Source organism: Podarcis raffonei, chromosome Z (assembly GCF_027172205.1).
Source record: "Podarcis raffonei isolate rPodRaf1 chromosome Z, rPodRaf1.pri, whole genome shotgun sequence".
Lineage (NCBI taxonomy): Eukaryota > Metazoa > Chordata > Lepidosauria > Squamata > Lacertidae > Podarcis > Podarcis raffonei.
In genome coordinates, this window is record NC_070621.1 from 42,416,125 (window position 1) to 42,704,482 (window position 288,358).

General features: G+C 43.9%; 5 protein-coding genes across 23 annotated transcripts in view; 1 reads left to right on the forward strand and 4 right to left on the reverse strand.

Annotated features, from left to right (window-relative positions):
* Positions 1-16,838: 16,838 nt before the first annotated feature.
* Positions 16,839-87,565, forward strand: CD99L2 (CD99 molecule like 2). Of its 2 annotated transcripts, XM_053374335.1 has the most exons (12): positions 16,839-17,160; positions 58,888-58,953; positions 59,196-59,234; positions 60,592-60,684; positions 62,368-62,445; positions 63,899-63,991; positions 65,789-65,824; positions 69,816-69,881; positions 76,063-76,098; positions 78,302-78,424; positions 82,754-82,819; positions 82,909-87,565. In XM_053374335.1, the coding sequence occupies exons 1-12, from the start codon at positions 17,088-17,090 to the stop codon at positions 82,974-82,976; spliced, it is 837 nt and encodes a 278-aa protein (XP_053230310.1). In that variant the 5' UTR covers positions 16,839-17,087; the 3' UTR covers positions 82,977-87,565. The 2 variants fall into 2 exon arrangements, with proteins under 2 accessions (XP_053230310.1, XP_053230311.1); XM_053374336.1 differs by lacking the exon at positions 65,789-65,824 and having other exon boundaries at positions 16,842-17,160.
* On the reverse strand, positions 30,327-30,784 carry LOC128406726 (PAT complex subunit Asterix-like). Its single transcript, XM_053374337.1, has one exon. The coding sequence runs from the start codon at positions 30,760-30,762 to the stop codon at positions 30,442-30,444; it is 321 nt and encodes a 106-aa protein (XP_053230312.1). The 5' UTR covers positions 30,763-30,784; the 3' UTR covers positions 30,327-30,441.
* A 1,814-nt stretch (positions 87,566-89,379) lies between the features above and the next one.
* MTMR1 (myotubularin related protein 1) lies at positions 89,380-144,117 on the reverse strand. Of its 6 annotated transcripts, none has more exons than XM_053374330.1 (17): positions 143,686-144,117; positions 138,577-138,682; positions 135,745-135,768; positions 129,973-130,023; positions 125,065-125,140; positions 121,633-121,727; positions 121,302-121,409; positions 120,893-120,991; positions 120,027-120,110; positions 118,982-119,131; positions 117,343-117,531; positions 116,310-116,495; positions 105,325-105,531; positions 104,922-105,014; positions 101,651-101,764; positions 99,444-99,620; positions 89,380-90,094 (listed from the first exon to the last, which is right to left on the reverse strand). In XM_053374330.1, the coding sequence occupies exons 1-17, from the start codon at positions 143,871-143,873 to the stop codon at positions 89,936-89,938; spliced, it is 2,106 nt and encodes a 701-aa protein (XP_053230305.1). In that variant the 5' UTR covers positions 143,874-144,117; the 3' UTR covers positions 89,380-89,935. The 6 variants fall into 6 exon arrangements, with proteins under 6 accessions (XP_053230305.1, XP_053230304.1, XP_053230307.1 ...); XM_053374329.1 differs by having other exon boundaries at positions 129,970-130,023; XM_053374332.1 differs by lacking the exon at positions 135,745-135,768.
* A 2,691-nt stretch (positions 144,118-146,808) lies between these two features.
* MTM1 (myotubularin 1) lies at positions 146,809-175,521 on the reverse strand. 4 transcript variants are annotated; one of them, XM_053373587.1, is made up of 14 exons: positions 175,444-175,521; positions 175,044-175,116; positions 172,343-172,437; positions 169,930-170,040; positions 168,072-168,173; positions 164,252-164,335; positions 161,897-162,046; positions 160,968-161,156; positions 159,062-159,247; positions 158,181-158,387; positions 155,946-156,038; positions 154,668-154,781; positions 153,972-154,148; positions 146,809-148,858 (listed from the first exon to the last, which is right to left on the reverse strand). In XM_053373587.1, the coding sequence occupies exons 1-14, from the start codon at positions 175,504-175,506 to the stop codon at positions 148,703-148,705; spliced, it is 1,800 nt and encodes a 599-aa protein (XP_053229562.1). In that variant the 5' UTR covers positions 175,507-175,521; the 3' UTR covers positions 146,809-148,702. The 4 variants fall into 4 exon arrangements, with proteins under 4 accessions (XP_053229562.1, XP_053229561.1, XP_053229560.1 ...); XM_053373586.1 differs by having other exon boundaries at positions 146,809-148,861; positions 175,438-175,521; XM_053373585.1 differs by lacking the exon at positions 175,444-175,521 and having other exon boundaries at positions 175,044-175,137.
* A 21,890-nt stretch (positions 175,522-197,411) lies between these two features.
* Positions 197,412-288,358, reverse strand: part of MAMLD1 (mastermind like domain containing 1) — a 131,416-nt gene continuing 40,469 nt past the window's right edge. For 3 of the 10 annotated variants that reach the window (XM_053374396.1, XM_053374397.1, XM_053374398.1), the window contains 5 exons: positions 250,451-252,070; positions 204,958-205,101; positions 201,971-202,039; positions 200,887-200,968; positions 197,412-199,938 (listed from right to left, as the gene is read on the reverse strand). In XM_053374396.1, the coding sequence (XP_053230371.1) occupies positions 198,911-199,938; positions 200,887-200,968; positions 201,971-202,039; positions 204,958-205,101; positions 250,451-252,070 (2,943 nt within the window). In that variant the 3' untranslated portion in view covers positions 197,412-198,910. Of the gene's footprint in view, positions 199,939-200,886; positions 200,969-201,970; positions 202,040-204,957; positions 205,102-250,450; positions 252,071-269,821; positions 269,841-284,312; positions 284,388-288,358 lie in introns of those variants that run through there. The other 7 variants (XM_053374394.1, XM_053374392.1, XM_053374393.1 and 4 more) reach the window with 5 other exon arrangements.

Genomic DNA, 288,358 nt, shown 5'->3' on the forward strand with positions numbered 1-288,358 from the left:
GTGTGGGGTAACCAGCCTCATATAACCAACATGCTTAAGTCTTATGAATGCGTGAAGGAATTAAGACCATAGAGTAAGCTGTCCTGCCCGGGATAGCTCACCTTGGAATCGATTAAGTTATCAAGCCTTTGTTCTCCTACCAGGGAAGTTCAATGTGTGAGGTCTTAGCTAAATGGAAAAGCACATGAATCTGACCTATGGAGAGTTTGTAAGTAAACCATTTTTAACTTACTAAACGTGCTATTTTTCTATGCCAGGGGAGAAGGGAAACTTTGGCTTAGAAGGGGGTATTTGAAAGGTCTAACAGCTTATATTTCCACCCTTTGCTTTGCTGTATATTTTGTAATTTTAAATCTCTACTGGGGCTCTCTCACCAAAGAGTACCATCCCCAAACTTGGGTCCTGCCATCCAGGAATTCTCCTTCTATACCTAGTTTTCCCTTGCTACTGACAGGAAGACTGTTAGGACCCAAGCCAGATATTTATTCCTTGAAGGCACTCCACTTCTGAAGAAGAGGGTGGGAGCCTGGGAGGTTGATAAGTCCCAAGAAGAGTACAGAAGGATTCAAACTTGTCTTGAGTCCTACTGTAGGTAGGACTATGATCTGGTAGAAAACGCCACCCTCAGGTGAAGGGCTGTAAAAGAGGATTGGACAAATTTGTGGGATATAAGGCTAACTACGGATACTAGCAATGGTGGTTACGGACATCTGGATTGATGTTTTATCCGATTTTGCATTAAAGAGTGGGTTTTCCTTCGAAAGGAGCAGGCCAAGGGGGAAACCACTCAGACCCATGTTTTCTAGGCATGTGATAAGTGGAAGTGTGGATGAGCATAGGAAACCTGTTCTCAACACTCATCTGCTAACAAGTCTTTTCTAAGTATGGTTTTGGCTTGAGTTGTTGTACATTCCCTTAAGTATTCTCCTGGAAGCACGGCTTTGAGGGAAACCTTGATCAACTGCAATGCCAGATGGTCTTTGCTTACTTACAGGAGAGCAATTCTGTTTTGCCAAGTAGAGCACCAGTCATTGGGAGTAATCAGCTTGGCTTTCACAACTTCTTAAAGTGCCAAAAGCTTGCACAAAGCTTTGGAAGGTTGATGTCTCCACTGGCATCGTAGTATTGGGATGTTGTGGGTGGCAGGGGTGGGTGGTTGGAGAGAGAGAGATAGAAAGAGATGCTCATTCTGTTCTCTGCGCCTTTTGCCTCTCCTTCGGCTTCATTCAGAAGATGCTTCTCTGCCACAGCAAATGCTGATGCAGCTTCTGAGTCAATGCTGAGAGCACCAGACATAACTCTCATTCATTGTCAACCATGGGAGGGGGGGGGAGAAGGGAAAAATTTATGGCTTCCCAGCTGTTTTCCTTTCATATGATCAGGTTCCTTTTGGAAGGAACAGCAGCAAATCTTTTACAAGCTCGGTTTAGGAAGAGGGTGGAAATAGCAATGTATAGGGGAACAAAAACACCCCAACAGATACCAGAAGGGGTGAAAGGCCAGTGGGGGGGTGTGTCTGTTTTGCAAAGACATTTGTAGCAGCAAAATGTACCACTATGGAACCAGTTAGATCGACAGCCAATGGTCAGGAGGTTCAACATCAGTGTTGGGCGGGGGCGGGGGGGCTGCTGCTAAGCAGTTACAAGACTCGGACCACAGTCCCATGATGTAAATTTGCATATGTACAGATGACTGGGCAATTAAGAATGAGGGTGGTGTGTGTGTGTGTGCCTTGAAAAGCACATGGAGATAAAAGAGTAAGTGAGGGAAGAGTGTCACCTTTGCAACTTCCTCATACTCTCCAAGCATCCCGATTTTCCAGGAAGAGACACAAAATCACAAAAGCCATCCTGGCTTCTGATTTGATCCCAGAACATCCCTATTTTCCCCGCCAGCACCGAATTAAGAGAGGAGGATGAGCTGGCATTCGTCCTGAGTGGTGGTGGCAGCAGTGGCAGCGGTGAGGGAGCACCCCACTGCCTCTCCATGGCCTCTCCATGGCTGCTGCTGCTGCCGGCCTCCTCCCCTGGGCAGCTCATAGGGGCTGCTGGAGAGCAAGAGAGGCTAAGCCCTGCACGATGAGCCAGCTCTGAGGTGCAGGCAGAGGGCAGGACAACCCTGGGCAGGAAGAAAGGGGGAACAGAGCGGAGTCCAAGGAGTCTTGCTTTAAAGAAAAATAATGCCGAAAACATTTTTGTTTAGGCAAGCCTATCTTGACCCCTAGGGGACACGGGTGGCGCTGTGGGTAAAAGCCTCAGCGCCTAGGGCTTGCCGATCGAAAGGTCGGCGGTTCAAATCCCCGCGGCGGGGTGCGCTCCCGTTGCTCGGTCCCAGCGCCTGCCAACCTAGCAGTTCGAAAGCACCCCCAGGTGCAAGTAGATAAATAGGGACCGCTTACTGGCGGGAAGGTAAACGGCGTTTCTGTGTGCTGCGCTGGCTCGCCAGATGCAGCTTTGTCACGCTGGCCACGTGACCCGGAAGTGTCTCCGGATAGCGCTGGCCCCCGGCCTCTTGAGTGAGATGGGCGCACAACCCCAGAGTCTGTCAAGACTGGCCCGTACGGGCAGGGGTACCTTTACCTTTACCTTTACCTTGACCCATGGAAGATGGACATGTGTTTTTAATCTGGTTATTAGTTTATCATTCATCTTTATAACAAAGTTTTTTAATTGTTGTTTTTTACTGTTTCTAAACAGATAATTTCATTGCTTTGTTCTTTTTGTAGATTGCTTTGAGGGTTTGTTTGTTTTTAACAGTCAAGCAGTAAATAAATCTATTGTAGGCTGCTATTTGAAGTTCCCCTGAAGTTTTTGAAAGCTGGTGAGGATCTGGAAGGGCTGTGTGCAGCCCAGGTCACCTCCCCCAAACCACGTGCATGTTGAACTCACCGCAAAGCCCGCTGGAACATGGCCAGGATCTGTTCATGCTTCCAGGCCCATTTCATCACCTTTCACACTGAAGCACCTGAATTAAATTACATAACGTGCAGTCTTTTGCACTGAACAGGAAATCAGATGGATTTAGAGAAACATTTTGAGATACACCCACACATATATATACATATATCTCTGCATGAGAAAGACAGAGGGAGATAACACTGAACTAGAATATAAATGAATGAAATCCTAAGGGCGGCAGGAGGTCTCCATTAGCAACCTGTGGTTGGGTTTAAAAGACAGTGGTGAACACAGACAAGCACCTGAGATCCCTGTAAAGTTCAATCACTTTGATGACAAGTTCCCCCAGGATCTAAAGTTGTATGCTTTGGTCAACTGCATTATCATCAAGGTGACCTTATTCTATTCATTAATAGAGGGAAAACCTTGGAAGTTGAACCTCCAGCTATCTTCCAGCTCCATTACACGTTTCTACCAGCAGGGGTCAGATTACCTACTTCACATGACAATGTATGCTTTTTATATATATAAAACGGTGTTCTGATCAATTTCTTTACATTACCCAGAGGCTTCTCTCCCTGTTATCATTATCAATGCAACAATCCCAAACACAGAGAGTAGGGAGTAAAAATCCCCATTGCTTAAAAGATTGCATCACACAACATTGTGATTGTGTCATTGCATACTCTGTTGTGGTCTGAACACACACTCCCCCTTTTCTGTCTTCAGTGCCATCTTTTAAAACATATTTTTCAAAGGAAATTAGAGCACAAACATAGTTTAGAAAAGCATAGCATGGGGATCCAAGTTAAGCTGCATGCCTTTCTATCCATTTGCCAAATGGAAATGAGAGCTATGGGTTTAAACACACAGAGACGTTGGCTAGCATTGCACTGCTGGATTGGAACAAAGTCCACTGGTGCAGAATCCTGCCTCCATTTAAGCCAAGCAGATACACCTGGGGAGCAAGGCAAGAGGGGGACAACCCTCATCCACCGTTTGTCTTGGAACAGCCTTGATTTGACAACACCTAATGTGTATGTTCACAGACATCAAAATAAACAATATTCTGGCATACTAAGTAAAAAAAAATACTGAAAATTAAGGATTTGTTTGCAAGATTTCTGTTCCACTTAAATCTTCCTCTGATTATCTATTAAATCTATGGCATAAAGACGCTTTAACTTCCATTGGTCCGAGGCGCATGTCTGAACTCACGTGCTTGTCCATGTGCATTCAGCACAGAACTCTGACAGCACTGGAATATTTTGCTGGAGTTAGTACATGCATCCATTATGAAAGACATGTTTATCCATAACCTTATGCCCCATGAAGAAATCACACACCGGGACATAGAGAAAGGTTGTTTTATTCAATGAAATGAAAGAGGCAGAGGAGCATAGGGGTGCCAAGCTATCTATCTATCTATCATCTATCTATCTATCATCTATCTATCTATCCATCTATCATCTATCATCTATCATCTATCTATCATCTATCTATCATCATCTATATCTATCTATCTATCTATTATCTATCTATCTATCTATCTATCTATCTATCTATCTATCTATCTATCATCTATCTATCTATCTATCTATCATCATCTATCTATCTATCTATCTATCTATCTATCTATCTATCTATCATCTATCTATATCATCTATATCTATCTATCTATCTATCTATCTATCTATCTATCTATCATCTATCTATATCATCTATCTATATCTATCTATCTATCTATCATCTATCTATCATCTATAACATCTATCATCTATCATCTATCATCTATCTATATCTATATCTATCTATCTATCTATCTATCTATCATCTATCTATCTATCTAATCTATCTATCTATCATCTATCTATCTATCTATCTATCATCTATCTATCTATCTATCTATCTATCATCTATCTATCTATCTATCTATCTATCTATCTATCTATCTATCATCTATCTATCTATATCTATCATCTATCTATCCTTTCTATATCATCTATCTGTATCATCTACCGGTATCTATCATCTATCTATATCTCAGGGGTCGGCAAATTTTTTTAGCCGCGGGCCGGTCCACTGTCCCTCAGACCTTGTGGCGGGCCGGAGAAGCAGCACGGGGGGGGGGGGGGAGCTGGAAGAAGAGGCGAGGGGGGCCAGCCGCTGTGCTTACCTTCCCAGGGGCACAATCCATAGCGCATTTCAGCTCAGTGGGCTTGAGCAGTTCTTCAGGCGCTGAACAAACGGCCTTGAAACAATTGTGGCTTACTTGCGAATAAGCACGTCTTTAGGGCTCTTAGTGTCCGTGCATCCAATGGCAGGGCAGGGTGCGGCTACATGCCGTGACGCGGCGTCTCCTGGTGGTCTCCTGGCGGTTCAGATGGAAGCTGGTGGGGAAGGGGAAGTGGAGGTGGCGAGGCGGGAGGAGCCAGAACCAGTGGTGGGCACTGCCTTGCCTCCTTGCAACAGGAGGAAGTGGCCGAGTGGCGTCGGCTCTGCCAATCAGACGCCGCACCTGGTTTACCTCAGCGCAGTGTGGGGATGTCTCCGCCAATCAAATGCCGCTGAGGTAAACCAGACACAGCATTTGATTGGCAGAGACGTGCCCGCTCCACACTGAGGTAAACCAGGCGCAGCAATTGAGTGGCAGAGCCGCCATTGCCAGGAGTCTCCGCTTCGTGGCGGGTTCTGGCTTCACAGCGCGGGGCGGATTTATGACCCAGGTGGGCCTGATCCGGCCCGCGGACCTTAGTTTGCCGACCCCTGATCTATCTATCTATCTATCTATCTATCTATGCAGGCAGCAAATCATGTAGCACAAATACACTTTGACCTTAAAGAGTCCCTAATTATCTGAATCTGAAGAGTGAGCGTGACAATTTTCCACAGTACCCACACTAACAGAAGAGAGGATAAAGGGAGGTATACCTGAACTTGGAGCCTAATGGAACACAAAGTCTGGGATCAGAGATCCGAGCTGCAAGAAAAGCTGAGCTCTTCCTTTAAAATCCTGGGAACAGAAACCTCTCACCTATTCCTTGGTCTGTGGTTTAGTGAAGCATACGGCTGTTCCTTGGGAAGCAAAGAGGGGGTTCCATTGGAGATATGAACTACCCAACCATTGCAAAGCTGGAGTTTAAGTACGATTTGGAGCCAACTGTTCTGTAGGAGAGGGGCCAGGTCTGCCTTGATGAGTGAATGTTAATAACACCTTTATTCCTTTATACCACTGTTTTATTTCCTACAAGATTCTGTCTATTTGCTATTCCATTTAGTTTGATGTTGCAAGGACATGACCCTAGTGAGAAATGACAACACGTGGTTCCCCATCCAGTTTGAAACCAGACCAGACCCCTGCTTAGCTTTGCAAATGTGCTAGCAGCTTTATTGCTGCATGAGTTTGCCTTTGGCAGAATATTCCATTGGCTAAGAGTAACCCAATTCTTTCCTACGGGGGTGGGGGGCGTGAAAATCAAACTTTGCTGGTAGCAAAGATTAGTATGCTAATCTACATTCAGTATTAGGAGGGCAGGCTATTTACTTATAGCCTTCCAGGTCACATTTAAGATAAGGACTAGAACCAGGGTCATTGAGGGGTACTTTCTATATCAAGTTATTTTATATATAACATTATGCTAGGTGCATTAATAGCACAACCCATAGAAATAAACAATGCAAATAGTCAAGAATGGCACTTTGTCATTCAGCACAAGGTAAAAGGAAATTAATCTTTTTCTGTAATGGTTTTGACTGTCCCTGCAGTGTTTAGCTGAATGCTGGGCTGAAGAGGAACTCTGAACTTTGCCCAAAGCAATTTGCCAGCTTACTGCTAACATTTTCTTTGGACTTAGTGCACACGCTGCTAGCCAGGACTCCCTGCCTTAAGGGGAAACTGGAGAGATAAAGAACAGATTGGCTGGGTTTGTTTTTTTTAAGAAATCAAGAGAGGATACACCAGGCCCTTTTGTATGTTTGACATGAGTTCCAAGCAGCAGGTATGCATGTGTATGTGTGTGATTTCAGTAGGTTTGGCTAAAATATAATGATTTCCCCAAAACAAAATAAAAAGATTCCTTCCAACTAAGTTTGTTATCGGTATGAACTTTCGTGTGCTTAGTTGGCCTCTAAGGTGCTACTGGAGGGAATTTTTTATTTTGTTTCGACTACGGCAGACCAACACGGCTACCTACTGTTCCCAAGGACAGGTAACCTGTGGCCCTCCAACTCCCATTATCTCTGAATTATTCTTCAAATCAAGAGAAGGAGCCTTATACCATTTCTATTTAAAAAAACACAGGTATCTGTATCATGAACAAGAGTAGGCAGTTTGCAGTTCAGATCCCCCTAATCTGATGCCTTTTAGGTGGTTTAGACCAGGGGTGGCAAATACGGTGCCCTCCAAATGTTTTTGGACTACAGTTCCCATCTCTGCTACCGTGGCCAGTGGTCAAGGACGATGGGAGCTGCAGCTCAAGAACATCTGGAAGGCCACAAGTCCCCACCACCATTGATAAGAACTTAAGAACCCAAACCAAAAGTCCATCTGGGCAGCATCTTGCTTCTTACAGCAGCCAACAAAATGCCTCCAGGAAGCCCACGAACAAGGAAAGAACTCTCTCTGGTTTGTGCTCAGCAGCAACTAGTATCCAGTCAGGGTGGACCTGGAAGTTGTATATAGCTAGTTATGACTAGTATACAGTGGTACCTCGGGTTCTTAACCTGAAACTGTTCTTAACCTGAAGCACCACTTTAGCTAATGGGGCCTCCTGCTGCTGCTGCGCCGCTGGAGCACAATTTCTGTTCTCATCCTGAAGCAAAGTTCTTAACCTGAAGCACTATTTCTGGGTTAGCGGAGTCTGTAACCTGAAGCGTATGTAACCCGAGGTACCACTGTATATGTCCAGACCCCTTTAAAACTATCTCCATATCTCCATATCTCATGTCAGCAAATTCCTTAAGTTAACAGTGATGCACTCCTTTAATTAATACTTCCTTTTTTTGTCTGTTCTGATGTCCAGGGCCGAAAGATGCTGCCTGTGAGCTTTACCACAGGGATATAGTCAGCCACTGTGAAAATAGGATACTGGACTAGATGGGGCAGGCTCTTAACGTTTTTCTTCTGCTCTTCTGCCTCACTCTCTGTCCTTATCTGTGCAATTCCCCCTACTGACCTTGAGCCGGCTACTGCCTCTTGACTTAACCTACCTCACAGGGTTGTCAAGGAGCTTAAATAAGGGGGGGGGGTGTCCTGTAGGTCACCTTGAGCTGCTTGCAGGAAAAGGGCAGGATATAAAATAAACCAACAGAAGCAGAAATGGATAATTAATGAATTGCCTTTCACATAAGTCTCAAGGCGATTTACAATTATGTATTAAATTATATATTAAGAAAATCTTAAAAATAGGTCTTGAAACAATACTAAAACAGCAACAACAACAACAAAATCAGAGCCCAAGAAAGCTTGGCCCAGGAACACACACACACACACAGAGAGGGGGGGGGGAGAGAGAGAAGTGTGCATACCTTAGTAGCTCACTTGGTAGAGCATGAGACTCTTAATGTCAGGGTTGTGGGTTTGAGCCACACCTTGGGCAAAAGATTCCTGCATTGCTAGATGACTCTCCTGGTCCCATTTCTATGATTTTATGATTCTATGAATTACTGTCTCCAACCTCAGGAACAAGGATAAGCATTCTACAGAGTGGGTGTTACCACCAAAAAGGGCTGCTTCCTTGTCACCAGGTGACTGTCTTCTGATTTTGGACCAGCTAGCAAGGTTTCCTTGGAAGATCTTAAAGATCAACTATATATTAGGGATGTATGTGTGTCAGCTTGTTAGGCATCTTGGATCGGTGGGGGTGGGGGTGGGGGGGAGTTTAGGACTTCATAGGTGTGCTATGAAGATCACTGGGTGACCCTTTGCATTGCCACTGTCTCTCGGCCTAACCTACCTTACAAAGCTGTTGTGAGAATAAATGGTTCTAATCCCCAATGAGGAATGAAGCTCCCCAAGTGAAACTAGCCTAACCTAATGCAACCTACCTCAAAGGGTTGTTGTAATCATACTGTATATGTGTGTGAAAGGGCTCCTAAACCAGGTACTCAACTCTGTACGCCTGGGAGGCATGAGAAAGGTAGTTGTTGTTTTTTAAAAGGTAATCAATTAGTCGATTGCCATTTTTTGGTGCCCAAGTCAGTGGACTCAAAACAGTGTTTAAAGCGGTCCTATTTTTCTAGAAAAAGAGGTGCTGGAACTCACCATGAACACCTCTTTTGTTCTCTTATAAACAGCAGTGGTGCCCATCTGAGAGTGAGTTCTGGCTGAAAAAAAGCTGTGGTTTAAAGCTCTAGATTTCTTAGGTCCCAAATATCTGAAAGACCACCTTCTTATCTTCTCTGGTGTTAAACTCAACAGAACTACCTTCTGCCCTCAAAAGCTCAAGAGGATGGCAGATAAAGTTGTGAAATTCCATTCCCATGGAGGTCCATCTGGCACCTTCTAGATCCTGTCCTACGTTGAAGAGAGCACCTAGGCTTTGTTCCTGTAACCATGGCTTGCTTAAAACTGTTTCTCACACTGAATTTTAAATTAAGGGCAGCTAGAAGAAAGTTACTCTTCGTGCAGATCATTTGGAACTTGCTCCCCATGGCTACAAACTTGGATGGCTTTAAAAGAAGATTGGACAAATTCCAAGAGGACCATACCATCCAACGTTCTTCGGATGAAATCAGGAACGCCCTATTTCACACCATCCAACATTTCTCTGATGAAAATAGGGACGTCCCAAGGAAAAGCAAGATCAAATCAGAAAGCGGAACAGCTTCTGTAAATCCAGGACTGTCCCTAGAAAATAGGAGGGTCTGGACGATCATGGAGATAAGACTGAATATGGCTTCTAGCCATGTTAGCTATACAGAAGCCAATAAAGCTTCTGAACATCAGTTGCTGGAAACCACAATAGGAGGAGTGCCTGGGTCTTGTTTGTGGGCTTCCCAAAATGGGCATCTAGCTGGCTACTGTGAGAACAGGATTTTGGACTAGATGGGCCATTATGCTGTTCTTATTATGTTCTTCAATGGTTGCAACGCATCCTGGGATGCTATAATGAAGGACAGGGCCACAAACTGAAATAAATAAATAGTATTTCCTCATTTCTACAGATTTGACCCAGTCTCCAGGGTCACTGGATGTGCTGTTGCTACTGTGCTTTTGCTCAACTTATTCATGGTTCGGGACAGGGGTGGGGAGGTTGCTGTGACCAAATTCTCTAATTGCAAACAATGGTTGTGAAACACAAGGACAGTGTCAGAGGGGAAAGCAAACAATCTGCTTTGGCGAATTGTTGTCAGCTGCTGCTGCTGGATGCTCTTATTTGCTCGGCTCTCACAAGCTGGCCTGACTGTAGCATAATGGCCTGTTAGGGGCTGCTCAGTGATTCCTGAAAGCTCCAGGAAGGGGGGGGGAGAAGAAAAAGAAGGAAAAAATGGGGGGGAGAAGCAAAGTCTATTGAGATGCAAATTGGATACACAGAGGTTAGGGAGGGGAATTAGACGGGAGCAACACAAATGTCGCCCAGCTAGTTTCCTTAGGCTGAACTGAAGTGGGAGTCTTGATTCTCCACCCCCCATTATTTTTTCATAAAAAGAGATGAAAGGGGGAGAGGCACTAGACAAACCCGCGTGACCACCTGCCAAGCAACTCCTTCACACTGGCTGCTCTGTATTCTGGGGAGAGTCTCCCCGGCCTTGCTGCATTCCCACTGCTAACATCAGCATCTTTGAAGCAAGGAGGCAGCTGAGCGGCTGCAGAAATGAACGCAACGTGTGTTTGTTGCAGGGCCAACACCCCAGCTTCCTCCAGCATGCATTTCCTTCCTCTCTCCACATGGTGCTTTTATATCACAGCCCCTGCCGTTGTGCGATAATTTCTGTGCCCAGGTAAGAGGTGAGGCGCTGGGCCCTTAAGAAGCTGCCACGATTCACTGACAGGTGAAACCAAAGTATGATTAGCAGGAGACCCAGACCACACCCCACCCCACTCCACCCCGACTCTCACCCCCTCGAGAAAAGGAAGCCGGGGCGAAGGATGGCTGTCCACATTGGCTTTCACCAAAAGGTTCGCAGAGATAGCAGCTTAGTGGAAATGGATCAATGTGCACTGCCTGGGCAGCAGGGCTGGACCGCCCATGTGCCACGACCCTCCCCACCCCCACAAGGCTTCAGCAGGGGTCAGCAGCTTCCCATTTTGCCCCAGGCAAACCTAGGGGTGGTGTGGGGAAATGATTAGGCATGGTTACTTGGAATGCCCGTGATTTTTCCCGCACAAACACATCATCTTTTTTTCAGGACTGACTCCAACCAACAATAGCAAAGGGCGAGCAACAATCTTTCTTAACCCACAGCTGTAGAACTGTGGAGCTGAAATAGACCATGAGAGTCATCTATTCCAACCACCTGCCATACAAGAACCTTTTTGACCCACAACAGATTAAGAAGCTCATGCTGTACTGACTGACCTGTCCCTTTGTGCAGCCTAAGAGCAGGGATGGGGAACCTCGGGTCCCAGGGCTGAATGCGGCCCTCCATGCCTCTCTGGCCTGGCCCTTGGAACTCTCCCCAAGCCATATCCACTCTGGCCCTGCTTTGCACCCTCCTTGAGTGTTTCTGCCTGGCTGGAATGTGCCCTTAAAGTCTGATTGTGCCTCTTTCACGCCTGGGTGGAAGGCAGAGAGAAAGGTGCACATTTGTAAAAAGCTAGCCTACCGCACAAAAATTCACATCTGTTGCTCTACCCACGCTGGAATGTGGCCCTCTGGTTTTCCAGAAGGGAATTGCAGCCCTGAGGCTGAAATACATTTTCCACTCTGCCTCAGAGTGTTAGACTAGGACTGGGGGGAGCCAGGTTCAAATCCCTATCCAGCCATTAATCTTACTGGGCAACTCGCTACCTCTCAGCCTAATCTACTTTACAGGGTTACTGTAAAGGTAAAATGGGTTGAGGAAGACTTAACAGGCACCAACCACCCTGATCTCCCTGGAGGAAGGATGGGTGTATTAGGTAAATGAATCAGGAACTCACAAATATTGGGGTGTTTTTTCAAAAATGGCTGGGGAGTTGTGTCACCCATGAGGAGGTCACTGATACAGATCAGTAGGAACCTGTGATTCTCATTCCTCAGCAGCAGATTCCCTGGGGAAGGTTCACATCTCCCAAGTGGGGGGTGGGGAAATATGCACGAAAAATGTAATTTCATGGCATCTGAAGGGCTGCCTTGTGGCATGATACCCAAATCCTGTATGGCAAATTAAGAACAGTGCACATTCACTGTGCAAAGAAGCAAACACACTAACAAAGCATCAGCAACAAAATTTGGAAATATCACCAGGCCATAGCTATTTGGGAAGGGGGATAAGCCTATGCTTTTTAAGGATATTTATTCCAGGGTTCTTCACACACACCTGAGCAACCCCTCCTCCCTTTGTACCGGACTAATCTCCCTCCCTTTACAACTCACCCATTTCCTCACTATTCCACCCCCCTTTGCCCCAAGTCCTTCTACAGGAGAGGAGAGGTGCTTCAGTGAGGGTGGAGGTGGTGCTACATGCTTAACCCTTTCCCCACCCCTGCTATTCTATTCCAAATTTTCCTCCAGCCTGTTTATTCCCCTCCTTTGTGACTGGGGTTTGGAGAACAGAAGTGCTAAGATATGGAAGGGGTTCAGCAACCCCTCCTCTTGGCTGCTTCTTTTTTTGAAATCATCCGCTCCTGTGGTGGGTTTCTGATGAAGGAATGAAGGAAGAAATGAATAGCACAATGGCCAGTTTTTATTCAGTCTGGTCATCAAAAACCCTGCAGTTTTAAAGCAAAATGCCTCTGGTATCCAACGCTGCACTGTTATCCCTGAATAAGTTTAGCATGGGATGCAAAATATATTTGGTATGAATCTTATTGCACTTTTAAGCCCAAATTTGGTTTGAAGTGGCATGACGATCCATCTTAGCATATAATTTTAATCTTTTCAGCTGGATAACTTTAATTGATTTCAGTTTTGAAAACACACGAGTTAATTGAAAAACTGACTGGGCTCATGAGAAAGTTCTTGATACCCTTAAAACATATGAGATGGCATTTAAGTCACAGGATTTTACTATGTATTGATCTACATTCAGTTAATAAAGAAATACCACAATTAGTTTTCTCTCTCTCTGTAATAAATCACTTTCTGTGCCTGTTGGAAATTGGATTATACTGTCATTTTCTCGTACAAGTTTTGTTTATAGTTGCAGGCAACGTGCACTAGCTGCAGAAAGCTTGCTGAAACATGGTTCCATGTGATGCAGAAGGCAAGCAAGTTCAAAACGGCTGGGGAGAGAAATGCAGACTCCCAGATCCAGCATGCTGGAGGGGCTTGGATGGAGCAGAGCTGAAGTGCCCCTCTGCTCAGCCCCCCCTCAAAAAAAACCTTTACCAGTTGTGAAGTTCCACCATTGGTGGGGAAACATCAACAACAAGAGCCACTCCAATGCGCTTGCCCAAATTATAGCAGAAGCTACCACAGGTGTCATCCCTGCTATTGGTAGCCAACAGAACTCCAAAAACACCCCACTCCATGGGGTGGGAGGGGGGGGCTTGGCTTGAGCAGCACAGGGTTTGCTTGATCCTCCTGCTGTCACATGCTGGCAATGGTGCTACTCCAGGTCTCTTTGCTGCAACACCCTGGCAGTTGTTGCATTTTCTCCTCCTCTGCCCCAAGTCCATCAAGCCCATTCCATTCTTGAAAAAGAGAGAGGTTAAAGTCAGCAGTTTTAAGAATGTGCATAATAAAATGCAATTGCATATTAAAATCCTTGTCTGGGTAGAAGCCGCTCCGGTGCCTGGGACGACGCGCCCAGGGGCAGGGCGCACCATGGGGCCTCCGGAGTCTGCCTGCCTCCTCCTACTCAGCTGCCCTACAGCTGGGGGGAGACAGCGGGTGGAACGTTTGCGCAGCGCGGATCCTGCGTGCACCAAAGCCACCGCATCTCTCCCAGGAGAGACACGTGGCTCTGGTGCGCTGCAGGCCCCGCAGTTAGTGCCCTCTCAGTGGTGACACCCAGGGCATCCCGCCCCTACCACACCCCCTTGCTTCGCCCCTGGCTACATTAGCTTTAGTTTCAGTTGGTAAGGCTCAAGGATGTGGACAAGGTGCTTGGATCAGCCAATGTGACCACTTGCGCTCTAGACCCCTGCCCCTCTTGGCTGATAAAAACCAGTAGGGAGGGAACAGCTGGCTGGGCCAGGGAGGTGATCAATGCCTCTTTACAAGAGGGGGTGGTCCCTGCATGTTTGAGGGAGGCAGTGGTAAAACCACTCCTTAAGAACCCTTCCCTGGATTCAGAAAGCCTAACTAACTACAGGCCAGTTGCTAATCTCCCTTTTCTGAGCAAGGTTCTGGAGTGAATGGTTGTGGACCAGATCCAGGCACTTTTGGAAGAAACTGATTTTCTGGATCCATTTCAATAGGGGTTTGGGCCTGGTTTTGGCACAGAAACTGCTTTAGTTGCCCTGTATGATGACCTCTGTCTAGAGAGAGACAAGGGAAACAATTCTTCTTGACCTCTCAGCAGTTTCAATACCATCGACCAGGTATCCTTCTGAAGAGACTCTCTGAACTAGGGGTGGGTGGCACCGCTTTGCAGTGATTCCAGTCCTAATTAGATGGTCGTTCCTAGAGGGTGTTACTTGGGGAATGCAGAGTTAGGATGCAGGTGGCACTGTGGTCTGAACCACTGAGCCTCTTGGGCTTGCTGATCAGAAGGTCGGCAGTTTGAATCCCCACGATGGAGTGAACTCCTGTTGCTCTGTCCCAGCTCCTGCCAATTTAGCAGTTCGAAAGCACGCCAGTGCAAGTAGATAAATAGGTATCACTGTGGCGGGAAGGTAAACAGCATTTCTGTGCGCTGCTCTGGTTTCTATCACAGTGTTCCGTTGTGCTAGAAGGGATTTAGTCCTGCTGGCCACATGACCCGGAAAGCTGTCTGTGAACAAACTCTGGCTCCCTTAGCCTGAAAGTGAGATGAGTGCCACAACCCCATAGTAGCCTTTGACTGGACTTAACTGCCCAGGGGTCCTTTACCTTTACCTCACAGAGTTATTACAGGGGTAAAACAGGGAGGCATTGGGAGGGGGGAACCATGCATGCCATCTTGAGTTTCTTGGTGGAATGGTGTGGTATAAATGTGGTAATAAATAAAAGATAGACACCTCATTCAGGTGTACCAACTCTACGGGGCTGAGGCCTCTACAGCCCCTCCCCATGTCCACTGGGACAGGGCTCAGCCCCCAATTGTGAGGGGGCAGAGGAGGCCTGGTGGTATGTTGCCCTGGGCTGTGCAGCATTGGGAAACGCCCTGCAGACCAGCGCAGCTTGGCACACAAGTGTTGCGCAGCCATCACACACGCAATGTGCATCGCATGTGTGATATCAGGCCCCCCCCCAATGTTGGGCGCAACTCAGCACCTGTGGCCTCACTGGTCTCAAAAAAGGCTCCACCCATCACTCCCTCTGAGAAATAAGAAGGCAAACCCCCAAGATTTGCAGAATTTTGTTATTTATTTTTTAAAAAGAAAAGCTGAATGTAGGTTGGGAAGGTGCATGGAAAACTAGAGGAGAGAGGGAAGGAGTATCCTGGAAGAGGGTGACTGAAATAGTGAACAGCAGCACTCCACTCTGCAATATTTTGTTGCAGAGCCCCTTTGTTGTCCACTTGCTGGATGTGTGGATTTGACCATTTTGATTTTCCTGTCTACCCCCCCTTCAGTTCCTTTACACCTTCTCACCAGTTTGTGATTTTTTTAAAAAAAGAGTCCTAATGAAAAATTCATCTGCCTATTAGTGTGAATTCATCCTAATACCACGTTTCTGTATGCGATTTTGCCTAATTTTTGCCTAGTGTACCCTCACACAATGCATTTTTGAATGCTATTTTCAGGTTTATATACATTTTTACATTACTTGACTGGAGAACTGCACTGCCCTATTTGCAGGAGGAATCTTGAAAGGGTGGCTGTGTTTCGGCTGGTGCATTGTCTTGGAAAGGGAAGATTAAGTAGGTTCGGCTTAAAATGCGGACTGAGTCAAATTTCTCCCTAGCCCTCTTCTTATGACCCTTTTCTAAGGGTGGTCCTTTTGTTTTATTTTTGGTTTTATCCACTGTTATCGTTGCCATTATCAGACAGCGACAGGCAGCCCTGAGGTCTTTATTCCTCTGGCCTCTCTCTTGTGACATTTCTCCAGTACTGTATTTACATGTTTTTGAAGAAGAGGAGGAAGAAGAAGACAAGGTTCATTGATGCAACTCAACAAGGACGCGCATCTGTTTCACTGCAGTAACAGGCTACTTGTCAGAAATCTCAGATCTTTGTCACATAGAAAACAGTTGTCCGGCTTCAGGGACTCGGGAGAGATGGATCTGGCTCTCTTGGGCGAAATACAACGTGAGAAATTATCAGTGAGATAGTGGGGGTTTGCTGAGGAAGAACCCTGGCCAGCAATCCACCCACCCACCCGCACCCTGGAAACAGTGGCTCTCCGGCTTTGACCCCCCCCCCGCCCCGTATCAGGTTTGCCGGGTGGGAGCGAAGGCGGGTGACCGGAGACGCCCTTTTTCGCGGCTGTCGGGTCCCTCAGGGTCAAGCCGCCGGCAACCAAACACCGCCGGCTCTTTTCGCAGTTTAGAGGTGGAAGTAAAATATGTAAAGAATTAGCGCTCTCTCTTTTTCTCTTTCTCTCTCTCTCAGCCCGCCGCCCGGTCCAAGGGAGGCTCCTGCGACTGTCTCTCTTTCTCCCCCAACCCTTTTAACTCCGGCCTCCTCCTCCCTCCCCCCGCCCTACTCTCTCCCTCTTCCCCTCCCCTCTCCACGAAGGGCCTGCCTTTTTGCGACTCGTGGGCCCCTGCCCTCGCCGCGTCCCGCCCCCTCTCTTCTCCACGCGTCCCCGGCGCGCTCCTCCCCTCCGCGCCGCCGCCTCCTCTGCTCCTGCCGGCGCCTCTCGTCCCTATCTTTCGCCGAGGCTGCAACGAGCGCCCGACCGCCTGCCTAAGGAAGCCGCCGCCACCGCCTGAAAGCGGGCATCTGCGCCACGTCGACCCGGGAGCTCCCTCTTCGCACCGTGCGCCCTAGCCGTGCGCTCCTGCCTCCTCGCCGAAATGACCGCGAAGCTTTGGCGCCCCCGCCTCCTCCTCCTCGCCGCTGTCGCCTTGGCTGCCCTGAGCGGGAGAGGTAAGCAGGATCGGGCTCCCGGTAGGGTAATCAACCAGCCCATCCCGCCCGCGTTGCGCTTTCCCTCAAGTATACTGGGGAGAGGATCCCCCCTGGCCATCGAAGCTCCTCTCCCCTTCTTTCCTCTCCGGCTTGCCTGAACTAGTAGACCGGTTGCCTCCGCGCTCCTTTTGTGTCCATCGCTCCTGCCTGCTGCTCCTGCTTATTCTTCTCCTCACGTCCCGGCGGCTTGGGAGACATACGGCAGGATATGGGGGGCTCCGTGCCATGCTTGTCTGGGTTGGGCTGTCTGCATCGTTGCGCATGATTTCTCTGCCCCCCTCCCGGTGGCTGGGTGCAGCCAGGCCTCACGGATGCAGATGAGTCCCTCCCGCACCCCCGCTCTGTACACACACACGAATAATAATATGCAATTGAATTATATAAATAAAAGATCAGGTGAGACAAAACGCATTTGGCTGGCGAAGCGGCTGCGGGCCTGCCTAACCATCGGCGCAGACCCGCCCCCCTCCCCTAACCTCTATTGTGGCTCGCGGCGTGCTCTGCCTGGGCTGCATAAAGAGCTGGGGGGGGGACTGCAGATCACACCAGTTTTCCAAGCAAGGGCGAGATTTGGCTCTTCTGAGCCTCCGGGGAAAGGGCCCCGCTAATCCTCCGGGGGATGGGTGGGCGTGACAAATCAGTTCAAACTGCGTTGGACTGAAACGTACCCAAACGGAGAGCAGGGGCTGCAGCCGCCCTTAGCCTTTTGTAGCCTCGTTTATCTTTGCAGCCCTGTCGCTCCTGTGGGACTCATTCACCTTCCACTATTATCATTGCTCTTTTTTCTTTTTAAACAGCAGGGGATAATTTCTGATAAATGATCACAGTGCACCCAACCTGTCTTTCCGGCATCCTCAGAGGAGGGGTGGTCGGGAAGCCCCCAAAATAGCGCCTAATAGGAAATCTTTCCCTTACTGGAGAACAATAGATCCACCATGAGCTTGACTGAAGCCCAGCAGCCCCCGCCCCACTAGACTGGGTTCCTCCTGTGTGGGAATGTGCCTGCTTTCATACCTCCCCGCCCCCCGCCCTGTGCTCCAAAAATATGCTTGAGAATAAAATATATTTTCAAATCTTGATTTAATCTCCACTTTGTGAGCCACTTAGAGGAGGCTTCCTCCATACTGACCTGCTTTTCTCCTCTTAAGTATTCCTCCTCTTAAGACACTGTATGTACAGCATCTCATGTTTCTGTAAGCATTAGAGAGGTAGAAACACATGTATATTATTCCCCTCCCCGCCGACTTAAATAGTAGGTAGTTTTGTCAACTACCTCTATATCAATTGACTTGGCATAGAGAAATGCCAGTACGGTGCATGCCCTCCAGTATCAAAGGACTGTAGGGCATTTGAGGGTCTGCAGTTTAGCTAATCCACCCCCCCCCAATGTTCTCCTCTGTGTCACTTACCACTGGTTCATCTTATATCCCCAGTGTGCCATACAGGTTCACTTCAGCTCATCCAGATCAAGGATCTTCTGCACATTTACCTAGGAATAAACATCATGGTCTGGCTTGCTTCTGAGTAAAAAGCATGTGTCAGATTTAGCTGTAAATTTGAGAGCCGAAGTTGTCCCAAGTTTTTGTGTGGTGTTCCCAAATTGCACCAGTGGGACAAGGAATAAGAGTTATTAGTAGAAACTGTTTGGAAGAACTCTTTGCAGGTAATAATTGTTTGGTCTGTCAGCTAGCATGAAATGTCACAATTCGCTTACATTTTTTGTTTTGTTTTTTAAAAAACTGCTTCAGGATGAGCTTATGAATAGAAGGCGTGTTATGTTTCACATATTTTGGTGTATATGTAAGATGGTTCATCAGTGTACAGTTAAGTGCTTCACAACTGGAACCACTCTTAGGCCTTGAAATAGCCCTGTGGGTCCATTTGGTACAGAACTGGCAGCTACATCATCATCATCATCATCATTAATTTATGACCCGTCCATTATCTAAGGTCCCTGGATGGGCTGCCACAATCAAAACACAGTGTGAAAAAACAGTTTGAAACAACTTACAATCACAGAAATAAGGTGGGTCCCAAAAATATACATCTCAAGTGTCAAAAAGCCAAGAGTCTAGAGGTGTGTCTTCAGCATATGATGAAAACTGTACAGTGAAGGTGCCAAGTGGACCTCTGGGGAGAGAGGTCTACAACTATGGGGCTACTATAGAGAATGCCCTCTCTTAGGTGAACAGCCCCCTAAGTTTCAGAAGTTGGTAGAACAACTAAAAGGGTCATCCTCTGCTGATCTTAACACCTGAGAGGATCTGTAAGGAAGGGGAATATTTCAGGTGTTTGAGGCCTGAGATGTTTAGGGCTTAAAACAAGTTGCTTGTGTTTCTGAATCTCTACCATAATGATTGACGTGGAAACTTGCAGAACATGCCCAGCGTTTGAGATACACAACAGTTGGATTAGACCAAGGGTGGCTGTTGTTGGTGGACTACAGCTCAGTCGTAGAACACCTGCTTTGCATGCAAAGTGTTCCAAAGTTCAACCCCCAACATCTCAAGTTAGGGTTGGGGGAGGCTCCCTGTCTGAAATGGGTAGACACCACTGAGCAAGATGGGCAATGAATGGTCTTACTTAGGCAACTTGCTATGTTCTAGCAGTGCCCATTATTCCTAACCGTTGGGCATGTTAGCAGGGGCTAATGGAAGCTGGGAGTTCAACCACATTTGGAAGGCAGCAAGGTCCACCTAGTTGGGTATTTTCCCCTCGGTAGTGGCCAGCCAGGTATCTCTCAGAGCTTTTTTTTATAAAAAGGACTTTGAAGGTGATGGCCTGAACAGTGGGGGGAACAGGCCTGGGAAAGTGGATGTTCTATTTAGCCTCTTGCCCACCAATTTGTCTAAGACTGGGAACCTGCGACCCATAGCCAGCATGGCCAGTATGTAGGGATGATGGGAACTGCAGTCCAGCAACATCTGGAGGGCACCAAACTCCCCATTCTAGGTCTACACTATCTAAGCTAGTGTCGCTCAATTTCTCGTGTGCAGTAGTAATGTGGAATCTGTGGTCCTCCTGTTGTCCTCGGGCCACAACTCCCATCATCTCTGACCTTTGGCCATGTTGCTGTGCGGCTGAGCCCAGTCACATCTGAAGGGCTTCACACCTGTGACATACAAGTCAACTTTGTGTTGTAAAAAAGAACCATTTTCTTCCTTCCCAGTCTGTTTTGCTGGGTGGACCCAAGTTTTGTTATCATGATAGAGAAGTTGAACACTTTCTCCTTCCACCATTCATAATTTCATAAACCTCTGTTGTGTTCTTGTCTGCCCCCAGCCCTGATGCTCTAGCCTTTCTTCATAAGAAACAGATTCTTGACTAAGAGCTTAAAAGTGGGGACTTGGAAACCCATGATGGGGACTTGGAAACCTCTTGAACAGCCCTGCTGGGTGTGCAAGTCTGAGAGATAGGGAAGCGAAGATGGTCTACAGAGCTAGTTCACTGCACGGCTTTCTAAAGTTTGTTCAGCATTCAAACCATAGGAAAAGCTCTGAAGGTTACTCCAGCCAGGTTATTCTTGCTTTGTAAGAGGTTAAGAGCCTCTCTCCTTACAGCAGGTAGAATATTTGGATGAAGAGGCATGGATATTAAACATTGCAGAAGAACTGTTTTTTAATTGTACCTCTTAGTGGGCAACAGATTAGTAGAACTGGCATTTGACATCCAAATAATTAGTTGCATTTACTTTTCTTAATTAATACTTTCCTAAATTATTTCTAGTGCACAGCACAGGGAGCATCTGAAAATCGGAATCAAACTTTGTGTGGGTCATTTTTTTGTTTTTTAAAAATCCCCTTATTCATCTCTGTCCTCCTGCCAGCTCCAAAGCTGCATTGCCTACCTAAGCTAGTTCTTTTTCAAACTGGCATTTGTTTTAAAAGTACACAAAAAGCAAGGGGAAAGCTGACTGTGTAGACAAAGTGGTAGTAAACAAAGGAGAACCAGTTAAGCTAACAACAATAGGGAGAATCAGTGAACTCCCCAAAATGGGTTTTCATGGCAGATTAGGAGAGAGTTCACTAAACAGAATGAAATGGGCAGGCAGGGAATTCCTTGCACAGATAGATGTTCAATTTGGCTGAGGAGCCCAGTGGGACAAGGCATGATAAGTTACTCTGGGTATGTTAAATATATAGGTACACCTGTGTTTCCCCTCCAGCCTAATTCTGTCTCACTAAGCTTGCAAACAATTCCACAAACAGTTGTTCTTCCACTGCAACACAGAAGCAAAAACCAACTTCAAGATATGCTGCCAACCCACACATAATCAACAAAAGGTGTGGTGGCACATCAGAAGCCTGAAATAAACAGAGGTGCGAGTCTCTCCAAATTTATGAAAACATTGGTCTGGATGCCTGGAAACATCTTGTATATTGCAAGTAGGAGACCAGGCATACAGTGGTACCTCGGGTTACAGACGCTTCAGGTTACAGATGCTTCAGGTTACAGACTCTGCTAACCCGGAAATGCATGGGGCCCACTGATAAGAGCCCTCCTGGATTTCTCATTACTTCAAGAATTCATATACGACTTAATTACAGTAATGCTTGATCAGTGTGTGGAACTGAATACGGTGAAAATAAAAATGAGTTAAAACTATAAAATCAGAAATCTGTTAACATTCCTGCTGGAATAAAAAAATGCATTCCGTAGGCACCTGAAGTTCAACAGGGAAAGGTCCCATCTGACCTCAAGTGGAAGGTCGTGCTATCAAATTGGGGTCACAGCATTGAGCAGTTCATGGGTTCATATGAGCAGTTGACTGGCTGTTGGCATCTGTACACCCAAACCATAGGGGACCCCTAGCAGCGACTCCTCCAAAGACCTCAGTGATCAGGCAGCCCCTGTGTTATCCTGAACCCAAGTTGTTAAATGACATAAATTAATACAAGAGCCTTGAACCTCACCCAGTAGTATATGGGGAGCCATTGCACGTGTTTGAGAACTGGAGTTAACGAGCTGGCAATAGTCTGCCCCATCGACAGGCTAACTGGAGTGTTTTGCACCAGCTGGAGCTTCCAAACAGAAAGACCGAAGGTGGTCCCACATAGAATGCAAAGCAATGTTACTTACTCTTCACTGGTTGTCTTCAACTTCGGGTTCTTATATGATGTTGGGCTATAACTCCCATCATCCTTGACCATTGGTTAAACCGGCTGTGGATGGTGGGAGTTGTAGTCCATCGTCGGGGGACCAAAGTATGTCTCCACCATTGCAACCTGCTTGGTCACCTGCTTCTTGCTCTATCGTAGAGAACAGTGGTGGTGAGAAGGAGGAGCAGGAGGTGCCTCTGCCTGCTTGCTCATTGGATTTCTGTCCCACAAACAAACAGGTAGAAGCAGTGAAGATGAAGAGGAACCGGAGCCAATGACAATGGCTGGAGCCTGGAGCCAGCAAGGGGTTATTTACAAACTAGGTTTAAAGGGCATTGACAAGAAACACACAGTGATATACAAAAGGAGGAATGTTAGTCAGAGGGATACCTTTTGGTGCTGCTAGAACACCGAGATTAGAAAATAATCTGCTGGGCCAGAGAGTGCTTACATTTCCCTTCCTATTCAGCTATTCTCACCCTGGTACATGCCAGCTGGCCTGAAAGCGGAAGTCGGCTGAGCCTGCTTCTGTCTGTACACCACAGACCCAGTTTTTACCCGACTGCTACAGGATATCATAAGAGCCTTTTTGAGTCTTTGGGTGCTTCCTGTTTCCTTTCATAGCTCAATTCATAGTACTGGTCTCAACGATTTAAAGGCATGTCTGGGCTCAGGTTATCTAAAGGGCCGTTGCCTCTCATGTGGGACCTACCTGCTCACTCTGGCCCTCAGTGTTGGACGAGCTTTGAGGAGCAGTGACTTGGTGCCCAAGTCAGAGACTTCTCAGTGGTGGCTTCCAGGCTGTGGACTTCTCTGGTCTGGAAGGTTCTCTTAGACCAGTGATAGTGAACCTTTTTTTATTTATTTACCTATTGTTTGTATGTTCCTTTGCAACACCTTGAAGTGATTTATCAATAAAAATACCAACAATTAAAACAGTTTCATAGATTAAAACAAAATAATTTCATATACAGTCATGCCTTGGTTTTCGAACAGAATGTGTTCCTTAAGGCTGTTCAACTTCCGAAACGTTCGGAAACCAAGGCGTGGCTTCCAATTGGCTACCAATTGTGCAGGTGCACCAGAAACAATAGCTGAAGCCGCATTGGACTTTGGCTTCCAAAAGAATGTTTGAAAACCAGAACACTCACTTCTGGGTTTTGATTGTTCGGGAGCCGAAATGTACGAGTACCAAGGCGTTCAACATCCAAGGTATGACTGTATTAAAAAAAATATTGAAACAATTTCACATATAAAAGGAGATTAGTTGGAGGGCCGTATTTCCTTTGGGGGCCACCACATGTCTCCACTAGGTGAGTGGGGTTCACGTATGTGGACAGAATGGAAGGATAACAACATTTTAATTATTTAATTTTTTTAAAAAGACTTCAAACCATCCTGAAAAGTGTTGGAGAGTTGGAAAGGGATTTCAGGGGTCATCTAGTCCAACCTCCTGCAATGCAGGAATATAAAGTTAAAGGAAAAGCACAAATATATTGAGGACCGCACAAGGCACGCTAAAAGCCAAGGTCCTATAGGCTACGGCAGAACAATCATTTCAAAAGGCTTTTATGTCTTTCTTGAAGGCAACAGTTGAGTCAGACAACAGTGAGTGGGGCATTCTACCCCAGAGAAGGCTCTGCTTTCGAGTGATAACAATCTGGCATCCAAAATGCTTGTTGATAAAGCAGTATTAATTGTAGCTCCTTAAGCCTTCTCTCGAAAAGCTTACTTGGCGTTTAAAACTAGATGGGGATGCTCAGTTTGTCATGGTCTTTATTTGCTTCAGTGTTCAGGAACTTCAAAATGAATAATAACATTCCATTCTTACAGAAGCCTTTAGGGGGTGGGGCAAGGGTCAGAGTAGAAATAGCTAAACCAGGAGATACCCAGCTGCATAGCCACCACTAACCAGAAATGTTGGCTTCCATGCCTGTTCTAGCCAGGTGGACTGTTCTTTGGCAAACAGGAATAATTTGTGGGCATGGATGACCATCTACAGCCACTGTTGGCAGGGAGCTAGGAGGACCTGCCCAACTCAGCCTCCAACCATCCAAACCCTGGCAAATAACTCAGCAATGCGCACTCGCTGGGAATGCACATTGTGTGGGAAAGGAGGAGTCTCAACTCTGGGTTTCCCCTCGCGATGTGGGAATGGGTAGCATTTAGGAATAATTAGATTGGAGGAAGACAAGTGTTGTCATCCCACCCTCCAAAATCAGAAGAAGCTTTTTGCTGTCGTCTGTCTCGGGAGAAAATGGTGGAATGGGCCTTTGCGGGGAGGGGGGGTGAAGTCAAACTGTTGGGAGGTTACAGAGAAAAGCCCCTTCTAGACACAAGGAGACTTCTGGAGAAAATTTGTGGAGGTAGGAAGGGTTAAGGTCTCCCTCTCCTTACCCTAACCTGCAAATGACAGGCACACATGCACTCACCAACACACAAAGGGAAGAGTAATTGATTGCTTAAACCACTCTGGGACTGATAGCTCTGTGAGTGAAGGGAATAGGGGTCTCCTAGCAACTCTCAAGGGATGTGGGTGGCGCTGTGGTCTAAACCACAGAGCCTAGGGCTTGCTGACCAGAACGTTGGTGGTTCGAATCCCTGCGATGGGGTGAACTCCTGTTGCTTGGTCCCTGTGCCTGCCAACCTAGCAGTTTGAAAGCACGTCAAAGTGCAAGTAGATAAATAGGTACCGCTCCAGCGGGAAGGTAATCAGCATTTCCGTGCGCTGCTCTGGTTTGCCAGAAGCGGCTTAGTCATGCTGGCCACATGACCCGGAAGCTGTACGCTGGCTCCCTCAGCCAATAAAGCGAGATGAGCGCCGCAACCCCAGAGTCGGTCACGACTGGACCTAATGGTCAGGGGTCCCTTTACCTTTAGCAACTCTCAACGCCTTTAACAGCCCCCCAGATTCTTTGAGGAGGGGGTGTGTCATGACTGTTGAAAGTGGTATGATGCCTTCAGTGTGAAGTTCCAGTTTGGGTTGCAACACATTTTTTTAAAAAACCGTTTGAAATATCGCTGCACTTTCAAAACACACAAAAGCCATTCCAGAATGGAACAGAGTCAAGTAAAATGGACACACTGAGTTAGATCGCTCTCTAAGGCAGAGGTAGCCAGCATGGTTGCCATCAAGATGTTGTTGGATTTGAATTCCCACCATACCTGACCATTGACCAAGCTGGTGGGGGCTGGTAGATGTTGCAGTCCATCAGCAACTAGAGGAATTTTGCCTTTGTATCCAAGGCAAGCAAATTCCAGCGTAACATCCCAGATTACTGATCACGTAATTAATTTGAATTAATTAATGTCACCTGGCTCTTGAGCTAGCCCCAAGGAGTGTCTTTTACCTAGAGCTGCCACTCAATTAAATATACCTTGGTTGATGAGTTATGTGAGTTTCAGTTTTCTAATCTATCCATTCTGCATGAATTTCCATGCAATAGGAAAAAAGTCTCGTTCTGCCGGGGGGTGGGGAGGCAGACCACATACTTTATTTTTAGATTACAAATGTAGAAGTGCATCATCTTAAAAAGAGTCATTCCCTGTCAGTCTTCCAGAGGGTAAGGAATGCCTTTTCTCTATGACGTTTGCCACCGCCTGCACTATTTGTAAGTTCAGCACTGACACAAAAGTTGGCTTTCTTTCGTCACAATGAGATTATTGTTTGTTTATTCATGATTTTTGTATTTTGTGCTGAGCACACAGCCATTGGAAATGTGTGATAAAACTTATTTTTATTTCTGCATTGTGTATTTGGTACTGTGGTCTAAACCACTGAGCTGCCAACCTAGCAGTTCGAAAGCACGTCAAAGTGCAAGTAGATGAATAGGTACCACTCCGGCGGGAAGGTAAACAGCGTTTCCATGTGCTGCTCTGGTTCACCAGAAGTGGCTTAGTCATCCTGGCCACATGACCTGGAAAAACTGTCTGCAGACAAATGTTGGCTCCCTCGGCCAATAAAGCGAGATGAGCGCCACAACCCCAGAGTCGTTCGCAACTGGACTTAACTGTCAGGGGTTCTTTACCTTTACTACCAGTAGTACTACAACTACTACCAGTAGTACTACAACTACTACTTCTAGTAATGGAAGGGGTTGGATTAAACAGTGGCCTTCCACTGGTCCAGCTCCGAGACTCGTCTCTTGACTCCCGACATGTACCATGGGACCTACTTTCACAGATTCACTTTTGATTTTATACTTAATATGCCAATGAGGTACATTATTAATCCTTAAATGAAAATTCACAAAGCGATAAACATAGTGTTACCTTAGTATTACTGCTTTTTCTCATCCAAAAGGCTGAGAAGATGCTGAAAACCCGTGATATTTCTCTCACAGTTGAGTTTCATTGAGACGTCTCAGAGGCATGTTTGTTCTTTCAGATTTTATTCCATTGAGGGGTAATATTAGAAAGGCTAACTCACAACTCATTTTGTACGACTAAACTGGTTTTTTGCTTTTGCTTTTCTTCTGAGTGTCACAAGCCTTGCTCACAAAAATAGATGGTACCAAATGGCAGCTGGTGGATGATTGCTTCATTTGCCGATTCTGGGTATTATTTACTGACTGAAATCCAAAACCCTGGTAATGTTAGTTGCTGAAATTGCACTTTTAAAGGTTGTGCCACAAGAGAGCTCAGTGAATTGTTTCTCATATCCTAATTCCACTGACTCTTGTGTTCTCAGTGAATAATGATTGCATTTGCCCTGTATGCTCATACAGATTTGTTTTTTAGTTTGTGTTCTGTTGAGTTACAAGGGAAGAATTTTGCCGTGAGCTGCATGTGTGTTGGTGTGTTATGTAGTAGATTTTAGTGTGTGGAGGAGGGAATTTTCTGCATTCTCCCCATCACAGCAGACAAACTCCTACAAAGCCACTCTATTCACTCCTAGAAGGTGAATAGAGTGTCCCTACCTGCTAGAGAGCTCCATCACTAAAAGTATACCTATAGGAAGTGAGAGCTGGACCATAAAGAAGGCTGATCGCCGAAGAATTGATGCTTTTGAATTATGGTGCTGGAGGAGACTCTTGAGAGTCCCATGGACTGCAAGAAGATCAAACCTATCCATTCTGAAGGAAATCAGCCCTGAGTGCTCACTGGAAGGACAGATCCTGAAGCTGAGGCTCCAATACTTTGGCCACCTCATGAGAAGAGAAGACTCCCTGGAAAAGACCCTGATGTTGGGAACGATGGAGGGCACAAGGAGAAGGGAACGACAGAGGACGAGATGGTTGGACAGTGTTCTTGAAGCTACAAACATGAGTCTGACCAAACTGCGGGAGGCAGTGGAAGACAGGAGTGCCTGGCGTGCTCTGGTCCATGGGGTCACGAAGAGTCAGACACGACTAAACGACTAAACAACAACAACAACAAATAGGAAGGTGGAGCTTACAGTTTGCCAGAAATACCTTTCTTACTGAAAAACGCTCCTTCCTTTCTCCTGCTGCTTTGCAGTACTCATGGAAATTGATAAAATGAGAATGATTTCTAGCTTTGACGCCACATGTAGTGGCCAGAAGCATCAGGATTTTGACTTGGCAGTAGCAGTTTTACCGTGACCCACCAGCACAGCCTTCCAACCCACGTGTGGGTCCTGTGGTTAGTAACTCTGGTGAGGAACATGTAATGTTCTTTCTGAGGTAGTTTATCTGCCTTTGGTCCTCTCCCCCCTCCCCCCCGCACTCAGCTCTCCCTTGTGGCTCCCAGAAGCTGTCAGCATGTGACAGCAGCCACATCCAGGGAATGGTTTCAACTGGCTGGCTAAGCCAGGTAGCCAATGGGTCTCAAACCCTCAGTGAGCTAGGGACTTTCCCTGCATGCGAAGGCAGGCTGTGTGGCAGATTGAGTGGATGAGAACCTGCAGTGAGTCCAACGGTCAAGAAGGTGGTTTCTGCATGAGCTATAGAGGGACGTGAGGGGCAGATGGGGCTTGTCAGCTTGGGAAGGTAGCCCATCTAGAAGGAAAAACTGATCCCAAACTGCTGCCTTTTGGCTATACTCATTCGTGAGAATGGAAGTGAGCCCCAAGGAAAAATCTGTACCTGCTGCCTTGCGGGACATCTTTGGGAAAAGAAAAGACCAATGAGTAAACACTACTCAGACCTGGAGTGGTTGGCACCTTGTACGCCTCCTTCCGGCAACTCCTGCAGTCAAGATGGAGCCAAACATCTTACTTTCCTTTGTTGTCTGGGCAGTCCAGGACCTCCATGCACACCGCCCAGGCTTGTGCCTCAGAGGGTCAGTGTGGTGCTGCTCACACAGGACTCAACAATATGGGACGCCGCAGTTATGAGCTACCAGTCTCTGCAGCCACATTGAATGCTGTGATTCTCCAGTGGTTTGGCTTCACCGTAGAAGGTGAACTTCATTTTCTCTTGAGACGAGAAATGCCAACAACTTGCATAAGAATAAGTTGCTTCTTCTTCTTTTTAACTGCAATGGTGTCTCCCTTTCTAACAAAACAATTTTAATTGAGGCGATTCAACGAACAGCAAAGTCCACTTCATGTCTACTCAGAAGTCAACTCCGGTTTCATTCGGTTTGGAGCTGCCCCCAGGTGTCTATACAGATTTGTCACCTAAATGTTGCATTGCAGGTTCTGCTACAGAGTGTTCCTGATGATGCTTACTCCAGAAATGACTAACCCCAGGGCACGTGGGTTTAGGGTTGCATCCTTAAAAATCTGGGTGGACGCGGGTGGCACTGTGGGTAAAACCTCAGGGCCTAGGACTTGCCGATCGCATGGTCGGCGGTTCGAATCCCCGCGGCGGGGTGCGCTCCTGTTGCTCGGTCCCAGCGCCTGCCAACCTAGCAGTTCGAAAGCACCCCCGGGTGCAAGTAGATAAATAGGGACCGCTTACCAGCGGGAAGGTAAACGGTGTTCGGTGTGCTGCGCTGGCTCACCAGATGCAGCTTGTCACGCTGGCCACGTGACCCGGAAGTGTCTGCGGACAGCGCTGGCTCCCGGCCTATAGAGTGAGATGAGCGCACAACCCTAGAGTCTGGCAAGACTGGCCCGTACGGGCAGGGGTACCTTTACCTTTACCTTAAAAATCTAGCCTCCGCTTCCGTTCTGTAAGGGCAGTGGCAGCGTGCCCCACTTACTTTAACCCCTTAATGGTTATTCAGTTGGAGGGTAAAGGGCCGTGGGGTTGTTTCCATTGATTTTCTTTTCTCTCTCTCTTCCCCCCCTCTTTTTTGAACAAAAATGGGACTTTATTCAGCCGATAAACACGAGGCATGGCTTTTAAACTAACATAGTGGCTAAGACCTGGTGAAAAAACCCATACAAGTCAAATATTTCTATACACCAAAAGAGAAAGGTAAAAGGGGAGGGGGCCATGGTTAAGAGGGATTCAGTAGGAGCTTGCAGTGTTTCTATTGATTTTCTTAAGGCAGCCATGGCCTTGCGGCCCATAGCATTGGCCGATCTGTGGTAACCACACAGTGGAAGCAGGATTGGAGCTGTGCTTTTCATCTGGGCACCACTCTGTCATATTTATAGTGGTAAATGACTGTGGTGTCTCAAGACCCTTGAGTGTGTTCCAAGATGACAGCGAGACGTGTTGTATTTATAGAACGCTTCACTTCTGACCCGGAGTGTGAATGTGTCTTGCTAGTGGGGACCATGTTATGGATCAGCCTTCTGAAAGTCAGAATTAGGGTGGCTTGCAAATCCATAGAAGGCACTATACATCTTTTAACAATCCCTTCTCGTACATCCTCCTATTTCTCGTCTGTGATTGAGAATTTTTAAAAATGGCCAACATTTTAAACATTTTGTATGCTTCCTTTCCTAATTGCCTGGAGTTGTTTTTAAGTGCACTGCAGGTGAACACAGCTTTAAAATAACATAAATCAACATAGTGCAGAGGACAGAGTGCTAGAGTTGAACCTGGGAGACCTAGATTAAATTTCTGTTTGCTTTATTTTGGGCTGGTATCTGTTGCACAGCCTAGCCCACCCCTCACAACCTTGTCCCCCCCTCCAATAACCATCACTTTATTAATGCAACAAAATGAGTCCTCCCAAGACATGTGCAAATGGATCTGCATTGCCTGAGAAAATAGCCCTCTCTGTTGAGGGAGTTCACCTCTGCTTTGCAAGAGGAGCTCTGAAGAGAGGCAATATCCTTTCACCAAGGAGGAGACATGGGTTGTGAGATTTGCAGGTAGGACGTCACTACAGCCAAGATAGACAACATGAAGCTGCTCATCATCTGTTTGGTATCTTCTGAACGACGAGAGTTGGCAAAACTGATGAATGAACAGTAGACAGCTATCCAGGCACACCACTCTGGCTTCAGCAACAAGCCACACATACTGAAAATCATTCCCCGTAGATTCATGTAGTCTGGTGTGGGGTCTTCCAGGGTAGGGTTGTTCTCTGTGGAGGGAGGTTTGTATCTGAGAACGCGATTTGGCCGCCACGGGTCCATTATGTTGTTACCGGCCATCGTGCACCGCCTCTGGCTAACTCCGAGCCCTCTCACCACCTTGTTGTGAAGCGATGTGGAATTGGGGGGAGGGGCAGATTGGTCATGTATACAGTGGATGCTCGGGTTGTGAATGTGATCCGTGTGGGATGCACGTTCGCAACCCGCAACATTCACAACCCGCGTCTGGCAACACACGGGTTGCAATTTCGCGCTTCTGTGCATGCGCTAAGCACAATTTAGTGCTTCTGCGCATGCGCGACTGCCAAAACCCCAAAGTAACCTATTCCAGTACTTCCGGGTTTTGCCAGTCCGTAACCTGAAAAAAACACAACCTGAAGCGTCTGTAACCTGAGGTACGACTGTACTTGCTTTGGGTTGCTTGGAGGAAGAGTGGGATGAAAAAAAAATTAAACAAACAAAGGAATTCTCTGGCAAAGCTTCCTCAAAGGGTTGTCATTATAATGGTGCCCCCAGTTCAGATGAAGCACAGGAGCCCAATACTTGATTGCTCTAGGTGTGGGGGACTCAGATAAAATCTGAAGAATATATTTCAGGCTTGTTTGTGCATTTTTTGATCACAGTGCTTTAAAATGGTATTTGGCTGGAGGTGGGGAATGGTATTGCTTTATTGCCTGAGTGTGTTTTCTTTTTTTTTAATGCAATATTAATATCATTCTCCCCACTTTCCCCCCTATGGTAATATGTATTGTATCTCTCTCTTTTGCCATAAATGGGTGACAGGTGACTAATAAGTCTAATAAATGAGTAAAATGGATGAAAGGAATAATTCAGCATCCCAAGATAGCATTAAAAAAATGGTTTCTAGTCCTTATGGCTGAAAAAACGGACTATAAAACGTGTGGGCAAAATGTGGCAAAGTCTTAGCTGTGGGTTCTGAGGTTTTCCAGAGCTCTTTGCCTTTCCTGAAGCAGATAACACGACTTGAAATAATGCCAATATGCAGGTGAGGCACGTTTGCAAAATTCATAGAGGCCCCGTGATTTTCAAAAGGACCTACAGCCCAGTGGTAGAGCACAACCTTGTCATGCACAAGGTCCTGAGTTTAATCCATGGCGTCCAATAAAAGGATTGCAGAGCTGAGAAGGACCTCTGCTAGTTGCCCTGGCTAGACTTGATAACGGCTTCCAGCCATTGCAGGCAGTGTTGGCCCAGAATCTCATTCTTGCTTCCTATAATTTGGTGGGTTGTCTTGATGAATAATTCAAGGAAAATTTGAAGAAGACCACAGCTGGAGAGTCCCTGCCAGCCAGAGTCAATAAAACAGAGCTGCCAGAGTATTTTGCTATTAATTTCTTTTTTTAAAAAAAACCCACAACAAAAACAATTTGATGCATAATTAGGAGTTAAAAGCGGCAAATCTGTAAACCAGCTTAAAAACAGACACGGAGTGGACCTTTTGAGAATCAGGGATGCTTGACTGATTTTAGCACCATTGATTGCAAGGGGTCTGCTCTAACAGCAGAATCCTAACCGTGGCTACACGGAAATAATTTTTCTTATTCTTATGCAAAAGGTTTATATCCTGCCCTTTCCCATTTGGGTTGCTCAGAGCTGTTTGCAATAATTAAAATAGCAGGTTATATATTTCTAGTAATACCTATTTAACGCACCGAGGCTCTTCAGGAGTTACAGAAAAAGTGAAATCAATGTGTGAAGAAGGGCAGTGGAATCGAGCACTTTTGTCTGACCGCCATTTCGTCCACCTTCCAGCTTGTGGAAGAAATAAGTCCTGTATTTGTGGACAGGTGCCTCCCCAATCTTATAAACTTGGAACGCAAAGAGAGCCGTCATGAATACAGGAGCCTCTGCCACATCTGTTTGGGGGAAGGTCTGTAGCTCAATGGTAGAGGACTGGCTTTTCATGCAGAAGGCCCCTGGTTCAGTCCCTGGCATCTCCAGGTATTGCTGAGGGATATTCACTGTCCAGAACCTTGAAGAGCTAATTCCAGTTAATGTGTACCTGAAGAAAGTACCCAATGTTGCTTGGGAATTCGAAGGAACCCAAACAATCAGTGCAGTTTTGGAAATCCCTGGTTAAAACCAATGGATCTCTGAAAGATTTCATCCGCCATCTAGATTCAAGATGGTGTCCAGAAAACCACAAGACAGAAAACCTCGGTCTCAGGAACCATGATGCTGAGTTTGATTACAAAATTTTAAGAGGTGTCCCAGATAGTAGACAAAGAGACAGCCCTCTTTTCAAAATTTACAGTAGGTGCTGACCCAGATAGACTCAGTATAAGCAGCTTCTGACTCTGTAATGCAGAGTCCAAATGCTTTGGACTGCAACTCCCAACAGCCCCAGCAAGCCTCCGGGGCTGATGGGAGTTGTAGTCCAAAACTTCTGGAAGCCACTTGGTTAAAAGGCTGCAGTATACCCTGGAAGATTTGAGCATATTCTTGTGACTTAGGGGTAGAGTTAGCGTGCTTGTTGCTCTCCTCCCCCCTCCACATGTTGACATCACCCTAACTGTAATGTCCAAAGAAGGCTTAAGTCTGGATCCAACCCGTTCCATGAAATGAAATAAAACAGACCCAGAAATGTTAGACAGCCTGGAAAAATAAAAAGAGTCTTTGCCTGACTGGGCACCAGGCGAGCATCTCCCTGGAAAGAGTGTTTCGAAGCTGGGAGGCCACCACTGAAAAGGCCCTCTCTCATGTAACCTCCTGCTGTATCTCATGGGAATCTGGAGAAGAGCCTCTGATGATGAAATCAAAGTAGAGGCTGGCACAAGTGCAGGCAGGCAATCTTTCAGGTGCCAAGTTGTGAAGAGCTCTGACGATTAAGACTAGCACTTAGAACTGGGCTCAGCAGTGAACTGTTAGCCAGTGCCTTTGGTAAACTGCAGGTGTAGAATGATCAGAAGGTTCAGTTCCTGTTAGTAGTCTAGCCAGGTGTATTCTGGATTAACTGCAGTTTCTGAACCATCTTTAGGGTCAGCCCCAATCATAATGCACCATGGTTGCCTAACCTGTGCATATAGTCCAGGAAAACTAGTTGGGACAGTATTAGGCAGATTGCTATGCAAATACAGAAAATGCAAAATAGAATGTCCCCAAATTATACAGAAACCACAGACCAAGTCAGTGGGACCAGTAAACATTATAAGAGGTGATTGTTGTAATTGGTAGAAAAAAACAATGCAATATATTGCAACAATAGTACACAAAAGCATGTAAGATTCTTATTATATGCAGAATAGGCTCACAGAGTACCCAGAAAATGAGACTGAAAATGCAAATGTCTTTGTGAAGCAGAAGAAGAATGTACTACAAACGAGATCTCTTTGTTTCATTGTTTCCTCAAAACCCAATTTAGAAAGGAGGAATTTCTCATGGTTGGCAGCTGAAAACAACCCACTTAGGTTTCTTCCAAAAACCACACCCCCCCCAAACATATTATTTGATGTGAATTGTCCAAAGTAACTTAACCAGCCGAATGTCCCCTAATGGGGCTGATTGTTCCCTGGAAATTTCAGAATGCGGGATTCAATTATTAGAATTAGAAAGTGTTGCAGGGCGGTTACTCTGCGTGCTCAAATAGTGCTATTTATTGCAAAGTTTGAATTTCAGTTGTGGAATGCTTGCAAACCCCTCCTCCCCCCCAGTTTGCGCGGGAGGCAAAGAAATACTGAGAGTTGCTTTCCTAGATCAGTTCCAAGAGATTTCCTCTCTAAAGCACATTGTTAAAAAAGAACAACTGCCACTATTGATCTCCAAAGCAGAGCAGAAAGAAGAAGCTACAACCTTGCAATTTTTGTTTTTTAAAAAAAGAAATGCGTTTCCCCTCTGAGAAGATGTTAGACAGGGGGCGGTAAAGTTTACCTTGCCTGAGCTGGTTCACTCCAACGGAGATCCCTCTCTGGGCTGGATTGTGAGCGTGCGCGTGCACCCGCGATTTCTGGCACTGCAGAAGCGAGTCCCTGCACCGCACCGGTTTAGCGCAGCGCATGGGAACTCGCTGAGCGGGCAGCTTGGTTCAGGGGTGGCTCGTGGGCCAGTTAAATGACCCCCGTGGGCCGTTTGTGGCCCATGGGCCTTAGGTTGCCTACCCCCTGATGTGAGACATTCACCTGGCAGGTGACCTATGGAAAGGGTTTGGTTTTCTTCTATCTGAAGCCTCCTCGGAGCAAGTCTGGTGCTTGATAAACTGGCCTAATATTTGCAGCAAGGAAAATGGAAGGGTTTGGGGGGCAGGAGGAGTATTGCCTGCAAAATGCTTACAAGAAATGCCACTTTTATAGAACGAAAAGCAGCCTTAGGAGGTTGCAGTTTTAGACAGCAGGTGGGAACACCCTTCTAGGACCCTTCAGGTGAAGCACTCCACTCCTGTCCTCCATGCAACTTTGCAGGCCACCCAAGAAAGCACCACCATAGCAAATCGGTGGACCCTTGTTAAATCCATTGGTGGGCAGCATGTAGTTTGCTCCTTTGAACTTACCTTTGTTCTGTCTCTTAGACCAGGGAAGCCCAAGGGCAAGTACAGCCCTCTAAATAATAATAATAATAATATAATAATAATTTATTATTTATACCCCACCCATCTGGCTGAGTTTCCCCAGCCACTCTGGGCGGCTCCCAATAGTGTGTTAAAAACAATGCAGCATTAAATATTAAAAACTTCCCTAGACAGGGCTGCCTTCAGATGTCTTTTAAAGATAGGATAGCTGCTTATTTCCGTGACATCTGCTGGGAGGGCGTTCCACAGGGCGGGCGCCACTACCGAGAAGGCCCTCTGTCTGGTTCCCTAAAGAGTTCCCAGCAAGCCATGCCATCTTTCCCCTGATCTTGTGACCTCCAGTGCTTTTGCCTGGCTGGAATATAGCCTCTTTGCTGCCCCTGGTGGAGAAATGTGTGGCTTCAGCATGGCAGGAATGTTATCTACAGCTGCTTTGCCCACATTTTGCCTCTGCCTGCATGTGCCCCCCCCCCCAAGAAGGGTGTCAATGAAGGAATATGGCCCTTGGGCTGAAAAAGGTTTCCCATTCTTGTCTTAGATTGGTTAGCCAGCAATAACTTGCAACCAGCAAGGAAGCACAGCAGAATGGTTGGGTAGAATCATAGAATCATAAGTTGGAAGAGACCACAAGGGCCATCGAGTCCAACCCCCTGCCAAGCAGGAAACACCATCAGAGCACTCCTGACATATGGTTGTCAAGCCTCTGCTTAAAGACCTCCAAAGAAGGAGACTCCACCACACTCCTTGGCAGCAAATTCCACTGTTGAACAGCTCTTACTGTCAGGAAGTTCTTCCTCATGTTTAGGTGGAATCTTCTTTCTTGTAGTTTGGATCCATTGCTCCGTGTCCACTTCTCTGGAGCAGCAGAAAACAACCTTTCTCCCTCCTCTATGTGACATCCTTTTATATATTTGAACATGGCTATCATATCACCCCTTAACCTCCTCTTCTCCAGGCTAAACATGCCCAGCTCCCTTAGCCGTTCCTCATAAGGCATCGTTTCCAGGCCTTTGACCATTTGGTTGCCCTCCTCTGGACACGTTCCAGTTTGTCAGTGTCCTTCTTGAACTGTGGTGCCCAGAACTGGACACAGTACTCCAGGTGAGGTCTGACCAGAGCAGAATACAGTGGCACTATTACTTCCCTTGATCTAGATGCTATATTCCTATTGATGCAGCCCAGAATTGCTTACTCCACCACTGTGGTTGGCTGGGGCCGGTTTTGATAGCTTTTGTTAAGTAAATCTAGCTCAGGGGTGCCATAGAACCCACTACCGCCCACCTAGAATCCTGAAACGCCCAGTAGTGGACGGTAGGGACCAGGTTGGCAACCCATGGTCTAGCATATCAGGGAGGAAAGTTCTGTTGCAGCCCCACTACCTGCTGTACAGTCATACCTCAGGTTGAAGTTGCTTCAGGTTGAGCTTTTTCAGATTGTGCTCCGTGGCGACCCGGATGTAATGGAACGTGTTACTTCCAGGTTTCACCGCTTGCGCATGCACAGACACGCAAAATGACACCACGCACATGCACGGAAACGTCGAATCGCAGACGCGGGTTGCGTTCTGCTCTGGATACAAATGGGGCTCCAGGACGGATCCCATTCGTATCCAGAGGTACCACTGTATTAGTTTTCTGACTGCAGAGTGCATGCGCCAGCACACACACACACACACGATGAGAGTTGTTACCTCTTGAAACTGCTGAGAAGCATTCTAAAATGTGATCCTCCACCAACATTCTGAAAGTATAAAATTAGTTCTACCACTGCAGGATAGCTCACTTGGTAAAGCATGAGACTCAACCTCAGGATCGTGGGTTCGAGCACCACGTTGGGCAACAGTGGCTTGCAGTAGATTACCCTTGGGGTCTCTGCCAGCTCTACAGTTCTGTGAGTCCATTACATTCTACTGTAGGTGTCGAGCAAGCCATTAGAGATGACAGGTGCTAGATCCTAAATTCACAATAGGCTTTTATAATAGAAAATTCCAAACCTGGATACCAGGAGTTTGATCTTTTTGCCATGAGCTGGGTGCATGGACAGGGTGAGTTATTTTGGGCCAGTCACTGCTCCTAAGCCTAACCTACCACACAGGGTTGTAAAGGAAGGACAGAACCATAAAGGCTACCTTGGGATTGGAGAGAAAGGTGGGATATAAATGCAACAAATAATGATAATAAAGATTGTGCTCAGGAGACCATCATGTGGAGGGTTGTCAGGAATCATTCTTCTTTCTGGGGATGGGCACATCACTTACACACCTGGAACTTGCAGATCCCTGGAAGAAAGATTCCGTAGAGGCAGCAAGAGTAGCAACTGCTACCTGGGGGTGCTGCAAAGACACCAGCTCCACTTAGGATTGTTAACTGACCAGGTTAAAAAATGGTCTGGCTGGCGTGGTTAAACTGTGGAACTCACTCCCACAAGACATAGTTGCATGAACTTCCAGTGTGCTGGTACAGGACCGGAGGCATTGCTGCCCTGCCTTCACATTGCTGAATGCACCTGCTGATGGCCACAGTGGAAAAGAGCATGGGATTGGCTCTGTACCATGCTGAGCTCCCTGCTCCTCACCTGTCTTGGGAACCAGTGGTGATGCTTGGCATGGAGAGGCAGATGAGCAACACCCCTCCACCTGGGCTGCCCCACTGACTGCTACTGTGCAGTAGCCACCAGCTAAGATGATTTTAAAAGAAGATTAGACAAAATGAATGGAGGGTAAAGCTATCGCTGGCTATTAGCCAGAATGGCTATGTTCTCTCTCCACTGCTGGATGCAGCATGCTTCTGAATGCCAGGTACTAGGGATCCCAGGTAGAGACAGTGCTGTTGCTGTCATGTCCTGCTTGCGGGTTTCCCCGTAAACATTTGTTTGGGCTCCGCGAGAACAAAATGCTTGATTAGATGTGCCCTTATTCTGATCCATCAGGGCTCTTCCATTCTCCTGTATCTTTGAGCGCCAGTGTGCGGATATCAGTAGGTGACTGATAATCTACAGGCTGTTAAAAGATTTCGCCTGCTAATTTCTGACCCGTAAAGGGGGTCTCTCATCTGCTCTGGTGCTTTTTACAGCAGCTTGATTTGAAGAATCTGCTGGGTTGTTCCTCCCAACAGTTTGGAGAGGAAACATCACCACCTGCTAATGTCAGGACATTGAACAGCAGCCCAAAGCCCTGCTGTTAGTGGACTGAAAAGTTGTCAGTCTCAGTCCCACCAAGTTGTGCAGTGTGCAAATTTAGACAGAGATCGCTGCTCACTTTGGACTGAAATACTTGCAAACAGAATTGTGCGGTGTAAGAGAGTCCCCTTGCACATCGGTTGATTTTTACCTCCTGAGATTTCCACGGTATCTTTCTCTCTGCTCCACCCCACGTTTCCAAATAGCAGGTTCCACTGACATTTGCTCAAAGGAAGCCACATGGGAGAAAAGATCCTCTCCAGCAAAAAGTTCATCTGTTGCTCAGGCTCCTGATCCATAATCTGCTCTATCTTCTGGGTGCAGATCAGGAATATTGTCAAGTCTAGGACTAATCTCAGTAGCCCCTTAAAACATCTGTGGCACCTAGCAAGTGCTTGACCTTGCCTGTTGCAGGTGCCAATGCTGCTAACTACCGAAGAGTACCAATATGGTTTCTCAAGCTCTGCCAGCGCTAATGTTTGTAGTGTTCAGATTTGGCACATGAGCCTCACTGCTTGGCTGTAATTACTTGTCTCGTAAGCACATGCCCTTCATGTTTGTTAATATCTCCAGAGGGTTCCAAATGGAGTGACACATATATTTTATTTTTCCCACACTAGAAATGAAACATTTATCTTCTGCGCGTTCCTAGTGAATGTGCTTATTTGCCAGCTCTTCACATTTATCACAAAGTAGTAGTTCTTATGTTTTGAATGAGGCCTTCAAAGCTGAAACACTCTTCTGTTCCTTTGCAGATAGGAGGTGCAGGATTTGGAAGGGGAAAATCTGGAACTTGCACTTTTGCTTATAGGGGGAAACTTGCAACTGTGTTGAAATGAATAATTATCCTCAACCACTGATAGACTCCATTCGTATGGCTGCATTAGACAAGAAATTATTGTGGCTGCCAATCAGTTAAAGGATTTTTAGTTGATTAATCACCTGCATTTTGAAGGGAAAGGTTTCTAGCGGGGGCCCGCTAGAAATCCCAGGCGGAGAAGCCTGGGAACGTGGGGTTCGGCAGAGCACCAAGAGCGCCTCCCCTACTCACGAGGAACCCCCTTTTTGGGGCTCCGGAGTGAAGGGGGGTGAGCAGCGCGGTGCTGCGACCCGATCGCTATTTCCATGGAGGGAAGCCGCACAGCCGTCGCCGGAGAGCGCTGACTTTTTCCTGATGACATTTGGACTCTAAATCAAGTACCCGTGAGTAAAAACGGAGAATTGGATTAAGAAATTTGCAAAATTTATGAATTAGGCACGAAGTGGGAAGGTTTAAACAGGAAGTCCGCCTTCCGCTTTTTGTATATAGACTGAAGCAAAGACCTTGCAACCTAATAGCCTGGAAAACTGCTTTAAAGTTGGAAATTTCCTGCATCCACAACCAACAAAACGCCCTTGGAAGCAGGAGAAAAGGGGGGGGGGATTTGACTGTTTAGTCCTGCAGGAGGAGAGTAAAGGAATTTAAGTTTCCATCGTAAACCTGGGGACGGGGTGTCGGGACAGAAATTGTTTGAGACGTCCATTGATTGAAAGTGGAGTACTTTGACAGATAGTTAAAAAAAAGAGAAACAAATTAACTTCAACGCTACTTTCTCAATGTGGGGCTGCCAGACCCACAACCCTGAGATTCAGATGGAGGAAGAGCAATATAACGTGACAATTTAGTAAGCAAAGTTCATGGTTTGAAGGAAGGGTCTTTTTTCTTTTTGAATCCAAAATTACCTCAAATAGGAAATTAGTATCGCTCAACTCTCAGATCCATTGATAAAAAACTGTCCTTGGTGGATTTCATCAAATGATGCTGTAACAGTTTATTAGTCTAGTTTATTGCAAGGGTGAAGAATTTATGGATGTTGTTGGACTCCCATCTAGGGGTGGGTGTTGTACATTCTCTTTTAAGTGTTTTCAGTGCTGTTTTTAATAGCATTACTTGTTTAACTGGTGTTTGTGTGTTGTTTTTTTTAAAAAGAATAAATTGTGTGTTTTTAGCTGTATTTGTTTTAACTCATGCTGTGAGCTGTCTTAGGTCCTGCACTGGGAGAAAGGCAGGATATTAAATAAATAAAGAAAAATAAAATCAGCCCCAGCCAGCATGACCAATATTCCAAGATTATGAGAGTTGGTGCCTAATAATATCTTCAAGGCCTTGTTTGGATATAACACTAATCTACGTTACAAGAATGAGCCTTGGGCTAGCGGATTTCCATTTCCATTTTTTATTAACCCTAAAGTGTGGTTAGTCTTAACACCGTGGTTTGAAGTTGGCTTGTTTTAGTCAACTATAATTGTGACTAATCAGTTCGTTTGGGCTCAGACACAGTGCTAAGCTAATTATATTTAAAGCTTTAATTAGTTTGGAACCGAATTATTTTAGTAGGTATGTATGAAACTGCTTGGGCATTAAGATCTACCTCGAGAGTCCATGCTGGTAAGTAGGGTTGATCCAGTCAGCAGGCACAATGACCCGGGGCCTTTTCTGTGGTGACCCCTTAGATTATTGAACTCCTTACCCCATGAAGGCACAGAAAGCCCCCATGCAATAAGTGGGTTAGAAGGCTCATTTATTTTCCAAAGGCATTTAATAATAGAAAACATCAACAATAACAACTTATATAAATACCATTTCAGATCAAATAATGTAAAATATTCTTAATTGAGATGGTTATTTTAGCAATCTGTTCTCAGATGTATGCCAATTTTTTGCAGTATTTTTTTTAATTTTTAACTGACCTGCTAGCTTTTAAAAACATGTTGCAGTCTTTTCCCATTATTCACGTGTATGTGTTTATTATGAGATGTAAGCTGCTTTTGGTGCTTAAAGAGCCAGCCTACATAAAACTGAATAAATGTGCACACACGGCCGTGAAAATGATCTGCCTGAGTTTTGATGCTCTGTTAAGCAACCACCATGCTGTCATGTGACATCCAAAAATGACCATGGCTGCCTGCATTTTGCTTGCACCCTTCCCTTGAGGATGTGAAACCCGGGTTTGGCTGCTGTCTCTGCACTCTGCCTAATTTCGATCCCTGCAGCTTTGCGAGAGACAGAGAAGCCACTTCTGTTCACGTGAACTGCTGAGCAGCTGTGTCTTCTGTCTTGGCAGACAGCAAACCTTCAAGACAGCGTCTGCAACGCTGAAAGTAGGGCAAGACACCGGGAAAAAAGGCCTTTTCTTTCTTTTTTCTCTTTATTGCAAATGAGGGAGACTGGGTCTGCCACAGTTTCCTTTGTGACAGATTGCTCTGTCTGGCTGGAGGAGCCTGTCTGCTTAAGCACAGAGAGGCTGCTTTTCACAAACATGGAAGCTTGCCTTTGAAGTTTTCTGAATTTCTCCTACTCCGTCTCTTTTCCACTGTCATGGCCACCTGTTTTCTCTGTGGTGGAAGGAGATGGGTGGGTGAAAATCCCACCCCCTACAATTGGGTCACACCTTCCTTTCTAGGAAAACTGTTTTGACAGAGGTCTGCTCGTTATTAGCTAATCTCGCACCTTTTGCACAGATGTGCACGCAAATTGTGGCTTTCTTGAGCAGCCCTTAACAGGAGATCTCCCGTGCGGTGAATCCAGGCTGTAGTTTTACCAGAGAACACAGAGAGAATGGGATGTGGCGTTAGGTGTGGAATTCAGAGATCCCTGTGTTCATTTTGCCCTGAACACATGTAACCAGTCCTTAATATTGTGAAGATGTTCTTGCCAGCTGCAGCCTTGGAAGCTAGGGAGTTGGCAGAAGAAATTTTTCAGGGGTTGGGCTTCAGAGTCCTGCCCTTTTCCCATAGTTAGCAATAACAGAATGAACGTTGCAAACAAAAGGGTAGCATATAGTTCCTTACATTGGCCATAATTTAATAACAACAACAGCAACAATAATAGTAATAATAATAATGGCAACAACAACAATAGACAAGAAGAAAATAGTAAGAAATATCAGGGCATATTATGACAGCAAACAATGGCATATAGAAACTAGAGGCATGGAAGCCAGGGGAGGGTTGAAAAATTAGGGATAAAAAAAACCCACCTTCTGTCTGTGGGTGCTTACATTTTTCATTAAAAGATAAAAGATATAGGCCAGAGCAATCCAAATCCCAAGATACAGACATTCTTCCAGAGAGAAGAGGAATGTCCACCATGGAGCCTCTCCTGTGCCCATGGAAAATTGGGCTGGCATAGGTCCACAGCCAGCTGTGTTTTGAGTGATGGCAGCTGTCATTAGGCTCCCAAAGGGGTGGAGCTGTAGTTCAGTGGTGGAGCACCTGCTTTGCATGCAGAAGTTCCCAGGTTTGTTCCCCAGAAGCATCTCCAGGTAGTCTGGGGTTTCCCGAAACCCTGGAGAGCTGCTGCCAGTCAGAGTAGACAGTACTGAGCTAGATGGACCATTGGACCGGCTCAGTATAAGGCAGCATTCTAGGTTCCTATGTGGGCATGGTGCCGATTCTTCCTACTGTCTCTTCTTTCCTGCGCTTATTTAACTGCCTTTCCAATCAGTCTAAAGCCTTTTGTTCCTTTTGACTCCCCCATTCTAATGGGGATGCCTCTCTTTTCACCCAGTGTCTGGTCCTTCTATTCCAGGCAAGAAAATATTATGTCATCTTGCCCAGAACACAGCTTAGCATCTGCCCCACACCACCACACCCACTTTCCTTTTCAAGCAGGTGTCAAGAGTCTTCCAGTTGGGGGGAAGTGCAATGGCTCAGTCACACAGAAGTTGCTTTTGCATTCAAAGCATGCAAAGGTTCATTTCTCAGTGGCATCTCCAGGGTAGCGCTGGGAATGCCCCCCTGCTTGAAATCCTGGGGGGCTGTTGCCTTCCAGTCAGTGTACTAGTCATGGGACTAGATGGGCAGACAGTTTGCTTAGGTATAAGCCTTCCTGTGCTCCTATACAAGTGGAGCATTGTGTGTGTGTGTGTGTGTGTGTGTGTGTGTGAGGTGCGGCAAAGGCAGGCTTGAATGTGCTGGATCCAAAGCTCATCTATTCCCTCAAGGGCCTCCAGGATTGGACCCATTACCAATGCCAGCCTAGAAACTTGGTTGGGTGATTTCTTCTCCCCTACTGGGGGAGTTTATTGCATGTTATTGTTCTGTATAATGCCTTTAAAGACAAATAAACAGTTAAAAGAGAAGTTTAGACCAGCTAATCTTACGCTGGTGGAAAGTTTCCATTCTGCTAACCAAACTTGGTCCACTAGACTGTTTCCTCCCAAGCCACAGCCACCTGCCCTGCACCTGATGTAATATGTGGGGCAGGTAGACATGCATTGCAGGAGGTTGGACTAGATGACCCTTAGGGTCTCTTCCAGCTCCACAATTCTATCATTCTATGTGGCTGCAATTGGGAACTATAAAGTGAGCTCTTCCCAAGCCCTACACGATGCTTTGAAGTCCCAGCTTCGGGGCTTCAAAGCACCCAGTCACCTGATATCAGAGGCCACTAAACAAAATGCAGCAGCTGCTTACTGCAGTCCAGGAAACTCAGGCATTTGAGAGTCAGCATATCTCAGGCAAAACTTAAATAAAATAAAATACTAAACAAAAACTAAGCTGCAGAGTTTTCTCTGGTGAGGTGGTGGCCTTGAACTGGAATCTGGAAGTCCAAATCCAGAGTCTCACCTGATATTTCAAGGCCCCACCAACCCACCAAATTTAGCCTGCAAGAATCTGGCCCACAGCGCCAAAAGATTTTCCTACCCCTGATCTAACAAAGTAAATGCAATTGAATTAATCACCAAGGTGGTTTACAGAAATGCAAATCCAGTTGCAAGGCATTCCTGACAGTGCTGACCTATGCATACGTGTTCAGTAGCAAGTCCTGTTGAAATCAGTGGGCCTTGCTGTGCTTGATAGGGATTGCATCCTAAGGACAACACAGATTGAGTCATTGCTGTGCTGCTGTTATCTCCTCAGGTGGTGCAAGGAGTAAGACACAGGGAAAAGCTTGGAGAGGCAGGGAGGGTCTTAATCAGGAAGTGGGCACTGCACTCTCAAGTGCCTCACCTTTTCCAGCCAAGTCCCATTGGGAGACCTATGGCAGAGCACTGGGAAGCATAGTGCAGGTAGTGGGGTCAAGAGCTCACATGAGTAAGCGGAGCAGCTGGAACTCCAGCAGGATAGGGGCTGGGGCAGCCAAGGATGGGTGCTGGAAAGAGCAGGGCAAGAGCAGGATTAGCCACTCACAGTGACAAAGGTATTGTTTGGGAGGGAATGGTGCATGGAGAATGCCAAAGCTGCAGCTACGATTTGGGGTGTGTGTGTGGAGATTGGGCGTAAGGCTGAAGGGAGTGTTTGCACTTTTGAGTTTAGCCTCTCTCCCCTCCCCAACTGGCAGCAGTTCCCCAGATGTTTTGTACTAAAGGTGGGAAGGACCAAGGTGGATAAAACACATATGGATCTGGACAGTGGTACTCGGGTTACATACAGTGGTACTTGGGTTACATACGCTTCCGGTTACAGACGCTTCAGGTTACAGACTCCGCTAACCCAGAAATAGTGCTTCAGGTTAAGAACTTTGCTTCAGGGTGAGAACAGAAATCATGCGGCAGCGGCACAGCAGAAGCAGGAGGCCCCATTAGCTAAAGTGGTGCTTCAGGTTAGGAACAGTTTCAGGTTAAGTACGGACCTCCTGAACGAATTAAGTATGTAACCAGAGGTACCACTGTATAAGCTAAACAAGCTAAAGCTTAGGTCCCCACTCTCTTGGGGCCCCCAAAAATATTTAAAGAAAAAAAACAATGGATGTACATTTCCAAAATATAAGATAAAAAACAATTACTTTGATAAAATACATATTTTGTTATGTGCAAACGGCTTTAGATGCTTATTAGGTACATAAATTACTATATAACATATATTCAACACAAATTTTGTTGTTGTTGGCAATGGACAGCTGGACATATAAAGGGCCCCATCAAACCTAAATCCAGCCCTGGATATTGGGATGATTGCCTTGCAGTAGCTAGGCAAGGATTTCTGAAGTGCAATTGTTTAGGAAGGACAGGAGCGAAATGACCCACCCCACCCCAAATCATACTGCTGAAATTCAGAAAGCTTTTGGGTTAATCAGGAGTGGATTTCAGTGTGGAAGGACTGCGCTTTGTTAAGTCCTGGTACTCAAAGAACAACAACACCAAATTTCTGGGCTCAGAATTCTCTAATTTGTATTGTGTGACCTTTGGCTCCAGTTGATGGATTTCAGGGTTGTAGTTAAAAAAAGGACAAAATAGATTGAAGTCTGTATGCCCACCCAGAAACACAACCCAGAAAATGGTACTGTTCACCATCCTTACATTGAAAATGTTCAAATTCATCCCAGACTGTAGGGCATATTTATGCTGTGCTCTTACTCCATTTGGAATGTCAATTAAGGAATTCTCAGAATTGTAGTTTTGTAGAGGTGCTGAGAATTCTTTTCCTTATCCCTCCGCACAGAACTACAATTCCCAGAATTCACTGGGAAGACAACATGACTGACTGTTGAGCCAAGTTATGTTTGTAGTGTGGGCTGTTTAATATGATCCTTTTTTTTTTTTTTTTGCACTGGGGAGCCTGCCCTTTCTTTGCTGCTTTGGACTAACCTCTTTCCCAGTCCCAGATATCAGTAGCATTACGTAGTATTATGCCTGCTATTAAATTGTCAGAGGGTGACTTTTCTGGACCTTCAGTCCAGTAAAAGATGGAATGAGCAGCTTTCATTACACAGATTTAAGCAAGACCGTGGTATCATTCAGGCATAATGCCAAGCTATGGTTCAATATTACCTGAACAATATCACATGGTGCTGTATGTTTCTTTCTCCTTCTTTCATGTTCTAAAACATTTTCTTCCAGATTCTCAGCAAACCGTAGTTTGCTGTTTTGTACAAGCTGAGCAAGCAACAGCTTGGACAAACCATGGTTTGCCAGGTTCAGATTAAATGGCAAACTGGTTTGCAGATAACCCAGGAGGGATATGGGAAGTGTGCAACAACAGGTGTCATGTTGAATCTGAATAAGACCAGTAGATTGATTATTACATTGTGCTAAACTGTGGTTTGTACCTATACTTGTTTAGCTCCCAAACTATGGTTGTGTGCCTGTTTCTCCTAGGCCCCCACCCTCTCAGCACTCACCTTTAGAAGACTGCTCTCTTCTCCATTGTGAAGCAGCTTCTGGGATTGGAACATTGTTTTTGATTCTGGTTCCCTGGCTGATCGCACACCATGGTTTTACCACTTCAGGCATAATGTCCAACAACAGTTAGGCTTGTTCAACCATGGTTTGGTTGTGATGTCTGAATTAAACCTTTATGCCTCAGCCCTATTTTCTTATCTGTATTGCAGTTTCTCCAAGGTATGTCTAATCGAGTTACAGAATTTTAGGGAAATTCCTGGAGGGTGAATCTTATCAATAGTAATTAGCAATGACAATTTTGTGTGTGGAGGGGAAACACAATAGGAGAAGCCTCTGTCTCTCTCTTGGATTTGTTTGTGAGCTTTCCAAGGGCATCCTGCTAACTTCATCTGGAGATAACTAAATGAGACTTTTGGTCTGATCTAGCAAGGCAGTTTTATGCTCTTGCTTCCTGTGTGCAATCCTCCTCTGAGTAAAATACACTTTTAGTTTAGCAGCTGCTCTGCTTTGCTTACTCTCATTTGTCTGTGCCATTCCAGACAAAAAGACCTTCTTAGATTGCTGCGGATAGCAATCCAAGGCATCAGACCCACCAAATTGTTCCGAGAATAAATAAGAGAAAGAGATGGCAGTAAGCCCCAGGTGTTGGGCAGTATGCTGCATACGTAAATGAACAATGGCTTTTGGTCCTCAGACTCTTAGCAGTGAGTTCCTGAGCACATTGACACAGAAGCAAGTCACTCATAAGTTCAGTGGGACTTACTCTTTAGTAAGTATGTTTTGGATTGCTGGCTGAGCCTGCCACCCTAAGCCCAGTTACTTAAAAGTAAGTTCCATCAATATCAGTGATGTATACATTTGAGAAGAGGGTCATGGTTTTGGAGGTGTTGTGGTGCTGCAGTTTGAAAAACACAGAACAAAGCCACCCCCCCACCTGCTACCCCTTGGCATGACTGGAACTGGGAAAGGGCTGTTGCACAGAGACAGAGACCCCATTTTGCATGCAGAAGATCCCAGGCTCAGTCTCCAACATCTCTAGGAAGGGCTGGAGGAGACGTTGTTGTTGACATCTGTCTGTCTCAGGAGACAGTGGAGGAGTACGCCTTTGGAGGGGAAGTCAATCTGATGAAGAGTTACAGCACCCGCTGTGGCTGTAGAGGAGAGACCTGTTTTGTTGCAGATGAAGGCTTCTGGTTGTGCCGATGCAGATGCACCATGGCGTTCCTTCTCTCTGAGCTCCTCCCAGCAGACATTCCTTCTCTGGTCACTGCTGTGGATGCAAGATCTGACTGTCTGTCTCCAGGCACTGCAGTCTCTGCAAGGGATTCCCACATGGCGGGGTTGATGTTGCCAGCTTTCATGTCATGTTTGCAGACATCTTTGTAACGAGAGTCGGTCTGCCAACGGGCCTGGTGCTGGAAGCCAGCTCCCCGTAGAGACACCTGTCTGAAATTCTAGAGAGCTGCTGTAGAGAGTACTGAGCTAAATGGCTAGATCCAGTACATATAAGGCAGCTTCCTACATTCCTATAAACCTCTTTCGGAATCCAAATTCCCCAATAAAGCTTTTGAATTATGGCTGGGGTTTACAGTTGCTTGAGTGGATTTTGCATGGAAAAATGTTTTTCCTCAGATGTGAATCCACGTGCCTCTCAGAAACATCTTGCCTATTGACTTCACACTGATTCAATCTTGCCATTGTCAATCGTGCCCAAAGATGTTGGCAGGCGTCCCTCAAAGGGATCATCTGACAGGGTCATAGCTCAGTGGCACAATTCCTGGCTCTACCACCCAATGGTTTGTTAACTCATCCTGATCTCTCTGTCGCAAAACCATTCTCTGCTGCTAGGGCTGCCACCGGTGCCAACGACAGATGCTTTGGTGAGAGATGGGTTTCCCTTGAGATCCAAGACACAGGAATTCCATGGAAAGTCCCCTTGTATTGAATGAGACCATATGTCAGTATTTTTGGGGGAAATGGTGTTCCCCCCACCCATTTGCTTTTGAAGCCTACGTCCATACCCAGCATAAAAGCATAAAAAGAGTATTCTGGATCAGGCCAGTGGCCCATCTAGTGCAGTATCCTGTTCTCACAGTTACCAACCCAATGCCTGTGGGAAATCTGCAAGCAGGAAGTTGAGCACAAGATCATCCTCCCCTCCTGCAGTTTCCAGCAACTGGCATTCAGAAGAGGGAGGGTGTGTCCAAAGGAAAATGAATTAATATATATATTTGTATTAATGTAACATTTCTATATGCAAGTGTATTTTTGTAATAATTTCAGTTGTGCGTTGCAGCTTCAGTTTTCTGTACACTGCTGAGAGATATTTTAATATATTAAGCGGTATAGAAATTAAATAACCAACCACACAATCAATCAATCAATCAATCAATCAATCAATCAATCAATTACAGCCTCCAGCCTAGAGGCAGAATGTAGCAACCAGTACAGCCTTATCCTCAGTGAATTTGCCTAATGCTCTTTCATCCCAGAGCTGGCATTGTGAGGGCAATTGCTAAGGCAAACAAACAGTAATAACAGACTGCCTATAATCTTTGAGAATTCTTGGAGAATAGGTGAGGTCCCTGCAAATGTTGCCCCTGCCTTCAAAAAGGGGGGAAACAAGACCCAGGTTGTATTACATGACGACATCACCATCACAAGTGACGGGGGAAGCTCCTGCTCATGTTCCCATCATGTTTTCCCATCATGTTCTGTGGAAATCCAACAGCCCAAGCAGATCCAGAACAAGTGAGCATTTTAAAGCACAGGCTCCAGCTGCAAAGGGTTAGCGTTTCTCACTGTGTGGTGAATGGCTCCACTCTATAGAACTTTTATCAACAAGGAATCATGGATTCCATAGATTCCCAAGGGTCCTCTAGTCCAACCCCTGCAATGCAGGAATCTCAAATAAGCATCCATGACAGATGGCCATCCAACCTCTGCTGACAAACCTCCAAGGAAGGAGAGCCCACCACCTCTCGTGGGAGTCTGTTCCACTGCTGAACAGCTCTGACAGAGAGTTTTTCCGAATGTTTAGTCGGAATCTCCTTTCTTGCAAGTTGAAGCCACTGGTTCGAGTCCTACCCTCCAGAGCAGGAGAAAACAAGCGTTCTCCCTCTTCCATGTGACAGCCCTTAAGATATTTGAAGATGGCAATCATATCTCCTCTTTTCCAGGCTAAACATACCCAGCTCTTTCAAGCGCTCCTCATAAGTCTTAGTTTCCGGACCCTTGATCATCTTGGTTGCCTTCCTCTGCACACATTCCAGCTTGTCAACATCCTTCTTAAATTGTTGTGCCCAGAACTGGACACAGTATTCTAAGTGTGGTTTGACTAAGGCAGAATAAAGGTAAAGGTAAAGGGACCCCTGACCATTAGGTCCAGTCGCGGACGACTCTGGGCCTGCAGCGCTCATCTTGCTTTATTGGCCAAGGGAGCCGGCGTACAGCTTCCGGATCATGTGGCTAGCATGACTAAGCCACTTCTAGCAAACCAGAACATTGCATGGAAACACTGTTTACCTTCCCGCCGGAGCGGTACCTATTTATCTACTTGCACTTTGTGGCGTGCTTTCGAACTGCTAGGTTGGCAGGAGCAGGGACCGAGCAATGGGAGCTCACCTCATCGCGGGGATTCGAACCGCCGACCTTCTGATTGGCAAGTCCTAGGCTCTGTGGTTTAAGCCACAGCACCACCCGCAGAATAGAGTGGTACTATTACTTCCTTTTATACTATACTTACACTATACTTCTGTTGATGCAGCCTAGAATAGCATTAGCAGTCTAGAATAGCATTACTTGTTGGTTCTTCCACCTTCTGGGAAATGAAATTGCCAGCGATGCAATGGAGGAATTTACACTCTTACACTCTTGGCAGAGTTTGAATTTCAACAGATAACAGGGAAGTTGAAGTCCCCCATGATTACTATTTCTCCCCTTTTTGAATGTTTGGTAATCTGCTCTAGTAAGGCATCATCCAAGTCTTCAGTTTGCCATGGCGGTCTATAGCAGACACCCACAGTAAGGTCACTGTTGTTTCTCTCTCCTACAATTTTTACCCATTTACATTCATCTGCTTTTCATGCTCCAGGTCATGGATTTATTCACAAGTGTACACATCCTTTATATATACTGTAATGCTACTTCTCCTCACTTCCTGTTTGGCCTATTCCTTTTGAACTGGTTATACCCCTCAATTCCTACATTCCAGTCCTGAGTCTCATCCCACCAGGTTTCAGTAATACTTACCAGGTCGTATTTGCCATCCTTTATTAAAAGCTCCAGTTCATCTTGCTTGTTTCCCATACTCTGTGCATTGTGTAGAGACAACTGAAACCATGAGTTGTTCCCTCCAGCTGCTTCCTTCCTGTAGTTTTTTGCCCTTTAGCAGGACCGCCACCTCAGTTTCCTGTGCATCAATGAAGCTGTTATCCCCAGTGCCAGGTGCTCTTTTGTTGTTCTTTTTTTTTTCTCCCTCCCCCTCAAGATCTAGTTGAAAGCTCTCCTGATCAGATTCTCAAGGCTCTTGGCAAACACATTCTTGCCAACAAGGGCACTGCACTTGAAAGGAGCCTGCTTCTGTTTTGCAGGGTGTAGACGGCTGACGGAACAGGTTGTTGCTGCCTCCGCAAATGATGGTTTGTCTGTCATGTCAGCCAAACCTGGGGGGGGGGGAAGAGAACAACCCACTGCCAAGGCAGAGAGAAGAAGGAGGGATACCGAAGTTATGGGTCATTAGCTATACAAGGAAGAGAAGTTCCTCCGCAGAACTGTATGTGTCCAGCTGCTGAGGCTTCCAGTGGCTGAGGGCATTTTCTTGGCACAGGATGCGAAAGGAGACCTTTTTTCAAAAAAGCTTGCTAGTCATATGTGTGTGTGTGTTTGGGTATGCATGAATGTTGCTGATATAGGATGGAAAATAGAAATCTATTTTAAGTCTTAATCTATTTTCTACCTATATGGAATTTGGACTTTGCAGCAAGGATTGGAATAATGCGAAGAAGAAGAAGAAGAAGAAGAAGAAGAAGAAGAAAAAGGAGGAGCATAATAAGGCTTTTTAATGTTGTCCGAGAACACAGTAGTCAGGCCAGGGTCAAGGCTGGGGGCATGATGCAGCTCTCCAAGCCTCTCCTGACTGATCCTCAGGACTCTTCCCAGCCATGTCCCCTCTTCCAGGCCATGTCTCTCACCTGCCCTGCTTTGTATACCTTCCCAGAGTATTTTTGCCTGACTGGGCTGTCTTTGGAATTCTGAGCATTCCTCTTGCTTGCCTGGAGGGCAAATATAATAAATACCAACCTGATTTTCCATTACTCACTCCCATAATTCAGTCTTCCATGGCTGTTGAGTATGCTCAATCCTCATTAAGGTTTTTTTTTGGTGAGGGTGTTGTCTCTTAAGACCTACAAGCCTTTGGATTAACCATACCTGCTGATACCCCATTCTTGTTCACTGGTCCATTTTGTCATTCTGGGTACCTAAGCATCCTGAATACCTCAACCAAAAGTTTAAAAAAGGTAAAGGACGCCTGGGCAGTTAAGTCCAGTCGCAGATGACTCTGGGGTTGTGGCACTCATCTCGCTTTACAGGCCAAGGGAGCCGGCGTTTGTCCGCAGACAGTTTTTTCCGGGTCATGTGGCCAGCATGACTAAGCCACTTCTGGCGAAACCAGAGCACGGAAACGCCTTTTACCTTCCCACCGGAGTGGTACCTATTTATCTACTTTCACTTTTGGGCATGCTTTCAAACTGCTAGGTTGGCAGGAGCTGGGACTGAGCAACATCCCCGTCACAGGGATTCAAACTGCCGACCTTCTGATCGGCAAGCCCAAGAGGCTTAGTGGTTTAGACCACAGCGCCACCCGCGTCCCTCAACCAAAAGTTACTAGCCTATTAATGCTTAACACATAAAAAGCCTGTTATAATAATTTATCATCTGAGAAGAGCTACATTTTGGCATCTCTTTCCTGCTTGATTGCCTAGGGTAGTTCTCACTCACCACAGGCGACTAGTCAAGTGGATTTTTCCAGGTTTGCCTCAACCATGAGTAGAACAGCAGTCGCCAAATCCTTACTGGTCAGTGGAAGAAAAGTCTTTCACTTCAGTACTACTCTGTCTATGCACCATAAAGAAAATGAAGGTATCTTATGGACCCTGGACAAGCAGGAATAAAGTTTCTATCATGTGTTTTCTGACGGCCAAATATTCAGCTGCAAAAAGGCCAATTTCCACACAAACCCCCCTTCAAAAATAAATAAAAATCCTGACAGTGGCTAAACCCAAGAGCTGTGCTGTTTTTGCTTTGTACAACAATGCACTAGTAGCAGTGACTGCCATATTGACAGCCTAGTATTGATCCATAAAGGCTTCGTGTGTCTCCGTTAACCTCCATGGGCAAGGCAGAGATGTTGGCTTCAATTAGCGGGCAATGCATTATTAATCACAGCCAACTTCCAGGAAATCTCTGCTTAACGCTCTTCCACTGTCCCTCCCCACCCCCCCTAAAAAACGGCTTCCCTTCTGCCTGGTGCGTAGTGGTGGCAACACAAGGAGGGGGGTGTGGCAGACTGTGCCTGGAAAGCATAGCTCAGTCTTTCAGTGCTGGAGCACATCATTTGCATGCAGAAGGTCTCATGTTTATTTTATTTTTTTTATAAAATATTTATTGAAGTTTTCAAAAAATTTAAAGAAAAACAAAACACACACAAAAAAAGAAAAAAACCAAAAAACAAACATATACCTTTCAATAACATTTTTCCTTGACTTCCCCACATCTCCCCTTCTTGTATTCCAATTCAATTTTTAATTCAACAAGTTCCTATCCCCAAATTTTACCTTATTATATTTAAGTCCTTTTTGTTTAACCAATTTTAACATAAATTTCAATCTTGATACATCAAATCTTATTCTTAATACCTTTTTCTAAAGTCGACCCCAATTCCATTTCACGATTTCCCCATTTTAATCTAGAATAGCAAAACAGATTATTTACAAGAAAGAAAATATATATATATATATATATATATATATATATATATATATATATATATATATATATTTGTACCGCCTTTGGGTACCCAAAACCCCACTCCCCACTTTTCCCGGTTTCAATCTCCAACCAATGTCCATCAATCCATCTGGTATCAGCCTGGTGATCTCACATCCGAGGCCCTTAAGTCTCTCTCCTTTCCTCTCTGCCGGTTTTTGTGATAGTCCTTTATGTTAAACGCCAAATCTCGGAGAAGCTCTGTCCCCATAAGGTCCATACTTCTTCCTGCCAGGCCTCCATATTTAAAATTGTAATCCAAATCTTGTTTTTTACTTCTTTTAAGTCCAAATGTCCCAGAAACTCCTGCTTCCACTTTGATTAGATTTGTCTTTTCCTTTAAATCCATCTTTACAGGCCTTTGGCCTGCCAGGTCTCCATAGTTATGATTGTAATCCAAATCTTGTTTTTTACTTCTTTCTTTAATCCTCTGCTCTGGTTTCTCTTCAGATCGTATAAATCTTTCGCCTTTTACAGAAGGTCTCATGTTTAGTTCCCTGCATCTCCAGTTAATAATAATAATAATAATAATAATAATAATAATAATAAATTTTATTTATATCCCGCCCTCCCCAGCCGAAGCCAGGCTCAGGGCGGCTAACAACAATAAAACAATACAAAAGTACAACACAAACAACACTCTAAAATCATCCATTATAAAATTAATTAAAAGGTTAGTTAAAAGGATCCATAGCAGGAGATCTCTGCCCCTGGAGGGCCTGCCTCCAGTCAGAGTACACAACACAGGGTTGGGTTGGACACAGAGCCTGACCTAGAATAATGTTCCCGCCACAATGTCTTTCCTCCCGCAATGGTGAGTCCTTCCATCGATACCCCCTTCTGACATTATACAACGTTCTAAGCTTATACAATCTTACACGGCAGCAATAATTAGGGACACATTTCAATCATAAGTGCATAAGCTATCCATGTGTTGCTTTTCATTTAGATCTACTATTTTCTGTGCACAGTGAACATAAGCAAACGATTTGGGGTGCTTTGGAATTTACACACCCGAGTGGTTTTGCCTGGCTGGAGTGTGTCTTTTAATTCTAGTAAGGCCTTTGGTTTAGAATCAGAATCGTAGAATTGGAAGGGACCATGAGGGTCAACTAGTACAACCCCCTGCAATACAGGAATATATATATGTGTGTGTGTATATATGCATGCCAAACATGAGGTTCGAACCCATGACCCTGGGGTTCAGAGTCCCATGCTGTACCGACTGAGCTACCCCAGGTATGTGTGGATGGAGGATGGAGAGGGCTGAGTGTGCAGAAGCTGCTGTAGAAAGATAATAATTACATTTGATGTTCCAGCAACTTTTATCTCTGGCCCCATTGACATGTGGCCCTTGGGAAGTTGCTCAGGTGGGAATGTGGCCCTCGGGCTCTATTGTATCTTAAGTTTTTATTGATTTCTTTTCAGGTAAAAAGGGTGGAGGGCAGAATACGAATCCCTCAAATAAACAGAAAGATGTCCCTTTAGTAAATGCTTCCAAACTGTGAAATGGATTTACTGTTGGTTTCTGTATGCAGCCCTTGGACAACAGCCCTCCAGCCGAAACAGCTCCTTGCAACAGTTGCATTCTTCTGTGTTAAAAACAAACCTGTTAATTGCATCACCTTGGAGTATAATGAATTGGTGTTCTTAGCATTTATTTAATCAGGGAGAGACAGGAAAGGGAAAAGAAAAAGGGGCGGGTGAGGAGAAAAAACCTTTTCTTGCATACAAATGTAAACTTTGGGTTGCCCCTCGGCCTTTCCCTTCAGCAAGGTTTAAATTGTTTCTATTAATTCTAGGATTAGAAGAAGCATTGCGGTGGTGTGTTTTTGTGTACAGACGTTCATTTTGCATCTTCACCAGGCCAAAGTTGCTCTGTTTTTGTAGCTGGCTCCTAAACCATAGCAGCTGCTTTGGTATGGCAAAGCGTTAGATCTGTCCTCTTGACATTGATGCAACTTACTCAGACAAGGGTGGGACGGGACCATGGGGGGCACATTGGTGGATTCAGGTAAGCTGCAGCGATGCTGCTATTGGGAGATCAGTTCTACCCCGCCCCACTGACTGCTTCTGCTGCACATTAGCATTCTTTTATAACTCTTGTGTCCCGTTTTCTCAGAAAGCCAGCGTGGCTTGTCCTCTCTGCAGAGTTCCCCAGTGTCACTGCTGAGATTGAGGAGGAGGGAGCTAACAGGCACTGCCACCCACTGGACTTGGTTGCAAGTCCAAAGGCAGGCAGGAACACAGGAATCTCCCTTATAACAAGTGAGACCATCTAGCTCAGTACAGCCTACACTGCCTGGCAGGGTTGAGCCACAGCCTTTCCCCCAGACGTATTCCCTTAGTAGCATAGGGCTCTTTTTTGCAATGTGGGAGGGGATCTCCCCACATAAGGAAAGATAAAGCCAGCCTGGTGTCATGGGTGGAGTAGAAAACTGGGACTTGAGATACCTAGGTTTCATTTTTGGCTTTGTTTTTATTATGCTGTGAACTGCCCTGAAATCAATAGAGTCGGGAGGGGCCCCGAGGGTCATCCAGTCTAACCCCCTTCAATGTAAGGGCAGTATACAAATTTAATTAATAGATAAGTAGGGTCAGATTCCCCACTCAGCCATGAATAGCTGGTGTTGTTGGCCAGTAACTACATCGTAGCCCAGTCTACCAGACAGAGTGACCACGAGGATAGAATTGGTGGTTGTGGTGGTTGGGATTGCGCCTTATGGCTGCAGTCCTGTTCTCCAGGGGTGGGGAAGCTTTTTCAGCCCAGGAGCTACATTCCTTGGGGGAGGGGTACCATTCCAGGAGACCAAATGCCACATCAGTGGGTGGGACCAAAGCAAAGGTGGGCAGAGCAAGGAATGTGAGCCTTACTGTTGCGACTGGACCTTGTAGGCTATGTCCCAAAAACATAGGAGTCAGACATTTTTGCACCCCTCCCCTTTGCCCCTGCTCTCTCCCCTCCCCCTGGTTGAAATGCCGACATTTGCTTCCTGCCAGCCCCAGTGCCTTCCCCCATTGTTGCTGGCCTTGTCACTCGAGCCTTAAATTTATTCATGGAAGATGTCAGAGCTCAGGTGGCAGCAGCTAAATCCATTTAGCAGCTGGAATCCAAGGGAAGCCATTTGAACATTCTCGTTTTTGCGTTAACTTCGCATGTGACGAGAGACGTAAAATCTTGGATGTGTGAAGGCAAAAACGCATCAAGAGCGGATAAGCTAACAGTTGGTAATGGGGGAGTAAAAGTAACAATAATAAAAGGCTCCCAAGATGAAGGATTAAAGGCTGCAACCATCAGTAGAGGGAGAACTCAGACCTGGGGCTCAAATGCGGCCCCTTGGGACTCTCCTCAGGCCACGCCTCCTCCGCAGACCCCAGCCCTCATTTGCTCTGGTCCACAGCCTCACCAAGTCCTTTTGCCTGACTGAATTGTGTCCTTGAACTCTGATATTGTTTCTTCACTGCCCAGATGGAGGCTGCAGACATGCCTTTGACTTGGGAGAGATGTAGCTTGCCTTACAAAAGAGGCACTTCTTGCCTCTGGCCACACCCACTGTTGGTCCCAGGAAGCTTGTTCACAAGGGAATATGGTCCTCGGGCTGGGAGAAATAGTATTTGCCCTGCGTCTGTTGTGCTCCAGGCCCCCCAGACAGCAATAATACTGGTATATTGGGGAAGTATCACAGAACAACGAATGAAGCAGAGTAAATTCACCTCCAGCGTACAATTGTGGTATCAAGAATACATTGCAGAATACACCTGTAATAAAGCACCCGTCTTGAGGGGTCCTTGGTCTCTCCCCACAACCACTTTCTTCATTTCAGCAGTCTAGTTTGGGGAAATAGGGGTGTGTGTGTGTCTATTGTTAAACAGTCCAGAGTCAGAAATCCTTATTTACCGTAAATCACTCAGAGATCTGCCATAATATCCTTATCTCAATTTTGCCCTCCCTCCCACCCCTCTCAGTGCAAATATAGAATTATTATCTTTCATCTTGGAATGCGTTTTGCTAAAAGATGCAGTATCGGCTAGGTGTTGTTTCTCATTCTCTCCCCCCCCTCTGTTTTGTCAGATGATGTGCCAATATTTTTACAGTGTTTTCCCTCCAAACATATAATAACCAGGAGAACATCCACAGATGAGTGGCATATTGAGAGATGGAAGAATCAGTAGGCTCTGCCTTGACAAACATGAGTGAAGCCCATGCATTTATAGACAAAGAGAGACAAACAGAGAACCTAAACTCTGACTTGCCCTGCAATTTCACAGCGATGAGATTCTGGGAAAGTGGCTGAACCCAATGGGAAGGGACAGATTTGAAAACGTGTCACAAGCTGAAGCAATCTGGCTAAATGCTGCCTTGCCACCTGTTTTCAATTGATGACCTCCCTGTATTGGGGATTAGAGACTGGTCATCTGGTGGTTAGAGCAGCAGTTCTCCAAGGGTGTGGCAAGCCTGGTGGGAAGATTCAAGGGCAATCAAATAAACATTTAAACATTTCTGTGTTGAATGTCTATACAATCAGAAATGGTATTCACACCTCTCTTCAAGAGCATTGGCTATTCTTCTACAGTTCTGCATATTGCGGTGAACAGTGATATTCAACTCTTGACAAATATGAAAGACCAGAAAAGAGTAAGGCTTCTTTGTGCTGATGAGAAGATGAAAGCTTGTTCTGTCTCAAAATAGACCTTATATAAAAGAGATTACCCAGCAAAAGAAAGCTCACACCTCTCATTGAGTCTGTATACCTACTTAAGGTACATATGTAAGAGGCTCGTTTAGAATTATATTTTGGGAATGATTCACGTTCTTATATAACTGCATTGTTTTATACATTCTGGATGCCCCACGATCACATTCTAAAGTAGTTTCGTTGTATGTTATAAATCAAGCACTGCTAGGAGTGGTTTCTTTTTGTTTTCCAATGGATTTATTCCCAATAAAAAAAAATCGAGCAAATTTTTATTCTGAAAGTGTGGTCCAGATAAAATTTTCTGAGGACCACTAGGTTAGAGTGTCAGAGTAGGACCTACTCAGCCACGAAGCTTACTGGTTATGTGTGCATGTATGTATGTGTTTATATGCCGCTATCTGACTGGGTTCCTCCAGCTGCTCTGGGCAGCTTCCAACAAATTAAAACACAACACGACATCAAACATTAAAACTTCCCTGAACAGTTGCTGTATCTCTGCCTGCCTGTCTACTTCACAGGGCTGTTGTGAGGATGCAGTTCGGATGGGGAGAACTAGTATAGCTCCTTGAGCTCCTTAGAGGAAAGGTGGGATATAAATGCAGCAAATAACTTACCTGTGCTATTTCTTTGTCTCTAGGATATGCCGATGATTTCGACTTCAATTTAGAGGATGCGCTGGATGATGGCATTCCAACGAAACGGCGTAAGTCACCCTTGTGCTGGAGAGAATTGGGTGGGGAGAGCAACCTGCATTACATATTGATGTTTTCACAGATGCAGGCACCTCCTACAGTTATTTACAGCTTAATAATAAACTCAGTGGGTATTGAACTCAATGGGACTTGCTTTTGAGTACACATGTGCTTTTGCTGTGAGATTCAGTGGACGTTTAATTCTTCATCCAGTTGAAATGTCCTTGCTTCCCTCTTTTTGTCTTAACTACAGCTACTCCCAAGCCACCCAAAAAGCCTTCCAGCGGAACAGGTGAGATGTTTTGCCATCTCTTATTTATAGCAAAAGAGTGGAGAGAATCAGGGGCAAGTTGCTGTTTGCAGGTGGGATTTAATCACATAGCGGCAAATTCAAGTTCTGCAATCAAAGATGATTTGAAGCTGTTGGCACAACTAACCTGTTTCTGGGTAGGAATGGCAACTATTGATTGCAGGTTGTGGGGTCTGACAGACCCTGCAAATGCTTTCTGTTTCTTCTTGTGGCTGATGCTGGCTAATGGAGTGGTAGGGGCCTCTGGTTGGGTTGTAGGGGCAGGATGAAGAAGCAATGCAGAGAACCAACTGGGCAAAGAAGTCCCAAGGCTCCTGCTACCACCAAAATTGCCACATGGCTTGGTCCTTGCCCATTCCGCCTCTCTCACCTGTGGGGGGATGTGGCAATGGAGGAAGCACATGCATGCAGCTCTGCCTCCCCCAATCTCATGTGTGTGAAATGTTGCAGTGAATCTGAGTTAATGGATCTGAGCTCAACAAACTTGACTCCTTAGGTGGGCCACTGCCAGGGACTAGCTGGGCAACAAGGAGTTGTGGAAGGCAACAGCTGGGGAACCCCCAAGGGAAATCCCAGAGGAAGAAGGCTCAAAGCCTGCAGATTGGTGGTGGGACAATCAGAGGGAGAAGATTGGGAGGAGGGCCTGGATGCCGAAGGGGCAACAGGGTTTAGTGAGCAGGAAGAACCGTTGGCAGAGAACAGTTCAGACTCGGAGGCTGAAACAGAGGAGAGGGGTCAAGGGGCACCTGAAGAATCCAGGGAGTCTCCCTCTCCTGCTGCAACAAGTTTCCTCCCCTTTAGTCTCCAAGAATGCACAGAATAATTAGGGCAGGACAGAGGTCAGAGATGTGCAAGCACAGTTTGAGACTGCTTGGGAAATACCTGGGAGAAAGGTGGGAAGGCAGGGACCTTCAGTCCTGGCAACTGCTCCATAGTGGCAATACCTACTGGGAAGAGTTGCTGAGCAGTATGCCATTTCCTTGAATAAAGAGTTAACTTCGCTGACAAGGGAGCCCTGCGTCTTTCTTCCTGACCTGCAGCTGACTCCAACCTTTACAACCACACCAGTAACGAAAACACTGTACCAGGCACACCAGTCGCAGGAGTGTCTGTATTTTAGTGGAATGCTGTCACTGCCGGAATCTCTCTGTGCTGCCTTAGGGAGTCCCTCTTTCATTATGCCATCCTGGCCTGCTTTGCAGGGAAGTTGTGCAGGTAAAATGGGATAAGCCAGGAACTCCTTGGAGAAGAAGAGAAGATACACACGGTGCAGAAAAACCCAACCACCTGTGGTTTATTTGTCTCTCTGTGTGTGCTTCTGCATTTATCTGCTAAATAGGTGACTTGGACTTGGCTGACTACTTCGACACCCCACCAGAGATGACAACTAAATCAACCAAGGTGACCACTGGTCCTTATCCAAGGAAACCAGGTGAGTCCTTCCTTTCCCCGCTAGGCTTTATTATAGCAGAAGGGCGGGAACCTCCAGATAATTGTTGGGCTCCAACTTCCACCAGCTTTAGCCAGCATGGCGAATGGCAAAGGATGATGGGAGCTGTAGTCCAGCAGCACATGGGGCAGGGGAGGCCCACAGGTTCCCCATCCCTGTTTTAAAGCTAAGTTTCCTAAACACCTGAGCCACCCACTGTCAACCTTCACAGGATCGAGAGCCCCAAGTTCTTCCTGTTGCTCCATTTTGGTTTCCATCTCTGCTTTTGCTTCTCCCTTCTCCCGTCTCTCCTTTTCTTTTACTTCTTGGTGGGGGGGTTGTTTGTACCAGGGGTGGGGAACCTCTCTGCCCTTCTAGGGGGTCCCCATTCCTCACATAAGGCTGTTTTCCCCCCCCCCCACTACACCCACATGTTCCACACCTGATGTCGTATGTGTCACGACTTCAAAGGTTGAAGTGATTGTTCCTTTGCTGGCCCCACACTTTGTTCCAGGAGTGCAAAGCGGTTTCCACTGAAATAGCTGCTAAAAAAGAGGCCCCTCCTTCCCCTGGAGCAACAGCAGCACAGAGCTGTTTCAATGCCCATTTTGCAAACAGCCCCATGCTGGTCTTTTGAGTCTCTTGTTCTCTGCACAAGGCTGTTTTGCAGAAGAGCTTTCAAGCCGACCCATGCTACTCTTTGAAGTTCCAACAACTCAGGAGTGCAGCGTCACCTGACATTACAGTGACGTCAGGTGACTGCTAGGTAGTAAGTGGCCTTGCCCACCTGCCAGATTTCTTCTGCTAGGGATCCAGGAGATAAGGATCTGGCCCTGCAGCCAGAAAATGTTCCTCACCACTGATCTGTACTATGACCCAGCACATATGGACACAACAGGCTCCTAGTGCTGTTGTTTTTTGCTCATGGAAAGAGTTGAATGTGGGTGTTTTGTCCAAAATCACTTGTGGGGATGGGGCAGGGAGTTGGGTTGTATCTCCTAACTCCACCCTAGTTGTTGTGTCCCCTATTGGCTCTGCCTCCCCTGGCTGTACTTTATTAATAACAATAATATTTTATTAAGAGAATTTCATTTATGAAAAAGTAGAGTGAGGAAAGAAAGGGGGGGAGTGAGTGAGAATGAAAAAAAAAATACTGCTAAATAGCCATACATTAATATACAGATGTGTATATTCTTAATATCTTGATACACATATAATTGTTAGTAACCTAATATATTCTGTGTAAACTCATTCCAAATATCATGGTATTTATCCAAAGAGAGTTTGCAGCTATAAGCTGCCCATTCATGGGTTGCCACTGTCATGTTGTCGGGTCATTGATTAAGGGGAATCGTATCTCTATTCTTCCAGTTCATCAGTTATCAGTCTCTTGGCCACCATGAGGGTGTGTAGAATCCATTTCTGCTGTCCTGTTGTCAATTTCCATACAATGGGTATATATAGTTCAAGAGAAAATTCACCTCTTAAAATCTTAACCCCGCCCCCAATAGTGTTTTGTTTATACAGTCCCCTGGCCGTACTTAGGGTAGGTGGGGAGTGAGAAGAGAGCAGGCCCCCTGGAAGTGGCTCCTCCTGTGGCTTAAATTGCTCCTGCCAATCTTTTCATTCTTTACCCAACCGCCACTACTTTCTGAGTCCCCTTCCCTTGTGTTCCTCTGTCTTCAGATGATATCCACTGGAACGTGATGCATACCACTACCAAGCAGCCCAAAACTACCAAGGCTCCGCCCAAGAAGGTCCCAGGTAAGGGACAACCTCTACAGAGTGCACAAGACACCCATGGCTCATGCCAGGAATGTGTCAAGTGACTTCTTTCACTTTTTCTTCCTGGATAGTGTTATTTTCCCTAGGAAGTGAATCAAGTGTGTGATGCTCCAGGGCCTATTCTGGCATACCATTCCACAAACAGAGCAACCGTGGGCGTCGCTATGCCCACTAGCTTTGCATAAGCCTAGGCCAACATGATAGAGTACATCAAGGGACAAGGTTGTCCCAATGTTTCTCCTGCTGCCATCCTTACCGCTTTGGCCTCAAGTGGGAGGATGATGGTGCAGACAACGCTGTTAAGTGCAGGGCGTGTCTTGCAATATATCCTGTTTTCCCGAAAATAAGGCAGTGTCTTATATTAATTTTTGCTCCCAAAGATGCGCTAGGTCTTATTTTCAGGGGGTGTCTTATTTTTCCATGAAGAATACGGTACACATTTATTGCCTAATTGTGAGTGAGCCAGACTCCATCAGGGCAGAGCAAGCGGCAGGTGGCAGCTTGGCCTGGCAGCGGCGCAGGCTCTCTGATTCACACTGCCTGAACGGCTCCGGTTGCGCTGCAGCCAATCAGTGAGCTGCGCGGTGGCACCTGCCGCTATGGTCCAGAGGAGTCAGACGCCCTATGGTAGCTTCGGGGGCCTTAAATTCCAGGGGGGCCTTATTATCGGGGAGGCCTTATTATCGGGGAGGTCTTATTTTGGGGGGATGCCTTATATTACAGTGAGAGGCAAAACTGGAAGTAGGTTTTATTTTTGGGGGATGTCTTAAAAGCTCTAAAGCATATAATAATCTAATACAAATTCAAACTGGGAAGGTTCTGTTACTTTGTTTTGTTTTCGAAAGCCAACCTAGAGGGAGGAAAAGTATAAATAGACCTATTCATTCATTCACTCATTCATTCATTCAAAGACCTCTTCATATTTTCCTGCAATTTCAACTACTCAGTAATTCAGTTATGTCCTGTTATGCACTTTGCACAGAGGTTGCCCTGCACAGTGGATTAAGCTGCAGGAAAAAGCACATACTGTCTTTACCAGTTTGAATTTGTATTAGATTATTATATGCTTTAGAGCAGTGGTTCCCAATTAGGTAATTACTGAGGACCCCCTATTTTTCAAAAGCCAAGCCACGGGCTCCCCTACTTTTGAAAATTTTGGTAACTCTTATTTACCTCTGCAAAGCAATTTTTTGAACAAAATGTGGGGTAGCCCCTAATAAGCAGATAATTTTGGTATACTAAAAAAACAGGCCATAAAATCTGTGATACTACCATGCAAAAATGACAAAAATTTAGTTGTGGGGGAGGCCAGAGATGGGGCCACAGACCCCCTGGGTGCGTTCTGTGGACCCCCAGAGGTTCCCTAATTGGTAACCACTGCTTTATAGAGCAACAGATGCATTCAATAGGTAATCCATGTGCTATTTCACAGCCAAAGATCCAATGGATTTCGACTTATCTGACGCTTTGGATGACCACAACCCTGGACAAGGTGGAGGAACACCTAATGTAAATCCTGGTGGAGGTACGTTGATAGATCAGTATTAACTTTGTGCTTTACTTCTAAATTTTAGATGATTTGGCCAGCATTTTTCTCACAATGGTTGAGCACCCCAACCTCAGTGGTGCTTAATATGCATCAAACTTTGACCCCAGATACCATGGAACTGGGTGGCCTGGAAGAGACCCCATGGCTCACGAGTGGCATTATAATAGGAATTGGGAACCCTTTACAGCCTCGGGGGCCACATGCCAGTGGAGTCTAGTGGAGGAAGGTCTTGAGTTGGCCCCTAAATTCCCATAGGTTCCCATAGTGCGAACCCCGTCAGCCACAAAAAATGTCTACCAGACCAAGCTGCTTGCTGAACGTATCAATGTTAGCAACATATATCTTCTCCCTTCACTTTCCCAATGTTAAAAAACAAAGAAACATTTTGTACAGTTTCCCTCCCTGGTCACCAGGAGATGATTCTCCAGGAGGCCAAGTGAGGTGCTGTTCACAAGTCAAGCCTAGCCAACCTATGTAGGATGAGCGAGTTGACTTGGGTGAGCATCTGTGTGTCACCTTTCCCTCTGATGCAGCCAAGTGCAGTGGTTCTGGATGGGCCCAGCTTAAAGCGGGAGAGGTGACCCATGGCATTTGGGCCCAGAGAAGCTGATGGAGGAGGCCCCACTTATTTCAAGCCCAGAAATTTTAGCACATAGATTGGGTGAGTTGATACAGAGGTCCTGCTGAGTGAAGGAGATTCCCCTTGTCAGCCAAAACTGGGTTGGAAGAATCCACTTCCTTTAAGGCTGCTGTGCTCACATTTTGAGCCATCTGTGGGGTGTATAGGAAGGACTCTTTTCTCATGTTGATGTTACAGCGAACCAAACCTCTGATGTAGCCAAAGTCTTGGGGTGGCAAACAAAACAGGATACCTTCTCATGGCCAAGGCTTGACAGCTCAAAAGGCATACAGGAAGTCTGGATGACATGTTCAAGTCACGCTTGAGTCTGCCGTAGGAAGGGGTTGTTGTACTTCCCCACTGCACAAAGAAAGCCCTTAAAATAGCAATGGGAAAGGGACACAAACACACATTTTTGCCAAAAGGTAGGTCACTGTGACTTCACCTCTGGCTTTAGGGCTGTGCTTATTGGTTCATGGGATTCGCTGCATGAATCAACAGCACAGGCATAGTAGAGCGGATGAACAATAGTAATTTAAACAGAGGACCTGTAATAAAATGTTGCAGCATGGGATGTTGCTGTTCAGGGTTGCATTCCATTCCTCATTCCCTTCCCCATCCCAGCAGTCAACATTCTGTGGCCTTAAGCATGCTTATTCCTAATGTGGGGCTAATTTGGGGTTCCCTCCCCTCCATAGGGTTTTTTTCTAAAGGTTTTCTGGACTTTTGCAGGTGGTAGGGCTCCCCCAAATCTGCTGAGGACTCTCACTTGTGCACGGCTGCTTCTGCAACATAAGTGGTGGCATTCGCACCCTGAACATTGCATATAGAAGAAGTGGTCACGTTGATGCTTTGCTGTGAGAAACACATGGCCCTCAGCTTTTAACCTCCTCTCCCCTTCATATGACCTGTTTGGCCAGATAAATTTCCTTATGGATCATTCATGTCTCCCTTGTTTGTCTCCCTCCACCCTATCCATATAGGTAACACTAGAGAAATAAACAGATGTGTTGGCAGAATGTTCATGTTATTGATACCAACTTGCACTCTTTCTTTCCTAAAACATGCGTAATTTGCTTTCATCGTGTTGCAAAACCTAAATCAACAGCTGCTATTTTCTGTGATCAGTTAATGAATAAAGAATCCTGTTCCAGGCTCGAAAGGTACAGGTGGAAGAGGTGGAAAACCTGGTAAGGAGTCTTGGATGGGCTCCCAGTTGCTACCTTTCCCCTTCCTGTCACAATCCTTTGTTTTCTGCCGTCCACTCCTTCTAAGCACGGAAAATCCATCCTGTTACTTATCTGTGCAATGCACTGGGGGCGAGGGGGGATTTTAAATGCTGAACGCCTCTACTAATTTTCCCTTTCAATTAGCATTCTCTAATTTTCACATTTATTATTGACTTGGTCAACTTCAGATCTTGTGAGATGGCCGTTTGCTGTTCCCTGTGTTACTTTTCCCCAAAAATGAAACACTCTAAGAAAGGCTGCCATTACGAAATCGAAAACCGGATAGTGATCCACTTTGTACATCACAGCAAGCTGTAGCTAATAGTTTACCATCATGGTTCCTGGAGGGCACTTTCACTCCACCCCACAAGCAAGCAGAGGAAATAAGCCATGATCCCTAGCTTAGGTGTGCATCTGAGCCAGGCACAATGGTCTGTTTTGCTCCAGCAACCCATCTTCAGTTACTACAGATTGTGGCTTCCAGCGAGCAAAACCAACTGTTGTCCCTGGTTTGGATTTAACCTTAAGGCAAGAATTGTGATTTGTATCTTCTGCCCACTAGTGGGAAGGAATGAAACAGATGGAGAAAGGCATAACCACAGTTTAAGGGAAGGTGTGGCCAAATATCACACTGCTGGAAATCTTCAAGGAGGGATGGGGAACCTGTGACCCTCCAGTTGTTTCTGGACTACCTTGGCCATTGGCCGTGCCGGCTGGGTGTGACGCAGGGCAGAAGATCCCTCACCCCTGGTTCAGAGGCAGTTCCTTCCTGTATTTATGTGGATAGAGCACACGGGGAGCAGTGTCCAGGGAACACTTTTATTTGTTTTCCTGTTACCTAAAGCAGCACTTCCTCTTTTTCTTTTTTTTTAAGCTGAGAGAGGTGCTTCCCGTCAGGGTTGTTGTGGGCCAGTTGCACTATTGACCTGGCTGTCAGCATCATTATAAGACAGGGACAGGGAACCTCTTGCTTGTGGGCCAAATGTGACCTATGATATCTCTCCATTTGGCCTGCCAGGCCATTTTTAGAAAGCCATGCCCTACACCTGACATTATGATGGGTAAAGGTGAGGTGTGAAAGGAACAAACAGGAATTCAGGTTGACTTTGAATTGTTCCTCTGCTTGAGCAAGGCAGACTCCCAACCACCCATCAACTGATGTGCGGTGAGAGCACAGCTTAATCAAGGAGGGCGGAGCAGTTCCCACTGAACGAAAATACCTCTCAGCAGGATAGGACTGATAGGAAAAGGGCTTTCAAACACCCCTGTGCTGTTCTTCAAATCTCCGAATTTCAGCGGTTTAAGGAGCAGCCTGGAGATGATTACAAAGGGCTTACAAACACCCCTGAGCTGTGTTTTGAAGTCCTAATGATTGGAGCTTCAAAGCGCAGCATGATGTCAGGTGATTGACATATGGGTGACCCCATGCACCTGCAAAATTTGGCCTGCCAGAGTCTGGGGAAATTTAGATCTAGCTTGCTGGCCAGAAAAGGTTATCCACCCCTGTGATAAGGGCCTGTCTTTATATTCTCCAACCAGTGGGGCCTGGGAGAAGGATTTGCCATCTAGCTTTTCCAGTTCTCCTTTTTCTTTCCCAGCTTTCTCCTCTGCCTGCTCCCTTCTCCTCTCCACTGCTATCCAGCGTTGTGGGTTCCTTGCTTGCTTGCTAATACCCACAGTATCACGTGGGAGAGTTTGGAAATTTGTACCTGATGTGCTTGGTCTTGAATTCTAAGCAAGCAATAACAAATTGATCTGTGTCTTAAGTTTTTGTGAGTTTTTTCTATACCACTTCATTTCTGAGGTTTCTAAGCAGCGTACATAAAACTTATAAAAGCATACAGCGGATAAAATCAATTAAAATGAATCATCTTGCATGTGGCTGATCAGAGCTGTTGTTATCCCAGCTGGCCATTGCCAAAGCATGGTGTGTATTTGTTTCCTTCTTAGCTACTGGAAAATTTCCTGCGCAACATTAACGCCGAAATGTTTGACTTTGGGTTTAGCTGGTTGCATAGGAGGAGAAAGACCTGGACTATACACACAGCTGTAGAAATCATTTTGATTCCCACCCCCAGCTGACTTTTAATGATATATTGACCTACATTGATATCTGCCATCACTTTGTCTTGTTATAAATAGTTGTTCAGATTTTTAAAATTTATTTTTATTATTGTTTTGTATTGTAAGCCACCTTGTTTGAGTACATGCCCTGAAAGGTACACATAGGTCACATACAATTGTAGAGTGGGAAGGTGGCCTCAAAATACTTTAATATTAATAGAGAATAGGGTTCTGAAGTGATAAAATGCTCCAGGTGTTGGGAGGTGAATCAGAAGTTTTGAATCTCCATTTTGTGAAAACACACATACAGGACACAACAACCCTCTGAGAATAGAAAACTAGCACAGATGAAACAAAGAAGGTTAGAAATCTACCCTATTGTCCTAGTGTTCTGTTTTCATTTGCAGCGAGTTTATATGGTGTGTGCACGCGTTCAGAATGCGTATCCCACCTCACCTGTAGCCTGAAATGGTACATTTGGGTTGCCAAGTGAAAAAAGAGAGAGCAGGACTTTTATCGTTGCGTTAAGCGGGGATTTCAGCAGCTGAAGCTCATCACGACAGGCGAAGAAGAGGACAGGGCTACTGCCCTTTAATGGAGGTGTATTTCTACACATCTATTCAGAAGCTACACCTTCTGAAATTCCCCATCTACACAGCGCACCTATTAGGCACAGTGTTTCTCAGACTTGGGTCTCCAGCTGTTGTCAGACTACGAATTCCATCACCCCTGACCACTGGTCCTGCTAGCTAGGGATGGTGGGAGTTGTGGTCCAACAACAGCTGGAGACCCAAGTTTGAGAAGCACTGCATTAGAGGTGGAGGGGCCCTCTCTTCTTCACCTGTCCACCCTAACCAGTCCTCCTAAAGTTCCCAGAATCATCATGTCTTGCAAGAGGACATCCATTAGTTCATCCTACACACTTAATTCAGTTTTATGAATTTAGAAAACCTCAGCAGATTGCTAAAACATACACAGAGTTTTCCATTTCTGGAAGTGTTTGGTATGAATAGTCACGCTGTTCCCCATAACACAATTGTAGAAGGATTCTTCCTGCCTTTAATTCCAATAGGGCAGGAGGGGGAAAGTTGTGGACCTACAGATGTTGGTTGGACTGCAACTCCTATCATCCCTGATTTGTCATACTGGCTGGGGGGTGATCGGAGTTTGAGTCCAGCAGCACTTGGAGGTCTGCAGGTTCACCCCCCACTCTACTGTAGGGATACTGTAACACCTATAGATGTTATTTTTTAAGAAACAATTGTTTTTAGTTTTGCCACATCTTTTGACTGCACTGGTCCCAAGAGCAGCGCACAGAAATGCATACTAAAATACTAAAGCAGCAGTCTGTATAAAAACCCGAACAGTTCCGTCACAGGAAAACACACACCAAAAGCAACAACCAAATAAATAATCCAGCAAAACCACAAACAGACAGAATAACGGGAGTTGCACCAATATCAAGTCTCATGTGCATATCTGTCTCGTGTGCACTAAAATGATGGCAGAAAATCTATTGCCACAGAGTATGGGATTCCAGAGTGCTCTTTGCTACCCTTCTTCAAGGGCAGCCTCACATAGGGCAAGTTAGAGTAGTCTAGAAATCATTTGAGTATTTGAGTATGCTCAGCCAATGGCAAGCGAGGGATGGGGCATTGACTTGGAGTTGCCCTTGTTGTTGTTGTTTTGCTTCTTCTCACATCTTAAGTCCTTGTTTCCCAATTGGTACCTAACCAGCACCAGTCCAACTAAGAAATGCTTCTCTTCCTCCTGAATGCGGCACTTAAAGCCATCTTCCTTTTAACAAATAGGAAACAAATGTCTTTTTGAACCTAAAAACTATTTCATGGGCTAATACAAGCAATTCCATCCCCTTCCAACCTTTCAGGGTTTTCGGATGATGACTTGGCTGGAATTGTGGACGAGGGCGGCTACCAGCCAGATAAAAAGAAAGGTAAGTTCTCTTTTTGTTGCTTAGCTAAGAAAGGGGACACCAACAAAAAGGGACACAAAGTACATTTTTATATTGGCAGTCCAACTGCAAAGTTAATGCCTGTAGAGCAGGGATGGGGAAATCTGTGGCACTCCAGACCAAAACTCCCATGATCCCCGACAACTGCCCTTGTGTCAAAAGCGAGCCAGAAGTAAATCACACCCTGCTAGTTGGAGTTAACTCATGACACGGGTGGCGCTGTGGTCTAAACCACTGAGCCTCTTGGGCTTGCCGATCGGAAGGTCGGTGGTTTGAATCCCTGTGATGGGGTGAGCTCCCATTGTTCTGTCCCAGCTCCTGCCAACCTTGCAGTTCGAAAGCATGTCAAAATGCAAGTAGATAAATAGGTACCGCTGTGGTGGGAAGGTAAACGGTGTTTCCATGCACTGCTCTGGTTTGCCAGAAGCGGTTTAGTCATGCTGGCCACATGACCCAGAAGCTGTACACCGGCTCCCTCGGCCAGTAAAGTGAGATGAGCACCGCAACCCCAGAGTCGTCTGCGACTGGACTTAACTGTCAGGGGTCCTTTACCTCTGCCTTTTTATGCACCAACTTGGCAGAGTGTAAGGACGAATGAGCGCAGAGCTTGCCCCCAAGAAGCAGTTGCTAACACTGAAGTTCTCCCCGTCCCCACAGCTGCTAAGTCCCCTCCTCCCCTGGGTTTTTTCCAAGCAATCTGAGACTGCCCTTGCATGTCTGCTTTTACTCCTCCTGTTTCATGCTCCTTCTGGTTCTGGGAGACCAGGTGGGAGGAGAGCATGTTGCAGCAGGAGGGGGAGACACCCACGACACTTCACCAGGCACACTCATCTCTCCCTCTTGGCCTCCTCCCCTGCTTCAGCTTCTGCCTCTGATTCTCTGCCACCGACTGTCCCATCTCATTGAGCCCTGTTACCTTTTCAGCATCTGATCCCACCTCTTCCCAGTTGTCTCTCTTCTTCTTGTGACTGCTCATCATTGTCCCACCACCAATCCCTGGGCTCTGAGCCTTCTTCCCTTGGGGGTCCCCTAGCTGGTTCCTCCCACCATTCCTCTGTGTCCAACCAGTCCATGATACATTGCTGGCTGGTGCTGGTAGGAATCATAGTCCAGCAACATATCCAGGACCACAGGTCCCCCATCTGGGATAGGAAGCTGCCTTATACTAAGACCACTGGGTCCATCTTGCTCAGTGCTGTTTACACTGTCTGGCAGTGGCTTCGCAGACTATGGACAGGAGCCTTTCATCTTGCTGTGAGGATGGCAAGCATTGAATGAGGGGGCTTTGTATATGCATAGCTACACCCCTTCCCCTGCTTAGAGATTAGGTATCCGACTGAAACAGTGGGCAGGAAATGACTTCTATGGCTTCCTTGATAGGTGGCCAATCATTTGAATTTTCAGAAAAAATAGTGATGGATTTCTTTGATTGCTCTTGCCCATTTCCTACTCTCCTAATTCAGATATATTTAGCATTTTAAAAGAAAAAGAAGTGAGGCAGCCACAGGCTGCAGTATTTGAAACCTCCACAGCAATTGACTGTATGAACTCTGGCTTCAGTTGATTGAAGCCATTTCTCTCCAGCTGTAGACTCTGCTGCCAAAGGGGTTATGGAGAGTTTACAAGCATTCCAACTTTTCAGAGGCACAGGCCATTCCAAAGCATGAGAGCAGATGCGGACATCTGGAACTAGTAGGAAGGGGATTCAGCAGAGAAGTGTGGTTGCGGCGTAATTGAAACGTTGGTCAGCAGTTGCATGTCTGAAAGTTACATAGTATGTCCTAGTGGCGTGAATGGGGATAGCATTTGGACAAAGGGGTAATGGGCTTGTGTGGATAGTCACTTGTGTTGTGTCTTTAACACAGTGGTGGCTGGTGCCCATTAGAGCTGGTAGGTTGGAAGGCAGGAAGCCCAAACAATAAAGGGAATGGAAGCCAACGAATTTGGCTAGTTTTGCCACCATCTACTTTGCAGAGTTCTGCAAGAGGAGGGGGAAGCTGACAGGCAGTGGTTTCAAGTAATAAGGCAGGCAGAAACACAGGAAGCTCCCTTATACTGAGTTCACACCAATATTCCATCTAGCTCAGTACTATCTGCTCTGACAGTGGCTCTTAGGGGTTTCAGACAGGAGGCATTCCCAGACCTACTTAGACTTCCCTGGGATTGAAATTGGGTCCTTTTACATGCAAGTACCCGGCCATTGAATTGCAGCTGCTCCAGTTGGTGTGGGCTGGCCAAGGGCAGACTGGAGTTGGTGGGGCAGCATCCTGCTTGCTGTAACAGACCAAACTCCACTGATTAAACATATTTCCCCCCACAACCTTCCTTCTAATACTGATTTATCGCGTCATCGCTTTCTATCCTGCAGACATTTGCATCGATGCAGATGACATTATTACTATGAGCTTACCCACTTCAAAAGGGGGGAAAGAACTCTTCATGGTTTTACTACTGGACCCCTTGGGGTTCCTTCAGTGCCCTAAATTGAAACCAGGGCTATGTGAGGAGCAATAGTAAACCCCTAGTTATGATTCTGTAGGAACACAATCTGTTCCTGCATCCATCAAATTGGTGAGTCAGTTTCCCCAAAGATTTGTTGCGGTCAGAGATATTGTGTGCACTGTGTGTTAGTTTCTCCAACTTGATTACAAATGGGAAAAATATATAGCACAGATTCAAGTTACCAGTAAGAGATTCTGCCTAAACATAAGGAAGAGCTTTCTTGTGTTTAAGAGCTGTTTGGTGGTGGAACGGACTCGCATGAGAGGGGCTGGACTCTCCTTCCTTGGAGGGTTTTAAGAAGAGGTTGGATGGCCATAGTTGAGATTCCTGCATTGGAAGGGATTGGACCAGATGACCCCCAGGTTCCCTTCCTACTTTACAATTCTATGATTCTATGATTCCATTCCCTGCCTATCATTCTGCACCTTGCTCTGGCAACTGGATCTTTTTGTTCTAGTGAGGAAGGAAGGAGATAACCCAAGCCTGATGTTTTTCCTTCCCTGGTTTAGAATACAAGCAGTGACTGTTTTGCATGGGGGTTCCATTCCCGGCCCCTGTGCACATCAGCGGAGGGTGCATAAGCCCACCCTGTTATGCCCTCTTCCAGGTCCAAAAGGAGCAGAGTACTGGTGATTGCATGTCAGTTGGATGCGCCTAAAATCCTTTCCGCCTGTATATAAGAACTGAGAATTGCCCAGCCCTGTTTCTGCAGGAGCTAGTGCTCTGGGCATGCCTCCTGCTAGGAATGAGCCTGGTCTAGAGCAATGACCCATAAAAGATGACAGCCTCTTCTCAGGGCTCTCAGCTTATTTTCTCTAGGAACGATGGATTCAGAGCCAAAGCAGAGATGCAGCGGAATCACCTGACCCTAGCAGAGCCTAATGGGGGGCTACTCAGGAGGTGGCTACCTTGGCATCACAGGAACCTTTAAACATTCGCTTTAACTCCTTGCCTAATACTACTACTACTACTACTACTACTACTAATAATAATAATTTATTTATACCCTGCCCATCTGGCTGAGTTTCCCCAGCCACTCTGGGCGGCTCCCAATCAAGTGTTAAAAACAATACAGCATTGAACGTTAAAAACTTCCCTAAACAGGGCTGCCTTCAGATGTCTTTTAAAAGTAGGATAGTGGCTTATTTCCTTGACATCTGCTGGGAGGGCATTCCACAGGGCAGGCGCCACTACCAAGAAGGCCCTCTGCCTGGTTCCCTGTAACTTCGCTTCTCACAGTGAGGGAACCGCCAGAAGGCCCTCGCAGCTGGATCTCTGTGTCCAGGCTGAACAATGAGGATGAAGACACTCCTTCAAGGTATACTGAGCTGAGGACATTTAGGGCTCCTTCAGGTATACTGGGCTGAGACCATTTGGAGGTCAGCACCAACACTTTGAATTGTGCCTGGAAACGTACTGGGAGCCAATACAGATCTCTCAGGACCAGTGTTATGTGGTCATGGCGGCCACTCCCAGTCACAAGTCTAGCTGCCGCATTCTGGATTAAATGAGACTTACCAACCCAAGGGAAGCACCTTTTGCAGTATTAAACTGCTGCTATCTGTTAAGGTCCATGTGGATTCCAGCAGTTTTTGGACACATCAGATGATCTTCCACCCCCAAGTCTCAGTATCCTACAAAGGAGTCATTTTTTTCAGACCACCCCATCATTTTTTCCAAAGTAGGGTGGAGCAGGGAGGGGTGGGGAGAGAGAAAGAGAGGGAAGAAAAATGCTGCCTATGCTGCAGAGTGCAGAAATTTGCAGACAAAGCCTCCAGTCTCTGCAATCCCCACCCACCTCTTGACTGCGCACAGCGCTAAATTTATAATCAATCTCATTTATTGCTCAATGCAGTGCTACCGAAGCAGCAGCTGGTTAATTAATATGAGGGCTACCAGTGTGTGTCTCTGTGTATGCGCAAGGCTGCAGTTGCAGAGCAGTCGAGCCCTATTCACACAAGTTCCTTCGTCAACATTTTAGAAGATAATTAACGCTGCCCCAGGATTTCTACATTCTCTACCCCCCCCCCCACTTCTCAGAATTGGCTTTGGGAGGAGGGGTGTGAGAGGGAGGACATGATCCCCCCACCCCCAATTTGTCCTTGCTTTCAACTCCAAGATGTAGATCAGCCATCTCTTGACAGAATGATTTTCATGGAGGCAAACTCGGGGCAGGCATGACGTCAGGGCTGTAAAACGATGTGTGCATTAGAGGATGGCGGGGGGGGGGATCTCTGCACAACACCTGGTGGGGGTCTTAGCATTCTGTTTGTAGACCTTTCCTACTGTGCAGCTTTTCACATGTGTTTTTTCCCCTGTGAATATTGTTGCAAAAAGCAGTCCTGGAAAGCAGAAACAATTTGTTGGAAATAGCCCCGACAGAGCTATGTTGGCAATTAACCTGCACACTGATTGCAGCCAATGCACCCTGTCCGTAGTGCTGCTTTGGAGGTAGGCATGCCACCTGGAACGTTTTGTCCCATTTATTTGGCAGGGGGGCTGTCCCTCTGAACCAGAAGGTCAGATTTGAAGAGACTCTGTCCAGGGCAGGGGGAGTGTATAATACTTGGACCAACTGAAATGGCCCAACCCAATAGAAATAGGCTAACATTTTATCTGCACAGTTGAAACAGGCCAAGAAAAGCTGAATTCTATGCTGCCTTTTGTTGCATAATAATTGTTTTGAATAATTTATTGGACAGTTTGGCATCATCAGCCTGGTTCTGCGAGTCACAGGAGGTGTCCTCCACCCATAGCCACTAGAATCCTTACTCATCCAATGGGCTGCCATTGGCAATACGCTTTCGAGAATATCATTTCATCAATGACCACTAGAAACATGTTGGCTTCTTTCTTAACAAAGGCTGGATTCTGCATCTCAGCTATTCCCCAACCTGGTGTTCTGCCCAATGTTTTGGACTCCAGTCCCCATCATCTTTGCCCATTTGTTTCAGTGCCTGGTGCTGATGTAGTCCAAAGCACAGGGTTGGGGAAAGTTTTGCCACACTGTGTTACACTGGACAATCGGGTTGTGAACGTGATCCGTGCGGGATGCACGTTTGCAGCCCGCAGTGTTCGCAAACTGCAGTGGCGCGTTTCTGCACGCGCGGGTTGCAATTCGGCACTTCTGCACACGCGCGATTTAGCGCTTCTTTCAGCAGTCTGTAACCTGAACAAACACAACCTGAAACATCTGTAACCCGAGGTATGACTGTACTCTCCTTCAGCACACCTGAAGAACCACAGCAGAAGTATAACCTTGAGTATAAAAGGCAACTTCACATGTTTAAAATTGACCTTATTCTAGGTTATGAATGAAGGCACATACTTTTGCCCCAAGCAGCCACTGTCTCTAGCTGGAAGGGAAAACTTTTCCCCATCTCTGCACACTAACTGGACTGAATGGCACTGTACTACATCTCTTCCCATTCGCCCCACCTCTGACTCAAATAGGAAATGTACCTGCTCTGAAAAATTGCTCAATGCATTGTACAAAGTATGGTAATCATGTCTCTGCCTCTCTTAGCCTCAGCTTTCTGGCTCCTATCTGTAAAATGGGGATAATGATCCTGACATTTCTTCCAGAGTGGTTGTTAATGAGACAATACATGAAGTGCTTCAAACATTTACAATTGCGTTAAGTACCTATTGTTATTTCCAGGTGGAAGTTCAGGAAGTGGCGGCAGTGACAATGACGGTAAGGACAATTCTGGAAATTGCAACTCCATCTCTGCTTCACACAGATCCCTTTCTGTGTCCTGTATCTAAGCTGAACTGCAGGTGCCTCAGTTGACTACTTGCACCTCCCCGCTCCCCAAATAGCTTGACTCTAACATCCATGGTACACATGGAGGCACACATGGAGAGGCCCCTGAACCATGCAATATAGTATTGCAAGTTTTGTGATTACCCCTTTGAGATTACAAAAAGAACATGGGGAGTAAAATGAGCCACATAATATATAAATGTGTTGGAAATAATTGGGCAAGAGTTTTCAAAGTGTGATGTCGAGTAATATCAATTATTGCCCTTTTCACATTTCTTTTCAAGAGGGTCCCTACCATTGGGCTATACCCACTGTTTGAATTGACCCCTTGAAATCAGTGGGCATTGTCCATGGATTTCAGTGGGTCTACTCTTGAGTATAGCTGACATTAGATATCACACATAGTTTTTAAGTAAAGTCAAATTTCAGCCTTGCCAAAGGCCCTTTGCAAACAGGCACTGTTACCGGAAACTCAGGGAAGGGGAACCTTTTTGTCCCCTTAGACAAGATCCTTATCAGGATCTGATAAGGGTGGGGGAGGCTTTACGATCAGAGCAAGATTGAGGACTTAAAAGGGGAGCGGCAATCCTCTCCCCCCCCTTAAAGATTGGCACTTGTGTGTTTTTGCACAAGCTGCTTCAAACAGTGCACAAGAAGTGTGTGAGCTGCTTCAAATAGCACTTTTGAGAAGCACTTGAAAGTAGCTGCCAAGGTCCCATTTTCAGCTGAAATGGGACGTTAAAGCACTTCTCAAAAGCACTTTTGAATCATCTCCTCCTTCATTTAAAGGACAAGGGGGCAGATGCTTCAAACAGCACTTCTGAGAAGCTATTTAAAACAGCCCATGTGATCTTGCTTCAGCTGAAACCGGACTGCAGGCTGTTTTAAAGTGCTTCTTAAAAGCATACTTTTGGTGCTGCTACTCTTGCTCAGATGATCTGCAGAGATTAAATACTGCTGCTTTGGCTGTGCGATCCTGTTCTCTGATAGGAATAGAGGACCCAGCCGATCCAGGATTTAACACCAGTGACACAGCTGGTGGTTGGGTGTGGTTTGGAGAAAATGATTTTGTGGTCCAAATTGGACCACCTGATGGGCCAAAATAAGCCTGCAAGCTAGAAGTTGCCCATCCCTGCTCAAGGCGGAAGCTCAATTCACCTAAAGGTAGGAGCTCCTCAATGCTGAATCAAGCACAGAAATTCCCATCTCTTTTTGGTAGATATTTGTTCTTGCTAAATTCATTGTACTTCTTCTTTACCCTAGTTTACTGTTGCATCTGAACTGACAAACTATGATTTACACTCCATACCTGAACTGCAGATGAGTTTGAGGTTCATTTGTAAATCCCAGTTTGGAGGACAAGCTGCTGTGTCTGATTAGGCAAGTTGCCACTTTTGATTGCTCCTCCAACCAGGATTACAAACCAGCTTCAAAATTTTAGTGCAAGATCATTCTATGGTATTCAAGCACAAACAATAACTTCCTAATTCAGACATCAACTGTGGTTTTCTGTCAAGACGAAGTAACTCGTTGAATCAGAGGGGAAAACATAAATAAAAAAGGTTCATTCACACAATGCCAAACTTTAATACAGAATTGGATGTGAAGCAGACCTTTGTGATACCTAGCAAACAAATCAACATAGCAATAGGTTGACAATTACAAGTACATTAACAAGCATAAATGCATGAAGGACCTGTATTAAATGTATATTAAACAGGCTCGGTCCAGTATACCTGAAGGAGTGTCTCCACCCCCATCGTTCAACCCGGACACTGAGGTCCAGCGCTGAGGGTCTTCTGGCGGCTCCCTTACTGTGAGAAGTGAAGCTATAGGGAACCAGGGAGAGGGCCTTCCTGGTGGTGGCGCCCGCCCTCTGGAACGCCCTCCTATCAAATGACAAGGAAATAAAAAACTATCTGTCTTTTAGAAGACCTCTGAAGGCAGCCCTGTTTAGGGGAGTTTTTAATGACTGATGTTTTAATGTTCTTTTAAGATTTTGTTGGAAGCTGCCCAGAGTGGCTGGGGAAACCCAGTCAGATGGGCGGGGTACAAATAATGAACTTGTTGTTGTTGTATGTTTTATTCCTTGACACATTTCTGCACTGGTTTGTTTTCTGCTGGCCTTTTGCAGGTGCCTTAGTAGTAGAGACGGGAACAATTGCTGGCATTGTCAGTGGCCTTGCCATGGCCCTGATTGGTGCTGTGAGCAGCTACATCTCCTACCAGCAAAAGAAGTTCTGCTTCAGCATACAACGTAAGTGACTCTTCCTGCCCCTGCAAGGCCTGTCTGCAAGTTGGAGCAAAGCCCCAAATGTGTGTTAAGGATTTGTGAAGGGGTCGAGAACCAGCCTTCCCATCCACTGTAGGGTCTTGAACCTTGTTCACAAAAAGTGCCCAGCAAAGGAACATCATTGCATTGCCAATATAGGAAGTGGGCTGTGTTCAAAAATTGGCTCTCTCTTGAACTTCTGTCCTGGCAGTGAGGAAGGCTTGCACAACTTCCAACCTGCCAGGTCCGATTCAGCCTATTGGCGTGCTTAAGGACATTAAGAACAGGAAAGGCTAACCAGGCATAATACATATCTTGCAAATTATTATTATTATTATTATTATTAAATTAATTTTTCATTTCATTTCTATACCACTTTATATTTTTAAGAAAAATCTCAAGGCGGTTTACAGCATATTAAAACATCAATAAAACAATCCAGAATCAAACATTTTGGAAGAATGTCAAATGTTATACATTCAAAGCAACATAATTAACAGAAAACTAAAATAGTATCTTAAGATTTCAAAATAAAACATTGCAAAGGAGGTCAGCCACAGAATACATATTTGATGTAAACAAAGTTAACAACAACAAAAATCTTAAACATTTCAGAAAAACGAAAACCATTGCTAAATGAAATCAAATATAAAATGCACGTTTAAAACAGCATAATTAACAAGAGAATGAAATATTATCGTAAGTATGACACGACTGTTTGGCAGACACGAAAAGATGGGGCAAAAGAATCCAATAGTTAGGGTTTGCTGTCAGGCATAGGGATGTCCCTCGGGTTTCACCAGGTGCCTCTTTAGTAGAGCTGGTGAGTCTGGGCCCCGCCCCCTAGGCCAGGTGGAAAGGGCCTTGCAGGGAGCGGCCTTCAGCACTCACAGCCATGGTGGGGCCCATGGAAGGCTGTCTTAGGCCTGGCCATAATTTCATGCATATCCCAAAGAGCTGCTGCCAAAAAACATATGAAGAGCCCCACTGGATCAGGGCAGTGTCCCAGCAAAGTCCAGCGTCCTGTACTCACAGTGGCCAACCAGATGCTCCAATGGAAAGCCCCCAAAGCATGACGTAAGAGTGTGTGTGTGTGTGTTTGTGCGCGCTTGCGCTCCCCAGTAACTGGCATGCAGAGGCTACTGCCTCTGACAGTGTGCATTGTGTAGACTGTGGGGTAATACTAATCTAGGGTTTCCAAGGGCTTTTATTAATAATAGTGAGAATCTCTCATTTTAAAATCAAATTCCTAGTGCATCTCCCTCTGCTAGCTGCAGGGATAGGAACCACGCTCAGCCTCCTGCAATGAAATTGCTATTTTCACATGAGTCTCTAAAACAAACAGGTGTGTGCCTGAGTAAATTAAGCCAGCAGGAAAGTCAAGAGGAATGTGATAAAATGAACCCCTCCTTTACTTGTGTTGTTTCTTTGCCCCATCAGTGATATTTTTGAAGAAGAAAAAACTCTTTGCTTGCGCTCTCTCTCTCTCACACACATGCTCTCTCTTTCTCTCTCTGGAAAAAAGCTTCAATAAAGGCAGCACTGAGAGAAGGCAAAACCCTAGAAAGACGGCAGGAAATTAAAGTTAATTATAAAGGAGGCTTAATTTAAGCCATCAGACATGGCGTGCTGGGATAATGTCATGCCTTAGATGCATTGCAATGCACAGCGGAGGCTGGCGCGTCAGCCACTGAAGTGACTTTTTATTGACGAACATAAAACTGCATTTGGTGCTATCCTAGACACATGGCAAGAGGAAGAGGTCTGTACAGGACCTATAGGGCTGCAGCACATGGAGACACCCCCAGGCAGATTCATATGTGATGCTGAGCTGCCCTTTTGCACTGAGCTATGAGTGCAGTAGCTCAGAGGCAAAACTAGGCATCTCCCTAAAGAAGCACACTTAATGGGGCACTCATCACACCAACAACCTCCCATGAGCATATACTTACATTGAGTCACTGGTCTATCTAGCTCAGCATTGTTCACACTGACAGGCAGCAAGACTTCAACCAGGGGCCATTCTCAGCCCTGGAGGTCCCTGGAGATGCCAGGGCTTGGACCTGAGACCTTCTCGTGCAAAGCAGATGCTCTACCACTCAGCTAAAGCCATTCCTCTTTAGCTGAGTGGTAGGGTTGTGGTGTTCATGGTCAGTTTGTCCAATGACACCCTTTGTGCTACCCAATTAAAGTCACTTGAATGCCGCTTTCTGCTTGCCCTTGGTTGTAGAAGGCCTCGTCTTCCCTTTGTCTTTGTACAGAAACAAATGAACTTTGTACAGAGTGGGGAGAGCTCATTCATTTCAGACCAAACTGTTGTACATGCGTTGAAATTGCATCCTCTTTTTTGGCCCAATGAATAAAGATTGAGCTGGGGGTGTGGGCAGCCAGAACTCTTCTGCCCATGTTCAATGTACACATGGATATGAAAAGCAGGAATGGCACTGGAGCAAAATATATTCAGGCTCATTTGCAGCTTGCTTAGGTTGGCCCACCAATAACAGGATGGGGTCCCTGCACCTTTTAAATAGGTGTGTCAAAGGGGGAATTTTTGGCAGGTGTAGCTTGCATGAACTTCAGAAGAATTTGTTAATACAGATGAATTGTCCAAAAATGGAATGGCCGTAGCTTAGTAGCAAAACTCTTCTTTACATGCAGAAGGTGCCAGGTTCAATCTCCATGGAGGGCTGTGAATGTCCCCTGTCTGAAACCCTGGAGAGCCACTGCCAGTCGGTGCAGGCAACACTGAGCTAGGTGGACTTTGAATTGGGCAGCTTCCTATGCTTCAATAAATGCCTTCAGTGTGGCAGCTGTAAATACCAACAAAAAACCAAAAACAAATAAAGGAACACCATCATAGTTCTCTGAACAATTTGAACAATGCTTGTGCTGAACACCATCAGTATACCAAGTGGATAAAGCGGGAAACAGATAATACGCGTTACATAACTTATATTGAGAGTAACCATCAAGGCGACATCTGGAATCCCTTTTAAAAAAGGAAATATTAAGAACAGATTGATAAAATGAATAATTGCCACACTTTGGCCCAAAATCTATATCTATGAGATGCTTAAAAGCTTGATAGTTCTTGATTGAAGTAGCCAGGTGTGCTCAAATTTGTAAAGCTGATCCCCTACACTTGAAATACAACCCAAGAGCCACAAGCTGGCTATACAGGCAAGTTTATCATGCAAGGCTAGTGCAACAGCTCAGGCAGACTGAAAAATTCCTAGACCGCTATGTAAGAGAAACATTAAAACTGGCTAAGTTCAAACTTCCCAAAGCAGCTTTAAAAACCCTGTGATGTCATTTTAAAACAGGCATAGGCAAACTTGGTCCTCCAGATGTTTTGGGACTACAATTCCCATCATCCCTGACCACTGGTCCTGTTAGCTAGGGGTGATGGGAGTTGTAGTCCCAAAACAGCTGGAGGACCAAGTTTGCCTATGCCTGCTTTAAAACATTGTTTTTTAAGAAAACAAATATTAGTGTAAACTGCTAAGCTTAGCAATAAAAGTACAAAACCTTTCCCTTACTGTAGTTGCCAGCTGAAAATCCTACATATCAAAAGGTGCCTTTAAGAGTTTTAGTTTGCACTTGGGACTCAGGACTACTAAAGTGAGTGGGGCTTCTTTTTCTGTGCTGCCTGCAGAACCTGCTAAGGACAATCGCCTGGTAAAAATAATTGCTGTTTTTTATGTCTCCAAAGGGAGAGCAGGCATATGCAAGCAGTGTAGAAAGAAAGAACTAAATAAAGAACAGTTGGCCATGCTGGCTGTAACTGATGGAAGTACAAGCAAAATCTAGGTGGTCACAGGTTATTTACCCCTGCTCAAGGAGCAAACATTTGTGTTTTTCACAGCTTGTAATACACAGTTTAGTCACTTTATTGGGCAGGCTTGATTATTTTGAGTACACCTGGAGATTTTAGTCAATAACTTGAAATATATGTGGATTAATCTCAGCCAAAGTGCACTAAATACACAAGCAACCATTGCATGTGTCTGCTGGGTCTGCTTTTCAATATATGTGGCATTCTGCAGGTGCCAGTTTATACCATTGCTGCTGCTGCAAGCCCCCAGCTGGGTCAGGTGCCCACAGCCCTGTGTTGGTGCACATACACACAAACACACACACATGTATGTAAGAGTCATCCTCTCATTGCCATAATTGCTGTGCCTGAATGGAGTGTCCATTGTAACCCATTGCTATAACACTCCTTCTTCTCAAGGCATGAACCCTTTATTCCTAAACACCATTGCAAATGATGGTCTTTCAGTGCCAATGTTTTTCATCTGTTGTTGCTTTCAGAGGGTCTTAATGCAGAGTACGTGAAAGGAGAAAACATGGAAGCGGTGGTGACTGAAGAACCACAAGGTAAGATACTGTTTTCAGGCTCAAAGGAGGCAAACAATTTTGTTGAAGACTAATTCACACTGACTTAACTTTTGCTCTTTCCTTCCCAGTTAAATATTCTGTCCTTGAGCCACAGACTGCAGAGCCACCTCCGCCACAAGAAAACGCAAAAGTCTGAATCCCAGACTTGGTCTGGAGAAGAATCAATGGCAACACACACACACGCTTCTCACATGCTTGTAATTTAGCTTTTTACAAACATTTGATTTGGATCCAAAGCTATTTAAATGTGCGTTCTTCTGATTAAGACAGGCTTCTTATTGTGGTAGCTGGTATTCTGGTTTTTTTCTTTTCTTCGTGAAGAGTTGTAGGTTTACATTCACATGGTCATGTAGGAGTTTTGTCAGGTTGAATTCAAGAACAAAAGGGTGCTTCAAATTGGTGTTTCACATTAGAGTTAGGGATTTTCATGAAGGTTGGGGGGGGGGGAGAAGCAGCTGAGTTAGTGACTACAGGTGTGAGAACAAATGAAGTGCCTGTAAATTAACAGTCCAAAGCAAACCATTTAAAAAACCTTTATGAAATGACTTTCAGCCAAATTCCGGCTGTCAGCCATAAGCATGTAGCTTCCACTGATAACAGTGGAAGTTACATGAATGTTGGAGGGTGGAGTTTAGTCCTTTAAGTAGCTACACCTCAAGATATACAAGTGCCTGTGGGGTAGGTCTTCATTTGACAGAGGACAGCAGGTGAATATTACCCCATACAACTGGGCTTCTCTACAAGCATCCTGAATTTTTTTGCTACCAAAACCCTATGCAGCTAGTTGTTGTGAATGCAATGTTTCCTATTTAAAAATCCAGGGACATTTCAGGAGGTCAGAATTTGAACCTATACCCAAGCCCTTCCGCTGACAAAGAAAAGCAAGATTTCCCTTCTCTGTTCAGTCCCATAGACTTGGGCCGACAACGTGGGTTTTTTGCTCTATTTTACTCCAGATTTAGAACATGATTGCATTTCCAGGACTGCAAGTCTGCTTGCTGCACTGGGCAATCACGAAGGTTGCAGTCGCACAATCTCTTGTGCAATGACAGAGGATATTGCAGTTCAACTCTTAGCTTGCTCCTCTTCGTTTTGTCAGACTCTAATTCCTGGGTTGGCTAAAATCCAGGAACAGAACTTACGGGCTTTCAGCTAGGAAATTAAACCACAAAATGTGATGCAACCATGGATCAAGAGCTCAGTTAGTTTCCCAGTGACCTTGTAGGCCACTGGGTTGTAACCAAGGCTATTCCTATGCAAAGCAGACCCACTGAAGTTAATGGAGATTATTAAGTTAGGTCCATTAACTTAAATGGGTCTACTTGGAGTAGAACCAAGGCTGGATGCAACCTACTGACTCCATCCTCTGCCTTGATGCAGGAAGTCTAGAGTGAGAGCACCCACAACAGTTGGCTGTTCATCCTCTGCTTGAAAACCTCCAACTTAGTTGCACTTTGGGTTTTGACCACCTAATTGAGATCTCTAATGAGATACCAAGGATGACCTGAGAGCCCTTTGGTGCAAAGCATGCACTCTTAACTACTGAGCTCTGAAGTAATCTAGATCAAAAATCTGGCCCATGTTGGTGATTTTTAACAGTCCCACTTTTCAACATTGTACTGTGTCAAGGTGAATACTTCCGTATGATTATGAATTATCAGTGATGTTAGCGAGTCATTAAAAAGGGAGTACTGTTTCTTTTTTTAAAAATGGACACATCTGTATCATAAGGTGGTGAAAAAGAACTCTTGTGGATAAAAGATCCATTTAGCTTTTGACTGTTTACAAGCTTAATTTTTACTGATATATTTTTAAAAAGAATCTGGAAACATTAGCACCCTGCTCTAGCAAGGGAGATCTGCAGGTGGAAGTAGCGGGGGATGCTGCTATGCATCTGGACTCTACTGACATGGCTGGATAAATCTCTTAATGGAAATGGAACCACCAGTTGTTATGACCCATGATTAAAGCTGGCTTGGGTCTTAGGGGTATAGCTAGGATGAAATTTTGCCCTGAGATCCTCACCTCACCTCACACATGTCCTCTTTGAGGCAGGTGCCACTGATTTCAGTGGAACATGCCTCCATGAAATGGTGCTTAAAACTGTAGCTTAGACGTTTGATGACAAATGTGCAAATTCCTTCTGCTCTGTTTTTGTTTCACCACTTGCATTTCAAGAGCCCTACAGTAGCTTTAAAGAAATTCACACCTTTTGAATGTATTTAACTTCTATGACAATGCTACGATAAGCTCTTTTACTCCTAAATTCTCATCTTAACTGTTGGCTTCAATGGGACTAAAGCAGGGCAATACATCTAAGAAGGAATGCAGCTTACTTGCTTATTGAAGGGTGCTTCATACACTGGTCACCAGAACGGAAGCCACAGAAAGTTGCTTCTGCCTGGAAGCCTGCTGTGCCATGGACGGTCTTCACTCAAGTAGATGAAACCACGTGAAAAGGAGTGTTCAGTCCGGTGGAGTACTGTCATGGAAACAGTTTGGGGGGCTTCTACGTTTTGAGGTTACCCTTAAGTACTGTAGAGTAGGTTTTTTAGGAAGGCTGTGGTTTGCAATTTTTGCAGAGCACAAATTAGTCAGATACTAACAATACCACACAGCTGAATTGACATAATGGTAATTTCCAACTACTATAGCATATCTCTTTTTTAATTTTTTTAGTCAAGTACATAAAAGATTAGAGTAGGATGAAGTAGTGCATCTTTAGATAAATAGCGGGGAAATAATAAGTGTAACTATGATGCTAGTACTTGCACTAGGAGTCATTTTCTCAGATAAATGAATATAATTCCTTATTTCTTATTGCCAATGATGGGAAATGTTTCTGTAGATGTAAATTGTCGATTTTGTTGTATTTCTATTACTGCACTGTCCAGCCACTGATCTGAATTTTGAAAAACAGTGCATCTGAGTGTTGAAAATAACCCACTAACCACTTAGTCATTTGAAATGTGTATGTATTGCAGATTTCTTTTGTGTGTGTGTAAAAAACAAAAACTCACAATACTTCCAATAAGTAAGATATCGGGCTTTCAGGATAAGACAGTAGGTTAACCTTTAAGCTACTTCCTTCCCCAAAGCCTTTTTATATGAATTTGGTAAATGGTTATGCCTTAATGTAAATTTTAGGTAGAATATAAAAATCAAAACTATAGAAATGCACAGCAAACAGGAGACACCTGTTTAAAATGTTATAGCACTATAATTCAGCATTAGGCATACAGGGCAATTATCACTATTACTATTGCCTGTAGAACCACTTTAAAATGTAGTTGAACGTATCCCCAAAGAAATCTGCTTTGTCGGATAATGGGGACTGACTGCATTCTCCACTCAAAAGTACACAAGCAGCTCTGTTCTCTGGTTCTTTGTGCTAGATCAGCAACTGAAGTCCCCTTTGCTAAGCCTGGCCCCAAGAGCTACCTGCCCACTCCCCACCCTCAGTCACTCAGCCAGGGATGAAAGTGGCAGCTACAGTAATGAGACCTGTCAGGTGGCCACTAATCTCCTCCTACAGCAGCGTTTCAGAAAAGCTAACTGCTGATCCGAGTTCTGCTTACACTATTACTATTAATAGAACGTAAAACAACCATTGATCTAGTTAGCTCAGCCCAGTCTGTTCTGACTGGCAGTGGGTCTCCAAAACGTTAGGCTGAGACAAACAGAGAGGGAAGGAGTGCTTTTCCAGGCCTAATATCTGAAATCCTTTTAAACAGATGCCAGGGATTGAACCCAAGACCTTCTGCATGCAGAGCATGTGCTCTACCATTGAACTATGACCTCTCCCCATGGGGACCTTCTTTCCATTGTCTGTACACAACCAACAATATGTTTGGCTTTTCCTGGCTGATTTCTCTGTAGCAGTGCCAACTTTGTAGCACTACACCTCCAGAAGGGATCCATTTCTGTTTTTCTACTCTTGTGTTTTTATGTTCATAATTAAAACTATCTGTGCACTGAAAAGCCACATAAATAAGCTCAGCCAGATGTTCCAGAATAGGTCAAGTGACATGCATTAAAGTCTTCCATCAGGCCAAAGATATATATATATAAAAGACCCCTTCCTGTGCCCTGAATTTATACACAACACACATTCTTGCAAGTAAAGAGAAGATGCCTAATTAGAGAATGGGAAAGTGGTTTCCTGTATTTTTCAAAATTATGAGAATATTGGCAGGGATCTAGCCACATTAACTCACTTAAGTGTTGGCTTGGCTCTTTTCTTTCTTAACTTGTGTCTTTCTTGGCAAAGTGTTTTAAGGCCACAGCATCAGCTGTCACTGTCTCATGCAACTAACAGCAAATGGCCCTGTTTACTATACATTATCATTGTCAATAGATTGTTTGCTGTTGTGTGAATTGAGGTTCATCCGAGAGAAAAGTGCATAACTTTACAAACATAGAAGGAAACAAAAGCAAATAGATGAACTTGGCGAAAGGGAGGGGAGGGGGAAGAGAACCCAGACAGCAGATTAAGAGAGTAGATTGTGTCCAAAAGATGCCAAGCGTTTATTTAAGCAATACATACAATTCTTTAGCTAATACAGAAATGATCTGTCCCAGATGAAAATTGTGCATTATGCTGTCAAAAGGCGGACTCATTTTGCTAAAGTGCATATAAGAATTACAGGGGAGGGAAATCTGAACTTGATTGCTGAACTACAAACTGGAAAACAATAAAAAAATTAAAGACTTGTACAACAACAATGTGCCTGTGTGTGTGCTCTGTGGGCGTGCATTTGCAGCGCAAGGCCAGCAAGCTCTTTTCCAAAATGAAAAAGGAGAGGGAAATTGCAGGCAACTTGAATCTTTTTAAACAATAGCTGGGGAATTGTAAAGCATATACCTGTCTCTGCAACCATCAAGTCAGATTTCCAATGCAGCAATGCCTACTTTCAAATGAGACACGCAAATTATTTTTTTCTACCTTTTAAATTGAGTGAAAAGGATTGTTTCCTTTTTGGTTGGTTTTTAAAATTAAAGCTCTGGTTGCTACCCTGCCTACTCTGGAGGAGACCAAAGACAGGCTTAACATGAAACAATCTGGCAGTCAGTATCTAAAAGCAACATTGCAAAGCCATGACATGCACTATGTGGGACTTCATGACATTTTTCTTTGAGCAGCAGATGTCCTTGACACATCACAAGTTTCTATTGAAACTTCCCACATGGCAAAGTGGGGCTGCTCTTCGAGGAAACAAAAAGTCTAGAAGGGACTAGTTGCGGTTTTCTACACTTAATCCCAAATATTTAAAGCCTGCTTTATTTTCTAAACTAGAAAAATATAACCAACAATGTATGCCCCCACACTCAGTGTATCTAGCAATTAATGCTATGCTTTAGAATTTTAAGTGAAAATCTTCAACTGTTAAAAAAGAGTTTCCCCCTTTTTGAAATCCATTTGAACTGCAAATTTTCAAGAAATGTATTTCTGTTCTAGGACACTAAAAACAAAATGGGATTCATAAGGAAAAAGTTAGCATGGGGAAAGCTAGTATTCTTTTGAGCATGTAATAAAAGCCAGTTGGGAATTTTGTAGGAAGCTTAACGTAAAAGGGAGTTTCAGCATCAAGCCTGTGAAAATAGGACAGATATGGTGGTGTAAGGTGGCATGTGAAGTGGCAGAGCTGCAAGATACCCAAGAGGTCATCCAATCCAACCCCCTGCTCAGTACAAGCTCTACAACTAGAGTATTCCTGACAGATGTTTCTCCAGCCTCCACTTTAATACCTTCAGCAAAAGGCAGCTTGCCACCTCCCCAAGCAAAACTGCCCCATTGCAGAACAGCTTTAACTCTTAGGAAGTTTCTTTTCATGATCCCAAAGCAAAGATGTCTTTACAGGGGCTAGAAAAGTGGGTGATTGGCAGTGGCTGTGAGCCTTTTTTGGCAAATATGCGACAAGTGAAGTCCGAACAGAATACTGTTGCACCAATGCAAATGCCACCTTCACTGCCCCCAGTGGTTCTGCCTAGCCTTTTACAAGCCAGAGAGTAGGCTGAAGTGTAGTCCTACTTCTCCACAGTTTGTGAGCCACCTTACGCCAATCCCTGTCACTTGAATAGACATGATGCTGGTTGGTCACTCGCATTGTATGGGCAATGCAAATCCAGAAGAAAATGAACCAAAAAGGACTAAAACAAGTCTTTATTGTTTCAAGGAACCAATTAATGACAGTTTTTCCTTAAAAACTTACTATCATTACAATTTACTACCCTCCACCCCAAAACATTTGAAAAGAATAGTTCCTGTAACTCTGCTTAAGAAGAGTGTTTGGCCTTGCATAGACTTGTATGCAATAAGAACAACCGAAGGCTCTTGGTGTGTACAGATTTTTAACAAGATATGATAAACAAAATAACTGCAATTTACACATTTCAAAATCTAGCTAGGTGAAAAGGCCATTTGAAACTAAAGTAATCTACCTCACTCAGGTAGATAAATGGACAATAGCTACAGAAAAATTGCAAAACTTCATTTAGCAATCTTGGCTGTGAAGATTATACTATAACTACCAAGTGTCTCACAGTTGGCAAATCCTGCTCATCCTTTAATGGCATATTTATTCAAAATATACAACTGGCTATAATTAAAAAATTAAATCCATTTCAAAGTGCATCAGATCATCTACAACTGTCCCAAGAAATATAGTATTTGTTGTGGTCCCCCCCTAAAAAACGTAATAAGTACCAAGGAAACCAGAGGGGTTCCCCTTTTAGGAAGCATGGTCTCTGGGTATGTTTTGGCTCACTGTGGGCTTGGCAGTTCCATGGAAATTCTCACTGCAGCATTTACCTGATAGATGAATTCCCAGTTACTGAGCAGTCTGTTGCAGGTTGCTTAAGATAAAAATTAACTTTCTAATTGCCAATTCAATTAGAGACATCAAAAAGACACATTACAAAAAAACACACCCTGGCAACCACCATCTACAGCGTTACACGCAAGGAAGCACTTTTTTTTACCTCAGCATAACAGCAGGAAGAGTTGATGTTGACATATTACTCTCAGGGGTGGTGGAGTATTCCACTGCCCAGAACATGCCCATAGTAGAAGTGTACCTCCGTTTTAGCCTTGCATCAGACAGAGGTATGCACTGGTGTGGCTGCAGGAGAAGATCCCCGGTCTGATGAAGAAGAAATGGAACGTGTTGCTGCTTCCCTTTGCAGCTCTTCAACCCTCTTCTGGAGCTCGGCTCTGATGACAAGGAGTTCTTTCAGATTCTGATGAATTGGCATCTGTTGAAAATGAACACAGATTTTAATAACCCCAGATTTTGGGGGTTGGGGGGTGGAGTGTATTCCAAGTCAAAGAAATGCAAATCTACAATTAAATGTTTTTTATTCAGCCATTCATTAGAATCAGGTTTATCCCGGCTCGCTGTTAAAAGAAATGCTTAGGGCAGTCAAAACCAACAATACAAAACCATCAAAATAAACAGCAGTTTAAAAAAAGATAGCAGATAACACAATTACACTTATATTAACAACTTGGGGAAATTTGGAAAGGCAAAGGCACGCAGGAAAAGGCATCTATGCACAATGGCAGGAAGCCATCTCAGAAGGGACAAGATGGGCCTCCCTTAGCAGGCACAGCCACAGAGAAGGTCAACTCTCTGGCTTAAGTTATTTGTCTGTAATTGCCTTTTGGATATTAAAACTGGAATAAATTCTTCCCTCCAATAAAGTACACCTTTTACCAAACAGATAGCAGAGGCTTGGAAAACTTAGGAAGACAGGCAGGAAGATGTCAAAGGCATACTGCTTCAGTGTTCTCTTACCTGGTTTACCATTGTTAACTGTCAGAGAAAATGGAAATTGCTTCTTCAGAAACTGAGAAACTGAGGAAAACCTCATCACAGCTAGCCTCCTCCTATATTAAGACGGTAGTAACACTGTGGCCTCAACCCCAGATTGGTCTAATCCTGCTCTTTTCCCACATTTTGTGATATTTCTTATTTATTTTACTTGTTCAGTTTTAACTGGGCACCCTTCATTAATTAAGGCCCCAGTAAGGTTCCTGCCAACCTAGCAGTTCGAAAGCACGTCAAAGTACAAGTAGATAAATAGGTACCACTCCAGCGGGAAGGTAAATGGTGTTTCCGTGTGCTGCTCTGGTTTGCCAGAAGCGGCTTAGTCATGCTGGCCACATGACCCGGAAGCTGTACGCCGGCTCCCTCGCCAATAAAGCGAGATGAGCACCGCAACCCCAGAGTTGGTCACGACTGGGCCTAATGGTCAGGGGTCCCTTTACCTTTACCTTTACAGTTAAAGTGTCATTAAATTGGTTCCAGGAAAATCAAGGGGGGGGGAGGCAGGGAGTGGAGGGCAAAACCAGAGCTGAAAAGGAGAAATGTGGGAGTTGGACATTCCCAACAAAATTGCTAATTGGGCAACTGGACTTCAGACTGCTGATGTTGCTGTGAATTTGGCACAACCTGTGTACATGATTCCATATTCTTTAATACCCGACAACCCTTGACTTTTTTGCAAAATTGTTACAAAGGTACGAGAATATATTCTCCATTGCTTTGTTCTCCAAAGGAATTTTACACTGGTGTAAAATTCTTGGTGGCTGTCTGGGGAAAGGGGAAGTGAGAAGCATGAAGCAACATGGGATGGAACTGTAAACCAACTCTTGAGCATGGGGCAAAAAGGGATCAGCTCAAAGGCCCATCTTTGAGCTCAGCTGCCCAATAAAGGCAACAAGGGTACACCTTGGAGCATGACACCAGTTCCTTCACTAGTGAGCAACCAGTCCCTTTTCACACCTGAAAGGAGACCAAAGAAACATGCATATCAGAGGGTGTTATTTGTAGGTAGGATTTTAAAGCCTGATATGAAGAACAAATGTGAACCAATTCCTGGTCTGTGTTCAAGTAGCTTTTGCAACCCTGCTTTCCTGAAATAGGTGTAGGTCTCTTCCCTTTAGCGAATTATTTCCCTTTAGTGAATTATGAGTGTCACTGTGGACAGCTTGTAGTCTGCTGCTAGGCAACGCTTTGAAAGCAATACACATTTTCTACTCTGCAGCTGAATATACCCAATATGGGAAAGTGAGACAGCCACACACCTATTTCAGTTTTCTGCACAGAGAGGTGGACAAGAACACCAGTCTGCTTCCATCTAGTAATTTCAGGGCTGGAAAGAACCATCAGTTTCCTAATCTTGATGTGAAATTGACTGGGCGATCACTCAATAACACTTCCAGTTTTCCTATAGATAATTAGGCTACAAATATATGAAAAGTCATTAACACTGATAAACAAAAAGATGAATCCCTCCACTTTGATTCCAGAAATTAAATTACTTACAGAGGTATCAGTTGTTCTACTAATGTGTTAAAACAAACACAGATGAAAGAGAGGGAAAAAGTCACAATGGGAAAACATCTGCTAACCAACACAATTTAATCTTCAAGGAGCCTTCAACAAAAAACTGAAGCCCTGTTGGTTATGTTTCAAGGAAGCGCATAGTTTGCTAAACCACTGGCAGTTGATCTACCAGGTCAGTTCATACGGCATTTGATTATGTGAGCAGTTGCTTGTTTTCTATGTCATCATTTCCCATGCCCAGAGTGATGTCTGATGAAAATGAATACAGCATACACTAACTAATCTGCAAAAGTAGCTGGGGGCTTATTTCCACTGGTTACACAGTGTACTATATTCCTTGCAACTGTTTTAAGTTGTTCTTTCAGTCAACACACCTGAGTAGTGAAGTACTCGTTTTAAGTTAGGCGAGCGATTCTAGGATTTCATTTCATTATTTATTGTGTATTTACTAAATATTGAATATTGCTGCCTGCCACTGTGTAGCTAATTATAATAAACCTGTGGATTTAGAAGTGTGAGGTTGCTATTAAATAATAATAATAATAATAATAATAATAATAATAATAATTTTTTATTTATACCCCGCCCTCCCCAGCCAAGGCTGGGCTCAGAGCGGCTTACAAGCAATAATAAAAACAAGATGAATGATTACAACTTAAAAACAAAAATAAAAAACAACATTAAAATATTAAAATGTAGCCTCATCACAGGAGGAGAAGGAAAAGAAAAAAGAAAGGGAGGGAGGGAGGGAATCAAATTGGCTCCAAGCCAAAGGCCAGGCGGAACAACTCTGTCTTACAGGCCCTGCGGAAAGAAATCAGATCCTGCAGGGCCCTGGTCTCATGAGGGAGAGCGTTCCACCAGGCCAGAGTCAGAGTTGAAAAGGCCCTGGCTCTGGTTGAGGCCAATCTAACTTCCTTAGGGCCCAGGACCACTAGGGTGTTGCTATTTATGGACCTTGAGGCTCTCCGTGGGGCATACCGGCAGAGGCGGTCCCGTAGGTACGAGGGTCCGAGGCCATGAAAGGCTTTAAAGGTCAAAAGCAGCACCTTAAATCTGACCCTGTACTCCACCGGGAGCCAGTGCAGCTTGAAAAGCACTGGGTGAATATGCTCCCATGGCAGAGACCCCGTGAGGAGCCTCGCTGCAGCATTCTGTACCCGCTGGAGTTTCTGGGACAGCTTCAAGGGCAGCCCCACGTAGAGCGAATTACAGTAGTCAAGCCTGGAGATGACCGTCGCATGGATCACTGTGGCCAGGTCGGGGCGGGAAAGGTAAGGGACCAACTGCTTGATGCGGCGAAGGTGGAAAAATGTCGCCTTGGCTGTTGCTGTAACTTGCGCCTCCATGGAAAGGGAGGCGTCAAGGATTACACCCAAACTCTTAACGGAAGGCAATGGCACTAATTGGGCCCCTGCAAGAGAAGGGAGTTGGTCCCTCATCCCCATGCCATCCCGACCCAGCCATAGGACCTCATAGAAGGATTTAGTTTCAATCGGCTCCCACGAAACCATGCAGCCACAGCTTCCAAGCATCTGGTCAGTGTGTTCGGGGCCGAGTCGGTGTGGCCATCCATCAGCAGATAGAGCTGAGTGTCATCAGCATATTGGTGACAGCCCAGCCCAAAGCTGCGGATAATCTGGGCAAGGGGGCGCATAAAGATGTTAAAAAGCATCGGGGAGAGAATTGCGCCCTGCAGCACTCCACACACCAAGGAGTGGCGCAACGACATTTCCCTCCCTAGTGCCACCCTCTGTCCCCGACCAGAGATAAAAGAGCACAACCAGTTACGGGCTATGCCCTGTATCCCCACGTCGGCAAGGCGGTGGTCCAGAAGATCATGATCGACCATGTCAAAGGCTGCTGACAAATCTAAAAGGATCAGCAGTCCTGACCCGCCTCAATCCAGTTGTCTACGGAGATCATCTGTTAGGGCAACCAGAGCCGTCCCCATCCCAAAACCAGGACGGAAACTGGACTGAAATGGATCTAATGCCGATGTTTCCTCCAGAAACCTACCAAGCTGTTCAGCAACCGCTCTCTCAATTACCTTACCCAGGTATGGAAGATTTGAAACTGGGCGGTAATTGGATAGGTCTAAGGGATCTAATGAAGTTTTCTTTAAGAGTGGACACACCACTGCTTCCTTCAGTTCCCCTGGGAATGTCCCCAGTTTGATGGGCAAGGCTGAAAAATAAAAACCAAGGGAAGAGGCTACATGAAGCCAAAGCAGCTTCTGACTCCCAACAAACTCAACCACAAACCCACACAGATCCTTTATGCCTGCTGGAGTACCTTCTTTTTCAAATTATAAATGTCAATGACAATGGAGACTGCACCAATTTCCCCCCTGTTCTCTCAGCACTGTGAAGTACGTCAGGATCACAAAATCCTCCATACCAACAAGGATAAGCATAAAAGGCAGTATAATAGCTACTCACTTACAGAACTACCAGTTCTTAATTGTATGGATAGCAAGTGTGCATTCTTGCACTTCCTTTTTACTTGCTCAAGAATAGCCATTCAAAAGAAAATTGTTCAGCAATGAATGTATATCTTCTATTATAGGCCTTCTCTTTTAAAAAAGAAACATCACAATTTTAGCACTGGGAAGAAAAGCAGCAGTAGAATAAAAAGACTATTTTAAATCAATTGCTTGATGTAGAGCAGGCATAGGCAAACTCTGCCCTCCATATATTTTGGGACTACAACTCCCATCATCCCTGACCACTGGTCCTGTCAGCTAGGGATGATGGGGGTTGTAGCCCCAAAACATCTGGAGGGCCGAGTTTGCCTATGCCTGATGTAGAGCCTGATCCTATCCCCGCTTTTGTAGCTACTGTGGTGCAACAGGGAAGTTCTAATCTGCTTCCCTCAGGGCCTGGAGAGTTTAAAATGGTACCACTAACAGTGCTATTTTTCTAGAAAAAGAGGTGCCGGAACTCATCTTTGTTCTGGTATAAGGCACTGGCATCCAACTGAGAGGTGCCAGAACTGAGTTCCAGAGAGATCTGGCTGAAAAAAAGCCCTGACCACCACTACTATCCTTATGGTCAAAAGGCTCTTGCAGATTTCTCAAGCAGTGCAAAACCAATTTGATTAGAGACTGTAGTGAGACAATTAAAATAATAATAATAATAATAATAATAATAATAATAATAATAATAATGGCATGTGCACCAAATTTGCACAATTTGTAATCCACCACGGTGACAGCAACTAACAAGGCATGCAGGGAAGCCCCACCACCACATTTTTATTTTGTTGGCTGAAAGGGATGGCAAAAACAAGGGTTATCAATCACATAGCAGGCTTGATACATGGGACTGGTGAGCTGTGTTTAATTTGGTGGGTCACGAAATTGTTGTGTAGGCCTACTGCACACCACAAACAATGTTGGCTCCATGATCGCACTTTCAGCTCTGAAGAATGGGAAGAAAGGAGAACCTCCTCTTCTCCACATAAAAAGGCTACATCAGCATTAGGAACCTTGGACTCATTCTGTCACCCTTCAAAACCTCTGGCATGGCACTATTATGTTCCTTAAGAGCTTCCAACAGTGGCAAAAGTTGCTGTTCTGAATCCAGCACAAAAAAATGAAAGGCTCTGGACCCAGTCCAATGAACTCTGTAGTAGAGAAGAGCATAAAACTATTATTTTATAGAGTCTGGACACATTCCTTTGATGGCTCAAAAGGACAATGTTCTACAGTTGTTGCTTTTGATAGTCTTTCAAACAGCAAATATTCCCACTAGAACTAATTTCAAGTCCTAAACAACACTGCACAATGAGTCCCATGAACGAAAGCATCATAGTCACATTGGATCAAGAATTTAAATCTACCATAAAAAGGAGTGCTTCTGAAACGTAGCAGAAATACAAACTGAACGTGCACAAAAAGCAAATATCAATATCAGATCAATCTGTCAAGCGATTTACAAGCTTAAGAGGCCCTAAAAGGAACAGGGAATCTGAGAATTAAAGAAGCAACAAAATAGCAAATGTGATTTGAGGAATGGAAGCACAGCATCGTCACTTTGGCAAAGAAAAAGTAGTTCAAGATCAGGGAAGACAAGGAGGGGGGAACAACACAAAACTTTGGGAGGCTGAGAACATAAAATTGGCTGCAAATCGGCAACTAGTATGAAAAGCAGGATAATGATAGGCTAGACATTCAGGCATGAAATGGCAACATGTTAAAAATTAGTAAATGGTGCACTATACATTTTTTGAGGCTCACCCATTTTGTTTTTCGCTATAAAAATGCTGACAAAATATTCAGTCCTCCATTGAGTCACAGAATTCCAGCTTTAGATCTAGATGACATCACTAATGGTCCCACTCTGTTGCTGCTCCCTTTTCTCATAGGGGAACTTGAGCACTCCTTCCCGCTGTCCCCCCAGCTTGTGGGGCTGGCAGTGGGGAGAAGCGTGCTCTCCAGGCTTCAGCGAAAGCCTGCATTCGCCCCATAGGATGCACACACATTTCCCCTTCATTTTTGGAGGGGAAAAAGTGCGTCCTATAGGGCGAAAAATACGGTAACTATGCTAAGGAAAGTTAACAAAAAAAGGTGGAGCATGTCAGTTAGGGCTAGGTGTTTTGGCTATAGGTCTCCACCCAACGACCTTCACATTGCCAGTTTCATCAGTTCAAGATCTCTTGAAGTTCAGTGTCAAGCTGTTTCCAGCAATAAACTCATGTCACAAAACAAGAGAGAGGGTTAGGGACAGGATATTCCCAGCATGCCACACAGTCCAGACTAAACCTCTTAGTCCTATATTAGCCAAAGTATAGCCGTGACAGGACTCCTTTGCTATTAATCCCAGCAAGTGGCATTCAAAAGCATGCTGCCTCCAACAGTGGAGGTAGAATACAGCCATTGTGCTAGTTGGCCTTGATAGCCCTATTATGCTCCTTGAATGTATTTAGATATCTGCTAAGAAGACATTTCTTTTACCTGTCAGGAATCTTCCAACATTCAGTTTCATTGGATGATTTATATAATGAAACATTTGTCTCTGACTGGAACCTTTAAGGACCATTTGCTGTTTCCCATTGCTTGCTGATTCATAAGTTCTTATTATTGTATGACTTAACTATCTGTCTATAGCTGTGGTATGTAAATACTAGAGTTTTTTGTTTTTGTTTTACACTCTATTTCTATTGAAACATCCATAACACATATACTTAACTATGGGTAGATGGGGATGCAATTCTTATGTTATGACCTGACCTCAGGCTGCCTGATCTTTCCTGCACAGAAGACTTTTCTGCACATTGCCACACTCCAAGTAGCCTTGATCCAACATCTCCCTATCAAGCACTTAGTGCATTCCTCAACAAAAAAGGAATGTCAGAACATTTTGTACGTCAGAACGTACAAAAGTGTTTTGGCACTTTTAGTAAGAACCAAAACAGAGGGCTTATCAGATGCTAGTCCTACTCAGAGTAAACCTACTGAAATTAATGGACCCAAGTTACTAATGTCTATTAACTTCAGTAAGTCTATTCTGAGTAGGACCAGCAATGATTACACCCCAGAATTCTACACCACATGGGCACAATCCTCATTACGGTTAGAATTGGTGGCATTCAGAGTTACTGACCAGATCTGTTTAGAAAATTCTCATCTCATCAGTAACATAAAATTCTTGCAAATTTGCATTTTTAACTGATTTCTGAAAGAATCCACCCTGAGGAAAGAAAAGCTGAAAAATACTCTCTCACAGAAGGTGCTAAGGTATTCCAGAGAGAGGGGTTAGGTACCTTTACTAGCAGTCGTAAAAGGTAAATCTGCTTTTAGAAAAGGGAGAGAAAAGAAGAGTCAGCACAAACAGATAATCCAATCTGGCAACAAAATGAGACTTTTTTTAATAGGTCCTATGAGACAATTAGTGATTATGCAGCTTTCGTGTCCAAAATTTCCTCCTTCTACAGCAACACAAAACCTAAAGGTAAAAAGATTTAGTGCTAACTGGTAACAGTTGAAGCCTTAAAATGTGGCTTCTAAAAGAGCTGAGTAGAAGGAAAATGACCAGCTCAGATGTTCAGCCCTAGTAAGGTTGGGAAATTCAATTGGATCCTATCCCAGTAACTTTTAATTGTGTACTGTGCAGATACATACTTCAAAGAAGAACAATGCATAATCCTAGAAGGGCATCAAACTGAAACTGGGGAGAGGGGGGTGCTAATTTACGGCCAGGTAAATTGGAGCACTGTGCTACCCACAGTTGCCTATCCTAGGTTTTGAATACTGACTTGTTTGAGTGAACTGCACCCTAGGCAAGAGTAGCTTTAATCCTATATTATCTCTGGGTCCTGGCCTCCAGTGTCTGCAGGACTGCCACAGACTTCTTTGGTCCCTGAAAAAATGAGTGGGGACACAGATGGGGACTTGCCCATTGCTAAAGGTGGCAGATGAGAAGACTAATAATCATAGATCAGCACAAATTATAAACCAAAACGATGCACTTGAGTCACAAATCCAAGAAGGAAAGCACACACAACGACTGCCATCAAGGAAACATTCCCTCACAGCAGATCAGAGGTTGATTCATGGTTGCTTGGTCAGCATCTGACAGCTTGCACATGTGAAAATCTGCCACAGAGAGAACTTTCAGATCACCACAAAATACAGCAAAGCTGAGCAAAAAAATAAAAAATAAATGAAATGAATGAAATGGTGATGTGTGTGCAATGTGTTAAAGAGCTGCATCTATTACTTTGTGCTGGGTCCCTCCTCCCTCCCTAGTTCTCCACACATTGTCTAGAACTTGAAGGATTTTGGAGGGGGCTGGGAAAGGAAGTCTATCACTTTATGTTGGATGGAAAGAGATTTTGCTCTTCCACAGAACTGAATAGCATGTGCAGGGAACCATTGGGAGTGCCTTGGAGGCACTTGGAAGTAGCAATACTCACACAGCTCCCAAGCATCTCTGTAGCACAGAGTGGCAGGCTAAAGCTCTGCATGTCCCAGATTTGTGGGGGTGGGCAGGATTGCAGGCTATCACAAATAATTATTAGCTATCAAGGCCAGTCAAAATTTTGAAGCCCTCCAACTGGCCATTTTGAGCAGCAGCCAGTTGTTTAAAAATATGTTGCTCCAGTCAGAGATGAAAGGGACAGAATCACATTCCTTTGATTATTTTACCAAACAATCAAAGCCCTGACGGTTTCTAGACCTCTTTAGTATTTCCTTTTTTTTTTAAATGGCAAAAGAAATTCAATTGAAAAGCAAACAAATGCATACATACCTGGGGTCTCATTCGTGGATTCCATCGTACATAGTAGTTCACCCATAATTCTAAATGGCTTAGACTAGCAACTGGATATAGGACATGGTTTTCGTAGTTTACGTAGAAAGGGTTGCTGAATTCATCAAGCTGACTATTAATGTAGGACCATAAAGAGATTGTCTTTGTGCTGATCTCCTGAAGGAAAAATAATAATACTTGTAAACAATTATAATGAAAATATTTTCAAACCTCTAACTATTAAGGAAGCATTTTTACATCAATCTGTTGGCTGAGGAACATCTGCTGTGGAACTCGTGTGCATTGGGGCATCATCTTAGGTAGGTTCTCTGTTTGGGGTACACTTGTTTGTCTTTAGAATGCAACCTAGAATACCCTGCCCTGCAAACAGACACAGAACAAAACCTCACAATTTCCCACAGTGGCCACAGTGCTGGGGAAGACTGGCAAAAATGGACAAACCATCTTCCAGGGAAACATTTATTTTCACCAAGGAATCCTCAATAAACCTACATGGAATGGCAGAGCTACAAGGACCACAATAGGAAACACATCCACTCCGGTATTAAACTTGTAGATCTCTTGTGAAGGTTTTGAATTTACTAAGAGCTCATCTACACTTCTGCTTGTCCTGCCATTTCCCCCCAGGAAAATCCACTGCTTACCACTGAATCAGAGCAAACATCAATCGGGTTGTCTCCAGATTGACATTTGCTCCAATTTGGCACTGAAGAGCAGTTTTCCGGGGGAAAGTGGCAGTGCAAAGGCAAAATGTCTCATGCAAAACATGAGACAAGTGGAGAACAGCTCAGACTCCTGCTTTCTAGTCACAGAAGAAGTGGAAGTGTAGACAAGCCCTACATTTTGCACTGAGTTTCTGTTTTAAGAGATATCATGGCCCCAAATTCGTTTCCTTTTAAGAAAAAGACTGGCAATATTTTGATGCAACAATAATTTCTTATGATTTTTCAAATTTAACATTATCAAATAAACTTCCATTGGAAAATACTGAATTTCTACCTCCACCTATAAGGAAAAATGAGCTTAAAATGGTAAAGGTAAACACTGAATGCTATCAGAAGGGGGATGGAACCCACTGAAAAGTAAGAAAATTACTGAAATGTCAGGAAAGAAAAAACACTTACGCGCAGAAACGACGAGGCAGTATTTTAGAAAAGGGTTATAACCTATTTTTACCAGTCTCCCTATACCTATCTAAATACTATGTTTCTAATTAAATGTCCATGTTTAGGTTTATTCTTAGCAGTTTTTAAATTCTATGACCAAATACAAACATCATTATGAAACCATTATTAAATCAAGGTTTCAGAATCTGAATTCTTATCAGCATCATCTTGCAATTTTATACTCCTCCAGTGCTACAAAGCATCTGTTTCCACTACAGCTGTCTCTTAAATTGCATTTTTTTTAAAGGGAGCTGCATTAGATTATCCATTCATGAGAGGGAGCTGCCTGGTAGGCACATACTTGGTGAGAATATGTAATTCAGCTCCATCTTGTGGTGCAATTGTGCAATTTGCTGTGCTGAATCAGTCACTTAAAGTCAGATATATACCAAAACACAAAAGGTTATGTTTGTACTAACATTTTTCTTCCTGGGAAAAGGGGGGTGACATAGTTTAGCATGTGCTTTCCCTCTGCTCTCTCTCGCGGTATAAATTAGCACGATTTGGCACATTAGCTGGGTGTTGTACCCAGGATCCTTCAAAATCCACTATTCATATTTTTCATGCAACTGACTAGAGAAAAATCCTGACTAGAGAAAAATTATATGTGCTGAACATATGGAACCACCTTATTTTGAGAACATTAGTCGATTGAGCCCAGTACTGACTACTCTGACTGGAAGCAACTCGCCAAGGCCTGCCAAGCCCAGAAGGCTTTTTTCGCCTTTCTATTTGTTGTCCTTTTAGATGGAGAAGGAGGCTGGGACTCTCAACTTGCTCTATCACTGTCCCATGGGCTCCCCTCAGGTTTCATAGAGGCTCATGTTACCTAATGGATTCAAAGAGAGGGGAGAAGTTGCCTGTATTCGTGGCATCTGGTGCCTATTTGGTATGTCAAGAGGAATATGAAAATTCATTTCTAGGTGACATTTAAAAACTTTCAGCTCTATAGAACAGGCAAAACAGCCTCAAATTTTCTTTTGGCTCCTGTAAAACCATTACATGGGTGATTTACTTTACCTCTTTCATTCGCTGATGCTCAGAGTTGTATAAAAAGGTGCCAAAAAGACAGCTATAAAGATGATCCAAAATGGTGATCAGAAACAGCTCATTGAATTCAAATGCTGCTGGAAACTAAAACAACAAAATATTTTGTTATACTTTTTGTTAAGGGGAAACAGTACAGTAAGCTTGTGCACATTCAGCCTTATGTGTGTGGCAAAAAATTGTTTAAAAATTTAAGAGGGTGTAGGAAAGGGGTGAGGTTCTGGGGGAAATGACTTTAGCAATCCCATCCCAGAGAGAGAGAGAGAGAGAGAGAGAGAGAGAGAGAGAGAGGGATAGAGAGAGAGATCTCTAATGTAAAATGCAGTATTAAGGTTTACAAAATGTCAAAGAGACATTTAAATTGTAAAACTAGAGTGCTGTACTAGCATTTGGCAATTCTGGACAAATGCACTGTTTTGGGAGAGTGTTGTTTAGGAAGGTTCCCATAGGCTCTTAGTTTCTTTTCTGTGAATTCAAGAGACTCAGGTCTTTTCCCTTATGAAAGGAAGCAAAGGAGGACTAATGCGGCAGGACTCACAGAGGATTGAAGCCACATCCAAATAACTACATTTTATTGCAGTGCTTTTCTGTAACAAAATACTTTTCACACATGACAGTGTCAACTGGAGTTCATACACTATCTCAATTGCATTTCATCAAGATTAGGAAGGTATTGTGTAATTGTGTGCGCGTGTGTGTGCTGAGCTCTTGCAAATGAAAAAGGATTCTTCTATCACTAGGAAATTAGAATTTTCTTTTTCAGGGACTCCACCATTCAAAACGTAGTTCTTGGAAAGAGTTGTCAGCTCAATGCTTCATCCAAAGTAGACCTCAGCGGCTGTGCTGTCACTTGAAACATTTTTACATCTGTTGGAGTGTGGATTCAATTCTGAGTTTAACAAGGCAGCTATTAAAACATTTGCCTACGGTATGAAGCAGTGATAAGTGGCATACGATGTAGGTTTAAGTATTTTTGCTGCGTCCACAATAGAAAAATACGTGGCAATCTCTTTTAAGCGCTGCTGGATGGAGGCTGTGCCCAGAACACATAAGCTGAACCCGTCTATCCTTACACCCCTTTTGTGCCCTCCTTCCCACCTCACCTCAAGCTTTTGACAATCTCATCCAATAAAAAGGCAGGAATATAGCTAGGTAAGCATTGCCATAACTTGTGATCTAGGCGATCATTTTGAATTAACCTATAAAGCAGTGGTCATCAACATGGCAGCTGTGGGTACGCATGTGCTCCTGGCGAGCTAAACCACCTCTCACCCCTGCCTCTGCTAAAATGAGGTTTGAAATAGGTCCTCTATTGTAGCCAAGAGAACAAGTTGCACTCTATGTGTGTGTGCTGTGCTCACGGCAGTTTCTATAAGGATATTCAAGCATTAAAACCCCAATAAGATATCAACTTATTTTAAAGCCAGAAGGCTGCTGGTGTGGACCGGTGTCAAGGATAACCTTTTATGTAAGCATGTAGCTCATTTCCATTTGGCAGCAGCTAGTTTAATAGGTGGTTATATAAAGGCAAAGGTGCCATAAACCCTGTGAACTGGTACTGAGTCTGTTTGAACTGCTGCAAGTACAGGGTAATAAACTACATGAGGGGAAGAGCTCTTTTCTCTTACCATCTTTCAGGATCAAGACATTGATAAATGGTTTGGATGAGATTAAGAAATTGTGTTCTCTGAAAAAATATGAGGTGTCTGCCCTATGAACAATGTCCCAGTTTTCCCTTTTGGTTCTATTGCATTCTACTTTCCTCTCCTCTCAGGGCTATAATTGTTCAATGTTTATTTTAAATCTCTTGCTGGATTCAGATTTTGCACACATGTGGAACTGGCAAAGTCATTTCACAGTCCTTTACTAGAGGGCAACTAAACAGTTTATAGCAAGTAATAGGGAGCAACAAGGGAGATCACAAAAAACCCCAACCACAAGGGGTTGTTGCCCCTAAAGGGTTTTTGCTGCTTCCAGGTGTTCAAAGCATTTTGGAAAATTTTCTCCTGCAAAAAATAGTTGAATGACTTTCCAAAAAGGAAGCAACATCCTTTAACTGAGAATGCTGAAACAAACAAGGTAACATTAAACACCTCATTCATGCAAAGTTCAAATCACAGAAAAATAAGTGAGTGACTTTTTGCAGAGTAGCAAAGTATAACAAGGTCCCAATTTTCAAGCTGCAATGCAAAATATAAAGGAAGGGCAGCTTGAGATGAATTTTGTTGTTTGTAAAGGAGTTTGAAAGAAGTATTATTTAAATCCACAACAGAATTACATAATAGAAGTTCAGAATTAATTTAGATCTAGCAAGAGGGCACCAGCAACTGCCTTTGGAAGAATAAGCTCTCTGTGACAATCATGCTGAAGCAGTGTTGAGATGTGGTTCACAGTTCCTCAAATCAATTTATTGGGAATATGAACTTAAGTATAAAATGACAGTTATACAGATTTGTGGTATTGTGCATTGTTAAAAGAAATGCAAGTATCATCCATTTTATAAAATCTGCTCTAAACCTCAATGATAAATAGAATGCATCACTATTAATGTGGTCCTAAATAGGCAAAACACAAGAGTTTGTATACATTAGTTAATGCCTTTGGTATGTAAACTGGCTAACATATCACAGAGAGGCCACAAACAGCAGTTTCCCAAACTGTATTCATATTAAAAGCAAGGTTATCCATTCCAGGTGAACTCAAGTTAATCAAAAAGCTTTGAATTTTCACTCTCAAATTTCTGTTTCTCTCCAGAAAATATTTTTGTTTTGTTATATTATCATGTCATGCCAGAGAAAACTTTATTAAAAGTTCAGGTATCAAACACCAATAAATAAGTTGTATCCTTCCATGAACAGTTGAGCCTTTGATCTGATGTAGGCTTCTACTGATGAAGAGGGAAGTGACACGAACATCTATGCTGTTGTCCAGGGTCCTACAACCCTCTGGACCAGACTTTTGGGGCAGGGGGGAACTGATGAAAACTGCCATTTTGGTTAATGGAGGCTAGGAGCAGCCTTTCCATGGGGAGAACTTTGCCCATAGGATGACAGGCCCCTTTGTGGTAATTTCTTAATGTTGATCTTGCAAAACCCGCCAATTTAGATGTTTTCACCTCTGCATACATTTATTTCACTCTGCTGTGTGCACTGAACTAGTTCCAAAATTTCACTGCCCTGAAAGAAAACATTACTTCCTATGTGGATTAGAAACAGAGAAGATATAATTAGAAAAATATCCTTACCTGCTTTGTCATTTGCCAAACGCAATCTATGAACTGAAGGAAAATGGGTGATCTGTCAGCATCAGCATGATCATCATCTCCATGACCTACACGCTAGTGAGGAAGAAAGAGTGTCAGGAGCCATGCTTCCTTTTTTCTTTTTCTTTTTTTGTCAAATGTATTTAAAATAGCTTTTTAAAAAAACTGCCCCAGAACAATTAAAAAGAGTTATCAGAAAAGCTAGGTTTCTTCAAACAATTAGATACTAAAAAAGCTACACTGAAATAACAACCAAAACTGATTCATGTTATCAGTCATGCTTAGTATCCTGGTGGGTAAAGAGCAGATCTTACATAGACAGGTGGCACAAGTTTTGCAGAATTTTATAGCTAGGAGGAGAAATTCAAAAACCTTTTGAAATTACCATTGCAAACCGATGTCCAAAACTCATCCACTCCTTTTCTATGAGGACTTCAAAGCCTTTGATAGTTCTGTAATGGCTGTCTAGCATCAGCATGGCTAAAGAGGTCAGCTGAGCTGTACGGTCCCAGCCGTCACTGCAGTGCACCACCACTGATGTTTTACCAGATTCGATTTTGTCAGCAATTCTCACGGCTCCTGAAAGAAGCATCTTTAAAAAGACGGTTCCAAGTTGAAATATCGCACCAAAGCAAAATCGGCTATAATACATTTTGTGATAAGAGCAAAACAGCATCTCTGCATAATTGGACTGAAGACCTTTCTAGTCTAGCATTCTGTTTCCAGAAGTGCCCAGCTGCAAGCCTGAGGGACCTTACAAGAAGGGATGGCTTTTTCTTGTTTCTCCCCAGAGCCTAGCATTTAGAGGCATCCTGTTGCCAAACATGCAAGTATTGATTTAGTCACCGTAGCCAGGCTTGTGCAGGGGGGCAGCCAAGTACATTTGCTTTGGGCCTAGGAGGGCTAAGCCAGCCAGGGGCACCCCCACCAGCGGCCTGCCAGACTTATACTGATATGCCAAGAGCAAGCCTTCCTCCCTGGGTCTAAGACAAGCTCTGCACAGGCCTGATCATTACTAACAGCTGTTGATAGACCTCCACAAATGACATATAGGCTGCATTCATATGCAATGCTAAATCATGGTTTACTATTATGTGGACAAACCTCCACAATCCCAAACAAAGCATCAAGCTCATGCAGACTCCCCACCCCACCTCCTTCTGTGCATCTAGTAGGAGGGCTTCTGCAAAGCTTAGTCCAGCATATAAAATAATCTTAGTGTTACATTTCTTGTAAACCACTTAGAGGTTTTACTGCAATCAAGGGGTATACAGTGGTACCTCGGGTTAAAAACTTAATTCATTCTGGAGGTCTGTTCTTAACATGAAACTGTTCTTAACCTGAGGCACCACTTTAGCTAATGGGGGCTCCCGCTGCCACCACGCCCCCACTGTGCAATTTCTGTTCTCATCCTGAAGCAAAGTTCTTAACCCGAGGTACTATTTCAGGGTTAATGGAGTCTGTAACCTGAAGTGTCTGTAACCTGAAGCGTCTGTAACCTGAGGTACCACTGTATAATAATATATCATACTCTAGCCTATTTTAATAACAGAGTTTCACAATCCATTGCTTGAAGTCGGCTTATTTTTATAAAGTCAGTGTGTGGAAATATGTCCTTGTACTGCTAAGCCAAGGTTTAGCATTACATGCACACACAATGCTGAACAGATCAATGCACTAAACTGTTGCAGTGGTGTAACTCATTACCATCAACATTTCTCAGGTAGATGGGGTGAATGATTCTTGGCAGAATATATCTAAAAACTATGCCAAGCATGAATACTAAATCCCAATTACAACTGCCTGGAAAGCACATCAAGATTAGATCATTTGCTTAACCTGTGGGAAAGTTTGGTTGCTTGCTTCCTAAAATTTGTACAGTGGTGCCTCAGGTTAAGAACTTAATTCGTCCGGGAGGTCCGTTCTTAACCTGAAACTGTCTTTAACCTGAGGTACAGCTTTAGCTAATGGGGCCTCCTGCTGCCGCTGCGCCACAGCCATGCGATTTCTGTTCTCATCCTGAAGCAAAGTTCTTAACCCAAGGTACTATTTCTGGGTTGACTTCTGGGAGATGATGGCACCTGGTCAAGTCTCCACTGAGTCTCTGCCGTGTGAGTAGGAGCTCTAATTATCAAATTACTCTGATAAAAAGGCTCAACCTATGAAAGTAACTGCCAACTTTTATCAGTAAAAGACTGCGGGAGCTGTCAGGTAGACTTTCAAATCTCCCCTCCCTTTTGAAGCTACTTAAATCAACTTTGAACTCCCCCCTTGCAAAGCCCTTAAAACTGTGGGCTGGATAATGTAGCCCTATTGATTTCCAATTCCAAGCATGGTACTTACAAGACAATGTTGCAAGGAATTGGGGATTTCACCCACACAACCTGTAACAACTCCCCCAAAGAAAAAGCAGGCCAAGATTTCAACCTACTTTCAACCCAAGGCTGATGAAGCAAATAATCCAGGAAACCTTCCTTCCCATGAGTGGTCTGTTGACCACACCTGGATTGGAAGGGAGGAAAAAACTAACGACGAACGTGAGGGAGTGGACCTGGCAACCGAACTAAAACAAGCTGAGCTAGCCAAAGAGGGACCTGAAGCAAGTCTAGAACAGGAGCTATTCCTGGAAAACCTAGAAGCCAGGTTAAACGAGCCTCCCTTACGCTCCCTATCAGGAGAAAAATTAAGGCACCCTCCCCCGACTGAGACAGACAAATGGCCAAACAGCCCAAGGTTACAGCACCCGGACAACTTTATCTTCTACCTGTCAGGGATGTATGAAGAGTTACTCAAAATCCATTCTACACAGATAAGCAAAGAACTTGAGCCAATTAAAAATTTCCTTTTGGAAAGCTTGAACCTGCTTACCACCCTAACTGAATTAATTAAGAGCCGTGAGGTCGCTTTCCCCCACATGAAATCTAGTAATAGGACTAATGGAGATGAAACCAAGCCAGGACTCGATTACAAAAAAACAAACACAAACAATTCAGTGCAGGAGGGAGGGTCCCTTGCTCCCAGGAAACTGGCCTTAAAGAGAAAATGCCCAATGCAAAAAAAGAAAAAGACCAAAAACATCAAATTGGGAGGCCGAAAGGAACAGCGACCCGCCGTACTAAAAAAATGAATTTCCAAAAGCTCTTTAAGCTGCTGGAGAATATAACAACAAAGAACTCAGCTTCTACAACCCAAAAGAAAATCACAAACTCATGTGCACCGATAAAGCACTGAGGAAAAGCCCCATGCCCTAGCAGAACACACACCGCCCTCTCAGCTCCCAAGCAATCAACCCTTCTCATGGCGTCACAAGGAAATCCCGTCTATCCTAATATAACAAAAAAGGTTCAGGACAAAACAACACAGATTCACTGGAAGCTAACGTTAAATAATCACAAACTTGCCTTCACAACTCTACCCACAAATAGAGGTCACCCATCGTATGCTCAAAGAAAAGTAAATATTCCTGAAAAAATCAGCATAGTCACCAGGGTCCTTGTGACAGCAAAAAAATATCACCAATGTAAAATTCCTCCCACATCATACGGCCCAAAATAGGGCTGTAGTGACTTTTAAGGACGGGTTCTCAACTAAACGGACCCTTTCATATAAAGACAATTCCCTGAGGGCTGGTTTCCTTGTGCACCGTTTTTTCGAAAATATTGAAGACACTTTACCGCTTCTAGGAGCATATAGGTCAGCCAGACCAAAAACCAAAACCAGAACTGCAGATCCAACAGCACCGGAAACGTTAAACTGCCCCACCCAGAGGCTGGCAACCTCAAACAGTCGGGTAGGCGGCACAAAACCTCACCCTCATCAAACAAGTTAGAGAAGGATTTCCCCTCAAAGGATGAGCAACTTCTAACAACCTACCTCGAGCAGATCCAACTTTCCCAGGATGCACTAAATGAAAGACTGTTGACCATAAGGAAGTTCCTATCACTTCTAGCCCCGCCTCCTCCCATGGAATTTAATTACATCAATTGCAAATCAAAGCCTTTAACCAATGAGGAATGGACAACTTGACGATATCTGTCTCCAAAAGAAACGGGCTCTTCTACACCCCCTCCAATAGCCCAATCCAAAACACAACAAGTCGAACTAGTGGTGCCAGCGCTGGGAATCGGCTCAATCTGCGTGGACTGCCTGGGCATCCTAGAAGCTATTCATGCAGAGGAATGAAATAAAGTCTTGGCAGGTGGCTGCCCGGACGGACAAATTAATACCCCTAAATTAGTCTTTCTCCCAAAAGGCTCCCCCATTTCTCCGCATCTTGGCTCAATCAACTCAAAGGACCTGAGGAATGAGTGGCAGAAAACAGCTGTGAGTGCCTGGTATCTAAAAACCCAAGAATCAACTACTGCCCTAAACATCCTCTCCTGGAATGTAGCCGGCTGGTCCAGATACCTCTCCCATTCTACAGACATTCCCTTCTACCGCCAAAACTTTAATATCATCGCCCTACAAGAGACATGGGCGGCTGAAAACCCATCATTGGAAGGATACTATACATACGCAGTTAGAGCGGTCGCAGGCAGAGGACCAGGGAGGCTCAGAGGGGGGTTATGCATCCTGATCTTACTATGCCTAAACGCCACCTGTAAGGAGCTGTCCCCCCTAGATCATCTAGCAATGGCCCTACTCATATCCTGGGGAAACTGCAGTTTACTAATTATTAACGTTTATATTCCCCCAACTAGCAAAAAAACCGGCATTGAGGGCAACTGGAATAGACTGGATTCTTATGTCAGGTTACTGCTAGCAGCTTATCCAGCAAAGGTCCTGCTGGTGGGTGGCCTAAATGCAAGGTTAGGGCCTGTTGACCCCAGTTTAGAAACTAAATACAGTGGTACCTCGGGTTAAGTACTTAATTCATTCCAGAGGTCCGTACTTAACCTGAAGCACCACTTTAGCTAATGGGGCCTGCTGCTGCTGCCCTGCCGCTGCACGATTTCTGTTCTCATCCTGAAGCAAAGTTCTTAACCTGAAGCACTATTTCTGGGTTAGCGGAGTCTGTAACCTGAAGCGTATGTAACCCGAGGTACCACTGTACAGGCATAAAATAGGGTACCCTGATGCCTCTGGCCAGGAGGCTTTCCAACTACCAAGGCAGTCAAAGGACCAACATTCAAATTTTGCCAGAGCCTGCCTCCTCAAATTCTCTCGGCAGCTAAGTTTTCATATCCTAAATGGTTGCACCAGGGGCAATATCGCCGGGGAATATACCGTATTTTTCGCTCTATAACACGCACCCGACCATAACACGCACATAGTTTTTAGAGGAGGAAAATCCGTAGGCATGCCACCCGTAGGCATTCCCTCCATAACACACACAGACATTTCCCCTTACTTTCTTGGAGGGAAAAAGTGAGTGTTATGGTGCAAAAAATACGGTACATTTATGTCTGGGGCAAAACCCAGCACAATTGACTATATGTTGGCTGATAGCAAATTGCTAACAAAAATAGTGAATTTGAAAGTGCTCCCATTCATAGAGGGGGACCATTTCCCTTTGCACCTGCAGGTGTCTCCTAAAAACAAGTCACCCTTCCTGAGAACAGTATACCCTGCAGAGATCACCGAATTACAGTGACCTGGCTGCCAAGTCAAATGGACCCCCACACTTGACTCCAAACTGAAGGAGATTCTAACCTCTGAAAAACCCCGTACAATTTTAACTGACTCTGGGAATAATCCTAGGCTTGAGGACTCAATTTCCAAGTATGAGAGCCTGCTCCAGCAATTAAAACCCCATCTTTTTAATACCACAGAGAAAAGGCCAACTAAACCAATAACATCAAATAAACCCTGGTTTGATCACACCTGTTTTGAGGCCAAGAGAGCCCTGCAAAATGCTTACAAAACCGCCCTGACAGCCGAAAATTCTGTCAGACAGGAAGCCTATCTTGCTGTCCATGCCCTAAAAAAAGAGTACAAAGACCTAATAATCCACCAAAAGAACGCCTATACCAGAAAATGTTGGCTGGAATTAATTAGTGCGGCAAAAGCAAAAGATCAGACGCTACTCTGGAAACTGGTAGCTTCTGGCACCCATAAGGCTATTTCCCCCTTAACCTCACAAATTCCCCCTAACCTTTGCGTCTCATTCTTCCAATCTTTGTATGAGGATGATGAACCTACGTTACAGAATTATAATATAGAACAACTGGCTAAATGGCCACCAGTTTCAGTAACTGAAGTGAAATCATATAAAAACCAATTGAAAACGGCCAAAGCCCCAGGCCTGGACGGCATTACGCCAAAAATGATAAAAGCACAGGCGGATTGGTGGGCACCTCTCTTAGCCATCCTCTTCACTTACATAGATGACACCGGCCACATCCCAAGGGAATGGGGAACAGCCATAATAGTCCCATTCTATAAAAAGGGCAACAGAGGAGACCCAGTGAATTATAGGCCAATTAGCTTATTAAGTGTGATTAGTAAACTCTACTCAAAGCACCTCCTTAATAAGTTTACAGAATGGCTAGAGAATGAAGATATCCTGGCAATAGAACAAGTGGGATTTAGACCTGGAAGGTCCACAACAGATCACTGTCTAATGTTACAACATCTCATTGACATATACAAATCAGGAGGGCAGGCCTCACTATACGTCACCTTCATTGCTCTAAAAGCAGCCTTCGATACAGTCTCCAGAACCAGACTCTGGGATAGACTCCAGGGTGGTACCTCAGGTTAAGAACTTAATTCGTTCTGGAGATCTGTTCTTAACTTGAAACTGTTCTTAACCTGAAGCACCACTTTAGCTGAAGCGTATGTAACCCGAGGTACCACTGTAGATAGAAGGCTTCTGTTCTTAATTCAGGCACTGCATGCAAACACGGCTCTTAGAGTCAGGTGTATCTGCCTAGGACACCTAACAGACCCCATTAAAACCTTCAAAGGAGTCAGGCAAGGGTGCTATTCAATTTTTATTTACCGTATTTTTCGCTCTATTGGATGCAGTTTTTCCCCTCCAAAAATTGAGGGGAAATGTGTGTGCGTCCTATGGAGCGAATGCAGGCTTGTGCCATAGCCGCGTGCAACCCCTCCGGCAGGGAGAGGCTGCACGGGGCTAAAGGGGAAGCCAAAACAGCGAGTGGGATCCATCCCGCTCGCTGCCTTGCCTTCTTCCATAGCTGCGCGCAAGCCCTCCGGCAAGGAGAGGCTGCACGGGGCTATGGCTGCTTTAGCCCTGCGCAGCGTCTCCTGGCAAGGAGAGGCTGCACGGGGCTAAAGGGGAAGCCAAAACAGCGAGTGGGATCCATCCCGCTCGTTGCCTTGCCTTCTTCCATAGCTGTGCGCAACCCCTCCGGCAAGGAGAGGCTGCACGGGGCTAAAGGGGAAGCCAAAACAGCGAGTGGGATCCATCCCGCTCGCTGCCTTCACTTGTTCCATAGCTGCACGCAACCCCTCTGGCAGGGAGAGGTTGTGTGCAGCCTGTACGCTGCTCTTTGGGGCTGGGGGGAATTTTTTTCCCTTGATTTCCCCCCCTAAAAACTGGGTGCTCCCTATGGTCCAGTGCGCCCTATGGTGCGAAAAATACGGTAAATAATTTAGTATCTGCACTCAATGACTTAGAACTCCACCCTCCGAAGCTCACAAATCGGCATATTTCAGTCCTGTTATATGCCGATGATGTGGTAATTTTATCTAGAACCCCCACTGGACTCAAAAGAGCACTAAGAAAGCTCGCAGCATACTTTGAAACTGAATGTCTCAAAATTAACTATCAAAAGACCAAGATACTCGCTTTTGGGGGAAAACCAAAGCTTAGAAGCTGGGAACTTCAAGGCCATAAATTAGAACAAGTCACAAATTATAAGTATCTAGGAATGGTGGTACAGGCTTCAGGAACCAACAGACTTCACATAAACTCCATCGGGAGCTCAGCAGGAAAAACCACAAACTGTATTCTTAAATTTTTTGTACAAGGCCAAAACGTTGGCACAGCTCCTTTATGGATCCTTTCTGGGCCCGCCTTCCTCTGCTTTCTCCCCCTTGAGAGAGTTCAATCCAAACTCCTTAGAGCTTTCCTACAAGTCCCCAGATGTGTTTCAAACGCATGGGTTAGACTAGAAATGGGGATGATGAGAGTGGAGGCGTATACTGCCTAACACCAATCTACAACTGACATTGACATTGAATCTGCTCCCCCGATGAATAGCCCCACTGATCCTCTGTGATCAGTTCCAGTCAGGCTGGCAGACAGCAGTCCTGAACACCCTTCAGAAACTGGGTTTTGCCCCTCAAGCCCTTCTAAGTCTGGGGCTGGGCCAGGCAAAAGCTATGGTCAGGCAAAGAATCATAGACACCGAGAGACAACAAGACTGCTCAAGGTGCCCCGACTATAAAATTGGAGAAATTGAGAGATATATAGCCACACCGGCAGCATATCTCTTCTTTCTCGTATCAAAAAATGCAAGAAGGGCTTTTACACTCGCCAGAAGCTCGGCTCTGTCCTCACCAGTCCTAGAAGGATCCTTTTAAAAAGTCCCATATGCTTTGCGCCTGTTCGTTGGGGGATATAGGAAGCCCAGAGCACTTGTTCTTTATATGTCCCTTTTATGAAGAGGCACGTAGTGAGACCATTGATCCCCTGCTGGTGAGGCTTGCTGACCTCCCGGAAAAGCAAAAATTCAACCTTTTCCTGTTAGGCAAAGATCATAAGATGACCTGGATGGTCGCCAGAGTCTGTGTACAGATCTGTAGGTGCAGACCATCCCCTGACTCAAACTAGTTCGTTAAGAAAATCCCCAAACTTGGTTCCATGGGTGACTCTGGGTCATCTCTCTGCGGTAGCTTATCTTAAAGTTTTAAGAGTCTATACGCTTACCGCATTTATAAATTTTAAATTTATTGCTGCACATTGTTTTAAATGTTTGTTTTCCTTCTGGGATTGTAACCCCAAGTGTGTTTTATAAGTTGGCCTCCGACCGTAATAAATTATCTATCTATCTATCTATCTATCATCTATCTATCTATCTATCTATCTGGGTTAACGGAGTCTTGTAACCTGAAGCATCTGTAACCTGAAGAGTCTGTAACCCGAGGTACCACTGTACACCACTTGATTGTAAAAAAGAAAAAAAAAGCCTAAAAGCAGATTACAAAAGATAAAACAGTAAAATCAAGAAAAAATTACAACCCTGCTTTAAAACATAAAAAAGTTAAAATACTAAAACATTAAAATTACCTCAGCTTTCTGAGCACCTGGGTAGGCTTGTCTGAATAGGAATGTTTTTAGCAGGTGTCAAAAAGAGTACAGTGAATGCACCTGCTTGATATCAATAGGCAGGGACTTCCAAAGTGTAGGCACTGGCACACTAGACAATTGAATCCTTACAAATGTGGAACAGTTATTATATGCCACCTGAAATAGTACCAATTTTGCTAATTGAAGTGGTTGAGTGGGCACTTGTAAGGTAAGGTGATCTTGTAGGTAAACTTTGCAGTGCTCTGGTTTTCAAATGATTTTCAGAACCCGAACATCTGAAGTGGCTTCCGCTTGAGTGCAAGAAGCTCTTGCAACTAATCAGAAGCCGTGCCACGGTTGTCGAATGTTTCGGAAGTCTAACAGTCTTCCAGAACTGATTATGTTCGACAACCAAGGTTTGACTGTGTAAGAGTTGAAAGCACCATTATACAATGTAAGCTGATCCCCACAAAAAAGTCTTTTAAAATCAGTAAAGCTAATATTTAGACAGAGCAAACTTCACATTCTGCCCATTAGATTTGGAAATTTAATTAACAATTTCAGTTCTCTATAAAGCAATAACATGGAGTTGCCATCTTTCTGTTTACAAAACTACCATTTGCTGAATTTTCTGATGTTAATAAATTCTGTTAGCAGCTTGTTATTAAGACTATCAAGACACTAATAAATATTCTGTTCTATCTTGCTATGCCATGAAATGCTTGGGGTTAAGAAACACCATCTACAAAACCTTTTCAAAATCAATAAACTGGATAAAAAATAAAAAAACAAAAACACTAGATAACAAACTAAAAGGAAGCCCATTTCCAATGAAGTCAGTGTTTATCTCTATTGGCATCTGTGCTTTGATCCATAGACAATATACAAACTAAACCATGACACTGCATGTCTTAGCTGGAAAGCCATGAAGGTATGCAGTGTTTGCAAATAAGGCACTTCTGGTAGTTAGCCAAGCAGAATTGTAGTTCCCGTGGCAGTTTGCCAGAGAGAGGCTGGCAGAGGATTTGTCTAGATGTGTGTGTGCCCATATTCTGTGTTGTGAAGAAACAGAGCCATGTTCAAGAGTGAAAATGATCCCTGGTAATTCCTACCTAAATATGAGGACTGGTGAAGCAGAGTGAGACTGAGGTGTCAATCGGTGCATTCACATCTCTTATCTGCTATGAAGTCACTAGATGACTTTTGGCAAGCTATCATCGCTCAGTTTTGGTCCTGCAAGTGCAATATGGAGAAAATAATACTGAGCTATTTTATAAGATTGTTGTAGGAACTACACTAACATTTATGAAACACTCAACTGTCTAAAAGAGCTGTGCAAACTCTAAATGTGGTGATGCTTCCAACTGCAATTAAGTCAGCCGTTCATGGCTAAACTTAATTCTCTCCTCTTAGGCAAAGATCACAAGACGACCTGGCTGGTAGCCAGATTCTGCACCCAGATTTGTAGGCACAGATCATCCTCTAGAAAAAATAAACTTACTAGGGAAAAGACACCCTTTGGGGCACCTCAGGATCAATTTTTATGGTAGCCCAAATCTCAGTTGTATGGGTGTATGTATATATCTCAATTTTAACTCATGAGCCATTGCTGCAATCTGCTCCAATTGTATATTTTATCTTTATGAACGCTGTCATTATTGTGTTATGCGAGCTGGTCTTTGACCATAATAAATCTACATGGCTTTGTAATTTTGTCCAGGGCAGGGAGGGGGCGGGCAGGTGTTATTTGTTATCCTATTGCCAAGGCCAAGAATCCCAAAACTTGAGCTGAATTATGTGTAGGGTAAGTAGCCGTCAGTTCCTCTGTCCTACAGTAGAAAGGCTTAGCCCATACCTAGTCAAACTGTAAACAATTTTATTCAAACATGTTTATAAAGCTGCCCTGAAGAGTTAAATGGGTTACAAATGTTTTAAACAGCGTTAAGTAGATAAAAAAATAAATAAGGATTGCTTCTCCTGGAGTCTATAATACACACTAACAGCATATAGCAGTAGTTTTATATAATCTGAAAAACCCAGATTCTGAAGAATCAAGGCATTTCCCCTTTTCAGATTATATAGAGAAGTGACAAAAGAATAACACATGGAGAAAGATTTTAACATTTTAAAGCAAAAAAATCCACAATTTATATTTTCAACAAGTAAATTACCCGTATGTATTCCAGCCAGTGTGTACTCTCCACATTGGACAGCCATCGAGATTCATCAATTGTAGGGTAAACGATTTCCTTCAGTTTACGCAGTGATTCTCTCATTACATGGATGTTTGGAATTTCCAAGAAAACCAACTCCACGTTTGGGTAGGCACTTTCACTTTCATAGCCGCCACCTTTCGTCTGAAAATACATTTTAAGTAATTTAAATGTATCTTTAAGATTTCTTGAATGCCCACCAGGGAGAAAAAGCTAGCTGGCAAGCATGAAGGAAAGGGCTCTCTCAACAGTGGCCTCACACTTACAGAATTCTATTTAAAGGGAGGTGTGCATGGCCCCTTCTTTATGAGCCTTTATTTACTTCTTTAAATATTTATGTACCACTATATCATAAAAAAGAAAAATACCAAAGAAGTTTGCAGCAATAATACATAAAATAAAAACCACATAAAAGATTAAAAACAGGTATCAAATACTCATTATGGAAATAAGTATTCTTAAATTGCCTGCATTGGCAAAATAGAAAGGTATTGGTGGGATTTAAGAGAGATATCTGTTTCAAATTGGTTTTTCTTAAGATATTATGGTTATGCTGGCATAAACCAGGGCTGAAATAGCATTAAATTGTTTTAGTTAGCTCTAATGGTATTTTAATTTATTATTATTATTATTACTGCTATTATTGCTCATTCTTATGAATTATGATTGTTGTATTAATATTGGTATTCAAATTTTAAATATATTTTTCATGTTTGTATCTTTGATCATGTATGTTGTATTTTATCTTTTATGGAAGATGCCCTGTGAGAGTTTAGTGCTAAAAGAGTGGCCTTAAAATATTTTAGATAAAAAAGGTAATTTCAACATTTTAAAATTTAAGTATTTCAGAGCGAAATTGAACTAAGTCATACTCAGAGTAGACCCACTTAAGTCCATTAATTTCAGTTGCCCTACTCCAAAGTATGACTTGGTTGGATGTCACCCTGAATTTTAAATAAATGTATAAGTTTTCCCCTTATGCTAGTTCTACCTTATTCGTATCTGCAACACTGTTCTGTCTAGCATCAAAGATGAAGAGCTTATGGGACTGAGCATTGGCATCCATAATCGTCTGCAAATATTTCTCATCTTCTTTGCATCGCTTGTCATTTGGGCCCACTAGAGGTTGGCTGCAACGTGTGATGGTGGCCTGGCTTTCAGGGTGGATCCAGGATAACACCTAGGTTAAGGGGGAAATATATATACACCAATGTATATGCAGTAGAAACAACTGCAGAAGTCATATTAGCAACGGATGTAACGTCATAAGAAGACAGAGAATAAAGGTACTGGTTTAAAAATCAAAAGACACACATATTTTTTTACATGGCCATCAAAACTAATAATACAGTTCAGCATGAAGTTTCCTGACAACAGCAAACCACCTTTGGAACTGATAGTACTTTCAAAAGTGTTTTTGCAATACAGTATAGCAACTGGGGGCTTGCCTGCTTAATGGCTAGGCACGGGCGCAGTGGTGTCACAAGGTGGGGGGGGGGTTTGCCCCGGGTACCATGTCTGGAGAGGTGACAAGAAGGGGTGCTTGCCCCATGGTGCAGTGGCGTGAGCGGCCATCGCACAGCCGCATGTGGAAGATCTTCCGTTCGCGGCTGCACCGTCCGTACGGTGCTGGGGCTGCGGCAAATCACTATGTACAACACATGTGCGGTGTCACACGCATGCGCTGTACATAGCGGTTTGCCGCCAGCACCGCCTGAGCGCCGTACGAACAGCAGTAGGATCCCTCCATCACTGCTACAGCCGCAAGCACAGGATCCTGCCACCGTCCGTACAGTGCTCAGGTGGCGCCAGCGGCAAATCACTATGTACAACACATGCGCGGTGCCGCATGCATGCGCTGTATGTAGCGATGCTGCACATGCGCCCTACATAGTGATGCAACGTGTGTGCAGCTGGCAGTTTGCCCCACCCCGGGTGTTGGTTAGCCTTCGATTGTCCCTGCACGGGCGTAAGGGTAGCCTGGTCCCAAGTTATTTAAGGGTTTGTAAACAATCAACACTACCATGCACCTTATCCAGGAGCAGAGAGGCAGCCAATGGACCTACTTCAACTAAAGCATAGTATGTTGAATGAATATACCTCACAGAAGTATTTTGCACTAACTTCCAGACTAATCTTGAGGACAACCCCACAGAGTGAATTGCAATAATCAAGTCTTGAAGTTACCAGTGAATGGGACCATGGAGTGGATCATTAACCCCCTACAAACTTATTTCCCATACCATTACTGCTTATTGTCTAAACACAGAAGGACAATCTTCAGAAAATGGCTTTTCGCAATAGGAATAATTTTGATTTCTGTTAGTCCCAATTCTGACATCAAATATTATTCTTCGCGCAAGCTGCTGAAGTGCAGTCCAACTGATTTTTGAACCTATGAAGTAGATTTTATGCGATCTTCCCACCACATTTTGCACAGACAGAATATAAGTGCCTTTTTACACTTGGGTTCCCAGCTTAGGACTGTTTCTTGTTTTCCTTTTTGGTTCACATAGTCTTCCTTCCAATAGAGAATTGAGCAACTAGTTTTGGAGCTCTCAGATTAGGTGTCAAGCTGCATCATAACCCATACACCAGCAATTGTTTTCTAACTCAGGACTTTTACTTACTGGAACTCTGCCTTTTGCCCGAAATGCTGCTACTCTGGAGAGATCATCATCTTTTACACTAGCTGGCACAACAAGAACAGCAGGGTATGTGTCACAGAATTCATATGTGCTGTTGATTTTGGATATTTTCCAACTCTCATTGGGTAAGCCCTGCATAGAAGCAAAACAATGTTTTAAGGAGTCAAAGTTTACCCATCTGATTTCAGGGTCCCCAAAAATTAAACCTAAAAACGTTTAATTTAAACCTAAAACATTTAATTAAACCTAAAACATTACAATCATATTGTAACTCATTTTTATTTTTATTTTACAAGGCTTCTGAAGGTTATAGAAAACCAGTATTAGTCCTGAATGCGTGAGTAGATCTTAGTTCAAAGACTGAATGGGGCAGAGCTCTGCTGCATCTCCACAAACTACTTGCTTGCTACAGGTGGACGTATAACAGCTAAAGGGAAATTTAAACAAAACAAAATCCTGGCATATTGGTTTGTTATGTAAAAGGAGGTGCCAGAATTTGCTTATTTTCCTCTTTCATTTTTTTGATCATGTAGCTGTACCTTCACTATTGTATATAGTAATTCACACTAAATGCATTAACAGACAGGCAATATGTAAATATAATAAATAAGAACAAGGCGACATGCACTCCCCCCCACTAACTGCTCTCGTGGCCAGGGCCTATATGCATATAAAGGTGCACACAGATATTGATTCACAATTAGCAGGAGGAGTAAGCATGAGTCTACACATCTTGTGGCATACCACAGAGGACATGCAGTGTGAAGTCATGCAGGAAGTGGCTGCATTACTGGATGTGGGGCATTAACATGTGTAGTTCCACTCTCTAGTCCAACTATTATGCCCAGGAAAACAATGGGGGAAATGGCATGGTTCTTAACTTTTCAGTGTCCATCTAGTATCAGCAATGTGCCGACAAATTTTTAAGTACTTGACTTAGTCTCTTAGATCTTCCACAAATGGATATTCAGGCAAAATAGAAAACAATGCAAATTATTTTTTAAAAGTGAAAATTGTCATTACCTACCTGCCTCTTGTATTCTGCCATTGGATCATAAACTTTCCAGCCATTAACAGGAAATTTCTCTTTATAGGTGAATGCAAAGAGTGGCTAAATGAAGTGAAACAAAAGCATACATTACTACTATTTAATTACACTATTTCTCTCTTCATTTCTTAAGAGTTCAGAGGAGCATTTTACACTGAGATTAAAACTCAGTAAAAACATTCTTCATAAATATCAACAATCTTAATTTCATCAACTCTGCCAAGTGCATGTGGCTAGCAACAATAGAGAACAATGAAACATTCACTTCCACACAATGGAGTATGCCTCCAGGGGTGAAACCAAACCACTGGAGAATCACAGTGCCTGCAGTGGCTATGATCTCTCCAAGGTACAAGCCTGGGCAGTGTGTATGGAGGTCCTGGGCTGCCCAGATGACAAGGCCCCCCTCTCAACCTCACTGATGTACTCCAGAGAAAAGCAGAGGAATATGTGTGGGACCAGTTTGGCTGTAGGTGTTGCTGGAAGGAGGCGTACAAGGTGCCATCCAACCATCTTAGGGACTCCACTCTGGATTCGTGTGGGGGTTACTCCTTTTAATTTTCTTCTCTCAAAGATGCCCCACAAGGTGGTGGGTATGGATTTAGACCCACCAAAATTAATGAACATGACAAAGTTAGGTCTATTAATTTCATCGGGTCTACTCTGAGTAAAACTTATTTGAATACTGCTGTAAGTTCTTTTAACTACACTACTAAGAAGAGTGAGAATCATATTGATTTTTTAAATTCTTAAGCACCACAAGACTATATTTAGATACCTCCCACTATATAGTTTGAAGAATGAACCAATGTTGAGGGTATAGAACTCCTAATTGTAATACTTACAAGCCCATGAGAAAGAGGAAATGCTCGGTTAATAAGGTTTTGAAAAATCTCCAGTCTATGTTCTTCCTGTTTATAGGCAAGCCGCAAGTTTCTCATATCCTGTGAAAAGATATCTTAAGGTTTGGTATGTTAAGTGAAAAATTACAGCAGTTACAAACATTATTCAAAAGATTTTTTTTGCACTGAATAGTGGTACTAAGGAACCTCCTCTTTTAATCCAGGTTTATCTGAAAATTAATAAAAACCTGTTCTAAACTTTAGGTCTTAGGACCAGTTACACCAGTGCATTCACAACAGCTATAAGAAATAAGCAAGTAACAGCGTATTATATATCTAAGTTATATCACTGGGATTCCACAATGAAATTAAAGCACAATTTAAGTACACTTCTGCAAAATTAAACTGATACCTTGCAAACAATTTCTATTCCACAAGAGTTGTCTCCATGGCTCTGCACTCCAATCTTTTCAACTCTGGCCATCACTCCAAGAGGCACATCAAGAACAAAATGTGGATCCTGAAATTTGAAGAAAAAGTAAACACCACGTTTATTTATTGCAGGTGTCAGGAAATATGTAATATTCTGTTTGAGATAAAAATATACAATTATATTAGGCCACATAAAGCTGAAACAGTACTTTATGCTTAGTTTATACATGTGTCAGTTTTGGAAAAGGAAAGCACAGGAATAAGGCTGTAGCAGAAAGATGCATGACGTGCAGTAAGAAAAAAGGGCTCACCCTCTCAACATTCTTGAAATACATTTTGAAATCTGTCACTGATAGTGTACCACTGATGGCTCCAATAAATGGGCAGATATACATGACGTCTTTAGCTGGAAAAAATAAGACACTTTATTAGTACTAAAAATTGAACTATAGGATTATTTTTATTATGTATGAACACAGGCAAAATACCTGATGCAAAAAACTTCTACTACTAAATGCCTTTTTGAGGCTGGAATTTACACATGGAATGAACTGAGTTTATACAGCCAATTATTTCAGTTTTTTAAAATAATGCCTATTTCATAGCACTTCAAAAGTAGGCATTTTCATAACTGAAAAAATAAAAATAAACAAAAGCCTAGCAAGTTATGGGTCACCTGTAAAATACTTGATGATTACAAAAAATAAGAATACCATCTAGGACATTAAAAATGTTTTTAAGGACACAATTTTTTATTTTAAGTTGATAGTTTTGTACAGTCATCTACATTTTCAGTAACAAATGCCACTGTACAATCCTACTTTAAGGGTGCTGTCAGGGAACTGCCATCGGAGAAACAGGAGGTGAAAGGGCTCACAGAGGCTGAGAGAGACTTATCAGCTGGGGAAGGAACCAGCAGGGGGAGAGGAAGAGCTCCAAGGGAAAGTGAGTCGGAGGGAGGGCTCAGAGACACTTCCAGCGAAAATAGTGGGGAGGTTTCAGGACCTCCCATAGGGACACCCACTCCTCGCCGGAAACTGTCACGCCGAGAGTCCAGAAGACGCGTTTCCGTTAAGGAACTTTTATGCTGGAAGAAGTTCCGTAAACGCCCACTGTCCGATTCTACGAGCGACTGATGGAGCCATGCTTAAGGAGCTCCGTCACAGACAGAGGTTTGTGGACTTAGCCAAACTCTGAGGGACTAGGACTTTACGCACAAGCAGCTCATCATCCCATCACAGGTGCCTTACAGTGCAATCCTGAATAGGTATACTCAGAAGACTTCTGATTGCAATGGAACTTACTCCCACTTAAGAATATACTGAATTGCAGTCCCACTGTCTGCCATAGTGTGCATACTTCCCTACTAATATCTTCAGAATCCAGAATTTTGGAAGCTAAAATCAGAACTACAGTGGTACCTCAGGTGACAGACACTTCAGGTTACATGTTTTCGGGTTGCGCACCGCGCTGAACCCGGAAGTACCGGAACAGGTTACTTCCAGGTTTCGGCACTCGCACATGTGCAGAAACGCTAAATCGCACTTTGCGTCATGTGCAGAAGCGCCAAATCGCAACTCGCATGTACGCAGACGCGGCGCTGCAGGTTGTGAACGCTGCGGGTTGCAAACATGCCTCCCGCACGGATCACGTTTGCAACCTGGGGTTCCACTGTATAAGGCATATTTATGGCAGTAGCAGAGAAGAACTGGGTACACTGTGGACAAACAATGTCATAAATTCCAACATGACCAACACATAAGCTTGGCAAATCAAACATGACATTTAACAGAACCTTTATAACTACATCTCATTCACTGAAAGCCAAACTTATGGCAACTGAGGGAACCATTCTATTCCTCCCAACGATGACAACGACATTTAGAAGCAGATCTGAAAGTTCTGTGAATAAGTCACATGGAAGAACTTATCTTGCAGGCAAATGAGCAGACATCAAATCTGGCTTTCCACTTCACAGCCCAGATACAGATTCAAGACAGCACCTTATGAATAAAATATGACCTAACAATTTCATTTTGCACTAAGGCAATACCAAGAGTTATGCTAAAAAGGTTCTGTGATACATGGTGGCAAAACATACGATTACGCACTCTCCACTCCCCCTAGCAGTGAGAAGTCCAGGGTCAAAGCCGAGGTTTAGTTTTCTTTGGGTGAGCCCAGCCACCACAGTTTTATTATGTTTTCATAATATTTACTTTATTTTCGGACCCCTTTCTCTGCAGCCAGGCCAGAACGGCAGAAGGTTGGAGGACACAGAGGCACAGATTACATCATCCCTCCTCCACCAGCCCACTTCGTAGAAGGCATTTCCCCCCCACCATCTTGCTGCAACCTGCGCTTCATGTTGGAAATGATGGAGAAAGAATCTTCTGTTGCCAGCGTGGAAATTCAGGCTAAGAAAAAACATTGCAACTAATAACTTTTGTGGGCTTACCTACACGGCAGGTAAGATATTCTTGGAAGCAAGCAAGCAGAAAAATGGGCATGCATTGATTCCACACCAGAGTCCCTAAATTGCCTCCAAGGCTGCTTCCATGTACTCTCTGCCTTATCAGTCTCAAAAGCCAAGACCTGTCAAATGTTCCCGCTCTAAATATATCACTTTTAAGTACTGAAATCCTCGGCAGCCTGGAAGATAGGTATCTAAAGGACTGCTTTCTCTAAACAAAACCTGCACATCAATTAAGTTCTACCTTAGAGATCCTTCTGTGAGAGCCTCTGCCTTCAAATGCTAGGCAGAGGGCTACCAAAATGAATGTTTTTTCCACAAGTAGTTCCCAAAGTATTGAACTCCATTCCCAGCTATGTTTGCCTGCAATCTTCTCTGTTGCTTTACTGTTCCTTGCTTTTTATTATATTTTATTCTAATTTTTCTATTGCTTTGGGACTAGTTTGGAGGGTAAAATACTTTAAATCAAATAAATAATGTACAGAGTGCTGTGAGCATTCAGAGCACATCACATACTCACACATATACCCCTACTGCACATGGGGGAGAAGATACAGTGGTCTGAGTATGATCATGAACATAATGTCAAGTTATGGTTTGTATTAAAAGTGAAGGAGCAAATTGCAATGAAATTAATGAAGGGAGGTAGGCAGTATGGAAGCCTGAGGCATCTTGCTTCGATAGTTTAGAAAGTTTATAGGATCATGAAAACTATGTGTGAACCAATCCAATCCTTAGGAACACTCCAAACTTTTATTCCAAAGAAGGGGAGGGTTGAGGGGGAGAATATGTTGTATGCCATCCAATCTAGACCACTAGCATTCTACTCCAAAGGGCTGTGATATTATCACAATGGAAAAAATAAAACTTGAAGAAAAAGTACTTGAAGCTGCATAGAAAAATTAACTACCCAAGTACTTGACACATCAATCTCACAGCTACTAATTTCAGAGCTAATTTATAGTTTATTAAAATTATTCTCAGATATGCTTGCCTTTTGTGCTTAGCATCTCCTATGGCCTAACTCAGGTATAAAGGCCGAAATAAATAAATAAATTGTCCAGTAGCACCTTAGAGACCAACTAAGTTTGTTCTGGGTATAAACTTTCGTGTGCATGCACACTTCTTCAGATACTAGGTATAAAGGATTAAGGATCCAGAATAAAAACTGATCAGTGTAATAATTCTGAAATATATAAAACCAAATGTGTAGCTTTCATTTTGTGTTTGGCCACAAACAACAATGTTCTCAGCCACTCAGTACTCCACTTACCAATAGCTTTAATTGATTCTCCAGGAAAAAGTGGAGCCTCTTCCATCTGGGCGAGCTTGTTTCCATCCCTCAGTGCCTGGCAGAAATCCAATGCTAAATGTAAATCTTACATTCCATCTGCAGAGCTTAAACATCAACAACAACCACAAGGTGCTTTTGCTAGGAGGTTACCGTAGCAATACAAAATATAGTGATTTCTTCTCAAACCAGAGTTCTTTAACGCTACGGGCTGGTGTGAATGTACACATAATTGAAGTTAAAGAAATCAGGGATGAATTATTCTCCTTCCCCCATCCCTTCCAACTTGGATGCAAAATCCCCCTCTCCTTTGCTGAAATGTTTCATCAACAACTGCTAATCAACGTAACCAGTTTTCATCTAGCCAGGATCTGAAAACAGCTTGGAGGCCTGTTTAATCAGGGACCCTGGTAAAGACTTAAGTATAGTTACTATTGCTGCAAAAGTGATGGGAGAGGGTGAAATTAGTTCCCAAGATGCAAAAGGTAGAGAGGGAGAGGGAGATACACTGTGGTCTGTCCCTGATCTCTTAACCATGGATTAAGAGAATCTGCTCAGATTTTATGCAGCATTACTGGATTTACAGAATAAACAGTGTCAATATTTACAATATGGATTAGTAGCAAAGCATTCACACAAAGGTAAGACCAACTACACAAAGGTAAGACCAACTACTCCAATTAGCACATACAAGACACACAAAAATTCGGCAAATATTGTAAGTTGTTGGGTATTTTGACATACAGCTCCCAGAGTATTTTGCAGTGTTATTTTTTATACATATGGCTGATCAAATGTTTTCAAAGTTTTTTTCTCACTTTTTAGCTACTCAATGCTTTTTAAGTTTGTTTTTCAGATCCTGCCCTGTGTCCTATTTCCCCCCTGCTAATGGAGGCTCACAGGCCCCAGAATCCCTCCCAAAATTAAGCAAGGAATGATAAATCATTTGGCTAAAATTTTACATAAGAAAAGCAAATATTAACTTGCAATAACTAGATATTGCACTTTCATAATACATTTTTTTAATGTACACAACAGGTATGCAGTATGTAAATATACACATTTGTATGTAATGTGAGTGACCATTTACTCCATTAGCAATGCCAGCTAACTTTATTATGGAAACTAACTGTGCAAGAGAAGGTCTGTGAAGCAGACTATATATCTGGTCCATAAATCACTATCTAGAGAATAAAGTATTCCCCAGAAAGAAAAACAGATTGACTAGCTATACAGAACTGAAGCACATCAGATAACTCTGGAAGCTTTAATAAAGAAATATTTTACTGAACATTTGTTCTAGTCCATTTTATTTTCTGCAGTTTAATGGCGAAGCCTGCTTTTATTCTCCATTTTTAAAACTCCATTTTTAAAACTCCACAGCTTTGCCCTGCCACAGCTCTTGCTGAACAGAGCTGATTGAGCTGTTCAGCTTTTTGCTCTGCTTGCTTAAAATCATGCTTCATGACCACAGCAGTATTTACTGAACCAAGGATAGTGGGAGAGAGCCGTTCAAGTGGCCCTCAGGAGTCAATTCAAGGAACAATGGATGGTCTCCCCACAGTGGCAGTCCTCTGTGGCAAAGGAGGATTTCCTTCAGCTCAGGGGCCTCAAGTGTCCCTTATGCAAGCACCGAAAGCATTCCAAATTAATCTCTAGCCATCCCCCACTGAAAACCAATCAGCATCTTGATGAAATACCAGTTGTGCACATGTAGGTCTGACTACAAGAACTGAAGATTCAGTAAGTCAGATTATGAACAATTTTTCACCACATAAAACCACTGTGCCATAATAAGCAGATCACCCAAATGGCTTGATGTTTTAATCAAACTACACATGATGCAATAACTCTATGTCCATACTTTTAGATCATGCTCATGGCTTGAGTTCACCCCTGACTGGTACTATTTTGGGGGAGAAATATAGTGTGGACTGTTCATGCCCAGATATTTTTTTGAGATCACAATGTATTTCCTTGTAAGGTTCAGAATAAAATTTGCAACATTTTAAGTTCTGGCATGTACAAACATCTGGTCAATTTAAAAATAAATGCTCGCAGAGGTCCACCACAACTTCTGCTGCATTTCTGATTTACAAGTCAGGATTAATACTGCAATCCTTCCAACAGTTGCCTTCCCATATGTCCAAATGATGTTCACAGAACTAGTGTTTGTTTCTGTGCAATACTGCTCTAGCAGAAGTGTGGTGGAATTATTTTTTTAAAAGCAATTGGCCAATTTATCACTTGACATTAACAGATTTTGATGTGAAATACTAATATGACATCTGGCATACTATGATTTATACGCCTTATCCTACATACAATATTAACTGGTGTAATTAACTTACTGATTCATTAACTGCATATTTAAAATGTAGACTTTAATAAGTTTTTAATTACAAACACTCACCACTAAATCATATTCAGTTCCACTGGTCTTGTAAATTTTGTGCCTCACTTCACTCACAGAATTCATTTAAGATTTGTTTCAAAATAACATATTATTCAAAGTCCAATAATTTGTATTTTTTGTCATTCTGATGTTTGTTGTACCATGGATCCATCTCTGTACAGACATTTATTAGTTTTTTATATGTTTTAGTTATTTAAATTGTATAAATCAATAAAATCATATAATAATTGAAAATCATAAAATGTCACCTATATTGATATTGTAATATTTTAAGCAGCACCTTAATGGTTAAAGGGTATCTCCCTAAACTATTTTTGGTCAACGCTATTTATTTGATATAAAAATTCTTTTTGTGAACTTGAACAATACTCAACTATATATAAATTTATACAATCAATCAATCAATCAATCAATCAATGAATGTTTGGACTTTATGACCAAGATGCAAGTAACTGCTTAATCAGATCTTCATGGCTAAGGGGATTTTGACCTTGAGTTAGGGGGAAGAGCCATAGCTCAGTGGTAGAGCATCTGCTTTGCATGCAGAAGATCCCAGGTTCAATCCCCAGCAACTCCAGGTAAGGCAAGGCAAGGAGAGCTGCTGCCAGTCATTGTAGACAATCCTGAGCCAGATGGACCAATGGTCTGACTCCATATAAGGAAGCTTCCTATTTTCTTGAACAGTAGCCCTCCCCACCTCCCCCTGGCAAAGTGCTTTTGCAATCAGAGGGACTTCAAGAAGCAAAACGTGGCAAGAAAGGAAGAGGGTTCCAGCTCTTTCCATTTTAAAAAGATTCAAAAGTCTCTCTGCACATGTCCAAGCTGTTACACATACTCTTGGCTAATATATTGAAATAAGGAGTGCTTCGTTTTACTTCTATCTGAATTTTTTTGGTTTACATTCTTGTTTACACTGTAGTTGCACATTAATAGGTTACTTAAAAAGCATTCAGAAATTGTGACTTCCCACTCTTGCCTACTTTCACAACAGCTGGAAAGCACAGGGATGCAGTGTACCCACAGCCCACACTGTCAAGCTGCTGTTGCCAAGTGCAATGAGAGGAAAGAAGGAGTCCTCTGGAGTGCAGATGTTGCACAGCTGCAATGGTCGCAAACCTATGCCATCACTGGACTGTGCTTGTTACTGAAAGCTACTGGACAACAGCAGAACTCACCTTTATCCCTCATTTGCAAGTCAGAGAAAATGGCCTTCCTTCTGCATGTGTTTTAAATGCTAAAAGTCTTGTGACCATCCCTGTCAGGCATTCAATGAGCTAAGTATCAATCTTACTCTGACTCCTAGTGTGGACCTTACACGTGTTCCTATTGTGAGTCACCTACACTGGGGGAGGGGGCAGCAGCATAGCTGGCCACTCAGACACCCAGGGTGATGTGTGCGCCCTTCACCTGGGGGCGGGGCAAGCAGGAGCAGGGCACACTGCACCTCACCGCCACCTCCCTCTCAGCTGTAGGGCAGCTGAGGGAGAGGCAGCAGGTCGAAGCAAGACCACACTGCCGTTTTGGGCAGCATGGACCTTGCACACAGTTCCCCCGGCACCTCAATCTCAGTCGCCTTACAGCTGAGGGGGAGGTGGTGGGCAGATGCAACCCCCATGCTGCTGTTTCAGGCAGTGTGGAGCCTGCGGGCACCCAAGCCAACGCATTACTTCCAGAAGAGATGCATGGCTCAGGCGCACTGAAGGCTCTGCAGTAAGTGCTGCCTCCCACAGTGTGGCGCCCAGTGCCCCCCACTCCGCTAGCTACACCTCTGAGGTGAGGGAAATATGGCCTAGGTCAACAGGTGCCAAATACAGATGGGAGCAGGACCCTAGGTTACCAATCCAAAGCCTGGTGCAATGGGGCATGTCTGCAATGGTCTTTAAATATGTGCTTTTTACAAGGAGCAGCCTGCATTGATCACTTGGAATGATTGTGTTCTGCATACCACTGGAAGTGATACGCCTATGGCCTCACTTCTAGTACATTTTAAAAGTAATCAAAGGAACTGTAAATATTTACCAATGCTATGGGAAAAACCATAGATATAATCTGCTATGTGCCTCAAGACAATGGCACTGCTCTAAACTACCCCCTAGCTTCAATGGACATTTAGCTATGAGTATGAGTTATGCATCCTCAATTCAAAGGAGAGAGCTTCAGAGAAGTATTAATTTTCACAAGTGGGGGAGGATTTAGGGGAGTGTGTGACTGATTCACCTGCACTGCGCACCAAACCAAGAGGGCACTGCAATGGAAGGTGAGAGGTGGGGGGCACCAAACTGTGGCATCGCACAGGGTGCTGCTGAAATTTTAAAGCCCAAAGTCCACCACTGTTCACAAGCACTGAAAAACAGTTTTTAAACTATTCTCGAACTTCTGAAGAGTAGGTAACAAAAATGAGAATTTCCACAACTCCAACATTCACAGTGACATTCTATAGAGTTAGTGAACAAAAGATGAGTAAAACTTGCCACCTGATCAACTTCTGCGTCAGAAGGATAGCCATTGTGTCCATCCTGAATCTCCTGAATAGCATGATGCAGCAGTGGGCAAGCAGAAGTAAGAGAAAAAACATGCACATAACAGGTGAAAGGAGAGAATTTTAAAAACAGAGACAGTAGATACTCCAAAAGAAATGTATTTGGTAAGCTTTTTCATTCCTTGCAAAAATCAAATAGATCAAGCAGAGACTTTAGCACCTATTAGATCCAGTCATGGTTTGTTTTCTTAAATATTGGGATGATCTGGAATATGAACATTCCTGTTCTTCCAAAGGTAAGTCCAGGTACCAAAGAACACAAAGTATGTACTGTCTTTTCTTTTCTTTTCTTTTTTTGAAACAAGCAATCTTTAAAATAGCAAAGACAAAATGCAGAGTATAAAGTAGGCCACATGCTTGACATAAAAGAAGGAATTGATTATAGACCAATGAGAGAATCCATGCAGTTATTTAAAGATAAAACAATTAAATATTTGTATCCTCAATAGAGATATTAAGACAGTTGAAGTACTGCTAAGAACTTAATGGCCCCATCTGCAGATCTGCCCATTACCACAAACCCTGATACTATGTTGTTATTGCTGCTGGATATGCCAGCAAGACACTTTAGAATCAGGTTTAACCATTTCTGATCATTTGTTTCTTAAGATTTTGTTGCATGAAATATTTTTCCACACACCAGCTGGATCAGCAAGAACATAATTCGTCAAAATATATAAAGGTCCATTTCTTTGCATTTCTTCCTTCTCCAGACAAAACTTTAAGGAGGTGCTTTCTGAAGTATTTGCATTTCAGAGACTTCACTGGAGACCATGATATTTTTACAAGATTTGCTTTGTATAGAGACAGCTGGTTAACAGCTTCCTTTATGAGATTGCTTTTAAGCCCAGGTGAGTTCCAGGTCACAACTGTTGAATGGGAGGAATTATTATTTGAACAGGCAACATCTTGTGTTCAAACCTCAAAAGCTGAATTTAATGCAGCTCTATAAATTAGGCCCCAAAAGTTACTAGCCTACAAATTCTTTACTTGCCTGCTTTTTAGACATAAAAAAGACAGATATGGACAGAGCGCTCCATCTCTCCTTTGCCAGCCCTACTCACAAGTAAAAATCAGGCTAGTAGTAAAAAGGCTGTAAACTGGAATGCAGCAGGCTGGTGTAGGAGGCATTCTGCTTGGTTTCTATGCTGACTGAGCAGGAAGAGACTTTGTGTTCTGTATGTTCAACACAGAAACACAGCAGACTGGGGGGGGACGGGACGGAGTCAAGCTTGCACACTTGATTTTTATGCTGGCTTCATCCCCTTGTGTTTCCAGCAGAAGAGTGCAGCAGCCTGGTAATAAGGACATGAATCACTGCCCCTTCACCACAGGCCAATACTGTTTCTGATCTGACATATCCAGCAAAAAAATTACAGTGGGCTAGCAGAGGAGAGATGGGTCAGTCTGCCCTTCCTCTGTCAGCATGATTGGTTTCTGTACTGGCTATGGAGTAGCAGCCAGAATGCAAGCAGAACAAGCTGGCAAAGGAGGAACAGAATGATCTCCACCACCACCACCAGCCCACCTACATGGAATCCCATAAGCTTTCTCACAGTCAGCTGGCTTGCTGCCAAACATAATGTGCAAACATGGCCTGAGCCCAGCATGGTGGCACCTTGCTGGGCCAAGTTCTGAAGCAACTGCGTAAGTTCTACTATACTCTCTTTTAATAATTCCTATTAAACCACAAAATAATGTTCAGTTGACCTAAAATATGCTAGTAGCTAAACTTTCAGATAATTAAGATTTCCAACATTTTTATAATTTCCATTTATAAAGAGAAGAATGATACTTTGAAACAAATTTTCCCCACATCAGGAATATTGCTGAAGACTTCCGGGTTAGCACCATCGGCTAATGGCGGATTCCCTCCGAGCTCCGGAGGGAATCGGCTCCGCAGGATCCGGGTCTTGCCGCTGCGGCGACGCGGGGACCCTCAGAAATCACAGGCACTGAAGCCTGTGAACTTGGTGACTCGGTGGGCACCATTTGCACCCCCCGACCCGCGAAGGAGCCTTTTTAAAGGCTTCGGAACGGGGGACGGGGTGAGCGGCGCGGTGCTGAGAGTTGACTGCTTCTCCTGCGGAGTGAAGCCGCATGCCATGGTCGGAGAGCGCTGACTTCTTCTTGTGAACAATTGGACTCTAAAAGCAATAACCCGTGAGTAATACGGAAATTGGATTTGTAAAGAAAAAAATTTTTTTTAATTAGGCACGATCAGGGAAGGCGCAAACAGGAAGTCCGTCTCCCCGTCTTATAAATAATCTAAAGCAAGGACTAGCTAACTAAGGTCGAGAGAATTTCTTCTTCTTTATTGGGTAAAAGACATTAATTTCATGATTTGGCAGTATAAGTAATTTTACTGGAGGATAAGAGCTAATTTTGAGAGCTGAAGTGCCATCCCCCCGGACCCGGGAGTGATCCGCAAGAGAGCCTGTTGAGGAGATATAGAAGAGTTTGACAGCTGTCAAATTAGCTGTCAAGAAGGAAAAAGAGAACTTTGTTTCTGCTATCTCTGCTGGATATATTTGCTACAATTTGGTTATATTTTGTTGAAAACAAGGAAGAACTGATACAAACTAACTTGATTTTTGGATTTGAACTGGAAGGAAGATAAAGTAACCAAAATCGCTCTAGAGGGGATTTTGGGACATTACAAGAATGGCTGAAGGAGGAAAAATTCAAGCTAAATTGGACAGAGTGTTTCTTCTCTTGGGAAAGTTACAAGGCCAAATTGATGTTTTGGCTACAAATGTTGCAACTCTGGACTTAACAGTAAACAAATCCATTGAATTTGATAAGGACTTGACTCATGAAGTCCATGCAGCTGGACAAGAAGAGAAACTTGAAAGATTTGAGAGTGTGGAGAAAGAGATATATGTTGTTTCTGAGGAAAAGGAAGGAGGAGATGTAATGCTGCAGATGACAAAGGAGAGCCAGAGGCCTGACATGATGGCTACAAAGGAAAATAAGTACTGGATGATGAAAATCTGTTTTGAATTGAAGATTGAAGAATGGAGAGATCTCCTTATGTGGAGATCTGAAGACCTATGGATTACAAATTTGATTAAGGTGAAAGTTGGAGCTTTTGGGACATTTGGACTTAAAAGGAGTAAGAAACAAGATTCAGGCTCCACTTTTAAGTATGGAGGTCTGGCTGGAAGAAATATGGACCCTATCGGGATAGAGCTTCTCCGAGATCTGGTGTTTAATATTAAGGACTACCAAAAAAACCGGCAGAGAGGAATTGAGAGAGAATTAAGAGCCTCGGACGTGAGGTCTCCAGGCTGATAGTAGACTAAGACTGGTGGTCATTTGTTGGGGATTGAAACCGGGAAAGGGGGGGGTTGGGAATCCAAAGGGTGCAGAATAATAATCTGTTTTTTTATTTATTTTGTTTTGTTATTAGTATGAAAATTGGGGAATTCGTGGAAGGGAATTTGGGTCGACTTTAGAAAAAAGTTTTAAGAATGAGCACTGATGTTTAAATACTGATGTTTATAAGTTAAAATTGGTTTGTTTTTTTTTAAAAAAATGAATTAAATATAAAAAGGTCAAAAATTGGGGACAAGAACTTGTTGAATTAACAATTTGAATTGGAATATAAGAAGGGGAGGTGTGGGGAAGTCAGGGAAATATGTTATTGAAAATAAGGATTGTAAACTTTATGTGTTTTTAACTTTTTTGTTTTTCTCTTTTTGATTTTTTAATGTATAAAGGTGGAAAAACTCAATAAATGTTTTTTTTAAAAAAAGGAATATTGCTGAAGAATACAGATGCACTTGCATCGTACTGCAGGAGAATTATGGCAGTCCCAGATATTATTATTTTTTAGTTTTGAACAAGAAGATGCAGATGCAAAGATCAGGAAGAGAAGGCTAAAGCAATGCAATCTGGAAAAGAACTACCAAAATGCTTAGCAAGAAAAAAATTGCACATAATTTTAACTGTAACCATTTTTACCTTGTCCTTAGATTTATGTGTATCACTATTCAATAGATAATAGTTTGATAAAATTATACGTAAGCATTCTGGGAGTCTAGAGAGCAGGATCAAAAATGCTGTATTTTAAGCCTTTTTTGTAAAAGGCAGGTAGTAACCCACTGTTCCTCTTTTTGAGGAGCAGCCTAAATCAAGATTTACCTTCCACTTCCTCTCATTCTATGACTGGATAGTGGCTGGAGGGAAACTAAAGTTATGCCCCAGATGCTTCATTGGCCTCTACCATTCTATTGTCCTTTGAAAGCATCACTAACATCCAAAGAATGTGCCTCTTCCAAACAAAACAATACAGAAGAGGGATGCCAGGACCAGCAAGAAAATGAGACTAGGATTTCAATGGAAGCAGACCTATGCTATGCTAGCCTTCCAAATAAGTCCTCAAAGGTTGCTAGATCAGGAATATTAGCTCTTTATGGCACACTAGTGTATAGAAATGGGTGGGGAAGCCAAATGCATCAGTTTTAAACAGCCAGCCTGCCAGTTCCCCTAGAAATTATTTTCACTCACCATTGGAGACTGGGTAATTGGCTGTTCTATGTGCTATCTCAGGAGAAAAGCAAAGGAGTGGGAGGAATATTTTCACCTGGGAGTGGGAGGGATGCACTAGATTCTAGAATAGGCAAAGGCAATTTCCAGCCTGAAGGCAGAATTAGGCCTACCAAGAGTCCTAATCTGGCCCAAGAGGTGTAAAGCAGGCTGCAAAGGAACAATCGGGAGTGTTAGAATATGCTCCTGGTTGTTCCCCTGCAAGCTCATTTGGTGCTCAGTGCAACCCCTGCAGAGATTGGCTCCATCTGGGAACTCCCAATCTAGAGCTCCCAAGGAGTCAATCCCTTCTGCAAATAGGGTTTGCATACTTCCTTGGATGACATAGCTCAATTCAAGCCATACCAATAAATGGATATTTTTGTTTTGCACCCAGGCTTGACCTCAAGAAATGGGAGCATGCTAGATGTGTGTTCCTAACTTTTTCCTTTGAAGCTAAATCACCTGATGTCATGGTGACATTAAGTGATGGGGGAGCTCAGGATCCAACTGTTCCTCAGCCCTGATTTGAAACTTCATTTGCTGATTTGAAACTGAAGGCAACAAAAAAACAAATACATGTTTTTTTAATATCCAGAATGAACACTGGATGACACATTTTAGCAATTATGGGACAAAGATGTATGTCATTGCAGCAGTGCCTAACTTGGATCACAGATTTAGAATTTTCCACTAAGAGTCTTGCCAATATGGGAATGCGTGCATAAACACAAGCATTGATTGAAATCTTATTTAAGTAGCATAGACTAAAATGCATTGTTTGTTCTTTGGTTCCTTCAAATATCTGTAGCACACAGAAAACATTAACACTGGTAATACAGTACTCTGTGCTCCAAAACATGTAAGCATCAGTTGAGGGGGCCTATTTGTCAGAATTAATGTAATAAAACTTAAATTAGTACCATGCATTTCCAACATAACTTAAATATACTGCACTCTCACACACTGGCTTTTACTGCTCATGACAACACTGTAATGTACATAAAACATTTCTATGGCAAACAAGCTGTTGCACTGCATAGCAAGATGGCCCGACTGGTTTAAACCGACCATTTATGAAGTAAAGAAGAACACTTAGCACACTGGATTCTCAACACAGCACAAAAACACAAAACAGGTAAAAGGCTGACTTGCCAATAGCCACATTTATTCTTACCCTTACAGTAGGCCTCCTGTATACCTGTTAGTTAAAATACAGATATTATCCAACAAGTCACGTATTCAAATCCTACATTTGGGAAATACCACCTACAGGCCCATATTACTAGAAGCATACCAATGACCATGCTATTCTTTACATGCTCACTTGTGACACAGTTAAATAGAAATGAATCATGAGGCCCTATGTATCCATGATGATAGGGTAAGCAAAACAAATCAATACACTTCCAAGGTTGGTGCAGTATGGTAGGCTGCATAAACAAACCCAAAGGGTGGAATATTCTGGCAGCAGATCTTGTAATACTGCTTAAGGAACCATCAAGATCGCACAATTGTTTGTCTGATGTTTAAAAAGATTTTAATTTGTGACAGGAAAAAAAAGGTATTGGTGGTATGCAATACTAGTCTATTCACAGCAGATTCATTAAAGTTAATGGATATGAGTAACTTAGATACATTAATTTCAGTGGGTCTACTCCAAGTAGTCCTTAACTGAATGCAACCCTCACACTTTAACAAGAGCATGTGTTTCCACTGCTTCCACATGCATTAAAAAAATATGGAGCTGAAATAGGCTTCACCTATAATTCGATCAAGGGCAGTTAACCTTTATTTGGCCCAAGGGTGACACTGAATGTAGAAAACCTTCTGGAGATCACAAACCCTGATGGATGTGGCCACCTTAAACACACACACATGCCATAACCCCACACATCAGAGCTACACCCTTCTTCAAAGTGCTTTGAAAAACAGAGTGGTCTTTGAGGTGGGGGGCAGGAGAGTGTGTGAAATGTGGTTTCCCTCCCCATGTGCAAGTTTCCTCTGCAGTGCGCAGTGCTGCAATTGGAAAGAGGCAGGGTTACAGAGAGAAAATTCAGGTCAGCAAAGGAACTGTGACCACCATCACTGCTAGGTAATCAAAGTGCTCTGGAATAAATAAGGAGCGCTCCAATCTGTTAGCAACATTAGCAGGAAGAGAAGAGGTGCTTCATTCAGTCCTCCTGCTGCTGTTACTCTGCAAAAAAATTGTTTGGGGGCTGGCAGGCCAGAGGAAAATACTGGGTGGGCCAATTTAACCTCTTATGGGGGCGGGGACGACAGTTCACCATCCCTAAATTAAATAATAATGTGCAAGCTTTGTGTACCTATGCTTAACTGACAACAGATTGTATCTCAGCTTGATACAATTTAAATTTACTCCTGAAAATTTCTTAGAAGTGAATATATATCATATCATAAATAATGTGTCCTTTATTTTTGTCCACTTTAGCCTTTTTAAATAATCAAAACAAATGTCTCCTTCTAGCCACCTTATAGGTAGGCCTTGAGCACCTAAGCTGGCAGTGCATAGTCCCTACCAAAAGTAAGAGCAAGAAAGATGAAAAGGAAGGAGACAGTCATGCTCTGTGTGGGCCCAAGATATTCTTTAAGACCCATGGCGGAAGGAATCAAATGATAAAAATCACAGGGACAACATGGCTGTCCAAACAAAGAAGAAAAAATGTGGGTCAGAACACCATCAACTTAGCCAACAAATAATCACAAAACGGATGACCTAATAACGTGCTTTCGCTAATGGGGCCTCTTGCTGCTGCTGCTGCGCCGCCGGCACACGATTTCCATTCTCATCCTGGGGCAAAGTTCTCAACTTGAGGTAACTCTTCCAGGTTAGTGGAGTATGTAACCTGAAGCGTTTGTAACCTGAGGCGTTTGTAACTTGAGGTACCACTGTATAGTCAACACACATTGGGTTTAATGGCAGGTGGGATTGCCAAGGTCTTTTTTTCCTAGATGTCTGCCATCTTTCCACTCCCTTTTTTTAATTAAAAAAAATGGTAAGTGCATAAAGCTGAATGTGCAAAAGTTAAAGGCACATAAGCTGTGAGATACTTGTACTTATTCCAAATACACCTGGCATTAGCAATTTGCCCCAGTACAAGAGCACTGACTGTTAAGTGGCTCAGTCATCTATACCTGACGGTGCTGACTTTAAAAGATTCCTCTCTTTTCAAACGTGTGTGATATTTGCCAAAAACAGAGATATGTTAAAATAAAAACTCTGTTCTTGAGGACTGCACCAGAATTCCCCAGTACATTGAATCCAAGCTCTAAAAACTCAGATTCCACAGGTAACGTACAATAGCTGTAATGCCAAAATTGCCACATTCATTTATCCAAGGCAGCAGCCGTGGTCCAGAGAAAGCATTACATTTTGATGCCACATGTTACAGAAGTTCCAAGTACAAAATTTTGACTGCTTCTATAGAGAAAAACACACAAGAGGAGAATTTTAAAAATAGAATCTGATCAAGCATGCTTCAACAGATTCATCTCTAGGTGTAGGAACAATCTATTTCCTATTCACGGGAGTTTAAAGAGTTTCCTACTTCTAGAGAGAATCTACTGCCTTTTGAATCCACAAAACACTGGTAAATGACTTAATTTGCTTTAAATGAAACAAGACAAATATTCATTTGTCTGCTTTACTTGAAGAATGCATGGCAATTTGCTTGCTTTTTAAAATCAAAAAGCAAAGGTGAAAGATGAAATAAAAGTATTTTCTCACAATCAATCACACTGAAGACCTAAACTAAGTGGCAATTTTAGATTTCAAATGGCACTAACACAAAAAAGTAACAGTTTATCAGATCTAACTGCTTCACATATAAAATCTTACCCTTTCATGTTATCATCTTAACCCTTTTCTCAGATGACAGAAAGATACATTTTTTGGTTTTGCTCTCCATTCCCTTGCATATCTTATTTGGGGTAAGGACTGATGTGGCACCATATACATAAATTAAAAGAATGAATAAATAAGACTTACCCGGTACTCTCTGGATACACTGTCTGAGGGCACAGAACCTGAAATCTGACTAGAAATTGTAGCAGCAATGAGTTGCTTGCACCACTCAACGTGTGATCCTGTGGGGCTACAAGAACAGAATATATAACAAGTTACTTAGCAGAAGATTCTTACTTTATAAATAACTACTGAACATTTAGATTCTGCATTAATCGTTTAATTCAGATGATCCTTCAAACCATGGTTTTACAGATTAGAAATGAACAGCACATTTGCATGACCACTCTCTGCCCCCTCATGTGCAGATTCCCTTCTCCATTTCCATGTTTCCTTGACAGTAACATCCAAAAGGGAAAGACTATAGTTAGCACTAGCTGCGAAAGAAAGATTTTGAAAATGCACTTCAAACCATGTTTTCAAAATAGTAGTCTGGAAGTTAGCCTCAAACATATTTTGCCCAACAGACATTACAGCAAGCCAATGCTTGAAGTGAGTAGGAAACCATCCCACTTATAAAGCAGATCTAAAACATTTTCTTGTCTTTTCAAGTGATGTAATTAAACGTGGCCTTATTTATATTAAATCATCCTGCTTTTTCTTCTTGCTCTCCCATTTTGAGCATTCCTTATAATAACCCAGAAATGGGGAAACTGGTGTATGTGAAGGCAGAGGCAATTTTTGAAGAAGTACCATATTTTTCGCCCTATAGGGCACACCGGCCCATAGGGCGCACTTTTTTGGGGGGGGGAATAAAGAAAAAAATTATTTCCCCCCCCGAGCCCCAAAGCGCAAAGAAGCCATGAGAGTGAGCAGGATAGATCCCGCTAGCTGTCTTGGCTTCATTTTTAGCCTCGGGGCTGGGGGTCCGGGAGCGAAGGCAAGGTTGCGCTCAACCTCGCCATCGCTCCTGGAGCTTGCTGCTATCCGAAGCCCGGGGAGCGCGGCGCTGTAGCCCGCTGCGCACCCCGGACTTCGGGCTGCAAGCACCTATCCGCAAGCCTTTGGAGCCTGCAGGAGTTCCCGCTGGGCTCCGCAGGCTTGCGGATAGCTTCCTGAAGCCTGCATTCGCCCCATAGGACGCACACACATTTCCCCTTCATTTTTGGAGGGGAAAAAGTGCGTCCTATAGGGCGAAAAATATGGTATTTTAAAACATTAGTTAATTTTTCTATTGAGCAGACAAAAACAGTTAACAAAAACAAACTGCAAAGAATAATACTAGGAAAGTCTTCTGACTTGAAAAAATAACTGGACAACAAGAGGAGAAAGCTGATATCTGTTTAAGCATGAACATTTGTAACTAGAAGCATACAGATTATAGACCAAGTAGGTTTTTAGGGTTAGCAAATCCCAGGATTTTAACTGGATGACCCATTAAGTCTTAGCAAGAGGTTCTTTCTTCAAGAATGCCTAAACACTCAGGAAAAACATGAAAGCAATTTCCTGAAACAGCCTGAAGTGGTTTGGCATCAAAAACTGAGAAGACTGCCAGATTCTGGGAAGTGATGTGGGAATTTGAAATATGCTACAACCAGTTTCAGCTAGTGAAATATTGAAAGGAATGGAGACAATGTATTTTCAGTAACTTATTTTCTATGGAAAACAAACTTTCCTCAACCTAATGCAAGTCCACAATAAAGGGCAGGTTATATAAATGAGTCAATGTTGTTGAGAGTTGTACTAGAACTGGGGAAATCAAATTTCAAATTCATGAGGCTGATGTGGGATGGATTTTTTCCTGAACTTTATTTCTCTTTTTTAAAAAATATGTCTCATTGGTTCATTAGTAACAATGAATGCAAATATATTAAGCAAGCTGAGCAAAATGTCAAGGTTGTATTTGTTTCTCAGGTGATTGTCCCTAGTAAGTATGCGACACATTGTGACAGGTTAAATACTTCTGGGATATGGACAATTTTTTAAAAACTTGGGATACTTTCTGTTAGCTCAATTAAAAAATATAACTAAATTACACATATTAAGTTAGATCAGTCTGGATTAGAAAAATTTTCTGATGCAATTTGAAAATATTCTGATACAATTTACCCAATGGAAATTTTTCAAATTATAAATTTTATGGAGAACTCACACACCACTCCCCACTTCCTTTCTGCTCCCTCATCCCCTAGTGCCTATGCCTTAAGTGTGTGGGACCTCATGCCTGCATGCCAAAAGTGGCCCTCCAGGCCTCTCTGTTTGGTCATAAGAACACTTCCCAAGGCACATCTCCTCTTCTCTGTCTACTCCACCTCTATTTAGCCCTTCCTGTGTTGCTTCTCAATGTCTATTTTAGAGTAAGTCCCTTAGGTTTGGAACTTAAATCATTTTTTTAAAAAAAACAACACCATGTATGTCAATATTGTTATATAAATAAATAACACTATTTGGAGGGGAGTTGTGAGGAAAGGGGAGATGGAGGGACAGCAGTTTGCCTAAGGCTGCCTAATAATAAGTCCATAGCAGAGGCAGCATTTAAACTGGGGACTTCAGGGTTGGCAGCTCAGTTCCTTGTCACTATATTGCACTAGTTTATAGGAAACATCATTTAATATCATCATACCCAATAGTGATTAATACATGTACTGAGCATTGTATCATTTTACTATTATTTTTAATAGTAAACTTCCAAATGACTTCTAGGCAGTTTATAAAGCATAAGAACCAACTACACAATACCGTTAAGATAAAGAATAATTAAAAGTACACAGTAATTAAAATAAACAAACAAACAATCCCATTAAAACAGCAGATCAATTATAACAGCAATTAAAACAGGAGGATCAGTTCAAGAAATCACAGAAACAGCCTTTTAATTCACATTGCTACATATGAATCCTCTGGTATGTCAGCAGGGAGTGCATGCCACAACACTGGTGCCTGCACAATTCCCACCAAAGTGATGACCAGCTTTTGAAATTAATAGGTTATTTAGTAGTATGCAGTAGCCAAGCATCTCTCTGTGTGTCTTTCTCTCACACACAGAGACTCATCTGGAAGTTGGGATGGCACCGGATCCCTTGAAACCACTATCAGCTGCTCAGGAGAGCTCTTCTAAAGCCCTTCCCTGCCTGATTATAGAAGCATAAAACTGTAAAGTTGGAAGGGACCCCAAGGGTCATCTAGTCCAACCCCCTTGCAATGCAGGAACTAAAGCATCCATGACAGATGGCTACCCAACCTCTGCTAAAAAACCTCTAATGAAGGAGGGTCTACCATTAGCTCACTTCTCTCATTCAATCTCATAAAATGCTGGAGGGTGCATTTATCACTAGCCTCTACAAAGCAGGATGTGTCAAGTTTGGCTATTTTCATGTGTATATCCACAACCACACATACACACACACACAAATTCTATGTGGGCTTTGGCAAAACATTTGATGAGACTCTGTAGAGCTTCCTTGGAGTGTGCTGTCAAGGCTGTGTTATCTGCAAACATAAGGACCCACCACACTTTTTTCTTGGCCCGGATGTGTGCCAAGTTGAACAGACCCCTGCCACTCCTGGAAGGCATATGAGCAACAGGAAGAAGAATGTGCCAAAGAGAATTGGGGCGAGAACACAGCCCTGTTTCACATTGCTCTTTATAGAGAAGGCGTCAGAAGCTGTCATACTGGACATTGATGCATGTTTTCATTGAAGGACACAATCATCTTGTGGAGGTAGGCATCTAGTCACATTGTGTATCCACAGCAGTGACCAGAGGAGGAATGACCACTGGCAAAAGCACAGAGAGAAGAAATGCCATGGTGCACCTGTAGCAGCAAAACTTCATCTGCCCCAGGTGCAACAAAACATATCTCTCCTGTATCAGACTCTACCGGCAGAGCAGACACTGTAACTCTCCAACTGTTCGACTTCACCCTCTTCCACTGCCTTCCGAAACAGACGGATGCCAACAACTATACCTATACATATATACAGACACACACAGACATAGGTGCACACATGCATATAGTATACATATATAGTATACACACATAAATACACACTCTCTCTATATTATATATATTATACTTATTATTATTTATTTCTATACCACCCTCCATCCAAGGATCACAGGGCAGATTACAATACAGTGGTACCTCTGGATGAGAACGGGATCCGTTCAGGAGCCCTGTTCGCATCCTGAAGGCGAACGCAACCCACGACTGCGCGTGTCGCGATTCGCCGCTTCTGTGCATGCGTGTGACGTCATTTTGAGTGTCTGCGCTTGCGAGAGTGGCAAAACCTGGAAGTAACATGCTCCGTTACTTCCAGGTCGCCACAGAGCGTAACCTGAAAACGCTCAACCTGAAGCACATTTACCCAAGGTATGACTGTATAAAAATGTAAAAATACATGTATAGTATACAGAGATCTTCTTTTTCTTCTTCTCTGGCAATTGCTTGTAGCTGAGTAAGATTCTCTTCCATGAACATGGTTTTAAGGACGAGTTTGTAAGTGACTGTGGAGGCCAGTTCTGCATCCACACGTCCTTTCAAAGCAGGGACATAAGTTTCCGGGCGGGAGTTGATCATGGTGAGGGTTTGCCAAACGTGCCTTCCTCTTGGCACCTTTCATCCTGAGTTCAAGCATCTTCAAAGCCCATGGGCACCTTTGGAAAAGGCTGCTCTCCCATTGGAGCGCTTGCAGGCCAGTGTTTCCCAACTGTCAGTTGCATTTTTTTGAGAGAGAGTCTTTAAACCTCTGTTGTTGACCACAGGCTTTACGCTTTCCATTCTTAAGTTGGTAATAGAGTAGTTGCTTTGGAAGACGATAATCAGGCATCCGAACAACATGCATGCAGACACACATAGGCATACACACGTACATATATGCATACACACGTACGTATATGCACACATATCCATATAAATGCACACGTATATAAACATGCAGACATATACACAGATACTTATGCATGCATGCACCCACGTACCCACCCCATCCCCCCCACCCCTTCTCTCTCGTCAACCGATGCTCTTATAACGAAAGGGACACCAGGAATAGGGAGCGGCTTCCCCCTCCCTCCGACAACACACAAGCCAATCCCCCGGAGAGTGATGAGAAGGCAGCCGGCGAGCACAAAGCGGCGGCGCTGCCACCCCCGCCACCTCCTCTCGGGGCCCGACCCTCCCTCCCCGCCCTCACCTGTCCAGGGTCTCCACACTCGGCTGGCGAGACCCGGCGGCGCTCGACGACGAGGCCGCCCCAGTCGCTGCAGCCGCCGCGGCCGCGGCCGCCCCGGGCCCGGCCACCGACGCCAGGCGCGTGGGTCTCCTGAGCGGGCCGGCGGGTCCCGCTCCGCTCTCGGCCGCCGCCGCCGCCCTGCCGTCCATGTTGCCGGTGGCCGTGGAGTGCGGCCGCGGGCGAGCGGGCAGCGGGGGCTTCCTGCTCTCCGTCCTCGCTTCCCGGCCTGGCTTGTGAGGAGAAGCAAGGAGGCGTCGAGGCGGTAGCCGGGAAGCCAACTGTCACCTGGCGGAGGCGGCCGCCGAGGCAGCGCGCGGCGAGCTCCCTACCCACAGGCCTCCGCGGCAGGAGCACGAGAGGCGGTTGCTGAGGCGGCCGAGGCTGCGATCCTTCTCTGAGCTGGGGGGGGGGGGCGGGTGTAGAAAAGGGCGGGTCGGGCGGAGCCAGCCGACGGAGCGTTTGCATGAGGGGGGAACGATGTGCCGCGGCTGCCGTCGAGATTTCAGCCCCGTTCATGCGGCGCTTGCGTCCCCCCGCGCCGGCTGCGCCCAGTCCCTACTCGGAGTAGACCCGTTGGAATCCATTCCCTCCCCCCCCCGCTTCGACGTGTCTGCCTGCTGCTTCTCGGGTGTTTTTCCTCTGGCCATGAGCATGATTGGAACGGCAGATCATTGTTCTCGCTTTTCTATCCCATTGGGATGGGTTCCCGCCACCCTCGCTTTTAATTCGTCCCATCTTAGCCCCCCCCCCTTTCTTCCTTTATGCCTTTTAAATCGGCGGATGACAGTTGCTGTGCGCAAATGGGACTCTCGAAATCTCCACCCTGTTTGTGGTGAAAGGGAAATTTGAGCAAGAGGGTGGTTTCCTTAAAATTTCTCTCAAGGCAGCGGTTCTAAAACTTTTCTTTTTTAAAAATAAATTCCCATCTCTGGGGCACACTTTCAGAATGAAAATTTGCCACGCCGGATTTTTAATTTATTGGTAAGAAAAGCATTGGGAAATGAAGACACAACCCAGCAGTACTTGCTTTATAACACAGGACACGACTGCTTTGCAATATGATTGGTTGACATTGGTGAAAGTATAAATCAATGCTGCTACATAAGAACATGAACGATTCTCAAAATATATCAATAAATGAGCCTCATATGTGTATGTATGTATGTGCAGTGTTTTTTTTCTAAAAAAAATGTTTAGGGGCACATCCTACTCATCTTGAAATACTGCCCCTCAATGAGGCCAAACTTAGATTCACAAAATATTTAGGGGTATGCATACCCCTGCGCCCCCCCCCCAGAAAAAAAGCACTGTGTATATGTGTATAGAAACTCAATGAGAGGTGTGAACTTGCTTTTTGCCAGGTAATTCCAGGGTTGCAGGTTATCCCTGCATAGGGCAGCTGCATATTCCTGCATTGCAGGGGGCTGGTCTAGACTACTAGAGGGTTGTCAGGATCCCTTTCCAACTCGACAATTCCATGATTTATAATATGTAGAGTGTGCCTCAGATTTTGGCAAGCAGAGGGAGTTCTCCAATAAGGGTCTTACCAGGTGGTTGGTTTAGCATCACTGCACTAAACTGAAAGTATAAAGGGGATAAGAAAGGTGCAGATTAGGAGGGGGAGGGAGATTACCATTTCATAAGATTTCCTGAATTTGCTAACCAGTTATAGTGGAAATCACAAAGGACCATCAGAATCTCCAGGTAGTTTGTTGATGTTCTCTGCCTGAGATGCTGAAGCTAATACAGAAGAGCCATCTGTCAAGGCTCTTGGGAGCTACCAATCCTTGATTTAAAATAAGAGCACTCCTCACCACAATACTATTAGTGAAAACAACAGGTAATGTACCTTTCACCAGCACTGTACCCCTTAGATTTTGTAACATCCTCCCTCCTTTACATGTGGCAGAGCAGAAAGGAAACGCATATGCTAAAAATAAACAGCACTCACAGCTGCTAGTCACATGCGCTTAACTGTTTGATGAAGGTGGCTTGCATCTTCAAAATGAATTCAGGCACTTAAAAATCAAATGTCTAATATACTAGCCCATTTCACAGTCCACCGTCAATTCAGCAAGCCACTAACCAAATTAAGAATGCCCAATATAGCTGTAACTTTTAAACTTACAAAGCTTAGTGATCATTAATGTTATAGCAAGGAACATGGTTTTGACCTATAAAGCCTTGTGGCTCAGAACCCCAATACCTCAAGGACTACATCTCCCCATATGAACCAATCTGGACCATGCGTTAGCCATCCAAGGTCCTTCTCCATGGGCCCTCTCCAAGGGAGATGTGGAGGGTGGCAACCCGAGAGTATACTCTTAGTGGGTGGTTCCCTAGAAACGGATAGATGGGAGACTGCCTGCTCCTTTCCGTGAGACAACTCCTTCTGGGGAGGCAACTAGCAGTAAATCTGATCCTGACCCCACCTCCAGAGATGTCAGAGCCAGCATGAGCAACCTTGCAGACACAGCCCAAGTGAAGGAGCGCCCAGTCCCAGAACTCCAGCTTCTTGTCGTGCAAACACTCTGCCCCACACTCCAAAAGAAAGGTACAGAAGGGTGTACTGCTTGTTACAGGGGTAGGCAACCTAAGGCCCGGGGGCCGAATGCGGCCCAATCGCCTTCTCAATCCGGCCCGCGGACAGTCTGGGAATCAGTGTGTTTTTACATGAGTAGAATGTGTCCTTTTATTTAAAATGCATCTCTGGGTTGTTTGTGGGGCTGACCTCTGGCTTGTTAGATCAATGTATTAAGGTTGCACTTAGCCATGTATATTACCTCTGGTGTACGTTCTGAACCTTGTAACCTGTAGTTTGTCTAATGTACTGATCTGATTAAGCATTAAAGCCTTTGGAAGAATGGAAGTTTGGAGTTCCAGTTCTTCGTAAGGTGGGGAGGGCCAAGGCACCTGGGAAGAGCAGTCTATAAACTGGGGCTGCTACAGAGAAGGCCTCTTCTTTATCACCACCCTTCAGACCTTCCTTGGAGCTGGTTCAATAAATTCTGTTCCGTACAGTGTGGGCCCCTAGGAATGGTGTATAGGATTGGGCTGTTTGCTACCCAGAAAAGAGGCATAAAGAAATGTTCAGCTTTTTTATTTCATATGACTTAAGCAGGTATTAAAAAATCAAGTTATACTTTCCCAAACATTAAATTCTCTAAAATTCAGGACACAGCATCACCTGTGGTGGTAGAAACATCAATCAATGGTATGCAGATAAGGAGAAGGCAAATGTATTTAAATCTGTTTTACAATACTCCCCGCTTTGCCGCAACCCCCCACCCCCAGCTGAGCGTGTAGTGTTTTACTTAGTAAAAACAAGCAAGATAGCAATTAATCCACACTAGACAGTATGAAACATACATGATGTTTTAAGGGTTCCCGTGAAAAATGAGATGCTTAAAAACTGCAGGCAAACAAAAGGCAATTATATCAGTCTGCATAGTTTTTCAGAGTTTTATGCTCGGTCATTTAGAATAGGCTGATGGGATACGTGAGTTTCCTTGTAATTCAAGTTATGCAGTTCATCTCAGATTTGTTACCCTTACAGAAAACAACAAGCCATGTACATGTGCAATGAGATAAAGACAAAAGAATCAAAGGTGTGTGAAATTTAGAGGACAGGTATCAAGTGGAAGGAAATAAATCATGCATCAACTAGTGGAATTTATTACTAGTACTTCAGTCTATCCCTGAAGAAGTAGTGCAAATTTATCAGTATACTATTAACCGTATTAATGTGCTCTGCTTTTCTTTTAATGAAAATATACTCTTTCTAAAATATCCCAATGTCCTCTAAAACTAATAAATTTATAGTATTTTATGGACTTTGTCTTCAGTCTTTGAAACCGAAAATATTTACACTTTACAAAGAAAAGAATACTCCAAACATTTCAAATTAATTTACAAATTATTCCTAGGATATCCTTGCCACCTTACATTTTGTAGATCAAAAATTACACATATAATAATTTACAAATGGTAGACAAACACCCTCAAAGTGTCAAATATTTTGAAAATAAGTCACGTTAGCTGCAAACAGTTCTTCACAAATCCTATTCTTCAAGATATTCTGAACTGACCAAATATCACTTAATAAAATGTTTATCCTAAATAAAATGTGGATTAAAATATCAAGTTGCAAGGTCTGTGCTGACTTCACAAGTGCTTGTAATGTTTTTAAATGATTCCTGAAAAGAATTATAAAATTTAACAAAAAACTGACATGAAGGCAGACAGCAAACCGAGTGATCTGCAACATTTAAATATTTTCAGTGCACTCCCTATTTTCTGCATATTGTTTAATATATTTGAGAAAAATACTAATTTATTATGGGAACAAGTTATACAAGCTCACACATTATGTTCCATCTCATAAGGCTGCTGCTCTGAATAGGCACAAATTTAAGTCATGATAGCGTACCACTATCACTGAAATAAGTTTTCAGTGTAAGAAACCATATAAAACTAGTCCACACAGTAATTGATCCTCAAGAGCATGTGCCCTTAACAACTTTGCTTCTTACACCACAGGCTTCTTACATGTGCATATGATTCAGCAAATTTCTCATTGGCATCAATGGCACTTTGCTCAATATATGAACTTAAACATGCATTTTAAGTCTGAGCAGGAGAGCCTATAGACAAAAATGAATTCATACTGTCTTTAAAAAAAGATGATGGCTATTATTGAAAGCGTTAGCTATATCTATTTGGATTGCAGTAGGAGGGGAAAAAACACCTTTAAAGATATTATAACTGCTAGTTGGATGACATTTTTCCCAGGCAAAAGTTTGTGAAAGGCACATAAATCTATTTTTAAAAGCCCACTTGTGTTCAAATCCTCTCCTATAGGGACAAAGATTTTAGGAAAAAACTCTACATAAGGCATCAATGTTTTCCTCTTGTCCAATACATCAGAATAAGCACCACTTATAACAATGTTCAAAGAAAATAATCCAACCAGTTTCCTTCAAAAGTGAGTTTGCACGTGCGACATCATCTGTGAAGAAGATGAAGAGGAATTGGGAAATCTGGGGTTGTTCGCAATTTGCAGTTCTTCTAGTCGTCTCACGTAGTCATCGCGCAATGCCAGTAGCTCCATGTAACGCTGTTCCACTGGATTTGGCTGCTAGACACAGTTGAAAGATTTTAAAATATGTTATTTGGACTTCGCTGAAGATACAGAATAATCCAAGATTTGATAGCTAAATCAAATCCAAGACCTCCATCTTCAAATCCATATGTGTAGAGATGACTGGCTGCATTCAGATATTATGCTTTAGCAAGATTTAGCAGGTTCATGCATTTCCCTCCCAAATGGGCTCAAGGAAGAATTCAAAAACTTCTGCTTTTTGTTATGAGTAGCTTGCTGCGCCACCCACTCAGAGCTATGGTTAACACCAACTATTTATCTTGTTTTTCACCAGTAAAGGTTCCAACATCAGTTTTTTAAAAAGACAGTACGTGCCCCGAGGCTTACAATCTAAGAAGACAAGACACAAAGGGAAAATAGATAGGGCGGCAGGGAGAGGAGATAAGTAAACTGAGGAACAAGTTATTCTAATGTTGCAATGACTGGCTCGGGTGGACAAGTTCAAGAAAAGTTGCCAAACACTGCCCATCTCTCAGCTGTGCCAGCAGAGTATTCCCACTTCCTTCCTCCGCTGCAGCCTGTTGTAATTGTTGCTGCCAGGCAACAGGGGATGGAAAGATGCTGCCTCATTTGTTCTCTTCCCTCCTCTTATAACAGCCTGTAGTTAGTTCTCTATGGTTCCGAAAGCAAGACTTGTTTAAAATCAACTACAATGAATTAACCACAGTTTGTTAGTATGGATGAGATGACAAACTGTAGTTAACTAGGAGCAGAAGCAAAAGTTTCCAGGCTTCCTAGTCCTAGCCCTGCAGGAGGAGAGGGGAAGGTGATCAGCATGAGCCTTGGAGCAGGTTAGATCGATCGTAGTTGAGAATGACACCAGAATTCCACCTTTCAATGAGGTCTTTCTTCAGGGTGGCATTTACACACACACACACACACACACACACACACACACACACACTTAATACAAATAATGGCAATACATGAAATTTCTCCAAGCACTTTGCTTTCCTAGGCCCTTTCAATAACAAATCTCTTAAAGCAGAGCCTAAGTCCAGCATTGATCTGCCTCCCCAAACCCTTTATCTGCTTGCTATCAAGCCAAGGAAGAGCACAAACGAGACCAGCACACCTTCACCGTTAACGCCATTTGCGGAGGTTGGGCAGTCATTCCAGTGAACTGGGCTGCACCACCTGCCCTAAAATATTTAAATGTCCCCATTCTGAGTGCTATGGTTATGTATGTGGCTAAAAAGAAACAACTTTACATATCTCTCTCCCAGTAAACTAATTTACAGGTATGTTTTTATGTTCTAGAACGCATTTCTTTTCTATCCATGCAAAGACCTTCAAAGCAGGCACACTGGATTTATAGTGTCTGCAAATCTGAATGGCATACAGAGCATTGCCTGGCTTTCTTCCAGCCCCCAGCATGCTGTAAACACAACTGGAGACACAGTACAGAAAAACGCTGCCTTGAGGCTGCTGCTGCTTTCCAGTGGATTGCTGATAAAGACTGCTTGTTAAACACAGAAGCTCTCTTCTCTCTTTGCTCCCAGCTGTTGTACCAAATATTGAGGCTAAGAAGTATCAAGTGTATCCCATCTTTTTCTCCTCAGTAGATCGACTTTTACACAGTAGTTAACCAGGAAGAGAAATACGGAATGCTTGAAGAGCAGCCAGAAGGGGTTCAATACTGAGGCAGAAAAGGGGATTACTCACCTTGCATTATAGCTTTCTAATTCCCCAACCCCAAGCACATTCCCATGGCACGTACTTCCAAATAAATGTTCTTATGGCTGGCCTCCAGTATTACCCCAAAACAGGGAAGCAGAGAATACAAGTCCTGCTAAATCAGACCAGGGCCGATCTACGTTCTCATAGCGGTAAACCCGCAAACTACAAGGAGCCCAACAAGCAAGATATGAATGCAACAGCACACTTCTGCTTGCGATCGCCAGCAACTGAGTTTCAGAGGCACGCTGCCTCAGATACTGGATTTAATATAGTCCTCATGGCTAATAGCTACTAACAGCCACATTCTCCCTGAATTTTTGACAGGCTGACAGCCTTCACTGCATCTTGTGGGAGGGAATTCCACAGTCTAACTGTATATTCTGTGGAGAAGTACTTTATCTTGTCTGTCCCTCAATCTCCCATCATTCAGCTTCCTTGGATGATTCCCAGCTTCTAGTAAGCATAGCCTTCCTCACTTTCGCAACACCATGCACCTTTTTATACTCATCATATCCCTCCTTATTCATGTCCCCCCCCCCCAAACAGCTACAAATGTTGTAGCCTATAACAAGAGTTCCTCCAGGCACTTGACCGTTTGGATTGCTCTTTTCTGCACCTTTCCTTTCTTTTTTTCCCAAATCATTTTTATTAAATCTCCCTAAATCTCCCAGAACATTATACATTTTTAAACCTTGAAAGTTTCTTTTTGACATCCCACCCCCCTTTCCTCATGTGTTTGGTTTCTACTCCATTTCATTACCTGTTTTACAACATACAACTTTACTATCTAAACTCCAGTATTGTTAATTCTTTCATTAATCTGCTGCTTTTATTTCAGATCCCGCCAGTGACTTCCTGTATGGGTGATACTTTAATATGTAATCATTTTCTGCAACTTTTCCAGCTCTACAAGGGTCCTTTTCGAGGTGCAACAGCCATTAGTGTATGCAGATGTGTTATTACCAAGGAGGCAGGCTTAGTCGTTCCTTAAGAACAAAACCTGCTTCCGGGTCTGGGTCCTGACCGGAAGGATACTGGAATCAGCAAGGGAAAGCCACATGACCTGAAAGTGTTGCTGTGAAATGCCAGGTCAATGATTCATAAGACCACTACCATCCATGACCTGGTTGTGGATGGAGGACTTGACCTGGCATGTGTGACAGAGACTTTGTTGGATGAAGCAGATGGGCCTGTCTTTGCCGCTGCTTGTCCACCAGGTTTCTCTTACACACAGCAACCCAGGTAATGTGGGCAGGGGGGAGGGTTGCAGTGATTTTTAGGAAGTCGTTAGTTTGCACCAGGCGTCCTATTGGGAAGACCCAGTTCTCTGAGTGCATGTTCTGGAAGTTGGGCAATAGGGGCAGTACAGGATTCCTTTTGGTGTACTGACCTCCCTGCTGCACCAAGGATTCCCAGCCCAAGCTGCTTCAGGTCATGGCGGATGTTCTCCTGGAGACACCTAGTTTACATGGAGCCCGGACAGCCCCATGGTTTTCCCCGGAGCTGAGGGCGATGAAACAATCGTTGAGACGGCTAGAGCGCCGATGGCGGAAAACTCATTCTGAATTGGACCGGACACAGGTTAGAGCTCAACACTGAGCCTACCAACAGCGAAGAGTACCTTCTTCATTGCCTCTATTGCTTTTGCACAAAACAGCAGCAGGAGACTCTTTCAGGTGGTTCACAATCTATCGGAACCACCTTCATCACTGGGGCCTGGTAGGGACCCTAAGATCTCCTGAAATGCTTTTGCAAAGTTTTTTGCAGATAAAGTCGCTCAGATTCGGAAGAAGGTAGACTCCACCGTGGGAGCAGGGGAGCAGGAGAGTGCTGGAGTCCTGTCTAGTCATGTTATATGGGATCAATTCCAATCTATTACCAATTCTGTTACAGAAAAGGGGGGGGGGTATGAGTGTTCAGACCCCTGGGCTCTCACTTGTAGGGTGCCTCAGAGATCCCATGCTTTTTAATATCTATATGAAGCCACTGGGAGAGATAATCAGGGGGTTTGGGCTGGGTGTCCATCAGTACGCAGATGACACCCAGCTCTACCTCTCTTTTAAATCAGAACCAGTGAAGGTGGTGAAGGTCCTGTGTGAGTGCCTGGATGTGGTTGGAGGATGGATGGCGGCTAATGGATTGAGGTTGAATCCTGACAAGATAGAAGTATTGTTTTTGGGGGACAGGGGGTGGGCGGGTGTGGAGGACTCCCTTGTCCTGAATGGGTAACTGTGCCCCTGATGGACCAGGTGCACAGCCTGGGAGTCATTTTGGATTCACAGCTGTCCATGGAGGAGCAGGTCAATACTGTGTCCAGGGCAGCTGTCCACCAGCTCCATCCGGTACGCAGGCTGAGACCCTACCTGCCCGCAGACTGTCTTGCCAGAGTGGTGCATGCTCTAGTTATCTCCTGCTTAGACTACTGCAATGTGCTCTACGTGGGGCTACCTTTGAATGTGACCCGGAGACTACAACTAATCCAGAATGCGGCAGCTAGACTGGTGACTGGGAGTGGGTGCTGGGACCATATAACACTGGTCCTGAGAAACCTGCATTGGCTCCCAATACGTTTCTGAGCACAATTCAAAGTGTTGGTGCTGACCTTTAAAGGTCTCGGTCCTGTATACCTGAAGGAGCGTCTCCACCCCTGTCATTCAGCCCAGACACTGAGGTCCAGCTCCGAGGGCCTTCTGGTGGTTCCCTCACTGTGAGAAGCGAGGTTACAGGCAACCAGGCAGAGGGCCTTCTCAGTAGTGGCACCCGCCCTGTGGAACGCCCTTCCATCAGATGTCAAGGAAATAAGCCACTATCCTACTTTTAAAAGACATCTGCAGGCAGCCCTGTCTAGGGAAGTTTTTAATGTTTAATGCTGTATTGTGTTTTTAATATTCGATTGGGAGCTGCCCAGAGTAGCTGGGGAAACCCAGCCAGATGGGCGGGATATAAATAATAAATCATCATCATCATCACCACCACCACCATCATCATCATTATTATAGCTACAGATGTGACATCCGAAGAGGGAGATTTTGATCCCTAGCATTGCCACTGAAAAGGATCTCAGCCAGCTGAACTAGGAGCCTGGGAACAGTGCAGTCTTTCCCAACCTGGTACCCTCCAGATATACTAACCACAGCTCACATCCCCAGCCAGCATGGTCTATAGTAAGGGATGATGGAGGTTGCAGTAAAAAAATACATATGGCAGGCACCAGATTGAAGAGAAGCAGGATACAGAACAGTTAGCAAGACAGACTGGTGGCCTGATGTGGCATGAGGTAGCTCCCTATTTTCATGCAGCTTTGAAGGGGAGTGAGAGAGAAAACAGGTTACAAATCTATAAAGTGCTACAAATACTTCAGCAGCTGTCCAATACGTTAAAATAATCATAATCATAATAAACTTACTTGATGCCTGATTCTTGGGTTCCACCTAATATAATAATTGACCCAAAGTTCCAAGTGCCTCATGCTTGCTACTGGATAAAGAACACGATTTAATTCTTTAGCATAAAAGGGATTGATATACTTTGATTTTGCACTGTTGATCAGGGACCACAGAGATAACGTTTTTTCGCTCAGTTTCTGCAAAGAAAACGAAAGTGTCAGCATTAATTTAAACCACTTGGCATGCTGTAGAAGAATGTGATGCAGCTTTTACATTTCACACAGCTGTTATCTCATAGAATCACACAGGCGATATACAGTATCTTTGCTAAAAAGCATCTTCAAAAGTAGCCCTTCAAAGTGGCAACCTCTTCATTTTCTAACTGCATGTAAACGATGAATATGTTTTAATGCTAGTATTCTTCTGTCACCAACTTCATTTTAGCCATTCATTGCTGCAACCAAATATAACTATGCAAAGAGCTTAATTATAAATAAAGTTATTAAAGGCATGCAGCTTTCATCTTACATGATCACTACTGCGAACTCTGAGTTCCGATTGATTTTTATGGACCTAGAGATGTTGTAAGATATGACTGGAATAACAGACCCCAAGTAATATGAAATGGTGCATATAACATGAAGCATAATACAAACATACACAAAGTCTTACATCCTTTCCAAACACAGTCCAAAATCACCTGAGCACTAACTTACCTCTTTCTCTCTTACAGAGTCGCAGTTATACAAGAAAGTACCAAAACGGCAGGAGTACAAATGATCCAGAATTGTAATCAAAAATTGGTCATTGAATTCAAAAGCTGTAGGGAACTAGACACAGGAGGAAGAGAAATCAAGAGCAAGTTATCTTTTATCTTTTTGAATAACAGAGGTGTCTGTTTCATATGGCAACAGTAACAAGTCAAATTTATTTATTTGCCATTTATCCCCCTTTTCAACATATTTTTCATGCACTACTTTGAAATTAATTTACAAAAATTGTAACCCACCTTACTCTGCAATGCAGATATAACACAGCTTACAATAGCTTGTATAATACTGAAGGCGGGATTTAACTAATGGGTCCCAACAACAGTAGGCCTACACAAGCTGTTTGTTCTACAGGGCTTCTCTCCCCCCACCCCACATTGGCTCAAGAGGGTATGGGGAACCCCCAGAGAAGCACACAGAGCAAGGAGTGGCAGGGGGTGGGGTTGTTCATCTGGCAAGCCAAAAAATGCTTGCCCTGAGAGAACAACCGCCTTAGTGTGTCAATGAATTCCTCCCTACAAAAATGCTGTTTTAAAGAGAAGCACAAAACACGAGACTCCAGGCAACCTAAGACCAGGGATGTAAAAGCCAAAACCAGCTCCCTGAAAGCAAATTGTTGGCCAGTGAAAGTGGTACAACATTGGCAGAATATGTTCCATCCTGCTAACTCTGGAACAAACTATGATTGCTGCATCTTGACAAACTGAAGTTTCTGGGTGGTCTTCAAAGGAAGCCCCACATAAAGTGCACTACAAAAGGGCTGAATGGAGTATGAAAGACTATTGCCAGGTTTGACACTCCCCAAGAAAGCAGATAGTTGGAAAACCAGATGCGGCTGATAAAATATACCCTTAGCCATTCCTACATCTGAACATGCATAAGCAGAGATGGATTCAAGAGCATCCCGTTGCAAAACATGCTGAACAGCTACTTCAAAGTCATCAAAATCCCTAATCAATGAAATTTTACCTTCCACAATTTCAGTTTGTTCACCTTCATAGATCCCACATGCCCCCCCAAATGAGTCAGAACTTCCATTGCATCTCCAAAATTAGTCAGAGGAAACAAGAGAGAGCTGGGTTCATTGTCATACTGGTGATGCCACAGACAAAGTCTCTGGATGACCTCACACAGGTGATCTTAGAGAACAACTTCCAGTCAATTTACTAGGTATAACCAGACAGGATTGCATTCGTTACATTAGCCTTAGGCAACACAACTTACTTGTTTACAGATCTGCCACACACAGTCAATGAACTGGAGGAAAATAGGTGACCTATCAGCATCAGCATGATTTTTGTCTCCATGACCAATTCTCTGAAATGAGAATCACACAAACCTCACTTGAGTCAGTTCACTCTGTCTTGGGAATCTCCATTAATAGGGTTGGGTTCTTTCCAGAGAGACAGAAAGATGGCAGGTGGCAAATGTAGGATTGACTCAATGTTGACTATTCTTCAGTGAATTTAAATGAGAATTAATGGTCCAGGATGAAGTTCACTCTTTATAAAACCTCAATGAGATTTTATGGTTGCACTGCTTTGTGTGTTGAGCCAAAGGTGGCACCCTTTCTTTGGCACCCCTGCATCCAACCACCCCCACGAGCCCTCCTTTGGTCCTGTGGCTCAGAGCACTTTGGCTGGCTTGTGTCCTTGAATTACCACAGTTAAAAGACCAATGGGCTTTTAAGTTATAGTGATTTCAAGAGGGAGTTAAAGCACAAGCTCAAGCTTAGCTGGATTATGTCCCCAATTTGGAGCTTTTTCTCTCAGTTTAGCACCCCAAGTATTTTTATACAGAAAACTGTGAACCTATTCTGTTTAAGAATATGCATTTCACAAGCATTACCCATTTCCACATTATGAATAATAAGGGGAGCATTAATATGAACCACAATAAGTCTATCATCTACAATTCTTGCAGGACCACCCCCATGTTACAACCCCCCAATCATTTTTCACTTTCCAAATGTTGAACAACACACACTGCTAAAGTGACAGCTCATTTATTCAAAGGTGGCCCCATTTGCCAAAAAACTTGAAACTAGATGGCACAAACAAAGGCTTTTAAAATGGACTTGGAGACGTTTTCAAAGGACACATTAATTTATTGTTGAAGCAGCAGTTAGCTGCCAAATTTTCAGTTATGCTCCTATACAACAATGTGGTTTTGCTTAGGGCAAAGATTTAGAAGCCATGTCTCTTTGGTCTGGGAAAATCTGCTCACATACACAGGTATGACAGCCCAAGTTTGCTGTAAAGGCCTAATGGTAAATGAACACAGGTAAATTAAGTTTGTGCACATGACTGCTTGACACAAAACACTATTCTTTAGATCAGTGTTAAACCAGCAATGCTAGTGAAACTGTTTTACTCTTGCAGATATGGTTTTAATCTCATTACTAATTTATAATGGATTTTATTGTTTTTGTACTTTAAAGCTTCACGCAAGAGTCTTAAAATTTAAGAAGAGGTGATGAACTAATGTCTTTCTGGGCAATATTGCACATAGAGAAGCACTACTTCAAACACATGTATAAAAATGTCACTATCAAAATGTTCCTGGAGGAAGACACATAGGATATAGGCTGACTGCAACTGAACTGATTCTTCCAAGTGTCAAAGCAAGTTTAGTATATCCAATCAAGTGTCAGGCAGTCAGCAAAACACATTTAAGTATAGGCTGCTGAACAGTACTCATGATTAAAGAGCCATAGCAAAAGCAAAAGAGCATAAAGCATAATGCCTTAAAATTACACACCAAAACTGGCACCCAAATTGCCTTACTGTGCATCAGAAAAATAAACACTCACATTACATATATCTCAACAAAGCTTAAATGCACCCCATGAGGTAGATTGGTATTACCCACATATTACAGATGGTCAGTGGGGGTGCTTAAGACTGTCTGAATACCTCTAAGACAGTCTCTGAGAGACTTTTATAGATTGAGGGGGGGGGGAAGTGGCACTTCCCTAAGGACACACACAGAGCTCATGGCAGAGGAGATATTTGAACTGGAAATTTCCTAGTTCATTATTTCAGTCTCTAAGACAAATGTTACACCACAGCTTGGACAAAATTTGAAGGTCCACTTGTCCAAGAGAAATGTGTGGTTGCACTTACAACCCACATGTGCTCATATGGGGGCTCATATGATTGCGGCATACATGCATGAAACCTGAAATCCCACAGATTATTTCTGTTCTCCCTGCCACCTCCTGAGATTGACAGTGTTTCACACCAAACTCATGTTTTGGCTTGGTGTTCTGTGTGAGCACCAAACTCAACAATGCTTAGCATTTTTTAATGTTCAAAGTGCTTCAAATGCACTCTCTCAAAAACCCATACAATAATCCTGTTTGACTAGCCACCCACATATTACAGACAGGGAAACTTGTGACTGACAGATAGTGGCTTATCACATTGACCCTTCAGCTTGGTTCTTATTTGTTCTCACCGAAGCAAACTTGTGTCCAAAGCTTATCCATTCTTTCTGCACCAAAACTTGAAAGCCCACAATCGTCCGGTAGTAGCTGTCCAACATCAACATAGCTAGAGAGGTGAGTTGTGCTGTACGGTCCCAACCATCACTGCAGTGTACCAAAACCGAACTCTTTCCAGAGGAGACTCTGTCTGCTACTTGAATAGCACCTGTTAAAACAAGCTGGCGAAAGGAACAAAAATACAGTTGAGGTAACACTAAAGTTCTAATTAAAAAACTGAGACCACAATCCTGTGCTGCATAAGTGCACAAGTGTCAGGCATAGGTCAGCGATAAAAATAAAAAAGCACCCAGTGTCAGTGAAGCTAATCCATTATTCAAAGTAACCAAAACAGTGCAGGGCTAGTGATCACAGCAACATTTCCCAGTAGGTCTTGCCCCAATGAGGCACTTGCAAGGACTGAAGGTCCCTGCCTTCCGACTGCTCTCTAAGCTTCCTCTTTCCCCAGCAGCCTAAGGCTCCTTTACCTGGTCTCTCATTGCACCACCTTCTTCATTTCTCTCTGTGTTCTGGGAGTCCAGGGGGGAGAGAAGCTGGTCACAGCAGGAGGGGGAGGCTCCTTGGCTTCTTCAGCTGCCTGCTTCCACTCTGCCACCTGGCCCCCCTCCTCTCCTGCCTCTGAGTCTGAACCACTCTCTTCCCCAGCCTCTTCCTGCTCACCAAGCCCTGTTGCCTCTTCAGCTTCCGTAACTTCCTCCTCCCAGTCTGCTCCCTCTTACCACACATTGTCATCCCACCGCCATTCCCTTGGGAGTTCCCCAGCTGGTGCCCCCCACCACTTCTCTGCATCTAGCCAGTCCATGACAATGAGCCAAGTTCTCTTTTTTATCCATACCTTGATATGTTCAAGCCAGTGGGTGGACTCCAGGCTAGATAGCCAGTGAGATTCCTCTACATGAGGGTAAACAATGTCCTTAAGCTTTTTCAAGGATTCCCGCATGACATGAATATTATGAATATCTAGGAAAACCAGCTCAGCATTGGCATATGCATCATCACTTTCATAACCTCCTCCAGTTGCCTGAGAGTCAAAAAAAGGAAGTGTGTGTGTTTAGCCTCCATTGCACAATTACTACAATATTTCCCCCCCAAGGAAAACACAATTGGCAACTTAAAAAATAAAGAGTGGTTACATCATACCATATTCTCACCAAAAAGAAAGTAAATGTGAGTTTAGACAGTTTATAATATATTTCAAAGCTTTCCACTAAGCAGCAGTATCTATTTACCAAATAGATAGGATCAATGAGTATCAGTACACAGAGCAAGAAGGAACTACTAAGGGTTTATGTAAGTGGACATGGTTCAAAAGGCATTTCTTTCTATCACAAGAATAGTATGTTTAACATCAAACATCTAAGTGGGTATTATGTAACACAGTCCAAATTTGCTAGTTTCCAGCACCATAAGCATTTGACCAATCAGTATTGCTTTAATCACAGCCCCAGGGCCTTCTAATTCCATTTTAAAGCCTCCTTTCTTCTAATAAAATCTTTCCAGTTCAAGGTTTGGCATCCTAATAAATTTTTTTTTTGGCCAAGCACAACTTAAAAATAAGCAAATGGCACTACAAAGAAAACAGTCTTCGTAATTTAGTTGCTAAATCTGCTCCATGGCAAGGGCTAGTAAAGAGACGAAAAGTACACACCCCTGAGGAGTTATGGAAACTCTGAACAGACTTTCCAAGGCATTTGCTGTCATCACATTTCCCAAAGCAGAGCAAAGTTTAGCCAAGTTCTTTTAACTAAGGAAAAGCAAGTGCTTCTTTTTTTAATCAACGCTATGTAGTATGTTAGGCTGCAGAAGCCTATCTAGGCCCTGTCTGTCTGGAGCAAAAGGAGACAGTTAAATTTAGCTGTGGGAGGGGCTGAGTAATCCTGGGATGTGGGTCAAGAAATAACAAAGCAAAGAGAATAGCCAGAGTGCAGGAGGGAAGGAATGCAACCACTAGACTTATCATAAACAATTTCCAAATTTTGCATTTTTCTCCATTTAAAGCAATGACAATTCCCCCACTGTTTCCAAAGTTTAAAAGGTCAGAAACACTGTTCTTCTTAGACTAAGGAAAGAGCTGCCAGACGCAGTCCTGGATATCATAGAAGTTGCACATGAAGAAAGCAGACACACAAAACCAAGAGAATGCATTTGTATGCTTATCATTTCCTCTATGAACCTACCCATCCATTCAGATCTGCTGGCAAGGCACTACTCCAATTCTTACCCATTAGGGAGTCCTAACCTGCTCACCTTTGGTACTCCCTTTTCAATCAAAGCATTTGGGCAAAGTGGATTAAACTAGCTATTTTTTTATTTGTGGTTTCCTGCTGGGTTTATTGGAATTTTAGCATTCCTGCTGGTTGCATTTCATTGCCCATATATTTTTCAGTTATTTTTAAGTTGCACAGGGTTTACAGTTAACAGAAGCAGGGCAGAATGGTTTAAAATAAACCAGATCTGGAGATGCCATGCCCATCCCCCGCTTGCCAAGTTTAAATCTTGTTAGGAGGAACTTGAACTCCTACCACAAAAAGGCTTACTTGAAGCAGATTCTGCGGCTGACACAAAATGATAACATTCCGGTCAACCACCAAAGCTGACTGTGCAGAATATGATGCCATTTACAAATGACAAATCCAGAGAGCATTCTGTAGTAGCAGCTATTTCTAATATCTACAAAATACATTGCAAATAAAAAGCTCTTTAGCTACTGTTATAGTGGTGCTACGAAGACATTCACTTACCTTATTGGCTACAGCATTAACACTGGGTCTTGCATCATAAATAGTCAGTTTGGAGAGCTGGCCATTTGTTTCCCTGATGAGCTCCAGATACCTTTCATCATCTTTGTTTCTTTTGCCACTCATACCAACAAGTGGCTGGCTAGAGCGTGTGATAACGGCTTGGTTCTCGGGATGGATCCATGACAACACCTGTGGCACAGAAATACAGTTGGAGCCCAATTGCAGAAAAATCGGAAGAAAATGTACTTTGCATCTGCTGAAGTTCAATTCTCGAAGCAAGTCTGGAATTAATGTTAGACACCCTTTTCAATATTACATGAGCACCACAGAAAGCATATTTCTGTGGATTAATCTCATGGCACTCATGTGACATTTAAAGGCCTGCAGGTATATGGGTGAAGCCAATCATGGAAGTCCTTCCTGAAGAAGGGAAGTGCATGCTAAGATGATAAGGTAACTTTTGAAAGGGCACCGCAGTAGAGGATGGGAAGTTAATAGTTCTGAAAACGCATTCACCAACAACCAGTTCAAAGCTAGAAGCCTTCACTCATACAAGGAAGATAACAGGAGTGTTCCAAATATTGACAAGAGCTCGACTGAAGTTCACAAGAGAATTAATTAATTTACCTTTTTTTTCTTTTTCAAACTGAGGCCTTTAATTTTGCTCAAGACTAGATAACAACTTTTAAGGTATCATTCACCTTTACAATTACGTTATTTAGTCAATTATACAACACTCTCGCTTTAGAAAATGCTGAGGTTATTTAAATGTAAGATCACAAGCGGACAAGAATAGTTAGCAACTTACGAGGCATTTTATAATAGCTCTCTTCCTGCCTTGAAATACACAAACAGGTTTCTGTTTTCAAATGCTCATTTGCTCAGCAGTTCTCAACTTCAAAAAACAATTGATAGATGAAATCACTTACAGGAATTCTACCTCGGGACCTGAAAGCAGAAACCTTCTTGAGATCCTCATCTGTGGCATTATATGGCACTACCAAGAGGGATGGGTAAGTGTCACAAAGTGCATAATGCTCATTGAGAAACGTTATCCTCCACTGTTCATTGGGCAGACGCTTAAAGAGAAAAGAGATAATATTTATGTGTCACCTTCTTGTATCTGCTTAAAAGCATGCGTCAAGGAACATAACTGGTGTGCTATTATGGCCACAGGGTGGCAACCACCTACCAATTTACCATGGATAGCTCTAAACATCAGAACAGGAGATGTGAAGAAGATAAAGGCTCACATGTGAGCAGATGCCGCTGATAGGGTGTTCTCTATATCTTAAAAATTATAAAAACAGTGAGGAACTTTAGAACCTTTTTCTTCTCTGAAATGTGACAAAAAAACAGAAGTACTTGGAATTTGCTCTGTCAGAAGGTATTTGTTGTCCTACAGAAAAATCAGTAATTAAAATGTAAACCAAAAACGGTACCAAAAATGGCAATGGAAAGCAGCTGAAAGGAAGCTTCCTTCTACAACCTCTTTTCACCATTATAACTCCCAAAAATCCATTACTTGTGTTTAAGGGTCAATGAAGTTGAAGGCAGCTTCTGTGTTCAAATTATACAATTAATTTCTGCAAGGAGTCTGCTGACCTAACAGGATGTTGGAGGACGACCCCCAAAGCCCACGATATTATTGAGAAAGGATGACTAGATCCCCATCTGCACTTGCATGCAAACTGGGATTTATGTGGGCTTTTGAATATTTTTTCACCTTTTCTTAAGATCTGGATCTCTAACCTTGGACCATACAGATGCATTCTTGAATCTGAATACTCCATATTCATTCCATCAGAAAAATTACAAGAGGGGAAAAAATCCATGAGAGTTTTGATTTATATTAACATGCATTCAACTTTTTTAAATCTATGTTTTAATTCTCACAATGCAGTATGAAATGAGGCTTTGGGATTGTTCTGAGGTTAAATTGGATGCATCTTACTTGAACCTATTTTTCATCTTGTCATTTTCTCTTTTTAAACTGAAGTGTGGTATTTTGAAATGATGTGCACAGAAGAGGCCACTTAAATTCTGCCCTAACTGCACAAATCGTTTTGAATTATGTGGAATAAAAGCAGCAAAAAAGCTGGGTGCATGATCTGTAAAGATCAGTAATGTCAGAAACGTCTAACTAAAGGTTTTTTAAAAATCCCAAGGCTAGGAAAAAAACACCTACACACCTATACAGTGAATTCCATTAAGAACTAAAATGCTTTACTAACAAATATTTTTCTTCTGGATTCAATATAGGATGCCAGTTGTTGTTGTCGTCTCAAGAGACAATGGAGTGCACCTCTGGGGGTCAAGTCAAACGGGTGGAAAATCACAGCACCTGCTGTGGCCGAAGAGTAACTCCTTAACTGCTGCCTCCTACATTGTTTCTGCTGCATTTGTAGCACCAAACTGACTTCTCTGTGGCAGATTGTATGGAGGTCCTGGGCTGCCAGATGATAAGGCCTCCCTCTTGGCCTTGCTGAGCAATACATGTGGCACCAGTTTGGCTGCAGGAATTGCTGGAAGGAGGCATACAAGATGCCATCCAACTGTGTTATCGAGACTCCACTTTGAATTTGTGTAGGGTTTGTTCCTTAGTCTTTTCTTCTCCTGAAGAAAAGGCAGTGGGTAAGGACTTTTCCTTTGGGTTTACTCCCAAAGCCTTTCTCACAAAGGAGTATAGCCTCAAGGCAGCAGATGTTTAGGATCAAAGTCTTCCTTCCCATAAATGGGCTACCTTCCCAGGTTGATGAGCCCCACCTGCCCCTCACTTCCCTCTACATCACGTGCACTAACTGCGTTCTTGACCATTGGACCCACTATCGGTCTCGTCCACTCAATCTGCAGGAGCCTGTCTTCACGTACAGGGGAAGTCCCTAAGTCACTGAGGGTTTGAGACCCATCAGCTACTCTCACCTGGTTTAGCCAGCCAGTTAGCAACATTTCCCAGGGTGTGGTCACATACTGGCAGCTTCCAGTAGCCACAGGTGAGAGCTGAATGCAGAGTGGGGACCAAAGATGGACAAACTACCCCCAGAAGGAGGATGACATGTCCCCCACCAGTACAACCCTTCCCATAACACCCCAGAGATGGTTCAACATCACACCTGTCGGAAACTATTTCATGAGTCAGCTTCGAATGTTTTGTAACTTTAAAAGAGTTTCTCTGTATCCTATTTTTCTGTTCATTTAACCTGATTCAACCCCACAGTATAAACAAAATGTCACACAGAAAAACAGCTCTGCGGATGCTGTGGTAAAGAAAAGAAAAGACTTACCTGTCTCCTGTATTCAACCATGGGATTGTAGACTAGCCAGCCATTTTCAGAAAACTTTTCTTCATTTGCAAATGCAAAAAAAGGCTAGGAATGAAAAGAAATATTAGTCCTCGCAATTGAAACAGACAAAAGTATCTTCAAGGGGACAAGGCTGTATTCAATTACGACCCTAAAATAGTCAGTGACTACTTTGCACATGTTCCTATCAGAGTCACTCTTGAGATTCAAGCAGCTTCCCTCCTGTTAAAAACATGCTTTCATTTTCATTTTGAAATGTAAATGCAGAAGAGGATTTATCTTTAAAACCTAGTTATATGCAGTTCCCTGTTCCATCAAACACAGAGAGATGTCTTTTCAAGCTGAAGACTATCCAATAACACTCATTGTTGTGTAAGACAGATTAGTTGCCATCAATGAGAGAAAAAAGGTGCTTATTGCTCATTTGCAGAATGACTCCTGAAGCAATTCCACCCAAACATTCAGGTGCAGATTTACCCCGTCTAAGCCTTATGGGTTCAGGAAAGGAATGTGGGAATGCAAACTGCATCTATGACCACATTTAGTTGTTTCTGTATCCATATTATTCAACTTCAAACTGGTTATAAATTATGGGTTAGGAATAACAGTGCAGACATAACATTAAGCGTGCGGGAGCGGGTATACAGTATGTTGGGGCCAATTCTAAACACTTCATCTCAAGTTTCAGTTTATTTAGGCTCTTGCCAATATTAGTAATCTGAATTACACCTACTCTGGGAATTCAAATATTTTAGGTATGCATCTTTTATTTAGAAACACCTCCAAAGGTGGACTAATGTCTGCGAATATACCGGTGATTTTGTGCCTGAAGGAAAAGGGAGAGCAAGAATACACTTCAGTCTTAAATCCTCGTCACAGATGTAAGAGCCCTCTCCACCCATATGGCCAACTTTTAAATGGTCTCTGGTTTGTATAAGAATTGGCAAGGAAGGGTGAAAGTGAGGTGAACTGAATATGAAGAGCATCCCACGAGGTACAGGAAACCTTGGCAGATGTTACTAGAAAGATCTCATGCAGCTAGTGAAAAGTGAGCTGCTAAAATATGACAGAATAAGGTGAACTGAAGAAACGGGGCATCATTAAAATCCACAAGCTGCTTCTCTATTCTTGTTTTTACAAAGGCAAGAAAATTAATTCCAGGGAAGGGTGGGGGGGAGACGATAATCACAAAAGCATTTTTGAAACAGACTAGTTCCAGTACCACAGGACTTACAAGAAAACATTGAGCAACATTCTCGCTCAAATTCTAGTCTATCTGAACATGTGGGATGGAAAGCAAAAGGCTCTCCATAAAAATGATTTAGAATTGTATTAAATGCTTACAAGCAAGAACAGCAAATCAGTAGCAATATCCTTTGCATATGTCCCTGAAGAAAGCCTCCTGTTATCTAGGGAAATTATCCAGTCTCTATCTGTCAAATGGATGGGAAAGCTAGTGTGCTGGGTGCCGGGATTTTTGCCCTCGAAACAATACTATCCACACAGGGGTATTTAAAACACCCAGAATCTCTTAAAACCACTAGAGTGGAGGTGGTAGAAAGAAAATACAAACAGTCCTGACTATAAAGAAAAAGTACTGAGTATTTTGCTCTGGTGTCGTAATTTAGAGATGCTTGCGATTTTATTTATTATTCTGATTAGAATTATATAGCACATTTTGAATGGCTGGTGCATTCTTAATACAACTGTATATTCAACTTTTGAATAAAATTAAAGTGAGGGGACTACATCCATTCTAATCTTTGGAACATTTGCTTCAGCATATTGTGCTCTGCAAAAGCTGCACAGTGCCACACTGTCTGGAAAACAACCAACTCAGTGTATTTGAAGAGTAAATGTAAAAAGCGGCATCAAGAACTGCCTCCCCTTGGCTAAAGATTGAGATGCATCCCTTGGCCATTTCTGCCCAAACACTATGCAACACCCTTGCTAGGCCCATCTGCACTTGCCTCCTAGCCGGCAGCCTGAATGCATTGTTTTAAGAGGGCTTTCGAAGATGCTGCATTAACAGTGCAGTCCAATTTTTCATTGTTGGGCTACTTGCATTTTTTTAGCTTCTGGAATTATATTGCGATGTTGATTTATTTCTCATTAGCTGCTCTCAAGTGTTTTTCAGAATACAAAATAGGAGGAAATGCTTTGGGAACAAATTTATTCAATATGCAACAGTAATAACAAAATGCCCAATCCACAGCTGAATATTGAGCTTTGTGTCTCTGAAGAAGCCTGAATATGCTGCTCAACACATAGGACTGCTCATTAACACCTGAAGAGGTATCCTGATTACCCAAAGCAAAGCACCAACATCCAAGAAACTAAGGAGTGATCAGATGATAATCAACTTATCATGTTTTTCAGCTATCACCTGTCATGCTGATAGTGTTAATACATGAAGCATTTATACACTATAAAGGAAAATGAGAAATCAGTTTGGGATTTTTTCTCTTATGTATTTGTAAGTTGTACGCAATCTCTGTGAGGGTGCACAAGGGTTACATTCTGAAGATGGAACATATATGCATAAACACATATACCTCTTAAGATCTCTTAAGCCTTGCTTACTGGGCTCTGGGATGCTCTTTCAAGGGCTCTGGTAGGTTCTCGTGAGATCTCGCAGGGCCATCCAAGTTCCCGCAAAAGGCTCCCAGATCCCAGTAAGCAAGCCTGGCACAAAAGGAGCTTTTAAGCTTTTAAGTCTAGTGTGCAATTAATTTGTGGGATTCCAATGAGCTGGCTTTCCACTGCACAAGGTTGAAATAGTGGAGGTTAACCACGCCCAAGGTTGAAATCATGCAGGTTAATTGTGCCCAAGGTGCAATCATGCTGTACAGTACAATTTCCAACACCCTTCCATTTTAAAAGTGCCACATGTTGGCAATGTTTGATCAAGATCTTAAGAATGAAACTACTGATCATATAAGTAGGGCCTTGAAACAAGATGCAGCAATGTGGAAATGAACCACAGACCAGGGTCTGGAGCGCACAGGGCACCAGGCCATGCCTCATTTCCCAGCAGCATGGCAGCAGCAAGAATGGAGAGCAAAGAACTTCAGCAGCGTGCCATAGGACACTATGTTCAACTTTAAACCATTGCTCATTTCACCTAGGGGTTCAGTGTGATGTGTGAACCAGGCTAAAAAAAAATGGCCCTCTGTGTGGTTATTTTGTGTACATTTCACAAGATAACATCTTCCAAAACTCAGGGTCTTTTAGTCCCTGTTCACCAGCTTTCCCCATTTTATTCATGTATATGTATCACTCAACTTGGGATAATATTCCATGCTTCTGATGAAGAGGGTCCATGAAAATGAAAGTCTCAAGAATTTTATTTGCATCCTTCCTTTCCACCAAGGAGCTCAAGGTAAATTGTACTCCTCCTGATCATTTCAACCTCCCAAAAACTCTGAGGTAGATTAGGCTGATGCAGAGTGACTGGCTCATAGCCACTTGGCAAGCTTCATGGCCAAATTGGGATTTGAACTCCGGTCTCTCAAGGTCCTTTTCCTACTCCACCAAATAGGCCAGCAGCCTTTAAGATGGCACAGGAGTTTACCAAAGTTCACATATATATATGTGTCTAAAATAATACATTCCCCTGCATTAGATTATGGAACATTATGACTGCATTCTAAGACAAACTTACTTGGAAATAAATCCTATTTAACTCAGTGGGATTTTCTTCTGAGTACATGTAGTTAGGAACAGCTAGCAAGACTCAGACTATTATTTTTAAAATACTTTCATTTAAAAAAATTAAAAATGTAGTGTAGGAACAACTTACCGAGTTATATGACTGTGGAAAAGCACATTTGGTCAGGACCTCAAATATATCTCTTCTGCTGTGACCTTCTTGTTTCAATGCAAAGCGTAAATTTCTCATATCCTAAAATTTAAATCAGAAAATTTAAAATTTAAAAACATAAGGTGAACACAAAGAGATGAGCAGACAAGTCCACGCATTCCAGACAAATCTATGCATTCTAAGTGCCTCTTCTCTATTTGTTCATTTGGTTTAGTCCTTCTGAACAGTCTCAAAGTCAAATATTGTGGTTTAACTAGTTTGTGGATGAGGCATCTTGTGGATATGTGTGTGTGTGTGGCAAATCATAAGACATTTATCAAATTTCAAGGACTGGTCTTTTATAGTAGCAGGCTAACAGAATTCACTATGCTTTAAGTTTCTGAAATCAACTGACACCGGTGATATAAATAAAGTACTTCGATCCCTTTCCTAGAGCAAGGGAACATAGTTCAGTGGTTCAGCACTTGCTTTGTATGGAATAGGTCCCAAGTTCAATCCTGAGGAAAGACAACATACAGTAGGCAATATTGATGGACCTATGGTCTCACTCAGTAGAGGGTAGCTTCCTATGCCCCAGGTATCTTTTTAAAATTATAATTAAAAAATAGATGGTTGATAACTAGATGAACAGAGCAGTACTGCAGTCCCGTCTCAACGATCCTGTCAGCCTGAATACCCATAGTGAAACAGTGATGCAATTTTATTACGCCCATTCAGCCAGGATTTCCTGCTTCATCTCAGTCTTGCCAACATGTCTCCCATCCACAAATTGCCAGCTCCATCTGCAAAGCTGCAGGAGGAGACAAGCCAGTTTCAACAAATTACTACACTCCAAGTCCCAGGCATCAGCCTTCCTTAGGCAGCTCCTTGCTATGAGTGAGGAAGACTCAACTGAGTGTTTCAGCACAGCTTTGGGCAACAGAGCATGTGCAGTAGGAATACCTTCTCCCTTATGTTCCCAAGATCCTAGGGATAGGCTCTTTTTGGTGAAGGCAGGAAGAAACAAGGACTTTTCTGCAGAGGCACCTTCCTTGCAGAAATCCTTGCCTAAGGAAGTTCGATCAGACTCACTCACTTCAGTTTTTGACTGGCCTTGGATTGATTTCACTCCTATCTTGCGTTTATCTTGGATGCTTTATTTATCTTATTTAACCAAAGTTATGCACCACTTATTTGAGCAGAAGACCTAAGCGGTTTACAAAGGACAATCTAAAAGACTCATCAAAATTAAATAAGGAAAGAATGCATTAAGAAGAAGTTGCTTTTACATGCACTTGTGTTTTTCTTATACTGCTGTATAATACTTAGCATATGTAATATACAAATATACGTTGCACATTGTATTCAACACTCCACTTTAACATACAATACAAGGAGAGATGGGATAACAGGCCCCACTCCACCATTTACTGCTGGGAGGCCAGCTCTGTTTGGCCCCTCTCCTTCCCAAACTACTTACATTCTAATGGATCATTATAGAAACTATGATGCAAGAAGGAATCAGGCTTGAGTTTGCTTGCCTTCACCTTCCTTTCACATTGCTTTTTCCTTATAGACTACAGGCTTATGACAGCAGGGACTGTCCCGCTTTTACTGATCTTCTGTAAGCCACTATGAGAGCCTAGTTAGCTGGAGAGCAGGAGAGTAATGCTTTTATTACAGAAGCCTTGAAACCTGCCTTCAGAGCCCTGGCAGGTCCCACATTTTAAATCAAAACTACTGCAAGAACATATTATTGTATTCAAAATTTAGGAATCAACAAAATAAGATGTGCTATTGCCTAAAAGAACAAAAATGACTACCATTTCAAATGGCAAAGGATTGTTCTGAATCTTACCTTGCAAGTAATATCTAGCCCATAGGAATTCTCTCCTCTGCTGGAAGCGCCTCCCATTTTCTCAATCCTTGAAATGACACCCAAAGGGACATCCACTATTACCACTGGATCCTAGTTAGATAAATGATAAAGCAGATTATTTTTAACATGCTACATTAATTTTTTAAGCAAAACATATGTCTATCATTCAAATATTTCACTGTCACACAGATGAAATTGTGTGACATTGATTTGATGGCAACTGCATTCACATGATGAACAGCGGGCTAACTGTATTTTTCCATGTATAAGACGACCTTTTAATGATTTTTTTTGGTGATAAATTGAGGACCATCTTATACATTGTGATAAATTGTAATAAATAAATTTTGTGATAAATTGAGGGACGTCTTATACATATGCCAAGTAAACAAGGGCTGGTGCTGCAGCGGCAGCAGCAGCAGGGAAATGTCAGAGAGGAGGCTGCTTACTCGCTCTTCCCAGCTTAGGAAGTGCCAGTATGCAGGGTATTACGGCACCAGTTCCGTCAGCCAGAGCAGGGGATCGTCAAAAAGCTGCTCAATAGCTCAGCGAACTTACAAAAGAAGCACAACTGTTGAGGGCTCCCAAAAATATGGGTTGTCTTATACATGGGGTCGTGTTATACACAGAAAAATACGGTAATTTGCCAGTCCGACTAGTAGCGCTTGTAAAAGGTAAAGGACCCCTGGATGGTTAAATCCAGTCAAACTTGACTATGGATAAGTCCAGTCAAACTCCCTCACTTCAGGCTAAGGAAGCCGGTGTTTGTCTGCAGACAACTTTGCGGGTCATGTGGCCAGCATGACTAAACTGCTTCTGGCACAACAGGACACCGCGATGAGTGCCATAGTGCACGGAAATGCCATTTACCTTCCTGCCGCAGCAGTACCTATTTATATACTCGCACTGACGTGCTTTTGAACTGCTAGGTTGGCAGGAGCTGGGACAGAGCAACAGGATCTCACCTCGTCGCTTGGACTCAAATCAGCAACCTTCTGATAGGCAAGCCCAAGAGACTCAGTGGTTAGACCATGATGCCACCACTCAATGCAAATGTAGTATGTATGAGAGGCAGGAGGGGGGCAGATTTAAGTTTTTCCTAAATAACCAACTCAGCAAATGCTGCCAGGAAGTCACCTCCAAGCCGTCGCTGCCACCACCACATCCTCTCTCTGTCACACTCTTCAGTTACAATACAATGAAAAAAAATACTCCTGGGTGAATGAAATACAAAAGTGTATCTCAAAGATAACTGAACAAACTACTGCAAGCATCTATTGTTAATCTCATCTCAATTGAGTTTGGCGACCTAGTTTCAATTGCAGGTGTTTTGACAGAACTGTGAAGTGAGGCAAATTCTCTCCCTCACTCCCTCTCCCTCTCCCTCTCTCTCTCTCACACACACACACACAATTCTAAATTAACTACAATTATCAGCTGCACCTGATAAATCTGTCTATTTCCATTTTATTTGTTCTAAGTCCCAGCCACTGATCTCAGAGAGCTTGGAAGTTTTTGGCAAATACCTGCGAAAGGTTATTTTGCATTGAACACCCAAGATCTTGGAGCAAGTCTTTTTGTCTCACTGTCAGCTGAAGAGGTCATAAAAACAGAGGCAACAGATAAAAGAGCCTGCTTGGGTCAGGGAGGCTCAAGCCACACAGCTCCTCTACCCGAAGACTCTGGAGCATCACCAGGTTGGTACATCCATCTTGGAGATTTAAAATGTTTTTCAGAGTCAGCTGCTTAGCTCTATGTAAGTTCTAGCGGGTGGCACTGTGGTCTAAACAACTGAGCCTCTTGGGCTTGCAGATCAGAAGGTTGGCAGTTTGAGACCGCATGACGGGGTGAGCTCCCATTGCTCTGTCCCATCTGCCAACCTAGCAGTTCGAAAGCACACCAGTGCAAGTAGATAAATAGGTACCGGTGGTAAGGTAAATGTGAGCTCTGGTTTCCGTCACGGTGTTCCGTTGCGCCAGAAGTTGTTTAGTCATGCAGGCCACATGACCCAGAAAGCTGTCTGTGGACAAACGCTGGCTCCCTCGCCCTGAAAGTGAGATGAGTCCCGCACCCCATAGTCACTTTTGACTGGACTTAACTGTCTAAGGATCCTTTACCTTACTAGCTAGTGTCTAAGGCATGGACTAAAAATAGGTTTAAGTCAAAAAGCACCCTCTGCAGAATCCCCTTTTGCTTTCTGAGCTGTAGAACGTGAGGGGAAAGTGGTGTTTGCTTCACATTGCATCTGAGCAATACAAGCTGGGCAAATTCATAATTGTAAATCAGGCAAATTCAACATGGCAAACTGCAACTATAATCAAATTTAAACCAGCAGATAAGCCACTTTAACCAATCCCTTCCATCCCACAATATGCTGCTATAGAGTATTTACCGATTCCACACTTCTCAAGTACAGCCTGTAGTTTGTTATGTATAGTCTTCCTTTAACAGGTCCATTAAATGGGCACATGTAAATGACTTCCTTGTCTGTGGAAGCAACAGTAGTTATACATTTAAAATATTGCAACACAGTCAAAAATCATATTTATTTCTTTGGGACGAAACAGCAAGGATTTGCTTTCAATTCAGATAAGTGGCAGAGCTTGCTTATACCAATATGCCATACCTCTTTAAAGCAGGAAATTGAAAATAGGAACACAGGAAACTGCCTTGAACTTAATCAGACCAGCTTAGTATCAACTACAGGCTGGAGTCTCTGTCAGCCCTGCCTAGAGATACCAAAGATTGAACCCAAGACCTTCTGCATTCAAAGCAGAAGCCACTGAGCTTTGACACTTTCCAAAACACCAGACAAGAAGGAAATAACCACCTAAATAGCTCCAGGTGCCCAATAAGGCTTTGTGTTTGGGAATGCAGAAAGTTGCCATGTCCACTTATTGGTCCACTCTCCAGGGTTCCAGACAGAGACTTTTGCTAGCGCTGAACCTGGGACCTTCTGCATACAAAGCATGTGCAAACCCTCTCTTCCTATGAACCTACCCAGATCCTGTGATCATAATCTGACGCCTTTCTTCCTGTGCCTCCTTCACGGGAGGTCCAGTGGTGGCAACAAGAGAATAGGCCTTTTCTGCAGTGGCTCCTTGTTTGAGGAATGCCCTCCCTGGAGAGGCTCACCTGGTGCCTTCATTATACACCTTTAGGTGCCAAACAAAAATGTTCCTTTTCAACCAGGCTTTCGGCTGACTAACATCCTGCATACTTTAAAATGTGTTTGTCTGCTGGGGGAGGAGGTGTCAGTCTTTTGTTCTGTTCCTCTTTCTATTATGTATTTCATGTTTTGATCTTGTATTTTTATGCTGTGAACCACCATAAGATCTACAGATGAAAATAAATTTAACAAATAATAAATGCTCTACTGCCTTGTTATGCCCCTTGCTATAATATTCCTATCTATATTATTTTCAAAAAAGAGGTAATACAAAAAAGGAACAGGTAAGTAAGCGCTTTCATACTGCTGAAGAATTTTTAAAAATCTCTCCATACCCTTCCCACAAGCAATCCATATCTCCATAGTACTCTTGAGCAGCTTTTGGCACATGAGCAGCCTTCCTCTACCCTAAATACTGTAATACATGAGTTTTGAAGCTCACAGGATTTTCAAAAGCAGGATCTGTGAAGTTCCACAGGCAGTGTTCAAAACTCCCTGTTCTAGGCGCATTTTGCAAAAGGGAATTTCATTAGCGCAAGCAGTTTCTGAGCTCTCGGCGCAATACTGCGCCTAAGATTTCAGATTAAAACTGCCACTGCTGAAAGGACCTTTTTTTGCCTCCCCACTTTCAGCTACTCTCTGAAGACTGGAGAAGAGAGCCTCTTAAGAATATTACAGAGGTGGGCAGGGGAAGGAGTAGACCATGTGAAAAATGAACATAATATTTCAGCTGCAGTTCATTCATTTTCAGCTTTGTATTCTTGTTCTAAAAAAGTGCGCCTAGACATTCCATTGTTGCGCCCATTACCTAGGTTTAAGGTGCCATTTAGTTCCTAGCTTTCATATCTGTTTCTAACACTGTCCACAGGACAATCCAAATGGCTGAAAGTGCCCCTAGTGTAACTTGGAACCCATCCTGACTATGTTAAATGGACATTAGCAGCTGCACCAAGTGATAACTTGCACAAGAGAAAACAGCCACCACAGTCCAATTATGATAGGATTATTTCTGAAAGTATTGTCTATCAGGCATAGATGGGCATTGCTTTACGACGCCGGAGTTGAATATTGGCTTCTGCTAGGTCTTTTTAATGCCTGGCTGTGGTTGAATAGACAGCTACCAGCACATGTCCAACTGGTCAAGTTACAGTTAGTGACTTGAACTCAATACAGATTTATGTTTATTATTATTTTGCATTATACAGAACCAGGAGCCACTGTTGACAACTTGAGAGAGCAAGAAGGACCAGAAGATTTGGGGGTGTAGGGAGAATAGCAACGGACACAGGGGAATGGTTCTTAGCTCAGAGGCAGAGCATCTGCTTTGCATGAAAAAGGTCCCCAGTTCAATTCCTCCAGGCATCTCTATGTAGGGCTGAGTGAGATCCCATCTGAAACCCTAGAGAGCTACTGCCAGTTAGCGCAGGCAACAATGAGCTAAATGGTCCCTCAAAGGCATCAGGGATCAAGCAGGGATATAAGGGATCAGGTATTGTGGACCCAAGTTGTTAAGGGCTTTGCAAATTAATACAAGAACCTTTAACCTGGTCCAGTAGTGCAGGGGCAGGCAGTACAAGCTCTTAAGCACTGGAGTTATGTGCTGGAGACAGTCTGTCCCTAGTAGCAGTCTAATCACAGCATCATGCTCATTTTTGTTTTTCAGCTGAAAATACCTCACTTGCACTCACATTTCCACCCTACAAGCTAGATGCTCTTTTATAAAAAAAAAAGTAATACTCAGATAATACAATAAAGGACAGCCTAGATTCTTCCGAAAGTGCTAGCTCTTGACACAGTGGAGTTTATTTTAGTGGGGGACACTAAAATATATTATCCTCCACTTGCCCTGTTCATGGATCTTCTTGCACATTTGAACTGGCTCTTGGGAAATTGATTATGCACAATGGTTGGTCTGTGTTTTTACCTGTCCCTCTGGTTTCCCCTGGTAGACGAGGTATTTCTTCATTGCGTTCCCAGTTAGTTCCATCTTTCATAGGCTAAGGGGAAAATAATATCAAAAGAAGAACCGGTTAGATCATGCAGTTTTGCCATGGCCCTGCACCTGCAAACTTCATATCAGAAGAGGAAGCTGAGAAATTACAGAGCTCTAGTACACGCTTGGTGTTCCCTATCTTTCCTTTCAGGTTTTAAGTTTTAAGCGAAACAGACGTTACAAACCTATAGATGTTAGGAACAATCCAGATCCTCAAGCACAAAACTAATGACAGCTAAGGGCTTCAGAGATAGATGTCCAGAAATATTATTGGTATATATAAAAAACAAAAAAACAAAAAAAGACAATTTAAACCAGAAAATACACTTGCCTTTTTAACCGAGGAGCCCTCGAAGGAATTTGAGTTACATCTAGGGGTTGATGAGGACGCCATGCTGGGGGGGGAGGGGATCTGTTAAGAAAGCAAGCATACACTATGTAAAATTTACCTGGATTGCATACATTATTATATTCCAATGCAACACTTTCAAGGGTGGGGGGGAAAGATCATTTCAATAAATGCCTCCACTTTTACTCATTATAATCACAATACTGGATGGCTTCCAAAGATCTCACATGCTCGTACACTCAAAGTTTTTTGGAAAGTGAATTAAAACATTAAAAGTGGTTCCAACAATGGTAGCCAGCCAAGCCAACAGAATACTTAAATAGCAGAAGTTTCCATTTGGGGTTGAGTGTTGGTGGAAATCAGTTTTTTTTAAAAAAAAGAGTTAGCCGCTTTCACCAATCCATTTTAGCAAGATTGAACACATCCACAGAAGACAATGAAAACAGCAGTAAATTTCCAGTTTTGATTCCTGAAGTGAAGCACTTACAAGATGGGTGCTTCCACCTCCTTGATGGGACTCCTTTAAATTGCTGTGCTAGTTTTGATTAATAGCAAGTGCATTGGTGGATTTTGGATTGAGGTGGGAGAGGCTGAAGTTCTCCTCCTCCTGATGCAACAGCCTCCACTACTGGCAGTGCGCTTTTTTCGCTTTTCCAGGATCATAATGTACCTATCTGCCAGTGATCTGATGAAGTGTTGGTGTTTTTTACAGCCGGGGCGCGGTTCCGGCACCTCTCAGGTAGATACCATTGCAGGCCAGCACTCCCCCTGCCCACTTCTCGCCTTTATGTACACCTGAGAAGCCCAAAATGAACATTTCAAGTCAAAACAGAAGCTGGCCAGCATGTGCGAGTCTACACTTTTTTTAGATCTGACTCCACCTAGCTCCTAGCCACAATTGGTCAAGCTACAGGGCAGGGCCAATTCTTATTTCCTTCAATCCAATTCCTGTGTAGCAGCAGCGGGCTTTAAGCTTTCCAGCCAGGTGCTTACCATTGCATGACCGCACATTTACACAAGGCCTCTTCTGAGCTGCCCTCACCATCCACCTGAATCTAAGAGAACAAGGGAGGTGGGAGTGTATTTATTTGACCTGCACCAGAATCAGGGACTCAAACCAGCCAGGAACTCTCCGATTCCTCAAGAAGCAACCTGATCTGGTTAATAATAATAATAATAATTTATTATTTGTAGCCCCGCTCATCTGGTTGATGGCAGAACAGTGATGGCAGAAAGTGAGGAGGAATTAAAGAACCTTTTAATGAGGGTGAAAGAGGAGAGTGCAAAATATGGTTTGAAGCTTAACATCAAAAAAACAAAGATCATGGCCACTGGTCCCATTACCTCCTGGCAAATAGAAGGGGAAGAAACGGAGGCAGTGAGAGATTTTACTTTCTTGGGCTCCATGATCACTGCAGATGGTGACAGCAGTCACGAAATTAAAAGACGCCTGCTTCTTGGGAGAAAAGCAATGACAAACCTAGACAGCATCTTTAAAAGCAGAGACATAACCTTGCCAACAAAGGTCCGTATACTTAAAGCTATGGTTTTCCCAGTAGAGTGAGAGCTGGACCATAAAGAAGGCTGATCCCCGAAGAATTGGTGCTTTTGAATTATGGTGCTTGAGGAGACTCTTGAGAGTCCCATGGACTGCAAGAAGATCAAACGTATCCATTCTTAAGGAAATCAACCCTGAGTGCTCACTGGAAGGACATATCCTGAAGCAGAGACTCCAATACTTTGGCCACCTCATGAGAAGAGAAGACTCCCTGGAAAAGACCCTGATGTTGGGAAAGATGGAGGGCACAAGGAGAAGGGGACGACAGAGGACGAGATGGTTGGATAGTGTTCTCGAAGCTACCAGCATGAGTTTGAACAAACTGCGGGAGGCAGTGGAAGACAGGAGTGCCTGGCGTGCTCTGGTCCATGGGGTCACAAAGAGTCGGACACGACTAAACAACAACAACGTCTGGATGGGTTTCCCCAGCCACTCTGGGCGGCTTCCAACAAAGATTAAAAATACATTAAAATGTCAAATATTAAAATCTTCCCTAAACCGGGCTGCCTTCAGATGTCTTCTAAATGTCAGGTAGTTGTTTACCTCTTTGACATGTGATGGGAGGGCGTTCCACAGGGCAGGCGCCACTACTGAGAAGGCCCTCTGCCTGGTTCCCTGTAACCACACTTCTCACAGCAAGGGAACCGCCAGAAGGCCCTCAGCGCTGGACATCAGTGTCCAGGCTGAACGATGGGGGTGGAGACGCTCCTTCAGGTATACTGGGCTGAGGCCGTTTAGGGCTTTAAAGGTCAGCACCAACACTTTGAATTGTGCTCAGAAATGTACTGGGAGCCAATGTAGGTCTTTCAGGACCGGTGTTACATGGTCTCAGCTGCCGCTCCCAATCACCAGTCTAGCTGCCGCATTCTGGATTATTTGTAGTTTCCGGGTCACCTTCAAAGGTAGCTCCACATAGAGCACGTTACAGTATTCCAAGCGGGAGATAACTAGAGCATGCACCACTCTGGCAAGACAGTCCACGGGCAGGTAGGGTCTCAGCCTGCATACCAGAAGGAGCTGGTAGACTGCCCTGGATACTGAATTGAACTGCACCTCCATAGACAGCTGTAAGTCCAAAATGACTCCTAGGCTGCGCACCTGGTCCTTCAGGGGCACAGTTACCCCATTCAGGACTAGAGAGTCCTCCACACCCACCCACTCCCTGTCCCCCAAGAACAGTACTTCTATTTTGTCAGGATTCAACCTCAATCCATTAGCCGCCATCCATCCTCCAACCACATCCAGGCACTCACACAGGACCTTCACTGCCTTCACTGGTTCCAATTTAAAAGAGGTAGAGCTGGGTATTATCCACGTATTGATGGGCACCCAGCCCAAACTCCCTGATGATCTCTCCCAGAGGCTGCATGTAGATGTTAAAAAGCATGGGGGAGAGGACAGAAGCCTGAGGTACCCCACAAGTGAGTTCACAGGGGTTTGAACACTCATCCCCCCCCACCACTAGTGGTTATCGAAAAAGCTCCAGAGATGTAACAACACAAACAGTAGTTAACTTACAAACCACTGTCACATTAAAACAATTATTTAACACTTGCGATGTGACATCACAGGAAACCCAACTATCCCTGTTAAGGTATCACCACAGTAAGATAGCACTTTTATCCTGCAGATGGGGTACCAAGGCTGAAAGACAGTGGTTTGCTTAAGGCGGTCTTCCTTAACCTGGAGCCTTCCAGATGTTTTGGACTACAACCCCCATTATCTCTGACCATTGGGAGTTGGGACTCCTACATACCTGAAAGGCACCAGGCTGCAGAACACTGGCTTAAGATGTGAGCTTATGGGGCAGACAATATTTGAACATGAGCTACTTTGCTCTCAAAGATTCTGAATGCAATCCTACACCCACCTACCTCAGATGGAAGCAAGCTTTATTTGAAGAAAGAAAGGGCGGGGGAGCAGGTCTTTTGAGGCTGCATGTCAAGTTACTTAACATTACTCTCTCTTATTGTTTTATTTTGTACCACTCGCAACTTGGTAATCTGCGGTCAATTTATTGTTATTATTGTAACTGCTTGCTTAATTGTTTTCATATCTGGCACGGTTCTATCTTATGTTAGGCATTCCGACAGCCCTTTTTGGTCTAAAGATGTGGGCTGCAACTGATAATACATATCTAAAATTAAACTTCTGAAGCTAAGACTACAATGCTTCAGTGGGTAGTATTTCTGCTGAAACACAGTACCTGCCCAGCAGAATAATATTTCTAAATAGCACCCTGGGAGTTTTGCCATCTTAAAAGGGGAAATTCAATATAGACGTTGCTATGTAAAAACACCCACTTTTTCTTCCCATAGAACCGATTATATGAGTTGTTTCTGGAAAGCTGCCAAAGAAAGACTGCAGCAGAACCTGAAACGGTACTCTATCCAGAGTCTTAAAATAGCAGAAACTATCCAATTATTAAGCAGCAGTCATTGCCATGCCAGAGTTTGTTTCTATTGTTTTAACCCGGTTTCCTGGAGCTGTGCATCCCTGTCTTTAGATCATCACTACTTGGGACTTCAGGAATCCCCAGAATATATATCCTTCAGCAGAAACTGCTTGCATTTCAAATAATGTACTTTATAAACTATTCATGAAAAGATAGCTATTTACTACTACTCAGAATGTTTTTTCCTGAAACCCAAGGCTAGTAATATACCTCAAAATCTAGCTGCCAACATTTCTTAGATGCCATTTAATAAAATGTGATGCTCATGGGAAGATCCAGCTGCAGCAACGAAGCTCAAGACCTCTGTTAATTTCTTACTCATGCAGATTTGTAGCTTACTACCTTCAGGCAAACATTTCCACGCTGACTTGCATATCACACAACACAAACATGCATATGCTCTGGAACCCCTGTGCATTGCAGAATATTGGAGCACATTTTCTAACCAAGGGTGCACAGCCAATTCTCATGGCAGATACCCCAGAGTCCAGGTCCACTTGGCTCAACACTGCCATGCATGGACTTCATATGCAGCTTAGAAGAGGTCCAATGCTTCCCTGAAGCTGATCATTGCATGAGGAAGAGGGAGCAGAAAGCAACATGTCTCTGAAATCAGACCCATGAAAGCTCCCAGGAGTCCCCAGGACACACAGTGAATACCTCAAACAGGCCACTGGGCAAAAAGACAAGGATTCCAAATAGGACCAAAGAGAGGGTTGGCCATATCTACAGCATGCATTTCAAGCCCATTTATACCACTATAACAGTTATGACTTACCCTAAAGAATTCTGGAATTTGTACTTTACTCCTCACAGAGCTACAATTCACAGCACCCTTACCAAACTGAAGTTTCCAGGAATTGTAGGGTGAAGCCATGTGCTTCAGATGTGTGGTGTGGATATGACCAGTGACCGAAACCCCGTGCAGGAGACAGCAGGCAGAAGATAAGAGTCATAAAGAAAACAACGTTAAGGGATAAAGCCCTGCATCGCTTTGGAATTCTGGAACAAGATGTGGATCCTGAACAAAATCCAAAGTTTTCTGGAATACAAAACACCCCTGGCAGGCAAATGAAATTTGTACTGCTACCAATGTGTACACTGGAACCTCTTTGTTTGTTTGGCAATGGCAAGTCGTTCCCCCCCCCCCTGAATTTGTGCCCATCTTTTTAGGATGACGATGCAGTAATGCCTCTGAAAAAACATTTACTTTGGGACTGTGACCCAGGAGCTAAATGACCCGAGGTATTATATCAATCTGTATATTTACTCAGCCGGGAATAGTTCCAACCCCACAAGCCTCCGCATGATTCCTACCAAACCTCTTGCGGAGAAAATTATATCAGTGCTTGAGCTAGAGATGCCAAGGAGCCTGAGGCAGGTAGACAGATGCTTCTTCTTTTAGCTTCCATCATGTGTGGCCGTCCTTTAGGAACCAGTGCTCTTGAGAGCAGCTTGTTCAGCTGTAGATATGTCATGTTTTGGACAATTCAGAAGCATTGTAGCCACGTATTTTAATAATTCTCCAGTTTTTGCTAGCTTATTTTATCTCCATTCATGCCCCTTGGATGTTCCCTATATAGTGAAGTTGAAATGAAACTTGATAGTAAAAAAAAAGGGGCGGTGGAGGAGAGTGCAAAGGCAAATGCAAAAGCAGCAACTTTCTCACTCTCCAAATTTTTGCTCTCCTACAACTAGCCTGTTTCAGAGGGATGAAGGGTATCATAAGCATACAGTGGTGCCTCGCAAGACGAACGCCTCGCAAAACGAAAAACTCGCAAGACGAAAGAGTTTTCCGTTTTGGAGGTGCTTCGCAAAACGAATTTCCCTATGGGCTTGCTTCGCAAGAAGAAACCCCATAGGGAAATCTCCGCCGGCCTTCAGAAGAGGTCCTGGACCTCTTCTGAAGGCCGGCGGGGGGCAAAAGTCTTCACTGCCGCCCGCCAGCATTTTAAAAGCCCCCGGGACAGCGGAGACTTCTCTGCTGTCCCGGGGCGATCTGAAAATGCTGGCGGGCGGCAGCGAAAGCTTCGCTGCCGCCCGCCAGCATTTTAAAAGCCCGCGGGACAGCGGATAAGTCTCCACTGTCCCGGGGGCTTTTAAAATGCTGGCAGTCGGGAGGAAAGCCCTCCTGTCCCCGGAGCTTGCGGGGTGGGAGGTGGGGAGAAGGGCTTTTCTTCCCACCGCCAGCCTTCAGAACAGCCTTCTGAAGGCTGGCGGTGGGAAGAAAAGCCCTTGTGTCCCCCCCCCCAGCCTTCAGAAGAGGTCGGGGGACAGACTGTCCCCGGACCTGGTCTGAAGGCGGTTTCCATAGGAACGCATTGATTGATTTTCAATGCATTCCTATGGGAAACCGTGCTTTGCAAGACGAAAAACTCGCAAGAAGAAAAAACTTGCGGAACGAATTAATTTCGTCTTGCAAGGCACCACTGTATTTCAGAGTGGCTACAGAGCCTCAATGTTCTGGAAGACCTGCTCAGACCTGCTGGTAATGTTAGGCTGGCTGAGAAAATATGGCTGCCCAACCTAGCTCAAAGGCTTATTCTTTCTTTCAAACCTAAATGCCTTAAAAATAAATGTGGGGTTGTCCAGTAGCCCAGTTTCAGGCCAGAAACTCTCTGAACTAAAAGGCTACACTGTAGTTCTCGACACCCACTACCAACAGTTTGGGGGCACAGCAGACGTTTTCTGCAATCCAATGTTTGCTTCCAACCATCTGTTAGGAATCATTAACATCAGTAACTTCCACCAGTAATGAATAAGTACTTGCTTTTAAAAAGTATTTTTAGTCCTTATAAACAGGCAAAGGCTTCTTTCAAGGTGCAATGTTAATACATTTCTTCAATCTAAAAAACCCCCAAATACTATAGTCAACATTTGTCTGCCTATAATAGAGCCTATATTGGCATAGAGCAGGCAGGGAGCAGTCATTTATTATAACTGAGTCACGGGAAGAAGGTAGAAAGATGACGTTACTGCCTTCTTTTTAAGATGGCCTTCACATAGACAAGAGTGAAGAGACCCTTACCTCTGTAGACTCAAACCCAAGGCTTTCCTGTAATTTGGGCACTGCCTGCAAACTGGATGCTATTTATTGAAAACACACTGGGGGGGGTTGAGGGGGGAATCAGCCCGGAGCCTCTCTCAATAAGCCAACAGAAAAATTAAAAGTGATTGAGAAAACTTCTCATACATCTAATTCAGCTATTGCTTGAAACAGTTTCACACAGAGAGAAAAGGGAATGTCCTGTCAAGCCTTAGAACCAAATCCTAAAATCAATTTTACAAAAAAAGTTCCATTTCAAGCAACAGTTGAATCATAACAATTTGCAAGGCCTTTCACAATTTTGGAAGGCAATACTAAGCTGCCTCAGGAAAACATATATAAAATGAAATAAAAAATTGAGTAAAATAATAGCACACCCCAAAAGATTGCTTTAGAACAACTCCCCTTAACTGCTATTAATTTTCTGAATTTCCACCTAGAACACTACTACATTTTTATCCAGTCAAAACATTACAGAGTATCCAATTCGTTTACGAAGAAACAACTTTCTAGAGCTAAAAATAGGCCAAAAGAAACTGAAGTTAGAATCCAAATTCACACAGCTATGTTGTATAAACTATTTCAGTACAAGGACTTAAGAGATTTTGCTTGTGCTGCCTATTTTGCAGATTCCAGCAATATTAATAAAAAGGAACTTCCTGTGTGAGAGTCTCTGCCTCACATAAATGCACACGCTCTCAAAGAGATCAAGAAACTTCAGAACTCTGGCATCCAAATGGCAAGTAAAGTTGCACGGTCTCATGGGGAGACAAACGCATGCAGGAGTATACAAGACAACTACATACTCACACATGCATGAAAGTACTGTAACTTCTAATACAGATTCCATATAAAAAACAATAGTAACTGCAACCATCTCTATAACTCACTGGAAGGTAACACTATGGAGCAGCTTAAAAACAACAACCCAAAACCAACCAACACCTGAAGTTTTCTTGGCTTGCTATCACAACACTGTTAAGAGTTGTGGCACTAATAAAGAAAGCTGTTATAATGCAGCACCTGCAACAAGTCATCATAATTGCGGTCAGTTTCTTATTTCCAACAGTGGGCTAGATCACCTGCTTGCCCACTATAACTTTCCTGCTGCAAAGGAGCACCCCATCACAAGTGATGCTATACAACGGGGTGGGGGTGGGGGAGCTTTTTCCGCTCAAGGGCCACATTTCCTTATGGGCAACAACCTTCCAGGAGCCACCTGCCAGTGGAAGATGAGCCAAAGGCAAATGAGGCTTGAGCAATAGGTGCAACTCTTACCTTTGTACAGCAGGCAACATTCCAGCCTCTACAAAAGCCAAAGTTTTCTACAAACATGAACACACAGGCACACCCCTCTCCATTCCAGCCAGGCAAAAGCATCTGAAGAGTGTACAGAACAGGGACAGTGAAGAGTGTGGCCTGGGGAGTAGGAATGCTCTGGAAAAAGCCCCAAGGGCCAAACAGACAGCCTTGAAGGGCCACATTTGACTCCTGGACCAGAGGTCCGCCATGTAATTACTGCAGGTTCTCCCAGTTCCTTACTGGAGGAGGAAGAACTGTGCCTACTGAGTTCCTGAGTGGATGCTACAGGGGAGGACCACAGAGCTTCTGCAGGCCTGTGAACCAGCCAAGACTAAAGGACTAAAGAGCCTAAAGAAGCAAACTTTAATTTTTTAAACTTTGATTGCCTCCTTCTTGCCTATAAAGTACCATTCCTATAATACATGCCTGAGAACATATGGAACTGGGCAGAGGCCCTTCTCGGTACTGGTGCCCACCCTGTGGAACACTCTCTCACCAGATGTAAAGGAAATGAGTAACTATATAACCTTTAGAAGACATCTGAAGGCAGCCCTGTATAGGGAAGTTTTTTAATGTTTAATGTGTTATTATGTTTTTATATATGCTGGAAGCCTCCCCAAGTGGCTGGGGCAACCCAGTCAAATGTGGAGGTACAAATAATAAATTATTACAAATAATAAATTATTATTATTATTACTATATTCTCCAACTGATGTAGGGGTAGCCAACATGGTGACTTCAAGATTTTGTTGGACCTAAACTTCCATCAGCCCAAGCCAGCACAGTGAATGATCAGAGATGATTGCAATTGCTGTACAGCAAAATTTGGGGGGCTTCACACTTCATTTCTCTGCACCAATAATATGAGACTCATTTCAGCATTCATTTTATAAGAATGCCAAGTAGCCTCAAGATCACAGTTGGACACAACCTGAAGCAAACATGTAAACCAGCGAGCAAAGCTTAAATGCAAGTTATATTTGCAAGATCATGGCTTCAGTTTGGTAGCTGGGAATTAGATTACTGCTATGAAATCAACACCTACTATTTGATATATCTCCATTCAGGAATAAAAGAACACATGAAACAATACGAGTCAGGGAAAGAATTATGTAGACAATGCAGCCCAATAAAGAAGACGCCCCAAACGTAGAATGCTACAATATTCCTCAATGCTCAAAATTCAGAATACAATGCGTTCAGAAATCACCTGACATTACATTACAGTATTTCCCCAACAAGAGGCTGAACCTCTGCTGAACCTAAACAGGAAAGCCACCATACTGTGAGAAGAACTTACGCATAGCATGCTAAGAAAGAAAAGGCAAAGCTCCTGCACAAAGTCTTATTTGAATCCATCTAAAATAGGGCCAAAGTGAGGCCTTCTAAAAGCTTGTGGGAGGAAAACAATAGGAGAGATGAGGGAGTGGCAAAACACATGCTTTGTTCATGTTCAGTCCTTGGCATCTCCAGATAAAGGGTCTGGTGACAGTGATGGGAAAGACTAGAAACCCTGAAGAGTCATTGCCAGTTAGAGTGGACAACACTGGGATAGATAAGAGAATCCTCGAATTGTAAAGTTGGAAGTTGGTCAGGAACCTAAACCAAAGTATCCAGGACAGATGGCCACCCAACCTCTGCTTAAAAACCTCCAAGGAAGGAGAATCCACCACCTTCCATTCCACAGCCAAACAGCTCTTACCACCAGAAAAGTCTTCCTAATATTTAGTTAGAATCTCCTTTCATGTAACTTGAAGCCACTGGTTCGGGTGCTACACTCTGGAGCAGGAGAAAACAAGCTTGCTCTATCCTCCATGTGACAGCCCTTCAGATATTTGAAGATGGTTATAGTATCTCCTCTCAGTCTCCTATTTTCCAGGCTAAACATACCCAGGTTCCTCAACTGTTCCTCAAAAAGCTTGGTTTCCAGACCCTTGACCATCTTGGTTGCCCTCCCCTGAACACGTTCCAGCTTGTCAACATCCTTCTTAAATTGTAAAACCCGCCAAAAAAATAAAAAATTGTAGCACCCAGAACTAGACAAAGTACTCCAGGTTGGGTCTGACCAAGGCAGAATAGTGTGGAAGTATTACTTCCCTTGATCAGGACACTATACCTCTGGTGATGAATAGGATTAGCTTTTTTTGCTGCTGCATCGCACAGATGGGTAGGTAGTCTAACCTGCTCAAAGGCAGCTTCCTATGTTCCCTGGAGGTGAACGTCCCCTAGCAGAGGAAACAGTGAGAGTGGGAGAAAGAAAAGGAGATAATCCCATCATAGGTTGAGACTGAAAGGGAAAATAACTAAGGAACTACTATTTAATACAAGGGACATCACAGAGATATAAAACTACAGGGGTGTAGCTACTGTAGAAACCTTAGGGGTATGAAGAAATGAAACTTAGGAGAAAATCTGAATTAGAGGAACTGCAAAAAAAAATTAAGTGGTAAGTCAAACCACTATACTGATGTAGAAGTGAAAACAATATAATTAGAAGGAGCTCTCATTTAGTGGGGGAATACTATATATAGAGAATATTCATCCATACCGTATGCAAGGACATACGGAAAAATGTGTGTAAAGGGAGAGGCGAACATATTAAGATGTTAAAGCACACAGAACACACATGGGGGGGCCTGCTGAGTGTGTGCGTCCATGAAAGCAGGCAGGTGTGGGATTGGTACTTGTGTTTGAAAAAGAAGGTGGGACTGGAGTGGGATGAAGGGGGAAATTCCTTAAATGGAACAAGAGCACACCTTTAACTGGCAGGTGTATAAATGCATTGGGGGAACCTGAAGACAAACAACAGCACAGGCTAGGAAGCAGCAGGTCTCAACGGGCACCGCCGCATTCCCAAGCCTGACTTATGGCCAGTAGCATAAAGATGGAGTAGGGCCCCGAGGCAGCCCAGGGGGGCTACTACTATACCTGCGTTTCCCAACCTGTGGGTTGTCCCCTGCAAACGGCCCACAGAATCCTGCGCAAGTGGGCTGCGGGCTCCACAAATTCCCTTTGCATTGGTGCCCCGAGGGACAGTTTCAGAGGAGGCAAATCTGTGCCAAAGTGGTGGCAGCCACCAAAAAAGAACTCTTGAGTTCCCCAAAACTCACAACAATACACCATGCCAAGTAAACCTGAACGAAGAAGGCTGGGGACCAGAGGGGGCAGCTGGGGAGGCCTCTCTCCATATACATATACATTTACATTTATATTTACATATACAGTACAGTATGTTTGTGTGTGTGAAGCCACAAGCCCCCTCCCCTCGCATAGGGAAAGCTAGAACTTGCCCACGCACCCTGATGTGCTGCTTTTCTGCTTGCGGGGGAGGGCGCGCTTCTGTTGCCGTTTCAAGGCGATTTAAATCTGTATTCCCTTCGCCCCCCCCCCGCCCTCCACGACCTGCAGCCTGAGGTGGAGCAGTCGTCACCCACTCAAACCCGTCAGCCCCCCGCCGCCGCTCCCCCCCCCGCGGGCAAGGCAGGCCTCAACCGCCCACCTTCCAAGGAAGGGGGAAAGGGGTGCCCTGAGGCTCACCGAGCTGTAGCGGCCTCGCCGTCTCCGTCGCCAGCGTCCCGCGCCCTCCTCCTCCCGGCCCCCGCTTTTTGTTTCCCCCCTTTGGGTCACGTGACAACAGCTGACAGGAAACGGCCGCCCTCTTTCGGGGTCGGAGCGAGCGAGGCATAGTTTATACGGGCAAGAGGGAAAGGAGCGGGGGGTGCCGGGAGCTGTAGTCCGAGGGGCCTACGCCCTGACGTCACGCGCCTCTCTCTCTCTCTCTCTCTCTCTCTCTCTCTCTCTCTCTCTCTCTCTCTCTCTCTCTCCCAGTGCTTGTCGGGAGATGTAGGCTCTTTATAAAGCAAAATCTGCACTCTGCCTTAGCTCCGCTTCAGAGCAGAAACTGGTGGCTGCGACTTTTCAAGGGGCGATTCTGGACCCTGGGCTAAGATGATTTGTTTTGTTTAAGGAAACGGAACCTTGAGAGCTGGAATGGGCTCCCTGAGGGTCATCCAGTCTAACCCGCGAGCAATGCAGGAATCTCGTTAGGAGGACGCTGCTAATGTGCCAGCAGCTTTATCGATGCTGCAGCACCTGGTGGTACCACAGCAATATTACACAATGAATTAATTTCAACCTCTATAAGCGGCTTACAAATATATATATATATTAAAAGTATCCATAAAAGTAATTAAAAATATTCCAAAAGACAGTTAAAATTAGTAGTAAAATTTAAAAAACAAAAAACCAGTTGAAATGCACCCATAACTTCTGGTCTAGATAGGCTTATTTATCTATTTCTGCTGTTATACTCCACCTTTCCTCCCACTAGTCTCAAGGTGTCATACCCATTGTATTCTCAGAACAGCCCTGTGAAGTAGGTTTGGTTTCAGCGGCAGTGAATAGGTTAAGGGCGCCCAATGAACTTCATAGCTTTGTGGAAATTTGAACACCGATTTCCCCAAGACCCTCCTTGTCCAACACACTGTCTGCGGGTGGGGGCCCTCCTATCTACATACTGCTGAATGCGTTCTGGATTTCTACCACAAATTTCTGCTCTGATGGCACTACCTGGCTGGCGGACTGTAGAGAAGGTGGGTTGTAATGTCCTGTGTAAGGCTGGAAGTAGATTTCACCTGGTGCAGGTAAGAATTACACCCACACCTTGAAAAACACTTGACGTTCCAAGTGGCTGTAGCAATAGGCAGGCCTTATTACAGTATTTCCAAACTCTTACTGATGCAGTAACACTTTTTTGTTCATTCATCGCTTCTGAGACTGGTTCCAGTTCCAGTTTGTAAGTGCACCCTTTAAAGTAAAATAAAGTTTATGACTTATTTCCATGAATACAGAACAAAATCATAGATAGGTTTTCACATAGCAACATCTATCTATCAATCAAAAGTAGACAAACGCATTGAATGTTGTCAGTACTAGCAGAGTAACTTCATTAGATAAGAAATAATTCTTACAGAGAACACAACCATCTTCCATTCTGGAATGTGGGTTCTACACAGATAGGTTCTGGCAATATCCCTAATAGTGATGGAGCACTGATGCAAGCGCTAAGGAGAGTGTGTTTGTGTGGCACTAGTTCACATATTACGTTTGTTCACACCATTCTGCATCTGGAGAGAGTTGTGACTTCATAAAAGGAAGGTGGAAGGGAAAGAAAGAAGCAGATATGTATTAAAAAAATTATATTAGTGGTTGATTTTTAAAATTTTCATACCAATACCTGCCCGGAGTCTTCTTGTAAAATAAGTATGGAATAGTTCCTTAAAACAATAAAACAGGCTAATGTCTTTTTGAGCTCTGTTACTTCTCTTTTTGTCTTTCCCCCTTCCATAGAGCTTTGCATGCACACACTGCCATTTGCAAAAAGAAAAAAAGGACTGCACTGCTCACTCCGCACCCCCCCCCCAATCCCTGCTTCCTTTTTCAGACTCATGTTTGTGTGCTGACCTCAATTCCTCAGCGGTGGCTCCGTCCTATTTAAAGCCCACTTCCCCACCTTGTCCTTTTACAGCACAGATTGCTGGCTGAATCCATATCTCCGTAGCTCAGCAAGGCATTACCTTGCAGTAAAATGAGGCAGCAGCCCGAGGCCTAGGCAGGACAAGTGAAAGAAATTGCCAGCGAGAAGCACAAACTCAAATGGCACATATTGCTCTATCAGCAGTAAAGTGCATCAGACCTGCCACACATGCTGTCAAAAATAAGAGAATAATTTCTCTCCCTCTCTCACAGTGCCAGAAATTAGAGCCACACACTGAAGTTGTGTACGGTGCCCCCAATTTGATTGCTACACTCACCGTGGCAAATATTCCACCAAGTGTGACGAGCTCCAGTCTCAGCCTTGGAGGTGGACGAGGCAGGATGTACCGTATCTCCTCTCAAGGATGGGCCTGGAGAGGGGGTGGCTAAGGAGAGTCACCCTAGAAGTCCTCCTTTTGAGAATCAAGAGGTGGACTTTGCGCTTTCAAATTTCAGCGGTGCTCTGTGCAATGCCAAAAATTTGGTAGCCCCCACGCACCTCTTGCCTTCCATTCTAAGTCATTGGGTGGAGCTACACATGGGGGATGGGGGGACGGGGATGACGACGCTATAAATAACTCAGAAATTAAATTGTTATAATAAAAAGGGAAAAAACCGCTACGGAAAATCACGTAGAAATTAGTTTTTACTCTCTGGTGCCATCTGGTGTTGGATTTTTAAAGTGCGTTCAAAACAGTGTTTCCTTGCTAATGTCCATTGCTGAGGTACCCTCTGCAGCACCCTCTTGGCTCGACACCCTGTATGGGTTAACCAGATGTGATCCCCTAAACCTACCTCTGCTAGAAGAGCCTCAGAAGGGCAGCTCAAGGAATGACCTGCTGCCTCCCTAGACCAAGCTCCAGTTGCTTGGAGTTGGGGAGGTAAGGGCGGATCATCCCTGGCCAGTGCCAGGGCAGGAATAAAACTTCATTCACAGAAAGAGGGTCACAGCCCAGGTCTACCTTGAACCCAGGTCTACCTTGTCTGACCCTTTGCTACACCACACCGGCTCTTCTTTATTGCATACCCTTTTCTGGCTTGTGGGTCCCTCTCCCCTTTCACATGCTACAGTTCCCTTGTACGAACCTGTGTGAATTTTTTTTCAAATTGAGACTGAACTTCTGCACTCCTATGCAGCTGTATTGAACATGAAGCTAATGGGTGTCACCAAAATGTTACTTTATCTTAAGATGTCAAAACGACTCAGTAGCCTGGTTCGGACATCACACCAAGCCAAACCATGGCTTAGCACAAAGGTGGGGTCCAGCAGAGGCGGTTTTGGGGCAGTGCAACCAGTTCTGCTTCACTGGCCACCAACACTAGAGGGTGCTACAGGACTTGGCAACTATAACATAGTGAATTGACGGAAGGTGAGAGGCAGATGTGTGTGCCAAATTTTGGCCTCGCATAGTGTGTCACTGAAATTTGAAAGACCAAAGCCTGTCGCTAGGACCAGGAGAGGAGATTGCAGCTGCTTTGCTCTTCCCCAGCCATTCTGCTGCTGCACAAAGCCATGGCTTTGCTTAGTTTAGTATGGCATCTGAATCTGGGTTCATGGTTTAAGTCTCCCCAAACCCTGAGCTGTAACCATGGTTTGCCCTGTAGGTTACAGCTTGTGGTTTGTCTGACTAAACCACAAGGTTTGAACAACAAACTCAGCCAAGCAAAGCCATGGTTTAGCTAAGCTCAGCACTGCCAGGAAGAAGCAAAACTCTGCTCCAGGAGCCTGCACATTCACACGGAGCAAAATCATGGCTCAGCATGGCGTGCAAACAAGGCCAGTGACTCTGCTTAGCCACCTAAGGCATAGCCACTATCTAGTAATTCTCTCCTTTTCCTTTTCCTTTTCCTCTATGTATTCACAGCTGCATTGGAAAGCCCAATGAGTTGTGTTCAGCATTTATCATTTTTTTCTGGTAAATGTCCACTGTATTTTTTAATTTTAATTTTTGCATTAAGGAACATACTACTACAACAATTTATTACTTGTAGTAATGGTAATAATAATTTTGTTTCCTCAGTCACTCTGGGCAGCTTCCAACAAAACATAAAAACACAGTGAGACCTCAGACATTAAAAACTTCCTGATACAAGGCTGCCTTCAGGTGTCTTCCGAAAGTTGTGTTGTTGTTTATCTGTTTGACATCTGACAGGAGGGCGTTCCACAGGGCGTGTGCCACTGCCGAGAAGGCCCTCTGCCTGGTTCCCTGTAACCTCACTTCTCGCAGCGAGGGAACCACCAGAAGGCCCTCGGAGCTGACCTCAGTGTTTGGGATGAACAATGGGATTGGAGATGCTCCTTCAGGTATACAGACCTGAGGCTGTTTGTGGCTTTAAAGGTCAGCACCAACACTTTGAATTGTGTTCAGAAATGTACTGGGAGCCAATATAGATCTTTTAGGACAGGTGTTATATGGTTCTGGCAGCCACTCCCAGTCACTAGCCTAGTTGCCACATTTCCAAGTCACCTTCAAAGGTAGCCCCACGTAAAGCGCATTGCAGATGATCACACTGACCAGATGCTTGGAAGCTGTGGCTGCATGGTTTCGTGGGAGCCGATTGAAACTAAATCCTTCGAAGACAGAGGTCCTATGGCTGGGTCGGGATGGCATGGGGATGAGGGACCAACTCCCTTCTCTTGCGGGGGCCCAATTAGTGCCATTGCCTTCCGTTAAGAGTTTGGGTGTAATCCTTGACGCCTCCCTTTCCATGGAGGCGCAAGTTACAGCAACAGCCAAGGCGACATTTTTCCACCTTCGCCGCATCAAGCAGTTGGTCCCTTACCTTTCCCGCCCCAACCTGGCCACAGTGATCCATGTAACGGTCACCTCCAGGCTTGACTACTGTAATTCGCTCTACGTGGGGCTGCCCTTGAAGCTGTCCCAGAAACTCCATTGGGTCCAGAATGCTGCAGCGAGACTCCTCACGGGGTCTCTGCCATGGGAGCATATTCACCCAGTGCTTTTCCAGCTGCACTGGCTCCTGGTGGAGTACAGGGTCAGAGTTAAGGTGCTGCTTTTGACCTTTAAAGCCCTTCACGGCCTAGGACCCTCATGGCCTATGGGACCGCCTCTCCCGGTATGCCCCACGGAGAGCCTCAAGGTCCATAAATAGCAACACCCTAGAGGTCCCAGGCCCTAAGGGAGTTAGATTAGCCTCAACCAGAGCCAGGGCCTTTTCAACACTGGCCCCGGCCTGGTGGAACGCTCTGCCTCATGAGACCAGGGCCCTGCAGGATCTGATTTCTTTCCGCAGGGCCTGTAAGACAGAGTTGTCCCGCCTGACCTTTGTCTTGGAGTCAATTTGATTCCTTCCCCCTCTTTCTTTTTTCCTTTCTCCTCCTGTGATGAGGCTGCATTTTAACGTTTTAATGTTGTATTTTAATCTTGTTTTTTAAGTTGTATTCAATCAACTTGTTTTTATTATTGGTTGTTAGCCACCCTGAGCCCAGCCTTGGGTGGGGAGGGCGGGGTATAAATAAAATTTATTTATTTATTAGTAGTAGTAATCCAAGAGGGAGATAACTGGAGCATGTACCCTTCCGGTGAAACACGCCACAGGTAGGGGGTCTCAGCCAGCCTGCCAGATGGAGCTGGTAGACACAGAATTAACCTGCACTGCCATGAATAGCTGTGAGTCCAAAATGACCCCATAGTCTGTGCATCTGGTACTTCAGGAACACGGTCCCCCCACACCTGCCTGCCCCGTCCCCCAGAAACAGTACTTCTGTCTTGCCGAGGTCATAGGGTGCTGCCTTATTGAGCCAGAACACCAGTCCATGTAATTCAAGAGAGGTGGCCGGAAGGTAGCTTTCTGAGTAATTTGCAGTAGATCATTGGCAAGCGGATTCCGACTCCCAACTGCCTTTAACACTACCAGCTTTCCACACCTAAATTAGGGGCTGAAATGAAGAAAACTGACCAGGTGTGGATTTCTGTGTGAATGGACTGTGAACTTGGTTCAGTTCTAGTGCTGCTAACAAATCCCTAGACGGAAACGAACACTGTATTAATTTTAATGAATGTCTTTTGCAGATGGCTCTGGTTGGGAATCTTGCATGCAGTTCTGGTGAGTGTGGATGACACCAATGGGTTGCATCTAATACTAAGTCCAGCTCGAGTAGACTCATTGTAGTTAATGGCTATGATTAAATGAATGGGTCTCCTGTGAGTAGGCCTTAGTTGGATGCCACCTAAAGTAAATCAGGCAAGCCTGTGGTCTGCACAGCGCCTGGTGTACAATTACCTAGAGAGTTCAGGGATTTAACTGAGGTTTTTCTGCACTGCAAAACCACTGAGCTACAGCCCTTGTTTTCTGCATTGCCGCATAGGCGACAGAATTTTTTATTTTATGAATGTGTGTTGTGTTTCTTCAATAGGAAACAAAAACTTACAAACAGTAGGGTAAAACAATTAAAAATGCTCAATAAAATGTTACAGTTAAAAGAAGAGTCCTGCACTGAAGGAGAACACCAAATACTCAGCTCTAAACTTCTTTAATCCCTGTGACCAATGAATCTTTTCCAGAAACCTGGTATATTCCCCTAGGCTAGTGGAATAGGATTCTCCAGTCAATTAGCAAAGCTCTGGGCAGTTGCCTCTGAGAATTATCCATTTTTTTTACTGTACTTACATCCATCCTTTATTCCCCGCAGCTCTTTAGGGGATAATTCTCGATGGGGGGAGGGTGGAATTACATGATTTCTTTTCATTTGTATTTTAATGTGTTTTATTATTCCAAAGTGACCTCTCTTTGGGGTTTGGCAGATCAGAGTACTTACAGTAATCTTCTGAGGACTTCCTCATTACCAACCACCATTTGCACTCAGAGCAATGGAAGGAATTAAAAAGCTCATCTAGCAAATGAGCAGGGATGCCTGCACATATTAGCATGGAGCCAGGTAGCTCTTCAGAAACCCTGTGCCCCAAGAACCAGCTTTCAGTTTCAAAAAGAAGCACATAAAATATTGTGGATAAAGTGTGTGTGTGTGAGAGAGAGAGTGTGTGTGTGTGTGTGTGTGTGGAGACCAGCCGAAGCTTTTCAGAAGCCAGTGCAACTTCGAGTGATCAGACGTTTAGCTTCTAGCTGGTCCCCTGTTTCTGCAGATGTCAGTCCCCATGCCTTCCACTCAGTTGGTGCAGAGGTGCAGGTTCAGGCAGAGTCACCAAGGCAGTAATGGAAGACAATCATGCATGCATGCAATCAATCAATCAATCTGCTCCTAACTCCAAGTGCATGGGCCCAGATGCAATGGGTGCAACACCATACCCTCCAAGTGTCCCAATTTTCCAGGTACAGTCCCAGAATTGCGAAAGCCACCCCAGCCTCTGATTTCATCCCGGAATGTCCCTATTTCCCCCACCATGACACCAGCACTGATCTCGAGGATGAGCCAGCACTTGTCCTGAGCAGTGGCAGCAATGGCTGCTGCATGGCTTCTCTATGACGGCTGCTGCCAGCATCCTCCCTTGGGCAGCTAGTAGCGGCTGCAGGAGAGCAGGCGAGGAGGAGGAGAGGCTGCCGCCGCCAAGGCCCAGCCCCACGGTGATGTGCCAGCTCGGAGGGACAGGTAGATGGCAGGGCCATGTTGGATGGGGGGAAAAGGGGAGCAGAGTGCAAGAAGTATTTATTTTTATTTTTTATGCTTTGTGCATTCGTGTCTAATATTGCCCCTTTCTAAAATTTATTTATTGGTGTGTGTTTTTCTTTTTTTTAAAATCTACCAAATGATAAAACAGAGGGTTGTTTTTTCAGAACGGTGGAGGCTGTGCATGCTTGGTCCTGTTGGTAGCAGTCTCCCTTCTTCTGACAGGAAATGCTCTGAGGGGGACACACTGAAAAACTGGGGTTCAAGGAGGGTCAGTTGGAGGTGGAGAGTGAGAAATGTCATCTGAGGAATGTTGGAGGATATGCAAGTTGGCATAGGAGGCAACTGAGTGATCCTTGTGACTTCTTGTTTGCATTTACTACTGGGAAGGGGGATTGTAGCCCTCCAGATGTTATTGGACTCCACCACCCCACCCCCAAGTCAGCATGGCCAGCTTCCCGCATCCCTGCATTAGTGGGAGGTGCTGGGCGGCCAGACCCACACACATCAAGAATCCCTGTATAAAAGGGGGCAGGGGCAGAAAGTGGGGAAGGGGAAAGCAAGGGAAGAGTGGTAGTGCTGCCTACCGCTGCTGCTGAGTGTGGAGCAGAAAGCACCCACAGCATTGAGGAGACCTGAGCCAAGGCAGCAACACCTTCCTCTGAGGCCCTTGCCATGCTCACCCAAGAGAATCCCCACTCACAAGCTTATCCTCCCTCCTCTCATGGAACAGAAGCCGAGATTATGGCAAGCACACCACGATGACGTACTGACAGGGCCGGCCCACCCATGAGGAAAAGTGAGGCAACTGCCTCAGGTGGCAGGATCTGTGGGGGCAGCAGACCCAGCTTCCAAGGAAGGCATGGCTGCCATACACTCTATAAAGGTTGGAGCTGCTGCCTGCTCGGCAGTGCCCCCCATGCTGCCTCTTCAGCGGCTTCTTGGTGAATAGGAGGTGCTGCTGGTCTCTGCCTACCCTTAGGGAGGAAATGGCAGGGGCTGCCCTACGGGGTGTCTGCACCCGCCCACCATGAGTCAATGGCCATTGATTCCCACTTCAACCATTGACCCCTTCTTCCATGATGCCATTTTGTGGCCTGCCTCAGGTGCCATGAAGTCTTGGGCCGGCCCTGAGTACTGACAATGTGTAAGATTACGGCAAGTACCTTACCTGCCTCATGGGGCCGTTGTGAGGATAACATGAGGAAGCGGGAGAACACCTTGAGGGAGATTGGAGTGGAAATATAATAAACAAATAATGAAAATAAATTAAAATGCCCCATTTTCCTACAAGTGCCTCTGTGGGCCCAGGAGTAGAGCAGTGACGTACCTCTAGGTGTATGCTTAAGGGGCTCCCCTTTCCTGTGGCCGCATTTCACACTGAGTAAATACCAGTATAACTGAGAAGAGAGCTTTCTTTTGCGGGAGGCCATGCTGACATAGGGGTGGCAAGTTGAATAAAATATTCGGGGGCGGATGGACATAATCCCCACTCTGCATAATCGATCTTATACACAGCACACACACATTCCATTTGAATGGCAATGCCCATCAACTTCTGCTGGGCGGCCCCCTCAAATATTTTGGAGGGGGCCTAGGAGATGGTTCTTATGCCTACAATTAATGTAGGCTGCCTACAGTCAATGGGAGAGGTGGTGAATGAAGATCTGGGGGGAGGTGAGAAGTTTGTGAGCTTTAGTGCCAAAAATTTGGTTAGGAAATATGAGCTTCAGAAATAAAGTGCATGCATTTCGCTTAGTAATAAGAAACCTCTATATTTCATAATACAGGGTTGTTGTTGTTTTTGGATTTTACGGTTGCTTGTAATGGCAACTGGTGATTAATAAATATTTATTATATATTGGATTACATTCTTGACAACCCTAAGACCTTGGGGTTGAGGTTGATGGCAGGTTTATAAGCTCATCAAGGAGGCCAACAAGGTTTGGGAAATCCTGGTCTCCCCTGACAGACAGCAGATCCCAGAGAGAGAAATATCTGCCTCATCATCTGCTACCTGATTCTTTTGGAGCCTTCTAGATGCAGAACATGTGATCTGCCACTGAGATATGGCCCTTCCCCATAAACTGGTGGGTTCCTGCCAGCACTGTGCTATTGTGGCAGAAACCAATGGTGTCACTACAGTGGTAGATGTTGCAGGGCCACAACGGGAAACCCTGCAGCTCAGGCACCAATTCCCTGCTTCGTGTACCAGGGCTTCCAAAAGGTGTTAAGGCAGAACTACTGCAGTCTCTCTGTCCTGCAGGTCTCAAAACCTTTTTCTAGCAACAGGGATTCAGTTTCCCCAAAAGAGTTGCGAGCCTTGTGACCTTGCCCCTCTCCAAAAATAGTAAATGCCTGCAAGTTGCCTAGTATTCATTCCAGTTGCAAGCATTACTATTCTTACTTAAAATGCTGTTTTCTACAAAAACAAAAGCAAAAGGAATAAATGAAAACATGCAGTGACTGCAATTTTTCCCTGGCAGTTTATTATGGTATGAAGGAAAAAAGAACATTTTGGTGTGCTTGAAGTGGACATTGTCATACAAATGGATGCTGATGTGGCCATTAAAATCGGATTACACAAAGTATGAACATTGTTGAAGAAAGCTTACAGTAGAACGGAATTCTTTTATAAACAGACTCTTAAATATACATTTAACAGGAAAAACATCAAAAGTTAAGCTATTAGCGTTTATAGACATTTTATCTGGGAGGTGAGAAATGGAAAGGGGGGGCAGGAAGGACAGTCTCATCAAAAACAGAGAAGAAGATACGAAAGTTGTTTAGAACTAGGAACAGATAGCCTGCAAACTGCAAACTATACACTGCAAACTGCAACTATACACTGCTGAGGTGCGCAAGCCAGAAAGTGTTTCTAATTGCTGAAAGGCGACATTCATGCTTTCAGGCTTGCATGCGCTTCTGACACAGATAATTTTCTACAAAAGCACTTGGTATTTGTCACAGTCTTTCAGATCAACCACCTTCTTACCCTGTGGACCAGTTCACACATGCGCTTACATCACTGCTTGCTTACTCATCACCTGGTGACTTGTAGCTGATGCAAGCGGCAAATATTATATCTTGAGGTGATTCTGATGCTCGGCCTGTGGCTCGTCTGTACGGGCAACTCATGGTTTGGTGCTGTACTCATTCAGCACAAACACTGATTGTGTGGAACAGACCTGGGTCAACCACAGCCATAGAAAGAGCAAAAGAACAGTGTACAGGTTGTTGGCACCTTCAGTCCAGCAAAAGAGCTTGCCACAATGAGCTCCTTTATTAAGCAATTTACTTGGATGAATTCCTGGGCCTGGTAGGGATTGAATTATTGTTGGCCAGATCAAAACTGATTTTTAATTCAGTTGATCTGTCATCTTAAATTTACATGGGCTTGGGAAGGCAAGGAATGTGGCAGTCCTTGCTTCCCGTTGACTCTGTTTTTCTGGACATAAAATATTTGATGCTGTAATACACAGTATTACTGAAACTAACATTTGCATATTTAGAACAAGATGTAACTCAACTCCTCTAATATACCAAAAAATAAGAAAGGAGAGAGAGAGAGAGAGAGAGAGAGAGAGAGAGAGAAAGAGAAAGAGAAAGAGAAAGAGAAAGAGAGAGAGAGAGAGAGAAAGAGAAAGAGAGAAAGAGAAAGAGAAAAAGAGAAAGAGAAAGAGAAAGAGAAAAGGGAGAGAATAGTCTATAGGATATTTACAAAGAGTCCAGCAAAGAAGTATAAATACTTCCATATTTAATGTTTAGGAAAACATAATTTACAAAAAATATTCAACTATATATACAGCGCTATTTGAAAAATCTGGGAGAAAGGTGAAGAGTTAGTTGGGCAAGTTAATTAAGAAGGGGAGGATTTCTATTATTATTATTATTGTAAATGCTTTTTTTTCTTTTTTTAGTCCTGCACAGATTATTTACATACCCATCAGCATCATCCCTCAAGAATCACACGTGTCCAGAGCTTTGTTGCCCCAAAATGTCATCTATCATTGTCAAATTATTCAGCCACTCTTCGTCGCTGCTTCCGCTGCCGCCGCTATTCTTCATGAGATTATCGATAAAGTCAACATCGCTGCAGTTATCAGGCAGAAGGGCATCGTTTTGCTGGACCATGAAGTCGTACTGGGATTGCATCTCAGAGGCAGGGCTCATTCTGCTGAACGATCCTGACGACTGGCCGGCAGAGCCAGGATAAGTTGGTAGGCCGACTGGGTGTGCAGCACTGAGCTGGCTAAAACTGGTTATGCCTTGCGGCATTGGCTTCATGACATTCATCGCTGCTTGCAAAGGTACTCTTGTCAGATTGGGTCTCAGGTTCTGGTTATTCAGAGGGCCCAAGTTCTGGCCTGATTGTCCCATACTGGCTTTTTGCATCTGTCTGGCATGGACCCCAGGAGCAATCTGATTGGGTGGCGCCACAGACTGGGTAAACGACGGACCAGAGAGATTTGGCCTTGCATTCTGCTTCGAGAAGATAGCATTGCCAGAGAACTGCTGCATACTGGCATCCATCTGGCTTTGATTTGGCATCCTTTGTGACCACATCTGAGGAGAGGTGGAGTAGACGTTAGCCATTCTTGGCATCGTCTGCTGCCTCAAGTGCTGCTGCTGCTGCTGCTGCTGCGAAGTGTGGCTCGATAGGGAACCAGAGGCAAAGCTGGCCAGCACCATGCCAGGCCGAAGGGTAGGGTGGCCGTGAACCGTTTGCATTCCGGAACTCATACCCAGGGGATTTTGGCTTTGCCGCATTGGGAGGCTGAAATCGGCATTAGGTGGGTACATTCCTGGCTGCTTGCTGGGGTTGTGTGCAATCATCACCACTGCCCCAGTATTCTGGTTCACAGGGGCCATCTGAGTGATCCCAGAGCCCAAGGTACTCTGCAACATTCCCTGGGGAGATGACATTAGGCGGTGATTTGGAGAAGGAGTCGACATGGACTGGGTGCAATCTGCCGACATGGGCTGGGAAACGGCTGCATAGAGGAACAAGCAAGGCATTAAGTTAGGAAGAGTCTGGGCATGAGACTGGATTCTGCACGCATCATTTCAATACTTTAAGCACAAAATATCATACAAATATAACACACACATCCCAGTGCCACTTTTAACTGTTGCAAAGCTAGTTTCTCTCTCTGCTAAATAGTGTAAAGCTGTTCTGGTTTAATGGTTCAAACACAATTTGCCCTAGAGACAAATTAAATGATCAGCAAGATTACAGAGTGCAACTCTTGCTAGGCATCAGCACTTCGGTTTGCAGGTAAACCTAAAATCTTATGTTTGAATGCTCCTCCATGTAAAAAAATTCCCTGCACATGGAGAACCAGTCTGTCAGGGATTAGCTGGGGCCAAACTAGAACCCTCAGCTCCCAACAAGGTGGAAGGGTAACCTGAACATTCTTCAAACATGTTTTAAAAATCAAACTAGTCTGCTGCAGCTCAATTTCCTCTGCTGCGTCTCAATGATTTATTTGTTTATTTATAGAGTTGCTATATTCACATTTCACCAGTGGCGTGTAAAATCTATCCATCCAATTTAGAACCAGTAATTTAAAATTGTGAAGCCTGCATTTCAAATATCTTAACTTTTCCAAATTCCACAGTTCAGCTCTAGTTTGCAAATGCAGGAATTGTATTATATGAAATTAGCTTTGCTCTGCTGAAGTCCACGTTGCAGAACCTACAGTTCGGAGGCTATCACAACTAGAACTTGACAGCACCTTAGGCATGTAACCCCTTGTATTCCAAAGGACCCTTCTTTTTATTAAGGGTCAGGCTGGCTTATGCAAATCAGAAATGGAAGGCATGCGAGATCTGCAAGCAGGATATTTATGTATTATTAAGAGTTTCCTTGAAATCCCTGAATTAGAACAGCACACACAAAAAGGGTCAAGCTTTCGAGAATATGCTCTCCAACTCCTTACCAGTAAACTGATTCATCAGCTGCCCCACAAAATGACCCCTCTGCTCAGATGATACTCCCATCATGCTGTGTCTCTGCTTTTCCTAGGCGGAAGGGAAAAAAATGTTCACATCAAATACAAGTTCTACTCTTTTGTTGTTGTTGTTGTTGTTGCAATTATATTTCATTAAGTTTCAACATTTTAAACATATATAATCAATACATAATTACAATTTTTCCTCTCATTTTTGTCAACTTCCTGACTTCGTTTTTCACTGAGTGGTTGTTTCTCCCCTTCTGTTGCACCCTGTCACTCTCTTAAACAATCTCATTGGGTTGAGATCCAGGTGAAATGGGAAAGGGCTGCAATAGAAGGGTATTTTCCCCCCATTCCCCCCCACCTCTGTCCTCTCACTCTTTCTCTCTCTGTTTCTCTCTTTCAGAAAAGGATGAATCACGTATCAGTTTTCTATTCCTTAAGGGCTGTTAGAAAGCACCATGATGCTTTGTATTTTAAATTGAATTATTGGGAACCCCAATGTTGGTGGGAGGCAACACATTATACAGAGATCATGTTCACATACCACTGTTGACTGCCAGAAAAATGAACCTTTGTAATTGGAATAGTGTGACTAAGTAACAACAATTCCCAATAATGCATGAACTCAAGGAATTGTGGTTTGTTTGAACTGTGGTTCATCGGTGAAAATTTATTGTGGATTTACATTTGAACCAGGCATAGAAGTTTGGTTTTTATTAGAGTTAATAGGGATTAGGATATTAGTTAACATATTTATAGGCTGCCTTTTTGGGCAACACCATCAAAAGGCAATGTGTAACCCCGAGACAAGATATATTTTAACACATGTATTTAAACAGAAATAAAAGCAAATGAACTTTTAAAGCTTTCTAACACATGTCCTAATCTAGCCAGGCAAACACATTTTGGCAGAGTGATTTTGGAACAGGTAACAGAAAGACCGGCTATTGATTTTCTCCCCATATCCAGCAAGGTGGTGTGGGAAGGGGAAAGAGTGAAAAACCCATCCATAAAGTTTGCAGTTAAGAAGATAACCCAATGCAGTTACAATGCAACTGATGTTTACCAGCTGTAGACGACTGGTTGAAAGAGCAGAGACAGGTCTATATACTTTAATACGATGTCTTTGGTAGCCCTGGAACAAAAGGTTTGCATTTCAGTTCATGCATCCAAGTTGAAGAGCTGGTTTAGAGCTCCAGTCCACCCATTAGGCAAGCTGATCACTTTACTTTAGGTGGCAGTTTGTGATGGATGCTAGACCAGTGGCCCCCTCATGTCCTCTGCTGCTGACTGCCCCTCAATGCTATTTTGCTGGCCCTCCAGCCAGATGACCACTGCCAGCCATTGTCCACCCCCAAGACCCAGCTGCCTGTACCTTGGAGTCTAGGAGCCCTGCTGCCACTTTGACACTGCAGCAAAGTGTCACTTCTTGAGGGCTGCCCAGTCTGCTTGTCTATGCCTCGGTCCCAGGAAAGGCCCTTCATTAGAACAAGGCATTGCAGAAATTTAGTGTGAAGGATTTTAACAGCATCTGCTACTGCCAAAATGATGGCAACATCGGCCCTCTCCAAAGCCTTGCTCCAAGGAAAGAACCATTTGTTGCTGAGAACAAGAGACTGGGCAAGATGGCCCAGAAGCACGCAGTATGGGGAGGTGATGGGAGGACCAGAAGGCTGCAACTGGTGGGTGGCAGTGAAATGTGTTGCATTGGCCCTGAATCCCTTTATTAATGAAAGGAAGGGGCTTTGTCCCTTTGCTGAGCAACCTGTTTAAGAATGTAGACAAGACGTGATCTTAAGGTCTCTCCAGGACTAGGGAAGTTAGAGAGGGGAAACCACCTCAATTAACTATATGTGTGTTTTTCCTCCACACTGTAATCTCATCCAAGAACTGAGCATTTGTGCACAGAAGTGAATATTTGGAAGACCTCTGTTTTCATTTAAACATAAGTCAGCTTCTAGCCATGAATTGGGATGGGGAGCTGTAAAAATAGGGCCTGGAAGAAAGAAATGTGGGCAGTGGTTTGTAATTTCCATGGATTTCAAGTGGGCAGGTGGTAGTTTATAATAAAACAAATGATGTAAATTAATAAATGGAAGTGTGCTTACTTGGAATAACTTCAAATCAGAACTGGTCTTTTCTGGTCAAATAAACTGGCCACCTTTAGCACAAGTTTGTGCACACACACACAAGAATTGCACATAGTTTTGCCCTGAGTATTATTAGACAGATCCCCAATAAGTTGTTTCATTGCCTTCCCTCTGAGACCACTGAGTACTGAGACCACCAGCTGTCTTCAATAACCATCTAGGAACAATCTATTTTGGTTATAATATACAGATGGGAGAGTGGGAACATATGAGGACAAAAGGGTTAAAATACACACTGTGTTATGATTTAAAAGAGAATTTTCATGTAAAGATGTACCATTGGTATCTAAGTCCTAAGAAGTTATTTAGAATGTATAAAAATGTTCCAACTGTTTGCTGAAAGTGTCAAAAACACGAGGGGACATTTTATTGTGCAAAAAAGCTAAAAACTATTGGATACAAATAGACACATTGATATAGAAGATTCTGAAGCTTAATGTTCAACTCAAACCAGAACTCTTCCTGCTGGGACTAATGGATATACAGTCATACCTCATGTAACGTCCGCTTCATGTTACGTTCTTTCAGGTTACGTCCCACGGCGACCGGGAAGTACTGGAAAGGGTTACTTCTAGGTTTCGCCGCTCGCGCATGCGCAGAAGTGCAAAATGACATCACGCGCATGTGCAGAAGCGGCGAATTGCAACCCGCGCGTGTGCAGAAGCGCCGCTGCGGGTTGCGCTCTTTTCATGTTGCGAACAGGCCTCCGGAACGGATCCCGTTTGCAACCAGAGGTACCACTATACAACAAGAAAAAGAGTATGCAAGATTATTGCAATACATGAACACACCGGCAAGATTCTTATACGCACAAAGCTGGAAGAACCTACTATGGAAGAATGGTTATTGAAACTAATGGATTTTGCTGAGATAGCAAAGTTGACAAGTTTAATTAGAGAAAAATCATTGTTGACATTTATTAACGACTGGAAACCCCTTATGGGCTTTTTGCGCAAAAAGGAGAATGAGCTTGTGATATCTGGGTTTGAAGACTGACATAAGGTTGGTTTATGGAAATCAGAAGAGTTAGATACTGTTATGGAGCAAGTTAAGTCTATAAAGCCGATAGATGGAGAATCAGAAATCTTTTTCTTTTCTTTTCTTCTAAGTTTTTATGTTTAAAATGTTTGGTATTTGATTCTAACTTTTGCATATCACTTTTTCTTCGTTTCTCTTTTCAAGCTTTAATAAAAATAGCTTTTGTAACAAGTGAAAAGAAAAAGGAAGCAGTCTGTCTCTTCTTTTCTAACCTCACTAGGTATATTAATATGACAACCCCCTCCACAAACCCACAAAGATTACATACAGCCTCTTATGAACTTAACTTGTGCCTCCCCGTGTCCTGATTGAACACATCCATGCATTTGATCACTGCTGATGCCTCCTTCTCCTCCTCTGTTCTGTCCAAGAGGGAGAGGCTTTTCAAACCATCAAGCTTTCCTACCTGCCTTGCTCCAACTCGTCTGGGACCCCTAGAAGACTGCTTAAGTATTTACTCTTGTTGTCTTTTAATTTTCTTTGTTTTTTGGTGGGGAGTACGCTTTGCCCTTTCGGCAGGAACAGAAATGTATCTTGATTTATTTTTTTTAATACCTTTGGGAATTTAAGATTTTGTTTTGATTTTTTTTTATCATTTGCATTATTTGTATTTGCATTGGTGCAGAGACTTCGAACACCAGCACTGCTTGCCGAAGAAAGGAGGGCTGGTGATCAAGCATGAGGAAAGATGGCTCCCATTGCAAGACTTCAATCAAGTACCACAACTGCTGAACTAACCCTAGGGATAACAGCATTGCAATTTAAGTTCCATCACTCTGCCGTGGTAATCTAAAGAAGTCTCGTCACTTGAAATAACAGCCCTATCAGCAGTCATCTGGCTTCCCAGAGAAACTAAGAGACCAACCTGTAGCTGCTGCTGCTGCTGCCGTCTCATTATCTGCTGCTTCAGTAGATGGTTCCTTATGTTACAGCCATTCACCAAGGCTGAGGCTGGGACTGCAGGTGGGATCTCTAGTGGCTCCTGAAGTCTAGCAATGATTTGAGATCTCTTTAAAAAAGGGGGAAATATTGTTACTCTTTTAACCAGGACAAACACTAAAAGGGCATTTAGACCATCTGTCCAAACTTTCCAGATAAGACTAATGGAGTGGCTCTCAGTTCCAAAATCACACCAAAGCCCAGTTGTGCACCAACCATAGTTTAAAACCAAAACCATGGTCTCAGCTTCCAATCAACCATGGTTTAGAGATTACCGTATTTTTCGCTCCATAAGGCACACATACTTTGGGGGGGGGGAATTCAAGAAAAAAAATATTATTTAAAGGGAGCGCTGAGCAGAGCCTGTATGCATCCCAGGCTCAAGAGCCACACACACACACTCCGCACAGCTCTTTAAAGGGAGCGCGGCTCTTGGGGGCTTTTGCGGGAGGTGGGGGAAGTGAGAGAGCCTCGCTCTGTCCCTTCCCCCACCTCCCGCAAAAGCCAGGGATAGCTGTGTGAAGCCTCCCCAGGGCAGCGGGATGAAGGCTCCCTGCTGCCCTGCAGAGGCTTCGCGGGCTACCCCAGAGCTGCTCAGGAGCTTTGTCAGGGCTGGCGGGGGAAGCTACATTAATCCTATCAGTTTCCTGGCAGATAAATTTTCATCCAATTAAATTTTCATTATTATTATTATTATTATTATTATTATTATTATCAGCAGCATCACCATCATCTAAATTTGTATACCACCCTTCATCTGAAGATCACAGGGTGGTTTACAACATAAAAATAAAAAGGGAGAACACAAAATACATTTTTAAAAAACCCAATAATGGCCCTTCCACAAACACATTTAAAATGCCACATAGTGTAAATCAGCCCAAGTCTTGCTCTTAATGAGCTGTGAAATAAAGCCTTCGAAAAGGGAGGGCTAGATGAGGTAATAACCACAGGTATCCAAAGCATATAAGTGACTGTCAACCTTAAGGTAGGATATAATGTGTCTGATCTGTGTTGAATTACTGGAAACAGGAATTGGTATTTTGGCCCAGATAGGAACAGCCTGTAGGAGGAGATATTTTTTAAGCATGCATTGCGCGCCTCTGCCCCTGTATGTCTAATAAGGTAGAATCTGTCACACACATCCTTCTATTTTGCGAATTTTATAGTGAAGAGCGAGTTCAACTTATTTTGCCGCTTTTATCAAAATTCATACCCCTACAACATTATTTGGAATCCTCCCCCGAAATTCTACGAAAATACCTTCTGGGAGATTCCTCAAGCTCAATATCATATGAGGTGGCCAAATTTTGCACTTTAGTAATCAGGAAGCGTAAATCTCTTCTGTTGAATGGCACACTGCGAAGTTCCCTTGTGTAATCCTTTTTTCTTTTTTTCTGATGTTGTTGTTGATTTCTTTTTGTTTGATCTTGTGGTGTTTAGTGTCACTGGCTTTTGCCGTAATAAAACTTGGTAAACTTGGTGGTAAAGCATGCATTTATTTGATCCCATGTTTATACTCAATTATCTACTGGCCATTTTCAGGCTGTACTGTTGTAATGCTATCTTTGCGGGAATGCCTTTAAAGATGCTTTTAAAACCTTCAACCATGGTATCTTTCTGGAGCAGCTGTCTGAGTTAAGGGTGGGTAGCACTGGTTTCTGGTGGTTCCAGTCCTACTGGGATGGTCATTTCCAGAGGGTGATGCTTGGGGAGTGCTCCTCAGCACCAATTAAAGTGCTGGTTTTAACATACAAGGCCGTAAACAGCTCAGGACCGCAATACCTCAAGGACCACCTCTCCCCATATGAACCAGCCCAGACCCTGTAATCTTCCTCTGAGGCCCTTCATGGTGTACCTCTTCCACAAGAGGTCCAGAGAGGAAAACAGGAGAACTTTTCTTTGGTGGTTCCCCATTTGTGGAATGCCTTCGTGGCACATTTTTAGGTGCCAAGCAAAAAGAAGACTTTATTTCACAGCTCATTAAGAGCTTAATAAAATGCCATCTCCTGTAATCTGAAACCCAAAGATGAGCTATATATCTGACTACATTCTGTTAGTCTGGAGTGCAGAACGTTTTGAGGTACTCAAAGCAACGTCAGGCAGGATGCCAGAGTTGGCTAACTTTATAGCTTGTTTGAATGGCAGGGAAACACAGGGAAAAGTAATTTACTATTGCAAGAACCTTGCATCACTTTGGCCAGGGCTCTTCAGTGTTCTCCTACAAATCCCTCATCTAAGAGGAAGGAGGAAGCACCTCTGGATCATACATGGTGTTAGAAACTGAGATATGAAAGCTAGGAGCTAAATGGCACCTTACACCTGGGTTATGGGAGCAACAATGGAATGTCTAGGCGCACTTTTTTAGAACAAGAATACAAAGCTGAAAATGAATGAACGGCAGCTGACATATTATGTTCATTTTTCACATGGTCTAGTTCTTCCTCTGCCCACCCCTCTAATATTCTTAAGAAGGTCTCTTCTCCAGTCTTCAGAGAGTAGCTGGAAGAGGGGGAGGCAGAAAAAGGTCCTCCTTTCCTTTCAGCAGTGGCAGTTTTAATCTGAAATCTTAGGGGCAGTACTGTGCCCAGAGCTCAGAAACTGCTTGGGCTAATGAAATTTCCTGTCACAAAAGGCACCTAGAATAATGGGAGTTTCGAACACTGACGATACAGTCCATAGTGGGTGAGCTGAAGAGTTTGTGCTGCTCTGTTTCTTAAGCCTTTCACAGAAAGCAACAGCACTGGCCTGATTTGCACCACATGGGGCCCTCATTAAGAATTAACACAAGGCTGGATCCCTTAGATGCCAGTCTTGGGCATCTGCAGGGGACCCAAGAACAGCAAAGGGGCCCACTGTCCCAACAGCACCATCATTCTGGATTGCAGGGGCATCCATAAAAGTTGGGAGGCAGAATGAGAGAGTTCTCGGTTTGCACACCCTGATTCCTCCAGATTAAAAGGGGAGCCACTGAAGTTGTTCGACTCAAGGTCTTACATATCCTGGAACTAGCTGTATTTGGGTGGGGGGAGGCAGTGGTGAGGGGTGAGAGTGGTTATCTAGAAACCATTCACCATCAGTGATGAGGAGGGGAGACCTGAACCAAAATCTCATAGGGGATACTTGGAAAGGAAGAATCAAAACACACAGAATAGCCCAACAAGGTAGGAAATTATACTGTCTGCTCCTTCGTCGCCATCTGCCTCGTAATCTGCTTCAGCCTCCAGTACTATTTTACATTATTGATGACATTTTGTTATTACTGGCAAAGAAGGATATGTACATTATACAGCTAGCATGCTCAAAACTGGGCCACATTTCCTTTGTTTGCCAAATGGAAACCTGCATCCTTTGTTTGAGTGTCCGTGTTATCAGAAGATAAGGAACCAAGAAAGAGCGTAGCTGCCTTTTGACATCTGACAGTTAGGATCATGCTAGAATGAAGAAAACAGGAAGTCAGCAAGGAAACCTTGGATTGTGTTGTTGGAGAGCAAAGCAGAAAAGGGATTTTGGGGGTGGGGGAAGAGAGATGTGGGTGGGTGGGTGGGTGGGTGGGTGGGGCTGGCTGCATCATGCAAAGAAAGAAACACTACTTTGGTAATAACATCCATGAAGAAAAGAAAAGCCCCCAAAGAAGGTAACTAAAATCACTTACTTTTATGGTGCATGTTTGCCATAACACTTGTTGCCTATACAAAGCCCACAATTGCTAGAATACAATCACTCGCGATACAGTTTCCTAGAAGATGCAAACCTCTACCTCACACTGCACTTTGATAGCATCAGTGAACATGATACTGGTGAACATTTTGCTCCCTTAACTATCTGGTTTCCTGTTTCACACCCTCTCCCCTCTGACCTGCACAGAAAAATCAGGGCCAGCTCCAGAGATCAAAAAGGCTAGAAATTTGCAGCGAAAGGGCACCACGGTCCCACATGTGCTACGATTCTCACTTATGGAGCACCCAGGAAGTTGGAGGCAGTTTTGGAGAGTTCTTGGTCGGCACATCTGACTTCTTATAGGTTACTAGGGCGCCCTGAAGGTGCCTGGTCCAAATCCTAAAGCCAGCACTGATGCAATAAACAAGGATTACTCTCTTTGAGAAAAACGTACAGAGGCTGCAAGCCCACCTCCCCTTTCCAAATCAGATGATAGTCTGTAGCTCAGTTTTGAACAAATGTAGGCTGCCTGCAGGGGAAGATCTGAAGTAGCAAGGATTCAATTTGCTTGCCCTACACTTGAAAGGCACTCAAAGCTCTCATGCCTATTTCCTCCCAATCTGTCTGGCTGTGTATGCGCTGAAGCAAACAGGTTTATCACTGGGATGATCAACAGAGCCTTTTGCTGAGGGCAACTGCATTAAATAAGCCCATTGTGGAGGGCTGTTCTTGCTGGCAGAACTCCCACATCAGTTCTGACTCAATTTCATTCGGAACACAAGAATAATGTCCCCCCCACCCTCCCTGTATTAGTAGGGGAAAGTAAGCATTCAAGCTCAGTGCTAATTATGGGTTTAATTATATAAAGGTGCTCTGTACATGCCCCACTGCAATAAAGGCAATTGGATTTATTTCTCTGCAAGGATGTGCGAAGAGTTGCAAAGCTTTGGAGTAAAGTTTGATACAGAAAATGTAATTAGCTTCTGAGGAAAAAAATGTATTGTTTTTGTACGCTGCAACAAACACAACAATAGAGGAAATGACAATTGGCAATCAGCACCCTGCAAAATTACATTAAACAACAACAAGGAAAGTTCCTTATTTTCACCGCTAGTGGGAACTACAGTATTCCCTTCTGCTAAGACAAAAAAAAAAGGGCATGCAAGTATAACAGCTAAGAATAGCTCACCGCACATGATCAAGACGACATTGCTATCTGCATCAAAGGTTAATGAACCTATTCCCCTCCCCCTTTCATCATTTAGAAAGGAACTCATTTGCCTTCTCATTCAGAGGCTAAGTCAAACAAGATGATGCATAATGCAAAATAAGAGGGCTGTTTGACCAATTAAACAATCACCTGTCTTTTAGCAGATTATACAGTTAATCATGTAAAGTTAAACCTATCAACCAAAACCTCATTATAGGTACAATTGTAATTTACAACTGTATCAACAACAAAACACCACGCTTTCTTAGAGAAGCGATTCTTCATCTTCCCCTTGGCATTCCCCAATGAAGCAACACAACAGATCCAATATACAGCCGCAAACAAAGAAGTTCCTTTGTAATCAGTGGTGCTACAAGTTTTATTTTCTCTTGTTGATCAAAATTAGTTACCCAATCAACTGCCACCATATTTGATTAATCTTCCAAATAAAAGCTTTCAGCCCTATTGCGCAAACAATTACACTGAAATCACAGGAAAATGATATACTGGGAAGATTTTCAAAAACAACAACTTGGTGGGGCCAGGTCAACTCAGGACAGTTAGATCAGTTCAGGATAGCACCCATGTTTTGGGAAGTTTAGGGTTCTTGTCTTTCTCTCCCTCCTGTGCTACATAAACTTTCCCCTCCCTCCCTCCCTCCTCTCATAAATAAGTTTTAAGGGCATCACATTAGAAGAACCGTTAATTAAAAGCAAACTATTTTTAGAAAGTCTGAGTTCGTAAACAAGTTGGGACAGCCACTTTCCAATGCAAAAATATGTTTCTGGCAGATTTCGAGGACCAGAAGAGGGCTCTTCACTGTTACTGGCATCAGCAAGCAACAGGTCAGTAACAGGCACTTCAGAAATAACCCACTCTGTGCCCTGTGTGATAGAAAATAATTAGCCCCAGGTCTTCGAAACAGGAGTCTTAATATTGGCTTGGGAGCATCCTTTAAGCTGCCTTGGGAAGATCCTTCTGGACCCAAAGATGGGACAGAAATCAAAATACAATTAAAGGTTTGTGGGCCACTCTTCTCTCTTAGAAGTGAAATTCTAAGGGAGGGAGGGAGCCGGGAGCTGCCTACATAACTCTGCATCCAGAGAGAGCACCAGACCACACACACATTACCAAAACTGGACACCTGCCACAAATGTGTACAAGCTGGTGTTTAGCTGATGCACCAGAGGGCTCCATAAGCTGATAACATGGTGGTCCTTTTAAGCAGACCAGAAGAAGCAAAAGTAACCTTCCCAGGCCTATCAGCATTTATAAAGCCTCTTCAGGTGGCTGATCACTGTTGTTGCAAGAGTTCTGGAGGTGCAGACCCAACACTGCCAGGAAGTAACCTGGCTTTGTTACTCTGGCTCCAGGTTACTGCCAGTGCTTCAGCTTTTAGGCAACTTAAGCTCTGGCCCCTCCTGGTGTCCTGTGAATATTCAGTTAATCAAAGCAAGGCAGGCTCATGCTATTGCTGACTCACACATGGCATTAAAATGTTGAGCTGTCTGCATGCTGCATTCTACTTTACCTGTGGCGCAATGGGTCAGTGCGTCTGGCTGTTCACCAGAAGGCTGGTGGTTCAAGCCCACCCGGGGACAACTGTGGCAGGGATTCCTGAATTGGGGTGTGGGTGTGTACTAGATGAACTTTGGGTTCCCTTCCAATTCTATGATTCCGTGTAACACTACACTGGCTTTTGACCCTTGAGATGTATATTTTTAGGATGCACCTTATTTCTGTGACTGCAAATTGTTTTTAAACTGCAATATGTGTTTTAATTGTTGCAGCCCATCCAGGGGCCTTATTAACTGCCCACCCTTCACCTTAAGGTCCCAGGGTGGGTTGCCAGCAGGGTTATTTATATCTTATAAATGGCACTTCATCCAGAAAACGGTTTTTAGGGTAGTATACAAAGAAATTTAAAAATTACATCCCCCCTCCAAAAAAACACACACTCCATAAACAAAACATTAAGACAATTGAACAGCACAGTAAAATTAAGAGGAATAAAACCATTCAACCAGTTAAAAATGTCACAATCTGAAATGTCTGGGCAGAGAAAAAGGTTTTTACTTGCTGCCAAGAAGTACACAGTGTAAGTGCCAGATGCAATTCCCATGGAAGGACATTATTCAACCACAGAGAAGGGTCTCCTCCAACATTCCCAATGCAAGGACAGAGGTGCTCCTTCAGATACTCCAACTGGGCTTGGCAGCAAATAGGGAGCCAATGCAACTCCTTTAGAACCGGTGTAACTTGGCTCCATCTTAGTAAACCAGCCAAAATGCTGTACTAGACAATGTTTCAGTAAATGGCAGCCCTGTGCACAACACATTACACACTACAGCTCACATCATCCCAAGCTAGCAGGACCAGTGGCCAGGGATGATGGGAACTGTAGTCCAAAAGCAACGTGGGAAACTCTTGCTTTTTACAGTAATCCAATCCAGAGGTTACTAGAACATGGATCATAGCTTATGACACAGTGGCAGATAGGTCATGGTGCCCCAGACACTGCTCTTGTTACACATGCACTGGGACAGTTTGAAGGGTGGGATGGGGGGAGAAGAGTGAAAATAATATTATTTTATTAAGATGCAGGTACGCACAGGACTGTAACTGAGATTTTTCCAGGCCCAAGCTAAGACTGGGGACACTAATTTCTAGTAAGACATTTACCTGACTTGGCTACTTAAAGTAGTTAAGCAGACATGTGCGAAGAGTTCTGCATTAGTGACTCAGTTGCAGGAACGAAGAAATGAAACCTGCAATTAGCTTAACATCATATGTATGACACACATCCCAATCAGGTCTCAGGGCCTAAAGAGTAAGTGGGTGTATGTGTGTGTTATAGAATGGATACAGTACAGCCTTTCCTCTAACCATGTGTGCATTATCTATTTCAGAAGCTCTCCCGCCCACACCCATCAAAAACTTTGCCCCTTTGTGTCAGGGCATTTAGTGGTTGCATACAAACAATAGTTTCCTGGAGACTTGAAAAGTTTTTCAAGAGGAACAAGAGATAGACCTTTCCTCCACCCTGCCCCCCAGCCAATTTTATTATTTGGCTAGACGTGGAGATCATTGTTTCAGCACCAGGCATAATGATGATCCCTTCGCTCATCCTCTTCTCAGGGAAGGCAGGTGGTCTTAAACAACCTTACACTTGCTTTCTTGTTTGCTAGGGACTCCTTCCTTTATTTGCCTTTGCCTCCAGTTCAGAGATTCTTTTAAAGATAAAAATTGAGTCTTTCTGTTCTGAAATCTCTTGACGCTTCTCCCAGCCTTTCTCTCCCCCCCCCCCACTTCTCTTTAAACACTAGCATTGATAAAAACGATGTAAGCTCAGCAGGGCCCCTGCTTCTCCCACCCATTTACTTGATATATAACCATGTGAAATACTGTCAGACTCTGGTTTCGAAGCTTATCTCAGAGGCTGCCAGTCAAGGGAAGGCTTTGTTTGAAGTCTGTAAGCGATCTGACGGGGTAGACAGTTTTGTTAGGCGAAGCACTTTCAAGTTCTTCTTCTCTCCCCCCCCCCCAATCCTTATAAGTGGCTGGCCCAATGTGTCTCACACAAAGCCAGCCCTGATTTCTTTGATGGGAAAAAAAATGGCAACAAGAGCACAACTCCTGGTTGGCATCTATATCAAGGGCTTCTTCACCCTCTCAAAAAAAGCAAGAGCCCCCAATCTCCATGGAACAACTATTATATTGTCTCCCATTCCAAATGCGAGAGGTCCTGCTCAAGAACATCTTCCAAAAATGACTGAACAATTATTAACAGGCAGGTCAGGGAGGTGACATTTTATGGCACTGAGGCATCAAAACCATATTGTGCCATATTATGTTCAAGCCAGCCTTTTCCATTCAGCTTATGAAACACAACAGTAATACACTCACAACAGAGCCCAACCTTTTTCGGTGGAGGGGGTAGGATAACGAATTCCCATTTATTATATCCCATCTCTCCCTGTCTCTTCCTCACACGTTCACAAATCTTCAAATTGGGTTGTCACATGGAAGTCAGAGCAAGCTTGTTTTCTCCTGCTCTGGAGGGCAGGACTCGAACCAATGGCTTCAAGTTACAGGAAAGGAGATTCTGATTAAACATCAGGAAGAACTCCAAGACAGAGCAGTTTTTAGAAGAGGAAAAATACACACAGTATATTTGCCAACTTGTAAATGTGAAACAACACCGGTCATTCCAGCTGATTCACAGGATCAGCCCACAGCATTTAGGCACGTGAGGCAGGTCCCCAAATGGTGACCACCTCTCTGCCAGGGAAAAAAGGGTGAGGGAAGTTCTACATTAGCAACAAGGGGGAAGACAGATCAACATTGGGATCTGCTGCCTCTATGGATTTTGCCGTGTGAGGCAGTCACCTCACCTTGCCTCATGGGTGGGCTGGTCCAGCATGGTAGGCATTCAAAGGATAACTAGAACATCACAAACTTTTCTTTTTTTATCTCAGGAGATTCAAAAAGGGTGTGTGGGGGGGTAAGTAGAATGTAGCTTTACCAGTCAGCAGAAGCCCCCCAGCCCCCCTTGTCCTTAGCATTGCTACTCTGGGGGACATTTGATCATGAGCATTTGCCAACGAGTCAGGTGCAAATGGGGCAAAATCTCCTCCTGATGCTTCTTGTCAGACATGATGAATCGGGGTGCTTTGGGAATTACTGTACTTGCTCCCTGATACCTAGAGTTTTAGTCGTTGCTGAGGTTCTTCTTAGTTATAAAGAACACAAATACAACACAGATACCATAATGACATTTCCCTCATTTACCTCCCCTTTCCCCCAGCAATAGTGATTTTACAGAAAGAAGTGATTATATGAACACCTTATTTTAGCTTCTGTGAGGCACGGGTGAAGATAGCATGGAGTTAGCAGTGCAGTCTGAGAGTCATCAGGTGAGCAGTGGCGCACAAGCGGGAATCCCAATATTTGTTTATGACCTCCAGATTTGCTAATTTGCCTGCGAAAGTTTGCTTTATGAGTCCAAGGTTGTCTGCATATGTAACTAAAGACAACCATGTTGCAACCCCCCCCCCCAAAAGCGGCATCTGGTTTTCTTTCCTACGGGTCACTTTGACACTATGTGTAATCTCTTCTGATATTGCTGTTTTCCAAATGTTTTTTGTACCACAGTTCAAAAGTAAGGCCCTGTAGCCATGCTTGGGCTATTGCCAGCCATGCAGCAGCCAAGAAGATGGTCAGCAGTTTTTTGTTTTTAAGCGGCCTGTTCTCTCCCTCGACGACGATGGAGAGGGGAAGCAACTGTGGGGTAAAGAGGACTGCTCCCCCGAGTGTCTTCAACATTTTCCTAACTCATTGTATCCCAGGCTGCCTTTAACCTTTGGGCATTCCCACCAGAGATGGAAATATGTTCCTTTGTGTGTGTGGCCCCTCCAGCAAGAGGGTCCTACATCCGAGCGCATGTGGAAATGCTGAACTGGGGCCTTTATGCCATGTGTGTGCAAGCTTATATCTGCTTTCCCCAATGCACACATAAATTGATTTGGCTGGTTTACACAGCCACATATTTTTTCCATTCTTGATCTTCTGTGAAACTTTTGGTCTGTTTCCAGGGTTTGTTTCAGAGCTTCTCTCTCTAGCTAATGGCAGAAAAGAGTTTCTCTGAGCACAGGGAAAGTTTCTTAAAAGGGGCAGAGAGAGGGGAAGGAACTGGCTTTTTATTGCTTTCACACACACAAACCCTCCATTGCAGGTTGAGCTGACAGAGCAGTATACAACAAGCCTGCAATGCAGTCACTGCACTGAACCTCACTCAGCCATAAAGTCTATGGGGCCAGTCACAGTCTCTCAGCTTAAACCACCTCGCAAGGTTGTTGTGAGGACAAAAGAGTGGGGAAAGCACTTACACCCTGGAGGAAATGTAATGTGTTTAAATAAACGAACAAATAAATATACTATTATTGCAGATTGGAGAGTTATGCTGAGAGTGTTGGCTGTTTGCAGTTTAGTAGCGCAGAGAGCTTGCTGGGGAGACCATGCATTAAAAAAATAAAGGACTCAAAAATAACTTAAACTAGGTTTTAATAAGAAAAACAAAAACTCCTTTTACTCTAAGTACATTAACAACCAAACCAGACCCAACCACCAACCCATCCCCCAGGGTAATGGGAGAGCTAGGTGCTGCTCCTTATATACTACAGCCAAATGCTGACACACCTTAATCAAATACAACTCAGCAGCACCTGCTACATTTCACAGCTGTAGAGCTGGGTCTCGTTATCTTACTCTGGCCCTTGCTCTGGCCCCTTAAAGACATACACATCGGGTGGAACAATGATGAACCTTTACATTTAAAGAAACCATTCAACATTTCCCCTGCGGTTCATCATTGTGGAACAAAAACATAAAGCATACTTTGTACATGTCTTTCATGTGTAACCTTTGGAAGTGCTTTAGTAAAAATGTCCGCAATTTGATTGTCACCTGGAACATATTCAAATACAATCATTTCGTCAGCAATTAGTTTCTTTACAAACTGTAAACGTAACCTTAAGACTCTAGTGCGCTGCGTATTGGTCTCTGAACACAGGATAGCAAGTCCGCTCTGGGAATCAAGGTAAACTTTTACTGGTAATGTTACTTGCATCTGTAGGTCTGCAAATACTTGCAGATACCATTCTACATCACGAGTGGCCTGAACGCATGCACATAATTCACTCTCTGTTGTGGAGAGACAAATAATGGTTTGTGTCTGGGACTTCCATTCAAATGGACAACCGTTATAACAAAGCACCATACCAGACACACCCCTGCAATTATTTTGTTCCACTGCATGAGATGCATCGCAGAAAATTTCAAAACCTTTGTCAATACATGTTGTAAACTGCAACCTATAATGTTTGGTATGTTTAAGATACATTACCACTCTCTTAAGAGCAGAGAAACATTGTGTAGTAGGCTTTTCCACAAATTTTGCCAGAAAGTGAAAAGCATAAGTTATATCTGGTCTTGAGATTCTTTGAATGAAATTTAGCTTGCCTATAGCAGAACGATACAAAGTTTTGTTAGGAAATGGCTTATCTTCACCTGTAAAGGTGAAACCACACACCATAGGCGTTTCCTTGCCATTTGCATTTTCTAAACATAGCATTTCAACAAGATCATCAATTTTTGCAGTTTGATGAACCAGAAAAGATCCATTTTTGCCTTTCTCAATTTGCATGGATAAGTAATTTTTAGCTATGCCTAATTCCACCACATCAAATTTCTTCTGTAACTGTGATACTACCAGTTCATATTCCTGTTTAGTTTTTGTAGAAATTAGCACGTCATCTACATACACACATATTTTTGTTACAGTGTTTGCCCTTTCCTTTATAAACACACAGTTGTCTGCCTTTCCTTGTGAAAAACCAATATCCAGCAATTCTTTTGCTAAAGTATGGTGCCAATTCCTTCCACTTTGGTGCAGACCATAAAGGGATTTATTTAATTTGCATACCAAACCTTCAGCGGCGTCTATGCCTTCAGGAACACGCATAAAAATTTGTTCTTTTAAATCTGCAAACAAATATGCAGTTTTTATATCTAGGTGATAAACAGAATGTCCACGTTGTGATGCATCTTTTAACAAAAGCTTAACTGTTTCATATTTTACGCTTGGTGAATAACACAAATCATAATCTTCGCCTGGAATTTGTTGAAAACCCCTAGCAACTAGTCTTGCTTTGTACCTTACAACTTCATTTTTGTCATTCATTTTAACTCTATAAACCCATTTTGAATCAATAAGTCTCATATCTGGGGTTTGTGGTACAAGAGACCAAGTGTTATGCTCTTTTAAAGAAGCTATCTCAGAGTTCATAGCTTTATACCAATTTGCAGCTTGTTGCTTAGGTAATTTCTGAACATCATTGTAGCTTTTTGGCTCAAAAACTGCCTTACTGGCATACACAGTATTAAAATGTTCATCTGCAAAACGTTGTGGCTTCTGCCTCTTTCTATCTGAACGTCTTAGTCCAGAAGGAGAGTCAGACTCCTCAGACTTAATGGGACTAAGTGAACCACTAGTTTCAGGTTGTAAATCATTGTCAGATTGAAGAGATGCCTGTAGGCTAAGCTCACGGTCAGAAAACTCAAGAGAATCTAACCTCCCCTCGGGTGCCTGTGACTTTAAATCATCAAACAAATCAGATTCAACAGACTTTTTGTCTTTTTCCATTAATTCAGAAGCACCATTTCCTGCTGCTGCTGCTTCTTCCTCTTCTTCCTCAGTATTATCTATACCATCAGTATCTTGGAAGACAGCAACTCCATTCCAATTTACAGTTTGTATCATGCTTCTGGTAATATGAAATTTGCCAGTTGCTGGTATGTAAATTCTGTACGCCCCCTGCTGGTAGCCCATTAATTTTCCCTGGACACTACGTTCACCCAATTTCTGCTTAGCGGGATAATGCATAATTACATCTGAACCCCAAATGCGTAGGTATTTCAGATTAGGGCGTTTTTTAAACAGCTTCTCATAGGGGGTGACATCTAAACCAGAATGATAACTGCGATTTCTAACATAACAAAAGGCATTGAGCGCTTCAGCCCAAAAGACTTTGGGCAGATTAGCATCGTGCAGATAAGTTTTAACCCCTGCCTGTAGGTCACGCTGCACAACTTCAACAAGCCCATTTTGCCAGGGACTTCGGGGGCAAGATAACTCATGAGTAGTCCCCTGCGCTTCCAGGAATTTCTCAAAATCCTCAGAAACAAATTCCCCACCCCGGTCAGAAAACAGGTTCTTAATTGGTTTGTTAAAGTGCGTTTTTACCCAGTTGCAAAAAACTTTGTACTTCTCAAATGCTTGGGACTTCTCAGCTATTGCATAAGTCCAACAATATCTACTATACTGGTCTATCAGAGTAAGCCAGTACTTAGAACCTCCTAATGATGGTGGGAGTGGCCCAACTAAATCACAATGTACACGCTCAAATGGCTCAGTTACTTTCCTATCTGAGCACCTACCCTTGCGTGCAACCTTAATCTTATTCTTGCAACAAGATAGACATTGCATAAAGAATTTACATGGTTTTAAGTTGAGGCCATTAACAATATTCTTTGTCTTAATTACATCAGCAAAATTCAGGTGTCCCAGAATTCTGTGCGCCTCATGGACACACCCGGAATGTGGCCTTACATTCCTCAACCCCTGGCTTGACTGTGCTGCTCTGCAATTTATAGGCGATTGGGAGTAGGTGCGAAAATACAGTCTATATAAACCATCAGATTCCCGGGCATATAATAGACGTTTGTTCCCATCGAAAAACTCACACATTGACTTTAAGAAACGCACAGTTATGCCTTGACGAGCAAAGCACCTTACTGATAATAAATTGTCCACTGACGGGCAGTAAATGCAGTTCGCTATCGTAATGTTTAAAGAGTCAAGTTTAACGGTACCCCTGCCAAGCGACTGCAAGACTTGTGAATTGGCTAAATGTACATTACCAGTTTCCTCTTCGAAAGAAATAAACAAGCTTCGATCGTTGCAAATATGCTGAGATGCTCCTGAGTCCACAACAAAAGACTTCCACTTGGCACGTTTAAGTCTTTTACGATCTGTTGTCCTAGCATGGAAAACTCGCGGCTCGTTTCTGTCTCTACTATACGATGTCGGCTGCTGGGCTGACAACCATGACTGACGAACAGAAACAGGCTTGGGAGTACTTTGCTTTCTTTTGGATCTGCAGTCCTTTGCAAAATGTCCTTGCTTATTGCAGAACCAACAACGCTTTGCAGCTTTAAATGCAGTTGTATCACCACAGGTTTGCATATGGCGTGCCTCATTACTTCTGGAAATAGGAGTGCTTATGGCACAAGCCTCCCTTCTATCCAACTCGCCCATTAATCTTGCCGTCACCCCTTCCACAGTTAATTGTGCTGGTGGAACGGCAGATATCTGGCTAGCTATACCATCAAAGTCCTCATTAAGGGAACATAGAATGATAAAAACATACTGAATATCAGGTATGTCCATGTCCCTTCGAATTAATTCGCAGCGTATTGCCTCCAGACGTCTCAAGTGTGCTGCCAAATCACCACCAGGCTGCAACTTCGTCTGGTACAACTGCTTGAAAAACGTCAATGCAGATGCTGACTCTTTTCTAACATGCACTGCTGCAAGACTGTCCCACATTTCTTTGGCAGTTTTCTTATTTCTTATATAGACTACTTGCTGGTCGCTGACTGCCAAATTAATTATCGCCCTGGCTTTTGCATCTCCTTTCGACCAAGCATTAGTCACAGGGTCAGGAGGGTCATCAGTTACATAGGTCCATACTTCTCTAGAGGTCAAAAGCGCCTCCACCCGAAAAGACCATAAACTATAGTTCTCATCTGTTAGCTGTGGGAAGACCAGAGCCTTCTCAGCTTCAGGAACCCGGTCAACCATTCTGGAACTCTTCCAGACCCACAGAACTACACTAACAGGAGAAGGAGTTTTCAAACCTTTCTCAGAGTCCAAAAATATGCAGTCATCCACTCAGCAGCTGGGCCCATAACCAAAGATGTTGGCTGTTTGCAGTTTAGTAGCGCAGAGAGCTTGCTGGGGAGACCATGCATTAAAAAAATAAAGGACTCAAAAATAACTTAAACTAGGTTTTAATAAGAAAAACAAAAACTCCTTTTACTCTAAGTACATTAACAACCAAACCAGACCCAACCACCAACCCATCCCCCAGGGTAATGGGAGAGCTAGGTGCTGCTCCTTATATACTACAGCCAAATGCTGACACACCTTAATCAAATACAACTCAGCAGCACCTGCTACATTTCACAGCTGTAGAGCTGGGTCTCGTTATCTTACTCTGGCCCTTGCTCTGGCCCCTTAAAGACATACACATCGGGTGGAACAATGATGAACCTTTACATTTAAAGAAACCATTCAACAGAGAGAAGGAGAGCAGCCCGCAGCAGCCCTGCTATGTAGTTCACTGTTATTGATACCAGTTTGAAATGCCAGGGATTGAACCTGGGGCCTTCTGCATGCCAAGCACGTGCTCTTCTGCTGATCAACAGCTCTTTAAAGAACCTCTATGAAGAGCAAGATGTTTTCTTGCCCTGCTACTGAGACTTTTCCCCATAACCACCCAACCTCAGACAGCACCACACTCTCATTCCTGCAGAGGGCAGCTTGCCCATAAATCCAGCAAAACCTAAAAGCCTTTTTCATCTTACGCAGGGTTCCCTCCTGCCTTTCCGTCTGGTAAGTCCTTCTGGTTCTCCCTACAAGGTTGCGGTAGCGCCAATGACAAACTGCCCCACCTTGGGCCTGCCTATAAAGGAGGGGTTGACTCATGCAATCAGTTTGTTGTGTTGTGGCAGGTGCTCGCTAACCAAGAGGCTGATGAGGTTCAGAGGAGTCAGGTAATTGCACATGCGGCTGAAACTGCCTTTAAAGGAAAGTGACAGCTGGATGTGTGAAGTGAGGTGGTGGTGGGAAATCTGATAAAATTATTGTTGAGAAGCTGAACACAGGCCTCATAGTTAGGAAAAGTAGAGAAAATGCACTATTCTACTGCTCTCTCTGGCCCTATTCTATCACTGTGACACAGTGAAGGGAAAAAAGCAATAGATAAAGACGTTTTTGGAATGGACAGGCCTTCTGAAGAATTATAGAATTGTAGAGTTGGAATCTTTTGCCCAACATGGGGCTCAAGCCCACAACCCTGAGATTAAGAGTCTCCTACTCTACTGACTGAGCCATCTCTTGGCCCCCAAGAAAAACAAACTAATATTTACAGAGAGAGTGTCTACATGTAAGGCAAGTGATGCAACTTGCAATTGTGTCTTGGGTCTTTGGAAATCTAATAACTGCGGAGGCGAGAGACTGTCCTTAAGAATGCAGCACACACAGTGAGGGAAGGTTTAAGCCAATGGTGTGGGACTTTTGGCCCAGCAGTCAGATGCCTCCAAGCCTCTATAGCTGGCCCTCAGGACCCTCCCTAGGCTACAACCCCTCCCCTGTTCTGTACCCTTCTCAAATTCTTTTGCCTGGCTAGAAAGCGATAATTCAACAGGCTTGTTTGGATGTGGGATGCAGAGATTCAGCCTACTGTACAAATGTTAAGAGGGGGTTGGTCTAGAAGATCCCTTGTGGTCCCTTCCAACTCTACAATTCTGTAATTCTATGAGCTACACCCAATGCTCCCTCCACATTTGTCTCTGGCCCCACCCACTACTGGCATATGGCTGCTGGGATGAATAAGGCTTCCCCCTCTTAGTGCAAGTCTTACATCCCCAGTCAAGAGAATGGTGAACACACACATACACACACACCTCATGCACCTAGCATGGCCATTTGCAGCAGGAAATAAATTCCTATTTCACAGGCTGTCCAACAGTGCAGTTAAAGCAGGGTCACCACAGTCGGCCCTACTGTTAGTCAGAGGGAGAAGGCCATCTCAGGTGGCAGATGCTGAAGGACATAAGAGCGGATGGAGTCGTGTGCAGGCACACTTTCTGTCCTGCATTCCCTAAGCCTGGGGATGCCAATGTAGCACCTTCCAGATGCTGCTGCACTATTGCTTCTGTCATCCTTGGTCACTGGTCATTGAGTAAAACAAGCGCTGACCACAGCCCTTGGTTGTTGCCTTTTAAAAGATGGTGCCTGCCAATGCACCTAACACTTTGTTGAAGCCAGTTATTTTTGCTAGTGATACTCTTGTCCTGAAGCAATGGGCCCCAGAGGTTGATCACCCTTTGTTTTAAAGGGGTGAAAATCCTGGCGGTTCCTACTTCAGTTTGTAGGTAAAGCACACCCAGGAAACAGCCATGTAATATCACCATTACTAATGTCAACAATGGCTTTCTTCACTCTTTTCTGCCACACCAACACTCTAAAACCCTATTAAGACAGCAATGATATACTGTATTTTTCGCTCTATAAGACGCACCAGACCACAAGACGCACCTAGTTTTTGGAGGAGGAAAACAAGAAAAAAAATATTCTGAATCCCAGAAGCCAGAACAGCAAGAGGGATCGCTGCGCAGTGAAAGCAGCAATCCCTCTTGCTGTTCTGGCTTCTGGGATAGCTGCGCAGCCTGCATTCGCTCCATAAGACGCACACACATTTCCCCTTACTTTTTAGGAGGGAAAAAGTGAGTCTTATAGAGCAAAAAATACGGTACTTTGCATTTACGCCATGCTGTTCAAGAGCTCAAGGCATTCCCCATTCATTCTCAAAGAAATTCTGTAATGCACCTGATCATCTTTGTCCTCATCTTTTTTGGGGTGGAACAGTGGGGCTGAAGCTTGCCTAAGGCTATTCTGAGTTCACAGCAGAAGCAAGATTTGAAGCTTAGACAATCTGGTTTGCAGACCTCTCTCGCTGTGCCACACGCTAGCATGGTCCACGACACCAAGGGAAGCACCTGATGCATTCTTCCACAGCCTCAAAAAAACCGCCTAAAGGACACACACCTTTAAGGATTTTTCTGACCAAAGAAGATATAGAAATGTACTGTTTACTTTAAAAAGGTGAAATGCTATTCAGGTCAAGTCCCTATTACCTAAAAGGCAAGTGCCGGGGGGGGCGGCGGTGTGCAAAGGAGAGAAGAGGTGACACATAAGAAAAAGAAACCATTCTATTCCTCCAATTGAGATTGTATTTACAAACTGTAGCCACCTCAATTTTTTTTCCTTGTGTCATTTCATTATTACAGAATTGAGATCACCAGCCATCTGCAGTTTCATTTCATCAAGCTCCGATTTGTCCTTGGAGCAATGTCATCTGGGACAAGAACATTGGGGAGAAAGGAGGGAAAAGGCTGCTTTCTAACTGCTGACAGCTCTTTCTGCCTTACTGTTAAATGTGCTCCCCTCTCCACCTGCCAAACACACACACACACACACACACTTTTCGGAATTTTCAACACTTTGAATTGTTTGCATTTTCATTTCAAAACACAACAATGCACAAACCCACCGACAAGAAGCTCATTATTTAACCAGTGCATGATAACACACTCTATAAAGCAATTAACAATGTTTATTTGTAGATAACCAAAGCATTTGAAAGCTGTAGCTTACAAATCCTTGGAAATTGCTTATAAACTTCAAACATGTTATCTATGGGTCTAAAAGAAACATCCTCCTCCTTGCTTTCCCTCGGCATATGCTTCAAGCACCATGCTGTTCCGTCAAGAGGGAACCGGGGGAGGGGGGGAGGAAAGCAGGAGAACATTTGCAGCATTGCAAATGATGCTCCAAAACTGTCATCTGCAAGCAAATAAATAAATGAATAATCTCACAGAGGAAAGAGACTAATGTGAATAAAATGTTGGAAGAGTGCAGGACTGTTTTGCTGCAACATATCAGGTGATGTCCCTGAAGAGCCAGTGGAACACAACTATAAAGGACTATTCCGTGGAGGTAGGGTGCAAAAGGTTTAAGACAGTTATCCAAGCCTTGGCCTTGAAAAACGTTTTTCCTCTGAGGTAGTTCAAAAGCCCTGAAAGTCCAGCTTGACCAGAGAATATAGCAGGGCAAAAATACGTGAGAGCTTAAGACAGACAGCAGCAGCAGCAGCATGTACCAAATGCATCGCTCTCAAAAATCATTGCTTACCTCTGGCCTTAGTAGATGCCTATGGAAAGAATGCAAAGCAATGTACAAACAGAAAGTGTTCAGGTATTATCATCACCATCATCACCATCATCATCATCATCATGATTATTAAGTGCTCAAGGGCTAAGCTCCACAGTTTGGGTTACAGCACTGCACCACCTCACGAAACACCTCACGAGATTTGAGGGGCATTGGAAGGGAAGAGACCCAGAAAGAGCTTAAGCAACTTGCCACGTATTGTTTTAAGAAGTCTGTGGCATCATTTGGAACAGAACTGACATCTCCTGGACCAGAGCCTCGCACTGTAGCCGCAAGACCATTCTTTCTCAACACCAGCTTGCGAAATGAATCATGACATGAGCGGGTGAACAATCCTGCCTTCCAGATACATCTCCATGAAGCAAATTGGCAGCAGCTCAGCTATTTGGCCTGAGATGCCAATGTCCATCCTCTCTGCCCCAGCCCCACCCCCCAAACCCACACTCCCCCAGAAACATATACAGTATTCCATTTTCCCATGGGGCAGCCAAAATGCTGAAAGAACCATGAGAATTAAGTAGATAAACGTGAAGGAAGACTAACATGTTTAATTATAAATAGAGCCATGCAGATTTACTTCAGAACATGGGAGAGCTTTCCGCACCCCAAAGTTTATATGGCATTTCTTAACAATGAGGGTGTTCCCTTACTAGGCTTGTGCATTAGTGCACAGCCAGAATGGGAAATGAAACTGAGTGCCAATTACATACTGTTTTACCTGATCGGCTGGTGTAATCTTGCTTTCTGGTGCTTCTGTTTATTCTGCTATAGGGTGGTTTATTGTTTTTATCATTTTACTGTATGGTTATCTTATATCAATATCTATGTATTGTACTCTTCCTTGGTATCCATATAGATGCAAGGTGAGTTGTTTAAATATTTTAATAAATAAATAAATAAACAGTACTATTTTCAGATTACAGGTTGCCTTGGTCATGCTCTCAAGCTGCAGTAATAATAATAATAATAATAATAATAATAATAATAATAATAATAATTTATTTATACCCTGCCCATCTGGCTGGGTTTCCCTATGCAAGTTTTAAAAACAATACAGCATCAAACATTAAAAACTTCCCTAACCAGGGCCACCTTCAGTTGTCTTTTAAAAGTAAAATAGTTGCTTATTGCCTTGACATCTACTGGGAGGGCGTTCCACAGGGCAGGTGCCACTACCGAGAAGGCGGTGTGCCTGGTTCCCTGTAACCTCACTTCTCGCAGTGAGGGAACCACCAGAAGGCCCTCGGTGCTGGACCTCAGTGTTCAGGCTGGACGATGGGGGTGGGGGATGCTCCCACCTTTTGAGAGATCCCAGCTCCATTTAATTGAACATGAGACACTATGCAAGTTTCCCGAAACTTCTTATAGTATACTTTCCCCCTGGTTTTAAACTGGGAGGTACACCTTCACGTTCCACCCGAAAACATGTACTTTTGCAGCATGCAACAGTAAAAGTCAATTTCCCCCTCCCCAGCATTCCTGCCCAAGTCACAGAGGTGGACATGCCTCCTCAGTGGGTATGCGCTTTGGGCTCTCAGCAGTCTTTAATTAAATTAATTTATTTCTCTCCACATGCCAGCGGTTCTCACAGAGCACTAGTGTGCCCTGGCACAGAGTTCGGGAATTAGCACACTAACTGTTAAAAGTTAATCTTCCTTCCTCCAGATTCAGGAAAAAAGGTGGATGTCCTGATTTTGCCTCGTATGATAAATTTCACTTTCAAATTAGGTAGCCTAAGAGTTGAGCTTGTTCAATGAAAGCAAAGCCCCGGCTGTCCCTGCCCCCCAAGTCAACCCTGTATGCCTTTTCATATATGTGCTATGTTAATTGCCATGCAACTGTTGATAACTCTCACCACATGCAAGTTTGGGCTCCTCAAGTGTTTAAGTGAAGTCTCTTAGCTAACTCTTCTCTTCCCTCATCACTCCGACAGGAGACTATGTTTTTAAACAGCTGCAGGACAGCCATAAATCCAAACTTTCCTCATCACTGTCTTTTCATGCCAGGAAACCCAGGAGTGGGAGGAGAGGGAGAGAAGGGGGAGGGGGGCAACAGCAGTTTCCAAAGGGAGAACCTAGTGAAGCACTGAGCTACAGAAAGTTCAAGAAAGATTCAACTTTGCGAACAAGTAGTTTTTTCTAGTATCCTTTGGAGGGCCAAATTGCATGGCTTCAGGGCAATGACAGGAAAGAAACAGCAGGTGGTGCCTCTGATTTACAGAAAAACTGAGACCAAACAGGGTCTCTCAGTAGCACAAAAAGCTACATATATTGAGGGCAAAGAGCAAAGGGTAAATGCGATGGGGTTCACACCAGGTAAATAATGACATGAAGGCTGACAACATCAACCCCACCATGTAGGAATCCCTTGCAGATGACTGCAGTGTCTGGAGGCAAGCAGTCAGTGGCGTAGCATGGGGGTGCAGGGGGGCCGGCCACACCGGGCGCAACATCTGGGGGGGGGCGCGCTTGCACTTGCAGCTCTCTGCCCTTACCTGGCTCACTCACTCTCTCTCACTGCCTTGCCCCGGGTGCTGACAACCCACGCTACGCCACTGCAAGCAGTCAAGTTGCATATTCATAGCAGTGAGCAGAGGGGAAATGAGCACTGGGAGGAGCACAGAGAGAAGAAGCACCATGGTGCATCTTCAGTAGCACAACCAGACACCTTGGTCTGCCCCAGCTGCAACAAAACATGTCTCTCACTTATCGGTCTCTACAGCCAAAGGAGGAGCTGCAACCTACCAACAGTTTGACTTCACTCCCAAAGGATCACTCCTCCATTGTCTCCCAAGACAGACTGATGCTGACGCATTTGCAACTTTTTAGAGAAACAGAGACAACAGTGACTCCCTGTAAGTACAAGGGGTAACTGAGGAAGGACACACAATGTACAGAAGAAAGAGAAACAGATTATGTGAAAAACGGTTGTTATTTCTGACCTCTGCCACTCCAAAAGGCGATTTCACACCCTATGATTGCTACGCCGAAAGTGGCTTTTCTAAACAAGAGTGCTGAGAGTGACTAATGCTTCCACTGAGACAGAGCAAGTCAACAGTTAAAACTTCCCTCCGTCCCTGAACAAAGTGAATTAAGGTTAGAGAATGCCTGCTCAGTGACACCCCTGTAGTTAAAGCACTCTGGAGATCATCCTGAGGGCCCAAAGTTACTGCTGACCCCAGGGCTACCAATCCGCTTTGCAAGGAGCTGATGTCTGCTTTCGCTTTATGAATTATTTAATGGGTTAAAGCCTGGTCAAGGTTTTCTTTATGCAAGGCATGGTGATGCAGTAGCAAAGAGGACAGAAGCTTGCATTAAACAAGGTTAAAGTCATATCCAGCAACTGCACTGTCTGTCCGCAGCTTTATTGACTTAAATCATACTGGGCACTGCAGCCAACAAATCATTAGATTCATTCCATTCTTTTGATGGTTACCAACCACACACACACACACACACACACACACACACACACACCAAACTGGCAAACATTAAACACATTGGGAGAAGGAGGCTGACAGAGTATAAGGAGAAGACCCACAGGGAGGAAACAAGGGGCACAGAAGATCCCTGTGAAGCTGTGTCACTAAACGACAAACACACAAAATTTGTTTTCATAGAATATTAGATTCATAGAATTGCAGAGATGGGAGGGACCACGAGGGTCATCTAGTCCAACCCCCTGCAATGCAGAAATTTTTTGCCCAATGTGGGGCTCAAACCCACAACCCAGAGATTAAAAGTCTCATGCTCTACTGACTGAGCCAAGGAATAATGATTGTGGGATCAAGACCTCTCTCCTATCAATCCTGTCAGGATAGAAGACTACATAGAAACTATTTGTAAGTCCCCAGAACAAGGGCTAGATACAAGTGAAACTGGGAAATAGCCTGAATGTGATTAGTAGGCCTTTGTACACACACACCATACATTTAAAACACTTTCAAATGCACATCCCGGGAACTGTGGTTTGTTAAAGTTGCTGGGAACTGCAGCACTGTGAGAGGTAAGCTGCAGTGCAGCCAAGTTTTTTTTTTTTTTAGAAGCATTAGCCAGCAAGAAGTTCTGCTATCCAAAGGAGACAGATTTGAATCCAGCTCCAAACATCACAAGCTTCTGGTTTACATAAAGCAGGTTTAACTGAAGTGACCCTCTTGGGGGGGGTATGTGTGTTTGTGGGAACACATTTGCATGATTAAAAAACAACAATCCTGTAGTAACTAATATTTCCCCCAAGAGAAATTGCTATGGTGATAAAAATGGCCTCATAATTTCATAATTTTCAAAAGTCTGCTATTTGCTACCCTACAGTAACACCTCCTCCCCAGGAAAAAACAACCATTGCCCACCACAGCCTCTGGCTGCAGTACCCTAAAGTATACTCATTCCTCTCATCTGTTACAATTAAACCCTTATTTCTTTATCTGCCCATCCATCTCGTTTGCTCTTGCTGTAATTCCAGCAGATTTTACACTTCGTAACAGAACACTTGCTTTTGGAATGCAACATCACAGAGAGGAGTCCAAGAAGGCTGCTTGGAACTCAGTGCTGAACTGTTAAATAGTTAGGTTTTCTTCCCCTTTTTTTAAATTACAGGGTTCTCTTTCAAATAGAAATCCACCATTATCTTAGGGCAAAGCTTTCACTCCTCCCAGCTATTAAAAGGTATCACAGGTTCAAGAAACGTAGGGGCCTCAAAAAGCATGTCACAGAAAAGTCAGTTTTAACAAGTTTGCAAGACAGAATCTGTACTTGTGGAATATATAGTTTAGCTGATTTTTTAAAATAAAAAAATTAAGTATGTGTCAAAATTAAAAGCAACCAACCAACAAACCTTGCTACTTGCCTAGGCTTTAGACACACAGCTGTGTATAAAAAATAAAAAAGTAAATTAAAAACAGGTGGAATTCAAACCAGGATAATCAAGACCAGAACACTGTGAGCCACATGTCCAACAATTACTGTCAATGTTGATTGTATCCATGAACCTTTGGAAGGTTGTGAGCAAACATTAGCATTTCCTCCTCTCTGGTAGACCCATGATAGGATGCACAAAGAGAACAAACTTGCTATTCTGCTATTGCTATTCTGCAGCACACAGCCTCCCACATTGTATTTCCACAGTGTCAATCCAACCTCCACCAATATGGTATGTGCCCTTCTGATGTTTTGAAATACAACTCCTATCAGTCCCAACCAGTAAGGCCGCCTTCTGTGCAGGCCTTCAGAGATGTGCTTCCCAATCACTGTGCCTTATCTGTGCCATAGGGGCACAAGGTCCATTTCACAACACTGTTGGAAAGACATCTGAGAAGAGGAATGCAGAACAGTTGGTACATAGACCAGCCCTGGAACAACTGTGCTTTGAGAACAACCTAATCATGGGCTTCCAGGAAGGGCTTCTGTGGGATGGGCTAGGCAAAATTGGTTCAAGGCACAAACTGAGGGACAAAACAGCAGGACTTTTTGGGCGGCCCTCTGCAACATTTGATGCCCCCCCGGCCCTCCTGCCACCTTCCCAAAGCTGGGGATATAAGGCTAAGGGCTTTGGGAAGAAGGTGTGAGGGTTTTGACAGGGTCCCTGAGACCTCCCACGTCCTTCCCAAAGCTGGGAAAGTGTTAACTAGGCTTTTGGAAGGAGGACTATAGGACCCTTACATCTCCTTCCCAAAGCCCAGCACCCTGAGCACCAGACAAATAGGAAAGGCAAGGCAAGGCAGGCTCCTTGAGAGATATTACAAAAAGGTAGACTCAAAGCAGATTGGGCTCTATTGCTGACGGTCAACGGGGTACTTAAATTCTCCAAGCCTAAGGTAAAGGACTGAGAAAGAGAGAGTCATTGCCATGCTGATGATTTCGAGGAGCTTCTTTTTAAAAAAGCTGAACAACTTTGGTGGCTCTGTTTGCACAAAAACTTGATGCAACCCCCACAAGGAACTTATGTTTTAGAAATTTGAAAGAATAATTCCAGACCCTCCAAGTGTCCCTATTTTCCAGGGACATCCCCGTTTTAGAGAAGCTGTCCCGGTTTCTGATTTGATCTTGGAATGTCCCAATGCTCCTTAGGACGTCCCTATTTTCAATGGAGAAATGTTGGAAGGTATGGAGTTACCCAATCACTGAGCCGTCTGAAGGCAATCCTGTATAGGGAAGTTGTTGGTTTTTGTTTTTACAATGCTTAATGTTTTATTATGTTTTTATATATGTTGGAAGCTGCCCAGAGTGCAGGGGGTAACCCAGTCAGGTGTGTGGGGTATAAATAGTAAAATTATCATTATGGAATGGGACGTCCCTATTTTCATCGGAGAAAGGTTGGAGGTTATGTAACTGAAATTCACTCCCTCCCCTCATATCCCCCCTGTATCCACCAGTATTTTTCAAACAGTGGGCCAGAACCCACCATTGGGCTGTTTGCCATTTTTAGGTACCATGTGGCCTTGGTACCATAACATACCCAGCGCCTCCTCATTTGCCAGGCCTTACCCTGAGCGGGTGGCGCTGTGGGTTAAACCACAGAGCCTAGGACTTGCTTGCTGATGAGAAGGTCGGCGGTTTGAATCCCCGCGGCAGGGTGAGCTCCCGTTGTTCGGTCCCAGCTCCTGCTAACCTAGCAGTTCGAAAGCACCAAGTGCAAGTAGATAAATAGGTACCACTCCGGTGGGAAGGTAAACGGCGTTTCTGTGCACTGCTCTGGTTCGCCAGAAGCGGCTTAGTCATGCTGGCCACATGACCCGGAAGCTGTATGCCAGCTCCCTCGGCCGATAAAGCGAGATGAGCGCTGCAACCCCAGAGTCAGTCACGACTGGACCTAATGGTCAGGGGTCCCTTTACCTTTACCTACCCTGAGCCATTGGTTTGACTCATGCCAGTACCAGCAACTCCTTGCATGCTGAATAAAGGGGTCCAGGAGGCACAAATGCGAGAGGAGGAGAGAGGAAGGTCTCCTTCCTCTGAGGGGAAAGGACCCGAGGACGTATTGAAGGAAATTAGGAAATGAGACAAAAGATTAACCTTTATAAAGAAATATAAGGAAAGGGAGAAAAGGAATAGGTGCCAGAAATGGTGCTTGAAGGGTTGCAGAACACGCTGACAGTACAAGAGGAAAGGAGAAGAAATTACAGCGGATCTGGAGAAATACTTTGTGGGAAATATAAAAGAAAAAGCCTCTGGTTCAGTAAATTCTTACTAAAATGGGGAGGCTGTCAGAATAGCTCCTGGGCAGATGTCTGCACTTAGCCTGAGGACAGCTGAGCTATGGAACTCCTTGCCAGAAGGAAGCTGCTGATGGACTAGATATTAGTGGAAAATGATGATTTCCAGCGATTTCCAGCTGATTATACCAAGCTCTTGCTCTACCTGCCACCATTTTGTGACTGGTGGGCCTCAGTAATTTCCAAGGCATCTCAAGTGAGCCTTGAGAAGCCCTGCCCTATATAATCTCAGAACTTCATCAAATAGCCATTGCTTTGCTTTTTTAAAATCCTCCTCCATAGGACAGGATGAATGTTCACTTCATAAAATCTTGAGTCAAACATCTGCTGGAAGACAAACAAAAACCACGGTCTGGTACGGATAGCGGAAAGGAGATACCCACGGATTCTTTCTCCAGCAAATGACACACCAGCTGGAAAGATGCAAGGTTAGCCAGATTTTGCTGGTGGAGAGCTTTCATGTAGATAGTACAGATCTCAGACACACACTAGCACAATTATGGAGTCCTTTCACAAAGATAGCATAAGAGAGAATTTATCTCCGGTAGAAACTGCAGGGAGGTCTTGAACAAGCCAATGGCAGTAACTACAAACAAAAGGAAGAGCCCAAACCCAAAACAAAACTTTTCTTAGCCTGAATATTTTGGCACTTCTGAGTACACGACAAGATAAAAGCTATCTTGTAAGTCCTCCAGTCTGAAAAATTCCATATGTCTGAACATTCCATGTCACCCTTCCAAACAGGATTCTGAGCAGATTTTCACTGAAATTGATGGGTCTCAAACTCTTGGTGAGTTAGGGACTTTCCCTGCATGAGAAGACAGGCTCTGGCAGATTGAGTGGACGAGACCGATAGTGGGTCCAACAGTCAAGAAGGCAGTTTCTGGATGTGAGGGGCAGGTGGGGCTCATCAACTCAGGAAGGTAGCCCATCTAGGAGAAAGAAAACTCTGATCCTAAACCTCTGCTGCCTTGCAAGACATCTTTGGGAGATGAAAAGGCTAAGGAGTAAACCCTACACAAAACATCTGGCTGAGTTTACGTTTGTGCGCTCTTGTTCAGCTTTCCTTCGGACTGCATCAGAGGAGGGTCTTGTCATCTGGACAGCCCAGGACTTCTATGCACACTGCTCAGCCTTGCACCCCAGTGAGGTCACTTCAGTACTACTAATGCAGCAGTTTAACTTCACCCCTGGAAGCACACTCCAATGTCTCTTGAGACTGACGGATGCCAGCAACCAAAGGCTTGCAATGAATATGGGATTTCTTGTCTTATTACCCTTTCCTTTGTTAGGAGCTTCTACCTGCCCTGGCTCTCGCTGTGAACTCAGTGAGTGGCATCATGCAGAATCAGGCCACTGGGTCCCTCTAGCTCAGTAGTGTCTACAGTGTCTGGCAGCTTCTCTCCTGGTTTCAGACAGGGATCTGGCCTGGTTCTACTTGCAGATGGAACCTTTTGCAGCCCAAGCATGTGTTATGGGTGACACTAAGTGCAACACAGTCCACCACTTCCAGAAAGTTCACCAACACTGCAATCCTGTACCTTCAACTACAACATCTAATAGGACCTGTGTGAAAAGAATTCCCATCATCCTTTCTCTTTCAGTCTCTTCTTTACATATATTTGAAGAGCTCAAATAAAAAGCAGCAATTGCACTTAAACCATTGATAGAAAAAGCCGGCACAGAAGCTTGGCCGCTAACCATTACATGCAGTTTAATGGGCAACTGAGGTGAGCTGGGGATGCAAGATCAGGGAGGAGACACACACACAGCTGAAATAAAGAGGCTGGCCAACAGGAGAGGGACGGTTGTGCAGCTGACTGGCAATAAAGAACCTTTGGGAACTGCAAGGGTTTGCTGTTGGGGCTGTCGCTGCCCAGTCTTGGTGGCCTGTTCCTACTCAGTTTGCAGGTTTAATCAAAACAAAACACCCAGAGCCTGCAGTTCTTTCTCCTCGCTAGGAAGCCAGGCCTGCCAAGTCTGTTCTTGGAACTTCCTTTAGCTCAAGTAACTGGGAAGCTCGAGGCAATACAATAAAAAAACAACTGTGGCCCAGTAACCTTAGTGCAAGAAACGTACGTGCAACAGAATACAGCCCACAAGGAGAATCAAAAGTAGTGGCTTACGCAGAATGTTGAGCAGGCATAAATTATAGCCACTGCGCAATTAAATAAAAACCATTTGAAACAAACAGTTTTCAAATTTTCATGAAGCTCCTGCACATTATAGACAATCCCAATGCACATTCCAGCCAGTTGCATATTGCAAAAAACAACAACAAAGGAAACATGTCACTACAGGAACATGGCAAAAATGGGACACAGATTTGCACAGAAACTGCATTAGCTAATTTTAATCTATATGAGAGCACAGAGGAGCCGGCAGAACCACACACCTGAGTGATAGTAGCAGTGGTGGTCCACAGGGCTTTCTTTTTCAGCCAGAACTCACCAGCACTCAGTTCCAGCATCTCTCAGGTAGGCACCATTGCCATTATAAGAGAACAAGGGAGATGTTCATGGTGAGTTCTGACACCTCTTTCTCTAGACAAAGAGTACTGGTGGTGGTTGTTGTTGTTTAGTCGTTGAGTCGTGTCCGACTCTTCGTGACCCCCTGGACCAGAGCATGCCGGGCACTTCTGTCCTCCACTGCCTCCCACAGTTTGATCAAACTCATGCTGGTAGCTTCAAGAACACCATCCAACCATCTCATCCTCTGTCGTCCCCTTCTCCTTGTGCCCTCCATCTTTCCGAACATCAGGGTCTTTTCCAGGGAGTCTTCTCTTCTCATGAGGTGGCCAAAGTATTGGAGCCTCAGCTTCACGATCTGTCCTTCCAGTGAGCACTCAGGGCTGATTTCCTTAAGAATGGAGAGGTTGGATCTTCTTGCAGTCCATGGGACTCTCAAGAGTCTCCTCCAGCACCATAATTCAAAAGCATCAATTCTTCGGCGATCAGCTGTACTGGTGGTACAGAATAGCAAATGTGCTCCTTTCCTGGGCACACTGGTAGCAGCTGGGAGGGGAAAATCTGCCCCTGAAGCAGTGCAAAAACACACTCTGAGAGGTAGAGAGGATTCACCCTTCCACAGCTTGTCTACCAGGCTTCCCCCTTCCTTCCCTCCTTCCTCTGCCAGTCTGCCTTCCCCACAAGGGAGCTACATGCAAGGTGCTAATAGCAGCAGCAGTTGAGAGAAGGAAGGCAGCAGCTGCAAGTGCTAAGCTCCACTCCCTGCCCAATCCCTCTGGGTCCCTGATGAAGGTCCACTCTGAAGTGGCACTATATTGGGGGCCCAGACTCAGGCTCTGGGCAACTGCCTGACAGAGCTGACCTGCTAATGCCCGATCTGGCCCCTGAGTAAACCCATGTTTGGCTGCAAGTCACTTTGAGTTGTTTTCGGCAAGAAAAAAGTGACGAACAAATGTAATGAATAATAGCAATAATAATAATAATAATAAAAAACCGAAGAGTCTCCTTTGTATACTTCTGCTTCTACCAGGAGTATTGTGCAGGGAAGATTGGGAGAAGCAGCCAAGCCTTAGTATATAAAAGCAGGAGAATTGTTTTAAAACAGAGCATCTGCACCACCAACTTTTTATTAATGTGTTTGCTTTTTAAGGTTTTCTGGTTTTCCTCCTTAATTGCTGCTGCCTCTCAAGAGGCATGAAGGAGGGCTCATAAAATTATTAGCCAATGTAGAAAATTCAGCCCACACTTGGCAGGTTTTCTTTGGTTGGAACACTGGTGGGTGGAGAAGAGAATGCAAGCGGAGAGAGGGAGATGGTAGTGGAAGAAAAGAGGGTGGGGGTGGAAGGGTCAAAGCGAACAGCTGTGAGCCAATTAAGACCAACTCTGCTTCACTGTCCAAAGCAGTCAATCTAATTCAGCCTGGTGCCTCTCTTCCTTTAGCTGTCTGGTGCCTGACTGGGATTTAAGGAAAGGGGCTGTCTGACAGCCCACTTTGTCTCGCAAGACAGAGGAGTCCTTTCCCAGCTATGGCTTACAAGGGCGGGGGAGAAACAAGGCTTGGCTGATTGCGTCCTCTTGCCTTCTTTCCTGAAAAGAATGCAAGTGGACAGAGGACGAGGAGGAGCAGGGGAAAAAACCAACTGGGTTTTTCTGGCTTTACATTGCAAACAACCCACAATGTGTGTCCAGGCAAAAGGCAGCGTGCCTTGCAAACTACTATCTCACACCACGTTGGAACAATCAGAGTTGGATCTTTATTGCGAGAGTGGTATGCTTTCACAGACAATTTTGGAGATGGATGTCCAGGGTTGGCAGTGCTCCGAGGAGTGGGTGGAAGAGGTAGCGGGGCCAGAGGCTGATGCAGGGGAAGCGGGTAGCGATTTATGGGGGTTTGTGCAAGAGCTGGAGGATGGGGAGGGGTCTGGGCAGTTGGAGATGGTACAAGAAGGACAGGACCGTGTCAGGATTGAGGGAGACACTGTGACTGAAGGGAGGGGACCAGCAGAATCTACTCTGTCCCCTGCCCTGCTGTCCCCTAGGACCCGGAGGGCCTTGAAGAGGTAGACACAGTGATAACTTTCATGTAGGAAAAGTTGAAGATGCTTGGCCGGGGGGGCGGGGAGTAGGCATGGCCATCCTTTGCTCCAATAGTCCAACTTGGAGCAGAAGTCCAGGGTGTGGCTCCATCTACCTAATCATCAGAAGCATCTGTGTGCAGGAGCTACTGTAAGTGTGTGGTTTTGTCAACAAGGGATATTAAACTACCGACCATTTGTCCTCCTCTGGCTGCGTGTGACAGCACAAGAGATAAGCCAGAGTACCTGCAGTTGCTGGTGCCTTCTCTCTCATTCAGCCTCAGTGGCAAAAAATACAGGGTACAACCGAACCAGCCTGACTGCATTTGTTGCCTTGCCTTCTTTTGTCTTTTCAGGCTTAGTTTATAGCACCCAAAACTATCTCTGGAAAAAATTAAGAGGGAAACACCTAAAAAGATGATTCAACATGCAGAGGATGAGAAACCCACTTTTGGTTTGAAAGTGAGGTGCTGTGATTTGACAACCCCAGCAAGATAAACAACAGGAAGAAATCAGTAAAATAGAAGCTATGGTTTTGGCCACAGTCACTGACCGCTGGAGAAGAGAGAGTGGCTAAACATGTGCAAAGTGCCTTTCCATCACAGTAGATCAGTGTTTCTCGAATATGGGTGCCCAGCTGTTGTTGGACTACAACTCCCATCATCCCTAGCTAGTAGGACTAGTGGTCAGGGATGATGGGAGTTGTAGTCCAACAACAGCTGGGGACCGAGTTTTGAGAAACACTGCCATAGATCAACCTAAGCCAGCCCAACACACATGAGGGCCACAGCTCAGTGGCTGTGGCTCAAAAAAAAAATCCTGGATAGCGAAGCCTTGGACACACTGCAAGCCAAAGATGACAATGTTCTGATAGACATTCTGACTCAGGGTAAGGCACTTTCATATGTTCATATTTTGGGATGAGGTGGCTGGACTTCCTGTCAGAGGATGAGGCTTCCACTTTCAGATCTTTTTATTTTAACCACTTAGGCACCACTCATGCGCACAGTAAAGAAAAGGACGAACACTTTGCTCTTCATTGCCAGATTTTTCTAGAAGCTCCAGAGCATCTCCTTGCCATTATGATGCTTAAATTTTACACTTTAAAATTCAAAGGCATTAAGGTGTCAACAGTTTGATACTGTGCAGCAGAGTTAGGCAAAACCTAAGTCAATTGAAACCAATAGCCGCCGGTGCACCAACCCTGCACAGGTTCAGGCTGTAAATCTTAAAACGAAACAGGCATTAAAACCTACTGAACTCTTCTACTGAGCCATTCCATGCTGAACAAAAGGCTTTCCCTAGATCTCTCAAGAGGCTTCAAAGACTCCCCACCCTCGCAGGAGCTGAATTGACTTCTCCTCCGTAACATTATCATGCTTCTCTTGCAAAACCACTCAACCTCATGGCAGTTTATTTTCCCACTACTACTCCAGTATTTTGCCAAGAAAACTCCATGGACATAAAAAAGGAGAAGCTTTAAGAAGAAAGTGAGAGTTTCCAAGGCATGTTCTGTTTCATGGGGTCACGGAGAGTCGAACACGACTAAGATGACTAAACAACAACAACAACTAACATGATAGACACACTTTTTAATTTATTTTTTGTGGATGAGTTGCTATTCACCCTATTTTCCAACTGCATCAAATAACTGGAATTCAAAAAAAAGTACCAGTCCGGTGCCATACAAATCTGCTTCTTTTTATAGCAGAGCTGCAGGTAAAAAATAAATAAATCAGTGGAATGCTAAGTCAGCCTAACTTCCTCCCAGCTCTCCTGGCTGAGGATGGTTCTGGCTACAGCACGACTGCCAAGAAGCCATAGAGGAAAAATACAGCGGGAACAGCTTAATTCTAGATCTAAATGAGCTCAGCAGGGAATCCAAACAGCCAAGTCAATTGCCAGATTCTGTACCTCTTCAGCCTCATTCTGCTTCTTTGATCAGAATAATTTTTGAGTTGCAGTGATTAATGAAGTAACAGAGGAAGTCACAGGACACCTCTTGGGAACTGGGCAAGGCGGGCTGGGGAGGGGGGAGGAAAACCATAGCTCAAACTAGTTATGCAATTATTCAGTTAACACATTTTCTTACTGAAAACCACACACAAATATCTGCAGAGTGAAAGAAACCCAGAGGAAGCATAGATTTGTGTTTGTTTGTTTTTAAAAAAGAACCACCCAGAAGTTGAACACATTATTTCAAATGGCGTCAGAGGGGGAATGTCCTCTCTTAGATTTGTCAAGTCATTCTGAAACAAGATGATATCCGCCCCCCCAAAAAACCCAGGAACATTCATTTCATCAGGGAGATGGAATATTTGTCTAGGGAAGAGAAATAAAGCTGACAAATAAACAGGGCAAGTTAGTGGATCTGTCCCTGGTGAGAAGGAGTGAAAACTGCTTCGAAAGTGTACTCTGCTTCAAATTTCATTATGGATAGTTCTGAAGGCATTGTTCCTGATTTGTGCTTATGGCTCATTACCCTTTTAAAAAAAATTCTCATTTTCAATTATTATGGGATATTATTTTGTTCCTAGAGTGTATTTTCAACACAAATTCAGAATGGCTGTTAATTTACAGTGTTTTGCTTGCTCTTGTATTGTAGGCAAACCATGAATCATCCCTCTGTTTCTAGAGTTGCAGATGTGCAAGAGAACCAAATGAAGTTAGTTCAGTCTTCCCTCCCTATTCAGAGAGAGAGACAATGCCAGTTCCTGTTCACAGATACTTCTTTGTTTTCCCCACCCATATGCTGAAATTTCTCCAAAATGCCCAGACAGGAGAGAGAGAGAGAGAGAGAGAGAGAGAGAGAGAGAGAGAGAGATTTAGTTCACTTCACTAAGAAAGTTTTCTGAGGGGAATGGAATCTTCTAACGCCGTTTTTAAAAAAATGAAACAGAAAACAAGAACGCAAGAATGAAAAAACAAAACTCCTGTAATTTCCCTGGCCTCTCTTTCCTACTGAATTCACATGAAAGCAGAATCACTTAGCATTTTATTCTCTTCTGGAGTTTTCAGGATTTCGTTTTTGAACCAAATAGTTATGCTACTAGAAAGTGGTGAGATAACATACATTAAAACAGCCAAATTCTGACATTATACCGAATAATGCTTTACTTACCAACAGTTAAAACATTCAGTCCAGTAGTCTTCAACCTTTTCAGGTCTTGGACCTGCCTTTAAACCAACCATGCACTGAGGAGACCTTTTATTACTTTTTTTTTTAAAGCACACATTTCCATGGTAGTAGCACTGCTGTATGGAAGTGAGAGCTGCGGAAGAATTGATGCTTTTGAATTCTGGTGCTGGAGGAGACTCTTGAGAGTCCCATGGACTGCAAGAAGATCAAACCTATCCATTCGGAAGGAAATCAGCCCTGAGAGCTCACTGGAAGGACAGATCGTGAAGCTGAGGCTCCAATACTTTGGCCACCTCATGAGAAGAGAAGACTCCCTGGAAAAGACCCTGATGTTGGGAAAGATGGAGGGCACAAGGAGAAGGGGATGACAGAGGATGAGATGGTTGGATGGTGTTCTTGAAGCTACCAGCATGAGTTTGATCAAACTGTGGGAGGCAGTGGAAGACAGGAGTGCCTGGCGTGCTCTGGTCCATGGGGTCACGAAGAGTCGGACATGACTAAACGACTAAACAACAACAAAGCACTGCTGTTGTGACTAACCTTAGATCAGGCCATCAACTGGTAGTGCGTCCAGTTGAAGACAAGTCATCTAAACCAGGGCTGACTGCATAATCAGGCTGTGAACCCATTGTAGGACTGGTTTGCAAACTACAGTTTGTGTTCACAGTCATATGGTGCACTCATATGGAGCATTGTTGTGAGCTGCCCTGAATGAAAATTTGTTATGGAGTAGCCATTCATAAGTGAATAAATGAGGGGGGGGCGGAAACTGTTTTGTTGTATGCTTGGGACTTTAACCAGGATTAGCAGCAACGGTAATGATAGAGTTTATTATTTAGAGATATTCCCCATGGTGTTTAGAAGTCAGTAATTTGAAGAGTTGTCCTAAGGTCACGTGATGCAAAGGCGTTAAATTGGCAGCACAAGTTTTGTCTTAGAAGCTCTTAAGACTCAAGTTGTTTCATGCCATTCCTCTAAGTTTGCTTTTTGAACCAGAATCATTACAGCAACCAACCAGGGTTAGCGCTAACCTTGCCTTCTGGTCTTCTGCTCCTCCACCGAGCCGTTCTGCTGCTCGCAACATGCTTTCCCACCCTCTCACTATCTCCGAACTTGAGTGACAATGTAGAAAGCCGTTTTGGCTTTCAGACGTCTTTGCGCCTGGACCGAGGAGTAAGATGCACCAGTGTGCTCTGAACTGGAGCGCTCTTTAAAGAAAAATAATTTTAAAAGAAAGCACATGTAATAAAATATTGGGAAGGAGGCCATTATATAGCTTCCTGGAAACTGTTATTCAAATGGGTGCATCTTGTTCTATTAAAAGGGAAAGGAAAAAATGGAGGCGGGGGACACACACCCACAGCACCAGTGCATCTAGCTCTACACCCAAACTCCTTGCAAAAGTTAATTTTTGGACAAGACATCAATGAGAACCACCTAAGCTTCACACCTTCATCTGTCACACAGGGATCCATTGCCATTATCCACTGACCTTTGCCTCCCCAAACTGCCACTACTGGGCTACCTAATGAGCATTTTGCCCTGAAGGGTTGCGGGGGTTTCCAGCAAACTTCCCCCAGGCCTTCTGTCTTGTCTTTGCTGCTTTATTACTCATTTCGATCAATGCTTATTGTTTTACAATATCTGTGTAAGCTGCCCTGTGAGGTTTACATACATGAAATGCATTATAACAATTTCTTAAACAAATAATGAATTGCTAATTTGTTTTTATTCGGCATTCAGTTACAGCTCCCTTCCCCTCACAGCTTCTGAATTCGCATGGGATTTAACCATTTTACAAATCTGCATTCCGACATGGAACAAGGAACAGCTATTCCCCCAGTGCAGGGTGCCTTTTCTGGTCATGAAGACACTTGCTAAAACTCATTATGAAGCCTGCCTCTTCTGGGGGAATGGGGTATAGCCTTTTGCCCAGAGAAAGCCCATCCCTGAACACACAATGAATATATTCTTTGAATGCCCAATTAAAAACCACAGTTATAAAGACAACTCAAGTTGTTAGCTGAGGGGCTGGACAAGTAATTTAAAAACCTGCCCAATGAAGTAATGTGAAGAAGAACATCTGGCCAGTCAGAGTTTGGCAGAGAAGCCCATACCCTCCAACATTCCTCAGATGAAAACAAGGGATATTGAGCAGCTCAATGCCAGAGCGGACTGTACCACTGCACAGCACTTTTTTTCTTTAAAAAAAATGTTTAGGGGTACTCTCATTTTGACTCAAGAAATTCACCCATTTTATAGTTCAAATACAGTAAATGGACAAAAGTACAAAGATTTGCAAAATGTTTAGGGGTACCCCTGCGTACTCCCAGAAAAAAAGCACTGCCATTGCAGAGCAAGTTTCCGGACAGGGAGCAGGGCTGGAAGGAAGAGGAGAGGGTAAATCTAGGGCAGGGTTTAATGCTTTTAAAGAGGTAGGCATGCACTCAGGGGGGCTTGGTTCTGACAGTGGGGTTTGCCTGTGTTTTGAACAAGGGAATCAAGAACTGGGACTAGTGCAGTCAAGTATTTCCACTCAAGGGAATTTCATATGCAAATACAGTAAGTTTCCTGCAAGGAATATGTTTGCAGTTGCATCTTCACTCAAAGGTATCAAATACCTTTGACTGAAAACACTGGATGATTTCAGTCAGATGGGTGGCATATAAAATAATAATAATAATAATAATAATAATAATTAGTAATAGTAATAATAACCCTTTCTGTTAAATGTACATTTTATGGGGCAAATGTGACACAGCTTAGGGGCTTCAACCTGACCCTCTCTTAGAAGAGACCTCTCCCCATCCCAAACTGGAGTCAATACTCTACTACTTCGGTTTACACTGCGGTGGAAGGTGGCAAATACCAAGCATCTCCACCCCCATCATTCAGCCTGGACACTGAGGTCCAGCGCTGAGGGCCTTCTGGCGCCATTGGCAGAGGAAGAGTAGTGCGGGGGGAGCACACTGCCCCCAGCAGTGTGATCCTGGTGGGGTGCCATCGTGTCTGCCCCCCTCCCCCCGCATAATCATTTTGCAGTTAGGAAAAAAAGAAAGGAAAAGATTGTGCAAGAAAGGAGGCTTGCATTTCTGTCTGTCCCCTAAAAACCACCCACCCAGTCCAAGAGGTGTTAAAAACCATGTGTATACCCACATGTCTAAGACTCCTCTGAACTGCTCCTCTTTTTGCTTTCAAGGCAACCAGAAAAAACCCTGGCTTATAAAACTTTTAAAAATAGGAATCTACATTGGATTCTGATTTCTGCCATTCACACTGCATCTAGCTATTGCTTTTGCAGAATATGTTTCATGGATACCTCATGAAGGGCCCCTTTTGAAATCTGGCAAAAAGTGAACAGATGGATGGGGCATAAGCCCTCTGCAACAGTTTCAGCTGCAGAAACTGAGTAGAAATTACCATTCAAGACAACATTTCCACATCTGTGGACAGGGCATACTCTTGGATCAGACTTACTGCTTCCTATCATTCCAATTCATCACCAACATCTTTTATTTGTGGACTCAAAAGGCACTTAATTAGCTGAAGAGCTTTCTGCCTTCCTTCAAAAGCTTCCCACCCCCCTTCCAAGGCTAATCTTCAACCATTGTGCTATCACTACTAGGAGGCTTTGAAATCAAATATAGGTTTCTCCCTTCCTCTGTGATGTTAAAGGGAGCGGGGGAGAGAAACATTTCTAGAGAGAAAAAAACCAAACCCACAGAATGAGCAACAAAGGGCAAGTACCCACTTTGGTGTTGATGGATCAGAAATGAGCCAAATTAAGATTGCGTGTTCTCACCCATCATGCAGAAATCCACCACTCGCCCTCCCACCCCAGTTTTACTGCTGCGGCTGTGTCTTAAGGGCCACTTCTCTCATTTCACAACAGCAAACCCAAGTTTGCTTTCTTTGGTATAAACTTTTTTTAAAAAATGTAATGTGTGAAATAGATCCGTCACAGAATACATTTTCCCAAAGGATTTTATCTAACCAAGTGTTACACATCGACTGAATAGGATCCTAGATTCCTGTCTGACCAGTGTTCATGGATCAAGAATGGCTACACCAGAAATGAGCTACGCTTGCAGTGCTCCAGGTGCAAGTGGCTTCCAATTCCCATCAGTCAAAGCCAACATGGCCAATGATCAGGGATGATGACAATTGTAGTCTAACAGCATCTGAAGGACCCCCTACCCCAATGCTATGAAGTGCAAAGTATTTGTAGAGTGAACTACTGTACTGATTTCCTCCCACACAAACCCTGTTTCTTTTGAACATCATTTCACTCAAATGGCTGCATTAACACAGAATATATCCTCCAGGGCTCAGCTTTCCACTATCGTGATGCAAACCTTCAGTGGCCAAATCAATACCTGTCAATGCGTAACAATAAAGACACTGAGCATCAGATGAGAAAAGATTAGGCATTATCAGATCTACCAATTGTCCAGGCAATCTGGGGTTTTATGAACTGTCTGGCTGGGCTACAGAAAATCAGAGATCCAAGATAAGGGTGTTAAGAACAAAACAAAACAAAAAAGCACATATAGCCTCAAGAAGGTTACTCTTTGGAATGCAAACTCATCCCTCTAAAATGTGCTTTAAAAGCCACAAAAAGCAAGCAAGGAAGGAAGTATGAAAACACACACACAAAAAAGAGAGCAGCTGCTCCTTCCTCCACCTTCTTGGGCCTGCTACAAATGTCCCGTTTTATGCATATTGTTCTTTTCCCCCCTACTGGCTACTAGCCACATTCTTTCCCCCACAAGACTTCACTTCCTGCTTCAAGGAGGAGCAAGGAGAGAAGAAGGGAGGATAGGAGTAAACCAGTCTAAGCCATATTTGCAAAATGCATGTGCAGAAGAGAACCGGGTCAGCTATGAAAAAGCAACACCACAACACTTCAGGGCTCCTGCAGAACTGGCAAACAGGAAAGTGCATCAACGGTTAATCCCAAACATGTAGAAGTGGCCTCCTGCCTCACCAAATGACCTCTCTTTACCAGATCCTAACTCTAGCTCTGCTTTTTATTAGGGGATCTAAAAATTGCCACTTGTCTAGTAGTATGCTCTAGCCCAGGCATGTCCAACAGGTAGATTGCGATCTACTGGTAGATTGTGGGGGTCCCAGGTAGATCGCGGCATGAAGTTTAGTAATCGCCTTTAGCCAACCCTCCCCTAAAAAAAGCTCAACAACAACTGGCAGTGAAAATGGGTAGATCACAGCTGGTCTTTTTATACTGTGAGTAGATCACAGTCTCTTGGGAGTTGGACGTGCCTGCTCTAGCCAATGTGGCAAAGTAGTGACAAGGATGAAAGAGACTCAAGTCCGCACTTGGCTCACCTTCAGCCAGTCAATGGCTGGTTCACAAGTCACATTTAACCACAGCTATATTTAATTGAATGGGATGCGGGTGGTGCTGTGGGTTAAACCACAGAGCCTAGGACTTGCTGATCAGAAGGTCGGCAGTTCGAATCCCCACAACGGGATGAGCTCCCATTGCTCTGTCCCAGCTCCTGCCAACCTAGCAGTTTGAAAGCACATCAAAGTGCAAGTAGATAAATAGGTACTGCTCCAGCGGGAAGGTAAATGGCGTTTCCGTGTGCTGCTCTGGTTCGCTAGAAGCAGCTTAGTCATGCTGGCCACATGACCCGGAAGCTGTATGCTGGCTCCCTCAGCCAATATAGCGAGATGAGTGCCACAACCCCAGAGTTGGTCACGACTGGACCTAATGGTCAGGGGTCCCTTTACCTTTACTTATATTTAATTGTGGTTTGAACAAGGGCAGGTTATCCATGTAAGTAATGACAAAGTTTTATTCACTTCCTCAAGCACGAGAAACCAAAGGGTAGTAACAGAAAGTTTTATTGCCTTTCATTGAGAGAGAGTGCACCAGACAGATTTATGGTGTCTCCAGGATATTTGTTTTAGATGCAAGTAAATAAGCACCATACTTTGGGAAGTGAGCTGCATAAGAGTGCATCAGATTTCCCAAAGGAAGGCGCTTCACCTCCATGCAAGCTGTACCACTGGGTCATCACTACTTCCACAACTCTCTTTCTAGCCTTCTTACCCTCTGCAAATATAAATTTGCAACCCACATCATCCTTGACCATTGGCTCTACTGGTTGGGGCTGATGGGGACTGTAGTCCAACAACATCTGAAGGGCCACAGCCTCAGCATCCCCTGCAATCACTCTTTTATATGTTCCGAAAATGTGAGTAGAATCAACACAAAGAGGAGGAAGGAAACTGAAACTGGGTCTATGGACCCCAACCTCCATATATCAATGGGTTCTTTGGTCACAAAGCCTGCATTCTACACACTTTCAGAAGGTCTGAAAAGAGGACTATATTGCATAGATCAGTACTAACACTTCCTCAGAGTGTCTCCATTGTGACAAAAGGTTGTGCTGTTGAAGTACCACTGTACCAAACTAGTTTCCACTGTTCCTTCATGTCATGGACTAACTGGATGCAGAGGAGTGGTGGGAGGAACCAGCTGGGGAACCCCCAAGGGAACCTCCAGGAGAAGGTGGCTCAGAGCCAGGGGACTGGTGGTAGGAAGATCATGAGTGGCCAGAGGGAGAAGAAGGAAAAGACTGGGAGGAGGTGGTGTTGGAAGCTGAAGAGGCAACAGGGCTTGGTGAGCAGGAAGAGGCTGGGGAAGAGAGTGGTTCAGACTCAGAGGCAGGAGAGGAGGGGGGCCAGGTGGCAGAGTGGAAGCAGGCAGCTGAAGAAGCCAAGGAGCCTCCCCCTCCTGCTGTGACCAGCTTCTCTCCCCCCTGGACTCCCAGAACACAGAGAGAAATGAAGAAGGTGGTGCAATGAGAGACCAGGTAAAGGAGCCTTAGGCTGCTGGGGAAGTAGGAACCTTAGAGAGCAGTCGGAAGGCCTTTGGTCTTTGCAAGTGCCTCATTGGGGCAAGACCTACTGGGAAATGTTGCTGTGATTGCTAGCCCTGCACTGCTTTGGTTTCTTTGAATAAAGAGTTAACTTCAGTGACACCTTGTGAGTTATTGCTGACTTGCTCCTGACTCCTGCCTTGACAATTCAACAGGGAGAGGTGGTTAAACAGGGCCACTGCAATGGCTCTGATGAATGACCAGCTCAACTGGGCCTTCCTTCCCTTGGCTGTTGCCTGACAGCTGCCATTCAATCAAGCTGCAGGCAAGGGAGATATGGGAGTGGGCCATGCCATCAGCTTAAGAGACCAGCTCCATTTGCTTCCTCCTCTGCCTGAACTGTCTCCTTTCCAGATGGGGATTATAAGAACTACTATTTAACTTTAAGAACAGATGCTCCAGTTTGCTCCCCCCCCCCCTCATTTCCCTTCCTATCCCCTTTTCCTGTTGTGGTTTTTAGACTGTAAGCTTGTGGGCAGAACCAACTTGTTTTTATTGATCATATGTAAGCTACTCTGGAAGCTTTTTGGCTAAGGAGTGTGGTTAAAAATGCTTTAAATAAATATGTTGTGTAAAAAAGGATGGCAAACTCCCCATTCGTCTCCTTCAAGGAGGATCAGACTCAGTCAAGTCAACTGAAATCCCCCACAGCTTTCCCACTTTTGTTTTCTGGAGAAGCAGTGAGTGAACTCACATTACGAAAGTGGGCCAAGCCACGGACATGAAGTGTGTGTACTCCTTTAGTAGGTTTGGAAGACTAGGAAAGCAAAAGTCAATGATGACCCAGTACTATTTATTTTCTAGAATAAATGGTGCCAGAACTCACAATGAATGCCTCCCTTGTTCTCTTATAATGGCAACGGTGCCCACCTTAGAGGTGCCGGAACTGAGTTCTGGAGAGTTCCACCTGAAAAAGCCCTGTGGTGACCCAGCTATGAAGGTACAATCTAAAACCTAAAGAAACTCTCATCTTGCTCTCAAATGACAAATGAACTGAATTTAATTACTGCATCAGTGTTTCGTTTTAAAAAAATATTTACTTGAGATACCATGTTTCTTAGATCAAACCAGGTAGAAAGATCATTCCTAGTTTTGAGAACAGGCCCCCTCAAACAGCATTGTGAGAATCAAGACTCTTAGGCAGAGTGTGTGTTTGTGTTTCACAATCAGGTCACAAGCCCTGAACACAGTTGCACCAAGGGTCATTCATCTTAACAAAACTCTGTTTAAAAATCCACACCATTGACTTGTGATTAATTAGTTGATTATTCCATCCTATTAATCAATTGATGCTTTTACCCTTAGCCCATGAGAAACAGACACACTGCAACATGAAAGAGAACTTTTTGAGCAATACCAGAATTGTGATAATCCATTTATGTCTCCACGGGCTGTTCCAAGGTTTGCACTCAGAATCCACGTTTTGTGATAAAAGCCATTAAGCTCTTAAAAATAAATGCCCTGATCCTCCACTCACTTGTTATTCAGAGGCAGCTTAACAAGCTATATAAAATCTAGAGCAGAGCTGTCGTTTAGTACATAATTAATGTTATAAGTCTTTCCTAGTAAAACCAGTCAGGCGTCATGAGCTTACCTAACCGATTTGAAAATGTGAAATTGTCTTTGCTCATGTTTATTGTCACAATAGACTTGGATTCTTATAGCTCATCAGCACAGAAGATTCCTGCATTCCCAGTTTGGTAGTTTCAAGAACAAACTTAAACAGGGGGAAATAGTCCAGGAGAAATAAAGACCCATGGAGAAGAGGGTGTTTTTTAAAAATAAAAAAATAATTAAATCACTGTAGCAGGCATGAGTACAACTGCAACTCAAGTGCTCCAGAAGCTGCTACAGTCCCCCTGTCCCGTTCCTCAGCTGATCTGGGCAGATAGACAAACTACAATGGGAAGAAATTGACCTGAAGGTTGAAGAGGGCCGTTTCCCTTCCCATTGTGGGATGTTGCTGGCCACCTTAGGGAAACTCAAGGTCCAAAACTGCTTGGGTGTCAAACCTGGCGCTTTGCTACCCCTGACTTCTTCTCTATGGACAAATTTCAGTCCATACCTCTCAAGAAGAAGATCAGGAGATCATAGCCAGTTGAGCAAAGGTGACCCCCTATGGGTTACAGAAGCACTTTTGAGCATGTTCAAGAAACTACCTGTGTTGGAGAACCTCTTCTCATGTGCCTGAGACAGACAGAAAATGATACATTCCAAGCACTCTTAAACAGGTAGAGTACTTTAAAAAATAATAATAATAATTTTTACTTGCAGGTGGGATTTTGCCTGCCGTTCCTGTTTGGTTGGCCTAATGCTACCTGTCTGTTGGGCAGTGGGTTCTACAGCTTTGCTGGCATGTGCCAAATTTGGAAATGTATGAGAAATTATGCTTAATGTAAATTGCTTTGTTCCCAAACAGAATACAGGGCTTTCGCCATTTTTTCTGTCTCAAAAGCCTCACGGCAGATACCACCAGCTACTCTGCAATAATTCTTTGCAATCAACCAGTCACCAGAGAGCTCCTTGTAAGATAACTCCCAAGAAGCTAACCTGCCTGTGGCAATCCTTTTGTTTTATTGCTCTGTGTGCAACCAGATCCCTTGCAGAACAGGCAGATAAGGTTATTTGCTCCCCCCCCCCAAAGGTCATTCTGGAAGAATGGCTGCATCAAGTATTTCAAGTCCTACTTGCTCCTATTCAAAACATCATCTGCAGGGCTCATTTGGCTTCACAACACCATGAAGCTCTTATAAGGAACATAAAATTGAAACTTGGCTTCAACCATAGCAGAACTCACAGCATATCACAACCATATACAAGTTATGGGATCCAATGCTGAATTGTTTTCCAGGGTCCAACATCTTCTTTTGTCTTAAAAAAAGCCCTCCGACATAACCACATCTGGATAGAAGTCTAGCAGCACAAGGCTCTGCCTGTTCGTTTGTTTGCTTGCTTGCTTTAAAAAAAATTATGTTTCACCACCCTCCAGGGACTCAGGACTGTTGCTTCAGGACCCCCCTTTTGTTCTTTTTTTTTGAAAAGTAGAGCCTGGCTGCTTGCAGGACAAAGTTGTCTCCAAGACACAGCCAAAGCTGATGAATGCCTTCCCCGAGGAAGTCTGCCAAGTAAACACACGGCTTAGTTTTATGAAATTCATCTTCTAACGGGCTGGGTGCAGCTGGACAATTTTAGACCCTGGACTCTTTAGGCTCGAAGCATATGAATTGGGTAAATAATGCCGCTCTTGCCTTCCCACCACCCAGTCCCATGCTTTATATGTATTTCTACCTTGAATACGTGCAGCTTTGCATTTTAAACCAAATTAGATCATAGCACAGTCATGAATATGGGAATAAAATGGGTATGAGTCTGCTGCTGTGATGGCAAACACGTTCGAGGGAGAATGAGTGCCATTCTGCTGTAGAGAATTGTTGTGTTTAAGGTAACACATAATGCAATGGGCATCTGTCATCATGGACCCACCTGACCTCCACCCCAGCAATCCATATATTTAAAGAAAAATAAATGATGCTGTGATAAACAGCATGAATCCTCGTAGTCCTTTATATTTAGCCCTTTGTATTTTTAATTGTCCCCTCCCCACTCCCCACCTGGCCCGGTGCACCACCTTGAATAGAATCACAGAATTGTAGGGTGGGAAGACACCCCGATCCAACCCCCCCCCGCAATGCCGCCCCCCCTGCCATCCCTGGGTGGGCTTGGACCACCAACTTTCTGGTTAACAGCCGGATGCACTAACCTGGGTAGTTTAAATAAAATCAGATTTCATACATGTTAAGAAATTAACTTTAAAAAATAATAATAGAGAAATGGACAGCAGCATGGCCCCTGCTCCCCAAAAGACACCATCCATTTAAATGCACACAGAGAGAGAGAGAGCGAGAGAGAGAGACATACACCACCCCCAGTCACCCACCACATCCTGAGTCAGGGCATCCTTGCAGGGTAGATGCAGTCAGAAATGCACAGTTAGACAGCAGGCATCCACGTAACACGGGGTAGAAGCAAAGAACATACTAACAGGTCCGCCACCGGTAGCTAAGGGCATATGGTATAGGAGTGCAGAACAAAAAGCAGAAGACGTTTGTACCTGTCGAGGCCGCTGAACCGGAGCCTGGTGCATCATTTGTTGCTGCTGCTGCTGCTGCTGCTGTTGCTGCTGCTGCTGCTGCATGACTTGGCCTTGGCTGCTGTTAACTTGCTGGGACTGCTGAGAAGATTTTGGCGGTGGCGGTGGCACCGGCCCCGTTGCCTGCAGATAGTGCAGGAGCGTCTTCCTATGGGCTGTAGGGAAATTTATCTTCTGAGGAGCTGGAGCTGGGGGCTCAGAGCTGAAATGGGACAGCGGCTTGGTGTTACTGAAGGAGAACTGGTCTTGGCTGCCCAGGTCGCTTTCGTTCATCAAGCCCGACTGCATGTTGTTGGAGGGCTGCTGCATCATCATGCCCATACTTTTGGCCTGGGTTGCCGACATGGGTTTGTAGAGAGAGCCCTGCATGCTGGCTGAGCTGCTTGTAGAGGCGGCGCTTGGCATCATGGTGCCCTGAGGGCTAAAGGGCTGCTGGTGCAGAGCAGGGCTCGACAACTTCTCTGGCCTGTATGGTGGGGAGGGCCTGGTACTCTGTGGGCTTTTGATGCTGCTGCCGGATATGTTGGTCAGGATAGGATTTGGCGGGCTGAACGGCTGCTGGTTGAGAACTGGGCTAGAAAGCTTCTCGGAACCATAAGGAGGAGATGGACCGCCGGGCGGGTTGTTACCAGATGTTATGCTGGAGAGCAGGGAGTTCTGAGGACTCTGAATGCTGCTCCCTGGCACACTGCTAGAGCTCATGCCAGACACCATGACATTCTGAGGGCTGAATGGCTGCTGGTGAGGGGACGATCCTTGTTGATAAGGAGGAGAGAGGCCTTGTGACGACATAGCAGGCCAACTGGAAGTTTGAGGCTTAGCAGTTGGGCCTTGCTTGCTCGCAGCCAGTTGCTTTAGCTGCTGCGCATGCCAGTTGGTGCCAGGCATGCTGGGCATAGCTCCTTGGAGCATAGACTGAGCTTGGCTCTTGTTTGGTGCATTGTTTGAAGAAACTGGTGAACCAATGTTCTTGATTTGGTTCGGAACCAGGTAGCTTGCGCCAGCTGATGAAGGCCTCATTTGAGGAGACCCCTGCGATAAGTCTTTGTTGGGCACATGGCTGTCGAATTGCGGGGTCTGCGGAGAGGCCCTTGGAGTGCTGCTGACGGATTGCTGCGGGTGGCATGGGCCACCAAGGGGATCTTTCTCCAAGATGTTGTCAAGGTCCAACTCGTTGGGAGAAGGATCAGGCATTTTCGTTAGCTCCTCCAGCAGATCTTGCAGCTCCTGGTCCACAGCATGCATGTTTCCTGCTTTCTCATCAAAATGGCCGCCTAAGGGCCCCTTCTGTGCCACTTCATTGTTAGGTGGCACTTGAAATGGAGAACCTATACTGCTACCACTCATGTGGTTGTTTTCAAGCAGCATTCCATGCCCTGCCACTCCCATAGAGGATGCAGTGTGGCTGGTGGAGAATGGGGACTGCTGCATATCTGCGCACGAAACAGGGTTGGCCCCATGTCCCATGGAAAGAGTGACGTCGTCAAGACAGAGTCTCTTACTGTCGCTTGGAAAGCTGGCCTCAGGCATGGTGGTAGAGGTTGGAGAACCGTCATCGTCTAGCTTTCTCTTAATGGGTCCCTGCAACCGTAAGACAAAAACGTTTTTAATTACCTAACAGGGAATCTAAACCTGCAAAGGAAATATACCTGAAATATTCTAAAAATAAATAAATATCAGGACAGATCGATTCAGGATTACCCAAAACATCCAGGCATAAGGCAAAGTTCCATTTAAACGATTCCCTCCTCAAAACCACCTTCAATTAAGTCCTTGTTTAGCTCCCACCCTTCTTGATCTCCACTGCAAAAATGATCTAAGTATGCAGTTAGGTTTGGGTTTCCTATTGCTTCTCCATTATCCTGCCCCTTTCATTTTCACCCTCTCAGCTTCTAAGGACTGCTAGCTGATTGAGGGCAGAGGCCTATCTTTCTTTCTTATACTATAAAACTCTGTATATCTTATTTTTATAACACATATTCTTAGAAATGTTTAGCATTTTCTGTCACGCTGTCATAATTAAGAGAGAACTCAGATCATTCATATAGATATGTTTATATATGGTCACATTTTAAAGATCTGGGTTCTCCTTTAATTATGGCAGCATGCTTTATGTTCCCAGTGAACAAACCAACCACCCATTCTATAGAAATTAATTTTTTGTTCAAACAATAGCAGGTTTGAATGAAATCATGGACCAAAGCTGGCAACGCATAGCCAGCAAGGGATTTTAAGTCCATACTGAAGCAGCTCAACTATTTTACATTCCTTACAGGCAGAGCATTTGAAATAATCAGCATACTTTTTAAACCAGGGAAAACAAAACAGACTCAGCTATTTAAACAGACTATAATCTTTCAAGCTACCTAACCACAGATGTTTCCCGCCTGCTCAAAAACAGCAACTGACAGCTAAGGACTTAATTTATTTTAGCCATCCGCAGTCCATACCAGTCAACCTGTTGTTACTTGGGGGGTGGATTTTAAATATTATCTTAATTTATGAAACAAAAAATGTTAGCATAGCATAGATTTTATGAAAAGAAGGACCTCTGTAACAGAGCAATTTGGGAAACCAGAAACCAGCAAGAGAAAAAGTAACTCCCCCCCCCCACCGCCATAGGATCTCAATATTATTAAAGCAGAATACAGTGGTACCTCGGGTTACAAACACTTTGGGTTACAGACTCTGCTAACCCGGAAGTAGTACCTCGGGTTAAGAACTGTGCCCCAGGATGAGAACAGAAATCATGTGGTGGCAGCAGGAGGCCCCATTAGCTAAAGTGGTACCTCAGGTTAAGGACAGTTTCAGGTTAAGAACGGAACTCCAGAACGAATTAAGTTGGTAACCAGAGGTACCATTGTACAACGTTTCAATCAGGGCCACTTGAGATGGCTTGTCAATCTCGTCAAAATGCAATTATCTATGGCCCACCATGTTAATAAGCATGACCTAGGTGCCAACAGGATTAAATCATTTATTAATGCTGCTGCTTTAAGGGTATTAAAATTATGCTCTTATTTATCAAGAGGGAGATAGTGCCTTTGGAAATTATCTAAAGACTGGCCATCACTTTTATAAAAAGAAGAGACTGTACTCAACAATATTCCGGAAGGAGGCATGAAGGCTCATTCAGCAACATAATCTACGTAGCACTTCAAAATGCTTTGTAGTCTTTATTAAGATTACCTTCTAAAAAGTCTGGCTGTTGGTGGGGGGTGTTATGTTTTAATTTATTTGTTATACAAAATAAAAAGTGATCTTTTGCATTACACAGTGTAAATTTAACCTTACTCCACAAACCTTCAACCTAGTTGCACCTTAAGATTCCGCCTTAAGAAACATGGGCATAATCAAGGGGGCAGGGGGGCAGCTGCCCCCCCCAAATCAAGTAAAAGTCAGTGCCTGCTTTTGTTACACTTATACATGTAGCATATCGTTGAAAGGTGTGAGCCATTCCCTGCAGAACATCAGAATTTAGGATACAGTGGTACCTTGGTTTAAGAACAGCTTAGTTTATGAACAACTTGGATTAAGAACGCTGAAAACCTGGAAGTGTTTTGGTTTGTGAACTTTGCCTTGGAAGCAGAACATGTTCCACTTCCTGTTGAGTCCCCCGCTGCTATGGGAAAGCACGCTTTGGTTTAAGAACGCTTTGGTATAAGAATGGACTTCGGAACAAATTAAGTTTGTAAACCAAGGTACCACTGTACTACAGCGGTGAGTCTAACTGGCCATCTCTCTTGCTCAGGCAGCAATTGTACCCCTAGAGCAGTCATTCAGTACCTTGCGGAGAATAAGACCTGGCTAAAGTCTAGGGTGTCATGGGATTCAAGCAGATGGCTAGGGCAGCTCAGAAGAGCCCTCACACATGTCCAATGGCAGACGCCTGGCTGAAAAGCCCAAAGCCTGCCACCACTATATGGGAGACAGATTGACTGTTACTGTATTTTATGTTGAAAACTTTTAACAATAAATTGATATATATTTTTAAGCCTCCTTATCAATCTGGAACAACTTTTTAAAATTTAGCCCCAAACTGGACTGATACGGATTAAATCAACCTTGCTAATTTGGAGCCCTTTGTGTGTCATCAACAGAACTCCCATGACAGAAGTCGGAGTCTAAAAAATCTGGTGGGCACCAACTTGGCAGAGGTACCAGGCAAAAACAATCCTTTTCAACCAGGCAGTTGGCTGTTAACAATCTATGGCCTTATAAAACAGATGTGAGGGGTGTTTCGGTGTATTTTTTTTGTAAAGTTGTCTTGGGTTGCCTGCAGCAAGAAAAGTTTCTAATAAGTACAAAAGTACTGCATATTAGTCCTATGCTACAGATGGAGTATTCTAGAAATATCTCTCCCTCAATTGCTTGTTTTCAGGAGCAATGCTGTTTGGTACCCTTCCAGAATATATTTACAGGAGGAAGGCCAGAAACCAGCTTCCTCCGTCAGTCATTTTAACAACTGGAGGTTTTCCATGTACTGTAATGCTTATCCAAATCTTGCATTGGAAGAAAATAAGTAATTGGGAAAGAGATACATACCCTTTTAAGTACCAAGCCAACAGGTGTTTAGACTAATCACAAGCCTGGGCTCACAGATTGTGTTACACCAAACCAAACCATGGCTTAGCTTTGGGTAGGACAACAACAGCAGGATCGGGAGAGGGGGGAGTTTTGTTCAAGGTATGCATGCTTTGGCTTAGCATTACGCACAACTGGGCCAATGAAATGCATAAGTGTGGTGTAACAGCATACGCCATGCCAGCGTTTTCCAAACTTGGGCCTCCATCTGTTTTTGGACTACAACTCCCATCATCCCTACCTAGCAGGACCAGTGGTCAGGGATGATGGGAAATGTAGTACAAAAAACAGCTGGAGATCTACCGTAAGTTTGGAAAAGCCTACACTATGCACACAAATTGCAACAGACCATAGCAGAATTTCTTGGGCCACTTCAAAATATGTTTTCTGGATACACCATAGCTCAGAGTAACTGGGGGTGATAGGTACAAGTCTCCCAAAAACAAAACCATCACTCTGTCCATTAGGCTACCCTAGTTTTTAGAATTTGGTGCTACAGCTCTTCTGCAAGCATGTATGCCAAGGTAGAGGGTGTTTTTGCAAAAGAAAAAAATAGTTTATTTTAAAAGCAAAAAGCCTCCTACTTTAAGTAGGACACAGCAAAATAAACTGGTAGTTTGTGAAGTGTTCTGTCATTTTGTGCTGGCTTGTAGGTTTATCTTGTGCTGATCTTTATATAGCTAGTTGATACCATTTTTACAGAATTGATTTTATTGATTTAAAAGCTTGTAAACTGCCCTGAGAATTTGGCTGAGGAACACAGGGACACAGGAAGCTGCCTTATACCGATTCAGACTACTGGTCTATATCTAGCTCATAATTGTCTACACCAGGGTTTCCCAAAGTTGGTTCTTCATCTGTCTTTGGACTATAACCATCATCACTAGCTAGTTGGACCAGTGGTCAGAGATGATGGGAATTGTAGTTCAAAAATAGCTGGAGACCCCAAGTTTAGAAAATCCTGGTCTACACAGACCGGCAATGGCTCCACAAAATATCAGGCAGGGATCTCTCCCAGCCTGACATTGAGACACCAGTGATTGAACCTAGGAGCTAGCAGCATGGATAATTGTGAAAAGAAGTACTTTATTTCTGAAGTTGTTGCTGAAGTGAAATACTGCTGTTTGAAAGAGTAGGAGCAGACCATCCCTTAATTTCTACCACTTCAGTGCAAACCAAGCATAAACCTGCACTTCATCCTTAATATTTCTCTTGCTCTGAAAGAGTCATTTCAAGAGTGGAGCTGACTGACTTTTCTTTTTAACGCTGGCAGGCTGCAAAAAGCAGAATATTAAGACAAGAAGCAGTTGCACCTCAACTGTCTGTGTGTTTCAGATCCCAGTGCAAATAAGAGATCTAGTCACCTCTGAAGACACTCTAGGATTAACACAGGTAGAGAAATTCCTGAGTCAACAGTCATGTTATGACTGGCTACAATTACTCCAAGGTGGATGTGAGTAAGAGAGAGGGGTACCTACCCTTTAAAAATAGCATGGGTAAGTTAGGATTCTGTCCAGGGCCAGCTCACAGCTTGGTTTGTTTTGCAAAGGGGCTGTCAAAGCATTTGGAGAGAGGTGGAAGTCTCGGTTCCACTCTCTTATTGGCTTTTATCCCCATTTCTCACAAGTTTGCAGTTGACATTTTGTCCAAGCTTAGCCTAACCTTGCAGCAATCCAAAGAATATACAATATACATTTGAAAACTTAACCATCTTCTCTTATTCATCCCTTATCAGCGGCTGCAGTGTTGCCGACATTTTTATTGCCTTATGTATTTGTACTACACTAAACAACAAAAGAGGTCTTCTCTCCTCCCTCTTAACAAGCAATGCCTAATCAGATCTGCCTTCCAGGATCACAACCTGCCTGTCAAGATCACTTTGATCTGGGCTGATGTGACAGCAAGTTGAAGCTTACATTTGAAGAGCCCACTATCAGGCAGGTTAACAGCACTGAAAACATTCTCCTCGGTATCTGACAGGATGATCACCACCCACCCCACACAAGCTTGTAACTAGGCAGAACACTGCATCCTTCAAAACTGTTAATGATAGATGCCTTCCTAAATTATGACCATAGGCCGTGTCACTTCCTCCAAACTAATTCACATCCTGTCTTGCATAACAGCTACAAGAAGGCACATTTCTTCAGCAGGCAACCCCAGCTAGAACAGCCTCTAAGCTGTATGACACACAGGCAGAAAAGAAGCAAGTTGTTGCAGAGTGCATAGACAACTCCAATAGTGGCAGGCTAGAAAATGAGGACCTTTCATTTTCAAAACACATTTCAGAGCATTTTAGCATTAATATCTCAGGGTGAGTTTTAACTCCCTGCATCACTTTAAAATATATTGCAAAGACTCCAGCAGATGCAAACATATTTATTGTGTCAGTGCACGCAGAAGAAATGCAAAACGAATAGATGTGGGATCTTTTCACAGACTTCTGTTAAAGAATATAAAGGACTTCCACAGAAGATGTCTTCAAGACCCACCTTTAATCTCAAACTACAACTCAAACTACGTTTCCAAATCTTCATCTTGCATATCAATTCAAATCTTCATCTTGTATATCAATAACCTCTATTATATCTGTCTTTAGCTACCTTTCCCTCTTCCTCATTTCTTTTTTCAACCTCCCACTCCAAAGCCCCCAGTGCAACAAACAGTCTTTGCTAAGATCACCAAACAGATTTGCTCATCTACTAACTGTCAGCAATCCAGACAAACCAAACAGGCACAACTCATAAACTGTGCAAAAGACGTCTAACAGTTTTTATTTTATTTTAGAGTTTCGTGTAACTAAAAAAAAAAGTCTGTAAAGTGAGTTTGCCCATGAGACAAATTTTAAAATCCACAGTTGAGAAATATCTTTCTTTGGATAAAAGGTATGCAAACTCCCAATTTCACTAAAAAGCCACACTCTTAAACAGACCCACCAGAAACCACCAATAAGCACAAGGTAGCATCGCAAAAATTGCTTTTGACAAACATAGTTGTAAAGAACCAGACAACACTGTTTCCTCCCCGTAACATCTTCTTTGCAGAATATGCCTCTTAATTAGTCATCCGAAGACTTAACGGCAGCCACACTGGGCATATTGTTTAGTTGTAACTTTCACATTTCATTTACTGACAAGTGTTATTAACTTGACAGTTGAAGAAAGAAGAACGGCTCTCCCCCCCCCTTTTTTTTTTTGCTTCTCCTATTTTCTCTAGCTGCAAAGCACAATTCTTTCATTTGTGGCTGTAAATCAAGATCAATCTCCAAACTCAATGCTTTCCCATCACCACTGCCTCACTTTACCTCTTTTCTAAATGCTTGTAGTAACATTTTATGTCACTTTCTTTTATAGTCTATTAATTTCAAAGTCCTCTGGCACTCTTTACAGTAATTTCTTAGACTACATTAATTTCTTGTGATGCCACAATGTGGATATCCTCCACCAATAAATAAAAAATGGAGAGGTTTACATACACAAACACCCCAAATGGGATTTCTAAGGGGTCTGATCTTTTTTGACTCCCTAGGGAGCACCAAGGCTGTTTCTATACAGAGCCCTGGGAGGAACACATCTACCTGTGCATCGTATGCCCAAGTCCTCCACATGGAAAGAACAAGGAATCCTTAACATTGTGCTTTCCCAGCTGCCCACAGTTCATTTAAGAAGTTTACACAAGTTAAAACTGGACAGTTTTAAGCTTCTAATTATTTTTTATCTCTATGCTGTTGCTTGCTATCTTTGTATCTCCCGAAGGAGTTTTGCACTCTAAAACGACCACTACAGAAATAAATAGATTTCTTCAGTAAACTCTAGAACTTACCATCCTTTTGTCTGGCAATTTGCGCTTCATCTTTCCCAATTCTCTGAGGGTGTAAGAAGCCAAAAGCGAGCTCAGCTTCTCTTGCCCAAAGTTACCGTCCATGCTTTAAGTCTGCACGCCAAGAGAGCGAACTCGGCAGTGTTGGAAGCTTAAGTATGGGATTCCTCATTAATAAATTCTTTTCTTATCATCCTCTTTAGCTTAAACCATACGCCATAAACCATTCTTATCAAGGACTACTGTAAAAAAAATGTGAAAACATATAAACCTAACCAAAACATGTCCCGCTAGAACAAAACAAGGCTCTGCCTTGTCCAACATCCAGCATGTCATTATCTCCAGAAACCCCATACATAAAATGTGAAGGCCGCAGCCCAGTCTTGCTGATGTCCCACAGGAACTCAAATGAAGAAAAATCTGATTCCATCTATCCACCACAGCCGGTAGTTGGATATAGGTCCATCCATCATGAACTTTATTTCTCATCACCACTTTAACTTCTAACTTCCATTAGGTTGAGGGCTAACTTGCCCTAATGAGGTGGGGGGTGAGTAATTTAATATCCTGGATCCCCAAAAAAACTGAAAGCAGAGACCCCAGTTGTGCCCAAGATTTCTGCCAAACCTTGGTGTCTCTGATACAGAGTTTTGGGCACTGGGCTGCAAAGGACAAAAGTGTCATGGGTCACTCTGCGCCCTATGATTGGCCATACACAGAGGGCATGCAGGAGGGTGCCAGAGAGGGCAGGGCGTGCAGGGGGGGTGCCTCAGAAAAATAGAATGACGCTCAGAATCACCGCCAGGGGAATGTGTCAGCGCGGGCAAAGAGTGCCCTACACCAAATTGTCAGGATGAAACAGAAATGAGGGACCTGGAAGAGGGGACTGGGACCAGTGGAGCCTGGTCAAAGCAAGAAAACAGCCCAAACAGCCCCTTCCCCACTGCTGCTTTCACCTCAAGCCCAATAGGCAGGCAAGGAGAGAAGAACAATGTTGTTTGTCTAAGAGAAGGAGCAAGTGGCCGCCTGCATGTGGTCAGCAGCCTGGAGGGAATGAAAGCTAAACACAGGTGGCAAATGTCTGAGGAAATGTTCACAGCTGTGCTTTGCCAGGCACTGGTAGGCTGGAAGCACAGAGCATGTGATCTCTGTATTTGTAGCTGACCCAGTTTGGGACCCACACTAATAGTAGTGTCCTATTTAAGGAGATGGGGTGTATGGGGTGTTATGGGAGGGATTATTGTTCTGGTTAATGTGTCCACCTTTGGTCTGCACCCTGCACTCAGCTCTCACCTGTGGCTCCTAGAAGCTGTCAGCATGCGACAGTGGCCCAGTGATGGCACATGTCTTTCTGGCATTTGCGGGGGGGGGGAGGGGTGTGCCACCGTGTGTGTGCCTGGGGCAACAGCCCATGCTGCACCTTTGCAGTGGCCTCACCCTGGGAATAGCTTCACAACTGGCTGGCTAAAACAAGGTGAGTGCAGCCAGTGGGTCTCAAACCTTCAGTGAGTTAGGGACTTCCCCTGCATATGAAGATGGAGCAGGCAAGACCAATAATGGGGCCAATTGTCTAGAAGGCAGTTTCTGCATGTGCTGTAGTGGGAAGTTGAGGGAAGTTAAGTGGGAAGGTAGCCCATCTAGAAGGAGAACTCTGATTCCAAACCACTGCTGCCTTGTGGCCATACTTATTCATGAGAAGGCTCCCCCTCTCCCCTGCCTTGCAGGACATCTTCAAGAGAAGCAAAGGCTCAGGCACCATCCATCTGTACACAGGGTCTACACAGATCCAGAGAGGAGTCCCTAAGATGGTTGGATGGTGCCTTGTACGCCTCCTTCTGGCAACACCTGCAGCTGAGCTGGTGCCAAACATCTTGCTCTGCTTTCCTTTGGACCACATCAGCAAGTCTGAGAGATAGGTCTTGTCATCTGGGCAGCCCAGAGCCTCCATGCACACTGCCCAGGCTTGTGCTCTGGTTGAGGTCTACTTCAGCGCTGCTAACACAGCAGTTTGACTCTGCCCCTGGACGCACACACTCCATTGTCTCATATATATATATTAGAGTTTACAAAGAAAAGAAAAGATCAAATATCTTTTTTATCCAACATTATTCTAATCTTTCTCAAGACAGATGGATGCCAGCAACAATTTAAGGAGGGAAGAGGCAAGTCCCAAGTGTCAGCACATCTGTCCAGGGTAGGCATAAGGAAGCACTGTAAGATGTCGGAGTGCAGAGGTGAGCAGAACGACACTTGTTGGGTGAAGGGTCAGCAGAGACTATAGAAGCATTGGGGTGCTGGGGGATCATTGCACACTGAGAGGAAGCAAGGGCAAAGGGGAACGAAGTACAGTGGTACTCTGTTCCGGAGCCCCGTTCGCATCCTGAATGGAATGCAAGACGCGACGGCACGTCTGCGCATGCGTGGGTTGCGTTTCGCCGCTTCCGCACAAGTTGTCATTTTGAGCATCTGCGCATGCGCGAGCGGTGAAACCCGGAAGTAACGTGCTCCGTTACTTCTGGGTTGCCACGGAGCACAACTCGAACACACTTAACCCAAAGCACATTCAACTCAAGGTATGACTGTACTGCTAAGAACATCCAGCTTCAGAACTAGGGGATGGGGACAGGGGTTGGAACATTCTGGGACTTGACACAGGGTCTCCCCAATCTCAGCCCTTCAGCAAAGGCCAACCTTGAAACAAAATGTTCTTGGTCCAGAATAGATAAAGTAGTGTGTCTGCAAAAACAACACAGTTCTAGCCTTGATTGTTCTTAGGAAATCAATACTCCATGACGTTATGGAAGGCTATTTTGCGGCTTTCTTGATAGCTCAGAAAGCTGCAAATGTTCTAGCGACATTTGATGTTGCAGCCCCATTGGAATCAGCAGGAGCCCTGAAATTAGCTGAGCTGGCATCTTACTTGCATGCTGAGTAGCCAATGCATGTGTGTCCCAGGTAAATCCATTATACCGGCTGATATCTACAGATTCTAAAGCAGGGAAGTACAGACTGCTCTCCTTGACCAAAAAAAGGTTTCTCCTATCGTCAGCCATAACCCCCACATCTGGGCTAACAATCACGTAGAGCCAGTAACCCAGGCACTAATATTTTAAACAACTCATATTGCAAGAGCAGTCTTGACTCTGCAGGTAACAGTTAAAAAGGTTCCTTATTGCAGTTACTTCGGGTGCGTTGTGGAAATAGAGACTCAAAAAAGGAATTATTTCTTGCTACTCATATTTGCACAATAAATGCTCCTCTTGGAGTTTAGTTTGGTTTGGTGTTTGTTTTTGTTAGTTGCAAACAAACCAAAAAACATGAATAAAGACTAGGAACTTTATGACTAACTACATAAAAACCCAACAGTGTGAACCGAAAAATACATTTTACAAGCAAATGTAACTTCATCTTGTTCAAAGAGTAGCAGCTTCAGGAAGGAAACGTTTAGAATGGAGGTGCAGTAACTAAGGTAGAAGTGTTCACACAGCATATGGTTAATGAGATTTATTGTGAATGAACAGATCACTCCCACTTTGCACCTCTCCTGAGCCAAGCAATCCTTGGCTAGGCCTGGCAAGGCTTCAGATCATGGTTTGGAGTGAAACAAACCATGGCTCCTTTTTGGACATAACACAAAGCCAATCCTAAGCAATTTGTTGCTTTCATTCACATGTGGTGGGGTGGGGGCGAGCAAAGCGAGAACAATATTCTCTCTTAGAGTATAAACTATTAACCATGTCTTACTGTGATGTGTCAACAAGCCCCTCTTAGCTCCTCTATGACCTTCCAAAGCCACTGCAAAGCAGCTGTCTGAATATTCCACAACAAGCCAAATCACACAAAAGCAGGATGGAGAACTTGCCAAGGAGTTCCAAACACAAATCAAGAAATTCACTGATATGTTCCAAAAGGCCTTTCATTGTTGTTGTTGTCTTTGTTGCCCTCACAAGAAGATACTTCAGACATGTATTCTGAATCTTTTGTCGGCCTGACTAGGAAGCTACCCCTCCATTTCTGATGCAGAGATTATGCCTAGAGCTGAATAAACAGCGTGCTAAAAGGTCAGACCATTTAAGCTGCACATACTTAGTTTAGGATGAAAGAACTGCTGTCGACTCTTAGTTATGACATTTCATCTCTAACCCCCCCTCCCCAGGAATTCCTTTGTCCCCCTTGCAAGCTTGGGAGGCCAATTCTGTTTCACACAAAACAATGAAAGTATCACTCTTTTAATGCAATTTTACTTACGTACATTAACTCATCACATCTGTCAACAAGTCTGAGGGTTCATCAAGGGACACAGAGGTTTGTTCACAAAGGGTTTAACCTAATATCAGAGGTGTTTGTGAGGATCAGCCTTAAGGTGTGTGTGTTTTTAAAGTGGGAGAAATCAAAATGAGCTGTTTTAATGGATGATTTCCCAAGATACCAGTTATCTCACCATGCCACAAGAAGGCTGAACACACACAGGAAAAAGCGCACGCGCACACACAAATATCAAACAGAGGGCAATGGCTGCCATTTATTTCTGCCTATCTAGTATTATTCATTATATGTTTATGCTCAGTGAAGTACCCATTACATTCACTCCAAAGTAAAAAACAGATCCAAATGCTGAACTGCTTGGATTAACATAGGAGCATGTGAAAGAGCAGTAAACTGAAAGCAGAGTTTGTTACTCACCTTTTTCTGTTTACAGTGTTACATCTATGGTAACACTAAGGGCCACGGGTATAACATATTAATATTTATAAGGGGGAAACAAAGCTTAACAGCGAAATGCCCCCAACTTGGTAAGTGCAAAGAACACTTAAATGTTGTCCTCATGACATTTGGCTCAAGAAAACGAGGCATTGAACCTATTTGCTCTAGTTGCAACACACTGTGGATTGCATTGAGTAGCCATGGTCATGGAGCAAAGTCCTCTTTTTGGTAGGAGAGGCCTATCTCATTCCCAAATTGGAAGCTGCACCCCCAATTTACAGAGTACAAAGATTGCAGGTCATCATGCCCAAACCAGCTCCTCATTATCTCAGTAAGTGGTCTGCATTGAAGGACAGGGCTCTGGGGCCTAAGATTGTTGACCAAACAAGAGCAACCAGTTTTAGAAGTTTGTGTCTTACCATCTCCCGACTTTCCCCTAATAAGGTCATGTGATTATTATTTTTCAACAGGCTTGGCTTAAGTTGGAAGCCAGAACATGTGCGGAAGAACCACAATGACATCACAGGTGAAGGCTTGGCTCAAGGAAGTTCCCCTTTCAGCATCTCATATTGTTTTCCTTTCAGAGAGCATTTCCTTATTTTTCAAAACCATTGTGCTCCGAGAACGCAGTTCAGTGTAAAAGTGTCAAGCCACTTCCTCCCAGGCTTCCTTACTCATTTTGCACTAAAATATATCTAATCCAGGCCATCGTTCCTGAACAAAGGTGGGAGAAGATGATATTTTTAAAGTGTGCTAGTTTTTCATGTTCCCACAGAGGTGACAATTCATGGGGAATGGTGGTTATTAATTTAAGGGAAGGCTATTCATTTTAAGATCACTGTTCAGAATGGAAACAAAACACACAGAAAGTATTGGGAGGGGGAAGAGTAAGTCAGGATCCCACAGGCTACTCCATTGTCTCCCATGTAATTGATTTTGTGCGGTGTAAAATAATAATAATAATAATAATAATAATAATAATAATAATAATAATTTATTATTTATACCCCGCCCATCTGGCTGAGTCTCCCCAGCCACTCTGGGTGGCTTCCAATCAAGTGTTAAAAACAATAGTGATTAGAGCAGGGCTTGGCAATGTTTTTTGAGGCTGGGCAGTCCACTCCCCCGCAGACCTCTTGGTAGGCTGGAGCGTGCATGCCAGTGCGTGTGCTGAAGCATTTCCAGTGCTCTTCCAGGTCGGAAGAGCTCCGGAAATAGCGTGTGTGCATGCCCACGGGTACTTCTACGTCCCGGAAGTGTGCCGGAAATAGTGTGTACGCACACGTACGGGAGCTCTTCCGGGCGTGTGTGCATGCTATTTCCGGCGCACTTCCGAGATGGAGGAGCGCTAGTGCGCATGCACACACACACTATTTCCGGCGCACTTCTGGAACGGAAGTCAGTCCCCGCAGTGAGAAAAAAAATGGCGCTGCGGGGGGGAAAGCACAGAATCCCCACGCAGATCCACGGAACGGCCATGGGCCAGTTTCAGGAAGCTCATGGGGCGGAATTGGCCCATGGGCCTTAGGTTGTCGATCTCTGGGTTAGAGCATTGGACTAGGGTCAAACAACACATGCCCTATAGCTAGACAGGCACACTGACTTTTTAAATAAAATGCACCCCAAATCTCTTCAAAAGCAGGATGGGTGAATCTTCTTCCAGTTTGTGTCACTATGCACCAATTTCTGCATTAGAATAAAAGAATCACAGAGTCAGAAGGGACCCTGAGGGTCATCTAATCCAACCCCCTGGAATGCAGGAATCTTTTTGCCCCATGTGGCGTTCAATTCCATGACCCTGAGATTAAGAGCCACATGCTCTACTGACCGAGCCATTAAGCTGCCATTTGTTCCCCACATTAAAAATCCTAATTTATGAATGTTAGGAGGAACCAGTGCTTTTTTTTTTCAGGGGGTACGCAAGGGTGCATGGTACTGGTACCTCTTTTTGTCATTGTTAAAAAGTGTGACACTTATTGTAACAACTTCGTGGTGAGTACCAGCATCTGTTTTTCTAGGGGAAAAAACTGGGAAGAACATAGGAATATAGGAAGCTCCTTCAAACTACATAGTTCTTTATGTATCCTTTCTCAAAACACACATTTTCAGAACTTATTTTGACACAGTTTTAGAGTCAAGAACTATATCTGAACATTTAGAAAGTGAGAAGGCCAGCTGGTAGCTTAGGCCTGGTCATCGCTTGAGTTCAGGCAGTACAGATCAGGTCAGTTCACACAAAGGCTTCCTCAAACATTCCTACTCAAGGGCTATTCCCTGTAAAAAAGAGTGCTACAATTTCTCCATCTCTGGTTTACAGAAAATGCATTATTAGTACAGTACATGGCACCCGATCAGGAGCCCAAGCAAGTGGACTTCATGTTGAGCAATGGTTCTTCACCATTTCTGCTGCCTCCCTTGTTTCTGAGGCAGGAGGCCAGGGGAGAATGGACCAAAAATGTAAAAAGGGACAATATAGTGCAGCTTCATGCGTCAATTGCCACGGCATTTGTATCCCAAAATTTCATAATGAAAGCTCAGGAGAGAATACTTTTCTGCTTGGCCTCACATCAACCATCTAAAGTAGGGTTGTCAAGAGATAAATGATTTGTGAGGTTCATATCAGAGTATGGATGTCAATGTAGGTCTCCCTGAATGCAAATACAGCATACTACCCATCACCTCATGCCGGCTTACTAATTGCCCTATTCTGATGCATCTTATTCATAATATTTGCTTGAAAACCAGATTTGCAAACCCCACCCCGCAAAGAAACCCCTCCAACTCCTAAAAAGGCACCCGGGGTTCCTTCTTTCCTTTCCTAAATTGTTTATGGGAGGGGAGGTTATTAATATTCTTTCTTAAAAAGGTGCTGTATTGAGATGCAATTGCCACTACAGTGGTACCTTGATTTCTCAAACGCCTTGGTACTCAAACAACTTGGAACCCAAACACTGCAAACCTGGAAGTAAGTGTTCAGAAGCTGAATGTGCTCCGTTTTGAGTGTTACACTTCCGTTTTGAGTGTTATGCTGAGGTCTGTCTGTTTTTGCTATTTTGATTGATTGATTATGTTGCATGACTGCAGTACATTGTTTATTGCTTTCATTTTATGGATCAATGGCCTCATTAGATAGTAAAATTCATGTTCAATTCCTGCTTTACGGGTTGTTTTTAAAAGTCTGGAACGGATTAATCCATTTTGCATTACTTTCTATGGGAAAGTGCACCTTGGTTTTGGAACGCTTTGGTTTTGGAATGGACTTCTGGAACGGATTAAGTTTGAGAACCAAGGTACCACTGTAATGATTAATAGCGTTAATGCACACTAGCAAGTTTAGAATTAGGATCCTAGTAATTTCCCATCATCCCTGATCTGTCCAGGAGCAATGTTAGGCCTCTGGTCGCTTTCCAAAGGAAATTAAAATAATAATTCTGAAATGAGATTGGTCTTAACACAGACAGATAGAAATCAGCAGTAGTGAGAGGTGTGGAGGGAAAACTGAAAAATACGACGTCTGCAACCCAGGACAAAGGACAGGCTGGATTGAATCTGCCCTGAAATTAGATGCCTCGTTAACTGCAGAGAGATGCACAACTACTCAAAATTTAAACTTCCTCTTTTCACTGGATTACAACTGTCATTACAAATCATGCAGATGAATGAATGCTTGAAAACGGCCCTTGTAGGTCTGTGATTTTGCTATGATGAATCAGATAATAAACGTGGGAGGCACGGGTGGTGTAATCTTTATATCAAGAACACATTTTCTGCAATGCATTGCGCTATTGTTCAATATGTAAAGTATACCACCACGCTGCTGTTCAGGAAAAATTGCTCCTGCCTTTCAATTGTAGAGAGGTATTTTATTAGAGATTTGCCCGTTGGGTGATTCAGAAAACAAATATAAGCAAAGAGCTACATGGATATGGATTTTCTTGCTGCAAGCCAGGAGTGCTGCTGTTGAGATGGACCCCTCACACAGAGATTCAGTGCCTGTTCCTGGCATCCCAAAGCCTGATCAATTATTTCTTTTGGTTGCAAAGATTTCATCAGGCATTGCTCACAAGATTTCAAAACTACCACTACAGGTTTAAGGACTACAAATATTGCAATTCCTTATTTAGAGGTCAAGCTGCGGCATGCATGTTCACAATTCCAACAACCCGTTCATCTCCCACCCAAGCCAGCAGCCAGTCAACGTTTCATGGCCCCTGAAAATGTTCAGTCTTTGTTGGGCTCTTTATTGCTGCCACCCCCCGCAAAAATACGTTTTTATATTTCTGAAATCCCGACGGTTCCTGCAAGCCCGCCAACACCTAGCACTTGTCCCTGGGTGCTGCTGTCCTTGCTGCGTAACCAAAACAATCACAGCACAAATGCTGGAAATAGAGGGAGAACATTATTTGTTTCAGTTGATGGCCAATTTATCAGGAGTTATGTACCCAGAAGGGACATGGGTGGCGCAGTGGGTTAAACCACATAGCCTAGGAGTTGCCAATCAGAAGGTCAGCGGTTCGAATCCCCGTGACGGGGTGAGCTCCCTTTGCTCGGTTCCTGCCAACCTAGCAGTTTGAAAGCACGTCAGAGTGCAAGTAGATAAATAGGTACCACTCCGGCGGGAAGGTAAACGGCGTTTCCGTGCGCTGCTCTGGTTCACCAGAAGCAGCTTAGTCATGCTGGCCACATGACCCGGAAGGTGTATGCCAGCTCCCTTGGCCAGTATAGCGAGATGAGCGCCGCAGCCCCAGAGTCAGCCACAACTGGACCTAATGGTCAGGGGTCCCTTTACCTTTACCTTCTTATGTACCCAGAAAGTACCAGTTTCTCCCGAATTGCAAGAGGCTGGGCTAGATGACCCTTGGATGCTTCCAGCTCTGCAATCCTGTGATTTCATGGGATGTCTTGCAGGATTTGTTTTGACTGAATGTGGCCTTAAGATATGTTTTATCAGTGTAATCACTGGCCATGGTGTTTCTCAAGTGCTTAAGTTGTTCTGATGCCGAACTGGGGCTGAACTGACAGCTGAGAGAATACCTCAGAATTCAAATGGAGTCCAAATACCTTAGTTATATGGAATCTTATGAGTATCGACTGAATGGCATAATTATTGAGAGTGTTTTAGAAAAATCTGGGGTTGGTTTTTACAGCCCAACTCTCCATTAAGGGATTCAGTATCCCTTAAGTCTGTGATAGGTCAGAGAAAATTGGATGGAGGCAAGGAAGATTGTTATTTTCTGTTGAAACAGAGCGCCCCCCCTTGCAAGGAGGTGAGAGACCAATAACAAAGGTCTGCAAGCCCCTTTAAAGACTTTTAAAATTCCTCACCCCTTAACCAAAGACCACCCGAAAAACATCCTACATACATCACAGAAGGAGGCAGTCTCCAACAGAAATATGACACGTGGCAACCCATGTTAGCAGTGTTGTTTTTTGCTGATTTTCAATTAAAAAAGCTCCACAACTTTGCCAAAAGAAGCTCAACAACCCTAAGCATGCTTCTTCTTTCCTGTCTGTCAAGATAATGCTTTACTGTTTGTATTACCTGGGCAGTCTGGCCATTCTTTTGAGATGGTAAATACTTTAGTTCTTGAGTCCAGGTCCAGCATACCCTATTCATACACAAAATATACCCTCAAGACAGGATGTGAAGGATTTGTAAGTGAAAAGAACTACTGGGAAAGATTTCTCAAAGATATTTCCTCCTCAGAGGAAATAGTTGGGGTCATTAAGAGTCAAGATGGCTTCAGGATTGCTCTCCTGTACTATTTCAGACATGCAGTTTATATACGGTAAGTATGTATGTGTGTTTGCCTTGTGCATTTATGAACATTTCTTCTATATTCAAAACCTTATAATTCTTATAACAAAAGCTACCTCATTAGTTCAAATTCCATTAACTGTTTTGAACCATTTAACAGCCATGGAATGATGTCGAATCAACAAAACATACAAAATATCTAGGCACCAACGCAAACTTTTTAGGTGCCAAGGATTCTCCAAGACGTGGTATACCATCACTGAATATTGTGCTATTTGCACAGTCATTTAATTAAGAAATCTATCTACCCTTGCATGCAACCTGCTACCAGGAATTTTCTCTCTCTAAACCCTTTAGAAGTTAAAACAATTTTTCTTTCTAAAAAAAAAAAAATTCCCAGGCTCACTTCATTTACTGCAATTGTCCTTTATCAGAAGAACCCTCTAAGTTATGTGAAATGACATTACCTCACTGCTCTAGGCTTTCCAATTCTCTGAACAGGAAGGAAACCGGCACACATCTCTTTAAGAGCCATTTCCTCTCTGCTCTATTAATTCTGGAGTCAAGCAAGCCACTCCTTTGTGCCATAGCAGAGCAAGATAGGAGCTGAGGCTAATACAATGGCTCTGTTTTTCATCTATTTGGTGTGGCAAGTGCTGCAGAATTCTCCTCTCCTCAAAGAATGCACCTTTCATTTCTCATCCGTCATTTAAAGCTCTTAAAGGGAATTCATAGAGGCAGACAGAGAATTTCTAAAGACCACAGTGTTTAATTTCTCAAGTGACACGGACAATAGTTTTTCCTGTAAGACCAACAGGGAAACTGTCCTCCCAACCCCGGCTGTTTGCAAACACTCTGCAAAGGGCACTCTGTGCATGTTCAAAGACAACCTCTTTTTCATTAGCTGATCTCATTTTCCTAAGTATTACACTGAAAATAGGTTCTTTCCCAACATGTGCTGTGTTTCAATTTTAAAAGTCCTACTTTTGGTTGTGGTTGTGGGGTGTCAGGAAATTGTTGTTAAAGAGAATTCTACACAAAGAAAATTTTTGATAACCATCTTTTTTAAAGGCATCCAGATTCCCTGCCCAGTTTGCACAATCTTATCCTCTTTTTATTGTATTCTTTTTTCTTTTTTTTAAGTTAAAAGGCAGGCATCCATACCACAAGGCATCTCTTTGCATTCAATATTCATAGAGCACAACGGTCTTGTGACTGGGACCCCATGTGGTCAGACTGCAAAAGCAACTTTCGGGCTATGTGAACTTGTGATTTTGCCACATGGAAAGAAAGAAAAACTATCTCTCTTGCTATATGAATATAATGGTGAATTTCCTCTGGTCGTGTGAATCAGCCCCCTTGCTACATTACTGCTTGACGGACTTCGTTCCAACAGTGCATTTTCAAATATGCTTTCCCTGAACAAATTGTTGACTGATCTTTAGCAGTCTCGAAAAGTCAAAGGAAGTTCAGGCTGAGTGTCCTAGCGTTGGCGCAAAGAGCTCTCCCTCCCCCCCCCCCGGTTAAACGACAGAGGAAATACCACTTTGTCAGAGGTGGGGGGTGCACTGAACAGTAAATCAACAGTAAATCATTAGTAGATCGGCCACCTTTCCGGCACACCCAACCCATTAGCCTGCAAACACACTGAGAGACTGAACAGAAAAGTCATCAACACTATTACAAGTATAGGAGAGTAAAGGAGGATGGTAAACATAGAGGGAAGGTGAGGAAGGAATCGGGGGGGGGGGGATGCCTCCTTTGCAGCATGCATTCACAGAGTGGGAGTAGCTAGGGGTGCTTTCATTACATAGGTAGATAGAGGTTACCCTTTAATGCTTTGGAGATGCATGCATATGGGAGCACCAGGGGGCTCAGTCTCATAGCTACTTTCATTTCCTACAACGGCTCCAATATAGCATCATCCAAGGCCATTGTGGTCAATTTAAATGGTGGCTCCCAAGCAGCCAGCACTACTCAACACCAGGAGCTGCCTTATAACCAAGCCATCCCGTTGATTCACCAAGCTCAGTACTATCCACACTAGGGCTGGGTGATATATATGTGTCATCCAAAACTGGTTTGAAGTCCATATTGTGATAATGGTTTTGTGGTTTTTGGCCTGGCAATGTATCACGAATTATGATGGGTGTTGGGCTGGGTTATAGGTCATACAAAATAGGTTTGAAGTCCATATCGTGATATCAGTTTCATAATTTTTGACCTGGCAACATATCGCAAATCATGGGGTGTGGGTGTGCGCTACACATAAAATCACCATATGGGAGAAATTGTGAAGCCAGCCAATGCCTCTACATAGCTGTATCACTGTTTAAGACATTGTCATATATTGATATATCATGATGTTTAGGTTGTGAAAACCAGGTATCACCCAGTCCTAGTCTGCACTTTACAGCAGTAGCTCTCCAGGTTTTCACTCTCAGGCTTCTCTGAAGATGCTGCTGGGGAGTGAATGCAAAACCTTCTCCATGCAAACCACTGAGTTATAGCCATTCCCCAAGAGCACTGCTGCCAGGACCAGGGAAGGGGGTGAGGGTCCCCTCAAACCTGCAGCCAGCTTCAGAGCTTTAAATCACTGGCCCTGCTGTTTCTGCAGCTACAACCACAATATGCACCTTTTGAATGGAATAGCAAACAATAAAGGCGATGCACTCATTCTGGTTTTCATTGCCCAAGAGCCATAATAAAGAATGCCACCCCATATTTCAGGCTCATATCTGCCTGCCCAACGCTGATATAAAGTACAAGAATAATCTCTTGCAGGATGTTCTTGGCCTGGTATCTCAACCTCTCTAGCAATACTCTCTCCTCGTTTTTGATTCCAACTTCTCCGGAAAGAGGCAGCTTTTTAAAACACGTTTAAGGAAGTGGTCCCATGCCTTACTCACACCACAGATAAAGAGTTCCCGCTGCACAACAGCTATTATGCTTGAAGGAATGGAGAAGCCCTCTGGGAAAAGGTGAGAAGGAATCAGCATTCCATGGGGGATGAGAATCCAGAAGGGTGACAGGTACCTGATACCCAATCTCTGATTAAACAAGATTTTAAAACAACACCCCCATGGCCCTGCTTAGCCAGCCAGCCAAGTGCAGCCTGCAAGGACTTGGATCCAGTTCAAGAAGGCTGCTTTGTGAAATTCTGGCAACGAGTGCAGGTGTCTGTTCTCCAAGGCAGAGGTGGCAGCAACCTGCCCCTTAATTGCAGGCAACTATTCTACTGTGCACTAAGCAGCAAAGGTAGTGAAGAGACTCTGTGCCAAACAAATTGCAAGAAACCACAAAATGAATAAAGAGCTGTCTGGATGGAGTAGAGTGGGAGAGAGAGAGAGAAAAAAAAAGCATATCTTTCTCGCTTAGAAAAAATCTTTATGATGCTGTTTGACTCCAGTTCCCATAAGCCCCAGCCAGCCTGGCCAATGCTCAGGGATGATGGAAGTTTTCACCTGGGAGGACACAGGTAACTCCCATCATTGCTCTAAAGGTTTGAAATGTTGCTCTGAGCACATACAGACTACCACGGTTGCCCTTACACAAGGACCACAAGGAAGATTAAAACATGGAAGATTAAGGTGGATTGCTAGCACTTAAAAACAGTTTAGTTCCACTTGCAGCAAGGTTACTCCCTCAGTGCTGTGAAAAATTGAGCTATGTGTTGTGACAAAACGATTCTTTACAGTCTTTAGTTTATTCACATTGACAGCAGTTCCCTGTAAGGGAAGACACTGTTCCTGTTTTAAAGATTAAGCCAACATGACCATGACCACTGAACTACTTTGGTTAAGATTTTTCTCTCCTCACTCCAAATTAAAAATGTGCATATAAAAGAAGTTTCTCTTTTGAGATTAGCACATGTAAGGTAGAAGGAAAGCAAAGGTATTGGACTAGTTCTCTCTACCTTGGGAAAATACCCACACACCCCTCTTCACTCAAAGCGTCAAATTAGTTTCAAGTTCAAGGAACTATTTAAACTGATACTTCACTTACAGCCGTGCCAAGTCAGAAGGATCTCAGCACATGCCTAAAGTGTTTCTGTAAAAGAAATGCCTTCTCAGTCTGGGCCAAAAACAGAATGAAGACCCCAGGAGAAAAGAGTGTTAAGTAACTGCTCTTCCACTTCATCTAGGTTAAAGACCAATTATTTACTAGGGAAACAAAGAATGTTGTGTGCATCTTCAAAAACTGCAGGGCTCCTTGAAGGAATATTAAGGAGAGAAAAGGGGTGTGTGTGGAATTGCTAACAAATTGGGCAGCTCAGATGGGCGTCCAAGGCTTAACAATTCATAATAAATGGTCAAATCTGTCTATGCTTAAAAGGCATCTTTTGCCAAAAACAAAATGGTAGATAAATAATTACAGCTGTCTGCTTTTAAACACTTAAGCTCTAAAAATAGCTTATTAAAGCAAAGCAAAATAAAACCAGGGGGGAGGGGGTCCTTAATCTAATATAGACTTGGATTGTAAATGTGCAGACTCCTTAGCCCCCACCCTCCTTTGAGGAAATAAAGACCCCAAACATCCCTCCTTTAGCACGACTGAATTCCTTTGCAATGTGACCTCAGACATGCTTCCCTCAGTCTTTATCTGCCGACACAGCAGAGCTGTTGACCTTTCACCAATGACCTGCGCAGTCAATAAACAGCCTACAACCTATTTGAATAGAAACATTCCAAGCAACGGTTTGCCTTTCTTTCTTTTTTTAAGTGTCCCCCAACTATTGCCTTTTTGTTGCTGTTGCTGTTTTTAACAATTTTCTCTCCTAAGATTCTACTGGGCTTAAAATGATGCAATGAAGCCCCGCCCCCCCTACCCAGCACCAACAGCAAATCACAGTAAATCTTTTGCTCTGGGCTACAGGCAGCCCTCTGAAGACTGCAGAAGTTTCATTCAAAGAGAGCCCTGCTCCTTTAAGGGCACTAAGGTAGGCTTTGCAGTGGTGCTTTTAAATGTGCCCTTTCCATTTTAAACTGCTGGTCCCTGTCCATGGTTCCAATGAAGCATCACAATAATCCCTTCTTTTAGAGCTCGGTTTAGACTGCACAGCATACACACCACAGTTAACATCATGTTCCTTATTTTTACAAAGTTGTGTTAGCTTGCGACAAGCTAAATTTGTGTGCTGCTGAAAGTTTTTCACAGCTGTTTTATTTCACCTGTCCTGAAAGCAGAGAGCAGAAAACTCTGCACTGAAGTCCTTAAGCACCTTATGTTGCTGGGATATTTATTTATTTCTTGCACCTTTTCCACAAGGAGCTCAATGTGGCATGCATGGTTCCCCCCCCCCTCATTTAAATACCCACAAACAACCCTGCAGGGTAAATTAAGCTGAGAGGCAGCGGCTACCTCAAGGTGACCCAGCGACCTCAAGGCTTAGCGGGGGATTTGAACCCTGGTCTGCTGGGTTCTAGTCTGACACACTAACCAGTACACCAGTAGGCAGGAATCAATACAGGTTGCATGCAGACCAAGAAGAACTGTCACACTTGACCAGACATCTGGGGGAGCAGAACAGTGGCAGTGGCCTGCCAAGCAGCAGGGAGGACATCACAAACATCTGGCTTGCATGCCCCACGCAGAATCGTGTGACTCAGTAAAGGGTTTTCTGCATCCCTGCCAAACCACTGATCACAACAGACATGAGAAATAATTCTGCTTCAGATCCCAGATGTCACTCTCTTGAGTGACAATGCATGTTAATTAAGGAGTACACAAATGGAAAGCATGAGACAGCCACTTGGCTTTCACGAAAGACAACTAGGACAACTAAGTAGAACGCCCTGATTCAGAGGCAGTGCATCCCCTGACACAAACAGAGGTTGGGGGGGGCACTCAGGAATCAGCGGGCATGGACAGTGCCAGATTAAACCCTGTGGAGGCCACAGGAGGCAGTCCAAATCTCACCCACACTCCTCATGTGTGTGTTCTAGTGGGATAACATTGAACTAAGAAAAGCTCGATTGTAATTTTCTTCTACTATTTTGACCATGGGGCGCATAAGATGCATGGAGCCCATAAGCCAATGCCTATTTGGTAATCTGGCACTGGGCATAGAAACTTTCTCTCCCCCCCCCAGTGGAGAAGAGGAGGGCAGACCCCTCTTCACCTCTATCAGGGAGAGATCCTCCTTCCCAGCCTGCCATAGAGCTCTTTGGGGATCAACTGGTCTACAATGTGAGAAAGGCACACGGGGGGGGGCTCTCTCCACCCCATGTACCGTCCTCCCCATGCCTCCCCCCCCTCTCAGCTTGCCCAAGAGCTGTTTGGTGGACTAGGAGGAGCATGAGCTACATGAGGAGGAAGCAGCACAAGGGGTTACTCTCCCCAATGTGCCTTCCTTCCCACCACAATTGCACACCTGCAGTTTTGATAGCAGGGGAGAGAACCAAGAAGTGACGAAGAAGAAAGGACTTTGACACCTTTGGTTCCATGGGCTCTAATGTTGCTCTGTAAATACGATGCCACGTGGCTTTTTCAAGTTACATAATAGTATAATAGAGGTATTATATTATAAGGGAGGAAGCGTCCACTCTTCAGCTGCTGCCACACCCCCTGCCTTTTAAATACTTCAATATTTTAACACCACTCAAAACCAAGGCAGACAGAAAGGAAGGAAAGACGGGAGAAACAAAACAATTCTAAAGGAGAAAAAAACCAGGTTCCCTTGCAGTGTTTACAGCTCAACTATTGCAGCGCTTTAGCTTGGTGGATGAGAAATTAGAAGTGAAAATGATTAGAGAGGAACTAAAAATAGATGTGACTGGTGCATATGCCTTGTTCAGTTTCAGAAGAGGAGAAACTATTAGAATAAAGGGAGTGGGGGCAGAGAAAGAAAAGTGTAGCAGTCTATAGCTTGACCCAACTGCTTTGCTGGGAAACAATAGATCCTGAGGTTATACTTTGAACCAGGAGTGGGGAGCCTTTTGCCCTGATGTTCCTCAGAAACGTTTTAATTATTGTTCCCCAGGTACCTAAATGCATCGTTAGGGTTAGGAAAGCAGAAAAGCATAAACTGGGAAGCCCTTGGTTCAGATCTCATCTCTTAACTGCCCCATACGGTAATTAGAGGAGTGATCTATTTGACGGTGCTTCCATAATGGTTCAGTGAGATAAAGTGATTTATGTCCAACACTCTAGAAGTTTTGATATGCACATAAGCATGCACACCTAACTTGTGTGTGTGAATATTCTGTAAGAATATTACAGAAGTGCTAATATAATTGCAAGTATATTTCTCTGGGTATATATTCCGGGAGAGAGAGATAGAGATTTGTGATTAAGGAACAGGAAAGAGGACAGCGAGATGAGGCGAGGGCAAGCAGATGATTCTGAATCCTTTGTCTTTCTCCCTATAAAAGATGAACACTTTCCCCATTATCTACGAATATTGCATTCAGGAAGTCTCTGTGCGGTCTCGGAAGAAACCGAAGCACTTAGTGCATTCAACACGAAGAACAATGTATACCTGCAGAAACATCCTGTTTTAATACTATATAGAATTACAGTGAAATTGGCTGAAATGTTATACTGTATATGGTTTATTTACTTTTAACCTGTAAATGATGGAAGCCTGCAAAAGGCATGCTACAACTTAAAAATAAAAAAACACAGCAAGAAGGGGTTAATTCTTAGGTTCCTTGTGTACCAACAGATGCCAACAGCAAGATTAGTGCATGAAGAAGGAAAGGAAAGGAAACGAAAGCGCACGCTTTCGGAATCACTCAGTGAACACATCCAGCGAAATAAAGGTAAATTCAAAAACAAGCATGAAACACGGAAGTGACTGAACACCCACCCACTCTGCTATGTGGTGTGACAAATAGGTTATAAGACTGTAATAGAAGCTTTTGCCTTTCTGCTCACAAATATGCAGAGAGCTGAAACCAACAATAATATGTTAATTAGATGCCCCCCCTTTGGGTATCAAAAGCCTATTTGCACCTATTAATACGGATTACCATTACCTGCTTGGTGAATAAAATTAACCCATTTATCAAGCAGCAAGGCCTCCTCTCAGCTCTTATTACAAACAGAAGGGGATACAAGATTGGCATCCCTCTAATATGAAAGCATCCAATTAAAATCATTTGAACTAGAAGCAAAAAAAGGGGGGGAGAAAAAACACCCTTCCACTTAAATTTAGAAATGGCGAAACTGCTCACATTAGGCTAACATGACCTCTTGTGGTATCAAATATATTCTAACACACAGAGAAGTATTTGAGGGAGGACCTTTCAGCCGCCATCTGTCCACCAAATTGCAGAGTCCACACATGTGCAATTAAACACACTTCATTGGCTCCCTAGATATGTCAGTAGTGGGTAGGAGGTGACCGATTAAGTTAAACGAGGAGAGCAACCGTGAATATTCCACCTCTGTGTCCTGTGAGGAAACAGAGGTTAACAAAACAGAACCAGGCAAATTCTATTATAAAATCGGGCTGGGAATATTCTGCTGCCATAATGGTGCCAGGGGTAGCCCATGCTCTGCAAGCCGAATGAAGTGGGATAGCTCAGATGGTAGAGAGCATGATAATCTTTAATCTCAGGGCCAAGGGTTCTAGCTCCACATTGGGTGAAAGGTTCCTGCATTGCAGCAGGAGACAGACTAGATGACTCTCATTGTCCCTTCCAACTCTACAATTCTGTGACGAAGGTACCCGAGATAGATCTATGATGAACTGCATACTGTATACCCACTCCACAGCATTTTGCAGAAGCTGACAGCAAGAGGAGGGACAGAAAAAGTTTTTGGCCCAAGGACCAAACTAGCCATGGGCTCCTAGCCATGTGAGATGAGGGGGAGGGTCATATAAGCCTCCTCTTCCCACCCCCACCCCCCGCTTTCACAGAGAGAATCAGGCTCCCACGCCTCTGTAATTAGTTCACGAAAGCAAAATAGGTAGCTGTTCATGTCTAATTTGGCCCTTAAATTCCAAGGTGTCAGGTGCCATTTGCTTGTTGTAGAAATTTATATCCTACACATCCATGCCAGGGCAGGCTGTGGGAGGTGGGATGGGGGTGGAATCCTGCACATTGCCAAGCATTCATTTATTTAATTAATTTGTACAGTGCCCTTCATCTGTAGATCTCAGGACAGTTCAGAACATAAAAACACAAAATACAAAATAAAAACAATAACAAGAAGGGGGAGGACAATGTCTCCACCCCCATCATTCTGCCCAGACACTGAGATGCAGCGCTGCGGGCCTTCTGGTGGTTCCCTCATTGCGAGAAGTGAGGTTACAGGGAACCAGACAGAGGGCCTTCTCGGTAGTGGCGCCCGCCCTGTGGAACGCCCTCCCTTCAGATGTGAAGGAAATAAGCAGCTATCTTCTTTTTAAAAGATTTAATATTAATATTTAATGCTGTTTTGTTTTTAACACTTGATTGGGAGCCGCCCAGATTGGCTGGGGAAACTCAGCCAGATGGGCAGGATATAAATAATAATTAATAATTAATAATAATAATAATAATAATAATAATAATAATAATAATTATTTTCCCTCCACTCCCTCCCACAAACACATTTACAAGGCTATAGGATGTTAATCAGCCAAAGACCCAGGTTGAGGGGGAACACTTTCATCTAGTGCCTAAAGTAAGGCTAGGCAATATATCGATATATCGCCCAAAACTGGTTTGATGTCCATATCGTGATATTGGGGTATGCGTGCTACGCAAAAATCGCAATATAGGAAAAACTGTGAAGCCAGACAATGCTTCTGCATAGCTGTGTCCTTACTTCAGGCATCGTGATATATCTGTATATCACAATGTTTAGTTGGTGATATATCACAGTGTTGAAAACCAGATTATCACTCAGCCCTAGCCTAAAGTTGTATAATGAAGGTGCCAGGCAAACCTCCCTGGGGAGAGCATTTCACAAACAGGGAGCCACTGCAAAAAAGGCCCGTTCTCATGCTGCCATCCTCTGAACCTCTCACAAAGGGGGCACACGACACGAAGAAGAGCCTCAGAGGATGACTGCAGGGTCTGGGTAGGTTATTGAAGTATTCCAATCCTGAGCCAATTAAGGCTCCCTAGGTCAAAACCAGCACTTTGAATTGGGCCTGGAAAAGTCAGGCCAATGCATACGATCAAACTGTCTTGTCTCTCCCCCCCCCCCCCCCGTGAGTTGCCAGGCTGCCAAATTCTGCAGCAGCTGAAGTTTCTGAACTGTCTTCAGGAACAGCCCCATGTATAAAACATGGCAGTAATCTAACCTAGAGGTTGTCAGAGCAGATACTACAGATGTTAGGCTATCCCTGTCCAGATGGGGGCGTAGCTGGACCACCAGGCAAAGCTGATAGAAGCACTGTGTACCACTGAGGCCTCCGGAGCCTCAAGCAACAGTAAAGGATCCAGAACTGCCCCCAAGCTATATACATATCATCACAAGGTCTAGAACCTTAAAATGAGACAGAGGCATGGTTAGAGGAAATGCCAAACTATGGTTAAGCACAGCTATTTGGAACAAAACTTCATAGTGTGCTCCTTCTTCCTCCCTTCACCCATGACAATTCTCTTCCTTTCCTGGCTTGAGGCAGACCATGGCTGCTTTTGAACTGTGGTTTGTAGGGCAAGCACAGAATGTAGTTGGCTGGATTGGATGCAACAGCAAACCATGGCTTGCCTCAAACTAGGAAAAGAATGGTGTATTTGACAAAAGGAAAGAAGTGTGCTCACGCATAAGGCTCAGGCACGTAACACTAAACAGTGGGTTTTGGCATTACACCTGTATCAAACCTTTCGTGGAGATAGAGTGAGCATCATATAACACCGGTCTTGAAAGACCTACATTGGCTCCCAGTACGTTTCCGAGCACAATTCAAAGTGTTGGTGCTGACCTTTAAAGCCCTAAATGGCCTCGGTCCAGTATATCTGAAGGAGCGTCTCCTCCCCCATCGTTCTGCCCGGACACTGAGGTCCAGCTCCGAGGGCCTTCTGGCGGTTCCCTCACTGCGAGAGGCCAAGTTACAGGGAACCAGGCAGAGGGCCTTCTCGGTAGTGGCGCCCGCCCTGTGGAACGTCCTCCCATCAGATGTCAAAGCGGTAAACAACTACCTGACATTCAGAAGACATCTGAAGGCAGCCCTGTTCAGGGAAGTTTTTAATATGTGACATTTTAGTGTATTTTTCATCTTTGTTGGAAGCCGCCCAGAGTGGCTGGGGAAACCCAGCCAGATGGGCGGGGTACAAATAATAAATTATTATTATTATATATTATTATCACTTGGTAAATAAAATATACACATAACTACTTCAGTCCCTAAGGGATGCGGGTGGCTCTGTGAGTAAAACCTCAGTGCCTAGGACTTGCCGATTGTATGGTCGGCGGTTCAAATCCCCGTGGCGGGGTGAGCTCCTGTCGTTCGGTCCCAGCTCCTGCCCACCTAGCAGTTCGAAAGCACCCCTAAGTGCAAGTAGATAAATAGGTACTGCTTTATAGCGGGAAGGTAACGGCGTTTCCGTGCGCTGCGCTGGTGCTGGTTCGCCAGAGCAGCTTCGTCACGCTGGCCATGTGACCCGGAAGTGTCTGCGGACAGCGCTGGCTCCCGGCCTCTTAAGCGAGATAAGCACGCAACCCCAGAGTCGGACACGACTGGCCCGTACGGGCAGGGGTACCTTTACCTTTACCTTTACTTCAGTCCCTAAACTTTCACCAACAGCAGTTGGCTGAACAAGAAGGTATTTATTACCCAAGCACCTGTACCCTTTATTCTAAGAGACTGAATGCCAGTGGAAACTTGGCCTAAAATCTGATCAAAGCTCAGTTACAGAACCAGTTTGATAGTTAGGTTACGGCCACTCAACATATGAAAGCCAACATGTGGCAGAGAGTCTCCCTCTTCCCGCAATGAGTTATCACAGAAATTGAACTTTACACTTAGAACAATAGGCAAGCGTTTCTGGGTCAGACAGTTTCACTTCCACCCTGGCATCCTTTGTAGACTGGGTAGAATATATTGAAAGATGCCATATTGTAAGCCACGTGTTATTAGAATAGTAGATTGTCAACCATTAGGTGGCATCTTAAGGCTTTGCAATAGCAAACAATGAGGAAAAACAGAGCTGGAGGTCAGCAAGGGGGTTGTATGGTCCTCAATATTTTTTTGTTTTGCTGTCATGCAATACTGGATTACCTTGGAAGCTGTGAATCATAACCCTAATGAATTCTTCAGCCCAAAAAGAAAAGAAAATGAAGGATGTCAAGGCTTTAAATAATGAGCCACTGCCTTTGCAGTGCATAAATAAATCTTGGGTTAATTTATTTTCCTCTGACGAAGTAAGTTCTAGTGTGGTTTATCTGTTGTATATCACCAATTAACCATTCCTGAATTTTAAACAGAGCTGTTCATTATTATATTTTAAATTTTAGTTACAGGGTTTTGGGGGAGGTGGTTTTGAAAACAACACCCCGCTGCAATAACACAATTACTCCAAATCTGGAGAAATAAAAACGATGCGATTTATAAAGCAAACAAACCAGTTAGAACGCAGCTAATTAAATTCGCTGGAGACTAGCTTGCTTTCGCCCTCGGTGAGTGTTTGTTTCAGCTCCCAGTGCTCTGATAGTTCCTGACAGCTTGCTGGGACACAGGAAAGAAGTAGGTCAGAGTAAGCTAGAATCTGCAACAGAGGATCCCGTTCGACAAGCTTGTAGGGTAATACGGAGATCGAGGAAGTGTGTAATGTAGCGACAGTGTTTGAGACACATAACAAACAGCCTGAGGACAGCCTCTAGCGCAGCCGGTACATTTATCTTCTCTGTGTTGTAACACCCCTTGTCTTTCTTCTCTCTCTTTCTCTCTCTCTCTCCACCCCGCCCCAATAGCTTATCTAGTTGTTTGGGAATCCTAATACAAAAGATGGACTTGAAGTGTGTGAAATTATGCAAAGCAGGAAGGGCGGGGGCGGAGCTGCACTTCCCAGAGACTGCAGAGCCCTGATATCCGGGAGGGGGAAAGGGGCATAGCAAATTCTATGGATATTTAGCCTACTTAAAATAAACAGAATAAGCCTGTTCTCAGGGCAGCCCACAAGCCAAGCTTTGTAGTTCTGCTTTGCCCTAGCTCAGACATTAAGGGACAGTCTCAACCCAGTTTTGAAGTGACTGTCTATGCACAGATGTATGTAAAACAAGAATAACCTTAAAAATAGCTTGGCACAGGGGCAGCCAACACCTTCAGATGTTCCTGGACTAAAACTCCCATCGTTCCTGAACACTGTCTGGGGTTGGTGGGAGGTCCAACATCTGGAGGGCTCCACATTGGCTAACTCTGGCTTAGCAGCCTTGGAAAGAGAAAATAATACTGCTTATGCCTTTCAGAAAGGTGTGTGCTCAGTTTCTGTTTAAAATCCAGCTCAAATATGTGCTTAAGCTTAGGCTCTCCAGGCTCAGAATTGAAAGCACGCAGAATTAAAATAAAGCAGAGAGTATCTGAACACCAGCTGCCTTGCACATATTGCAGAATGGAGGCGGATCCTTCAGGTTAGAAAGTGTGACTTGCAGATAGGCATCAGCCAAGGTAAAAGGAATTTGTTCGCACTGTGTTTGGGCTGTACTTGTACTTGTACTGTACTGTACTTGGGCATAATTGTACAAGTACACAACAATATTTTCCCCTAGGATTGCTCAACACAGATCAGGGTGGTAGGCAACTGTTTATCTTTTCTTTTCCTTTAAAATGAAGTTTACATTTAGGCCTTTTATTAAGGCCGTTGGTGGTTCCGTGGTAGAATTCTTGCTTGCCACTGTTATTTTTCAGGCTGTTTTGTACTTGGGATGCGTAGCACAAGCGTCTGGTCTGGGACCTGAAGCTGCCCTAATCTACATATTGCTTGACCACACTGACTCAAGCAAAAACCCCTAAACAAACCCCTGCTACATGCAAAAACTAACCATTTGTCTAAGTTTGGCCATCTCCTACAGTTAAGATACAATGGTACCTCTGGTTACAAACACCTCGGGTTACAAACACTTCAGGTTACAGACTCTGCTAACCCAGAAGCTGTACCTCGGATTAAGAACTTTACCTCAGGATGAGAACAGAAATCACGTGGTGGCAGCGTGAGGCCACATTTGCTAAAGTGGTACCTCAGGTTTCAGGTTAAGAATGGACCTCCATAACAAATTAAGTTTGTAACCAGAGGTATCATTGTACTCTGTTCCAGCAGGAAGAGAGGGCTCACATCCAGCACGAACTACACTGTGCATCCTGTAATCTGCCCTGCACATTGGTTTTTACAGAGCATATAGGGCTGCCATACACCCAGAATTTCCTGGACATATCTGGCATTTGTCTGCCAAAAATAGCATCTGGGCAGAATTTTCAGATACCAGTTACAATGTCTGTGGAAATCTGGGCGAATGGCAGCCCATATCGTAAGTGTTGACTGTTTGGTGAATTTCCTTTAAAAATAGCTTTAAAACTTAATTTTCAGATTCTTCAAAAAAGAACGCTCAACGACTTTGGCCAAAACAAAACAAGCCCAACAAATTTTGTGTCTGGATTTTCACTTTTTGAAATATGGCAACCCTACCATATGTAGAGGACAACCCCCATCACCAGCCCCTAAAATGCCCTTTAGTAAATAATGGATGTGCTGCCTGTACCACTTTCCCACAGGCTCGTCCATTGGCACGAGTGCAATGTTTATAGTTTCACTGTTCTGCTGCAAAAGAAGGGTACCACTTCCTGGAGAAAGGCTACGTAGTTGCAAGACTTTAATGATCCCACAAGTACAATGGGATAAACCCAAATAAAAATAACCACTTGTCTAATGTTTAAATACACATTTAGATAGGAGGAATGCAGAGAGAAGAAGTGGTGTGGTACATCTGCAGCAGAGCAACCAGGTGTCTTCTTCTGCCCCGGCTGCAACAAAACATATCGCTCCCATTTCAGTCTCTATACCCATAACAGGCAAGGTAACTCACCAGCAGTTCTCCCTCAAAGGTACACTCCTCCATTGTCTCCCAAGACGGATGCCATAAAGATGGGAACAAGTTCTGCTGAAATGAATGCAAGATCTGAGTAGGTTTGTATAGGATTTGTCTGAGGTATGAAATGCAGCACAAAAAAGAGAAGTTTTTACTATACAGTGGACTCTCGGGTTACGTTACCTTCGGGTAATGCAAACCTCGGGTTGCGAACGTGGCACCCCCAGAAGTGTATACTTCTGGGTTTCACCGCGTGCATAGAAGGGCACCTCTGGTTACAAAGTTTTCGGAATACGGCTGGGCCTCCAGAACGGATCCCGTTCGTAACCGGAGGTACCACTGTAGTAGTAACCTCCCCTCCTCACAACTCCCCATTTTTGTATAACTTGCAGTGGATTTGAATACAGTGGTGCCCCGCAAGACGAACGCCTCGCAAGACGGAAAACCCGCTAGACGAAAGGGTTTTCCGTTTTGGAGGCGCTTCGCAAAACGAATTTCCCTATGGGGTTGCTTCGCAAGAAGAAAAAATCTTGCGGCCCCCCGCGGGGTTTTCTTCGCCCTTTTCCTAAGCCGCTAAGCTGCTTATCAGCTGTTCCGCTGATAAGCCGCTTAACAGCTGATTGCGAAAAGCCGCTTGACAGCTGTAGCGCTAATCCGCTAAGCTGTCAATGGGCTTGCTTCGCAAGACGAAAAAACCGCTAGACGAAGAGAATCGCGGAACGGATTCTTTTCGTCTAGCGAGGCACCACTGTATAGCAGATCCCATCATCCCATGCCAGCAATGACCTGCACCCAAAGTTTGGGACTATCCACCCATCCATTATGCCAGAAAATTATAAATGTGCATCAATTTATCTTTCATGGGAACATTGTATTGCCTTAACAATGAGTACCAGGCTAGTATGACAAATCATGGTGTGTGGCAAAAACTCATCATTGTTACCAGATCTGTTAGTGCACCACTGCAGACACATCTTACACATGTATTTATTAAAAGGCTAATTTTGAGGACATAGCAATTATGTCCTGGAGACCACTGTGCACACATGGAATTGCAGTGCCTTCAGTAACCTTGATTAATTTGTGAAATTCAGCATGGATCAATCCTACTGCACTCACTCCAGAAAGCTAGCACCACAGCTGCAATTTAATATTTATTTATAAATAAAGGTTTAAAGATTACAACATGCTGATATGCAAGATTTAGGAGCTGTTTTGTTGTTTGAAATGTCAGTACAGTGGTATCTCAGGTTACAGACGCTTCAGGTTACAGACCCTGCTAACCCAGAAATAGTACCTCGGGTTAAGAACTTTGCTTCAGGATGAGAACAAAAACCACGCAGTGGCAGCAGGAGGCCCCATTAGCTAAACTGGTGCTTCAGGTTAAGAACAGTTTCAGGTTAAGAACAGACCTCCAGAACGAATTAAGTTCTTAACCTGAGGTACCACTGTACAGAAACATACAGCAGAGGAAATCAAGAAAAAAGCTCTTGCGGTCTGCAGCAAGGACAGTGTTGTCATGGAGCAGAGAGCCAAGAAACAGCCTTTTTTTAGAGGGTGTTGAGGGTTATACCCACGTGACATTTCATGACAATGACATAGGTGGAGAAATTCTTGGGATATCCCGACTTGATTTCATTAACAAATGTAGCATAAGAGGGCTTCCTCTTTTAAGTGAAGTTCTTGTGCCCCCTACACAAAGTGGTTAAAACCGGAAGCTCTACATAAAAGCAAAAGGGAAACTTCTTGCTTTGATTATTCATAGCTTCTTAGCAAGGTGCCCTTACTCAGCTGAAAGGGGGCAGGGTTGTCTTTCCCTCAAACAGCATAAGAATCTGTGATTAACTCAGGTATCGTTGCGCATGCTTGCTGCTTGGAGACTATTTTGTCCATGGTGGGAGATTCCTTGCCAAATTATTGGTGTTATTTTGGATTAGATTTGGTACTGAATCCTGGAATTAATTAGACTGGGGACATCCTCCTGCCTGTGAGTGGCATGTGCTGAGATTATTGCTGGCATATACACTAGGGCTTTCCCTATCCATTGCTGTGATCCTCCAACACATAGCTCACAGCAAAGTCAAATTACACACAAAGACTAGGGATTTGTGCCATATTCCAACTGCACAGATCTTTTGAGTACACCATTCTAAAACCAATGGCTGTGAACTGCTTACAAATAAAGCATTTCTTAAGCAAAAAAAAAAAAAAAAGCTTAAAATTTCTCAGCTGAAAGGTATAATTCAATCCACATAAGATAGTAAAGGATTTCTACTTAAGACCTCAATGGGCTTTGTTAGCCATAAGGCTGCAAACCGTGGCAAACCCACGTGCATGAATTAAGGATGTGTCTCAATCAAACGTTTACTTCCTTACTATCACTGCATTTGATGCCTCCAGATGTAAAAGGAGAATTTTAAAAAATCTACCTCCAGGGTTGCTTTGACAAGAGCAAGTGTCAGAATGTCATAAAATCCAGCGAATTTTCATTTGGAGGAAAATGAAATTGCTTTGTGAACCTGCCATTAGAAGTTCAAACTACAGAAAACTCTCCTTGGCAGCCTGGTTCACAAACCAAAAACAAAACAAAGCCAAGAGAAAGAAACAAAAGAGCTGGTGTCAATTTTGTAAATCTGTTTCTTGGGTTTACTTATAGAACAGCCCAGAGATTGTTCCCCTGTGCAGAACTGGGTAGCTTCTACTTAAAGAACGTATATCTTAGAAAAGAGGTATGTTTGACAGGAACAATTTAAACTGCCATGGGCATAAACAAACACAAATGGATAATGTTGTTTTCTTTCTTTTTGCTTTACACTCTGTACGTTTTCTGCAATACAGAAAGGTCTCAGGCGGTGACTTGGTTTTAAATGTATAGTCCGTAGAGTTCTTTGAAACTGGAAAGATTGGCCATATAAATTTCACTTGTTTTTTTCTTTTAAAATGTTTTTGCAATCCTAGTTCACATATATTCAGTTATACGGGGGGAGTTATTTATACAGTGGCATTGATAAGCATAGCACCTTATGGCGTAAAACAGAAGAGAGACAGGGCCCCAAGGATTACAGTCTAACCTCTGACAATGGGGAGAAAATAAGAGGGAGGATGGGAGAGGAAAAAGAAATGAAGACATGAAGAATGGAGAAAATGCTGCTATATATCCTTTAATTCCCTTGCAGCTGGGAATGGATATTTTCCATACTCCATGGAAAAGGTAGGCTTGAGGAGGGACTTGAAGAAAGGGAGATTATTATCTACATACATCATATAAATATATGATACATCATATAAATATGATGCATGTTCCAAACTGAATTTAGAACTGCGGAAATACAGCTATCTAAACTTATATTGTCAAAGCCATAGTTCCTTCGGGGTGGGGGTTCACCTTTATAATAAGTACAGTTCTCTCAGCTGATCAAAGTAAGAGAAAACTTCACTGGCAGGGCAGGACTTCTGTCTCAATTTGCTTAGAACATCTGGCTGTGGTTCAAAGTCAGGATCTGGAGCTGCAGGTTGGAGTGGGATGGAGGCAGGTCAAATTTGCCAGTCTCATGCAACCCTTTCCTGCCACCCCAGTTGCTAATGCACATCAGAACGTGGTGCACAGCATCTGGAATTTGCCAGGTGCATTTTGCATCTGGCTATCGGCCACTTGCGCCCAGGCCTGGGCGCCTGGATGGTACCTGACATCTCTACCACCTGGAGGTACATGCCTGGGGAACTTTGGATCTTGACTATTTTCACATACCGTCGAATTCTATCCATTATAGAATTCAACGGTATGTGAAAATAGTCAAGATCCAGGGGCAAGAAACCTCGAATAAAATTTAAGATTCTAACTGACGCTAAAGAAAGAGGTGGATTTGCCCTGCCAGACCTTAAACTTTATTATGAATCAGCCGCATTTTGTTGGCTGAAAGATTGGCTGCTTCTTGAAAACACGGACATTTTGGATTTAGAAGGTTTTAATAATGTTTTTGGATGGCATGCATACTTGTGGTATGACAAGGTCAAAGCACACAAAGCCTTTAAAAACCATATTG

Coding starts and splice junctions, on each gene's coding strand:
- CD99L2 (XM_053374335.1), top strand. CDS start 17,088: ATGACCGCGAAGCTTTGGCGCCCCCGCCTCCTCCTCCTCGCCGCTGTC. Junction 58,954..59,195: donor TGGCATTCCAACGAAACGGC/GTAAGTCACCCT, acceptor TCTTAACTACAG/CTACTCCCAAGCCACCCAAA. Junction 65,825..69,815: donor TGGAAGAGGTGGAAAACCTG/GTAAGGAGTCTT, acceptor CCAACCTTTCAG/GGTTTTCGGATGATGACTTG.
- MTM1 (XM_053373586.1), bottom strand. CDS start 175,506: ATGGCGTCCTCATCAACCCCTAGATGTAACTCAAATTCCTTCGAGGGC. Junction 175,117..175,437: donor CCTCGGTTAAAAAGGCAAGT/GTATTTTCTGGT, acceptor TTTTCCCCTTAG/CCTATGAAAGATGGAACTAA. Junction 168,174..169,929: donor GGCTAGATATTACTTGCAAG/GTAAGATTCAGA, acceptor TTTAAATTTTAG/GATATGAGAAATTTACGCTT.
- LOC128406726 (XM_053374337.1), bottom strand. CDS start 30,762: ATGGCCGGTAACAACATAATGGACCCGTGGCGGCCAAATCGCGTTCTC.
- MTMR1 (XM_053374329.1), bottom strand. CDS start 143,873: ATGGACGGCAGGGCGGCGGCGGCGGCCGAGAGCGGAGCGGGACCCGCC. Junction 135,769..138,576: donor GTGTATCCAGAGAGTACCGG/GTAAGTCTTATT, acceptor TTTAACTAACAG/GTATACAGGAGGCCTACTGT. Junction 105,015..105,324: donor TTGGACATCGGTTTGCAATG/GTAATTTCAAAA, acceptor CTTCCTCACTAG/CGTGTAGGTCATGGAGATGA.